The sequence below is a fragment of the Vanacampus margaritifer genome, chromosome 1, assembly GCF_051991255.1.
Source record: "Vanacampus margaritifer isolate UIUO_Vmar chromosome 1, RoL_Vmar_1.0, whole genome shotgun sequence".
Classification (NCBI taxonomy): domain Eukaryota; kingdom Metazoa; phylum Chordata; class Actinopteri; order Syngnathiformes; family Syngnathidae; genus Vanacampus; species Vanacampus margaritifer.
In genome coordinates, this window is record NC_135432.1 from 15,392,954 (window position 1) to 15,644,761 (window position 251,808).

Here is a 251,808-nt window from a genome sequence, read left to right on the forward strand (position 1 = left end):
TCACGCTTAAAGACCCACATTTGGTCTTGGAGACCGCTAATATACTAATCCACAGGAATAGCATGGCTCAGGTGGTAGCATATATCTCAACCTCAAGGTTGGGTTTGTTCCTCAACACTTGCATAACATTTATTTTTTCTAAACTAGCATCATTTACTTCAAAATTCTCTTGGAAACTCTCTTGAACTCTTGATAATTTTACTTAGAATTTCTGAGTTAAAAAAATTTTTCCTACTAGGTTTTCTAAATTATCACTCCCCATTTTTTACAGTGTTTTACTCTTTGTCATCAAAAAACTTAATGAACAATACGGTGTCACTGCTGTTAGTCACATTGTTTTATCTCCCGTTTCCACTTATTTCCTTTGCCACATGCAACGCACCCTCATGCAAAACATTTGCTTATTTTTTGTTTTGCTTTGTTTTTTTTCGTCTACCCACGGTTCACACATTCTCTCAACTTCTTGACGCTCTCTTGCTTCCATTGTCCAGGTATGCTTCATGCCCAGGATGAAAGGGGCTCGCTCTGGGCGCACTTCTTTGAGAATTATTTAAGGCTCGAGTTTGTAGGGGATAAATATTTGATGTGGAGGCCCCAGCGTCTCCAGACGAGACCACAGCAACACTTCAGACAGCGGCGGCGAGTGTACGGCTTCCCTCGGCTTCAACAACACAATCGTTAATAGATTTATATTATTATATTATTATTAGTAGGCCTACAGTATTATCGATCGTTCCAAAACATAGATATGAAGGGATGCAATTTTGTGCTGATAGAAATTAGCACCGAGGATTGTATGAAGAAATAACCGTGTTTGTAAACACACACGTTTGAGCTAAGGCCGCCATCTGGTGGTCTTACATATCATGACAATGAACGGGAAACTAATAGGGTAAAAGAATCATAAGGCCAATTTCAGCATTTTTTATTTTATTTTTTGTTACAAATTATTTCTCAGACATGCGGAGTCACATTTGATATATTAATTTTTTTTTAAATGGTTAATCTAGAGTTTTTAAACATCGCAAGCATTAATAGTTCAAAAAATTATTTCCAACTTAATCATGAAATACTTCACTGTAAAATGACTCTATATAACAAATTCCCTTTAACTACGGGAACGAATATTATTTTTCATTTTGTAATTTAGTGAGATTCAACTGTACACAGTTTATTGATGTTGCCATTTGCAGTGATATATAATTTGACTAAATTATACAAAGGGGTTTTCATGCTGCATCCTCAGTTAATCAGATCATTCAATTCTAGCCCAGAAATGAAATTATTACTAAATATAATGTAATCAGTATTTGGATACGTTTTTTTTTTTATGTTTTATTGTGGGGGGAATGACTGGACATTATTTTAAGAAGGTGATGATAACTAGTTTAGTTATATGAGCTATTGTGCATGAAAAACAATGAAAAATGAACATCATTTTTTCCCCAGTCAGATTTGACTGAATCTAATGGAGCGCCGCATGTGTAAAAATAAAATAATTAAAATAAAAAAATAGATATTGAGAAACTTTTTTGCATTTCAAATATCCAAAACTGTTTGGTAGCATTTTAATTGGTGGGAGAAAAACAGAGACTATTGCTGTAAAATGTGTCCCTTTATTCACCAAGGAGTTAAGAAATGTGATCTTCAGGACCAGGTACGTCACAGGCAAATCCATTTCTTTAATCAAATTGGATCTTGAAGCTCGACCGCACTGTCAAATGCAAGACACCAGATTGGATTGGTGGTGTCCATTGTTGGCATTTTGCACTGCTTTGTATTTATCTGCATGGGTTGCTATGGTTACCAGAAAAATGACAATGATACATCAACTGGTCTTTACTTTTAAATGGAAAGTCCAAACCCATCAACTTGCTTCTACTCACGCACATACCATCTAACCCTGAGCCCCATCTTCTTTCGTATTAATGTGCAACCAGATTAAACTCTACACATTATTGAACATGACATATATATGATCACGTACTTTTGTTATCAACTGGGGTTTAACTCCTTCATCACCATCATCCATTTGACTGATACAAACAGAGTAAGTTGTAGTTCCGCTTTAAAATAGTTGCACCATTGTATCATTTTGTCAATGGGTTAACTTCTTTTGTGGCAGTTTGACTTTACATCACAGCAATTTGACACTTGTGTTCTGGTTATTTGGAGTAGAGTTTTGCCTTTTGTATCTCCGCCACTCTACTTAGTTCCTGTCATTGCTGCAGCTGGAGGACAGAGGCAATTCGGGATTGCCACAATATTGTTCGTCCGAGGGGTGTTGCCGTAGCATTTCGGATGCAGATTGAGTACCGGTGCAGACTGGGTCACCATGCTCAGGTTGATCCATGCCAAAAAAGGAGGAGGGAAGGTTGTGCACGTCCCGGTCTCTTTTCACAAAGGCAGAAAAGGATGAGACGCAGTTCCCAATAAAGTGGTCTGCTTGGCCTAAAATGTACAAGTCCAGCTGGGCCAAGTCGGGCTGCAGGCTCACCACTTTGACCTGCACACACAAGTTCACCATGGCGAGAAATATGCGGCAAAAATGATGTCTACAATTCTTGATCATTCAATGCATTTTGACAAAAGCATGCCACAAACATGTTCCTAAAACTGGGGGCTGCTTTAAATTGTGAAAAAATGTCATTAACTCATTCAAACCCAAAAACGTGTAAATTCGTTTTTTTTAATACTTTGTCCTTCACTCCCAAAAATGTATTTATATGGTTAAAAAAAAAATATGCAAGAGCATAGATGCAACTTCTGACATGAAGAGGTGGCTTAAAGCATTGGTAGTTATTCCAAAAAACGGCCAGCAGGTGGCAGCAGAGTATAAGAGATCAACCAGGGCCATGTTGCAACAAGCTCTTTTTGACAATGTTTTCACCAGGAATGTAAATATTAATGAAACGTAGCTATGTTCTAATGCTAATTGCTTCAACACGGTTACAGATGAAAATATAGGCTTACTTTTTTTCTGATGAAAGAAGAGACTCTAATCTTTATTTTGTTAGGTTCCATGTTTTTATAGAAATGGAACACAATATTCTGTGGGCCTTGCAAAATCAGTCAAAATCCAGTTTAACAGCCAGGAGTGAAGGGGGTTGCTTCATTGAAAATGTCTGTAAGTTAGCCATTAAAGATGGATTCAGGACCTCATTTCAACCGTGTTGAAAGTTATCAGTTACTTACTTTGTAAATGTTTTACAATTGTTACAAAATACGGTGCTACAGACAAGCCAGTCGCAAAGAGAAAGTTTAACTTTTGTCACACTTTCATCACCTTGCCCTTGAAGAGCTTCTCAATGTCGCTCCTGTGAGACTCCGAATCGGTGGCGACGTAGACGGAGCGAGCAGAGGTCTTTTCCACCCACAGCTTCACGGCCCTGCGGATCTCGGCCAGGTCGGGCAGGCACATGGTCATGGTGAGGGGCAGCGCCGTCTGCCGCTTGTAGCCCACGCACTGGGGGGAGGCCATGAAAAGAGGCCCCACATCGCCGCTCTTCAGCATTTTGCAGGCGTTTTGCTTTGAGGAAGAAGATATTGCAATGGTGGAATGGCAAGAGATGTTGGCACATTATAAATTCTTACATACAATATTACCTCTAAAAACACTGTAATATTCTAGCCTGGCAAGCCACACCCACTTTCTTGAGAGAAAGAAAGTTGGTGCGGTCACTGGGTCGTGGAAAGCGATTTCAGCGCGGCTCAAAACGATCTGTACAATCAAATACGTTTGTTTGTTTTTTTGTTTTTGTTTTTTCTGGAGAGCTCAGTATTGTTCAACAAATACGTTTGTTTGATGACGTATTCTTCATGAGCAACGTCACTCTTTGGTGCCGGAAGTCTAACACCACACAAATCATCAAGTTTTTACCGCAATAACGACATAAGTCATTCACTAATGTCTCTCTTCCATTTTGAATTGACTCCTTATCCGCCCACTGTTTACTCACAGACTTACATATGAATATTATATATTTCATATGGACGTCCGTGTGTTTACCACACATACGTCCCACTTTTAAGACGTCGCGTCAGCTCTTTGCTGATTGGATCTTTTCATCGTCTGTTTGGTAAGTTTACCCCATCTGCGAAATGCACTTGATGCCGACAGTGACCAGACTCATCGGCTGGTTAAAGCGATGAGTCTGGTTTCCAGGCGAGTAATGTTCCACTATACACAAAATACTCCTTACCAACTAAAAGGAAGCCACCCACATTATAAATTTGCATTCACAAATACTGAATAGATTTAACATTTCCGAATGCCTTCCCCAGCTCAGGGAGGGGGAAAAAAACTCCTCTGAACACACACAACAATACAGACAAGTTAATAGTGAACCTTTCACTTGCCAAAAATAAAAATTCAAGTGCCAAAGATATTTAAATGCCATCTGGGTAATTTTGGGCTGTTGAGTCTGAAAATTGCATCCATTTCTTGAAATTGGCTCGAGTTTTTGATTGATAATTAATGTACTTTGATTGTCAATAAAAGCAGTGTTTGTGCTTTGGCGTCACCTGTTTTTGCATTTGTTTACAGCTAACATTGCCCGATTCTATGAATTTTAGCTTGATTTTCACATGAAACATGATTTGCATATGGAAGGCTCTCTGTGATAGCAAATGTCGTATTTTACGATATCAAGGAAAATAATATGGACAGGCCTGCAAAGACAGATACACAAAGATCATCAAGATATAACAAATCATAACTTACACTTTAAAACAACAATATGGAAGATCATAAAAATTCAGGGGGTATAGAAACGATACCATTTACGGATTCAGCGACATCAAAATACCCTTAAAACCATTGAAACTTTCTTAGCATCATGTCGGTATGTGTACATCCCAATTTAGAAGCCTTGAGCTATGAGAGAGTGAGCTCCATGACATTACACTAGCAAGTATTATGCTGTTCAATGGAACGAGTTCAGAACATTCGTAGATTCACCCATCCTATTAACTCTTTGACTGCCAAAAACGTTTAATAACGTTTAGTAAAATCCTAAGGAGGGCTGCCAAAGACGTTAAAAGTCGTTAACTATGTTTTTTTTGTTTGTTTTTTGGAAACGGATGGAGGAAAGCCTTGGTATTATGTGTGTTTCCATAGTCCAAACACAAAATTTTCTGTGGACCTTGAAAGATCAGTCAAAATGCTTAAATCAGCTGGCATCCCTTTTCTGAAAACACTTGGCAGTCAAAGAGTTAAAAATAAGAATAAAAAAACAAAACAATGAATTTAGTGAAATGCTTGTGGGATCACAATCCCCAAAGAAATCTCACCCAGTCACTGCCAATCCTCAAGTGAATGCCAACATATGGCCGAGTCAGGAGGGAAGCGATGTGCTCCCGTCCCTTTGCCGCCATTTTGTCTGACCACACTACGTAACGCTGCAGGCCAACGTGCTCCTCCACCACCGGGAACTGGGCAGGAGCTCCGGGCAGGGCCAGGACCGGGTGTTCCTTAGGTGGAAACCTAGGGCAGGGGATGAATTTGAATTTTTATAAACTTAGTTAAAAACAACTTCTATGGAGCTTCCTCACATATGGTTTGTTTTAAACTCGTTCTTTGGATTGCTTTCTAGCCTAAAAACAACATTTGGAGTATCATCACGCAGAATAATTTTTTTCATGAGCGATTATGAAGAAAATAAAAATCAATAGATTGTTTTACCGGTGCACACTGTGGAAAATATGCTCGTTAAAGACATAAGATTAGCATTAATTGCTAATGACAGGCACATATTTGATTGTTCTGTGAAATTACAGATGTTTGTAAGCAGGTCTTTGTGTGGGTTAATAAAGTCTTGGTGATAGGTGAGGAATTGCCACCTCCATAAGTGAAAATACAATCAATGCTTTGCTATATTTAGATAGCTGCTATTTTCTTTTGCCCCTGGTTGCTCGGGTAACTTAAGCGTAGCTCAACTTCATGTTGTTGTTCAGAACGCAAACAACACCTATGCTAGTTGCAGCAAAGTCACGCTCTCACTTTTGCTCCGCCTGCTTCAAGACTCCATTCATCCACAATAAATATGAAACAATTGAACACAGTTCTCAAAGACAAATACGGATGGTGTACTCACTTCGTCATCCACTGCTGCTGGTGGAATGCACTGAAGGAAATACCACTGAATAACACAGACTCTTCAAAATCCACGCCGACATAATCCCAGAATTGACCAAATGGATTCCCATCCTGAAAAGACCAGAAAGCATCCACGCACATTAGAGAAGTTATTCCTAACAACTATGCCTCAAGTTGGCACTTAATTGGTCCAAAAACTATTATTTATTTCTCATATTTTGTTGTTGTTGTGGTAGCTATGGCTGCCAGAAGCAACATAGTGACAAGCCCAACAATGAAAAGTGTTTCCACTAGATGGCAGAAGGTACACAATTAAATGTGTACCCACCTGTTGAAATAGAGAAATAATAAATAGAGGTGAGACTCTCATTACTTACAGTATACCTGCATATACTGTTTGTGATATATATATATATATATATATATATATATTTTTTTTTATATATATGTGCCATGGCTTAATCAAAGTCAGGAAACATGACAGTAAAGCAGCAACACTAAGAAGCATGAGGATGCTCTGTGACGTGAGGTGATGGAAAGGCCACTAGAGGGCAGCAATCGATTGTAGTTCACAATACGTCAAAGCAAATGACAAACTCAGATGCCAAGTACACGTTAAAATAATCTGGACCATTTTGAACCCTGGTTCCATCTTCCAAAAGAGTCTTTTAAAACGAGTAGGCTACTTCCATTTTTGTCACTGCAAAAGAGTTACATAAACTTTTTTTGTTTTTCTACTACTACTACTCTTATAGCCTGGATGCCCTGTGGAACAATGACTCACTCACTTGTTGTGTGACGAGAGACTTAATTTAGGTTTTAGCTTTAATTTGTTAATACTCAAAACAACCTCATAAGGATAAACTTGACTTGATTGTCAGTGTTAAGTGTGTGGCATTGTATTGTCACGTGATCGCTCACATTTTTTAAAAAACTATTTTATGAGTTTAGGTTATTGATCTCGCTACTGTTTTTGCGACCCGTCCCCTTCTCACACCGGCCACGCACAAATGTCAACGCTCGCTGCTCCATTGGACCCTCACCTTCATGGGACAGGATCGTCTATCTGCACTCCGCTGAGCCGCTGCCTCAAAGCAGTAGGCTTTCCTGTGTCCTCTGAGCCAGTGTTTGTCAGCCAGCTCTTTCATGAAGACTTCCAAAGCCACCACGCGGTGGTAGGCCGACAAGGTCTCGAGTTTGAAGAACTCACTGTAGGGAACATGGACCTGGATGAATAGTCAAGAAAATCACAGATCATAAAACTCGTGACATTATGCACAGAGATAATATTTGGGTCATCTTTATAGTGGGATGACCCAAGTAGAAGTGTAAAGTAGGGCCCACACGGCTCATTACAAGGTACTCAAGACATCCTCCAACTGTTCATAAATTTGTATTTATATAGTATGTACCGCCCAACTCCATATTTCCTTGTCTTTTGAGTGGAATGGCCAAATGTCCAAACGCTTTTGTCCACGACGTTTATCGGACACGACTGCAAGTAGACAACGACAGATAGACTTACATTAGTGGCAGGTGGGCTGAGATGGCGGTAAACAATCCAGGGAGGGACTGCCAGGGTTCGATTTAACATCTTAGCAAAAGCCAGAGAACCCAGGAAGTGGTCTGCCTGGTTCCCAAAGCGGCCTGAACACAGAAACACGTTTTCTTTTGTTTTTTCTCTCTCTTTGCTGAGTGTGATCATAATGTGGAACTAAACTGTAGCTGTTAAAAAAAGTTTATCTTAACATTGAACAATTTTACGACGACCGGTAATGAAATGTTGCCTTAAAATAAAAGTGTTTATTACCCATGCACGGACAGTACAACACATATCCATTATCATCCCACTTCAGTTCTTCGGCAGCCGTCCGACAACTTTGTTGTAAGAGTGAACAAAGAAAACAAGTCAGCGTAAGAACGTGAGACGGTAGCTTCCACACTGCCATTGTAATTCATAACATATCCCAGAATGCAGTGCGCACACTTTTCCTTTTTTGTTTGAGCGGTGGCGTGGAGACCTAAAAGTGTGTGCTGCCACTTACAGGACAAGAAGCGTACTGTTGGTTCCGTTGTAAACCCCTGACTTCAATATTGGACTTCACAACAAAATCCGATTTCTGACCACGTTTTGCTTTGGTTTTTATTTAATTTTGTGATGCAATCGTCATATCATTTGACCAATTATTCATTTATTTAAAAGTTTTTGGGTGGAAAAAAAAAAAGAAAGCGGCACAGTGTATAATAGGGGTTATAATTTATAGCACATCAGCTTCAGAGTTCTGAAGTTGAATGTGTGAATGCCAGTGTGGAAGGTTGTTTTTCTATAAATGCCCTGCAAATAGCTGAAGTCCAATCCATGTTGTATCCTGCCTCTCAAGTCTCACCCAAAATCAGCTGGGACAGATTCCAGGTCACCATGCAGCAAGGTAATAGTAAGTTTGGTACATGAGGATCTGAATGTGCAGCACTGTGGAATCGCTTGTTTATAAAATGTGCTATAGAAATAAAGTGGATTGGATTGGATTAAAAAAAAAAAGAACTTGAACAAAAATATTTTATCCTTCATCTATAGACAATTTAATGAAAAACAAGTGTGGCTGAACAAACCAGAAACATTCTTCCTTCTGATTCATTTGCTTATTTATACTGAAACTCAACCACTCGAAAAATATAATTTGTAGCTAAATTAATCTTAGTTTTATTTTGAAGTCAGCATTGCAGCTCACGAGGGTTATAGAAAATGGCTGCATGGATAGATATCGGTCTCCTAAATTGTAGGGTTTAGTGACTAGTACTGTTAGGTTTAGAAGGCAGTACAAAACAATGAAAACCAACTCTTTTTTTTCCTTCCTTTTTTATATTTTGGGAATACATGTGTTGCAAAATAACATAAATACAAATACAAAAATTCAAATATTTAAGCCTTCAACCATTCACTGATAATGACAACAGACTTTTTTTTTCAATTAGTTTCTTTGAGGACACAATTGTTATGCATTTTATCGTAATTTATTTTTTGATGTTCCTCCCTAAAACTTTAATATACTCACAATTTCCCAAACACGTTAGAAAATAAGAACAAAATGTAATAAACAAACAAAAATAAACTTTCTGTTTTGCATTGTATTGCCTTGAGTAACACATAGGATATTCCCAGCTACTCTTTCATCACATCTTTTTCATCAGATCTTCAAATGGGTGCTGAACATGCCCAAACTCACTATGCTGGATAACCATCAAACACAAGGCCTGAGTGGGTGTGGCCTAACAGAGAGATGAGATTCCCTAATCACTGTTTATGTTAATTAACTGACTTATACCTGAGTGTGTTGCCATCAAATACATTTAACGAAACACATTTTAGAAAACTGTTTTTGATCAGTTGATTTGAAAGCAATGTGACGTGACGATCCAGTGTTGAAATGATTCCCAGTCAAAAAAAAACAAAAACAAATAAATCTCTATTTGCATTCATAACTCGTTTTTCTTCTGCTGTGATGCTCACTCAGCAGCTGGCTGTTGTTTCCCTCCTTTCCCGTTCATGCTCCTCCCCCACCTCTCCAACGCACACTGTTTTTCATTGTTGAGATGACAGCAGTGATAACAATGAAGAGAGACATAACTCAGCCTTATGAGTTTGAGGGTGTGTGGGGGGCGGGCAGGGTGTGTGTGTGTGGTGGGTCTAGCAGCGAGACAGTTTTCTTCAGGTGAACCAATGGCAAACAAAACACTGGCAAAATTCATGCACATTTATGTATCGTACTCGATACGTTCAATGTCTTAAGCTGCAGTTATTAACGCAAAAAAAATCAGAAATAGTATTTCGTACACAATTTCTCTGTTGTAACAAGACTTTTTTTCCAAATGCATTTTACACTGTTAAAAGGTGCCCCGTTTGGCAGGATGAGCAGCATGCACAAAGTAAAATGTGACAAATTCTCACACGCTATAACTTATTCTGTAGCTGTAATTGCCACATTTGGTGTTTGTTGGTGGGCTGATGATTGACATTTCTTCTGTAGCAAGGAAGAAACAAAACATATTGGCAAATGTGAATGAGCCTCAAAACCACAGAAGAACAATACTTGGTCACTCACTGCTGTGGGGTGTCATTCCACTCCTCACTGGTTAAGATGATCCACAAGTGTTGAGGTCAGGACTGTTGACAGGCCGCGCCATTCTTTTCTACTCCCGCAGTGACAAACACAACGACACGGGGCGAGGTCTGTCATGATGGAGGAAGGGAGTTTGGCCCCAGACTGAGGAGACAAGCATGTCACTGAAGAAGAACTCCATCTCCACATCTGTCTGCTTTGAGATGCATGCAGTAATGATGAGCCTCTTTTATTTCATCAATGATAATGTCGCACCACCCCATCGCACTGCCTCAATCAAAAGGTGCTGCGCTATCTGTAAATCTCAGCTTTGAGCACATAACAAAAATGTTCAAATTGGCATTTTAGCTCAGCATTCACTTCAAATTCCTGGTTCGCTTAATGTATCTTGAAAAAATATATAATTTCCCTCTTTTTTTTTACATCCAACTTGAGCAGAGACACAAAATGTGCTTAGGAGGAAGAAGCTGACTCTAATAAAATGCATCGTGTGCTTATTTTTCCACTCATTTTTATTGCTAACATTTAGTCTGTTTACATTCACAACGTATTTAATTGGCCGAAAATAATGGCGGACCAACCAGGGGCTCATGTTGTGTTAGCACGAACATCAGTGCTAACATTAAAGGTGTATTCAAGGATCTTCTCAAAAAGTAGAAGCCCAACGTCCTTTTTTAAAAACGCGCATGCAGAAGACCACCCTACCAGCTCTTCTGCTCATCCGGGGGAAAACGCTTATCAAATGCCAGGAACGTACAAGCTCATCTTCATCTTCGTGAGTCTCTGCAGCCGGCCTCGCTTGCGGCGCTCCCATTTTCAAAGTATGCGGTGAGATCGTTGGACCTACAACGATGACTGGCTGAATCCGAAGCTCAGCGGCTACATGCTACAAGCACCCGAAGTGCGCATGCGCAGCCAGGAACGCGCGCTCACGACGTCGTTACGGCATATCGATTGACGGGACCGAGAAACAATCGTTAAGATGATCCACCCGGAAGACGCAGCGACAAAAGATCCTTGAATGTACCTTTAGCATGTTCAGCGAGTTTATTTCCAGGCATGACATTACAACGTACGAGTTCTGTTTATGTTTAACACTGGAATGAAATGTATCTCTCAATTTAGTTTTGGACCATGTTTTTTGTCGTATTTGGCATTGTGTGTGTGTTTTTTTTTTTAAATATAATTGACAACAGGGGGTTTAGCAAGTAAGCAACAATTACAACAGTAGGAGGAGCCCAGATACAAGAAAAATGTTCAATTTATGAACTATAAGATAGCTAGACAAGTAGACAAATTTAGATGCTAACATGACACTATCCTGTGTCTTTTTTTAGTCGTCTTCCCTCAGTGTGTTTTCCCAGGATGGAAAAAAAGAAGCTATTTTTAGCTTTAATGGTGCTCCAGTCTAGTCCGCTGCCTTCCAGCAGGCGGTGTTTTTGTTATTTCGCTTGACTAGACCCTAAAAATGTTCCGCCCATCCTTATCAACATGGTGCAGAGCCCCCGATGGAACCCGATGGTCCACCTCGTCACAGAACATACAGTGCTGGGCAAAGATAGACCTCAGCTGCTCACGCATTCACTTGTTACATCAGCAGCCAATAGACTACCATATTTACCTATTGTGTCATGCCTGTGTTGGGGCCAGTTCGACTATTTCAAAGGGTGAGAATTTAAGTTGGTTCTAACAAAAAAGAGCTGGATGAAAATGGACAACATTTCTTCTAAGAGTTTTCTAAAAAAGTGGAAGCTGTTGAAAATCCGTACAGGGAACAATACCATGTTTTTTTCGCTTTGAATGTGTTCCAATAGTTTTGTTTATTTAGTGCTTGTGCAACAGCGACCCTCCCATACCTCATCTTATAGCTGCGGCTTTTGCCCAACATTTAGTGACTATTCGTCGCCCAATCACCAATAAAGCAAACCAGCCATCTGTTTTACAAAACAAAACTCGTTAAAAAACACACACACACACACACACACACACATCGGCATTTCAAGGAGATTGCGGGTTATTTTGTTGGCGAGCAAACAAACTCCAGATGTGAACTAATTGTGGTGAGGGAAGGGTTGAGTGCACCTGTGTGTATTTGGGAGGATGTTTAGGCAAGTGCAGAAAAGAGGTGTGAGGACAAAGGTGAGTTGGAACAACACGGAAAGAAGACTCACCTCAAGCAGACGCACATGAGAGCTTTATTTTCAGGCGCTCAATGCGCTCTCCTATCAGGAGACCGGCTGGAAGTCATAACGAGCAATGAGGTTGTGGTCAGTGAAGATGTGAGGGAGGGAAGGAGGTTCTGTGGAGGCTGCAGCAAAGAAGAAGAAGTCAGTGTCGTCATGATGTTGCATCTCTGAGTGCGGTTGTCAAACAAGAGGGAGAAGAATCGTCTTGTCATCATTACAACAAACATATTCATAAAATGAATAGTTCAATATCATGATTTACATGACTTCACAGAATCTTGGTACTTTAAAAAAAAGATTCAAAATCCTTGGTGAAGGTAACTAGAATGATATTCAGACGCAGTAAGTAATAAATTAGAACACAAAGAATAGCTCCATTATCAGGTTCCCTAATGTAATTCATATTGTGGACATTGGTTACGTAATATATTTAAAGTTTCTGGCCATTATGTAAGAAACAAAAACAAAAAAAACCTTGTCTCATTGCTTTGCATAAAAACAGAGCTCATCTATCCTTTCTGGACAGCTGTAGGACTTGGACTTTCAAACTAGGGTTAATGTTTGAGTCCCAGTGTGGACAAATAAATAAAATCCAACTAGCTCCAGAAATATATAAAACTCAGGAGGGATTGTTAATCAGCATCATAATTAAAAACAAATATTCCTTTCTTTCACTGCCAACTATAATTGTCTATTTGTTTGTACCTCCACCATGGGAATATCTAAAAAAAAAAAAAAAAGTCTAAGCTATTTGGAACAATTTGAGCTTTGCGGCCAATGGACAAAAGTCAAAATAAATAGCTGGAATGGTTGGATCCATTTTCAAGTGTTCATAGTTTTAAAATATTTTCCTTAATTTCTCAGTAGATAATGCACAGATGTTAATAATTCAAGTGAGACATGACCAGGAGGGGGATATTGTTTATGGTATGAGAATATTTTTGTCCTGAAGGATTGGAAGGATTACTTGGCCAAATGAAAATGTGCAAGTGCAACTGGACTGGAAGCAGAAATCAGAGCCAGGACTTAACTGTAAGATGTAATTTCCCTTCCCAAACCGTGGAGTTTTAGTTTAGATTAAGCGTGCGACTTTCATTATCCTAATTTATCATTCACGATATTGTTTTTAAAAAGTTCCGAAACTTTCCTCTTCGTCTATTTTGTTTTAAAATGAATACATTAATTTAATGTATTTCATTTAATCTATTGCTTTTTAATCTTTTCCTAAAAATATTTTATTCCCAACAGGCATTAAAGATTAAGCATCAAATGGTATACATGATGTTGAGTCATTTGAACATTTAATTCCTGCTCTTTACATGTTCTATGATTAATTTCTTTAGTATAATTTTTCAGTTAATAGGCTACCCAGTTTTTTTTTAAATAATTATCTGATTTGATAAAGTCACTTTTAATTTGAGTACAAATTAATCTCATTAACACAATCAAACATGTAGATTCCTCCTCTGTTTAACTATAAATTGTTCTTATTTTTTTGTAGAAAGCAAATCAGAAATGAATAAAATACTTTTTTTGATGCGAAATTAATATGAAAATAATCAAATTGACTTCCGCTAAATCTCCAACACGTCAATACTCGATCACTGAGGCAGTGGACAAAAATAATATGCTTTTTTTTTACTGCGACAGAACTACTTTCTACTACTTCTGATTAAAAACAAAAAACAAAATCAGCAACCCTTCCAGAAGCAAAAATGCAAAAAATATCTCTTATAACAATACCTGTACATTTGAAGTCTCAAATATTGATCATAGTCACTGTTATCACTCACTTCTTTAGCAGAAAAAGCATGAGGACAGTTGCCATCAACAGGTAGTCTACCGCTGTTGCGCTTTGGGGGCGTGGCAACTAGAGAAAAGGCCTCCGGTGCCTTCATGAACAATCGGAAATATGTAAGATTATTTATGACTTTTGGGAAATTAAAAAAATAAATAAAAAGCCAAACATGAAACGAATATATTGAGCTATTGAGCATTATTCGGTTGCTGACTAGAAGAAATGCGAAAGTGTCTGCAGTAAAAATTTAGGCTTACCATTTATATGTAAAATGTGAATGTAATGCGAATTGAATGAGAGTCTAAACACAGATAATACATTTTACTCATTTTTAATGTGCAATAAAATACATGTGAACATAAAAAAAACACAGATGGGTGGGATTTTTCATTTAAGAAATGCTTTGGAACGACTAATTGTTATTATTAATGCAACAATTTTAGTGTACAACATGAGGAGCCTGAAGGCATCAGTGTCGATTCCCCCACCCCCACGCTCCCTGGCTGCACAAACATGTTCCCCCTGCGGTCTCCATGAGCCAGTGGTGGGTTTCGAGCAGGAGAGGTGACGAGGAAACGAGTTGATATGCCCTGGAAGCAATTCTTTCACCCCTCTCTACTACACAAGTCGCACGACGCATGCACACTGGACGAACCACTCAAATTATACAGGCGAAGTGCGACAAACGTGGATTCAGCACGTTTATTATTATTAATATATGTATATTTTAATGTATTCAATTTGTACTCATTATTAGCCAATAAAATGTAAACATGACAGCCTCATCTCAAAATAATACAAATGAATTGATTATAATGTCTACACGTTCATACGAATGTTTCTTTCAATAATCCCAGATATGTTGAGTAATCCACTCAAAAGCCAACGTTAACAATTTTACATTTTTGATTGTGGTTTTGCTACACTTTTGCCAAAGTGCGTGTCTATTTATTTTGCTGTAATAATTAATTTATTCATATATTATGAAGGTGAAGATAAAAAGTGCTAAATCAAATAATTCAAGACACAATGCTAAATCAATGTGCAGGTGAATGATTTACATATTGTCAAAATTAGTTTTTAGTTTAAATTAAATGTAAACTTCACATCAGTTGTTAATTAACACAGTCTCATTTATTTTAAATGCATTTGTAAAATGGTACCATGAGTAATTATGTCAAAATCGGACAGTTGATTATTTCAAATGAAGAAATGTCGGTAATAGACGTCGCTGTCATTAAAAAACATTAGATGTAAATGAGCTTTTGCTTTTCTCTGACGCAAACGGACATAATTTTAAAAATGCCTGTAGCAGCGTATTACAACTTCGAATATTTTAAAATACATTCGCGTGGGTTGGCTGCAGTTTGAAGTCAAGTCAAATATTAAAGTTTTATTTTTGTGTTGAGTTTTAAAGGTGCCGACTTATCACAAAAGTATTATTTAAAACAGAATGCGGAGAAAATATGCAGGTATTTTAACTGATCAGACTCACCAGAGCCTGACTGCTGGTGGGTGTTTAAAAAAAAAAAACAACTCACAGTAATCTGTCCCTGAGTGAAAAAAAAAAGTTTGTGAAAGTGGACTGACGTCACACTCCCACAATGCTTACCGCCCCCTAACTCGGCTGCAGCCTGAGGAGAGCCACACACACTCACTCCCAGGCCCCGAATATCTAAATAATTGGGGAGAAATCGCCAAACAATATTTAGAAAACAAGCTAAGAAGACATCGAAGCGAGTGCGTGGAGTTGGTGGCGTGGGTCTTTCCCACGGTGGCTTTCTGCTCGGGATGGACGCTTACCGGGGCTCCAAGTGAAAGTTGACTAATGCAGTGCTGGAAACTTTTTGGTGAGTAAACTACTTTTTTCCTTTCCCCTCCTCCTTCGCATATTGTGTTTTGCACGTTGTTGTGCTTGTGCGTGTTTGGGACAACTTTGACGCCACTTTTGACGCGGTCCGGCTGACGTGCACTTCGACTTGCACGACGCCTGTCTTGTTATGAATGTGTTGCTATTACTAAATAAACGCCGTTGGCCTTTGCGTCATTTGTGGCGTATTTTTCTGTATTGTGTGGCTGGCGAGGCATTTAACAGCGCGACAGATATGTCGCTAAAAGCGATCGCGACAATTTTTGGGCACGTTACTATAGGGCCCTTTTATTGTTGTTATTTTAAATCAAGTTGTTGAGTTTGAGGCCATTTTGGGAATTTAAGGTCCCCTCCGCGTGTTTTCGAGACTATGGGAGGGTGTAAAAGTGTGTTAAAAGTGCATTTTAATTGAGGCTCGTTGGTGCCAGGGTATTAAAGTGTTTGTTTTATTTTGTGGTGATGGTGCGTTCACTTGTCACGTTGCTCATTAAGCTTGGAGATGTGTGGACCACACGCATATAACTGTCCTCCTCGTGGCTTGTGTCATGTTTGCGGCTCCTCGGATGTTTTTGTTCCTTTGGCCTGAGCGCGCGCGCGCGGCCGCGCGTGCATGACTGTATGTTTTTCCTTGGAAGTAGAACAAGTGGAGGGTGTCTAACACAGTGCAGTAGTCATATGCAGATTTATTGGATCAGTGTTACAAGTTTATTTTGTAGTTTGCAGTTGTGTACAACTGCATCATATTGAGATGTTGCTAATTTGACTACATGATATGTCCTTATTGCAACCACTTACATCAATTTGAGTTATTATTATTATTATTTTTACATAGTTTTTATTTATTTAATTTTTTTACAAAAGATTCCCAAAGTGAACACAGTCTGTTCCAGTATGTTGGTTGACCTTGGTTTGTTCATATTTGCAAATGACTTTTTCTGTCATTATGGAAATATAAATATTTTGCCCATTTCTATGATTATAATTAGGGGTGTGAATTGCCTTGGAACTGCCGATTCGATCCGTATCACGATTCAAAGGTCACAAATTACGATTCAATTCGATACTGGTTGATCACGATTTGAATCTATAACTCGGTCATTGGGATTTTCAAAAATAATATTTAGAAAAAACTAAACATGTACATGTACTCTGTAAGATATGTATGAAAATGTATTTATTTATCTGAAACTTCAGGCTTGTAACTGTGAGCCACTGTATTTAACAAACAAGTTGCGATCTGTTTTATGTTTGAACAGCATTGAACTAAAATATTAAGGCTTAATGTTCTATTAATATAACATTCTTCCATGATTAAAGTAAGACGTTTTGTTGAGTATTTCCATCCAAAAAAAATTACGTTTAAGCATTGATTCGGCCCCCATATTGAATCAATACGAGAATTGCAATATTGCGATATATCACCGAATACATTTTTTAAATGTCTCTAATAATTATTGATGCTGTGGCGCAAAATACAAGTTGCATCAATGACAAAGGTCTCATTATTTTTTGACAATTGATATTTTCATCGGTGGAATCAATATTCTGTATTCCATCATGTTTAAGGCTAGTTTGGAATTAGGGGTGTTAGAAAAAATCGATTCGGCAATATATCGCAATATTACAGCACAATTCTCGAATCGATTCAATATGCGGCCAAATCGATTTTAAACATCAATTTTTTAATGGGAATATTCAACAAAACGTCTTACTTAGGGTTAGGATTTACACATTAAGCATGGAAGAATGTTATATTAATGGAACATTAAGCTTTAATATTTTATTTCAGTGCTGTTCAAACATGAAACATACTGCAACCTGAATTTTCAGATAAATACATTTATTTTCATACAAATCTTACAGTGTACATGTACAAGTTTACTGATTAGTATTTTCTAAATTTGAGTTTAAAAAAAATCCTATAATCAATTTATAGATTTCTATCGGGATCGAATCGAATCGTGACCTATGAATCGTGATACAAATCGAATCGCCAGGTACTAGGCAATTCACACCCCAATTTGGAATTAACGAGTTTTGGGATCATTGCGATATATTCATGCTTTAATTGATTAATATGAGCATTTTTTAAATGTTTTTGTGGGGGTATCAATTACTTACATTTTTCCCACTATTCACAATAGGTCTCTGCCCCTCTCCATCCTGAATAGGGGAGGTTTACTAAATTGCCAATGCAGTCATAGATGGGCATCATATGCATGCATGTATGTCCACACACTTACTCTGGTCTGTCGATAGAATGTGAAACTTTATTTTGTTTCCATTTCCATAAAGGTGCCAAATGTGCTGATGTGAAGTAAGGTAGTTAAGATCTAATCTGCAATTCAAAGCAAGCTGCATGATTTCATAAGGTTATATTTCCGAGGGGAAACAGTAATACTGTACTACCCAAAAATGTTGATGTGTGGTGTGCTTCTACTGTACAGTATGTGAAGGTGCACAAAGATGAGAGAGGTTTGAGTTGCTCTAGCTCGCCCCACTCACACCGAGGCTTGCAACTACAAAATAAGGAAATGGAAGTGAGTTTTTATCACAAGACATTGCCTTTGTTGTCATTGTGGCTCCACAACGCTACAGCAGGGATCCTGCAGATCCTTAACAATTATTTAAAAGCATTGAATCAATCAATCTAAAAACAAGGGCTTAATTGGCGTTAAAATTTTCATAAATCAAACTTTCAAAAGTCTTCAAAAATATTAACAAATGATGATTAATTAATGTAAATAATAGAGGTGAGCGGTTTTGAAAAATAACCTAATTGCGATTTCTGTTCCTCAGTATTGCGATGTAATATGTGATTATTTTTTCAAGGTCATCTTTCCATGTATTTTTTTTACAAGCGATGAATTACTTCACATCAGATTTATTATACATAAATGTTTTGGTTTTAGGCACTAGGCTTACGCTAAAATAAAGGCAAATGAAACAAATTAATATGAAATAATTTATTTATCTACTTCAGTGAGACTTGTTACCATTGACTTGAAGACTTTTTGTATTCATGAAGACAACTTCACAAAATGTTACCAAACAAATGGGGCATAACACTCCATCCATCCATTTTCCTAACCGCTTACTCTTTACAAGGGTTGCGCGGGTGCTGGAGCTTATCCTATCCTGATTGCTATATAACTTTAAAAATAGGCTGTGCTTTAATGCAAGCGGATCGCATCGCGGTTCTCCCTCTCGAAAAATACACACTGTTTAGACAGATGCACTATGGAAAAGCTTTTCTTTTTGCAGTAGTTTTAAATGGCTTACCTTAACTAAAATTCTGCCTTACATTGGAGCCAAAAGTAGAATCCTGATCGTTTACTGTGCATCTTGCTGCTCTAAATAGTAAATAAGTTAACTACACTATAACTTTACACAAGACTACGGACTGCTTCTTCTACTTCTGTTTGTCAAATACTTTTGGTTCATTAGCGCCCCCTTCTTTAACATAGATACCTATGGCTATGAAGAAGGCCACTGGTGGTAATGCATGACTTCTTCTTCTTTCTTATCGCGGTTGGGAGGTGCTTTTGGTGCATTACTGCTACATTATTAAACGGACTGCATGCATTTGGCAGTAATAAAATTGTACATTAAATGAAAGAAAAAGAGAAAGACTGAACACAAATATCCCCCAAAAGAAGTAAGGTAAGAAATTGGACATAAAAACACAAAATGTGGCTGCATAATTATGCACTATGACTGTGTCTCTTATGTCAATTTGTTTTAATTTATTTATTAACCACTGGAACCTTAGCATAAAAACTGTCACAGGAATATGAATGTCGTGTTTTGCCAGAGTGTTTTTCCCACTTTATTTACATAGCGCTATTATTTGTTGTTTTGATCAGGTTATGTTTAATAATTAATGTAACTGCATTGGATTCAATTATAAATGTAAATATTCATATTTTTACTAATGCACCAAGTAAGAGAAAGAAGTTTATACTATTTACAAGTCTTTCAAATAAAAGTAAAAGTGGTACTGCATGAAATCCTTAACTGAATTGAAAATAAGTGTGAATCGTGAATCCAATCAAATCGGGCCCTTTTGAATCAAATCAAATTGATTTGGGAAATCTGAATCGATACCCACTCCTACTAGACACTTAATCTCCTATTCACGCTTAAAGTATACCTCCTGGTGCCCCATTTCGAGGTTTTGATGGGTAAAGGGAGCAATATTGTCAAATTTGATAAATATCCGGTGTTTCCATTTTTGTTTCTAGTCTTGTATTTGCCAAAAATAATTAGCCTAGTCAATTTGAATGGGCATCGCCATATTAGGACGGACTCGCACCCATTGGTTATTATTGAGTGATATGTTAAATTGCTTGACTATGGATGAAAAACTGTCATCTAGACTCAATTATCTTCATTCTTATACTTTGTACATACACCATAATCCACCAAAATAACTCATGTGCTAAAATCACACAATCATGATAGCGGAACAAACAAAAGGTGATGTGTTTCTAGTTGGAGTAGATGATGTCATTTATGAACTCGAGCAAATTTGGACAACGCAAAACATTGGGAACATACCGGTACATTTTATTTAAATGAAATTAAAAAGTCTTTAAAAGTCTTAAATTTAACCTGCTGTAGCAACTGTAGGAACCCTGAATACTCAGGTGTAGATTTTGGCTTTGTCGTCCGGACACGCCGCAATTTTTAATTTATATGATGTCACAAATTCCAAGACACATTTTTGTTTATTTGTGAAGTTGACCTGCTAAGCTTCATTGTTTTAATTGGTCGTAAAGGTGATGTTTGTTTAGTGAGTAAATTGCAGGCCTTGTTCCGAGGCCAGAGGAATGCAACAACAGTGCAACAGTTAGCATTGTGTTGCTTAGCCTTAGTGAATGCCACACATGTTGCACTAAGATAAAAATAAACTCTAACCTCTGAAATCAAAGGGCTTGAAGTTGTACAATTTGAGAATATGAGCAATTTTTTTAGAAAAAAAAATGTAATGTAGTTTAGCAGGCATAAAATGATTAACTTGCTTTAAAAAAAGGGCTATTTTTTATGATAAATTTTAATATTAAATATCATTTAAATATTATTTAATACCACCAAAAAAAAGTGGAAATATTCAGGACTGACACAGGTTGATGCGCACGCACTGTAATGTAACCAGCTCCGTGGTGAGTGAAATGACCACAAATTTGCCAATATGTTGGAAAATTTGCCAATATGTTGGAATATACAGTATTCGGAAGTCGGAGAGGAAAAAATGACATCGCAGCAGAGCCGCAAGAGGTTTCGACCAACAATAACGTTTGCTAACCTGTGGACAGCCAGCTAGCCATTTATGTTTCTCATACGTCCTTGCTTGAAAGTGACGGACGAAATTCTTCCCCGTTTTCGTGATGATTAGGCTACTTCAGTAGAACGACCACTTGAAATGATATTCTCGCTGCAGCACGGCCGAGAACGCTGGAGCCTCCCCGGGCACGAAATCTGGCATTTGCCGGCCCTCTATCTCCGGGACGCAAGGCCGCGCAGTGACGGGCCATACATCGTTGGAAAGGTCTCATCGAGACGAATCCGGGAATGTGTTTGGTATGGTAGGTTTGGGAGATACGGCAGCCCAAAGACTTCCAGGACACCAATGATTTTCAAGAATTTATCCCGCCGGCGATGGTTCCCATCCCGGGTAAAAATCCGGCGTTTGCCGGCCCTCTTTTCAACCACTGACTGTTTACCGGAGAACAAGCCAAGTAAGTCAACTATGCGCATACGTGTTGTCAATGCTGCTTTACTGCCAGCTTTTTTGCCATTTAAAAGACGCACAATCAGAAAAAACGCAATGAGCAATGAGAAATCAACTTGACTTCTCATTGCTTTCCACGAGGAAAACAGGACAGATTACACAGGAATTTAAGACCAAAGCAGTACAACTAAGGTATTGTATAATGAGGACACTGACGGACAAATATTTTCAATGATTTTATAGAAAGGCTTGGGCATTCACTGCATTTATATCTTATATTGACCGCCTGTCACTGGGTGGAACAGATTATTTTGCGTGAGAAAAATAATTTCCAAATTGAAACAAATTGGAGGTTGACCTCCACCAGACAGATTGTGTTCAAACTTAGAGGTTACACTGTGTCGTTATAATTCTTATAGACCCGAGCAACATCATTTTTTTTTCATTTTGTAGTATCAGAAATTCCCAAAATAATTGTAATGATATAATGGTCTAGTTTCGTTAGATGTCATGGAGCCACCTGCAGAGTTCTTTCTCTTTACCTAGCAACCAACAGCCAATCATAAAATTTGGCCAAGGATTGCTGATCTTTTATTATGGGCAAAAGGCCTACAGTTTTATTAATTAGCGCTTGGAGAGAAATAGTTGTGGAAGTACCACTGATTGTCACACCCTACTAAGTGGGGCGAAATTCATTCTCCGCATTTGACCCATCCCCTGAGGGAGCGGTGAGCAGCAGCAGGAGCCGCGCTCGGGAATCATTTAGTGATCTAACCCCCCAATTGCAACCCTTAATGCTGAGTGTCAAGCAAGGAGGCAAATGGGTCGCATTTTTATAGTCTTTGGTATGAACCGGCCAGGGATTGAACCCACAACCTCCCAGTCTCAAGGCGGACACTCTACCACAAGACATTTTCTTTTTTAAATTGAGATTTTGAGGTGCAAATAATTGTATCTGTGAATTATGGATGGGTAGTGCGTGGCAGATGTGCTGCTAATGCGTGTACGTGTGTTTGTGTGTAAGCTCTAGCTGCTTTTGAAATGGAGGGAGGTCTTCGTTTTTGAAAAAAAAAAAAACCTCCACAATTCTTTGCTCTCACTTGTGGGCAGCGGCGGTGCTGCTGGTGGAGGAGGCAACAGCAGGCTGATTTCCATGAGAAAAGAGCATCAGTTGGGTTAATGGAAAGGACAGCCCTCTGTGTGGACAAATGGCAGTTAATAACCAGGGAAGAATCGGAAAAGCTGCAATCCCTTTCCTTTGTACTGCTTCACCTTCTGCGAGCCGGGATGGGCCAGGGAAGAAGAAGAGAGGGGGGGGGGGGGGGCAATGGAGGTGGCCGAGGGAAGAAAGGACAACGGGTTCATGCGAGAATGGATGTTTTTTTTTTCACTGAGGGCTGCAAGAGGATTGTTTTGTTTGTTGTTTTCTCACGACTGTGGCACACACACACACACGGGAAGTTTATGAAGATGTGAAATGGAGCAGCGAATGCATCCCAGAATGAGTTTGTCTACTTGTCTTGTTAAAATGTTTTGAGTTTACATGTGTGTGTTCTGTGTCATGGGACAGTCAGGAACTGTAAGATATGTGACCTCCACCAAGGAGGTCATGTTTGTGGCTGCTTGTTTATTCATTTCACGCTTATTTCTGATGAACTTTGTGCATTGCTAGGGCAGGAGGTGCACGGTATCTATGGCGGTGTAAACTTTGTTGCTAATCCAAATTAGGATTGTTCAGTTTTGGCGAGAGAACTACTGGGTTGCTAATGTTTACTATGTTTCATTTGTTGTTGTCCTCTATTTATTACATACTGTATTTCATAAAAAAAAAAAAATCTATATATAGCTTTGTTTAAAGTGCCTAATAAAATAAAAAAAAATAAAAATGAACTTAAAGTAATTTTATTTGTATTTTTTTACAATAATAGGGAAATACGGTATTCTGATTAATATTGCATTAATGGAGTATGAAAATCGACAGGAAAATTGACCCATTTGTATCCATCTCAGCTTGCGGCAATTTTGCCACTTGCTGTCGACTGAAAGTTACATCACAGTGCGTACGTCACATGACCAAACCCAGGATTGGCGTTAGCTTGTTCTTTCTTCCTACATAGTCGAGATTCTCATGCTAATTGCTGGATTAAAGTCCAACCACTAAAATTGAGCACTGTCATGTTTGTTGGTCAACCTCCAATTTTTTTTTCAGATTTGGAAACATATTTTTATTTTCCTGTAGGAAATAATAGAAATTGAACTAATTTGCTCCAGGATCAAACCGTTGACGTCATAGAACATATATAATTGTACAGACAACATTTTAAGTAACATTTTAACATGCTTACTTTAATTGTTGAACAATTAATAACAAATGAATAATGCGTCACATTGGAGTGGTATTGAACACACACAAGTGTAAAAACAATATTCCAATTGTAAAATCTAAAATCAACCACACAAGCATAACTTTTCTAACAGCCTAACATTGTGTTACACCTCAATGGTTATAGTAACCTCGTTCACATTGCAAGACGGCTGGCTCATCAACAGTAGAGTTGGGATTTATTTGGCCTGTCCCTTTCAGTCCGAATTTCCCAAAGCAAGACACTGCGTGTTGTGATGATTTGATGCGTGGAAACATCCGTGGGACAGTATCAAGTGAACTGAGTCTTCGTGTGAAACTGTCCATCCACACTGGCCAGTGCCACTGGTTCTGCCCTTTTGACACCACTGATACTGCAACTGCAAGGTGTATCAGTGAAATGCATTACCATGTGTCACAAAAGGGTTGCTCAGTTATAGGCATGTAACGATAACGGCAATATCGCGATATCGTGACATTAAAAATGCTACAATATAGCGTCGTCGTCATGTCACGATATTAAAAGCAGTACATCTGTAAAAAAGTTGGGTTGATTTCCATAAGTACAGTTCTAGCACCCTCTGGTGGCTAGTTTTTTAGTGCAGTTAAATTTTCACAAGGCATGTTTTGGCCCTCTATGTTTAAAATCCACGCTAATGGTCAGATGAAGGGGAACATAAGATGTTTGTGAACCGAATGAAAATGTGAAGGAACTCAATGTGTGCTTGCATTAGCAAGTAAATGCTTCAATATATATATATATATATATATACAGTATATATATATACATATATATATATATATATATATATATATATATATATATATATATATATAGGTATATTAGGGGTGTGAATTGCCTAGTATCTGGTGATTCGATTCGTATCACGATTCATAGGTCACAATTCGATATCGATACATTATATATATATGTAGCGATTTTTTTAAAACTTAAATTTAGAAAATACCAATCAGTAAACTTGTACATGTACACTGTAAGATTTGTATGAAAATGTATTTATTTATCTGAAAATTCAGGCTTATAACTGAGCCACTGCATTTGAAAACAGGTTGCAGTCGGTTTCATGTTTGAACAGCACTGAAATAAAATATTAAGGCTTAATGTTCCATTAATATAACATTCTTCCATGCTTAATGTGTGAATCCTAACCCTAAGGAAGACGTTTGGTTGAATATTCCCATTCAAAAATTGATGTTTAAAAATCATTTTGGCCGTATATTGAACCGATTCGAAAATTGTGCGCTGTATTATCGCGATATATTGCCGAATAAAATTTTTTTGAACACCCCTAATGTGTGTGTGTGTGTGTATATATATATATATATATATTATCCATCCATCCATCCATTTTCTTGGCCGCTTTTTCCTCACAAGGGTCGCGGGGGTGCTGGAGCCTATCCCAGCTGGCTTCGGGCAGTAGGCGGGGTACACCCTGAACTGGTTGTATATATATTATATTTATATATTTTGATATATTCCTCCACATATTGACTCGGTTCACAAGCATATGACATTCCCCTTCATCTGACATCCCTACTAATAAGCAAATGCACTTTGTCTACAAACTTTGTTGCAACTAGTACCAGTAATCAGTAGCCTAATGTCACTTTGATGAATTCTGTTAGTGATGCTAGCTCAAATTTATTTCAGGGGTGAAACTCGTAATGAATTATGCAGATTATTTGCTTATTATGTGGCTTGGTATGCTAATGTTGTCGGAGAGGTACAGTAGTTTTCTCAAAGAAAGGCAACAGTTCAATTACTTAAATGGATAAGTTAATAATACAAATGCTTGCAACCCTTCACAACAGCACAGATGTTTTTTTGTTTTTTGGTGCAGCATACATTCTGCCGGACCATGCAGTATGCCAGTTAGAAATAGTAAGAGGATGCTAGATGCTTGAAGTGCATACTGCCACTTTCCTTTGTGGCTGTTTCTAGGAAGAGCCAGGCAGCTGTGGCTTTTCAGAACGTACATCCATCCATCAAGCGGGACCCTTAGTTTACCCCACACGACATACTCCGGATGTTCAGTCATTGCTCAGGCCAATGTGGCTGCCATTGAGGGGTGGCAGCGAAAAATCCCCCCAGTTGCCTTTTTCAAGGAACTTACTACAGTATTTGGGAATAGGAATATCTCTCTTCCATTATCAAACACTCTACAGTATGTTAATCATAGTTACAGTTGGTTTCCTAATACACAGGACCACACATACACACACATAAAAACCTTGACGGATTTACTCTAAATGTGGTGGTGGTGTAGCAAATGGGGCTGGGTGCGAGCCATAAATTTAGGGTTTTACTCCTGGATAAAGGTGCATTTGATTGATTGATAAATGGCACAAATCACCTCAGAATTAGCTTGAGTCTTTCTTTATGATCCAGAGATCAGGCAAGCAGCATTTTAAATTTTTCCAAATGTTCCTGAAACGTTCAGTAAACAACGCTTGAATCTTACTACAAAAGTCAAACATAGGCACAAGATGGTTGGACTGAATACATTTTTGTCATTACCAATCAGCATGCAGGCAGGATTAAATTGCTTTTGCGGTAGATCATCCCATTTAAACAATGTGCTATGGTTGTTTGTCCATACATCTAATTGATGTGTCCAAAGTGTAACATGCCTCTAATGTATATCAACTGGGATAGGCTCCAGCACACATGGGATCCCGATTGGAATAAGTGTTTGAGAATGGATGAATGGATGGATCTAGCAAAGAAGGGTCGCAAAATTTGAATTTGGAAAAGTTGGAAGCTTTCTATAGAATAGTGGAAATTTATGGGAATCCATGGGAATAAATGGTACCGAAGAAGGGATTTACAAAATTTAAAGTTGGCTTGGGGTGTGCATTTCTTCAGTAAAAGACGATTCCACATCATATGTATCTCGATATATTTTAAAGTGGACTGATTTGATTAGATTTTAATACACTCACACTCGCATACAGTATTTTAAATCAAATCAGATTTTCTGACTCTGAGTTGGTTTTCGTTGTACTCCTTTCGTTGTACGCCTTATTAAACAACCACATTCCATGCAAGTACAGAGGTACCATCCCTTAGGAGTGACCGAATGCTGGAGTTTTTTGAGTATTTACGGTTTAGAATTATACACTCTAAAAAAAGTTGGGTCAAAAGTACCCCAATTATGGATAAAAAAAGGAACAATCCACTTTATGGGTCAATTTGACCCAACTTTCTGGGTTGTTTTATACAAAATGACCCATTTTTTTGACCCAAGTAAAGGATTTGACCAATATTTATGAGTTGTTTTACGTTGAAAGACCCAATCCGATCCCCTAATTGGGTCGATTTGAGTCAAGAAGTGGGTCTTTCAGTGTAAAACAACTCATAAATATTGGTCAGATCCTTTACTTGGGTCAAAAAATTAGGTCATTTTGTATAAAACAACCCAGAAAGTTGGGTCAAATTGACCCAAGTAGAGGATTGGTCCATTTTTGACACATAGTTGGGTTATTTTTTTACCCAACTGTTTTTTAGAGTGTACTTGGCCAATTTTTTGGTTTTATGTTGCGAGCCAAAGTCTGAGGCATTATCAACCTTCAGATATGCTGTTATGCAAATGAATCAGAAAAAGGAGCAATTTAGGTACTGTAGTGCCCTCGCATGATGTCTGTTTATGGCAAAACAATATGTTCATATTTATGCTTGAATGTGATAGTGTCACGTTAAATTTCCCTCAATTCCCATGGAAAACTAACAATTGGGAACATTTCCAACTTTCTTGAGTTTAAATTACTATATATCCATTTACCAAAAACTTTCTGGAATTTTACAGGAAAATGATCCTATCTATAAAATTGGACAGTTTGGGATTTGTATTTCGGCAGCGATGCCAATATTTCAAAATTTTAGTTCCACTTTCCAGGGGCCGTGTTGTAAATAAGCACCTTGACAAAAGGTCATAGCTCCACTGCTGACCCAAGTCATCAACATCTTTGAGTCCATTTCCACATATATGAAGTCAATCCATCCAGTCCTTCTGTGTTTGGTCCCTCATGCATCCCTCTCTTCCTTGGCTCTGTTTACACCCCCGAGGCCACTTCCGCCAGGCTGTCTGCAGCACATTTATTAATAGGCCGCCTGCGCTAAGTGCAGCGCTGCATTTGACCCTAACGTTTGAAGAGGTTAGGATAGGCTTGTGCTTCACGTTAAACACAGACTAACGTGGGAATGGAGGAGGAGCTGTTGGTATGAATCACCGTGCATTGATTGGAGTGAGAGTGGAAGTGAAAGCAACCTGAATTAGCCAGGAATGACATGACTATGATTCGATGGAATTCATCAAATAATAGGCCCCTGAACTAACCCGTCGACACTATTGTGTATGAAACATACCAACACATACTGTAAATGGCCGCTAAGGTGACCTGGCATTTTTCTGTTTTTTGAGGGAGTTTAATTTCTTAAGCAGCGACAGAACTGCCCGTATGAAAGGGAACATCGAGAGTGATTTAACAAGGTGGGGAACAGAGGAATTTTCCATATGCAACACTTTATTTATATCTGCAAGTATTTACATGCTATTTTAGAGAAGGCACGAGGACCAGGGGTGAAAGTGGGCCGGCCCGGAACGTTCCGAAACGGTGCATCGGTCAGAAAATATGATGGCAACTGTCAAAACCAAACAAAAATGTTAAATAACCTGCTAGGCTGCCACACAAGAAGAAAACAATCTACTAACATCAGATATACCTACACAAAAAGTCACCAAAAGCGGGGGAGGAGTGTTTAGGAGGCTTGATTGCACATTGACAAGTAAGCGCGGACGGATGCGTGCGTGGGGCGGTGCGGAAGACGCGTGTGGAGTGGTGGGAGGACACGGAAATCTTCATATTCGCCATTTGAAAAATGTGAACATTTTTTGCATTTCGCCTCACGACCTGATTGGCTGAAATATGTGCCGCATCGGCTTCGGGGATGGACCACGTCACACACAGCGTCCTGTCTGTTGTCACCTGAAGTGCAACAGCCACCTACCCCCGTAAAAAAATGGTATCCCCTCCTGCGGGTACAATACGTTTTTCTAATAAATACACAAAAATACGCTTTTGGGCTTTTCAGTTTTGGAAACAATAAAAAAGTACTTATTGTCGAGAAGCAAAAGAAAACCAAGCATTCACACTACTGTAGAGTGGACTCTGCATTCAATGACCATGTCACGCTGTAGGAATTCTCAGATATACATAGAAAAAGCTCTGAATGTTACTGTTTTTCAGTTTTGTTCCAGATGTTTGAAGTTTAAATATCTGTTTACAAGGAACCTTTTTGAAGAAACTCCACTTTTCTGTGGTAAAAGTTAGAATATCCCACGGCAGTTTTGGAATTTGTTGGAATTTAGATGTCTCTGGGGTTGGTGAAGGACTCTGGTAGGTGGTGGTGTCTGGTCGGTGCTGGATTTCACGTTCCTTTCTTTTCTTTGGTCCTTCCTCAGGTCTCCTGACGGCCTCCCGACTCTGGCTGGAAGTGTTCGGTTTAGGTGAACGGTATGGGATTTTTTAATAGGTTTTAAGTGAACTAATGAATACACACACACGACGCACGCACACGCACGCACGCACATACACATAAAAAAAGAAAAAGAAAGAATATCCCACGGCAGGGATGCAATTGTTGTACAAGGGTACAACAGGGGAACGCTTCCCCCCATTTTGATGTGAACATAGCATAAAGTGATTCTGCATTGTTCTAGTGTGCTTATGTAGCGTAATGGTTTTCCACCGATGGCTATTATTTATTTATCCCACGAAGTTCTGTCCACCTGCTCCGTTCTCGAGTCACGTCGATATGCGCACGTTGGAGTTTTTGTTATCTGTTATTTTGCACATCATTGAAAAAATACAATTTTGAATCAAAATAAGTTTCTCACACATGCCTTGTTACAATCATGTTACAGTAATAGTAATGCCGTAGCCTTATGCATGTGTAAGACCTGTTGTGTTTTATTGTGTGTTATAGGTATAACTGTACCATACGCAGTTTTCTTTGCATTTCTGTGCTTTGAGGAGGTTTGACCCCCCCCCCAAAAAAAGCCCAAAACAAAACATAACAACACTCTTTTATTTATTTATTTATTTTTTTTGAGCCCAGTATTGTTCATTCGATTTGACATTTTTTTTAAATATATATATATATATATATATATATATATATATATATATATATATATATATATATATATATATATATATTTTTTTGTATGTGGGTGAGTATGTGTATGTGCGTGTGTGCGTGCGTGCGTGCGTGCAAATGTGTGTATATTCATTAGTTCACCTAAAACCTATTAAAAAAAAATCCCATACTAATAATATAATATAATAATAAATTGCCAAATGCAGAAACATCAATGTAAGTTATCACGATGTGGTGGCTCTCGCTAACAGACAGAATTAAGTAACCAGAATTAGGTTAAAAAATTCTATATACGTAGACCATGTTTCTATAAATTTTGATATTTGGTTTTTACTTGAGGCAGATATTTTTTCCATTAAAATGTGATTTATGAGGAGGTTAGACCATTGGTCGATATTCAGAGTTTGTTTATTTTTCCAGTTAACAAGAATTGTTTTTTTTGCGATAGTAAGGGCTACAAGTGTAGATTGAAATTGTTTATGTGGTAAGTCAGTTGTTGTTAGGTCACCTAGCAAACACAAGTTTGGACATAAAGGTATCCTACAGTCCAAAATAGCGGAAAGTTTTTGTAAGACTTTAGTCCAGAAATACATAACCGGAGTACATAACCATAAAGCATGAACATAAGTGTCTGTAGTGTTTTGTAAACATTGGAGACAAATGTCGGAGTCTGAGAGTCCCATTTTCTTCATCATATATTGAGTAATGTACATTCTGTGAATAATTTTATATTGGAAAAGTTGTAAATTTGTGTGTTTTGTCATTTTAAATGCGTTTTCACAAACTTGAATCCAACATAACAACACTCTGACTGCGCGGCAACCTTTATGTCAGGGAGTTCCGGCACGGAATTCTAGACACTTTCACCCCTGACGAGGGCTACTCATGTGGTTCTTGGCTACCTGGTGCCCTTGAGCGCCACTTTGGTGTTAGGTGTAAATTGTGAAACCTCACACCTTGGTTCAACCGCAACGGAGTTGCCTATTTCATAGGCATCATCCTGGCTCTCTTACAATTACAGCAGATGACATTCAATAATTATCAACAAATACTTTATGATGTACTGAAAATTTCCTGTTTTTGGTCCTTCTTTCAAATGTACACATTATCAAAAAATGTGTGTCACCATCTAGCGTTATTAACCGTACCAACGGAAAAAAATCTGCAAAATAGCAGGACTCTGAACCCTGAATCTGTCTTTCTTTCTTTCTTTTTTTCTTTCTTTCTTTCTATTTGATTGAGAAAAACTTCGGGAGTATCCAACCCTAGTTCCTTTACCACGTACATTTAGCAATACATGAATTCAACAAAAAACAGAGTAATAGACCATTCTCATCAATCCGTCAGATCTTTTGCTTTGTTTGCCATCCGAAAAAATCAATAAAGTCTTCTCAGTTTTGTACAATGACATTAAATAGCTCTTCTTACCGGTATATGTGTTAATGGAGTAAATTATTTGTTGCTGCAAATTTAATTACATTTATTTCATACAGTTTTGTGAATGTTCTGAGGGTTACTTTGAATTTTTACCGGCATACTGGCACATGCAGTAGCTTTCACTGGGTAATATTCATGTAGTAATATTCTATAAAATATACATTTTCAACTATGGCTTTGTATCTAGTTCTAAACAAGTAGAATAAATTGTTTAACATTTTGAAACACCAAAGTCAGGCCAATCCTTATTCCTTGTATCCTTATTTGATATTTGGTAGATTCATTTACATGTCTTTTAAAATAAAGCAAAAGAATCATGTTTTATTTCACATATTGAAATTGCTTTAAAATGTGACCAAAGCTAAAATGAGTCAAGCTGTAAAACATGCATTAAAATGACAAAAAAGTATTTTTAGTAAGTAAAACAGAGCAAAAGCAAAAATCAGCAATGTAATAAAGAACAAATTCATAGATTTTACAGGCACATTTTACAGGCCTTTTAATGTAGTATGAGAAAATGTAGTATGAGAAAATTTTGAGTGCAAACAAATAGAGAATTGTTACATTACAAATTTACAATTCATTATTCGTTTTGCAAGTAATGAAATACCAATGTTTTTGGTCATACTAGTCAATTTAATAATACTCCTTTAATGAGGAATTTTATGATAATAAGTGGGCTTTTGTTTGATTCCTAGGGGCAATTTCAAGTAACACTTTAATGTTCTTAATCGTCACACTAGTTAAAGGAAATTAAGTGCAGCTGATTTTAAAATATAAAAACAAAACTGTCTACCAACTTGAGCAGGTGAATGATGACATCCAAATCTTACTGCTTGAATGGCAGTTTTTTTTTTTTACGTCGCATGAACGTCTTGTGTATATTCTTCTTCCCGTTCTTTTTTTAACATGTGTTTGAGGCAGCTGGATTCTTGTGAGGTATGCATGCTCAGCCATGGTGTGAGGTCATTCAAGTCAGTCAGTCAATTCAGTCACTTTCAAATAAATGAGTTTAGGTTTTTTCTTTGAGGTGGGTGATTTTTTTTTTGTAAGCTAGTCTTAATGGTATAATTACATAAGACATAAATGGAGGATGTCAGTAAGGTATTAAGGTGGTACCAGGTTTTCTCCAATGCATTTTTACTAATATTTGATCCATTTCTCAGCAACAGTTTTGCTTGGTTTCTGGTTAGTAGTTCATAAATAGAATTATGTACACTAATGTGACATGCAAAGAACCAGTACGACGGCCTGGTGAATGTTTGATGCAGTGCCCACGTATTATGAGTCAAACATCTGGACTTTGAGGTTCTTGTTGGTTTTAACACATGATTCAGCGCACAGTAATGTGGCTGCACGCGACTGTAGCGGAAATGCTGAGTTATGATTCAGCTAAGTTGGTATGAAAATTGATACATAGACGGATTAACACATCACTCACACACATAGTCTACATGCATACACAGTCGGGTCCAGTGACTGCTCTGCTGCAGAATGAGAGCGAGCAGTGTAAAATTACAAGGGGAGCAGAATGTAGCCTCCATGTCTGATGACACATCCCCTCTTCCTTCCTCAGAAGTGATTTTTATGAACGTCTTAACCACCCCACCCTGCTCACCATCCTGCACTTCATAAATTAAAACATTCAACTTGTTTCCACCGACTAAGATATGCATTTGTGGGCTCTTTCTACACCATTTGGTTTAGCGGGTTCTTCACAGCCATTTAGCATTTTTCTTAAACAATTGCAACACCAGCAGTTCAGGTCAAGATACATCTTTACAATATAATGAATGCCCTCTTTATTCTAGCCTAAATGTTTTATACTCAACCCAACTAATAGTGAAGAGATCCAAAAACAGGAAGTGCTGTGTTTCCAGCTAGCTTTAACTTCTTGTAGATTTGAGGAAATGTGCATGAAGGCCCCACAAGAAGCAATTACAGCAGACATCTAAATTAGTCATCATTCCCTTAGCAACCTACTATCAACATCTTTAGCAGTCCAGGCGTGTCATGTCCTGTCATGCTGTGTTAGCACTTTTGTTACTGTTTGCACTTGTGCACACTGTTGGGTTAGATTTACTAAGATCCCATAGAGCGGCCGCTAAATTGCTTGTTCTTTCCAACAGTTTACATGCAGTCAATATTCGGGTTAAGGTCAGAATTCCGGTTTCTGAAGCAATCGAGGTAACCCGTTTACATGCGTGGCGGACTCTCGTTACTCTGTTTTACACAATCATTTGTGCTTGATTGGAATATCCCGTTCGGATCGCGACACATAGACAACGTAATGATGTAAATATAAATAAATAAATAAAAAATAAATACAATTTATAGTCATGACACTCACCACGCAAAATTAAGTAGTCAGTTTCCTCCTCGCTCCAGATGTGTGGTTCTTTGCTCCGTCATCATGTTTGTTTACACCGGCTTGAGTATTTCCTGTAGGGTTACACGCCAGAAACACAGACTTATATACAGTACTTGTATTTACTGTATGTGTATATAGGCACAAACTGTGGCGTTTACTCCGTAGAGATTAGAGACCCAAAATAACACAACAACGAGAAATCAATGTATTCAAGTGAGGCTCCTTTAGCGAGTGGGATGGAGCCGCGCAAGTTGTTAGTACACAGACCAAGATTCCTCGCAAATTCAAATAAGTGAAGAAGAAGAAAAGAGAAGACATAGAAGAAAATAGAGAGCATGCGCAATTGCGCACAGGAAAAAACAATGCCCCGTTCAATCGAGGTATTCTGGATGCGTTTATATGAAGAAGAATTCGGGTTATGAATAGGGTAACCCAGGGGTCTTCTTCAGGTTTTAAAAACCCAAATAAGAGCATATTCAGGTTATTGCGCGTGATTACATGGCCTTCGAAAAGCCGAATATTGCCAATGTTAGGGTTTTAATAGGATTATTGCCTGCATGTACGTAAACAGTCAGTGTTGTTGCAACAGGTGTAAACGTGTTGTGGACCACCCTATTTAAATTAGGGTTTTGCACTTTACGTACCTCAGATGGTTTTGTCCATGGAAAATTAGGAGAGCACCACAAGCACAAAGTGAAGCTTGAAGTGATGGAATTGGATGTTGTAGCGGAAGAGGCAAACAAACTTTTCACCGAGTTACAGCAAATAACTAACTATTGTGAACGAAAGGACATTTGTGTTACGAAAAGAACTATTTTGCTGATTATTTAGGGAAGGCTAGCAACTGAAAAAAAGCCATGTTTTGTTTCATTGAACTCATCTTGAGTGTGAGGTATAATTGAATGCATCACTGGATGTAACATTGCGTTTAAAACGGGATGGCACACCAGAATTTTTTTTTCAGGGGGAGACCAGCACCAAATGTCACTGTGTGTAATAATAATGCAGATGATGATAATGAATGAATGAATAAAAAAATTAAAATAATAATACAAAAATAAATAAAAATAATAATAATAGATTTTATTTATAACACACTATATTTGGAGAACAAATCTCAAAGTGCACAGCACAGATGCTAGGAATTAGTTGACAAGAGCTTTGTCATAGGTAGTAATATGTCATGACTCCTTCTTGTGACTAGTTCCAAGTCAGCTCGTAGATCTCCAGGAGCTCCACAATTGCATTGCTCAATCAATGACAATGATGGTTTTCTAGTTTGGGGGCATTTCAGAAATGCTTACACAAATGGAAAACGACCATTGTCCATGTCACATCTCGTTTTGTTTGCGCCCCCTCCTTGACATAATAACTGGAGTCACCATAATCCACAGCGCTGCCGGTTTGAACATGCCTTTCAGATGTGGTATTTAAAAATGCAAAATCGTCCACCTCAATTCATCTCAGGTTTGACAAATCACATTGTGTGTGCTAAATTCGACTCACTGCATCTACCTACTTTTCTCAGTGTTTTTTTTAACTGTGGCAAATTTGCCCATTTGACAATTTTGGGTGCTTCTCATTAGTAGATCAGCTTCTGTTATTTGTGTATGCAATGACGTTTGTGTCCATTTGCTTTAATTAATTTAGGCACACAGTGTTTATTTCAAGACACAATGTTAGAAAATACTGTAGATGAGATTTTATTGATTGATTAATTGATTGCTCTTTATTCGATTGGCTTTAGTCAATGAGTCATTTCAGGAAGTACAACCAAGATAAAGCCAACCGAAAAGATTTTTTTTAGAGCTTCTGTGCTTGTAAGGACAATTTTCAGCACAATATGTAATATTTGTAACCGAATAGTGACAAGTCAGTGACCAGTCCAGGGTGTACCCTGTAGCTCACTCACAACTCTAAAACACGGGGAATTGTAGAAATGGATTGAATGAAGTGATTTCACAGGTAGCAAGTGTTTAAGCCTTGGTGGAGGTCTCTGAGTGCTCGGATGTGTTAACATCATATATTTGTTCCTCCGAGGTGTTTATGGACCCAGCTTGCGTTTTGATCACTTTTGCCTCAATTCTCAAGCATACTTCTGTGTCTCATTACTTCTTCAAGAGGGCTCCTCTGTGCCATTCTTCTTCCTCAGCTTTGATTTGTTTTACCCCCCTTCCTTTACCCTCCACCCCCTCTGTAGCTTGTACCAAATTTATCCCCTCACCCACTCCACGCATTCCACCAGCTTCATAAACACACACGTGGTAGCAAACATGTACAGTACTTCCTCCTCGTTCCTACTCGTCCCTCACATCTCTGCATCCATCCTCTCCTCCTCTTCCTCCCTCCCACTCTGCGCTTGGCCAACAACAAGTTGGAGAAAGCGAAAGTGGGCCGACAACGTCGAGTCCCCTTCGCGGCGTCCCCTCCGAGGCCAGTGTGAAGTTTTCAGTTTGATTGAAGGCCTCTTTTCTGTGGTGTGCGCTGTGAAAGCTGTCCTAATTGAATGATAAAGTGGCCCGAGATGGAGTGCAGTGAATAGGCAACAATGGCCGGCCTGTGTGTGGTAGAGGGATTCTGGTTCAGATCCAGCCTTTGCCTCTCAGCTCCGAGAGGGGGCCTATTATAACGCTCTCTGCTGGACTCAGTCACGTGACTCCCTCTCTCTCCCAAACTCCACTCTCTGAATCCCATCACATCACGGGCTCGCTCGGTGCTCCACTCAGGTCGGCTGGATTGTTGAGTTCTGCCAGCAAGCATCTTTCGGCATCGGCTATTGGACCGTGCATTTGTTTGTGCTCCTGTACATATTTATTCAAACAAATTGTGCGAGTAACGCTACAGATACATGGGAAAAACAAATGTTGAGTTTTACGATCTTTTCGAGAGTTGTGGAGGAAAATACTGCAGCATCACTTAACACATTTATTAGACCTCCTTCTTTCCCTTTCGGCTTAACCCCATTTCAGGGGTCACCACAGCAAATCATATTCTATCGCTCCCTGTCCTCTGCATCCTTCTAGCTATCTATAAGTCTTCCTTCACTACATCCATAAATCTCCTCTTTGGTCTTCCTCTTTAGCGCCCACCTGAAGGCTCCATTTCGAGCCTCTTTGTCTCTCATCTACTCTGTACATCTCCATATGATCTCAATCTAGCCTCTCTAGTTTGGTTTTCAAATCTACCAGTCTGTGCTGCCTCTCCGTTGAGCTCTTTCCTGATCTTGTCCATCCTCGTCACTCCCAAAGAGAATCTTCAACTCCTGACAAATACAGTTGTGCTCATAGGTTTACATACCCCTAAGGTAGGAATATCACGACTGTACCTTACTAACAAAACGTTAGCCATTTAGAGGGATAGGTCTTGGTTAATTATGACTACCGCTGAATTTATGGCTGGTTTGTTACCATGGTGACCTGTACTGTAGATAGGGGGCAGTGGGCTGAGGATTTATTTTTAAACTATGTATGAAATGTATGTTTTGTATGAAAAGGGATATACAAATAAAGATTGATTGATTGATTGATTGCTCAGTGTAGGCAGTAGGCACTAACCATTTCACAACCAAGTATTGGTATGTAAGTATGCCCTTATCTGTTCTTATGTCCTTGTGATCTTGTGAAATGTGATCAGTCGTGGCCCAAGTCCAGTTCCAATTTAAAGTAACCCTAACCCATAAACCAACCATAACACATGGAATACCCGGACGTTGTTCTTGTCTGTTAGTTTAAACCAAGGAAGCACTGGTTGTCGACTTGTTAAGACTTGGCTGGGAAAATATCCCAAAATGTATTTCAAAATGGATAATATGACAGTGGAGAAAAGAAAAGTGTCATCTGCAAGTGGAGGTCTTGCCGTTCCCTATAAACGGAATTTCCGCACGTTAATCTCATGGACTCTAGCCACGTAGACCGTGTGCCTCACCTGCACTAAATTTAAAGGGAATACAAGTTGGCTGTGTTCAAGCCCACAATGCTAACTTACATGTGTCTGCGAAAATAGCACAATACAGAAACTCTACCTGTGCACGTTAAGATCGCGTTTTGTGCTAGACTTATGCTGGGAACGAGAACAGGGGCCAGAGTCCTGCCTTGTCAGCTATGACAACTTTGCATTTCTTTATGTTTGGGTCATTTTAGCGCACTGTGATGATTGTCTGGTACTGGTGTCTTCCAGAGCGGCTTTAAAAGGTGCCATTACGCATATAACATGATGAAACTCTTTAGGTAACCTAACAATATAGGCAATGTAGTGCCTTAAATAATCCTAACGTACACTGAAGACAATTTAGTCCTCCAATTAATCTAATATAGTAATTTGCTTGTAAACCATTTTTGTTTGTGAAACCTTTTCAACAGATCGTCGTGATCATCATGCACTGTATTTCAAAACACCAACAGCTTTATACATCTGTTAACTCATTCACTCCCAGCCATTTTCACTGAAGTAATCCCCTTCTCTCCCGGCTGTTTTGCTGGATTTTGATTGATTTTGCAAAGCCTACAGAATATTCTGTTCTATTGCTATAAAAACATGGAACCTATCAAAAGAAAGATTAGAGTCTCTTGTTTTAATCAGGAAAAAAATATTTCTACCTGTTTCCGTTTAACAGCAATTAGCATTAGAACATAGCTAAATTACATCATTATTCACAAATCTGCTTAGAACTGTGGGTAAATCAGCTTGTTTTCAACATGGCCCTAGTTGATCTCTTCTACTCTGCTGCCGCCTGCTGGCCATTTTTGTAATAACTACCATTGCTTCAACCGTTTTGTGCAGTTCAGACTCGGCTGCATCAAAGCCTTTCTGTATGCGCTAGCATAACCCCCCCCCCATAAAAAAATTAAAACTACGTCTTTGGGACGTTTGAACATTTAAAATAGAGCGTATCCGTTTTTGGGAGCAAATGAGTTAAGAGTCGTCTGGCATGCCGTTACTGGGTGAAATGGACTGGTAAGGCCACATCACATTTGTCACATCGCACATCCGTCCATTCACATAAATAATTAACAAAAAACAAATAACCCACATTTGACAATTTGACACATTACTGACTGACTACAAGCTAAACCACAATCATCCAATCAATGTATTTCTTCATTATATATGATTATACTATGATATATGTGACATGAGGGTATTGGCTCCCCTCTGCTGCCAAATTTTTGGTTGCATGCATTGCACCACACAAAAGAGCTTTGAGGTTGTGAGGAACCAAGGAGCTTTGGGACGGATGCTGGACAATCTGTAAACTATTTGATTGTCCATCTTGAAACCTAAAGCTTTCTTAGAGACTCGTGTGGCGCCTTGCCTCCCCCCATCACACATTGAAGTGTTGGCGAGGTAGTGAGGTGGAAGACCACCCTCCGGCATCCCAGTCATTCAATTGATGTTTTTTTTTTTAAATCTTTGGTAAGGGGTGGTGCTGGTAATGATGTTGGTTTGTAGAACTGAGAAGGAAAGTGCTGTCTAACTCGAGTGTGCTGCAGTTTCTTTTCTTGTACTTTGGCTCTTTTTTTTTTTAGATTAAACATATTCAGCATCTGCATAGTGTTAAATGAACTTCATCTGTTGCTGTCCCACTTTGACCATAACAAGTGACAACAAGTGTATCACGTTGGGTTTCTTTCTGTACTTTAAGCATTGGATGCATTCTGTATATTTGGCACTGAAAAATGATATAAGTTGTTACTTTGGAGTACAATAATTATGAATGTATTGAGGGCATAGTATTGAAAATTTTATTATTATTTTTTGTGATGCTGTTACTGGGGTGGCTAAGTCATATTGTACTGTATTACAAATTGCATTCTCTTTTGGCAGATATATCACACTGAACCAATCTTTCTTTTACAAAAACGGGTTGTTTGAGTAATTAATGGAAATGGATACCGGGACCATACAAACCCAATATGTATACAATTAAAATCCTAAAAATTTAATGAATTGGTGGACTATAACCGCCTTAAAATTATGTAAAAAGCTCATCACCATTTTTTTGTCAAATATATTGCAAAAAAGAGAAAGTGGGTATAAATTAAGAGGAACTGATTTTTTTTCTCAACCAGAATATAGAACGAAACAAAAAGAAAGATGCATTTCAAATCCAAGAGAACAGAATGAGAATAGACATAGACATAGTTTGTTTTTTTTAACCTGGAGTTAAAAGCAATTATACTTGCTAACTTCACTTCTGCTGGCATTTTAATAAATAAAGTTGAGTTGAGTAGACATTCTTGTGTATGTTATGTCCTCCCTGCTTGCATGGACAGTTTGTCTGAATTCCATACTACGAAAATATGCATTTTAGTCAATTGAATTGCCAATGAAAGTGAGTGTGAATGGTTGTTTGTCTCTACAGGTGCTATAGAAAACTGATGGATGGGTAATATTATACTCAAACTAATTAATTGTGCACTAACAAGTGAGGTTAGCACGTCCGCCTCCCAGTGCTGAGGACGTGAGATCGAGTCCGGGCTTCGGCCTTCCTGGGTGGAGTTTGCATGTTCTCCCCGTGCTTGCGTGGGTTTTCTCCGGGTACTCCGGTTTCCTCCCACATTCCAAAAACATGCATGGCAGGTTGATTGGACACTCCAAATTGTCCATAGGTGTGATTGTGAGTATGATTGTTTGTCTCTGTGTGCCCTGTGATTGGCTGGCAACCAGTTCAGGGTGTACCCTGCCTACTGCCCGAAGCCAGCTGGGATAGGCTCCAGCACCCCCGCGACCCTTGTGAGGAAAAGCGGTCAAGAAAATGGATGGATGGATGGACTAACAAGTGACACAATGTATTACATTTACAACTTTCCCATCATGGGTTTGTGCAGATCAGATCTTAAGGGACTGTGCAGTATTGTCTGTATCATGTTCCTAATACTCCGTTAATAATATGACGGCAGCTGTATTTAAAAAAAAAATTTTTGCTAATAATATAATTTTTTGTTTTTATTGATAATGTTTTTTTTGGTTTCCCCAGTATGGCGTCAGTTGTAAATTCCACTTCAGTCACATGACGGAACGTTGCCCGTACTGACTGCCATGTTAACTCCACTCCAATCTTCTCGTCAAGTCTAACCTGCCGATTGCAATTTTGGCCTATTGCGATGTGTAATTGAAAGCACATGCAAACAATTTTGTAGCTTTACTTTGATGGAAAATTCCGCCCCAACTTTCAACAAAGTGCAGCATTTACACAAGTACAGCTATGAATTCTTAACTAGATGACTTGTTTCATAAAAGAGGATCCATCTGTGAAAAAAAACCTCAGTAGTTTCTAGTAGTTATGACTACTCCTATTTTGACCCGCTTGTCTTTGTTTTTGCTTTTTAAAATATGATTATTTCCATCCATTCATCCATTTAATTTTTTATTTTTATTTTTTTCCTTTCTTCCATTTTCTTTAGCGTTTCATCACTGGCCAGTCGTAGGGCACTTATAGAGACACATTCACACGTCACTGCATGGGAACCGAACCCATGCTGCCCGCACCGCCACTACATCATCAGTTATTTCTTGATATGACTCATTTGAGAATGTTGTCATGCACATATTTCTTTCTCCTTGTTGTGTCATTGCGTCCCTGCTCATCTTCCGCCCTCCTTACTAGCCGTCACACTGCTGTCAGTCTCCCTTAGGTGCCCGAAGCCTCCAATTCACACATGACCACGTTCCAAAGAAATGCAAGGAATGCAGGCTTCTCATTGCCCATTTTTCAAGGCCCTGTTTATGCAAGAATGTTATTCTACAAGTGGCTACCTTTGACCAAGCTCTGTTTTGGCATTCACAACATTGACTCATAAGCATTGGTGTTTTCTTTTGCATTTCACCCATGTCGGGGATTTGGCCTAAAATAACCTGTTTGTTCTGTGATTCGTAGCAGCTGAGTTGCTGCTTTTGTCGTTACTGTTCTTTGTAAATTATGTGCATGAGCTGTCATTGTCAGTGATTTTAGATTATTGCCAGAGCCACACAACAATTTTGGTCTGGTTCTCAAAAGAGCACCTGACCTTTTTTTTTTTTTTTTTACTATACCCATCCACCTCGCGGGATGAATTTATAGACTTACAGGATAACATGATCAGCTGATTTGGCGCAGTTCTCAAACTTCTCACCATCAACCATCTCGTGTTGATCGACACAACTTTTCAAGACCTAGCCCAATCTCTGCAAAAAAAAAAAATTAAAACAAAAATTTTTTTTTTTTTGTACGCTTCGCTTTCTTTATGGCCCGTACAGCAAAAATGTTTGATACGTAAATGTGCAGTTACACACTTGAATCTGATGCTCTTTTAATATGTTCAGGGTCCCTGATTATTGCAAAGCATTTTCTCCTGATTTCTTTATTATTATACTAAAACTGCATCATAAGCAACCCTGCAATCGGGTGAATTGTGTTTTATAATCCAGATTGTCTGCCAGGCTATCAAGGTGTCGTAGCCCCTTCAGACCTGCATTTTATCTGCTGGGCAAAATGTGGTTCTTTTTTTGTGTGTGCTGATTTTGGCTGTTTTCCCACATAAGAACAACATGGAATTTTTCTTTTTTTTTTTTGGGTGGGGGGGTGGTCATGTTTTTAGTTGTTATAGTGGACGCCAGGATAATATGGCTGTAACGTGATCCAATCGTGAACCAGAAGTGTTGACATCATCCAAATGATGCGTTTTATTGGTTTAGACATGCAAATATGTCTTGTCCACTGCGACCATCTATAATTCGGAAGTTTTTTTTTTATGTGATTGGATGAGCAAATTGAGGAGCGTGTGTGCGTGCGTGTATGGATTCAGAAGGCAGACAGTTAAGCCGACTTGTTGAATGTTGCTGTTTTTCATTTTGGTGTGGTTACGACAGAGTAACTGTTCATTGTCTCAACAGAGGTTGTTTATTGACCACGGCTCATCTTTTTTTCAGCATTTGAATACAAGCTTCAGCACTGGACTGACGACAACAGTGACTAGTCGACCTCGTCGCAATATTCTTCCCATTTACAATGGCGTAAAAAATATCTGAAATCATGCCAACTATTTAGCACACACACACGCAAACAAAAATAGGTTATACGCTGAAAAACACAAATGGAGAGAGTTCAGTAGCGTTCATCAGTCAGAAGAAAGTTAGTAGCAAAATAAAAGTTGAATAACAGAGAAAAAGAATATAAAAGAGGGCTGCGGGGGTTTGTGTTGTAACCTGTAGATTTGTGTAAAGCAAAGCTGCTTTAACAATGCCTGTTGTTTTAAGCGACGCTGACATTGGCAAACTTGGAGATTGTTTGTTGCTGACCCCATGTGAAACACACACACACACGCACGCACGCGCACACACAGACTGCAACAGCCCGGCTAAACAAAAGTGAATTGCAGCAGCTCGATGCAAAATGCCACTCAATCCACACAGGAATCAGTTTCACTCAGTTTTTACACAGGTGATCAAGCAGTACATTATCATTTGAAACTATTCCAAAAATAGCTAACATTCATTTTGTAGTATAATAAAATAGGTGAAATTTAGCTTACATTTTAACAAGATGTTTAAAAGCAAACTATGTTTAAGGTTTACATTTAAATTAAAACTTTTTTTTTTATTGGGGTAAAGATTAGCGAGAAAAAAGTATTGTGTGCATTTAAATGTGCTAAAAAAACTGTCAAACCTGTGTGCGGAAGGCATTTTGAGGAAATTCACTAAACTATAACTGGAATTTGGACATGGCACAGAAAATGTGTCACATTTGTTAAGCTTTGTGGAAATAGTTATAAAATCTATATCCGTTTGATTGTTTATTTTGATAAATCAGTTTTTTTCCAACATAAAGACTATTTTATGCAATTTTATTACATGTATTTATTTATTTGTTTAGAAATGTAGGCACACTATTGAGTATATGAGGTAGAGATTTGGAACAAAGCAAGGAATTTAGCATTTCATTCATATAATTTCATACACCAATAAATTATTTTAAAAGTTTGGTAATAATCTTTTCCAAACTTCTATAAATCCATTTTGTTATATGAATTCAAATTACATGTATTAACAACACATACCTGCACTTTTTACAAACATCAGTTTTACTCTCTTAAAACAGTTAAGCGACTCTTTCTCAACAAGTTCAACAAAATATCAATTGAGATACACAGTGAATGGCATGGCAACATCATTTCTTAAGTTGGAAAAGAGCATGTCAGATGATGATTAAAAAAGACCCATAATCACAGTGCATAAAAGAACAGATAGTTTCCTTGTTATTCTATTGACGTGAAATATGTCTACTTACTTGGCTGCTGACGAATAATCCATGATTTGCTTTCAAAAAATCTCAAGTTACTTTCACATTATGTTTTGGGCTATTATCCATCATTACTATCGGTTTTGTAGCATTTGGATAAATGTATGTGGAAAAAAATGTGAAACTATAGTCCTATACGCCTCAGAATTAATCTTGTTAGTTCTGTCAACAGTCAATCACACCAACATCAGGAAATTATACATGCCCATGTTATAACCTTGCCGCCACCCCGTTTGATACATGATGTGGTATGTTTTGCGTCATGAGGGCTTCTTTTCTTTTCCCATCATTCTCATACAAGTTGACATTGTTTAAATAAATCTAATTCCAGAACATTGAGGGTTTTTTTTTCCTTTCTTTCTTACTAAATGTTTTCTGGCAAATTTAAATCTGACTTTTATGTGCATGAATATTGCCAATGGTGGTAGTGGATGTCAAACTTCAACAACATTGCTGTCTGTTACTGTAATTATAATGGCCAATTTCACCTAAAGCAATTACTGCTAGGTCTCCTAACAAACATGACTACATTTATTAATAATCGTATAATGAGTAGCTAGAACTACCTGGACGAGTGATATGGTTCAATTCAATTCAAAATTTTAATTTCATTTCATTCTTAAAAAAAAAAAAGAAATGAAATGGGACAAAAAGAAATAAAACTTATTATATCTGCCCCTGATGAAAAAAAAAGGATCAACACAAAATGAGCAAACAGTCAAGATGCTTTCAATGTAACAATTACACAAAATAATTCATGACCTTGTACTATATATACTGTATATTTCCAATCATTTTGCTTTTATACATTTAAAAAAATATACAAATAGACTGAGATTATTTAGTTTTATAATACAGATTGTTCCACAAACTGACACCTTCAGTATACATTGTTCTTTTTGTTTTGTTCTATATTTAGGTTTGGAAAAAAATATTTGTTTCTATTAATTTGTACTCTCCTTTTTTAAATTTGATTTGCAGGTAAATTAGGAAAATTCCATGCAGTTAAACTCCATCAATTCTAAAGTTTATTTAACCTGGTCGCATACAATGTTTTCCAATATTTTAGAAAGCTGTGAGAGTAGAGATATCGGTCTATAATTTAAAAAAAAATCTTTCTTATTTACTTTTTTGAAGAGAGGGACTACTTTAGCTATTTTCATTTGTTCTGGGAAAATTACTATTATAAATGACAAGTTTCAAATGGACGTGAAAGACTCTATAATCACGTCTATGATTTGCTTTATCAGTGACATATTCATGTCAGTGTAATCATTTGATTATTTTATTTTTTTACTAGCAAAAAGTTTTGAACTATGTTCAAGATTTCACTAGTATTTTATTTTTTTACTAGCAAAAAGTTTTGAACTATGTTCAAGATTTCACTAGTTTCTATGGCCTTAAGAAAAATACTGTTACATTGCTTGGTATGATTCCATAATCAATTTTATCATTTGGGATATTTTGTGATAATCTTGGGGCAATATTCACAAAGTAGTCATTGAATTTGTTTCCAATTTCCTCTTTGTCATGAAATACCAAATGGTCCTTAATAAACTAATTTGGAGAGATTGGCTTTATCTTGCCTTTGTTCAAGGCTTTATTTGTTATCCCCCAAGTATATTTTGTACTACATTTATTTTTCGCTAATTAGGTGAAGTAATCAATTTTTTGTCTTCTTAGAATGCATACAAGTTTACCAATCAATACCAATCAATATTAAGAGTGCGTATCTCCAATATATTGAATTTTAATTCAGCATTGTTGCTGAAGGAGAAATTGTAACTAATCACTTCAGACAGCTAGCGAGTACTGTATTTCTACCGATAAGTATCCTATATAAATGGGCCGGGTTTTTTTTCTCTGTAAACCCTGCGAAAAGGGGACTTTTGGATTCCACACTGGGTGGGGTTTAAAAGTTAAATGGCCAGTGAGGAGCACAGCAGTGGTGAAAGTGTGCATGTTTTACTCTTCACACATGACAAGGAGGGTTTGGGGGCGGTGGTGCAGGAGGGTCGTGCGACTGGCGTGACGCCCGCTGGCACCGTGCCCACATCTCCGGCTGCTGCGGCGCTCCGTGTCATGGCCGGGACTCCCTACCAGGGCTTTCCCCAGAATTCCCCCTTACACACACACACACACACACACACACACACACACACGCACACACACACACTCACAAACACAAACCATACTGTACTTCCCATGTGTCAACATTTAGTTCATACGATGTGTCTCGTGCACAAGGTTGGTTTTGTATGTTACACCTGACTTTTAAAAATTGATTATGCAGCATGTCATATAAACGGCACTATATAGGTATGAATAACAAAAGAGCAAAAATATTATTGTAGTTATCCATATTGCCATATTTTTATTTTATTTTTGTGAACATAATTTATGCGATGTAGTCAGTGAGTGTAAAAAAGTCTACATACCCGTGTTCAAATGCCAGGTTTTTGTCATATAAAAAAAAGGGACCAAGATAAATCATTTCAAAACTTTATCCACCAACTAATTGCTAATTGAAGAACATGAAATAGTTCAAACTTAAGTGTGATTTTTTTTTAAAACTAAAACAATATTGTATTTGTTTGCACGAAACATTTCCTTTGGAATTATGATCCAAAAAGTCAGCCATGGTTTCATCGAACCATAACACATTTTCCCACATGTTTAACAGAGATCAAATGTTTGTTTGTTTTCTTTGAAAGATTGTCTTCTATCTTACCATGCTACACCTTAGCCCAAACACATGAAGAAGACAGGAGATTGTTGTCACTTGTACTAAACCGAATAAAATGAAAAATGAAAAAATGATTCCAATCCACAAAGCTTGGGACAAATACAAGTTCGGAAATCTGTCTCCCTTCTACTAAATTCTCCAAAATTCTTGAAAAATGTTTCAATAAAAGATTAGATGAATTCATAGAAAAGCATAAAATACTTTCTGATAATCAGTATGGATTTAGAACAAAGCGGTCAACTGCACTAGCTTTAACAGAATTTAGCGAAGAAATTACTGATTCCATAGATAAAAAGAAACTTACAACAGGACTGTTTGTCGATTTACAAAAAGCATTTGATACTATAAACAATGACATATTGATTAGTAAATTGGAGCGTTACGGTATTAGGGATACAGCCTTGAATTGGATCAGCAGTTATTTACAAGAAAGACAACAGTTTGTAGAGTTGGGGGAATTTAAATCAAAATGTTTGGACATGATATGTCGTGTACCCCAGGGGTCAGTGTTGGGGCCTAAAAAACTGTTTATGTTGTATATTAATGATTTATGCAATTTGTCTCATTAACTGAAGTTTGTGTTATTTGCAGATGACACAACTATTCTGGTTTCTGGTGAGAAAATGCAGCTTATTTTGGATACTTCCGAATTTAAGAAAGTAAAAACATGGCTTGATAAAAATAAGTGCTCAATAAATTTAAACGAAATTTGTTGTGTTTGGTAGTGATAAAATAGGGAACTGCGCAAGATTGCAAATTGAAGGTGTAGAAATCGAAAGAGGTAAATGAGATAAAATTCCTGGGGGTAATTGTTGATGATAAAATCTGCTGGAAACCACACATTAAATATATTGGATCCAAACTTTCTAAAAGCGTCCCCATTCTGACAAAAGTCAAACATTTTCTCAACCAGAAATCATTACACGTTCTGTACTGCTCTCTCGTTTGACCATATTTGGATTATTGTTCAGAAGTTTGGGGAAACACCTACAAGATATCATTACAACCTCTGTTTCTGAGCTAGAAGAGCAGTCCATAATGTAGGCTATTTCCACCACACCAATACACTGTTTCTACAATCTAAAACTGTAAAATTCTTTGATCTTGTGGTATTCAATACTGTACAATTGGTGTATAAGGCTAGAAATAATTTACTGCCGGGCAATATTGAAAATATGTTTTCAGAGAGACAGGGAGACTACGGTTTGAGGGGAATACATCATTTAAAGACAAAGTATTCAAGAACAACATTGAAGCATTTTTGTACATCTGTATGTGGAGTGGAGGCTGAGTACTGATTTACAACATTGTACAAACATAGACCAGTTAAAAGGAAATCAAAATCAACAAAATCAACATTTTTGAAAAGTATAGGGAAGAGAATGTGCTTGTCAATAAAAAGTAACATTGGTTGTTGTTGTTGTTTTTATCGTTATTATCGTTGTTATTATTATTATTATTATTGGTAAAATATATATATGCATATGTAAAAGTATTATAATATATGCATAAGGTACTGTACACTGTTCAATATATTCACTATTAATAATTACTCTAATAACCTTTGTTATTGGCAATCAAGATACATTAGCTGTATATTAGCAGTTTTTTTTGTTTACTATACATACCTACTATTTATTGTGTAACGGATATTAAAGGGGTAGGACCTGATAAGTTTATACTTCTTCCTACTCTTTTTCCAACATGTATGCGTAAATGCGCAGCTTATGATTGGGTGATTGTGAAACACTGCGAACATTTCTTATGTTGCTTGCGTTGCTTTAATGTTTGTTTGTTGTTTTGTATGTTTTGTGTATTTTGGACTTTTATAACCAGACTGTTTTTGTTTTTTTAATATATATATATACATGTTTAGAATAAAATGAATTAAACAAACTAAACTAAAAAAACAGCCAGACATTCTTACAGCTACTTTTTTTTTGTATCTTGCTGTCAGTTTTGGAGGGCATCCAGTTCCTGGTGATGTCATCATTGTGCCATATTTTCTCCACTGGATGCTATATTTATTGCCTTTGAAATTCATCCATACTCTTCTTCTGACTGATAGTTTTGAACAGTGACAACGCCCCAATGCTATGGAACCTCTCTGCGCACCATGACTTTTGTTGTAAAATATAACAAAAATGTAAGCGAAGGCTTACTAGAGCAGTTGAACTTTATTTGGGGTGGCAGTTAAAATGGTGGCATGTTTAATATTAGTTTGAAGTGATTTGGTTAATTTGCCATTTGTTATAAAAGGGCACACTTATGCAACCACATTTATCAGATATATAATTTTACTTGTCCTGTCTGAACGATTTCAATTATAATTAAATTGATTATGAAAAAATATGAAACTATTTATCTTGGTCTTATTTTTTGTATTATTATCACAAAATCTCAGGATTTGAATAAGAGTGTGTTGACATTTTATTTATTTTATTGTATTATATAATAATGTACCATTGTATTTGTATGTTTTCCCCAAATCAAATTCATTTTACTTTTCATTACATAAGTAAATGTAAACAAGGTCAATGATCATGCAACAACAATTACGTAATTTTTATATAATTTTGACATTTTGACAAAAAAAGGAAAACTATTCTAAATTATTTATTATTTTTGTTTATTTGTCTTAGTGCACATATTTCAGGGTTTGTAATGTGTTAAAGGGTAATAAGGTGATTTAAATGTATTAAATGTTTTTTTGCAAGGTATTCATTCAGCTACCGTAATTGTTTTAAAAGATTTATCTGCTAAACTTAAACTTAAAATATGGGCTTTTTCTCCCCCCTTTCTTGCTAAACCTTTGCAAGAAAAAAGTTTGTAACTTATTTGTATGTTCCTGGACCTGCAGTGTTGACATAGTGGGTTAAATCAACTTGAAGTTGAGTCAATTATTATCATCGGTGCAAAAGCAACGTCAGTTCATTTTGGGTCACAGCAGCGGGCTGACGTCAGGAAGCGGCTGGCGGCCAGTGGCGGAAGTGTCCCGCTGTGACGGTTTGCCACGCCCCCTCTCAGTCAGACCACAGCGTGGTGGACTAACTTTAGCCAGAACGGTTTTAGTGGCCACATCCCATGCCGACCGGTAGGAAGGCTATTAAGAGTTTGGCAAGGAACAACCGCACACTCTTCCTCTTGGTCGCCACCCTGCATGTGCTGAGCGCCACCGGGGGTCAGAGGATGTAAGTGGGAGAGGAAGTGAAACCTGGCTGAGGAGGGGGCTACATTGTTGGCTTGAATACAGAGACCTCTGTGCACTGCTGACTTCCTCACTTTAACATCTGCAATTCAATGAACAGAAGTGTAATATTGTTATAGAGTGTAGTTAAATGTGGTTTTTATGTACATGTCGACTTAGTATTAATTACTGTAATTCTTGATAATTCAACTTTTAATGCAATGCCACTGTATCGTTTGTCTCTAAAATCAGCATGAAAGTATAGCAGGAGTTCTTACAGAAAGGAAAAAACTTGAAACATTTGGGAGATTATCGACATCATTTTCAGGTTATGGTCGAATTTTTCCAATCAAAAAAATGGAAATAATCTATTCCAGGGTAAAACTCTTGCCATTACTAAAACATTTGTACAGTCAACAGAGGTAGGCAGTAACGAGCTACATTTACACCGTTACATTTACCTGAGTAACTTTTGGTAGTTTTACCACACAATACTTTTTACTTTTACTTGAGTCGACGTGGGAAGAAGAAACGCTACTCTTACTCCACACTCTACACTCGAGTCGTTACCCGATTGACCATCTTTTCACGCAAGCGCTCCGCTTGACTGGATGTCTGGAAGCATTTCCGCCGACACGTTGCTTATATAAATATCGTGGCGGCCGTGGCTCAGGGTGTAGAGACGATCGTTCAGAAACCAGAAGGTCGGCTGTTTAAACCCGCTCTCCCCAAGTGTCGTTATGTTCTTGGGCAAGGCACTTCACACACGCACTGTTAATCGAGTTCAAAAAGTTATTTTAAATTTTTTTTTTATGATTTGAAGATGCCAGCATTTGCAGATAATTTTATGTTTTTGTCTTTCTGATGACATTGTTTTTAAAAATAAATCAGACTTCATGTTCCAGCAGTTACTCAGTACTTGAGTATTCTCTTCAGCGAATACTTTTTTACTTGTACCTGAGTGATTTTTTGATGGCTACTTTTTACTTTTACTTGGCTAATATTATTTTGATGTAAAGCTACTCTTACTTGAGTACAATTTTTGGCTACTCTACCCACCTCTGATAGTCAATGTTTTAAGTCAAAGTAACTATCATGCAATTGTAACTACGAATGAGCGAGTATCAATACCAGGTCTAAGTATTAGGAATTAAGAATCGGTACTTGCGACGGTGGCCAATAACAGTATTGTTACCTCTTGTAGCCGTTTTACGATTAGGAATTAGAAATGAGAAATTATAAGAATAGAATATTGCCATTAATTTCATGTAATTTTAAGGGAAATTCTATATTGGGATTTACAGGTATTTCTTTAAAACGATCTGACATTATTTTTGGCAAATTTTATGTATTAAAAGTACTAGTGGTATCAGTACTGTGCAGTATTGTATCAAAACAAAACTGTTCAACCCTGTGCATATGATGATCCATTTTTTAACATTCTTATTGGTCATACTCGTATAAAAATATACCACTCGCTGGTAATAGTAAAACTAAGTTTAACGTTAAAATGCACAACACTTACATATGACAGCTTCACGCTTATTGCTTTGTAATCTGTTTTTCCGTTTTTCTTTTAATACACTTTTTGTTGTCTGCTTCCTTTTGGAATAAATGACCCAATTTGCAGTTTCTCTGCGGATGAAAAGGGCAAAATGGATTGAAATATTTACATTTATATTCTTGGGTTCTTCTTATGTGTGTGCGGTGCAATGTGCGGTCGTAAAAAGACAGCCTTCCTGTAGGTCAAAGGATCACTGCCAATGGCGGACCTCCTTCCCCCTCCTAGGTGGCTGCTCCTTTTCAATGGGTTCACTAAAGCCTGACCTCTCGCCTGTCACACTAGACTTATTTGACTGCTGCAAAGACCCTTGACTCCACCGCTGCACGCAACTCCTCTTTTCCCTCCTTTTTATGCTTTATCCCATTTCCGCTATTATTTACATGCTTCAGCTTCACACTAAGCCCTTTAGTCTATGTGCATATATTTTTCATTTAATCCAAACTCACTAAGGCTACATTTTTGTGATTTTTGTAAAGTTGTGCATACAAATGTTGGTGTAGCTGCAAAAATGTCCCAAAGCACTCTAATGTTTGCCAAGTCAGTAGGTGGCAATGTCCCCTCATAAAGACACAATACAGGTGTTCCAAAGCTAAAACTGTCTTCTAAATACATTTTTTTTTTTATTACTATATGAAGGTATTTAAAACACGATGTTTGTAAGTAATGTGACTGTTGGATGCTTTAGTTTTTTTTGTTTTTTGAGAAAGCTCAGTATTGTTTATTCGGTAATCTTACCGATTTGACATATCATCATTGCTCTCTTTTTTGTATGTACGTGTGCGGGTCTGTGTGTGCATATGTGCGTGCGTGGGAGTGTGTGCTCATTAATTCACCTAAAACCTCTTAAAAATCCCATACCGTTCACCCAAACCGAATATTTCAGAATCCCGCTAGAGTCGTTCAGTTGTCAGGAGACCCGAGGAAGGATCAAAGAAAAGAAAGAAAAGTGAAATCCAGCACCGACCAGACATCACCTACTACCCACCGGGTTACCATGTTGGATGCATTAGTAATGTAGTAAATAGGCACTTTGTTGGGGAAAATAATGTGAGTGCAGTGTATAGCAGCTACTTCCTGGTTCATGGATGCTGACATGCAGTTGTGCCTGAAAGTTTACTTACCTTTGGGGTATGTAAATTTATGAGCATAATTGCAAATGTACAAAAGATAAACGTAGCTTAACGACACAAAAAAATGCTATGAATCGTCACCAAAATTCACATGCATCTCTACTCATGTCAACTTCAATCTCTGAAAATATCAAAATAATTGCCACAGTATTTTGGATTGTATGTGCATTCAAACTTTTTCTCACAATACAGTGTGCTCATAGGTTTACATAATACTAGAGCAGTGGTTCTCAATCTTGGTCCTCGAGTACCCCTATCCAGCCTGTTTTCCACGCCTGTGTCCAAATTCATAAGACTGGATCAGGTGGGGCAGGTTTCCACATGATTCAAAATCAGCAATAGCGCAAACGGTGAATTGCCAACTTGTTTGCGTTTACATATATTAGCTAGCAACTACTTACTGGCAACTGGTTGATTGTCTGTGTGTGCCCTGTATTGGCTGGCAACTGGTTCACGAAGTACCCTGCCTGCTGCCTGGAGCAAGCTGGGATAGGCTGCAGTTCCCCGCGACCCTTGTGAGGAATAAGCGGCTCAGACAATGGATTGTTGGATGGATACTTACTGGCCAAGAGAATTATTTATAATGTTGGTAATTGGCAAACTGGACTGTACCATTTTCAATTCTGGGGTGGGTGGTGAGAAGTTTTGGAACACTTTAACTGTGAGAATAGATATTTTAACAAAGGGTCAAAACTCTTGAAGTGTTTTTGTTAGTCTCTCTTTTGTTAGTTTGTTTTATATTGGACTTCCATTTGCTTTTGAGGGCAGAGCTAGCAGATTTGTTGTAGCACAGAAGACGAAAATGGGAAGGAAAAAAATCCCATGTTCACAATTTTATCGAACCATAATGTTGCTTTTCAGTGAAAACTGACTAATTGACGAGCCAACTGTACAAATCCTTATTGACGTTTAAACCTAATTACTACTATTACCTAATCACTAATCATCTTCCGGACTACAACGCTCTGTGACAGTCCTCGAGATCCACTGTCCTGCCAACACACCTGATTCGACGAACAGGATCATAATCTGGCTTCTGCAGATCTTGCTGATGAGCTGATCATTTAAACGCTAGTAGTGCTGATGTTTTGTGATATCGAGAACATATTTATCATAACTGTTGTTTGATACAAGACGTACCACATCACAGCACTTGTGTTGCTTTATGACATTGTGTCGTAGCATTTGCCGCAGTATGCTACAAGTGTGTTAGATTGTTTTAACAAAAATGAGACTGATAGCACGGTCACTTGCTAAATATGCAAGTCTATCCTCAAATCAATAAAAACACAAGCAAAATCTAAACAAAACAGTAAAGCAAAAAAATGCTTGTTTTCTGTTTTGTTTTGTTTTTGTTTGTTTTTTTCGGTCTGCCTACCCTCTCATGTCTTAACAACATATAATGCTGTGGAACAAAGGCTCACACAACTTGTTGAAAAGAAACATGCGCTGGGCTTCCGCTATTTACAACAAATATATTTAGCGTAGTATTGAGTTGTATTTGTAATCATTTATTTGTATTTGTTTTCTATGTCCGTGAAAATATCTCTTCATAGTTGTGCTTAAAAGTTTACATATCCTATATGTAAACTTATGAGGATACTGTATGGTGACTAAAAGGTTGAATGCCCATAAAATCCAAAATACTGTGGCAATTGTTTTGATATTTTCAGAGATTGAAGTTGACATAAGTAAAGAGGTGCATGTGAATTTTCGTGACGATTCATAGCATTTTTGTGTTATTAAGCAGCGTTTAGTTTTTGTACATTTACAATTGTGCTCATAAGTTTACATACCCCAAAAGTAATGTAAAGTTTCAAGCACAGCTGTACATTAATTTGGTCTGTGGTGCAAAAAAGATTGAGGACCGCTTGTACTATGCTGAAAAAACTATCAAGGATGTCATCAACTAATTGATTTAGACTCGACTTACATCATCATTAACTACAAAAAAATGTTTGTCAGGTACTTTTCTACTCTCTCTCTCTCTCTCTCTTTTATTATTATAATTTTTTATTTGTTAAATTTGATTTATTAATTTATTTGGGTGGTAGTGGTAGTGGTTGTTTATTTAATAGTAAAATATTTTAAAAAATCAATTACCTTTCAATATGTAAAACTTGAAAAATAAAAAATAAAATAAAATTTATTTTATATGAGCCAGAGAGGAATAGTAAAAATACAGGTTTAACATTTTACAATTACTTAGTTAATATTACAAAAAAACAAAACAAAATGGGAATCTAAGTTCTTTGCAACAACAGTAAATATATACATTCAAAATAATTGATGCAGTTGTTTTTCTAGGACGTAAAGCCTGCCGCACGATAAGCTCGAAGTTTGAACCCACGTTGAACTCAAATTTGGAAGAGGACATGACATGAACAAAGAGAATAATTTGATTCAAATGACTCATTTGAATGTACCCAACATGGTCTGTAATGCTCGCTACATGTTGGCCACAATCTTTTGCTATTTTAACCGTGGTCACCAGTAGTATATCCAAATGACAATGTCTATATCCCTTAACGATGGTGAAGCCGTGTACATTCCAGCATGATTCCATTAGTTGGGGGAAGACCACCACCGACACCTCCCTCAGCCGTGCGCTGATTGTCTAGCTTGCGCCAATACTTCATAAACTATATTTGTTTGGTTTGGCGGCGCAAAAATCTCGCTCGTTTCCAAACCCGGAAATGTATGCGTCCCGGCGTCGTTCTCGACCGGACCAGGACCAGGTATGTGGACCCTGCGGGCCGGTGGCCGTTGGTCTCTCGCCGAGCCAGATGTCTGGTGTAGTACCAAGACTGAACTGTGAGAGGCAGCATGCTGCCACAGGGTATCTAGACTGCTGGATAATACAAAGAAGAAAGTTTGGCAATAAACGAAGAAACAGAAGAAGCTAAGCTAATGTGAGCAATAAAAGAATAGATTTTTCAAAAACATTAAAACAATTGAAGTACACTGTTCAACCAAAGTAAATTTGGACAAAACTTCGGACAGTTACATGTTGAACTGAGTGAATGCGCTTAAGATACATGTTTGTGGAGCATGTTCACATCCTCAAAGTAATACACAACCCCCACCCCCTGCTCTCTGCTGCTCTACCACCACCAACCCCTCCGTCACCCCCCTTGCCTGACTACCCCCTCCTAATAAGAGCGGTTGTTGTCACCTAAACTCCACACGGTGAACTCAGCCTCTATATTTAGGCTGTTCGTAAAGTTTAGTGAAGCAGCGCCTGCCGCCCCACTGAGCCAACCATTCTTTGGCCGATGTGGCTTTGCCCGCGTCAACCAGGCTTCATCCGCTACAGTTGTTTGCACCATCATCAACATTATAAAGCATCCGATAAACATTTCACTCCCTTCCTCACATGCATATGGCGAAGGTCGGCATCAGTGGGGTTAATAGCAGTCACTCAGCATGCGGGAGCTGTGGCGGGCGGGCACGCGGTGCAGTGCAGAGGATGACCTCTGACCCTGCTGGAAAGGAATGTGGAAGCTCTTTCATCCAGGACAGAAACCAAAGACACCCAGGCGGAAAGTGGCGGTTCAATGCTGCTTTCAGCCTTCCTGATTAGGGGAAGTTAGCAGCGCTTCCAGCGAACGTACGTACGCAGCCAACGAAGCCATTTTGGAAGCAAAGTTCCTGGTCAAGCTTTTGTGATGAGTGCTTGTGCGATTAGATGATGGGAAAGGTCGCGGTTCTGTTGTTTGTGCTGAAGCTCTAAAACTGTCTGAGTTTAGATGCTACTATTACTGGAATGCCAACGCGTTGCCAAGGTGACAACACATAAAACAGAAAAGTATGTAAATAATAATAATTGAATGCCCATAAAATCAAAAATACTGTGGCAATTGTTTTGATATTTAAAGTTGACTTGTGTAGAGATGTGCATGTGAATTTGGGTGACGTGGTTCACTTATTGCGGATTCACTCTATCACATATTTTTATTTGGCTCCATAACGCATACATTGCGGGGTGTACATCGAGTTGTAGCTCAATATTTCGTGGGTTTTTCAGAGATTATCGCCCCACCCCATGGATTTACTGTATTTTTGTTTTTTCATAAAAATGATGTACTGTACGGTACAGCTAGTTTTCTTATTACGTTTACTAAGTTAACAAGTGTTTAAGAGGGTGGGAACTAGGCATGGGCCGATTATAAATTTTGACGGTATGATAACTGTGAACAATAATATCAGTGTCACGGTATCATGGTATTAAAATGATATCTCTAAAATGTCCTTTTTGGGAATATTTTTGTGAATAAAAACAGCTCATTCTTTTATTTAACACATTCAATTACATTGTTAAACAAAATGTAGAATATTTGGTACATTCAAAAAACATGTACCATGATAGGTTTAAAATGTTGACATTTTATTTCTGTATCTACACATTAAGGCCATTGCACACACATTAAGGCCAACCGAAGGCAATTAACTTCAAAGAGGCTGTTCATTTCCACAACTTCGCAAGAGCTCATTACCGGTGACAGACAGTATTAGTGTTATTGAAATTTTATTTTTATTTTTATGACCTCTTCTTCACCTATCATGGGTGGGCATGGAATGTATCACCCACGAAAACTGAGGAAACACTGTATTCAAATTGTGAAATTGTTGTGCATGATGAAATAAAATGAAAGATCGCTTAGGCCTAGTATACTGAATTTTGGTCAATATGGTGGACGTAAGAGGCCATTTCTCAACATGCATTCTTGTCCATACTTAAAGTACGTCCTTATGATCTCACTAAACGTCATCAGTCGCGGCCCAAGTACTGTTCCAATTGAAAGTACGCAAAAAACCATAAGGGTCGATTAAAGAACGGATGAAATACCCGGATGTTATTCTTAATGCGAGCTTCCTGGTTCTGACGCATTGCCGTAACTGTGTACCATGTGACTAGATGTTATATAATTATGAGTAATATATTAAAGAAGTATCATTTGAAATACATGGGATTTATCCAATTTAGGATTATCCATCCATCCATTTTCTTAACCGCTTATTCCTCACAAGGGTTGCGGGGGCGCTGGAGCCTATCTCAGCTGGCTTCAGGCAGTAGTCGGGGTACACCCTGAACTAGTTGCCAGCCAATCCAGGGTACACAGAGACGAAAAACCACTCACAATCTCACACCTAGGGACAATTTAGAGTTTTCAATTAACCTGCTGTGCATGTCTTTGGAATGTGGGAGGAAACCGGAGAACCCGGAGAAAACCCACACAGGCACGGGAAGAACATGCAAACTCCACCCAGGAAGGCCGAAGCCCAAACTCGATCTCACGTCCTTTGCACTGGGTGGCAGACGTGCTAACCAGTCATCCACCGTGCCGCCCAATTTAGGATTATATTAGGGGGGGAAAAGTTCTGGAAAGACACCGATGTGAGTTTTTTTTCAGATTCTTCTGAAATTGTGGTACATCTATAAAAATTACCTTTGAATATATAGTACATCATATTTAACATATATTAATATGTTTATATATAATATTGTAAATTGCAGTTGTTAAACTAAACTGTGTTAAAAAAACCACCAGATTTAATAAAGTTGTACTTTACACGTTAGATATTTACTATTATTTACGCTCATAAAAGGGGAGGGAATACCGTACTCACAAACGTGATGCCGGTGGAGAGCAGCAATGCACATGCCGTGCCTAATCTGCCGGAAATGAAAGATGCTCCTCCGCTGCCATTCGTTCCTTGAAGTACGAAATGCATCTTGGGATATTTTCCCAGCCAAACCTTCACCAAGCAACAACCGATGGATCCTTGGTTTAAACTAGCAAAAAAAGAATGACATTCGGGAATTCCGTGTGGTCTTGGCTTATGCATACTTTCGATTGGAACAGTACTTGGGCCGGCATTGATGACTTCTCACAAAATCACAAGGACGTAAGTAAGGTTTTTAACCGGATGTATGTTGTACAAACACATTTTGAAACATCAAAATAGTAGTACAAATTCATTGAAAGCTAGTCATATGATATAACTGCGATGAATTACGCCAGCTTGGGAAGAAAAAGGGAGTGTTGGACTGCTCCCTCACAGTGGGCATTGGAAAGCTATTTTCGTTTATTTGTTTTTTAAGGTGGTTCTTGGTGTAAGTGGTTTGAGAACCACTGTTTGATTCCTACACTTATTTTGTTAATAAACAGGTTGCACATCAGTCTTATTAAAATACGTGTATGTGTAACTTTAGTTCTAACTTCACATCATTACATGTGACTATTTTTTATTTTTCAAAAACGCTATCCATCTGTTTTGATTTGGGTTGTAGGGTATTGTTCATTATAAAATCAGGAAACAAGTCAGGACCTGTAATTTACAGTTTTTGCCCAATGCTTGAACACTATAGACACATGCTTAAACCAAAGCAACATAACTTGAAGTTGTTGTCACGATACCTTAAACAAAAGTACAGCTTTACACTTTAGTTGCCATCCTGTAACACACTTGATCCTTCTTGTAACATACTTGCTCCTTCACACTATTTCATACATAAGACACTTAGTTCAAACATGAAATCTCAGGGCATCATTGGGAAAACACATCTTTTCAAAATATAACACGCATTGTTTAATTGAAGATACAGAGAAACACCTGAAAACACTTACTTAGAAAATTGAACACCAACAGCCCGCTACAAAAAAAGGACTCAGTTAAGCCATTTTGAAAACTTTGCAAGCATGGACCACATAAATACATTCAGAAAGCTAAAGGGGTAGCTGTGTGGTGGGATGGAGCGGTTCTCTATATGTTGTTGTCTGCGTTGAGGAAAGGCATCCGCAATATGCATTTTTTGTTGCAAAGAATCTTGGACTTGGATGAAGCTGCCCAGCCTCATAAATGTATTTTACATTGACGAGGCAAAACAGACGACGTGGACGAAATAGAATTGGTCAAAGGGCAATTGTGCATGTCCCGGGGGCAGCGTGGGGGAAATATCGCATTGTGTACCGCCATAAGTCTTCAAGGGCTACTGCACCATCATGCCAAACTGAGTCCCTTCAATGCACAACACATAATCACATTTCTAGATGCACTTCATGATGTAAGCTCTACAGGATAGACCGGAGCAGTTCAGGTTTTTTTTTTGTCTGGAATAATGTTAGTTTCCATCGGGCTGCTCTGGTCCAGAAAAGGTTCCCCAACCATGATCAATATGAGGTTGTGTACTTGCCCCCTTACACAATTTCTAAATCCCATAGAAGATTTTTTTTTTTTTTGCTTGGAGATGGCATGTATGACCACCGACCACATGCCCGTCCGTGTGCCTCTTCTGCAGGCAATGGAACGGGCCTGTGGAGACATTGAAGTAAGGTCAATCCAGGGATGGATTTGTCACACAAGGCGATATTTCCTCCGATGTTTAGCTAGAGAAGACATTGTTTGTGATAATGATGAGATCCTGTGACCAGACCCCAACAGACGTCAGGATCCATAAGCCCACTTGCACAGTTGTGTTTTCCTGTGTTTACAGTAGTAGCTGACTTTAACAAGAATTGACTCCACTGGAAAATAATCTACTGCAAAGTAATGATTTAGTTTTCGGTTGAAAAAGGGCCTTCTGTAAAAAAAGTGAAAACAAAAAAACTGCTGTGTTTTATATAAAGTAAACTAGTGCGGTGATCTGATCTGAGAGCGTATTTATATGATGCAAGTGGGTATCATTTTGTTATCACAATGACATTTTGACAAAGGATTGTTAGGTTTTGATATCAGTTTCAATTTGACCTAAATGTGAATGGCGTATTTCCCTGTATTGTGTCTTGTTTGCTTGAGTTTTGACACAGTGAGCCAAAGTTTGCAAAACGTGTTCAAGCAATGGGCAAAAACTGTAATACGTGATGGGTATGTATGTGTATTGATTATATATGCTCTTCATCTTCAACCACCCAAAAAATCATTGAAGATTCAAGAGTCACTATTTTACCCTTATACAAATACATGAAAATGTATTGAAGCATACTGTTATCATTACACAATGCTGCCAAAGTTAGAAATTGTAATATTTCTTCAAATCGGAGTTCTTTCTTGGTAGGCACACAGTATGTGCATTCGTGCATGTGTGTTTTTACATGTTTGCCTGTGTGTCTGTGTGTGTATGTGTGTGTGCACGATGCTGCACAAGCCCGGCCGGCTATGTGTGTTGCATGTCGCTGTTGTGCGGCGGCACGACACGGCATGGTTCAGGCCAGGAATGTGCGACGTGGGTAGGCTGCAACAATGGAGCCGGGCTCCCTGAGGGTGGTCAATGGGATGGGTGTCACCCCCCTGCACCCCCCCTGCTGGGTGATGACCACTGCACAATGCTACAGCTGTCAGGTCCTCTTATCCACCACTGTAAACACACATACACAGGATAGCACACATGTGACCTGCAGTAAATGACATAATTTGGAACTCGCAAAATGACTCGAACACTTCAAGTCCAATTACAGCAAAAATATAAATATATATTTGTATTTGGTTATTACCAATTCTGTTTATTTTGGACAGCTGTGACATAAACATTACATTGGTTGGTGATCTCATACATTTGTTAACCGGTGTGTATAAATAGTACAATATAGACGCGTGTTATGTGAACAGGTATGCACTCTGCACCATAGCAGTGGATAGCATAGCGCTAGCATGGGAGTGGAAAAACACTTAAAGATGTTATCTAATGTGGTCCTCATGGAGCTATGAAGACACATTTTAGTGCATCCATTTACATGTGTGTGTTCATGTGCGTGTGTTATGTGTTGTGGACACCAAAACGTGGTGCTCTCGGAGTAATGGAGACGTGTTTGTGTACACGTAAACATCCGACGCATCTGTCAAAACACTTGCAGCAAATTCCATCATGTTAGCTGTCATTCTCAACTCGGTGACCTCTTACACAGAAAGTGTGCAAGTGTGTTGCTAAACACATGTGTTTACGCGGCTCCAAGTACGCGCTCTGGAGTCACGTGACCCTGCCGTTGTTGTGTCCGCTCAACCTTGGACTTAACTGCCGTGTTAGTTGGTAGCTGAGGGCACAGAGGTCAGCTGGGGTGCTTAAAGGAATGTGTAATGGTTGAGGGGTGGTGGGGCGGAGGGGTTAAGGGTGGGCTGCTAAACTTTAGGGCAAGTTGTGTTTCTCTTTGAACTCTTAATGCACGTCCATTTTGTGTTGAATTTCGGGTTGTCGTCAACTTGAAGACCATGTGTGCATTTCTCAAGTGTTTCCTGGATCCTCACCCACTTTCATGACAAGTACATGCATGTACACACGAGCACACACACACACACACACACACACACACACACACACACACACACACACTTGTACTTACATAATTGTGAGGACATCCATAGACATAATGCATTTCCTAGCCCCTTCACCTAATTCCAACCATCAAAAATGATTGCTTACCCTAACCTCAACCATAACCTAATTCAGCCCTAAACTCTAAAACCAAGTCTTGACTCTCAAAAAGAGGTCTTGAGAGTTGTGAGGACCGGCCAAAATGTCCCCACTTCACAAAAAATGTCCTCAATTTGTTCGTTAATGATGTATTTTAGTCCTCACAGTGTAGTATGTACAAGTACACACACACACACACGCAAACTTGTACTTATATAATTGTGAGGACATCCATAGACACAATGCCTTTCCTAGCCCCTTCGCCTAACTCCAATCATCAAAAATGATTGCATACCCCCATTGCTTACCCTAACCTCAACCATAACCTAATTGAGCCCTAAACTCTAAAACCAAGTCTTGACTCTCAAAAAGAGGTCTTGAGAGTTGTGAGGACCGGCCAAAATGTCCTCAATTTGTTCGTTAATGATGTATTTTAGTCCTCACAATGTAGTATGTACAAGTACACACACACACACACACACAAACTTGTACTTATATAATTGTGAGGACATCCATAGACACAATGCCTTTCCTAGCCCCTTCGCCTAACTCCAATCATCAAAAATGATTGCATACCCCCATTGCTTACCCTAACCTCAACCATAACCTAATTCAGCCCTAAACTCTAAAACCAAGTCTTGACTCTCAAAAAGAGGTCTTGAGAGTTGTGAGGACCGGCCAAAATGTCCCCACTTCACAAAAAATGTCCTCAATTTGTTCGTTAATGATGTATTTTAGTCCTCACGGTGTAGTATGTACAAGTACACACACACACACACACACACACACACACACAAACTTGTACTTATATAATTGTGAGGACATCCATAGACACAATGCCTTTCCTAGCCCCTTCGCCTAACTCCAATCATCAAAAATGATTGCATACCCCCATTGCTTACCCTAACCTCAACCATAACCTAATTCAGCCCTAAACTCTAAAACCAAGTCTTGACTCTCAAAAAGAGGTCTTGAGAGTTGTGAGGACCGGCCAAAATGTCCCCACTTCACAAAAAATGTCCTCAATTTGTTCGTTAATGATGTATTTTAGTCCTCACGGTGTAGTATGTACAAGTACACACACACACACACACACACACACACACACAAACTTGTACTTATATAATTGTGAGGACATCCATAGAAATAATGCCTTTCCTAGCCCCTTCGCCTAACTCCAACCATCAAAAATGATTGCATACCCCCATTGCTTACCCTAACCTCAACCATAACCTAATTCAGCCCTAAACTCTAAAACCAAGTCTTGACTCTCAAAAAGAGGTCTTGAGAGTTGTGAGGACCGGCCAAAATGTCCTCACTTCACAAAAATGTCCTCAATTTGTTGGTTAATGATGTATTTTAGTCCTCACAGTGTAGTATGTACAAGTACACACACACACGCACACACACACACACACACACAGTCATGATCTGAAGCTACACATGAACACACTCCAGAACAGGATGGTGTTAAGTTTGGTCTTCAATAATGTAATGTAGTGCAGTGCCATAAAAACAGTCTTGGTAGTCTTTTCACACTTATCATTCAGCGCCCTCTAGTGAGTGGAAGTAGTTTGTCTGTAAACAAGTGGGTCACAGTCCTGCTGCAGACTAACTGGAGAGATGTGAGACTGTATCCTGAATAGAGGTGCAAATAGTTAAAAAAAAAAAAAATCAGTATATTTAGATACATTTTCCTGTAAATTTCATTAGTCCTATATTATAAACATTTGGTAGAAGGAAAAAAGAATCCTGGAATCTGGTTGATTTACTTAGAATTACGCAAGAAACATATTTTCCTGTTTTTCTTCACTTCTGTCGATGTGCTCTTGAGCTTGGCATGAACCCAAAGACCTGGATTGGATCATGTTGACAACTGTTACGGTAGCCTCCTTTAAGTTCACGCAACAGTGCAGTAGGGGTGCCGACAGTTTTGGCGTCGGAGCACATCCCGATAGGGCGGCATTCGGTCGGTGGGGTTTGTGGGCTTCACATTTTACCGCAAAAAAAAAACACACACATACACTCAAACAAACACGTATACACACAATTGAATTACCTGCTCGTTCTGTCTACACAAAGCTTTCAATTTTTTTAAGAACCAGGGTTCCAGTGTCCGTCCATCCAGCTATCTATCTATCTATCTATCTATCTATCTATCTATCTATCTATCTATCTATCTATCTATCTATCTATCTATCTATCTATCCATCTGTCTGTCTGTCTGTCTGTCTATCTGTGATATTCAACTTTGTGTTTGTTTTCCTCCCAGAGTCAAGATGCAGAAGATTATTTGGCACTCGCCGCCCAGCGTGGCTGTTGGAACTGGGTGAGAGGGAGACATAAGCGGAGGAAGAGTGCAACGCATGTCAAGGGAATAAAGACGGACACCAGGAATAGAGTAGTAAGTATTGTAGGACACTCTATTCATTCCAAATATTGTATGTTCAGTCGCAGTTAGAGTGGCAGCAGAGCAGGCCGGCAGTTGCCCGGGGCAAAAAGATTGATGTGAAAATCTACAGAGTTCATTCTGTGCCATTAAGGTATTATACCTTAATACCAAAGATGTTGAAAGGGGCATAGCACCATCTTTTGGCCATTAAATGGATAAACACTAGTGCTTATACTACAAACCCAAATCCAAAATAGTTGGGATGCAAAAACTGAATGTAATTATGTGGAGGTGCCTAATTTTAATATTTTATTCAGAATAGAACATAGAGAACAGGTCAAAAGTTTAAACTGAAAAATGTTGATTTTAAATTCCATGGTGTCAACAAATGTCGAAAAAGTTGGGGACAAGACCATTTTCGCCACTATGAGGCATCCCCTCTTCTTCTTACAACAGTCTGAAAACGTCTGGGGATCGAGGAGGCAAGTTTAGAAATAGGAATGCTGTCCCATTCTTGTCTCTCTAACTGCTCAACTGTCTTGGGCTTTCTTTGTTGCACCTTCCCCTTTACGATGTGCCAAATGTGCTCTAGAAGTGAAAGAACTTCATGACTGCAGGCTGGCCATTTCAATACCCGGATCCTTTTCCTACGCAGCCATGATGTTGTAATTGGCGCCGCATGTGGTCTGGCATTATCGTGTTGAGAAATGCAAGATCTTCTCTGAAAGTGATGATGCCTGGATGGGAGCAGATGTTGTTCTCCAATCTGAATATACCTTACTGTATTGGCGATGCCTGTCCAGATGTGGAAGCCGCCCACGCCACACGCACTCATGCAACCCTATACCATCACAGATGCAGGCTTATAAACTGAGTGTTGATAACAACTCGGGTTGTCCTTGTCCTCTTTAGTCAGTATGATATAGCGCCCCAGTTTTCCATAAAGAACTTGGAATGGTGATTGGTCTCACCACAAAACAGGTTTCCACTTTGCCACACTCCATTTGAAAGAACCCCTGACCCAGAGAAACGCCTGCGCTTCTTGGTCTGCTTTAGAAATGGCTTCTTCTTTGAGTTTCATTTGGCAACGGCGGCTGGCACGGTGGATTATGTTCACCCACAATGTTTTCTGGAAGTATTGCTGAGCCATTTCTGTGATTTCCCTTACAGTAAGCATTGGTGTTTGCGGTGCCGTTTAAGGGCCCGAAGATCATGGGCATCCAGTAAGACCCTTACACACAGAGATTGTTCCAGATTCTCTGAATCTTTGGATGATGTTATGCACTGTAGATGATGATTACGTCAACCTTTTTGCAATTTTTCGTTGGTAAACACCTTCCTGATATTTCTCCACTATCTGTCTGCGCAACATTGGAGGAATAGATGATTCTCTACCCATCTTGGCTTCTGAGAGACACTGCCACTCCGAGAAGCTCTTTTTATACTCCAATCAAGTTGCCAATGGACCTTAATAGTGGTAACTGGTCTTCCAGCTGTTTTTTTTAAATAAGTGCATTGACTTTTCCAGCCTGCTATTGCTACCTGTCCCAACTTTTTTGAGATTTGTTCAGTTTAAACTTTTGACCTGTCATCAATGTTCTATTCTGAACAAAATATTGAAATTTGGCACTTCCACATAATTGCATTCAGTTTATATTCACAATTTGTATAGTGTCCCAACTTTTTTGAAATTGGGTTTGTACTTGGATGCTAATCGCTGTTCTTCTTTAATACATCTGAGAGGTTTTTGTATGACATGCTAGTCGTTGCTGTTTACCAGTAATGGAATGTAAATGGGATTTATTAGGATTAGGATTAAATGGTTAACCATTTAGAGCCTACCGTATGCGTGAACAATAGCATCGATAAACTTTTTACAGATTACAGCTACTCTTAGGGGTTTTTTTCTATTGGGTGGAGAGAGGCATCTATAGTGGTGCCTCGATTTACTGTAATCTAATTTAATGTAATGCCCTGGCATGTGGGCAAGGAGAGCCATATCTGCCGGTGCTTACTTGCGACACTTACACTACATAATATGTACAGTAATTACAATTTATAAAGCCAGTTTATTTCTTTACAATCTCTTATGTATCAATATGTTTTTTTTATATAATACAATTAAAAAATATGTTCAATGTTATGGACTAAATTTGATTTGGATAATTGATTAATGATTTGATATAAGCGTAAACTGAGCTATGTGCTTGTAAGTCAACGTACCACTGTTTTTGGGTAGAGGTGTTTTAGTGGATGGAATTAAGATTATATATATATATATATATATATATATATATATATATATATATATATATATATATATATATATATATATATATACATACACATACACATACACACACAGTAATTTCTGGACTATAAGCCGCTACTTTTTTCACTTGTATTCGACCCTGCAGCTAATACAAAGGTGCGGCTTATCCATCAGATCACAATGGGGCGCACTACAAAGGAAGCGCAAAAGCATCAGGCAGAGAAAAACAAACCAAGTGACCCCAAATAAAATAGGAGAGACAGAATGAGAGAGAGACAATTTGTGCCCTCATTATGGAAAAGAAAATAGCGGTAACAATAAAACACTTGCGGCGTATAGTCGGGTGTGGCTTATATGTGTAACAAACTCGCGTATTCCCCAAATTAAGATAGCGCGGTCTATAGTCAAGTGCGCCTTATAGTCCAGAAATTACCATGATACCATCTATTAGTTAGGAAAAAAGAAAATTGAATGAGTATACAGTATATTGTGTATTGTGTGCGTCTTGCACGCAATTTAAATGTTTAATTTGTTACACAAGTCATCTATGATTTCCTGGCGTCGAGGCCAGGATGTACCTTGCCTCTCACCCAAAGTCAGTTGGGATTAGCTCCAGCACACCCACAACGACACTAATGAGGATAAGCAGCATAGAAAATGGATGGTTGGACACAAGTTGTAATTCCCGAAGGCAAATTCAGTCTAGTGTAAGAGGGGTTTGTTGTGTTGCTCAAGGGCACCTCGGCAGCGGTCAGGATGCAGACTAGCAATTTTCCTTATGTCCCATTGCAGATTCTCGTTCATCTCGATGTTTGACTCAAGCTTCTACTGAACCGCCACTTCGTCACCCACCCGCCTGCCGGCCCTTCAGCTTCCGACATCGAGTCCACCAGGCAGGGGAGCCTCAAGTAGATTTTCATGGCAGCGGCACTCTAGGGCTGCCATGGCAGCTGCTGCCGCCGATGCCTCACACCGTATTACCGCACTGACGCCGGAGGAAGAGGGACGACGGACCGCCGTCAAGTTGTTTGGGAGCGCCGGCCCGCTGCCACGCACAGAGCGAGAAAGGGGGCGAGAGAGAGAAGAAGGGGAAGAAGAGGTGGGGCGAGGGAACGAGTGTTTGGTGTGCGGGGCTCTGTTTGCCTCTCAGGAGAAGCTTCGGCTCCACGCCTTGAGTCACGCGGGAGAGAAACCCTTCCACTGCTCACAGCCACACTGCCCTAAGGCCTTCAGCTCCAAATACAAACTTTTCAGGTACTCAGCCTTTATCACCCACCGCTTGACAGGTCAAAGTCACAATATACAAACAGAATAGCATAGATCACGTGACCTGACTCGAGTTGCCAATTTAAGATTCAGGAATAGCTTGACTAAAGCTGCGTTCATACTGCAGCTCAATTCAAGTATATGAAAAAGTATCAGATTTTTTTTTCATGCAGTGTGAATGGTACAGTTCCGATTTTTCCACACCAGACCTCATATGTGGATATAAATCGGATATGTATGCGATGCGTCTGCACTGTGAACACTCATCCGCATATGTCATCAAAAGACGCTGCGCGGGCGGCAGAGAGTGCTTGGAAGGGAGACTAGTGATACGTCTGTGAATATATACAAAGCTGTTTTGAGTAACAGTGTTAACTTTTTATTTGTCTTTAATTTAATCACACTTGAAACATAACATACATACATACAGACAGACATTTGTGGCGAAATTTAGCCTTGCAGACGGTTCATCACACACGTCAATGACGCAACGTTATCTTCCATGAAAATGAAAATATCGAAGAGTCTCCCCTCTTTCCTCAAAATATTTCTACCTCTTCCAACTTCGCTACTCTGGCGTTATGCGATGGGAAAAACTGAGTTTGAAGGGTTTCTGCTCTGGGTGTAAACACTTACGCTCGAGGAAGCCAAGGACAGCAGCCAAACATGAGCGAGCGTGAAAACAGTCCACCAATCGGGAGTGGTCGTTCGCACAGCTTAATTTGCATAATTTATGCAGGCAAGACACATGAATCCAACTCCTAACACGTCCGCGAAAGGAGTAAACCAGCCCACCAATCAGTAGTCGCGCGTTGACATAGCTCAATTTGCATATGGCACTGATACAGGTCACTTGCCTCGGCGGCTTGGCTGGAGGGAAAACGTTGCGTCAAATTGGTGCCCTATTTATTTCCGTAAACTCTGCAACGTGATGTCGTTTGTTTTGGGTGCACATCACTCGATGTGTGCTCTTTGCGCATGCGAGTCGGGCGCGTTGCATTCACATTGAAGTCGCATTTGTTTTTGTAATGTGAACAGTCCATAAAAAATTGGGCATTTATACAGTTGTGGGGAATGAGGCTGAATGTCATATACAGCACAGGACAAAAGTTGGGACACACACACATCTTATTTAATATGTGTGCTTGATTCTAATTGCTGTTTACATTCTAGATTCTCACTGAAGGCATCAAAACTTAGAATGAACACTTGTGGATTTATGTACTTAACAATTAAAGTGAAAAAACATGTTTAAAATTCTAGTTTCATCAAAATAGCCACCCTTTTTCCTGATTACTGCTTTCACTTTCTTGGCATTCTCACCACTGGGAACTCCTTCAATACTGTTGGAAAACCATTTCAAGTGACTACACTTGAAGCTCAACAAGGGATTTTTTTTTAAGTTGATAACTACACATATGTTCATTCATATTTTTGATGCCTTCAGTGAGAATCTACAATGTGTAGTGATGAAAAAAAAAAGAAATGCATTGCGTGACAAGGTGTGTCCAAACTTTTGACGTGTACTGCACTTAAGTGGTAAACACATTCTCTTGTAACCTGCTAATCCCTTATGGTCCTCCTTTGCAGGCATATGGCCACACACTCACCACAGAAGACCCACCAGTGCTCATTCTGTGAAAAAATGTTCCATCGGAAGGACCACCTGAAGAACCACCTGCAAACCCATGACCCCAACAAGGAGGCCTTCAAGTGTGAGGAGTGCGGCAAGCCCTACAACACCAAGCTGGGCTACAAGCGCCACGTGGCCATGCACTCAGCCACAGCGGGGGACCTCACCTGTAAAGTTTGCTTGCAGAGGTACGAGAGCACGCCCGTCCTGCTGGAGCACCTCAAGAGCCACTCGGGGAAATCTTCCGGCGGGGCCAAGGAGAAGAAACACCCGTGCGACCACTGCGATCGCCGATTCTACACGCGGAAGGACGTGCGGCGACACATGGTGGTGCACACCGGCCGAAAGGACTTCCTGTGCCAGTACTGCGCCCAGCGCTTCGGCAGGAAGGACCACCTGACGCGACACGTGAAGAAGAGCCACTCGCAGGAGCTGTTAAAGATCAAGACTGAGCCTCCGGATATGCTGGGCCTCCTTGCCTCAGGGTCACCTCCTTGCTCTGTGAAGGAGGAGCTTAGCCCCATGATGTGCAGTGTGGCTCCTAATAAGGACCCCATGATGGGCAAGCCCTTCCCAAGCGGGTCCCCCTTTCCCATGGGCGTATACAATCCCCACCACCTGCAGGCCATGTCGAACTCTGGGGTGAGCCATCCTCATGCCCCACTCATGTCCTCGCCCTTATCTGTGGGTATGGGTTGTCACATGGAGTCCACTGGATCCCTGCACCCACACTCCCATCATCACCACCACCATCACCACCACCACCATCACCACCATTCCCCTCCGGCGCCCCCACCCCACCACCAGCCCCCGGTCCCCCAGCAGCAGCACCATTCCCAGCAAGCCCCCAAATACCAGCTGGGATCTACCTCATACCTGCTGGACAAACCCTTGAAGGTGGAGATGGAGAGCTTCCTCATGGATCTGCAGAGTGGCTTGCCAGGCCCGCTTCCCTCCGCGGAGCCTCACGCTGCTGTTTCCCCCACTAAGGATGGACTGGAGCCTCCTGCTGGCCTGGCGGAGGAACTGTGCGGGGATCCCCTGCTGTCCAAGAGTCCCGCGGTGATCGCCGAGTCTCTGTCTGCTGCTAACATGGACTTCTCCCACTTGCTGGGCTTCCTCCCGCTCAACCTCCCTCCCTACAGCGCCCCCATGAGCACGGGAGGACTGGTGATGGGCTACACCTCGTCTGCGACCTCCTCCTCCTCCTCATCTCTGCACGCTGCCGAGCCTCACGCCGCAGCCGCCGCCGCCGCAGCAGCCTCCATGGCGCCTCTTACCTCTTTGCAACCACAACCTCAGGAGCATCAGAGCTCCAGCGGGGGTCTGGGACTTGGACCCCTGCACCCACTTCCACCAGTATTCAGCTCCAGCCTTAGTACCACCACACTCCCTCGCTTCCACCAGGCCTTTCAATGAGAGTTTTAAAGATAGATTAAAACATACACACTGAGTATAATTTGAATTTGAAGGGATCCCAAATTTTTATTTACAATAATATATTTAAGGCGCCACCACAACACGGTATTCAGATTAATATTGTGCTTGTGAGTTAAGCAGCAAAATCCAGCCGTTTTTATCCATTTCAGGAGGCAGCCATTTTGCCACCTGTGGTCGACTGAAAATTACATCACAGTTGCTCAGTGCTCAGTTAACGACCAATCACACGGATCCCCTGTTTTCTGAAGCTGATCTGTGATTGGTCATTACCTGCGCCCTGAGCAACTGTAATGTTATCACTCGACAGCAAGTGGCAAAATGGCTCCCCATGATGGATAAACAATGGTGGATTTTGCCGCTTAACTCATATTCCACAAACGCAATATTAATCAGAATGCTGTGTTTAGACTACGGGGGCATATACAACATTGAGTATTATTGTAAAGAAAATTTTAGGGTTGACTTACCCTTTAAAAAAAAACACTTAGATGCCTTAAATGTAAGCTCACAAAAGTTTTTAATTAATCCCTAAAAGGAAATAGGCCCTTTGTGGAAAAATTGGGTGAAAAAGAAAAGGAAGCAGCTTTTATTTGGGATTTATTTTCCATTTCTCCTATAGTTTTAATTATGTATTAACCCTTTTTTTTTTCTTCCATTGCCATTTATGTCCCCTTATATTTGCATCCCCATGTTTAGTAGTGTAGCAGGCAGAATCAGTAGGCCAAAGGGCATGGTACTGCTAACTTTCTAAAGCAATAGAACAAATATATCAAAGTTTAGTGACGATCTTGTTGTGACCCAGAAAAAATATATAGTTTGAAGTGGATATTTTTGTTTTACTTAATTTTTCTTTCCCCAGAACCATGACAGAACGTCTCATCTTGAGAGGGAAAAAAGAGCTATGTAGTCCACAATTTACCTCAAACGTTCTCCCATTTGTTAAAAAAATGTTTTCCCCCCCACATATTAGAAATTTGACGGATGGCCCTAGTATTGCTTGGCATCCGTTTTAGTCACGTTTGAATCAGAAATCAGAAAAAGCATGTGGCGTTTTAAAGGAGAAAAAAGAGAAAGAAATGTGAAAAGTGTTGGTTTAAAAACAATACTGGTTTTTTGAAAACTTTTCCTCAAGAGAAGCACTTTTTTATTTTAGCAGAAGGCACTTCATCTTTAGTAATCTGTTTTGTTTCCTCCCTCATGATTCTGTTGAGGTTGTAACACCCAGAATCCACTTAGGTTCCTTTATACAGGCTATCCTTCCTTCCAAGCTTCATCCTGAAGGGCTTCTTGTGGAGTGACTAGCCCATAAAACAAGCTTGTTCTTGCGAGAATTTAGTAGGAATTTGTATGGAAAGTGAAAAACTGATGTTTTGACATTTCATATCCTCCTAACACAAATTCCAAAATATGACACTTTTATTGGCAAAAGATCCTTTACAGCACAGCGGCATGTCTGGTCTGTCGCTGGACGACATGCGATTTGTTTTTAATCACTCGGAGTCCGTTCAAACGTAAAATCCTGCTTGACTTTTTTGTACGCTTTCTGACTAAATTCTCATGAGGTCACGTCGCATAAAATCGGCCTCTTGAGGTTCTCTTCCGAAAAGATGTCATGAGAATCCCTGACATATGTGAATGCTTAAAACTAAAAGAGTTACAGTGACAGATGAGGAAAAAGTGTTTTAAAGAATGTTATTGCAGTGTACGAAATATCTCATAAATGATTATCATAAATACTTTTATCTCAGTAAATGTGTATTTTAGTGAGTTAAACAAAGTGATGACGTTCTTCTTTTTGGATGTCTGGCAGGTTTACATTTGTGTGTATCTTTGATCAAACAATGGCTGAAGTATTAGCTTTTTCCTTTTAGCTTTCTGTCACATCCAGTCAATACCTTCACATTTACTTGAGTTAGCATTGTGAAATCCCAACTGTGGATGTCACCATATTTATAGCAAGCTGTTGTGGCTTAATCATCACTTAGGGTTTGAGCTAGCTAGAATGCATCAATACGAATGCTGACATGGACGGCCTACTAAGCGTGATCGTAGGTCGTTGTACGGACAGCTATTTAATGAAGCTATTTTCCACCCTGTTCACCGCCAGCCTATAGGAACCTGAGCCCAAAGTTAACCCAGCACCTCAAAAGGTCATATATAGTGGATATAGAAAGTATGGTTTAAGACCATGATAACAAAAAGAAATAGAAATGAAAGCTTGGAAACATTTGTGAGTGGATGGGTGGAATCAAGTTTGTTTTAGCATATTTTTCTTTAATGACAGTCTTTATGGATCAAGTATTCCAGGGTGGCACATCTTGACCAGGCAATATTTGTCCAATCTTCTATCAAAATTGACTACTATTTAGAAGTGCTCATAAGTGCTCCCACCTTGAAGAAAAACAAAACACCCCAAAGCATGATGCTGACATCACAATGTTTCACTGTGGACATACTCTTCTACTGCAGATGTATTAGGCCACAGATATCAAACTCAAAGCCCGGGGGCCAGATTGGGCCAGCCACATCATTTTATCCGGCCCGCGAAATCAAATCATGTTGTGCTGGTCAATTTCATGTTTCTTGCTAAAATGCCAAAATTGCAAATTGACGTCACATTTAACAATGATATATTGCAAGCATTTTTTTTACAATCTCCCTTTTAAAATAGAGTAATAGTGGACCAGATGATTTTGATTGCAGAACTAATTATCTATCAATATGTTGTTTATACAGCCGTGCTTCCAGGAAGAGACACCACTACTACGAACCCAACTATAAATAGAATCCATTGTCAGTAAAATTGTTGTAAGTATACTTCTGCAGAGGCATATTCCTTGCACAATCTCTGACAATGAGAGCACCACTGCCACCTACTGCATTGGATGTGCAATGACACTTTATTCTAGTACACACACACACACACACACACACACACACAAAAGAAGTAAAAACAAAACATGTTCCATGCGGCAGCATCACACGGCCTCCCCCAATTTGAGGACTGGTATACAGTATGTTGTAATATGAAGCCATCATATGGGTTCAGAGTCAACAGTCCTCTGAGTGAAAATATAATTACAATGTAGCCTGCAACAAAAATTTGTTTGAATCCCTGTTTTAGACTAAGCATACTTTTTTCAGTAGTGTCCAAATTTAACCAAAATTAGACTTAACCCATTTACCCACGTTTTGGGAGATCTAGCAGTTAATTTGTTTTTTTTTTGTTTTTTTTAAAGCCGGATATGGATGTTTTTTTTTTTCTTCATCAAAACAATACAGAAATGTCATCTTTCACCATGGCAACAAGCCAAAGCTTACATCCAAAATAAAAAAAAAATGGTTTCATCCGCCTCTTACAACTGGTGAAGATGTGTCATGCTGATAGGCTCCTATAAATAAGTCATTAAAGCAAAAGGCGCTTCCACAAAGTATCACATAGGATAAGTACAATGACTTTTTTATCATGTATTGATAAACTCACAAAAAATCCTTTGTCCACCATATGTATGTTCATTTAAAGCTGTGGCCAAGTTCGTGCAACGAGCTACAAGAAAGCCACGCCAAGTTCAGGATGTTGAGCTGTTAATTAATAACATACAAAAAACATAGCACATAAAAAGTAAAATACATATTGCTGCTTGTAGCTACAGTTGCGGACAACTGTAGACCACTAGATGTTCTCTTTTTGTTTGTTTGTTTGTTTTGTTGTTGCAAAATGGACAGAAGGATGCACAACCAACCCGAACTGACAAAGTGTACATCAGCCCCTCAAACCTCAGCCCCCAACCCATCCTCCCTCTCTCTCGGCTGCTTAGTGGAGTCAAAGAAAAAGGGTCTAAAACAATGGCGGGGTATTGCTTTTTTTTTTTTTTTTTGTCTTGTATGTTGATATTGTTGTTATTGTCTGTTTGTACAAAGGACCTCGAGAGAAAAAAACACAACACATCACCTCATTTTTATTTTTCTTACCAAAACCTGGGGAGAAGAAACTACACGTTTGCACAATCGCTTGTCATAAGTTGCTGCGTGCTGTCCTACATTTTTAGTGTAGGAGATGAAAGCACCTGGCTGCTCGCAGCTGATCAATGTGTCAAAATAAACACACACTTATAACCAGATCATCCCTTGAATGATTTTATCACTCAACATCGGATTGAAGTGTATTTTTGTACTTTTTTTTTTTTTTTTTACCCCCCTGCAAAGTACTTATTTTAAAACTGGCTCTTGTAAATGAGTCATGATGTGGTTTATTGACCCTAAACAAATTAGCTGACGGCACCTTTTTGAGTATTTAAGACAAGATGTCTTAAGGGGGAAAAAAATAAAGCAAGATTCTAAATTGATTCTGTAGTTTGATTCAATAAAAGGTTGTTTCTAAGAAAAACTCTTTTGGCTTACGACAAATGTTGTAGCAATCAAATTGAACATGATTTATTTTTGTAACAAATATTCCTAAAGGTTAAAAAAGCCTTTTATAAAGAAGTAAAGAAATGAAAAGCTTTTGGCATGTATTAAGTTTGTCCTCCCTGGGTTTCTGTGAGCTAATCTGAGTTCTAGCACTTTCAACCTTTTTGAAAATAAGAGTATTTTTTTCCTTTTAAAGTTTCAGCTTATATGTTCATATGGTTTTTAAATTTTGTATTGAACTTGTATATGTATGTGCCATTAGCATAATGTGTAGACTTTTATCAGCTTTGTGTATTTCTCTTCTCAAAAAAAGAGTAACAGTATTTTTGATAGACTTTTCACTAATAACCTTTATTGCATTAAAGCCCCCTTTTCCTACACCCCTTCCTCCTCATCCCCGACTATACAAATAAACCTCTCATTAATATGCCCGATCTAATTCTCTAGGCAAGTACTACAAGAACACAACAGCATACTGTTTCATGTGAAGTGCTCAGAAACAAAAAAAGAAAAAAGGAGGGGGGAGCACTTAAAGTGAATTGGTTATTGTCACATGTAAAAGTAGTGCCGCAGCGCCAGGCAATTTGTATTGAACATCCCTAATCTATATAGCACATAACTTATAAAGGGTAGTGGAGCTATTCTCTGTCATGACTCTTAAGTTTCAGTGATGCTGTTGTGTTCTTTGACTTGACGTTTGGTTGCATGACCTCAAGCTGCACCTGCTACTGCTAGGGATGCACTTATCCTCACACTTCCTCTTTGCTAGCAGGTGTATGCAAAAAACGACAACTTTTTTTGCTGTTGTTTTTTTTTTTTTTTTTTTTAATTCATGCTTTCTGTCCCTTCTCTTTGCTTTCAACTAAAAAAAATAACTGGGTACTGTCTGATAGACAACATCCAAATGTAGTTTTCTTTATTTTTAGTTTAATGTTAAAGTTGTGCATTCCAGCCTTTTTTGTGTTTGTTGGCATAGATCATTTTATTTTTATCACTTGCTGACAGCCACCTCTGGAACAAAGAAAGGTGAAACAGGTGTATTTGCTTACCGGATGTCATACAGCTACACAGATTACTATTTCAATGATGTGCTTGGGAGAAAGGAAGAAATATCAATAAGCAATAAGTCTTGCTTTTTTTTGTGTAACATATCTCACATGCAATCAGTTGCTGCAATGTAAAAGTGACAGAGTTGTATATTGGTTGATCCAAAGACATGATGATCACAACAACAAAACTATTGACTTATTGTACAGTACAGTGTATGACATTTGAGTTGTAATGTGTTATGTTGAAATGATTAAAAATACAAACCAGGGCGTTCACACTGTCTTTGTACCCTTTTTTGTTTGGATTCTTCTCTCTTCTTTTTCTGACTTAAAAGTTGCTCAGGTACTGCAACGTTCACAATTTCACAAATTCATGTGAAATGAAAGGTATAGTAAAAATAAAAATATGACATATATTCATTTGACTTACATAGCGCCTTTCTACCTTAGGTACTCAAAGTGCGTTAACATTGTGTCCTCATTTTACCTACTGATGACGCAGCATTAGGAGCAAATAGGGGTTCAGTATCTTGCTCAAGGACACTTTGCCAGGGTCAAACACAACCTGTGCTACCTTTAACATAACCATCCGCTGTCAAAATTAATAGTGTGATTAATCTGTGTTAACTTTGAAAGCCCTAATATATATATATATATATGTATAAACTGTATTGTTTGTGTGTGCATCCAGCCACATCCATCCTGCATATAGAAATACAGTAGTTGTAGTCATGATCTTTTTCTTACACTTGGTGGTGCAATAGTCCAGGCGATTAAGGTGCAAGCATGCATACACAGAAGCAACACAAAGTGCTCAGTGAATCAATTCCACATTTTAGGGAGCCTAACCCTCAGTGACTTGGCTGGTGTTCAGTCTTGGGTGTACCCCGCCTTGCCCAAACTCATCTGTAATAGGCTCTATCGTACCCAAGACCCTGATGAGCACCAGCACTATAAAAATAAAAAATAAATGGATGGATTTTATTTTACTGATTCATCCAGAAATTGTTAGCGACAAAGTTAAAATAAAATATACTCTTTGAAACATATGTCACAATACCGTACAATGATGCTTGATGTGTTTTTTTTTTTAAATGTATTATAAAGTAGTAGTATACAGTATATTAATTTACAATATTAAGGTTTAAGTTTCAACTGACACAAATTATCAGCATTGATTTTTAAAATAACCTTGCTGAGTAAAAAAAGTGTTTTTCTGTGGTAGCTCCACGACATCATCTCACAGTATTCACACACAAATCCACGTGATTATGCTGGTGAATGCCTTTGGAGCTATTAGTTGCAGCGTTTTGTCAAGTATAATTGCTATTATTTCCAATGTGCCTCCACATGAATGATTTGGAAACACTACCTTTTTACATGGCCTCTGTCATTCATTAAGCAAAGGAGCAGTGATTGGAAAATGTGTGCCATGACTATACAAGCAAGCAATGAAACCCCTCAAAGTTAAAAGTAATTACGGGCCTCTGAAGAGCCAGTCTGCAGCTGCATGTCAGAAATAGAAAATGGTCTCACTCAAATTATCATTGTCATCAAGCACTCGTTATCCTGGAGTTTGCAGTCATATGTGCTAAAAATAAATAAATAAACAAAACAATAAAATGCATTTTTTTTGAATGACAGTTTCTCAAATAACACATTAAGCATCTCTTGCACCGCTCTTATCAGGCCATAAAGCATATTTGGGTGCTTCTGAGAGGGGTAAGACCTTCTAAAATCATGCGTTTTCACAAAATCAGGAGTATGTCTCCAAAAATGAAAACTGTGGTATTGATTTTGAGTTTATTTGAACATGAAAAATAACTTTTAAAAACAAAACAAATAACAGTAATAAACATACAACAAAAATAAAGCAAAACAAGCATAATTCAACAAAGCGCACCCACCTAACATCGATTTTCCATGTTCAAATGCGAGTGGGAAGAAGTCACAAGACTGATTAAATCACACCCCTTCTCCATATTTTCTTAGTTTACATATCTATTCTTCATAAATGGTAAAAAATAACACTGAAGATAACAAAAGTAACAGTGATAATAAACCACTACATAATATAAAGTAAATACTCAGAGATCAGCATTATAAATCTACAGGCAAGATAGTAAAATCCAACCCAGATCCAAAAGCCAACAATAAAAAAACACAAGATAGAACAATAGTAAACATAAATATGTCAGCTATAAAGCAGCAACACTCCTCATCACCTAGTGGTTGTCTGCCCCCTCCCATTCCCCCTGTGTACTGTAAATGTATGACTTTTATATTAAGTTTGAAATTGAAATTTGCATTTGTAAATTGTTTTAAGTTCTCACATAGACTGTTCCATAATTTCTCCCCACAAAATGATATACAGAATCTTCTCCTATTTGTACAAATAATGTAAAATTTTCAATTGTATTTCCCTCTTAATTTATATCCCCCCACCCCATCGTTCTCGATAAACATTTTTTAAACATTATTTTCTCTGCTGTCGGAAAATTCACTATATCAACAAATTTTAAGAGTTTTGACTGTAAAAATAATGAATATGATCCAGATATCCAACCTTATGTATGATTCTTATTGCCCTTTTTTGTAAAGTTATGAATGAACTAATTGAACTCATGTAATTATGACCCCAATTCTCAACATAGAAACTAAGATATGTATTGATTTATAATATTTCTCATTCCCTTTCAAATGACCTCAAAAACGTCTGTCTCACAGACACATTTTCAGAAATGGGCAAACACACAACAGATTTACCAGGCTGCCTAGACCCAACTAAATTAAAAAGCCAATTCATGTCCTCTTCATCAAATTTGAAAGATAGTTGTTTTTTGTAAGGGTCAAGAACAATAAGTTTGAAGTCCCAAAACATAATCAGCAAGCCTTCAAATGTTAGACAGCTGAGTTGATTGAAGGAACGGACTGGGGACAAAATTCAGCTCTGGAAAAAAACTTGTCAACACGGTGCGGGTGGTGGGGGATTAGCAGACATATTCATCAACGGGGGGGGAGACCAACATCCAGCCATTACTATTCATCGTCCGTCGCCGGGGGAAGGGAGTGCGCATGACAGCCGATTCATGTTTATTGACGGGGGTCGGGGGACTGGCCCGAAAATGGACTGATCGTTTGGGTAACTCTCGCGAATATTGAAGAGTCCGCTGCCCCTGTAATAAGATTTATTTGTACTTGTACAATCATTCAAGTACAAATAAATGTCTTCTTGGTTATGCAGAGGATGATTGCAGAGAGTGGACTCAAGCGGCATAATAATCTGTCCAAACTGTCAAATACATGATTTGGCTGAGGACTTGAAGTATTTATTCATTTAATCCACTTTCATCGCATTTCCTAGCAGGCCACATGAAATCTGACCCTGTGCATTCAATAAATCTACAAGTATGTGCAAAGAATAAATAACACATTATTATTGTTAATGTGCTCGCTGGCTATGTTACACTGAATCCTATTAAATGAAATGAGTTGGCGCTCACTTGAGCGCATGCCTTTGTTCTCCTTTAATTAAATGTGTAATCAATACATAACTGTGTAATCATTACCATTACTGATGACCTGTAGGAAGAGACATGACTACAAGTTGTGTCTATGTGTTGTGGACATGGAACAGCATCTGGGAGGAGTCACTTGATCATGGTGGACCAGTTGGACCACTCCAACAGCTTGTCTTTATCTCACCCCATTCATGTTGCCATTTTCTTTTCATTTCCACCAATGAATGGTTTGCCAGCTCTCTTCTACAAATATGACATTGGCGGCATTTTGAAGCCCAAAATAACACAAAGGCCGCTTATGGCTGGTGTTTATTCGTTTATCTACTCCAAATGAACAAGAGCAGAAAGCAGAGCAGAACCTTTTTGAAAAAAAGAAGCTACTACTTGGATACTGATTCACGCAAAGGACCACCAGCTTGATACACACTTGTAAAATTACTTTTTTTTTTTTTTTTATCAAAATACATTTAATTATACATTATTAATAATTAATGTATTCATCTATGTGAGGACACATAATCAACAATGATTTAACACTTTACACCCATATATCTCTGCAAGTATCTATTTTGAAATTATTTCTACAACATTCCTGGGAAATCACAATATCCCATCACTGGTGAGCTATTTTTGGAATAGGCCCACAGGCTACTCATGTGGTCCTTGGGAGCTAACTGATGACCGACCATACAGGGCCAGGCCTATAGGCCTATAGATGTTTCTGCACTACCTTTAATATAAACAACTCCAGCTCGGTACCCGTAGCATTGTTTGTTTACATTCTGTTTATTTTCAGCCGTGACTGGGTGTGTCGCTTTTTAAGCTCCGGACATCCACGCTGATTTCAAACTAATTCGCCCAGCTCCATTCACTTATTGAATTGTTTATATATTTCATTTAGTCCACTTTCACACATTTGACATAAAGAGTTAATAGTAATCACTTGTTTTAATATACTGTAAATATATTTAAGATGATTTTTTACCGCATTTTAAATAGCATAATACCCTTAACTTCTCACTGCCTTCCTCACACAATGGGCGAGCTGGCATCCCGACTGAATGATCCCTTTAATAATATTTTCTGATATTTGAGAATGACGAAAGATATATATTTGAAAAAACAAAAAAGTCACAACATTTTTCAATCTCCAATGAATGAAGACCAAGTGACCAACCTTATGAGTTGTGTATGAATTGCATTAAAAACTTTTTTTTTTTTTAAAGATTTACTATTGATGTCCATCGCCATTGAAACTTTGCAAATCTGTGCATGCCGTTAAGTTCTAGTTGCGAGAAGATCATATGACAAAGGATCTAAAATGTAGCTGGTAGTGATGAAAAATGGTATTATCTATTCTTGGAAATGTGTTTCCTGTCTCCCAGGCATGGTGACCGTCAATTACAGTAACATATCAACTGCCATCCACTTCCTAGTTTTGTATGCCATCTGTGTCCAAGCAGCTTCCTATAGAGTGGCCTACTATGCAAAAAAAGAAGAAGTGCTATTACAGTGAAGAAGTGAATGAAGTCAGTTGCTGAAATTCGACAGCAGTCTTCTACTGTACTGCGTTGATGGACGTGGTGCACATGGTAAATCTTGTTACATTGACAGTTGCATATATCTTTGTTTGTTTCTCAATGCTAAACATCTTTAGAACAGAGACTGTACATTGTGCCATCAATATTGACCAAAATGGCTGAGACAGTGATGTTTCAATATGGAGGCTAACGCTTAAATTACTCATACACTCTTGCTGGTATACTAAAAATGAATGTCCTGGTCAGGAAAAAAATGGATTGTGGGTAATGCGATTTAACCCTGGAGAACCCAAGAACCCTTTTCTTCTTTGGAAAATTATGAATTATACATTAAATGACTGCTATAAATTCACTGAACACCAAAATATATGTTTTTTCAATTTTAACTCTTTATTCGCTAATTTAGGATTAGGGCGAAATTTGACCCTTTTGAGATTTAGGGGTATCATTTCGAAAAATCTGAATAACAAAAACTGTCAGTAAACTATTTAGAATTTAAGAAAATAATCAATCAAATACACAGCTACATTGAACAATATAATTTTTTTTGTTTTATTTGTTGCATTTTAGAACTGGATTTTGAATGTACAAACACACTTTGGCCAATGGAAACAAGAACACAGGGACAAAATCACTGCTGGAAAAAAAAAAAGGTCTTTGTTATTTGAGTAGCAGAATTTATAGGGGCCAAATTTGACCCAGTGGGTTCTCCAGGGTTAAAGCCTAGGAACTGAACACACAAGAGAAACACGAGAGAGGATTAGAATAAAGGTTTCAGGGAAAGATAGAGAATCGAAATGGGTCTCATGGAATGGAAGGCTTGATAAATGGCAGAATCGCATGCAGCCTGAGGGTGCCAAGTGTTGGCTGCTAGATCCATTTTTGGTTGGTTCCTTTTTCATGATTTGTGGAGGTAGGTGGTCCCAAATGCTACAGAAAAGCAACCACGTGAAAGCAGGAATAACTCAAAGTAGTTTATTGGGGACATTTTTGATTGTAAGAGAAGTCAAAAGTGAGTAGCACAGGAAAGCAGATAAGACGAAGGAATATGGGAAGACCAAGACCAGGAACATGTGAAATTCGATATCCTCACATCAGCCCAGGCTAAGCAAACAGTAAGTCATTTATAATGCATTCCATCCATTCAAGTCAGTTAATCCAAATGTATAATGGCAATGTACAACATTTAATTTACTTTATATTGTTTGGCATTATTTATGTGTTGTTCCTGCCTGGTGTTGACACTTTTAGAGTTATTTAAATTTGATTTAAGTGTCTGCACTTGCGGGTTGTTTTGTGTGTCCATCGTTCAGTGAATATAAACATAGTCATATCGGATATGTAAAGTGCATGTAAAAAGACAGTTAAAACCTTAAGAAAATCATAAAACAAAGAGGCTTACATGATTCTGGTAGAATTCAACATTTTCCTAATTTCATAATTCATGCTTTTGTTGACTTTTGCATTGTTTTACATTTTGTTTTGTTTCATGTAATGTTTTGATATCCTGTGTCTCGTGTTTGTGTCATCTGCTTGTTAGGTTTTCATGTCCACCTTTTTCTTTCTTCTTATTATTATTATTATTATTTTGGTGTACAAATCAGGGACACAGATACGTATATCAAATTTTGTGAAAAAAGGATATGCTGAATAATAAATAAATATTTATAGTATGTATAATATGTTTTGGGGTGTAATTCCACTTTTCGACACTATGGGGAGACATACTATTGTTCAATACTGTAAATCTGGAAAAAGAAGGGAAGAGGAAGCTGCGTTTTCAACCTCAGCCTCCTCCTTGCTGATTAGACGGATGTTCTTAAATGTCTCAATCTTAAGCCCTCTTGCATTTTTACGTCTTTAGAAATCGACAACAGTAGGTTCATTGTATAATGCACATCTTTGGGTGTTTAGTTGTTTATATGTTAATTGAATACCGCTTATCCTGGTCATTGTTGCTCCGAGGCAAGGCCTATCCCAGATGACTTTGAGCAAAAGGTATACAACACTCTGGACTGATTGCAAGTCAATCAAAGGGCACGAATAGAGACAGACAAGCATTCACGACCACATTTACACAACTGGGTGAGAAACATCAACGTGACTCCCATTAGCATTTTGATGGACTCAATCAGGCAACACATTATAGCCGAAACATAAACATAAAGCACCCATGACACTTGTGTAATTACATGCCCAGTATCGATTAAACATGAGCCTCAGCACACACTGGCAAAGACAGAACCTCTCATCATGTCAAGGAAAAGGCTGACAAATTTAAGTGCTGAGCGAAGATGTGAGACACAAAGCTCATTAACACACACAATGGAAGGTGTTACGATGGAGGGGAAACACATTGGCTCAATGGAGAACATCCCCGAGACGCTCCAGAGGCAAGCAGTGACAGCCAGCTATCCACAGTGCAGAAGTCATTATGTTGTGCAGCAGTTTTACCTCAAGGATCAACAATGATACTCCGGATATGTGAAGAACATTTGAGGACCAAACACAGTTACTTTACCACTTTGTGCCTGTCGATTGGTGTTCAATTACTTGGCAGTTTAAAGGCATTCTGAAAACATAAATAAACAAAACCAAAAAAAGTGGTGTTTGAGGCCACAAATATACTGTAGTTATTACAGTTATTATAGTTATTCCAGTTCAAATGGGAAAGGTTGAATATTTGCTGCATTGGTGATTTGGGATTTTATAGTCACTGTCAGTATGGTCTTTTTCTGACAGATGAAGGCTCTCTAAGGCTACGTTCACACTGCAGGTCTTAATGCTCAATTGCGATTTTTTTGGAGTAAGCGTTCATATCACCTATTAACTGCGACCTCAGTCTGTCTGCTGTGTGGACGTAATGCGTCCCCTAAGTGACCCGCATGCGCAGAAGAAGATACAACGTCACTCTCAACGCTGTGTTTGAAATGTTTGAAAAGGATCACTTTTGACACGACGTGGCAGATTTAGGACTCAGACGCAGAGATAGGGGTTTGAGGCCAAGGCAGATATTTATTAAACAAACAAAAAAAACTTGTTTAGAAGGAAAAAACAAAGGCTATTAAAAGTTAAACTAAAGGTGCTCCAAAAGGGAGGATGTCTAAACTACAAACAAAACAATATCACTCCTTAACTAAAACTATACTGTGGCTATGCAAAGTTACAAACCAAAGTTCACACAAGAGACAGGACAACAAGGCTGAGGACTGTGACTGGCTTGAGTGGTTCTGACGAAAACACTTTGGCACAAGACAGGGGAGACGCAGACCATTTAACACATGAGGGTAATGGGAAACAGGTGGACACAATCAGGAATCAGGGTTGACACTGACACCACATGAGGAAGGGCAAGTGACCTGAAACGAAAGGAGTCAAAATTTTCAAAATAAAACAGGAAATGACAAGACCACGGTGTGACAACTTTTAATGGTAATTTGTCAGGCGGAAAGACATTTTTTTTTTTTTATCTTTCAGGGTATGTTGAGGGTGGTATTTGAGAATTGAAATACAGGAAGCCCATGATTATTTTCCTACTAGTTCCCCCATGTGCCAGGATACACCGTGCAAAATGTTAGAGTTTTCTGACCATTTATGCAGTGGCTGTACCTTTACATTTGCAATTACACAATTTCGCCAGAAGCTTTTCCCAAAAGGGGTGTTTTTTTGTCCTTGTGACCAAACGGTCACTATCAACTTGTGATGGCCAATAAAAATTAAAATAATAACAAAAAAACATCCTGAGGAGTGGACCTGGCTCCCGGCCTAAAGTAAGTGATGTGCAACAAAATTAATGCATGACATTTTTGTTGCAGATAAAACACTGTCACCATGATTTTGTAGCTTATGCAACAATAAAAACAATGCCTGAGGCTAATGTCGAAAACAGATTGTTATTTATTGGCCAAGTTGTTGTCTAGTCAAAAGTGGCCATTTCAAAAAAAAAAAAGAAAAAAAAGTGGCCATTTAGCTTTTGCAATATTTGTTATTTAATTCTGCTGTTGGCCTCTACAAGAAATGAAATGATTCACCAACAACACAGCCTCCATCTTTTTTTTAAGCATAAAAGAGATTTAACATCTAACAATGCTGTTTCGTGAAGAGATGCTCATTGTAAGACACATAGTACTGTTTAGAACTTAGTTAGATATTGTTGTACATCCAGCATTGTCATTTTATTGAGCTGCATATTCAGTTAAGAATAGTATAAAAACAGTTACACAAAAAATAGTACAATATAAGTACAAATTTTTGGGAATAACATAAGGTAAAATTTACGCAACACATTTTGTTGGTAACATTTTATTGATGGAAATGCGCTTTGGCTAAAATCTGGTTGGTTGCTCTTTGTTCGGGACCATGCAAATTAATTGTGTATGTATGCGTGTGTGCTCTGCGATTGGCTGACAACCAGTTTAGCGTGTACCCCGCCTACTGCCCAAAGCCAGCTGGGAAAGGCGATAACACCCCCCGTGACCCGTGTGAAGACAAGTGGTTAAGAAAAAGGATGGATGCGTGTGTGTGTGTGTTCGTATGGGTGAGTGTACAAAGTAAGTTCTGCTTCTTACTTTTTGTGCAAGTGGCTTGAAAACTGACAGGAAGACGAAAAGACTCTAATTCAATCGTTGATTTTGGCTCTTGTGACACTGCAATGCGGCCCAAGGGAAAAATAGGGTTTCCCTTGAATCCACATTAATTTGACACTCCTTATGTGAAAACAATAATCAATCAATACCATACTCCTTTTCCACTGTGCATGAGGCAAGGCGTTGGCAATATACAGTATTTGCCTTCAGAGTACTGGTTGTAAACATAAGACAATATAAACGGCCCCCAAGAACCGAGACGGTGCAAAAACATTGACAGAAGGAACACAGCTGGTGAGGGGTAATGTCTGATTGAAGGCTCCCGGATGATAATGATGGAGCTCAGCCAGTGTGGACTGCTCGAGATGCCAAGATGATGTTGGAAGAGGCAGGGGCACAGTTAAAACTTTTTCACTGGGGTGGCCAGGGTGACACAACGACTCTATAAGGGTGGACATAAAATGCCATGCCCACACACACAAACAATTAAGAAGTCTGGTAACATCATGGGACCTAAGATGGACATGTCACTGCACAAACTTCTCTCGATCATGAACAATTACTCATGATTATGCATGACACAAAACCGTATGTCATCTTTTATACCATCCACCGTTTGCGCCAAATTGCAGTCACTCTAAGCTGCAGGAAGTGAGCCAAAGCTTTGACATACGTGACCGCCTCTTTTGTAGTTTCTCTAATTAGGTTTTCTTCAAAAGCTTTTATCTCAACAGCTTTACCCCAAAGTATAACTTTCTTCACCTTAAAATGTATGTTTTATATTCATTAACAACATACTTGGATTTTGTGTCACAATTCAAACGGGACCAAAAGATAATATTTCTCCCCTCATTCACTCATCCTTCATATTTTTTCCGATCTAAGGTCGCATGAGCTCTACCGGAAGGGACGGGAAGCAGCTTTGTCGTTGATTTATATTTCATTAATCACGCAAGAAACTTTTACACTTTAAGAGGTTCTAAGTTCCTTTACGTCATGTGACTTAGCAGGGTATATTTGAATAAAAATATACACTGTTGAATACTACGAAATCCTTGCTTTTCTTTTTTTTTACTGTATCGCTGTGATATTACAGGCCTTTCTGTGATATAACAGGATTTTACTGTAAAATAACAGTTATATGCTGTCAAATCCAAGGTTGCTGTAGTTTATACCGGTATTCATTGGGATATTACAGGAACTTAATTACAACAAACTTCTGTAAAATGATACTGTTAATTATTGTAAAATGCTGGTTATGCTTTTGCAGTGTGTGATAAGAGTGATTCCACTTGTTCAGACTGGTTGTGGTTTACATTATTTGATGATTCAAATGTACAAAAGATGCATCTTATTCAGGTGCATATTTATTACAGTATTGAAGATAATGTTGACAATGTGTTATAGGTTCCCTATAGGTAATCTTTTATCTTGTTAACAATATAGAACTTGATACAGTATATATCATTCATGCGTCACAATAGCATAGAATAGTAGAGATGTTATACATCACTTTCACATAAGCATAGTCATCTGGCATAGAGTTAACATCGTGTTTCTTTATTGTCACACCTCATAAATTGCACACGCCACCTTTTGTAGCTTTTTCTTGGCGAACACCACAAAGCTCCTTGGTTGGTTTAAAATGTATATTAATTTGCTGTCAAAAGACAACATTAGCGTTGATAGGCAGTCTGTAAAGAGGTTGGCTCCCTTAAAGAATTATTACTCTTGTTTTGTCTCCAGTCCCCAGCTAATATGTAATAAAAGGTCATTGGTATTCTTCGGTCAAAGCACACAAAGGATAAAGAATTAGCGAACACTCTGCATGAACCTGTTGACTGTTGCTGCCTGTACAAGCCCCAGGACAGTTTTCGTTATCCTGACAACTGGGGGTAGCCCAGAGAAGGAAAAGGAATCCCCATAAAACCACAGATGTCAAACTCAAGGCCCATGGGCCAGAACTGGCCCACTAAAGCAAATGGAGCCTGTCCACTCAATATTTCTTGCTAAAAAGGTTTGTTCTTTTCATTTCGCCAGAAAATCTGGACTAAAATTGAAATTTCCTCCACTTTTAACAAATATTACAAGCATTTCCATCCATTTTTAGCATCAATTAAACCAATATTTATATCCTTAAAATTTCCAACTTCTTTTTTCAAATCCAGTTTGTTGTCAATACTATGCATAACAATCAATTGCACGGATAATTGTGTGTATGTCATAATACAAATACATTTATATTAATTTCATCTGAGGTAAACCATAACTACCCCGCCTACTGCCCGAAGCCAGCTGGGATAGGCTCCAGCAACCCCGCGACCCTTGTGAGAACAAGCGGTTAAGAAAAAGGATGGATGGAAACCACAACTATGATGTGGCAAACATTAGATTAACACTCTGATACAGGTGAAGTAAAGCTATTAGTTGTCTTTTGTAGGCCACATTTCATTAACGCGCCAATTTCGCTTGTCAATTAATATAGGAGAAATGAATGCTGGAAACACTTTTAGCTTGCTGATTCATTAAATTATTTCTAGCTTTTGTCTTTAAAGGGATACTTGACCCATTGAGCCCTTTTCAGCAGTAAAAAGTTAATATTTTGTCCAGAATTAATTCAATAACTTCATTATTTTCTTATACAATTAATAACTTTAACAACTAATTTTTCCATGCTGTCGACTGAAGATGAAATCACCTGTGCTGGGGAAGTAGGTAACGACCAATCATGCGTCACCAGCAAACTGAGCCATGATTGGTCATTACCCACTTCCTCGGCACGTTATGTCATCTTCCGTCGACAGCAAATTGAAAAATTTGTACAGTATTTTAAGGTAATAAATGTACATAAAAAAATTATGAAGTTACCAAATTCATTCTGGACAAAATATAAACCTTTTGGTGCTAAAAACAGCTCAACGAGTCAAGTGTCCCTTGAACGTGGTTTTGCTTCTTAGTGTCTGGCCATCGCTCGGAAATTGTGGATGCTAGTGCACTAGCAAATTTCAAAATAATCAAGGATAAAATGAAGTGGAAAAGGCAGACAATGCAAAGGGAACAGATTGCTGACACCCATAAACAGATTTCAAATAATGAGCCTAATATTGACATTGACTTCTTTGTAGCTAAATATCTGGCCATGCGGCGAGGTTCTGAATGCATCAGGATGTGCTGCAAGGACAACCCCAAAGGCATATTGGAGGGTCCGCTGCATACGCATGAGAGGCAGCTTTGATTAATCTCTGCCTGTACCTTTTTTTCCCCTGGATAAATAATGTACCCGTATACAGCACTCATGGCATTTCACATTGTCAATTCTCTCCCTCGTTGTCGGTGAGCTGATGAAGGTCCATATGGTGTTTGACACATACACACACACACACAAAACTAAAGCAATCAATCTAATGCGTGTGCAATGGAACCTTTTCACCAACATCTGGTTTTCTGCGCTGATCTTTGTCACAAAGAATCAATTCAAGTGGAACATCTAAAGCCAAATGCCCCTGAATTACAAAAAAAAAAAAAAAAAGCCCTTGAAAAACATGTTGCCAAAGTACAATTCTTCAGAGGGCAAGTCATACAAGACTTCATCTAACATTTGGTCAATCTCGTATGAGTGTGTGTTGAGTTGTCTTCGTGACGCATGTCACAGATGTGGCACCAGTGACCAAAAAGAAAAAGTGTGATGAGAATCATAGAACCGGAAACTTTGGTGAAATAGGAAAGCAGTACACAATTAACAAAAGAGTACAAATTAAAATGTTGGTACTAAAAAGATCTGTTTAGTGAAACCCGATTCTGCAGTTACAAATAGACGCATTTGTGGATTTTGAATGAATCTATTCTGTTATTTTTGTAATCAGGTCAAAGCCATGTCCAATATTGCTTGACACCATCTGGTGGCAACTAAATGCCAAGCAACAAAGATGCTGAGCAATGCCGAATGCTCAGATCGTGAATACTCCTGGAGGTGCTCGATACTCGCGAGGGCATTTTGATTTTTCCACGACAATTCTCTTCGCTATGGGCCCAAAGAAAGACAACAGTGCCAATGGCAGCAAAGAAAAATATACAGTGCCACGAACCACAGTGGAATTAGGAAGGAGATTAACTACCGTGACTACTTCTGTAAATACTGGCACTGGGAGCACCCCTTAGCTCTTCAACAACGTGCCTGACGTTAAACAATGCACGCAAGGAGAGTTTAGTAGTCTAACAATAAGCCCAATGTAAAATACACAAACTCAGAACTGAACTAAAGCTAGCATTAACACAGCATTTATCATCCACTGATGCCATCACACCTCAACAGGTAAGGTAAGGTATTTTTTATTGTTTAAATACTGTACTGTACTGTAAATGTAAAAAAAAAAACATCAATAGAAATTAAAATGGGAATTTTCTGTTTTTGGAGCTTGGAAACGGATTAATTGCATTTACATTATTTCCTATGGGAAAAAATATTTCGAATGTTGAACAATTCGGAGAAACGAATTATGTTCAAATTCCGAAGTACCACTGTATTCTTTTTGTACACATACACTCACACATAAGTGCATCCTGACTAATGTGAGGGCACCTCCATAAAAACTTTGCAACAGTGCTTCACAGCAGCAGTATTAAGTGAGGCGGGGCATCTATTTCAGTGTAATAGTTTTTCACAGTGAGAGATGCTCATTCGCATTAAAAACACAATCATATTTGGAGCCTCTCACACACTGAGCAAAGTATTAGGCCTTGAAAAATAAAAGGATCTCTGAATCAACTTTCTTGTATCTTTCTTTAAATTGGCAGACAAAATCACAAATGCTGGCCTAGAGGCTGTTTTCATGCATGAAATCCCAAGACATGACATTTGGTAAAAGTTCATATTAAAGACTTTTTAGGGTTGTTCCAATCCGGCCTTTTAATTTTTCCTGTAAATAAGTGGCTTGCATTTTCTGGTTATGTCTCTGTAATTGTGTTCATACTATTTTTGTTAGTCTTTGAGGCTTGCACAAAATTTCTGACCAAAGCCCGTTTTGTGTGTCTTCCACTTTCAAATAATGACGCCAACGGTTGGCACCTTCTCCAAAAATCTCTTTTCTGATGATTTTGAATCTTGCTCCTGACATCTTTTGACTCCTCAATAGTCTTGCCTAAGGTGAAGTTGAAATAGGAAGGAGAGAAATTGATCAGCAAGTGTGAATCTGTGTACTGTTCATTCACTCCATTTTCAATTAGCAATCAAAAAGGGGGGGGGGGGGGGGGGTCATGGGGCTAGTTGTCAATCATGGGCATTTGTATGGGGAAATTGTACCCCTTTTTGGAGTCACACTCTGTACAATAGATGCAGCTTAGGCTTGGCCATTGGTGGTCGATGTAGTTACATTTATCGTAAACATCAAAAGGAAAAGATCAAAGGCTTCAGGTGCGCAATTGAGAGAAGAAAGGAGGAGAAAGAAGAAAAGGATGCAGGCAAGAAGACAGCTTTACAGTGTTCATAATGATTGCAGTATGTTGTTATTTTATGGCAGAAGGGATGTTCCCATTTGAAATTGTTGATAACCTCTCGTGTTACGTTATAACATGGTGCTTTATGACCCCTTGTAATGTCTCTTTTATTAGCCTCGCCAAGATGCTTGCTTGACTGCTTACTTGCTACTCCACTTTTTTTTTTTTGGTTCAATGAGCTGACAGATAATACAGAAAGAGTTTTGTTAGGGGGTTTTCACAAAAAATATTACAGGTGTTGGAGGCTGGTTTGAAATTGTCTGTAATAAACCCACCTGTTTATTAGCCTTTCGCTAAGATGCTTACAAAAACAAACTTTTAAAGCAATTGTCCAATAGTCATAGCGAGAGGTTAATATCAGAGTCATCATATGGTGTCCTCCAGGATTTTGCTGATAAATGTTGAAGTGAGAAGGTTATCAACAATTGCAAGTTATGGTGTTTGCTACTTTTTTCGGTTCAAATGAAATTATGTTACATAAGCGTGAGTTAGTATTATTAGAAAAATGTTGGGGGCCTGGGAGCTCGTGTACCGGTCGATAACCTCTTAATGTTGTCAAGCATTTTTTCGGGTTTTTCGAGCTTCTGGTAAAGATACTTGCCTAGGAAAATAAGCATCTTATTAGGAGGTTAATATCAGAAATAACAATCAGTAACTTTAGAAGGACAATACATTCTGTAAATACTTAGTTACTATGTCCTCTCCAGCATTGTTCTTTTTTCTTTTTTTCCTCAGTTCAAATGAACAGACAACAGCTTAAAATGTACATAAGATGATTTTGGATGACTCTTCTTTTTGCACTTAAAAAAACAACTTCTGGATACTCACAAAAACGTTATTAATGTCTTGCTAACATGCTTGCTCAAATATAATATTTTTAAAATCCTTTCGGTTTAAATGATTGTTGTCATTAGATTGAAAATAATGTTAGCGTGTGGGCCCTCTGTTTTACTGTTTATTGATATTATTCCCCTTTATATGGAATCCTGATAGTAGGGATGTTTGATACCACTCTTTTTCAGACCAATACCAGTACACTGTAACAAATTTCTGTAAAATCTACAGGAAACAATTACAGCATTTTGTTGTTTTTAATTTTACAGTATTTAACTGTATATCAACATGCATTATGGTTAAAACAAAGTGCATTATGGGTAAAAACAAAGTAATTAGCGGTGAAATAGTGTACATTTTACAGCGTGTTTTGGCATGTATATATGTGGATTACATGAAAATACTGTAAAGATTGTCGGATTTTGGCGGGTATCTATACAGTATAGGAGAATACGCAAATAGCGGACCCTATATTGTCACCGGAGAAAGGATAAGAATTCAGCGAATTGGTGAGTAATATTTTAGTGCGAGGTCAGTCTGCATTGTTTTCACATCGCATTTCTCCGAAAAACATTACAGCTAACATTCATTTATGCACGCTACTGCACAAAAAATATTGATTTTATAACGCGGGCGGCACGGTGGATGACTGGTTAGCGCGTCCGCCTCTCAGTGCTAAGGACATGAGATGGAGTCCGGGCTTCGGCCTTCTGGGGTAGAGTTTGCATGTTCTCCCCGTGCCTGCGTGGGTTTTCTCCTGGTGCTCCGGTCTCCTCCCACATTCCAAAGACATGCATGGCTGGTTAATTGAGTGTTTGAATTGTCCCTAGGTGTGATTGTGAGTGTGGATGGTTGTTTGTCTCTGTGTGCCCTGCGTTTGGCTGGCAGCCCGTTAAGGTTTACCCCGCCTACTGTCCAAAGCCATAAGCGGTTAAGAAAATGGATGGATGGATTTTACAATGACATAACGTATTATTTATTTACAGGAATTTATTGGCAACTTTAGTTGCCAGTAAATACAAGAAACAGTTGTAAACTAGATTACAGTGAATTACTGTTTTCTTAAGAAAAAGTAAATACAGTAAGTAGGCTAACTGTAATTTATATACAGTAAATGCTTCTAATATCCATCCATCCATCCATTTTCTTGGCCGCTTTTCCTCACAAGAGTCGCGGGGGGTGCTGGAGCCTATCCCAGCTGGCTTCGGGCAGTAGGCGGGGTACACCTTGAACTGGTTGCCAGCCAATCGCAGGGCACACAGAGACAAACAACCACACTCACAATCACACCTAAGGACAATTTGGAGTGTTCAATTAACCTGCCATGCATGTCTTTGGAATGTGGGAGGAAACCGGAGTACCCGGTGAAAACCCACGCAAGCACGGGGAGAATATGCAAACTCCACCCAGGAAGGCCGAAGCCCGGACTCGATCTCACGTCCTCTGCACTGGGAGGCGGACGTGCTAACCAGTCAGCCACCGTGCTGCCCTGCTTCTAATATATATATATATATATACATACATACAGTAATATACTGTAATAGATTTTCACAGTAATTAAAGAAGATTTTGCCAAGTACCATCACCACTTTGGATGCATAAAAAAATCCCCCAAAGAACGACAGATCATTTTAAAGAAATGCCTATAAATCCCAATTTGCCCTTAAAATTGCATGAAATTAATGGCACTTTTCTATTATTTTCATTTCTAATTTCTAGTTCCTGATTGTAAAACAGCCACAGGATGGTGGTCGCGAGTAGCTGTACCTTGAAATTAAGCCTGCTATTGGCTCAATACTGATACCAGGTATTGTTACTCTCCCATTCCTTATTGGTAGTTGAACTAACACCTAACTATACATGTTAATTCAGTCCATGCCTTCATGTTTTAGGCTATAATAAAAGTAGCATATTTTGTATTTGTATGTATTAGGAACACTTTTTAGTATAATTTAGTATAATCTGCCGCTGAAGATAAAGCACAGCCATTTACCTTCTAAACTCAAAAGGTTCCTTTTTTAAATTAATGCAGGATTTCAGGTTTTTTTAATCCTCTGCTTTCCCCCCACTTAATTCTAAATATTTGATGTCGCTGTTTCCATCTTTGTTCACAATTCAGTAGCTTTTAAAGAATATATAAGGCCCATTTCAGTATTTTTTTCATTGGTGTGAAGCAGATCATTGCGTGGGCACCGGTAGTGTTGGCTTTTATAGGACTGCCAATGGCAACTTTGGCATCTGCACACACTTGCAGAGGGGGAAAACAAAAAAAGCATAACAAATAGGCTTAAGTGTTTTGTTGTGATTTTGTTGTAGTTGATTTGTACTGTGAATGCAATGTGTACAGAATGGACAAAAAAAAGGCTTCACTTTTGCGTCATCGCAGCATCATACAATTGCATGGTGCACGCCTCCTGGTCGTAAAATATAAAAGCTGCTCTGCTGCGTTCTATACCCACACCGGACCGTGTCCCTCTCAGTAAACGTCTAGTTGCAACTCGGTTAGAGTGTGCTTGCATGCGCGGACAGGCGACATGGATTTCAACTTGACACACTTGGGGCGCGACGCGCACAACCACGGCGCACTGGCGCAGATACTTTTCGGGAATCACTCTTTCTTCCACAACAGCACCGCCGACGAGAGTGAGGACTTGGAAGTGAACACTGATGTGTATTCCAAAGTGATCGTGACCATCATCTACCTGCTTCTGTTCGCCGTGGGCTCGCTGGGCAACTCCATCACCTTGTACGCCCTCCTGAGCAAAAAGAGTCTGCAGAACTTGCAAAGCACCGTCCACTACCACCTGGCCAGTCTGGCCGTGTCCGATCTGCTCATCCTCGTGCTCTCCATGCCCATCGAGCTGTACAACTTCATCTGGTTCCACCACCCGTGGGTGTTCGGGGACGCGGTGTGCCGCGGCTACTACTTCCTGCGGGACAGCTGCTCATACGCCACCGCCTTCAACATCGCCTCGCTGAGCGTGGAGCGCTACATGGCCATCTGCCACCCCTTCAAAGCCAAGAGCATCATGTCCCGCAGTCGCACCAAGAAGCTGATAAGCGGCATGTGGCTCGCCTCCTTCGCGCTGGCCACGCCGATGCTCGTCATCATGGGCCAGGAGTCGCGCCAGGGCGAGAACATCTGCACCGCCACCGTCGCCCCTGTCACCCTGAAGACCGTGCTGCAGGTGGGTCATGCAGCGTGACGTCTCATTATATATGCTCTACTGTCATTGCGTTTTAACTCCACCATGCACAGTTTGACAGTTAGTTTGATTATTTAGTTATTATTATTTCACTAAGTTGGAGGTGTCTTCAACAATGAGAAAGCATATTTTGTTTGGTTTTCACAAGTGGCACAAAAACTGTATTTGAGTAGATTTTTTATTTTATTTTTTTTTGGTATTTATTGTTCTGGCATGGTGGATGACTGGTTAGCACGTCCGCCTAGTGCAGAAGACGTGAGATGGAGTCCGGGCTTCGGCCTTCCTGGGTGGAGTTTGCATGTTCTCCCCATGCTTGCGTGGGTTTTCTCCCACATTCCAAAGACATGCATGGCAGGTTATTTTAGAGCACTCCAAATTGTCCATAGGTGTGATTGTGAGTATGGTTGTTCGTCTCTGTGTGCCCTGCGATTGGCTGGCAACCAGTTCAGGGTGTGCCCTGCGCCTACTGCCCGAAGCCAGCTGGGATAGGCTCCAGCGCCCCCCGCGACCCTTGTGAGGACTAAGCGGTTAAGAAAATGGATGTTCTGACACTTTCTGCTTGTTTTCCCTATTTGAAAACAAATATCTTATTTTCTAGTCCTTGGCCAAATAGGCCTGTTATTTATTTATTTTTCAACCTCTGTGGATGACACACTTGACAGACTTAAATATATGTCAACTGTGGCTCAAAGCATGAGTGATTGAGACATTGGGGTCTTATAAAGCAGAAAACAACAGCCACACTAACCAACAACGGCTTCAGAAAATCAATAACCATGGTGGGAACATTTTTGTTGTCGGAAATTAGATTGATTCGTGGTGAATGCTCGGTGTTGTGTGCCAGCGTAAAAAGCTCCAGCTTCTGATATTGCAAAATTCTCTGTTTATCAGAAAATTCATACAGGTGCATTTTTTTTCACCAACTGCTAGTAAGCTCATTTTGGTTATGTTGTAACCTGTTTAATTCTACTCGCACACAAAAACTCAGTTGTCAGAATTTAATGAATAGCAAAGCTGTGTGCATCCAAGTTAATAAACCAGTAAATTTCAGGGTTGTGCTTTATTACTTTTACTGAAGTAAATGAGTTGAATCAGTACATGTACTTTTACCAGAGGACCTGTACTTTAAAAGAGCCTTGTTGAGTTTGTCACTTTTTTACTTGCAACTGCCACCCACTGGCCTAAAGCGTAACTGCAACCTCTGTGGCAAGGTCATGCATGGTGTGCGTGCGAGTACGTGCACTTAAATAAACTCTTAATTTTTTCAGTTTTCTTGGAGTCTGAGTTGAAGTTTGGGCTGTGCTCGAGCCGGTTAGGGTTTAAAAAAACAACAACAGTTTCCATCTCAATCTTGTTGTCCACGGGGATGAGCATGACGTCTCCCTCCATCACTCCACCCCTCCCCATCCCTAAGAAAATGTGGCGTGTTGGGAAGTGAAGGGAAGATATAAGCTAACAGGCAGTCGCATTTAAAAAGTCAGGGCATTTTGTCCTCATCTGCATTGGCGGTGCATGCGTGATGTAGAAAAGTTTTAAAATTACCTTTTTGAACTGCACAAGGTACCTTTAATGCCACTCATTCATTGATTTGAATCTGGTCTTTGGCCGACTGTGACAGATCAGATACAAAGACAGAAAACAGAGGCAAATTTGTCCTAATTTCGATGATCAACGAGCTGCTCACTTCCATAGACATGCTTAAATTTGGCAAGCAAGATTTATGATTTAGTCATTGAGACATTAATTAAACTGCCATTTTGAAAAATGCAGTGTTTCACAATGGATCAATGTCAGAATTGCATGAGCTCATGTCAGCCTACATTACTTTTAATCCTTTATTCAGTAAAGCCCTTAATGGGTTAGAGGGTTTCAGGAAATTAACTGAAGGCTTACTACCAATAACATGCTGCATATTTTACATCTTGGCTCACATACCATACTGCAGTATTTCTCTTAGTAGAAAAACAAAACAATCTTTCTCGAGGCCAGTCTGTGTCCTTGTTATATGTTGAAGTTGTGTACAAATGATAGATCCAATTTCCCGGATATTGTTTCCAAGGCATACATTTGGCATTGACTCAGTAGCACAAGATTTGTGATAAGTGAAGAAGTAATGATGAGGTGACTTGTTCTGCGGGTGCTTTGTCACCCAGCTGGAATCTTGGAATAAGGCGAGAGTTCTGGAGATGGGACATTAACTCGCAGGATTGCTGCCAAATGGGTCGTCGCGGTCATCTTCATCATTATCGTTTGCTGCAAGTTTCCTTCTCCAGTATTTTTTTTTTTCGTTTACGAGTGTCATTTGTATCTGCTGTTCCTGTTTTCTTCTCATATCAAATTCTGCAATGTAAGCAGAGTCACATTCAAAGTATGTAGTAAGACTCCAGTGTCAGCATACACATTGTCATTGGCTGTCAAAATTAAGGTTGTATTTTTCATTGGGACGATTGCTTGGATGATCCAGCCAAGCTAAATTGATTGTATATATATATCAATTGTAATGTAATTTTGAGGACATTTATTGTGCATATCTCAAAAGTCAAATCAAAACTCATGACTGCATTGTGAAAACAAACAAATAATTAGTGATGTAAATATTCAGCATACTACATTAATCGACTTTTAACTTTGAAGGCCACTGACGTATGCCGTAACGTAACGTAATTTATTACGGCTGTCCGGTTCTGTTCCCTCCACACACTTATTAAACTGCCTGTTGTTTTGTTGTTCAATATTGTGTACTTGCTGCTTTAATGCGGTTCCAGCCAGACTTATTTTCCTCAATAAAAGACAAATAAATGTTTAAAATTAATATAATGTGATTTCCTGGGATTTTTTTTAATATTCTGTCTCTCACTGTTAAGATGAACCTACCATGAAAATTATAGACCGTTCCTTTCTTTGTAAAGGGTCAAACTCACAAAATCACCAGGGGGTGAAATACTTATTTTCCTCACTGTATGTAAAACGTTTACTTGATCACCCAAGCGCTTAATTCCAATCTTGGATTGGCGGAGTAATTAGCATGTCTTGTCTGTCTCTCCTTGTCAAGTCACAGTTTCCTTCTTAAATTTTTTTTTAGAGAGAGCTCAGTATTGTTCATTCGGTAATCTTACCGATTCAACATGTCATCATCATTGTTCTCTCTTTGTGTGTGTGTGTGTGTGTGTGTGTGTGTGTACTCATTAATTCACCTGAAACCTATTAAAAATCCCATAGTGTTCACCGAAACCTAAGACTTCAGAATCCCGCTAGAGTCGTGAAGTTGTCAGGAGACCAGAGGAAAGATCAAAGAAAAGAAAGAAAAGTGAAATCCAGTACCGACCGGACGCCACCTACTACCCACAGGGTTACAAACCAAAATCTTTGAGCAACCCCAGAAACATCTAAATTCCAACAAATTAGGGAGACTTCAAGAGACCAACGGAAAGACTGAATAAAGGAAGGAAGGATAGATGAAGCAGAGTGAGATCCACAGTCATCAGCCTCCACAATTCAGCGACTAGAGGGCCCCCCCCAGGCCGCAGCAGCGCACGAGCACAAACCCTGGGCCCCGCGGGGGCCACCAGCCGGAGAGCAAACCTAGGAGCCCAGAGTGCCCCCCGGCCCAACACGGCCCGCACCTCAAGCCCAACGCAGCAGAAAAAAAATATTATACTCATGAAATAGAGGGCTCAAAATGTTTTGAATTTAAAATTATATTATTGGCTTTATAGGGTTAACAGGCAATCACATACCAAGTACATGATATAAAGAACACACCTTAAAGGGTAATGACACGTTTTATGACGCACACTAATTTCACAAATAGACTTGGAAAAGCAACATTCTTTTTTCCCCCGTACACACGCGACCCTCACGTGAACTCGCTCATGACTCCACTGACGCAATATTGCGACTAACCATTTTTTATCCTCTGTTGATTTTTATGAAGGCCATTGGCTTCAGCAAATAGCCAGTATCCGAGGAGAGGTATTTTTGACCACACAAGACTGACTCCCTGTGACTGTCTAGTTTCATGCAATTGAAATGATCATAGTTGTTACGTCCACAACTCCATTTGAAATGTCTTGGGCTTCCTTTCAGTCTGAGGACCATCGGCATCGGACCGTGGTGGCAATCAGGAAGTGATCAAATCGCTGCAATAATATTTTATAAAGTGAAAAGAGAGGATGCTCTGTAAGCTCCCCAAACACCCCAAGCATGTTTTGTCAACCACGAGGGACTCTGAGGTCAGAGAGGCCTTGTGTGTGGGGAAATTGAACTATTGGGGGGAGAAAAGGCAGCGGGCAACAAAAGTAATTGGAAAACCTCACCAAAAGATTATTAACTTTTGCTTCCGTGACACAATAGATGGGCTTAGACCAGTCGCGTATTTAGCCCATTTTGGGGGGTGCTTCAGCATGAACAATAACATCCCAAAAATGTTAGCATATATATATTTACCGTGTGTTCTTTTTAACTCATTCACTGCCATTGACGGCTATAGACATAAAAAATTCATTTGAACAATTTCTATTAGTTTCACATTTTTTCCATTTTTGTTAACAAGAGTATGAAAACCTAGATTTTTTTTTATTGTTTATTTAGAACAGATATAAAATGTGTGATTAATCATGAGTTAACTATTGAAGTCATGCGATTAATTACAATTTTAAAAAATTATCGTCTGACGACCTTAATTTTTTTAATAATCTTCGTTTTTCTTAATTAGGGGCATCAGGCGATTAAAAGTTTGAATTGTAATTAATCACATGACTTAACTAGTTAACTCAAGATTAATCACAAATTTTATATCTGTTCTAAATGTACAATACACCCCCCCCCCCTTAGGTTTTCATACCTTTGTTAACAAAAGTGGAAAAAAATGTGAAACTAATAGAAATCGTTCAGATGAATTTTTGACGTCTATAGCCCTCAATGGCAGTGAATGGGTTAACAATATGGAAAATTGCACGTTATACATAAATCATAGAATTTAAAGTAGCACTAAGGAACTTTTCAACCTTAATAAAATATTTTCATAACTCTTCTGATGAAACATTGACTTAAAACTAGTTGAATAGTACCTTTGTCATGGCGTGAGGGGGTCTGTATCATTTGGCACTAAGCAACACAAAAAAACTACGAATGTGCTGAGGGCTTTACGGCATACGTCACTTCCCACTTTCCCCATTCGTTAAATTCCAATCAATTTGAATGTCGAAGCATGTACTGGTAGAAGCTGCAAAACAACTGAAAACTTTTGTCTGAGGAGACAAAAAAGAAAAAAGGAAAAGAGAAGCTACACAGATAAAATGACAGTCAAGGATCAACACTGGCACGGATTTCACCTGCTGGCGTGAGCTAAAAAAAACGACACAATGCGCTTGTCCGCATAGGGAATATGGTCTTCCCTTAGACATAACAATACCGCATTTGTCCATATGGCGCCGCCATAGTAAACGTAAACTGAAAATTCCTTGGTGTTGCTTTAAAAGTAATATTTAAACAACAAAAATACAGTATCCACCCATTTGATTCGAAAATGGTTTGACCCACCTCTGCTGCTGCGTACAAGCGGAGCATGAATGATCTAGTCAAGTGAATTTCTAAGTTCCTTACTTTCACCAGGATATGCGAAAGGACTCTGCTACTCAATACCAACACATTATTTTCATTACTAGTCTGCTTATTTTTGCTGCTCAGTCATGCTACTTGATAGGTAGTTAGCTGAGGAGCTGTTGTATCAAAAAGAGTACCCGTACCCATAAATTAAGGATAAAATATGTTTATATTTTACTATTACATTCTGTTTCTCCTTTGCTTAACTTTTATTAGATTAAATAATTTATTAGTTTACTCACTGACTTCCCACACAATTCTTGGAACGGGAAATACCCCCAAACCACGACAAACTTCCTATCCCCACTCTTTGTTGCACCCAAGCATCCCTAAACGTCTTCATAGCACCCCTAAAACTCTAACCCTAGAATCACCTCTGCCTTAAACAACATTTTAACATAAATGATCAAATTTTCCTTACAAGATGAATGAAGTACAATGTGTCATTACAGTTCTGGGACTGGTATCAGAAAAGATTTATTATTCCAACTGGTCGCCTTTTACTTTCATTTTAAAATACTTGATCCCACCTAGGAGATGACTTTGCAAAAGATGGAAGACATACACTAAAGTGTGGGCAGAAGGTTGCAAGGCGGCTAATTGAATGACTCTGCTAGAGCGAATCTTTTTGATTTAAAGGCTGCAGGATGCTGAAAAAGGGAAATGAAATTCCACTCTGTGCTGTTGACTCATCGAAGTTATTTCCGATATATTTATTATATATTTATTTTGCCACTGATGGTGTGGCACTTCACTCGCCTGATTTTGTTGCAGGTGGTGTGGGTTCATTTCCCACTCAGGGAAAGTGTGACTGTGTGAGTGTGAGTGGGTTGTCTCCATACCGTATGTGCCATGTGATTGGCTGGCGACCAATCCGGGGTGTAGTCCACTTTTCACCAGAAGTCAGCTGGGATAAACTGAAAAGGAAATGGATGGATGATATTTACATTTTGCCATTTAGCAGGCGGTGTGTTTCAACAACTGCTCTGTGCACTTAAAGGCCTTTCCACCTTCAGCCCAGAGTGGACTCCTGCTGTGTCTACACTTCACTTCACTTCACAAAAGTATGAATTTCAATTGCAAAGCAAATTGCTCATACTGCATGCTAAAATGTCTGTTTTGTTTTTATTCATGGCTGCACATGTACATGTCAAGTGTTAACAAATACTATACCATGTATTGTATACAATTCACCATTTACTTTCAATTTGAATTATCCAGTGCCAATTCAAAAGAAAAGCGCTGTTTGTCTATACAGCGCGAGGCGTAAGGTCCATTCATGCAGATGTTGCCACTTTCTGTCATAATTAGGAAAGTATACCATGTGCCGCCATGAATGTTCTAATCTAGACTCTCACGACTTGCATTGGTGTACAACTGCGACTGAGAGTTGTTTCTTTTGTTCTGGTAATCACATTTGGGATACATGACAGAAGGAGACAATATGTGAACTTCAGGAGTATGCAGTTTAGTGCAAACAGCTGATGGTTACGAGTTACGTCCAAACTTTTCTAAATGGTGCCCAGTTTGAGATATCACGTCCCTGGAAAGTTTCCATGACTTGTTGACACTCCCCCTTTAGCACCCATGAAAGCTTTTCAGATACTCAAAGCGTAGTTGCAATCTCTCTGAATCAGGTCAACAGTTCAATTCGCCAAGCTCTCCTCAGTGATGGTTTGCTCTCAGCTCACGTTGGCGACTCATTGTAACACTATAAAAGGTGACAAATGTGTTCACCCAGCTCACAGGAGCAATTGATGAGTTGAGATCATCACTGCTTTGACCTGCTTCATGCTATCTACACATATATGTAGGTATTAAATAAGAACCCACATTCAGAATTGTTCATCACAACACACTGCAGGCATTTCACACAACAGTTGATGCATGACAATTTCATATATTTGATGCTAATAGTTGATCGTTCCCCCCGCCAACTATAGGACAACCGCCACAGTTCCAATTCTGAACACAATCACATACTTCATATGTGAGCCTGCTTAACATGTAATCTCTTTCTTTGTTGTTAGTGTATATAGTGGCTTTTTAACATCATTCCTAACTGCATGACGTCCGGTCGACTCTTGTGTGGTTATGCTTAACAGGAATCTGACCAGACCTTGTTGAATCACCAGCAAAACAAATGAATCCCCCCAAATTGGTTGAATTGACAGAAGGAACCGTTTCATAACCATGTGGATGCTGCGTTGGCTTGTAATAAGGAGAATAACATCAATGTCATTGCCGTGGTAACCCAAGAGCACCTATTTTAATTATCTGAAATTTTAGCGGCCCGGCCCGCACACCTGGCATGCTGTCTCAGAATGTGCATACATTGGGCTCTATTTTCGTAGACAGTGTGGCCAGTGTGGTCCCCTGCTGGAACCACGTCTAAGTATTAGCGCAGGTAGTTTAAAGCGATTTTGGTGAATTTAATCGAGGCGCAGGCAAACGTGTGGTCATCGTATTTAATTTATAAATATGACAACAGCATGCATCGAACCCTTTGAATCATTTCAGAAATCAATTCGTAAAACACATTATTATTATTATTTATCATTATGAGGAGGAGGAGGAGCCAAAACTATGCTATCAAAGAAAGCAAGTGAATTGTCCAAAACAGGCTTCTTCGTCAGCTGCCTCTAGGGCCCCGTTCACACGGAAGCAAAGACGGCTTCCTCAAAAAAAATTTGTGCAGACAGAAACATTTCAAGACTTGACTTGACATGACATGCGAGTGTCCAAAAGAAGACGCTGAGGACGTTTAATGGCTGTAATGTATATGCGAAGTCTGGCGTGGCACTGTAGCGCAGCCACAGGGAGTTAACGGAAAGCGTAGAAGAAGAATCAGCGAAGAAGAGGAACCACTGATCTGAATATATTACTAGATAGCCGATAGAACAAGACTTTTGAAGCCGCGAGGCTGCCATATTACTCCTCCCAAGAAACATTTCTCGGCATACGATACTATACATTTACAGTATCGAAATTGGAGAACATTTGATACAGTACTTTGTAGAAACAGCATGATTTATGATGTTTTAAATTTGTTAAACATAAACAAGACGACTTTACAACTTGTCTTAAATAAATGTATAAATTACATGCGTAATATATGTTTACAGGAGGAAACTTGTATATTTTTTTATTAAAGAATTATAACTGTAATTCAACAAAAGATCCCTCTGCCAAATCTAATATTGGGGTCTAATGAACTGAGCGCTAAAAGAAAAAGTGTCAAAGGCTGTAAGTAAGTTTTGGTGGAGGACCCAGGGAAGCAGGGCAAGGAGGCAGAGCCAGGTAATGTAAAAATAAATAAATAAATAATTTAATTATACAAAAGAAAAGCGAACTACAAATGGCAAGTGAAGCAAAACATGGGGCGGACAACAAGGCAAAAAAACTGGCAGCATGACAGGAGGAAAACGACAATGAATCGACGCAGACAGAGGGGAGACAGGAGACTAAATACACACACTAACGACACAACAAGACACACCTGGGGCAAGATACAGGTGGCTGAGAGCACTGATTGGCTGACACAAGGAAGGGCAGGATTACACTTAACAAGACCAAGGGAGACACATAAGGAAAAACAGAACCCAAACATGACAAAAAGGGGGTCTTCAAAGCAGCACATACCGTCCACTTCTTCTTCTTTTTTTTTTTTCAAACTTTTAAACTTTTTTTTTAACTTGTAAAAAAAATAGTGCCCACCCCGACCCCCAGCCCTCTACTAGCCTACGAGCTGTATATGTCCAATCTGTACGTATACGTATCATTTATACGGTACTCTGTGATGTTTACCGACATCAAATGAAGTGAAATCCTCAGTTCTCCAGAACATGCTGTTTTATTAATCCAACAGGCAACTTAACGCACACACATCCAACAGCCTTAACTCCCATCATAGCTCGCGAGATACAATATACTTCTAGCATGTACTGCATAACAAAAATCACTCGACTTACTTGTATGCAACAAAAAAACAATCCTGTTCAATAGGTCGAGCTTATATCCAAATCAGGACAAATACAATTAACTGTACTGTTTTTCACTAGCTAGTAGAGTATTTCTTATATTCACCAACTGAACATTTAACAAGTTCACGACATTTTGTTGTTGTTTTTTTCACATAACATTTTTTTTCAAAAACAACACATGGTCCTTATAAATTCAGTCTGGAAGCTGGTTTACTTACGCTCCCTGAACGAGTGATGATGACTTTTCTCGTGAGTGGTTGGAACGGATGTGCCATCTGGGGTTTCTCCCTGACTGGGGGTGATACTCACATTTGCCTCAATATCAGCAGTCTCTTCTGCTTGCCATACTTGCTGGATGACTTGTGATAGTGTCAAGTCAGCTGTGAGCTGAAACTTCTGGGATAATTTCATGTCTCGGATTCCACGACGAGTTTATCTCGGATGTGTTCATCTCTCTTATCACCAAACTCACAGTTCTCCGCCAAATCATATAAAGCTCTGATGTATGCTTCTCCCTCCTTACCGGCTAGCTGGCTTCAGTGATAAAAGCAGGCCCGTTCATGTATTAAGTTTAGAGTTGCCACCCGTCCAGTTTTTCACATAATTGTTCTCTTTTAAAATAAAAATCTCTCCCAGGACACAATTTGCCCCGTTTTTTTTTTTTTTTTAAGGAAGAATGCCAAAAGCTAATTTGATTTCCTTAATCCTGTAGTCTAAAAATGTCCCCTGCGCTACTGTGGAACACTTTGTTACCAAACGTGCACTTTGAATTACCGTAACTCTGTGCTATCTGAAAAATTCCAATGGTGTCTGAAAGCTAAGCACTTGTGCTTTACAGAAAAAGTATCGTCATTACGGTAATTTCAGTCCTCCTCTTATGGAAGCCTAGGAAGTCGGTGAGTCACGACAAAAGAGTGCAGAGAAGAACAGTCGGATTTTCAGACATTTCTACATCAATCTGAACAAAAGACGTTAATAAAAAGGTAAGTATATCGACACTTGTATCACATGGTGGCTTTTTATAGAATCGTACGTACGGTGAGGTTTTTCTAGAATAGTGCAATACACGTTGCCACGTTGTATCTTGTTGTTTTTTAGAGTGCATGCCTTGTTTGTAGTTTACAGTGTGTGTGACTAGCTGTATAATGAACATTACACTAAGTTCAGTTTGTTTTGTGATGAGGGACATACATTGCATTGCACTCTCTCTCTCTCTCTCTCTCTCTCTCTCTCTCTCTCTCTCTCTCACTCTCTCTCTGTAGAAAAAAAATCTCAGCTTTTATATACATTTGAACAAAAAGGGGCACGTCCAAAACTATTCATACCTTTCTCCTCAAAAATCAATAGAAAAGTCTTTATTGGCTATTACAGCAAATAAAAAGCATCCTATATTTGCTGGCCCGACTGATATTTTTGCTCATTCATCTTTAGCAATTAGCTCTTCTTGTCATCACCCTGATCTTTGAACGGAATTCAATTCTGGACTGTCTGGGCCACTACAAAACCTTAATATTTTCCTATTATTTAACCACTTTTGCTGTGTGTTTTGGGATTTGTCATGCTAAAATGTCCACGTATTGAAAATTTGCCGAGCGTATGAATAATTTCAGGCATGACTGTTAAGTGCCTGAGCTTGGTCAGGTGTCCCTTTTTTTCACAAATCCAAGATAACCCTAATTAAGTTCCGTCTTGGAATGAAGTAATCATTGAACTTCTTTAACACAATGTCATAGTCCTTTTTATGTTCTTCAATCTCAAACTCGAAGCAACTGAATATTTTTTCAGCTTCACTGCCCATGGCATAAATGTGAAAGTGCGAAAATCGCTGTTTCCACTCCGGCCCTTCTCCAGGGCTCGTGAATTTAAACTCTTCAGGCGGACTAAACTTCAACATCGTAACCGCATTTTTCTGGTCGCGTCACTTCTGACACCATGTGATGTTTATCGACATCAAATGAAGTGAAATCCTCGGTTCTCCAGAACACCCTGTTTTATTAATCCAACAGGCAACTTAACGCACACACAGTCAACTGCCTTAACTTCCATCAAAGCTCGAGTGAGCCAGAGTGTTTACTTCTCGGACAATAGTAATTCCCATACATCACAGTAGTCTGCTCACGAGATGGGAGGAGTAAGATGGCCGCCCTGTCTATCGGTTGTCCAGTAATATATACAGATTAGTGAGACGAACACAGGAGAAGTGACAATGGAAAGTGATTCAAGTACAACAACATAACACAAACCATTTTTCTGTAAAAGCATAGGCAAGCTAAGGAGGCTGCGCAAAACGACCACAACACGGCTATCTGCCATTTTTGTTTGCGCAGTCACGCGAGAATTGAAGCATACGTCATCAAACTACAACAACGCGTCATCATCGAGCTGCGACCACTATGTCATTACTGGAGGAGTATCCTGCATATTGCGTTTTTAAATATTTCCACTCTGGAGCCCGGTTACAAAACAGGAAGCTTAGCTGATGTGTGAAAACCAGGAAGTCGGAAGTCCCGCCTCCTCTGTGGCATATACCCCATTAACCCCCTTCAATGCCAGACTTACTCTGACATCAGAAATTTATCATAGCATGTCAAATCGGTAAAATTACCGAATGAACAATACTGAGCTCTCCAGCGGAAAAAAGAAAGAAAGAAAAAGAAATTTATCATAGCCCACTGTTGTCCATATCATTTGGTAATTTAATTGATGTTTTATGTCCTGTTATTTTGATAGCAAGTTACTGCTTATATATATATATATATATATATAATTTTAATTTTAATTTTATTTTTTTACTTTGTTTGTATGGTGTCCTTGAGTGCCCTGAAATAAAACAAATTCTAATTATCGTTATCCTTCATTGACTGTTGTGCACTGCTTGCCCAAAGATGCCACAAGGTATCAGCCTTGTGACTAATCTGTCCCTGAGAGATCAGAAACAAATGTGGAATTAACAAACATGCATCCAAACAGTACTGAGATCTGCAAATGAAAGGGAGATTGCTGGGGTTTCATTTGTGTTCCTTACAAATGAAGTCATTTAGAATGAAGGTGCAGGTAAATGTGATAACTATTTGTCACACTCAGGCCACCCCCAAACCAAGGAAGACATTAAGTAAAAATGCAAGGCCCCATGTCATCATCTTCAATGGGTTGTTGTCACAGATAAGTGTACTCACCCTAGATGGAGGTACCTTATTAAAATGACAAAATTGAGTTCCACACAATACATTATTGTATCTCAAAAGGGTAGAATCTCCAAATACCAAGAGACTTTAAATATGTCAACCTGTTGTTATTTGAAAATATTATATTGATAAGGTCATGTTCCTGTTTTCACTTTCAATCCGAAATTTCTAATTTGCCATCATCTTTTGCTCCGTCTTCTGGCAGACCAACAAGGGTGAGATTTACATGCTATTGCTTGTGCTTATTTGACAATAAAACACGACGTGACGTTCTATAAGTTGGTGTGGAGCCTTTGTATAAGCAATGTCAAATTGTGCAAATATTTGCATTGCTCCCTGTTGAAAGTGAGATTGATGTTTATTTGGGTAAAAAGAACAGTGTCACGGCATTTATGAGAGCACACTGCTGCAGGAAAAAAATAATAAACCTTCTACTGGTTGTTAGCAGCAGGAAATCACCCCCAGCCAGGAAGTAAGACAATTAAGAGAGATAAACTGTAGGAAAGTTTTTTTTCTTTCTTCTTCATTAAATAAGGAGCTCAAGGGGTCATGTTTATTGCCCTGATTAAACTTTTAGGACATTTGCACACATTGAGTTCATGAAGGAAGGTGAAATCATTAACAGAAAATACCAAATGCAGTGGCTTGCTTGCACATCTGTCACCTTCTCTACTCTGACCTGCTTCTATTTCGACTAATGCACCTCCGTTGGCCCATCACGCACTTGAGGTTTTCCATTTGTCCCTTATCATTCATCATGCCTCTTATCGCATGGTTCCTTCTGAGACCTGAAACGCATCCTTCAAAGCAAGCCCCTTCTAGTGAGCCAGTAGATCTTATGAGATCAAAAGCTACCGAACAAAAAAAAAGGATGTGCGTTGCCGCACGCAGCCTCGCCATTCCGATTGAAGTGTATACATGACGCTCGTTGGAATTGACGAAAGGACTATACCACCCCTGTGAATTTAGCCTTTTCATTCCTATTTAGGTGTTTATATAGAGCATTTTCATTCCGTTTGGCCATTTGGATTCATTCTAATCGGAATACATGGCTCCATGTAAACCAGGTTAGTGATTTACCTTTACATGGCTTGTGGGCCGGGGGTTTCCACTTTCCCCCAGGAGGGCAGCGAAGTGTGTATGTGTGCTACGGGGAGACATTGAAACCCTTTTTTGGGGTAGTCTTTAAACATGTCTGAGGCAGCTTGTAACTTTTCAACAGCTTCTATGGCCGTCGTTAATTTCTGTTGACTGATTATGTTTTTGGCTTAATAAATACCAGTCCATCACTTGAGTCTATTATTTCTACAGGGCTCTTCTTGTCTGGTTCTTGCCATTTTCTCACTATTCTGATAAGTTCATGCATCTGTGAGCAACGGAGTGGTCTCATTTTTATACAACCAATTATGAAACGCTGCGCCATACTAAATTTAGTAAGGCCATTTCGACTCAATATCTCTCCTTTTAGCTGCTAATAATCTTGGGTTATGTCAGTCTCTAAATCCTGATATGCTTTGAATGGCTCACCTGAGAGAAATAGCGCCAAGAGTCCACCAGCCCACTGTGGTTTCAGCCACTCTTGTTGTGTTGCTGTACCTTTAAAGTCATAGGCGTCCACATCCCCATTTCGGTATCACATCACTTGCCTTGATTTTAGTTCTTGCTAAATGGAGTAGCTCCTGCTCCTTGAGATGGTCGTCTTTATTTGCTACTAGAGGGTTTTCGTGCTGTGCCTTCTAGGTCTCCAACAGCACCTGCATTAATTGCTCCATTTGGTGGCATGGTTGGCTGGCTTGTATGGAGTTCAGAAATCTGCTGGGTCACGGTCATCAGGGTTGGGAGGGTTACTTTTAAAATGTATTCCGTTAAAGTTACAAGTTACCTGCTAAAAAATGTAGTTAGTAATGTAATCCAAGTACAATAATATTAAAGTAACATAACTTGATTACTTTGGATTACTTTTGGATTACTCCAATACCGAGTATGCTCATGAATAAAATAAAAATAAAATAAATATCACCACAATATATATTCTATACAATAGGTGATTGGGCAGCCTACAAATAGCAAAAATCATTGTGTAATTAAAAAGCATGTAGGCTATAGATGGTTGATTGATTGACTGATTGATTGATTGATGTCCATATGTTGCTGCATGGATAGATAGATAGATAGATAGATAGATAGATAGATAGATAGATAGATAGATAGATAGATAGATAGATAGATAGATGGATGGATAGATAGATAGATAGATAGATAGATAGATAGATAGATAGATAGATAGATAGATAGATAGATAGATAGATAGATAGATAGATAGATAGATAGATAGATAGATAGATAGATAGATAGATAGATGGATAGATAGATAGATAGATAGTCATCTAATGAAGATGACGATGTGTGTCAACTGCAAAATGAACTTTTATCCCAGTCACAAGTTTAACCGTGTATATGTTGTGTATGATGTTTAAATAGTAAATTGGTGGGTAGAAGATTTGTTTGGAAGGTGTAACTGACATTATGGTTGTAGGCTAGCGGGCTAGGTAGCAAGAAGCTACAGCGCATTTAATGCCGCTGGACTCTTAGCTCAAACTTTTGCTCCCAGTAAGTTCCGACTGTCTCGCTCTCTCTCTTTCTCCCTCTCTCCCTCTCTCCCTCCCTCCCTCCCTCTCCCTCTCTCTCTCCCTCCCTCTCTCTCTCTCTCTCTCTCTCTCTCTCTCATCGTAGAAATTGTAATCCCTCGAAGTAATCCCCCCTTTTTTTTTATAAATGTACCTGCAATCTGATTACATATTTTTTCCTGTAACTGTAAGGGAATACAGTTACATTTTGGGGGGAATCTGATTACGTAACGGTGGTACATGTATTCCGTTACTCCCCAAGCCTGAAGGTCATATACTGTATGTGTTAAAACTTTGCATGGTGCCGCCATGGGCCCTTCACAAGTTAGTCTCCTACACCTTTAAAATAACACTGTGACTAATGGACACATTCCAAATACTATCCCATTTGTCGGTGAGCGAACGTGTCCAAATGCTTTGCCTCATGGAACAGTGATGGAGTGCAGACGACTTTACCAGCATCAGTTATGTGTGTATTATGTTTGCCAAGTACAATATATCTCAATCGCTTTCATTTCACACACGCTTCACTTTTATGCCTCATGCAGAGGAGGGAAATAAAAATGTGTTATAATTAATGATTGTGATGACAGCGTGAAAAGGAAATCAGCTTCCCCCGGCTTTGTGGTGACTTTCAACGCCCTTAGTATGCCTTATATTATGCAATTATTTCATGCCGTGCTTTTCAAATCACTACTGTAAAATGCTACACTTGGAACAGCTTTTTTTTCTTCCTCCGTTAATGTCATCCATCAAGGTGGAACTATGTGAATGAAATGAGAGTATCCTTAGGGTGCATGTTCTCAGTCATACCATGTCTTTTAATCATCGTCTTAGACTATAACTGCAGTAGAGACAGAGTAAGGGTAGCTTAGGCTTGGTAATGGGCTCTAGCCTGTCGCAGACTGTGGTGAGGGAGATTAGGTGTCTTTTATTACCTGCTCTGTGAAGCACTTTGGGGTGTCGATGTTGTATGCAGCAGTTAAAAAAAAAAAATATATATATATATATATATATATATATATATATATATATATATATATATATATATATATATATATATATATATATATATGTATATATATATATATATATATATATATATGTATATATATATATGTATGAAAGGAGCTATATTATAAAGTATTTGTTGACTGAAACTATTTAGAGTCTTTAAAGAACCAAATGTGTTTTCATAAATATCACATTTTAATTTGTTCTTCAAATGAACAGATGGACAAAAACGATTCAGTCTGCAAAAGAAATGACACGAGTGTAATTGTGAACATCAAAGAAAATTTTGTTTATTCAAGTAAACTAACCCAGTGTGTCCCAATCTTTAGTGAGCCAAAGAACCCATTTGAAAAGAAAAGCAAAGAAAAAAAATGTCAAGAAAAAACTCACGCCAATTATGATGATGTAGTCTTCTCACAAATTGACTAATGGAACACCAATGAACTGTTCTGCCTAATTTTTGGATAAATGAAATTTAACGGGATGATTTCCTCTGACAAAACTCACGGCACACTTGGTGCCACCGCAACCCGGTTAGGAATCACTGACTGAACTAACAGAAACATTTTTTAAACAAACAATATAGTAATTAATAGTCTTCAAAGAGCCATTATGCAATTTTGTAAACTTCAAAAATACGTTTTTCAACTAACCTAACCTCAAATAAATTTAAAGGCTTTATTTAAACAAATTCTCATCCTTCCAATTTCTACTTTATATCGCTCATCCTGAATGTAAATGAAGATAACGTTTTTGAGAGCATCATCCAGTTTATAGATTTACATGGATTGTTTTTTTCTTCACACTGATGACAGTTTAGAATTAACTTGTGCAAATGTAAAATTTTATAAACATGGAAGACAGTTTTGAGTTTGTGATGAAACTAACTTTGACATTTTGTGAAAAGATTATATTCAAAAAAAAAACATAGTGTCATTTAGCATTTAAATAGACAGTGTAGAAAATACACATAGATGCATTTGAATGTTCAATAAAAAAGTTAAGACATAGATACATGCTTTTTATTTAGTCTGAACATGAAGTCGCATCATTAGCTACTTTCATACGACCATTACTGTATTATGAATATCACTCTGTTTTGCTTATTCGTGATGAGAACAGAGATTGTGCGCATTACCAACCATCTGTATACAGTAAGTTAGAAAAATGTAAACATGTCGGACTGTGAAGACACTTAACTTTTGTTGACACAGTAAGGCACTTTTTCTTTGCAGCGTGTGCCTCATGGTGCAGCAACTGTGCCGTCGTGCTTTATGGCGGGCCGGGCTATATTCAACAGCTGCCTAAAGAGTTCATGTTTTGAATTTGAAGATCAATAATACTACATTTGCTCACAACGTCCACTTTGAGCTCAATTCACTTTTTCCTATTTTTGCTCCAATTGCATAATGACACATTTAACAGAATGAAAACAAGCCCTGAAACCGTCAGCACCCATTTCCCGGCTGTTCGAAACAAAGTGTTGATACCCACACAGCTCTGTCCATATGGACAATTCAAAGGCATGGAAGCGAGTGAGCTCACACCAACCTTACATGCTGCAGCAATCCCCTCCCCACTTATGATTGTTGTCAGCCTGTGAAGGAAGAGTCGATTGAGGGCAACTTCTCAAGAAGGTGCAAATCGCCTGCGATCGACACAGCGTGTGGAGGCCGAGCAGGGTTGTTGGCCTCGGGCATTCTTTGTCAATGTAAACATTGTGCCTATGTCTGCTTGTCATTCTGAGGTCACCTGAACCCAATAGGTTGACATCTGTATCACACTGTGCAGCAGGTGCCGTGGTCATGCAGGATGAGAGGATGCCAAAAAAAAGACATGAGGATCAATATATGAGTTGAGTATGTAGTGTTGGACTTGGCAAAACTTGTGATGATTTCTAAGATTTGTTTTTTCGCATTTGTTTTTATTTTCATAACCCCCCTTCCCACACACACACACACACACACACACACCCCTTAAGCCACACACACACAGCATGAAATTAGATTCCAACAATTTCCCTAGTAATGAAATTTTATTTTACTATTCTTTTATTTTTTATTTCTATTTTGCCACAGCAAGGGAAGTGGAACTACATATAGAGGAAAACCTGAAGCTCAGAGCCAAATTTCTTCACATTCAAATACAGAAGCCAGATGTAATACATAAAATGTAACATCTGTCTTGTGACCGACCGCCTGTCCAATAGATTCAATCGAATGCAGACAAATTGATTTGCTTCACTTTCCATCAATCTGTACTGGAGGTTATTGTCTATATGTTACCGCAGTTGTAACGTCCTTGTTCAGTTTAACCAAATCAACCAAAGCACTTCAAGTCTAAAAGCACTAAAAGTAATTACCACTGTACTAGGTTTACAAATGTAAAGAACTCCAGTACTTCCGAGGATGCTTCCACTGGTTAGTACTTCTGCGTCACAATTTTGAGGTTTAGGGTTCAACACTCGACTCGTCTCCAGCCGTCCTGTGTGGAGTTTGTTCTCTCTGTGCTTACCTAAATGTTCTTCCCCATTCCAAAAGCATTTAAGGTGTGAATGCAAGTTGTTTGTTGTCTTGGTTGGGTGTGGAGAAGACAGTGAGTTGGAACACTTTCAAAGTGCTTCATAAATTGGGTGAACCCAAACTGAGCCCAGGCTCAGACCTGGGAAAGATGGTCTCTTTGCTCACCGCCGCCAAATCAAACAAAAGGCAAAGACCACATTGTCATCTCAAAATGATGGTTCTTACCTGTCAAAAGTGAATGAGCAAAAACTGTTGATAACAAAAATGCTTTCTTGTTGATTATACTGTTCTGACTTTTGGGTCGAGTGTCTTGGCAGCTGTGCAATTCAGAATTTGAGCCTCACAAGTCATTGTACCCTTACGTACACGAGTGAGATCGGCCTATCACAAGCATACTCTAGAAAATTTTCCATCAGCCAGTATGGAAGAATAAATAGATTTGGGGATTAGCGTTTTCTCTTACTTTGTGTGTGTGTGTGGTCTTGATTTTGTTACATAGTGGGGCCAACATTTCGAGATTTCACAGAGTTGTGGGTCCACCCGTCCATGTGAGGCCATTTTGCTGGGCCCCACAAGTTTAGACCTCTTTTTGAGGGTCAAGACTTGGCTATAGAGTTTAGGTTTGAATTGGGTTATGGTTGAGGTTAGGGTAAGGAATAGGGGCAGGCAATCATTTTTGATGGTTGAGTTAGGGGAAGGGGCTAGGAAATACATTATGTCAATGAGATGGCCCCACAAAGATAGTAAAACAAACCTATGTGTGTGTGTGTGCGTGTGCGTGCGTGCGTTCGTGTGATTCTTTTATTTTATCCCTTGCACAACAACGCTGTGGTAGCTATTAAGAGAGAGCGATGAGTGCCTCTAATACACTTGGCATGAGGAGTCTGTCATCATTCAAGACCTTGCTAGGCTAAATATTCTGAAGTTACAAATAATTGGAAAACTAAATAGGTGCTATTATTAATATTAGTATTAATTATTCAGCATTAATTTTCTATACCATTTACGGTTGTGTAAATGTTACTAGCACAAACGACTCAACCGCGCTACGGTCCAACATTGCAGCTCGGATTTTGACATAATTGTGCTTGACTACACTGAACACTTAACACACATTCTCTGTTAGCACATTTTTTTCCCAGTTCTTGGCTCACACAGCTAAATGACAACAATGTCATTTAAAAAAAAAAGAAGTGCACTTTGAGACCAGTTTTCAAATAATAAAAATTCTGCCCTGTAAACAAATGGCCCTAACGACATTGTCAACAACAACAACCAAAATGTGCTGGAAAACTAATCTTTAATTGGCGTACACTCCAACCTAATTAGAAAAATCTCATTTAACTGCGTTGTTATCTGAGTTGGTGGATGATAGAAGAGCCACCAGCAGCCAGTCGTAAATCTTCAGAGACAAGAAGATAAATTAAGGAAATCAGGCCTCTGCACTTAATCAACATATTTGAAGCCTGTGAAATTGGGAAGCGTGTGAATATGCAGCTCGACCTTGACTTTTCCTTGATTTGATTTTTTTTTTGCCCAAACGCAAATGCTCGACATCATCTGTCTGAGCCACTCAAGCACTGTAATTCAAGTAACAGCAGGCTATTCGTTATTCTAAACCCCTACCGGTGCCACTGACTGTAAATATCCCTTTCCAACCTGAGGTTCCATCTCATTGTGACGCCAGCGTTTGTCTTGCTGCTTCACCCTCAGCTCCCCCGTTTCAACTTCAATCAATCTTCACCATCTTGGAGTCAGAGAACCTTTCTAAGGCAGCCTTCCTGGTCATTAAAGCCATTAACATTTTTCCTCCATGATTCCCTGCATCACAACTCTGCATGGTCTCTGCCTGCATCAACATCCCTTACACAAAAAATGTGCATTCTCCACATTGGAGCCAGCTTTCCCCCCAGACTTTCTCCATTTCTCCTACCATTGTCTTTATATCCTGTCCACCTTTTCCCCTTTCTGCAATAGGAGTCCGTTGGTATTTTATTGATTTTTGTCACAATGATTACATCTGTGCAGTCTCATGGAATCCCATAGATCAATGGTAATAACATTTCAGCGACACTATCAGGCAGGTAGATTACTGTGTGCGTGTTGTTTTTGTCGGTTAGCAGTTTTGGGAAACTAAACTATAAAGATATTTTTTATGTATTTATTTATTTTTTCCTCAGGTTTTTCCAAGCCTCTCACCCCTACCAAAAAAATATCCCAAATGAAATTGATCTGCCATTTGAAGATACACTTTATTATATACAGAAAAAAAAACACATTTATCTGAGTTATTTGATGGATAAAATGAAATATATAAATTAAACATTGATGATATTCCAAATGACTTTCTTGGTTTTGGTTGCTTGGGAGGTAAAATAAGGATGGTAAAACAGTTTAGCCCTAACATGCTTTTTTTTTTTTTTTGTCCCCTTCTGAACAGGTGAATGCCTTCCTGTCCTTTGTGGTACCCATGGTGGCCATTTCGGCACTCAACGGGGTCATCGCCAATCAGCTGTTGCGAATGTTCCATGAGGCCGAGCAAGACAATCGTGTCTGCATAATTGCCGGCAATCCCACGATGCTCAACGTGTCGGTGGAGCCCAATCGTGCTCAGTCACTTCGCCATGGAGTTCTTGTTCTTCGTAAGTCTTTGCTTCATTCCTCTCTGGCCGGGCCACAAACCAAAGCTGCCCGACGTCTACACAGTCTCACTTCATGTAGCATCTACTCAATATCGTTGTCATTCTAAATTCCATATCCCACTGAGGGGCGAACATTTGCGAGCGTTTGCGTGGGTAGCGGATTTCTCGTCAGGGTTTGTTCATTGTCGCAATCGCTCGTCAAATGCTCACCAGATGTTCGCCAGATGTTGGGCAACAGTTTTAATGTTTTTTTTCTTATCACGAGAAAAGTTTGAACATGGGCAGCAACCATTAAAACTGTTGGAGAACATCTGGTAAATGTCTTTGTGACCTTTAACGAACTCTGACGAAAAATCAATAAACACTACCCTTTGGCAAATGTCCGCCGCTCAGTGGGACACGGGCTTTATGGTCAATACGATTTAGGCTTTGTACACACATTTAAAAAATAAAAAACAAAAACAGCCATTTCACAGTTTTAGTCCTATTATGTATGTGTGTGCTCAGATAATCTAAATACAGAGCACCGCACACATACAGACTATTTTCTGCCAAGTCTCCCGTGATCACACCTGATGATTCTTACTGAAGTCTTACACTGCTTGTCACAACTTCCTACCTTAGTTTTAACACCTCTAATTGAGGATGCTGTGTGGTATGAAATAACAAAAAAGGCAAAGTCTGCATGCGGAGAGAAAGTGTTGGCGAACGTCATGACCAGAGGCGTATTAAGCCCATTTTTGGGGGTGCTTCAGCAAAAAAAGTAGCCTTGTGGAGTAAGTCATGGACATGAGATTGTTTTTCAACCAACAAAAGCTAAATTTTGAAGTATTTTTATTAAAGAAAAGGTGTAAAAAGGGGGAGAGAGACTAGTGATAAAGTCAATTTGTTTTGTTAATATGTTTTATATGATATGTCTGCACTTCACACATACATAGACTTGTGCATGTATTATTAATATTATTTAGTAGATTCAAGCGCATTTCTTGTTTGATGTGTATGTTACACAGCAAATTATCTGGTGTTCCGTCCGTCCGTCTTCTTCCGCTTATCCGGGGTTGGGTCGCGGGGGCAGCAGCTTTAGCAGGGAAGCCCAGACTTCCCTCTCTCCAGCCACTTCAGCCAGCTCATCCGACGGGACCCCAAGGCGTTCCCAGGACAGCCGAGAGACATAGTCTCTCCAGCGTGTCCTGGGTCGTCCCCGGGGCCTCCTGCCGGTATGACATGCCCGGAACACCTCCCCAGGGAGGCGTCCAGGAGGCATCCGAACCAGATGCCCGAGCCACCTCAACTGGTTCCTCTCAACGTGGAGGAGCAGCGACTCGACGCTGAGTCCCTCTCGGATGACCGAGCTTCTCACCCTATCTCTAAGGGAGAGCCCGCGGAGGAAACTCATTTCGGCCGCTTGTATCCGGGATCTTGTTCTTTCGGTCACGACCCACAGCTCGTGACCATAGGTGAGGGCAGGAACGTAGCTCGACCGGTAAATCGAGAGCTTTGCCTTTCGGCTCAGCTCCTTCTTCACCACAACGGACCGATACAGCGTCCGCATCACTGCAGACGCTGCACCGATCCGCCTGTCGATCTCCGGCTCTAACCTACCCTCACTCGTGAACAAGACCCCAAGATACTTGAACTCCTCCACTTGGGGCAGGACCTCCTCCCCGACCCGGAGAGGGCATTCCACCCTTTTCCGACTGAGGACCATGGTCTCGGATTTGGAGGTGCTGATCCTCATCCCAACCGCTTCACACTCGGCTGCGAACCGCTCCAGTGGGAGCTGGAGGTCACGGCTTGAAGAAGCCAACAGCACCACATCATCTGCAAAAAGCCGAGATGCAATGCTGAGGCCACCAAACCGGACCCCCTCAACGCCTCGGCTACGCCTAGAAATTCTGTCCATAAAAGTTATGAACAGAATCGGTGACAAAGGGCAGCCTTGGCGGAGTCCAACCCTCACAGGAAACAAATTCGACTTACTGCCGGCAATGCGGACCAGACTCTGACATCGGTCGTACAGGGACCGAACAGCCCGTATCAGGGGGCTCGGTAAACCATACTCCCGAAGCACCCCCCACAGAACTCCCCGAGGGACACGGTCAAACGCCTTCTCCAAGTCCACAAAGCACATGTGGACTGGTTGGGCGAATTCCCACGCACCCTCGAGGACCCTGCTGAGGGTGTAGAGCTGGTCCACTGTTCCACGGCCGGGACGAAAACCACACTGCTCCTCCTGGATCCGAGATTAGACCTCCCGACGGACCCTCCTCTCCAGCACCCGTGAATAGACCTTACCTGGGAGGCTGAGGAGTGTGATCCCTCTAAAGTTGGAACACACCCTCCGGTCCCCCTTCTTAAAAAGGGGAACCACCATCCCGGTCTGCCAATCCAGAGGCACCGTCCCCGATGTCCACGCGATGCTGCACAGACGTGTCAACCACGACAGCCCCACAACATCCAGAGCCTTTAGGAACTCCGGGCGGATCTCATCCACCCCCGAGGCCCTGCCACCGAGAAGCTTTCCAACCACCTCGGCGACTTCGACCCCAGAGATAGGGGAGCCCACCTCAGAGTCCCCAGACCCTGCTTCCTCAAAGGAAGGCGTGTTGGTGGAATTGAGGAGGTCTTCGAAGTACTCTCCCCACCGGTTCACGACGTCCCGAGTCGAGGTCAACAGCACCCCGTCTCCACTATACACAGTGTTAACTGTTCCTTCTTCAGCTTGACGGCATCCCTTACCGCTGGTATCTAGTGTTCAATTGAGTTAAAAATCTAGTGTTCATTATTTTTGGGGTGTTATTTGAACACTCAAAGTGAAGAAAAAGCTCTACGGGTGGTGTTACTTTAGAGTCAAACTCGTTACCTTATACATGCGGGCTCTTTTCTCTCTTTTCTCATTTACCGTGAGCCGTGCGGGAACTAGGCCTACAAGAAAGAATTTTGCGTCAACAAACATGTACTATCTCGTGATGTACGTGTAAGTGTTGTTGCCCCCCCAAGTACTAAGTAGTAGGTTCGAGTCCCACTGTCTCCTTTTGGGTTGGAAAATACAAACTTGTCAAGAAGTAATTCTAAAACTGTGGGAAATTAACACGGAAAGGAATGAAAATAACAAGTCGTGGTTAAAAGTGACAACAAAACTGTGAGAAATTCATACCAAAAATAACACTTTTAAGTGTTAAAAATAACACTGATAATGTGAAAAAAATAACAATGATAGGTGAAAGTAGATATCACTTTAAAGTGCAAAAAGTTCACTTTTATGTGTCAAATAATAACACTATGGGTGTAATTTCACTCTACTAATGAGTTAAATTTTTACACAACTATATAAACTCAGGGAAAGTGTTAAATTTAACACTATGGGAGTTAAATTTACACTTCCGATTTTACTGTGTATGTACAGTATGTTTTTTTTATAACATAGTACAGACAAGCAATATAGAGTCAAAAAACAAACATTCTGTATGAAGTTAATGTCTGTTCAAATATCTTATATGTTGTGCGATTAATTTCAAAAACAAGTCAAAGGTCCATTTTTTGTTCATTCTCACTGTAAACTGTGGGGAGCTGGTTTATTGCAGAAACATGCATACTGTACTGTCAATGCGTATGTTGAGGAGCTGTTGTTTCAAAAAGAGTACCCTTCCCCATGAATTAGACTTAGGATATGTTTTAAGTATTTTAAGTCCTTCTCCTTTGCATAACTTTTATTACATTCAGTTTACTCACCGACTTCCCATGCGATTTTTGGAGCGGGAAGTACCCCAAAACCACAACAAGCGACCTATCACAACCCCAACTCCCCCTGCTCTTTGTACCACCCAAGCACCTCCAAACGTCTTTATAGCACCCCTAAACCTCTGATCCTAGAATCGCCTCTGGTCATGGCTGACTGGTTTTGAGAATTGGGAGAGGCTGAACATGGGGGTGGCATTCTGCAACAGGCTTCAGACAAATGAGACCTTCCACCTAACTCTGACTTCATGATGAAGGTCTGCCTTGAGGAGGGTGGAATCGCACTCCAGACACATTTAAAACTCAGTCTCTCAGTCTTATGTCCCCTTTGCACGATAAATTACGCATGAGGGGTTTTCAATGCAAGACATAGATAGATAGATAGGTAGGTAGATAGATAGATAGTACTTAAAGCCAAGCAGCTCGTTTTTACTTAAGCTTATTTCACCCCTGCTGCCTATTTTATTTAATTAATTAATTTATTTATTTTAAATTTAAATAGAGCATCATTGATTTTCTGCTTCAGGCATGTTCAGAGGTGTCAGTTCTTCATTGTATCAGCTTGTGTATATTCCTTTAGCGGCTGTACTTAAAACCATTAGGAAGATAAATGTCAGTGATCGGATACAGGTTGGCAATAATACTCAGTTTTGACAGCACAAAACACATTTCCAACCCTCTAATGTATTTCATAAACTGAAATGTCAGTATCGTGTTGACTTAATTGGTTTGCAGAATGTTTCAACTCTGGAATCTACTACTAAAATTTGTCGGTCATGCAGTTTGATCAAACTTTTTTGTTACCTCGGAAGCATTTGCATTCATCTGCAAGATTGACTGTCACAAGTCTTCCATCAACTGCTAACATGACTGAAAATAAATTATTAAAATTTTCAGAGATTTTAAGTAAATATTCAATAGAATAATGTCACTTGGCTGCTTTGACATGTTGAACGGAAAGTGTAATTCCAAGCGACAAAATGCTAACATTTATGCTAACGAGCTATTTTCAATGAATTGATGAATATTGTTTAGTGTCTAACTAGCTTTGTCACATTTTCTTTCTTACATGTTGTCTGATGTTGTTTCCGTTCAGGGGCGGTGGTCATAGCCTTTGTGGTATGCTGGCTGCCGTATCACGCCCGCCGCCTCATGTTCTGCTACGTTTCTGACTGGTCCGAGTGAGTCATGTCTCTTTTTCTCTCAGCATCTCCTTGTGTGTTTGCAAACATTGCACGCCTGAATGACCATGTTATGTACAAATACGTAAACACGTACTGGCCGTAGGCAGTTGAGAGAATCTGCCAATGAGAGGATTCATCTTGCTGAATGGATTACCTCCATCTACCATTCTCATCCTGGCTCTTGTTTCTGCTCCCCTGTTGGATGGTTAGCATTTATAACCCCCCTGTTACCTTAAAACTATGGTTAGGGTTTCAAATTAGGGATTCACATTAGGGCTACTGTTTCAAGGTAGGGTTTAAACTTCAATTGGCGTTTAAAAGTAGTTTCCAACTAGAGTCACAATTAATGACAATGGTTAGGGATTTGAATGATGGATGCAACTGTCAGCTCAAAATTGAGTTTGGCTTTCATACAAGAGTTTTGTTTCAAATTAGGGTTTTGAATAAGGGTTATAGTTTCAAAGTAGGGTTGTTAAATTAGGGTTAGTGTTTTAAAGTAGGGTTGGTAAACTAGGGTTAGTGTTTCAAAGTAGAGCTTTAAATTTGGGTTTAGGGTTTCTAATTAGGGTTTTGAACTAGGGTTATGTTTCAGATAGCATTTTAAAATAGGGTTTGGGGGTTTTATAGTGAAATTGCAAATAGCGAATGAATGACGGCCATCGAAATGCATTGGAGAAAAAAATGATCAATTATAAATAAAAAAAGAAAGAAAACACTGATAAACTTCTGATATTTGTTTTCCACATAAAAATTGGTTGTTTACCCCCCAAGAAAAACAACTTTTTTTATTATTAGAATTATTAATGAAAGAAATATTGGGGAAAAGTGCACGTTATATGTTTTATATCTTAAATATTCCGCGCTGGCATTTTTAAATAATCTGCTTCTTTCATCTTGCCTTTACTGCGTTGGCACATATTGCTTGCTCCTTTTGCTATGGCTGATATTTCTGTTTTGCATGAACTATTTCCAGTATCTGTGTGTATATAAAAACAAAATGTGTCAATGTGTGATTTAGTAAGTAGCACAAATGTAGTGTAACGCAATACTATCCAGAAAATACAATATACAATGCAATACAACTTATTATTTAGATTGGTAGTCATTAGTAATATACAGTATACAGTATTACGCCTTGGAAGAAACTTAACACCACGTTTACTTAGTCATATTGTGCTGAGTAGCCAAGATCACTTTACGTGCAATTCACCAAAAATCATTTAGAGCTATGTATATGTGCACGAGGCTATAATGTTTCGGGGTTTTTTTTGGGAGCCTTGGGGTACAATATCTGCTTCTGCTCCATATGAAACAGTGCCATCTTATTAGATGCTGTTGAAAATTGGCTCATAAAGGTTGTTCTCTTGGAATTCATCTTTTCCTAGGTAATAAAAGGCTGCAAAAAAGAAAAAGAGCTCACACCCATTAGAGCACTTGTTATCATCCAGCAGATTATTTAGCTTTTTTTTTTTTGCAGCTAGTCTTTTCAGTTTTGTATTATTTCGGTGACTAGATAAGTAAATGGTGATGTTACAGTTTCATGCATCTTAAGCCAGATCAAATTTGTTGCACAGATTTAGATCGCACATTTCAACTGATTTGAATTGATCATAAAAATAGAGGGCTAAATGTCCAGTCCAGGGATCCCCCTGCCTCTCCCTCAAAGTAATCTGGAATAGGCTCCATTTCACCTGCGTATACTAATAATAATAATAATAATAATAATAATAATAGGAATAAGTGGTATAAAAAATGGATGGATGGACAACATTTTCGGATAATGGACTTGAAAACCCAGAGACTCAAATTCACAAATCAAGTGCAACGGCAAATCAACTGACTGCCAAAGTATCATATTTATTCTATTACGGCTCATTTTTCAAAACATAGCCCTGACGCTAACAGTCGCAATTCCGCATCATTGACAACATGATTAAACATCAACATTTGATCAATGGTGCCTATTTCAAGTGTAGTTGTAATTGTCAGTTTCATAGCTGATGTGTCAACCTCCCATTAATGAACAGAACCCAGTGAGGATATATTTATAATGAAAAGGTCACGCTCAAAACAATCCAAGTTGTCCTCCTCATTCCTCTCTTCATTCATCTTAAATGGTGCCGCCGTATGCTGACGGGCACACACACCATTGACTGTGTGCACCCATGTACAAGATCCATGTCTCAAGCCTCCATCTCTACAAACACAAGCGATCAATAGAACGGACCCTAGTAACTGAGATGGTGTATGGCCGTAACATATCGACGTGTTATGACTGACCTATATTGTGGGTTTAGTGCCTGTGTGCCCCAGTGTCACATGGTTGCTCCGTGGATTCCCAATTTGATTATTAGAAATAAGATTGTCCACATAAGATTTGCAACTACTATTGAAGAGTCCTTATTTCTGTATGGAAACCCTGACTTTTACATTAACCATCATGTTTTGGATACACACTAGCTGAGTTGATTAAGGATCCAAATGTTACTCGTCAGCATCCATTACATCAATTTTCTTCAACACTTGTCCTCGTTAAGGTAGCAGATGAGCACCAACAGGACACACGTTGGACTGGTTGCCAGTCAGACCACATGTAGACAACGATCCACGCTCTCGTTTACATCTAGACAATTTAATTCAATGTTACGATTGAAGAACCGGGAGAGAACGTGCAAACTCAAAACAAGACTTTTTGTGAGGAATCCTAATGAATTCTAAGACAAGCGGGCCCCTATAGGTGTCACTACAATCCAAAATCAGCTGGGAGGCAAATTAGCAGTAGTTTGCTGGTAAAATATGCACTTTGTTCTTGGCTTGATATTTTAGGTAGATTACAAAACCTAACTATCTTTATGTCTGCTGCGTATTGCATTTACTATATAATTGTTTTATAAGTCTGTTCTGTTATCAGGCTACAATTGCAGTTAAATGGCATGAAAAAAATGAAACGTGTGGTGGAAAAACAGTGTAATGATATACAGTACAGTAGGCCACTTAAATCCGTGTGACTAATTGCGGAAAGTGCATGTTAAGAGTATTTTGAAAAGAACTGGTGGGGGTCAGCTGACTTTTTCTGTCATCTAAGTGTACTGTTTGGAATAAATCAGATGGTGATGAACAGAATCAGTGGTCCAGCAATGAAGGAAAGTGGGTACATGAAGTCAAAATGATGTGTTCACTGACTATTTAGAGAATTAAGGAAGTACGCATGTTGGCGCTCTTCCGTTAAAGAAAGACACAAATACAATGGTTACTCAAACACCTGACAAAGGTAATCGTCAATAAATATATGCTCAAAATAAAATTAATAATTAATAAAACAGAATTACACTATATGAAACATAATAATAATAATAATAATAATAATAATGCACAACATTTTGACAATCAGAAATCAATTAGGTATATAAAAAATATAAAAAAAATCAATGGCTGGATTAATGAATGAATAGTTAAGAAAAACAATACGTATGCTATACAACACATGTTTACATGTAAAATAATCTATTCTCTCAACACTACGTGCAATGCCAGTCTATTTTAATCTTATTGGTAAATTCCGTCAAATATTTCAATATAAATAAATAACTAAATGAGGCATTAAATGTGTGTGGTACATGCAAATAAAAGGTAAAGAGTTTAACAACTCTTACTCTTTGCGACTCGAAAATTGATAAATGTTGTGAAAGTATAGTCAATAAATGTAATGTGGCTGTTGAAGTGAAAGTTCTTTTTTAGCTATAAAGGCAAAAACAAGCACTTGAACACAAATTGAAAACAAAGTGCTGAGCAGCAGTTTTAAAGGCTAGTAAACAAATTGAACAGAGCCAGTTGTTTGCTGAATCAAAAAAGATGAGAGGTTGCAGTGTATTAATTTTGAAATAAAATGGATGCTTTAAGATGGGACGCGGGCGTTTTCCAGAAAGTAACGATGTCTCCCACTGTATGCTCCCTCCCAGTAACCTGTACGACTTCTACCACTACTTCTACATGGTGACCAACGTCCTCTTCTACGTCAGCTCGGCCATCAACCCCGTCCTCTACAACTTGGTTTCGGCCCCCTTCCGCCAGATCTTCTTCTCCACGTTGCGCTACTTCTACATGCCCTGCCGTCACTCCCGCAGGAGGCGTCCTGGCCCTCTGAGCCGCCATTCCCTCAGCATCTCCAGCAACCACACACTCTCCACCAACATCATCAAGGAGACGGCCTACTGATTCATACGTCGTGGTAACACCGCCATCCTGTGCCATTTTGTGATTACTTGTCCATCTCTGTCATGGATTTGGAGACGATCCAGAACTTGGATCCTTATAGTGAATGTTTGTGAAATAAACATCTGATTGATTGTGTGTTGCTAACAACTGAACAACAACTGTGATACTCATGCTAACACACCACTGAAGGTGTAGTGGCTGGTCCATCTATCCTTACGAGTGTATAAAGATGGAGAACAAGGAGGTGCAGTTATTTTCGTAGTAAGTCAGTGTGGCATCTACACGTGGTACATGATGTATATTTTATGACATTTACTACACATCGTCGTAGATTTAACCTCAAAACCTAATTCCAAAAACGAGTCTCACAGCCAACGGTGTTTTGGTTTCAACACTCACAATAAATGAAAGCAGTTACACTTGTAATGGTCTTTCCAGAATTGGACAATTAAGAGAGCACCATTTTTGAAACAGATAGGATTTGTTGGTGTCAAGAAAAAACATCTTACAACTAGATGCGTCCCGCTCAATACTCAACAGTACAAATTTTTTTTTGCTGTTTGGTGCAGCCCTGCTGCAGATACTCAAATTGACACGAATAAATCCTTTACAATTAAATAAAGTAACTTACAACAACAAAAGTAATAGGTTGTATTTCTCTAGTAACCGGAACAAGGGTTTCAAGTAGCATGCTAACGAGCATATGCTAACTGTGGTAGCTGCTTTGCTAACTGATCAAAATCTTAGCTAACTGATGAAAATTCAAAAGTGATATTATTAATGTGTCTTTTTCTGACAATATGAGTAAAAGTGCAGTAAATGTCATCCAATTCTGCAATGATCCATGAGTCTCAAAGTGGTGCTTTTTTAAACCAACATCTCTTAACAAACACTGGTTTCAACAAGTGTAAATCAAAGTGAACAGAAAGACAACAAATGTTTTGTTGGAAAAAAAGTTTGCCACTTCCTGCTTTTTATCACTGTGGTACCCATCAAATCTAAATGGACATATTTTGGAAGTAAAGCGGTCTAATATGCAGGTTGCATTTGTTATTTTGTTATCCTTCGTGAAAAGAAATTTAAAAAAGGAGGCGGTAAATGTACAGTTAATGAAATGTAAATGTTGTAAACACAAATTCATACTCATGTTAAATCATGAAAATGTGCTTGTTGCTGTAAAGTGTAAATGGTTATCTAGTTTTGTTCAAATGCAACCTTTATTGGGGTTCTGTAGATAAATGTGTTCCTGCTGTGTCTTTGACTCCATACTGAATCAAAAGTGCAATTTCTTGTTGTTGCCTATCTTGCATTTGTAGTATGCTGAAACAATTTCTTTAAATTATTCACGGCTGTTTCAGTGCATATTATTTTGTGTCATTGTATTATTAATCAATAGATACAAAAATTGACCATTTCTTTGAGAGGTTGTTCCAAATTGGCTGTGCACTCAAATCACAGTAAACCGAAGCTGTTGTTTTTCATCAAACCGTGTCTGGGTTTTTATCTTAAATATGTTTTACTGGTGACAAGCAGAACCTGTGGTCTGCAGCCATATTTATTTGTACATCTTGATTTTACATTTATTTGTACTGGCAACCAGTTCATGGTGTCCCCCGCCAACTACGCGAAGCCGGGATGGATGGATGCACCATATCTAAACTATGATTTCAAAAAAACTAAACATATTAGAAACCATCAACATTATTCAAAAATGCAATATAACAACATGCAATTGTCCCTTGTACATTATCTGGAGTAGCTCAGAATGACAATTGATTTAATAACACGACAAAAATGAAAGTGCAAAATAGATTAGTTTTATTTGTTTCAAGCCATTCTTAACTACACTCATATAAAAGAAATGTGATTATTTACAGATGATTCACCTCCAGTTGACAGTCGACCACCAACTATCTCACACGGCCATATAAATGGAGTTTTATTTCATTTCATAATGAGAAAGCAAAGGGCATGAACCTCACCTTTTTTTTTTCTCAGCAAGCGCTCACGTCGGCTGTACGGACATTGAAAGGTGTACAAACACACACTTAGCACAGCAGTCTGTGACCTTTTCTGGCATTCACTCCCGACAACTGATAGCAGTGGGCTTAAGAGAAGAATTGCACTCAGCAAGCCCATAGATGCCGTTTTTAAGCAGACGTGTGCTGAGAAATTAAAATTCAGTTTGTGGGTGCAACCGAATATAATCTGTATCCACAAAAAAACAAAAACAAATAAATAAATAAAAACTAGACTATATACAGACTTATACACAAACCACACTGGTCTATAAGCCGCATGCATATATTACACACATTTCCTTTTTCTTTTTCTTTTTTCTGGAGAGCTCAAAAAAAAAAAAAAAAAAAAAAAAGAGAGCAATGATGATGACATGTCAAATCGGTAAAATTACCGAATGAACAATACTGAGCTCTCCAGAAAAAGAAAAAAAAAATACACACATTTCCTTTAGCCTGACAGTTAGCAGTAGTGGGAGACAGGTCATGTTTATTGATGACGTCAAGAAGAAGTTGCTAGTCAGCAAACTAAACTGAAGCTAAACTCCACCAGTTCAAATTGTTTTCACAGAGCAAAGAGATGATTATATACCATTGGGTATTGTTAGATGTTCTATTTGTTTGTGTTAGTGCTAAATTTATGCTAATGTAACAGTCGTGTGATGGTTTAACATCACCGTTTTAGTGATGATCATTTTTTATCTCGTTCTTTATCTAATTGTTATCTTTAGGGTTTTCAGCCTTGCTAAATGATGATGGCAGTAAATACAAAATGAAGCAAGACCATTTTGCCTCTTTAAGCGAGAATCGCTTGCTGCCTGCCGAACTAAACACTGCACTTTCAGGGATGACAGAACACATATGAATATGAGAGTAAACAGATACTGTCAACGTTACTGTTAGAAAAGAATTAAATTAGTGGTAACAGCACAAAGTAAAAATAGATGCAAAAAACAACGAATGTCACAACAAAAAAAGCACAAAACAGTGACGGAAAGTGCCTTTTGGTGGGATTTCGGTTGACTTTTAAGGCCTTTTAAGTTTTTTCTTTTGGTATTTTCAAGTGGTCGTTTGCGATGTGCGCTATTGTGAGAGGGAACGCAGCCGACTCCTGACCAATAGAAGCAGCTCCCCTCATCCCTTCTAAATTCAACACAAAGAGAAAGCTGCTCAATCTACATGACATGTAGATGCAGGAGGCCGACGCGTGCAAAGAAAATTTAAAAGGAACTGCGAGAAGATCTCTAGTTAGCGCAGAAGCCTGCGTTCTCGCCATTAGCCTCAACAGCTGCTAGAAGTTCACTGGGCTGCCACAGAGCGTGATGGCGATTAGGTCCATAACTATGGTACCAAGACGATGATGCCTGCGCACGGAGGTTTCCAACCATAGCCAAGCTTGAGGAGTTGCACGGCCACACAGCAGCACAACTATTGCAGAGTGAAGCGGCCATGTTGAATTGTTGAAATAAGTCATTTCCTTCCTAACAATCCATCTTCTAAGTCAGAATCATTGAAATGATCACTGTAAATTGCACTCTTGTGTTTGATCTTTCCTATTGGTTTTGTTGTGTTTAATTCTTCATATTTCATGAGAATATGACACCTAGCAAATACAAACCCAATTCCAAAAAAGTTGGGACACTATACAAATTGTGAATAAAAACTGAATGCAATGATGTGGAAGTGTCAAATTTGAATATTTTGTTCAGAATAGAACATAGAGAACAGGTCAAAAGTTGAAACTGAGCAAATGTATCAGTTTAAGGGGAAAATATGTTGATTTTAAATTCCATGGTGTCAACAAATCTAAAAAAAAAAGTTGGAATAAGACCATTTTCACCACTGTGAGGCATCCCCTCTTCTTTTTACAACAGTCTGCAAACGTCTGGGGATCGAGAAGACAAGTTTCTCAAGTTTAAAAATAGGAATGCTGTCCCATTCTTGTCTTTCTAACTGTTCAACTGTCTTGGGCTTTCTTTGTTGCACCTTCCCCTTTACGATGCGCCAAATGTGCTCTTGAAGTGAAAGAAGTGGACTGCAGGCTGGCCATTTCAATACCCGGATCCATTTCCTAAGCAGCCATGATGTTGTATGTGGTCTGGCATGTAGAAGCTGCTCACGCCACACACACTCATCCAACCCTATACCATCACAGATGCAGGCTTATAAACTGAGTGTTGATAACAACTCGGGTTGTCCTTGTCCTCTTTAGTCAGTATGATATAGCGCCCCAGTTTTCCACAACGAACTTGGAATGGTGATTGGTCTGAGCACAAAACAGGTTTCCACTTTGCCACACTCCATTTGAAATGACCCCTGGCCCAGAGAAACGCCTGCGCTTCTTGGTCTGCTTTAGAAATGGCTTCTTCTTTGAGTTTCATCTGGCAACGGCGGCTGGCACGGTGGATTGTGTTCACCCACAATGTTTTCTAGAAGTATTGCTGAGCCCTTTCTGTGATTTCCCTTACAGTAAGCATTGGTGTTTGCGGTGCCGTTTAAGGGCCCGAAGATCATGGCCATCCAGTAAGACCCTTTCACACAGAGATTGTTCCAGATTCTCTGAATCTTTGGATGATGTTATGCACTGTAGATTATGATTACTTCAACCTTTTTGCAATTTTTCGCTGTTAAACACCTTTCTGATATTTCTCCACTATCTTTCTGCGCAACATTGGAGGAATTGCTGATTCTCTACCCATCTTCGCTATTGAGAGACACTGCCACTCCGAGAAGCTCTTTTTATACACCAATCAAGTTGCCAATGGACCTCATTAGTGGTAACTAGTCTTTCAATTGTTTTTTTAATAAGTGCATTTACTTTTCTCTTTTTTTTTTACAGCCTGCTATTGCTACCTGTCCCAACTTTTTTTTTAGATTTGTTGGCACAATGAAATTTATAATCAACATATTTTTCCCTTAAAATGATACATTTTCTCCGTTTAAACTTTTGACCTGTCATCTATGTTCTATTTTGAACAAAATATTGAAATTTGGCACTTCCACATAATTGCATTCAGTTTTTATAAAAAATGTGTATAGTGTCCCAACTTTTTGGGAATTGGGTTTGTAGTATTAAGTATGTATTTCACATTGCCACCCACCCATGTCTAAGGATTGGAACATGTTAACACTTTTCTGCCCAAGAAAGTGGCTGAACAGAGATTAATGTTTGGTCTGCTGATCACAGTGAACATTATCAAAGCTGCCTGGTGGGCAGACAGCAGCAGATACACCATCATTTGTTTTCTGCGAGACAAAGTGACATTACTCGGATGATGATGCATCGCAGCCCAAAAGGCAGTTGGTGTTGCCACTCAATAAAACTCATCCATCCAGGAAACAGAATTCGCATGAAGAGAAAGTTAACTTCCATGCATTCCTCGTACAAAAAAAAGCTTTGTTCATCAAGTTCTCATTTTAACACGTTTTCTTCTTTGAAATTTGCATTTGTTGACCAAAAAACCCATTAGATGTGCTTTTATGTGCACAAACGGAAAGTGCCAAGATTAGGTTCAAAACCTAAAAGTATTCGAGTTAGATTACAAGTTACGTCATTAGTCACTTTCAGCAGATGCCGTCAACTCCACTTAACGTCTTGCCAATACTTTATTGGAAGTGAATTTTTAAACAGAAAATTTTAAGGATACATTTTCATAAAAAATAAAATCAAATACACTGCTTTTTTCACTTAACTTCAACATTGTTTTTAAATATAAAAATGAGCCTTTCTGGATTTCACTGAACATTAATGGTCAATTTGCTTTCATCAAAAATTATTTCTAGACATCATTTAACATATAACCATTTTAATATAGATATAAAATAAAGGCAGTCTTTTTTTAACTGACATATTTAACGAGTGCTGTCAAAGTTAAAGCGTTAACTAATTAATTAATCACAAAAAAATATCGCATTAACCATGTATTAATGCAGATTAATCACACTATTAATTTTGACCGCAGATGATCCTTTAGCTTGACATCGGATGGTTACGGTAGCACAGGTGTTTGAGTAATAAACATAACTAAATTCATTAAAGTAAAGAATTTGATAAATGTTTGTGTATGACATTCAGAATATTTGTTCATGTCATACTATTGCGGTCATTTTTCCCATTTTAAATTATGCAAAGTAATTAACTGATTAGAAAAAGAGGAAGATGAGAGTGTGCAGTGGATCAAAAAATGTTGAAGACGCCCTCATAACATAAAATGTAAATGCTCTTTAAATTTGGTGGGCAAATATCAAAATTCTAAGATGTGATTCATTAATCTACTGTAATTGAAAATTGTAATCATTTGACAGCTCTATATTTAACTGTTAATACTGTAATTGTAAAACTTTGCATTTATAATGTACGTTGTTTATAAATATGACATTGTTTAGAAATATAACTACAAAATTTGGGGACCTCCTGCATTAGTTGCAGCTCTGCTTAACACAAGCTGTTGGGACTTCATCGTCTTGAATGTACCACGCTGCAACTCCAAATGTTTCTTCAAATTTGATGTGTTTTTTTAAGCTATAAAACTTTGTCCACAGTACAAGAGTATATAAGAAATCAAAATATTTTCATTTTCCAGCTTGAAAACGTCTCTACTTCATTGCTGGTATGTAATTGTACACGAGTTGAAAACATGACTTGGCGCACATGTGATGTAGATGACCCCATCCCATAATGCTTCACCGTTGAAGGTGTAAATCTTTTGGCTTTTATTACTTTAATGTTTCATAATGTACAGTTGTTTTGTGGTCATTCCGAAACCACTTAAATCACAATTTGGCAAATTTCACATATTATCAAAAATCGATACTTTTTGTCAGTCCACACGTGTCGGTATCATTTTTTATGAATAATTGACCTAGTTAAAGTTTTCAAAAGGGTTTGCTCTCTTTGATGATGCAATGTTAATGGTTGAACAAACATGCTGTTTTTGAGTGACGAATTTGGAGGTACAAGGACGCCAACAATGTGCAAACTAATCTAAATATTATCTGGGAGTTTCAGCATAGATTTGTCATACTGCATTTAAGGGAGTCAGAACTTTTGACATGTCGATCAACATAAGTTAAAGCTAAAAATAATGTGGCATTCATCCCATTGAGCAGGAGCTCCAGATTACAGTTTGGTGAATGAGTGAAGGGCTGGTTCTGTTTGCTGAGTCAAATCAAATATTAATGAAGATCAACATAACCATACTGCTTTTTGCCATATTTACATTTTTGGGGGCATGGGGAATTCTTCGCTGTGAGACAGTCAGAAAAGTTATTCTAGGATCAGATGGTTAGAGACGTTGAGCTCTAGGCCAGGCAAAATCAATTTCACTGTTTTGTAAAAACCTTTACAAAACTTGTACTTTGTGGTGTGCGCGTTTTTTAACCCTGTAAAGCGCTTTGTGACTTTGTCTGTGAAAAGCACTATGCAAATAATGCTTACTTACTTACTTACTGTATATGTTATGTAGACCTCCATATGTAATACAATACAATACAAAAGTTCTACTTTTGTATTACTGTACACATTCTGGGTAAGGGACCGTGAAGCTAGCCCTTCCGCAAGCTACCAGCCTGAGCTACTCATTTTGGGTTTATTAACCACAGACGAGCTTGCCCACAGGTAACATTTCTCCACTCAAAGCAATATTATATGCCAGTTCTATACGATGTTGAAAGTGGCTGCGTAGCCTTCCATTTTTCTGACAAACTCCAAGCCCACAGTGAATACAAGGTTCACCGACAGAAGAACTAGAGCACAAAGTACAAATTAATAATTTTATTTGCTACGAAACTTCTTATCGATTAAAATTGTTTACTTTACTGACATATTTTCAATTTAAATGTTTAGTGATAATTATCGAAATGCTTCTGGAACATTAAACATTGCTGGGTCAAATTGATGCATTTTAAAGTTGAAGAAATACAAATTAGTAGTTTTTTTACTATGAAACTTCTAATCAATTAAAAGAGAGATATTTTCAATTAAAATGGTTACTAATGTTTATCGGAATGCTTCTGGAACATTGAACATGCACTCTAAAAATGGATTGGTTAAAAAAACTGACCATTCCGGGTGATTACGGGCATACCAATTTTTTGGGGGGGATTAGTTAAACAACCAATAAAATTGGTGACAATAGAAAAGAAGTATTGATAAAACACTTAGAAATATATTTATTGTATACATTTTTTGTATTCTAAATTTATTTATTCATTATTATAAGTGATTACAATATATATATATATATATATATAGTGTTTAAAAATGGAAATGTGTGTCTAGACAGAACACTAGGCGTGGCCTAGTGGTAGAGCATCTCCCCTGAGATTGGCAGGTTGTGGGTTTAATCCCTGGCCGGGTCAGAACAAAGACTATAAAAATGGGATCCATTTGCCTCCCTGCTTGACAGTCAGCATTAAGGGTTGGAAATGTTCCTTGAGGTTGGCCCCTTCTGCTGCTCACTGCTTCCTCAGGGGATGGGTCAAATGCAAAGAATGAATTTCACTCCACTTAGGTGTGTGTGACAATCAGTGGTCATTTTTTCAGGATTCACAAAAAATGGCAGCCTCTAGCACAGATTAACTAATATCTTGGCCAGAATAACCCATTTGTATCGGTTGGCCCAATCACCAATATATATTGGTTGAAAACACCTACCATGCTAGAGTGGTTGTTTTAACCAAAGGATCTGTCGGACACATAACTACCAGCTAGATTTTTTTTGGGTGGGGGGGTCAATTTGACCGATCTGTTTTTAGGGTGTAGGGGTCAAACTGACCAATTTCATATTTTAATAAATACAAATGGTACAAAGTAGTATTTCATGATGAAGCTTTTGAAAATAGTTCATTCGAAATATTTGCAACGAAAGCGGTTAATAATATTTATCGGGATGTGTTTGTATTATTAAACATGGCCTTGGTCAAATTGACCAGGGGTTATTGTTATCAAAATGAAATCAAATAAAATGTAAAATGAAATGTTTTACAAATGGTTAATTCAGTGCAAAAACACAGTTTGAATTAATGATTATTTCATTATTTAAGTTAGCTAAATAATAAATAAATAAAATTAACACAGCAACACAAAACACCATTTTTAGTTGACAGACACACATGCACTTTGCGTAATAACTGGCACATCCTCATTATCGTTTCAAGTAGAGAGTGCAACCGAGTTGAAGTCAAAAATATACACATACAACTTTCCCTGAGCTTAGGATTCCTTTGAAATAAATTAAGTGCACAATAAAACTAACAACTCCTTGAGTTTTAGTATTTGTTTGAAATAAACTTAATTGCTAAATAAAACAAGTTTAACTGTTAAGTCTCACAGAGATTTATTCAAAAGTGGAGGGGAAAAAGCAAAGAACAAAGCTTTAACCTTTAAACTACTTAATTTTCTAAACTTCACTTAACCGTCATCTTATTGAGTAACGGAAGCATCTATATTTTCAGCAGCTTGTTTCTTGTGTCACTAAGTATGTGATGAGCTACTGAAATGAAAGGCCGTTGAATCTCTTTGCTGTTGCACGTTGCCCAGACATATTTGCTGGCTAACATGACCCAAGAGGAAAATGATTCTTTCTCTTCAGCCCATTAGTGGAGTGGATTGACATCAGGCTCAAGTACATTTTCTATAAGGCATGTGTCTTGTCGGTAATGCAGCAGCGATCACAATGCTCCGTGACAATGATGAGGCATGACGCAGTCGTTAGCTTCTGTGGTGAAGCTAATGACCGGAGCATAACACAAAAAGATGCCATCCATGACTTTGCTTGTTGTCCACTTAATTCCCATGGATCGATCATTTTAGGTCATAAAATACTGTATAAATATTATTGAGATTCATATTTGTGAGCAAGCAAGCAAGCATTGAATTGGGCAAGAATTTACCCATCCATTTTCTCCTTGTCCTCATTAGGGTTGGATGTGAGCTGGAACCTCAGCTGACTTTGGGAAAGAAGTGTGGTGCACACTTTTGGACAATTTCAATACTTCAATGAAGCTACATTTTTGGAATGAGGACTAGCCTAATTACCAGAAGAAATCCCATGCAAGCATAGGGAGAATACGCACACTCCACAGACTACACAAGTTCTACATAAATATTTAACACGGAATAATTTCATAAACATTCTGGCATTATAAAAAAGCATAAACCGTTTATTTATTTTCAGCAACTGCATGATTAACCGCTCAGCAACAGTCATTAATTTCATAATGGCCCTTTATGTTGTGTCTCATATGTTTTCAAGATTATGTTTAAGATCCTGTATCCACATGGGGTCATTCTAATAATACAGGACATTCTTTCGGGAGAGCTGTCAGACTGCAAGATGAGAATTGGAATTAATCAGCCCACATTTATTAACTGATTGATTCATTTGGGAAATCATGATATCACAGTATTCCCAGTATTTAAGGTCTTTTTTTGTTGTTTGATGAATAGTGGGATTTGACAATCCAACCTTTCATTCCCCAAGGTAAATCCTATTGACTGAGTTTTGATTGTGTGCATGACTAGTTGCAATCTCAAAAACATATATTATTTGCTACCATTTATCACCTTCTGGAACTTACTCACAGTGCTTAAAGGGGAAGTCAACCCAAAAATGTTCTTGGCAATAATATGTTCTATGCAGCCCCACTAGCCTAAATACGGCATTTTTGGTTAACATTGCGTTAGTGGATTATGAGTTAAGCAGCAAAATACAACAGTTGTTATCACTATCAGAAAGCAGCCATTTTGCCACTTGCTGTCGAGAGTAAATGACGTCACAGTTGCTCAGGTCAGAGGAACAGCCAATCACAGCTCAGCTTCAGAAAGCAGGTGAGCTGTGATTGGTCGTTGGCTGAGCAACGGTGATGTCATCTTCAGTCGACAGCAAAGTGGCAAAATGGCCGCCTCCTGAGATGGATCAAAACGGCTGGATTTTGCGGCATAACTCATTCAAATGCGATAAAAATCAGAATGTTGTGTTTCGACTAGTGAGGTCATATATAATATATTATTGTCACGAAATGTTCAACGTTGACTTTCCGTTTAACCAAATTCTCAAGACTGTTAATAAGCCAAATATTGAGTGTAGATGAAATCATTCAAGTGGGTGACTAACATTCATATGGCTATTGTAAAGGTCAGCTTATGTTTGTCATTTATTTTAATACTACAAATCTTAATAGTGTTGTTACCAGTTTAATGGAAAGCAGGCGCACCTGCTACAAACTCCAATTCGTAAGAAGTGGTGATGTTGCGTAAAACGTAAATAAAAACAAAATTAATACATTGATTTACTAATCTTTTTTAACCTATATTCAGTTGAACACACGACAAAGACAAGATACTTTATTTTACTTGTACGGAGCATTCCAAAGGTGAAGAGGTTAATTGAGAAACAGGTGAGTAAATCTGTATAAAATGAGCACTCCAAAAGGTTCAGTTGTTCACAAGCAAGGTTGGGGCACGGTTCACCACTTTATGAACTACGGTGTGAGCAAACAAAAGTAGTCGTCGGTTTAAGAACAACATTGCTCAATGTACAATTGCAAGGAATTTTGAGATTTTATCGTCTGTCTGATTCTTCAGAGAATCTGCACACATCTCTGTACGTAAGCGACAAAGGCCAAAAACCAACATTGGATACTTTGATGTCCTTTCATCCCTCGGGCGACACTGCGTTAAAAAATGGCACCATTGTCTAAAGGGTAATGTCGTGTGGGCTTAGGAACATTTCAGAAAAACATTGTCAGCAAACACGGTTTGTTGCTACATCTACAATTGCAAGTGAAAACTCTACCATGCAGAGAGAACATCATATATCAGCAATGCTGCCGGCTTCTCTGCACAATTGTATCAGCGAAAAAGTTTAAAAGCCAGCATCTGTGGTAGCATGGGGGCATGTTAGTAGTGCCCTTGGGTAATTTACACACCTGCGAAAGCACCATTAATGCTGAAAGGTACAAATAGGTTTTGGGGCAACATATGCTGCCATCCAAACAACGCCTGCTTATTTGAGCAAGACAACTCCACAAAGCCACATTCTGCATGAACGCTACAATACTATAGCGGCCTGCCAGCAGTCCAGACCTGTTCTCCATTGAAAACGTGTGTCACATTATGAAGTCCAAAATACAACAAAGGAGACTCCAGACTGTTGAGCAACTCAAGCTGTACATCAAGCACGCAACACAAGTGAAAGAATTTCACCAACAAATCTTCAACAATTAATGTCCTCAGTTCCCAAACGCTTAGTGAGTTTTGCGAAAATTATGTAACGCCCAGATTTTTTTTAAAAGAAAATTAGTGAAAAGATGATTGAATATTTGCAAGAATGCGATGAAGTTTATCAGTTTGAACATGGCATATCTTGTCTTTGTAGTGTATTCAATTGCATATACTGTAGGTTGTAAAATATGAGCAAACGTTTGTATTCTGTTTTTATGTTTTACACAACATCCCAACTTCTTTGGAATTTGGGTTTGAAGAAGGGGATGGGTTCTCACCAGTAGGCAGACATGTGGGAGGTTGAAGTAAAAGATGCACTGTATAAATTGTATAAAAGTGAGGAGCGCAGTTGTCGACCTTTTCCATGTGTAAACCTTCTTTCTTCTTTTGTGGTTTGACTATATATCAATAAAATTTTCATTAAATTGTTGAATTTCATCTTGTTCTTGTTTTAATCTTTTCGTTTAACTTTTGAAATAATTTTAATGTATGGTAAATTAAGTCACACAATCCCTCAAACCAAAATTCCAGTAGACTTATTTAATGTACAGTCGAAGTCGAAGTTAATATATTGCAAGTGGAAATCCACGGAGTATCTAATACTTTCAAAATAGTTTCACTGCATGGCGACCAGGCTCAGGGTTCCCATTGATTCTGCATTTTGATAACAGGAATTCATCATGTACATTATTATGCTGATCCATATCACTTATCAAGAGGTGTCAGATTGTTAGAGCCCCGGATTATTTGCTGGACATCTCAATCCAAACACACATCGAATATATCAATTTCCTTCACCACTTGCCCTCGTCAGAGTTGTAGGTGAGCTCGAACCTTCCTGTCTGACTTTGGAGGCATGGAACACAGTGGACTGGCTGCCACCCAATCGCAGACCTATATAGGCAAAATGAAATGGCATTGTTGAGGTTTTAGGATGGAAATACAGTTTAAACTGGAACAGATTACTGTATTTCTATGTTCATATTTTTCTACAGGGGAAGAAAAAAATCAATGAAGGAACAAACTCAGACGTCAACCAGCATCACAAAATGGATTTTGCTTGAAAATAATTGATTGTAAAAGGAAGAAAATAACCCAAGAGAAAGGCCTGGTCAAGCGTTTAAACAGCATGCTTCTCTCTTTGTAAGTAAACCAACACAGGAGGAAACTCAAATCCAATCTTTGGGAATTTGCAGACTAAATTGTTTTAGAGCCAGCACAGTAGCTTAGAGATGGCTTTCCCACAGGTTTTCGTGCGTGTGCCATCACTCTCATTAGTTGCAGTCGCCCCCGAAGGGAGAAGCAATCAAATAGAAACGGCACAAAAGACTAAATAACATTCATGAATGATCTTTAAGTGTGTTAACATACAAGAGATCAACTGCCAAGTTTAGTATTGGTCAAAATCACTACGCAGTTTAATATAAATAGTCAGTCAGAAAAAAATGGGTCTTGTAAAAAAATATATATCTAAGATTAAATATCGCAAATTGAAGGCAAAAATATTGTTGCTGTTTCTTATGCTGTCAGATATTTCTTTTTATCAGGCATATATTAATAAGGTAATAAAACCTTTAAGGAATTTTATTGGTTGTAAGTTTAGCCTAGATTAAGAAATACCATAAAATTCCATGGGTGTAGGTTGTACAAATATACTACATGACAAAACTAGAGAAACATGACTTGCGGAAACAATGAACAGACGCAGACTGAAAGAAAGCAGGGAAGTAAATACAAACTACTGTATTTTACGAGACCACGAGGCCAAGACACGAGGGTGTGGAGGCTTTTGGTTGGTAGACACAAGAGCAGGTGGAAACCAAAACCAAATGAGCACACAAGACATGAACACGGCACATAGGGAACTTACTGTAATGCATTCCAAACAATAGAAAATTCCACAAACACAGATCATGACTGGTCAAATAATTCTATTCTCTTGGCCGGTTATTTTCCTTAAATTAAGTAAGTTGGTCCTCATTTCCTTACTTTTTTTCTTGTATTTTAAGACCTATATGTAATTTTGGAGTAAAATAATAATAATAATAATAGGAAATAGTGTATGGCAATGCAGTTTTCATACTAATTCCTACGAAATTCTAATGAGCGCGTGTAGCTGATTAACAATATCCTCCTATCTGGGTGCCGTTTATTACACCGCATTTGTTACAACTGATTCTATCAGTAAACATCACTGCAATGTGGAGCAGGATGTTGAATAGCTGCTGGTTATTTGCAAAGGCTCCACAAATAGCTTATCACTTTTCAAGGTTTCACGTCAGTACCCAGTCAGTCACAATTTTCCACAGTCTTGCAGGGATTGGTTTTCGCTATCAAAGCAGGAGCTGATTTCGCCTTTGAAAGACATCCTTACCCGATCATCACGACAGATAGGATTCATTAGTGAAAGCCATGCATGCCCTTTCTTGTCAGTCTCAATTTTCAACAGATCGGATTTTCAACTAAATATCAGTGCAAAATACATTCATTTTGAATTATATATAAATCTATTGAAAGGCTATAGCTGATGTCAAAGATTATATTAGGGAGTGCAACTTCCATTTTAATCCAGTGACAATCTTCTTGGTGTGATTTACTGCTTTACTGCAATAATAGTAAAGTGTGTATCTAAAAAATTTTTTAAAAAATCCCCCAAAAAACCTGTGGCTACTGTCCTTCAAATTCATCTTCCTATTCAGCATCAGCGTCAGCATAGTCAAACATCTCACATACTTTGGCTTAATGAAACAAATGTATATAATATAAACATATATACAAGTAAACAAATATATATGTCAAAATAGGCTATTATGTCTTTGTTTGGGCACCAACATTTTAGAAAAGTCTGCTTAAGCCCTTTAATTACCATAACCATACAAGTGATGCATATGGTGCTAAATTGCTGTATTTTATTCTATTAATTTCTGGTTTTATGAAACGGGTCACCCTCAATGGTTTAGTTGCTAAAAACAAAAAACAAAAGTGACGTCATGGTTGTCATCGGACAGCAACTTGTCTATGTTGATGTGCTATTCAAAGCATATATATATATATATAGAGAGAGAGAGAGAGAGAGAGAGCTGTCAAACGATTACATTTTTTAATCAGATTAATCACATTTTCGAATTTTGATTAATCACGATTAATCGCTTAATAATAAATCGCTTTTTTATCTGCATTTCTTCAAATTTGAAGAGCAACAGTTCTGTGTTAATTCTTTTGACATTTAATGTTATGAGGATGTCTTCAACATCTTTTGATCCACTGCAAACGCTCATCTTCCTCTTTTTCTAATCAGTTAATTACTTGCATAATTTAAAATAGAAAAAAAATGACCCCGATATTTTAACATGAACAAATATTCTAAATGTGATACGCAAACATTCATTAAATGCTTTACTTTAATGCATGAAATTATGTTTATTGCTCAAACACACCCTGTGCTACCTTAAACGTAGCCATCCGCTGTCACGCTAAAGGCTAATCTGTTCTCAAAATTAATAGTGCAATTAATCTGCGTTAATTCATAATTAATGCGAGAATTTTTTGTGATTGATTAATCAATTGACGCTTTAATTTTGACAGCACTAATATATATATATATATATATATATATATATTAAAAAATATATATACTGCACCTGAGTGACAGTGTTGGCGAGGTACCATGCTGATTCCTGTTCCCCAACCCCTTGGTTTCAAGAAGCTTTGTATTTGCAACAAAACACAGGAAGCTAATCTATCAGCTCTGATTGTTATCTATAAAAGCAGATCAGGACTCCCGATGCCGTTTTAGTGATGCAACCTTACAACAGCTCTTACAAATTGGTAAGGGTCTTTTGAAGACATTTCACTTGAATGAACAATGCAATCAGACTAACCTGAATACAATGAAGATAACCCAGTCTAAGAGTAATTTAATTAATCCAACAACACAAACTAGAATAGGCTTCAGATTATGCACAGATGACTCAAGACACTTGGGTGGGCTGCAATCTAATATAAATCAGATATTGAGAAGTGAAAATACAGTGAGTGACGTCACTCTCTGTATCTGTGAATGTTATCGGTGTGCCGGAAATTAGTAATTAAAAGGCTACTTCATGGATGGATGACGCAAAACGTTAGGAATAGTTGATAGAGGATGGCTCTATTGTAACTCCAGTGGTTAAAGAAAGAAAAAAAAGGGAGCGAACCTACACTTTCCCAAAGTTTTAGTCAAGTTGGTCATGAATGTCTGTGTTTATCTGAAAACAGTTGATAAGAAATTGCTTTAACCTGACAATTTTCTAATAATGAAACAGTGATTTAAGTTACGACTCAATAATGTAAAGAAGCAGATATGACTTCAGATGTAGTCAAATCATTCCTAACAACTCCCTCAGTGGATGGGTCAAATGTGGAGAACTAATTTCAGCCCACTTAGGTGGATGTGGCAATCACTTTAACAACGCTGGCGTGATTATTCTTCATTTTAATGGTAGTAGTGCATCTTCCAAGAAGGCTCAAAGGCTGAAAGCGCATGGGGGGGAAAACACACAAAAAAACGATGTGATTTGCAGTCAGCACTGCAACTCTGAAACAGAAAAACACATGTGACAACTCAGAATGAGAAAATGCTACCAGTCTCCAAATGAAATGATTAACTTGTTTGTCACTGCCCCTCCAGAATGGCTCAAATTGGAAACCTGATTGAAGCTCCATTACCATGGAATACAGATGCTTGAACAATGGAAGTAACGCCAAGAGCTGAAAATGAAGCATAATGAATGGTGTGATGAGTGCGAAAATGCTGCAAATGATACACTGCGGCCTTGGCTCGGACCCAATTGTCACTCATGCTCTTGCAGCATTAGCACCAGTAGCATTTAAATCAGGTCTGGGCGATTAATTTTCCAAATCAACCATGTGAGAAACTAGAATGGTTGCCCAGGGCCACGTCAACATGACAACCACAATTGTGTTCAATATCAATTGAGTGTATTTATATTACTCAGTATTCAGTATTGTGTCAATGAGATGCTACTTGTGTAGTCTCGATATAGAATGTTATTAGAAGAAATAAAAATGCTAAACAAAATTATAAGCAGTTTTAACATGAAACATTATTTAATCAACATTCACAAAAACTAACACCTAGAAGGTACATCAATTATACTATAGCTTTTAACTCATTCACTGCCATTGACGGCTATAGACGTCCAAAAATCATTTGAACTATTTCTATTAGTTTAACATTTTTTAAGTATAAAAACCTAGAAGAAAAAAATATTGTATATTTAGAACAGATATAATATCTGTGATTAATCGTGAGTTAACTATTGAAGTCATGCGATTAATTACAATTTTAAAAAAATAATCGCCTGACGCCCCTAATTTTTGATAATCTTTTTTATTTTATTTTTTAAAGATATATGTTTTTAAATGTCTAGGTTTTCATACTCTTGTTAATTGAAGTGGGAAATTTTTTAACTAATAGAAACAGTCCAAATGAATTATTGACGTTACTAGGCGTCAATGGCAGTGAATGAGTTAAGTGTGCAGACATCAAGAGCTCCAACTGCTAGCTCATATTTGCCATTCCTTGTTGCAAGTCTCAAACCATTATCAGGGCAAATCTGGCCCTCTTCCCTCTGCAGTGCAGGAAATTAAAGTGTTACCAACACCAGGACAACTGTTTTTTTGTTTTTGTTTTTTTTAAACAGACACGAGATGGATTGGAAAAGTTGCTAAATATAGAAACAAAGGGCTACTTTCATGACTGGCACAAATCCGGTACAGCATGAGGCATAAATCTGAGTGGAGGCGTGTTAGACCGGGTGTTAGTAATTTCACAAATGCACACGGCGTATTTTTTCAAAAGTGTTTCTTGCGCTGTTGTGGGCGTGAACACAGCAGACTCCATTTGCCGCCAATCAAATCAGCTCAACCCCCCCAAATGTCACTCACATCCCACATGGCGACATCTCTATCAGTATGGAAAAGGACGCTCAATCCATGCTTGACTGGAGCATTGTCACTGCGCTTGACTGGTGTGGCAGACAACGTAAACAGGCCCCGTCGTTAAATGATCTGGTGATAACTGCTGGCGAATGAAATATGTCAGTAGACCTGCATGTTTTTATATAGATTAACCTTTGCAGGATCAAGAGGAACTTGAAATAACCCACAAACAAATGTTTTTAACTGCAACAAAGCAGAATGGCACAACATAATGAGGAAAGCCATCATTGAAACAAGACAGCATAGCAGAATGCAAGGACAGGCCAGGAGCTTATTGGCTGTGACAGTTCTAATAAATAACCACTAATTTGCACAACAAAGAAAGAAGAAAGAAATAATTTGTTGTTTTAAATTTGATCAAGTGATGAAATTAGTATACTAAAACCAGAAATTTAAAAAGTCAGCATGGAACTTCTGTGGTTACTTTTTGGACCGTATTTGTATGAAGAGCAATTAGGGCTAATTGTTTACAACTCGAATCAGGCAGTCAATCTGGACAAATGTAGACAGGCATGACATCAATTGATCTGAGTTGAGGAGTTGACACGATAGAAGTGAAAGCCACTCGAAGTCAATATTCACTACAACTGCTTGCCGGTCTTTGTTTGTTTGAGCTAGACGCCACAAGAACCTTGAGAACCATCTGAAAGGTTCAATAAGAGGCAAGACAACAGGGGATGGAATTTAAGTTGTAAATCGAAACAGCTACAAGTGTGTGGGGAACACAATCGATGCTCATTTTAAACCGTGGACACAAAATCTAACAACGCATTATTATCACTTTGTGGCTTCAAGCAGAAATAACATGGAAGTATATCATTGTTTGTGATTTTCTGAGAGTTAATTAAAAATCAGGTCATATTTTATGATCAATTTATGCAGAATTCCAGGTCATTCCAAATAAGAAGGATGGATCAATGTTGTTTTGGAGTTTTTCTGTCACAAGTTTTGATACAATTAGATTTTTTCAATATATATTTTAAATATTTTTTTCTTTATTTACTCCTATATAGACCTTCGTGTATATACTCTAAGTATTAAATCAGTGACTTTAATCAAAAGCAATGAAATGAGGTATGAAAATCATGTTTAGTTTTTTTTTTTCTTAACTCTTTCACTGCCACTGACGTTAAAAGACGTCAAGTAAAAACCTACGGAGGGCCGCCAATGACGTTAAAAGACGTCATCCAATTTTTATTTTTATTTTTTTTTAAACGGGTGCAGGCAAGCCTTCCGCAGCTGTGGAGAAAGTTTCAAGCAGGTCTATTGAGCCTAATGACAATTTTTGGCCCCTAGAGGGCAGCGATGACTCTCTTTTGACAAGATTGGGTGGGCGTCAGTAGAAGACGTGAGGCGGGACGAAGAGTGCCCCGAGTCCAATGCATATTCATCGGAGGAGTGTGTACAGTCTGCTACTTGCTATTTATTCCCCGGGAAAAAAGGCCGTCAAGAAAGTGTAACGTCTGCACGCGAAACGGACAAAGCGAAAGTGAAACTAATCTGTTGTGCGAATCCTGGTCCCTCTCCTTGCACGCAGGAGGGCGTTATAAAAAGAAAAACTGTATTTGAAAAATCCACATAATTGTAAGTAGTACCACAGTTGCACACATTTGTAAATAATTTGCGAAATTGTTTTGTCAAATTGTTAAACTGTTGAATGGAAATAAACGTATTTTGCAAACTAAAAACACTTTTTCATTGTTGGTGATAGCGTTTTACAGAAGTAAAGCACTATTTAGGTGTTTGTGGCATCATTCATGGACAAAAATAAGTGTACAATTCACTAAAGTGCATAAAATAACATCGTTTCACAAAAAGCTCTTATTTTCCGCTTTTTGTTTCAAAACAGAGAATTTCGGTGAAAGTAACCATTTTCTATTGTTGATTACTGAAGAACGGAATAAGGTAGAAACAAACTTTTTTTTCTGATGAAAGATGAGAGTCCAATCTTTCATTTGGTAGTATGTGTGTTTCCATAGTCCAAACACAACATTTTCTGTGGACCTTGAAAGATCACTCAAAATGCTTAAATCGGCTGGCACTGGCGACAACCCGTTTCTGAAAACGTCTGGCAGTGAAAGAGTTAATAAAGCTGTGGCTCCATTCCTGACATTTTTTTTCTAGAGTTCACCTTCTCAACAGCAAGTGTGAGAAAGGCAAGCGTGCAAAAAAATATGTTTATAGTTTGAACTCATTAGTGGGCTTTTACTCTGATTTGGTGACAGATCTTCCAGGTGACCGATCTGGAAATGAATGTTAAAAATTGCTGATACTGTGGTTTTAGCTGCTTTTAAAGTGATATTTTTTTGCTGATTGTGAGCGTGATATCAAAAATATGTGTATACAATATGTCATTTTGATGATATCATGCATTGGCAGAGTATATCCAATCTGTCACATACTCCATTCATTTCTGCTTTTTTTTTCTCTATATTCTATCAAGGTCTTATTTGGATCTGAGGATATCCAGTTGCATGTTCACAAATCCGAACCAAATGGGGCCAAATGGGATTTGGTAAACGCAGCCTCAAATACCACAGGCAGATTTTACATACTAAACTGACAATCATAATACGCAAAGTCATCAAAGACATGCTAAGTGTGTATAACAATGCAAATCGTACATATGATGGAACTATATTGGTGAAGTGACATCACATAAATCGTTAACAAAGGCCAGCTTTCCTGATGTGAAATGGTTGACCTTCACTGCGGAAGCCTGTTTCTTTTTTCTCTGGAGAGCTCAGTATTGTTCATTCGGTAATTTTACCGATTTGACATGTCATCATCATTGCTCTCTTTTTTTTTTTTCTTTTTTTTTGTATGTGGGTGAGTACGTGTATGTGCGCGTGCGTGCGTGCGAGTGTGTGTGTATTCATAAGTTCACCTAAAACCTATTAAAAAATCCCATACCGTTCACCTAAACCGAACACTTCAAGCCAGAGTCGTGAGGCCGTCAGGAGACCCGAGGAAGGACCAAAGGAAAGTGAAATCCAGCGGAAGCCTGTTTCTAATGAGTGCCTCATTAATTAGACAATGATGACTTGTGATGGATTGCGACGCACGGTTTCTGCACTTGCACACAAAAAAACATCCAACTCAGAATATTGTCGGCTCAAATAAATAAAAGTCACAAATGATCAGCAAAGAGAATCTGGATTCAAACATTCAACTAGATGGAGTGGATGATGATGGAGAGTCCATTATGGCAAGTGTGCTTATTCAGTAATGGCATTACGTTTCGCTGTGCAGCTGATCAAGTTAAAATGGCAAATTACTCAGAGGAAGTCGCAAAATGCCATTCCTGGATTTGTCCATTTTGAGTCCAGTGATTGATTGGAGCATTTTTTTAATCAACCTGAGGGTGAATGAAGGGTTTGAATTTAATATACAGTGGGACACCCATGAAGTCGTACACTTGTCCTCATTTGGTGTGAGCTCGGGCCAACTGTATCCCACATGACTTTGGGCAAAATGCGGGTTATACAGACAAACAATCATTCATACTCACATTTATACGTGAACAAGTCAGTCTTCAATCATCTTAACATGCATGTTTTTGCAATATGCCAGAAAGCCCAAGTATTCAGAAAACCCATACAAGGTGAATATGCAAACTCAGGAGGGCCAGAGGTGAGATTCAAACCCAGAACTTCTCAACTATGAGACTACTGGCTATTTCACTGTCCTTTGTTTTGTCCCCAGATTGTAGAGATTAAGTGGTGGCGTAAAATGAAAACTGTCTCAAGTGTTAATGGATGTCAGCAGCCTTTATGTTGCTTTGGAGGGTAGTCTGTAAGTCAAAACGAGACTGAACGAGTAATGAAATAAATAAAGCCTGCTGCTTCTTGGCTCTCAGAAAAGATCAATGTTTATACCTTCCAGTCAGGAGGTTTAAATTTTCTCTTTAAATGGACAAAAGACTTTGGACACACATCAGTAATGTGAGGAACTCTAAAGCTGGGGACATCGCTTGAAAAGGACACACACAAAAAATAATAATCTTGTCCTGTGAAATCAACTAAAGTGATCTCAACAGAGGAGGCGGTCAACTGCATATGATGATTAAATGTAATTATGTATAATTAAGTTTTAACAGTGTTAGATGTTATATTAGCATCCATTTTCTATAACCGCTTATCTTGTTAAGAGTTGCATGGAACTGTAACCAATCACCTGCTGGCATCCGGCAAAGCTAGAGCTCACTACAACATGTATAGAGCCAGCCAATCATTCGCACAGTGGCGGTCATAGCCACTAACACACACACACACACGCACAAGGACACACACACACATACCAGACCTGTTCAATTAAGAAATCTCTAAAAAAGACCCTTTCTGACAAAATGAAGTCGGCCAAAAGCTCTCAAGCTGAAACAAAATGCAATCTTCCAAAGAAATTCAGGAGCGGCTATCAATGATCTGACCTGCAGGGTTGGGAGGGTTACTTTTAAAATGTAATCCGTTACAGTTACAAGTTACCTGCTAAAAAATGCAATTAGTAATGTAATCCGAGTACCATAATATCAAAGTATGTAACTAGATTACTTTTGGATTACTCCACTATTGAGTATGCTCATGAAGACAAAATAAAAATAAATATCACCACAATATATATTCTATACAATAGGTGATAGGGACCCGGGCAGCCTACAAATAGCAAAAATCCTTTTGTAATCAAAAAGCATGTAGGCTATAGATGGTTGGTTGATTGGTTGATTGGTTGATTGCTTGATTGCTTGATTGCTTGATTGATTGATTGATTGATTGATTGATTGATTGATTGATTGATTGATTGATTGATTGATTGATGGATTGATTGAAGGCCATATGCTGTTTTTGTCACTGAAAGATAGATAGATAGATAGATAGATAGATAGATAGATAGATAGATAGATAGATAGATAGATAGATAGATAGATAGATAGATAGATAGATAGATAGATAGATAGATAGATAGATAGATAGATAGATAGATAGATAGATAGATAGAAGATGATGCGTGACACCAACTGCAAAGTAAACTTTTATCCCAGTCACAAGTTTAACCGTGCATATGTTGTGCATGATGTTTAAATAGTGAATTGGTGGGAGGAAGATTTGTTTGGAAGGTGTAACTCACATTATGGTTGTAGGCTAGCGGGCTAGCTAGCAAGAAGCTACAGCGCGTAGCATGCCGCTGGACTCTTAGCTCAAACTTTCGCTCCGAGTAAGTTCCAGTGAATACCGGTCGCCATTTCCTCCTCCCGTCCGTGAAGCTTTTTCAAACTGCCCGCGTGTGGAGGACACGACTAGTCAGTTCGTTCGTCCCCAACTCCCCGACATGTAGCAACGGTCCCACTCGCGCGGGCGTGCATGCGCTCTCTCTCGCTCTCTCACTCTGTCCTTCTATCTCTCTCTCTCGCCCTCTTTCGCACTCTCTAATCGTAGAAATTGTAATCTACCAAAGTAATCCCCATTTGTAATAAATGTACCTGTAATCTGATTACATGTTTTTTCCTGTAACTGTAAGGGAATACAGTTACTTTTTTTGTAATCTGATTACATAACGGCGGTTCATGTATTCCGTTACTCCCCGAGCCTGCTGACATGTTATCAGTTTGAAAGGGCTACACAGCCATTCGTAAAGATTTAGGAAGCAAACCATGATGGGAGCCATTTTCCACAAGTGTAGGACCTGTACAACTTGCTGCCATTGATTGGAATCATGAATTCGGCTCTTTATATTCAACTAGGTCATATTGTGGAGGAGGAGAAATGCATTTCCACCTTCCGCCCTGTGTGGCCAGACATATTGCACATGCCAGACACCATTACTGCCGACATTCACACCATCTCTGAATGGGAACTGAACCCACGCTGCTATTACACAATAAGTGACCTTACCTAAATATCACTCAATTCTCATTTATTTGAGCGTATTTGTCTGCATAAATTAAATTCGGGGATGTGCGCCTTCAATTATTCTTCAGATTTAAATGCACGATGAATTCCGAGACTAGGGCATGTCCTCTAGCATCATGCACTTCAAACGAGGCTCATTTCATTTTGCTAACTAATTTCCCAGTTCTAATCTTTGTTTCATGATAAAAATGGATCCAAGCACACTGCAGATAGCCTTAACCCTGCTGAGCATGCATCTCCATCTTTGATGAAACATTTTGCTGCTGTGTAACATCATTAAAAAGACCGAGGTATCAACAAACATTCAAATTGAATGGGGATTTGTCAAAAGGGCTACAATTAGCACATTAAATATGGTTACTTATGATTTGCTTTGCACATACATAACCTCTCTATCTATTCGGTGTTACAGGAAGTTAGTTACGGCCTATTCCAGCTGACTTCAAGCAACAAGCAGAATACACCCGAGAGTGGTTGTCAGTCCATCACAAGACACATACTGAAAGTTGAAAGGTCACCAATCACACGCACATTCACACCATGACTGAGTGGGTACTGGACGCTTCCTGCACAGAAGTTAGGGTTGGGGTTGGGGTGACAAACGTGTACAAATGAAAAGCCGAATTGGAACTTTATCCACACGTGACATGCATATCGGTCTTAGCCTGACGGTGGTAGTAATTTGATGGAGGTAGTATGAAGAAGTGGGAGACTTATCAACTTGAGAAGAGAAAACAAACTATTTTAATGTAGGAAATGAACACACAAAATATGTACAGCAAAAACAATTTCAGTTGCCTGGTGGGTGGTGTCTGGTCGGTGCTGGATTTCACTTTCCTTTCTTTTCTTTGGTCCTTCCTCGGGTCTCCTGACGGCCTCACGACCGTGTTGGTTTAGGTGAACGGTATGGGATTTTTTAATAGGTTTTAGGTGAACTAATCAAGACACACACACTCGCACGCACACACGCACACACGCACATACACATACAAAAAAATAATAATAATTTAAAAAATAAAAGAAAAAATAAAAGAGAGCAATGATGATGACTTGTCAAATCGGTAAAATTACCGAATGAACAATACTGAGCTCTCCAGAAAAAAAAAAAAAAAAAAACAATTTCGGCAAAATGAGCTCTGAAAACTTAATGTGCACGTATTTGGTTTATAACTGGGAGCTCATTGGAAAAATTCATGAACAGTCAACAGAACACGGCTGAATCATTGCAATATTCATTATCAGTCACAGAGGAACAGACAGAGGAAATGCCTCTTCTTCTTTAGGTGTTTTAACAGTCGCCAACAGTTTGGAAGCAACCTACCGACAGGACCTAAATTCATATATTAGCTGTCGTGTCAACCAAAATGTATTTCAATTGAAAAACCAAATGCTTTTGTGTCTTTTTTAAAAGCATTCGAAATTTCGTAAAGGCAGAATTAGTCACCGTTCTTGTACAGTATTAGATTTGATTAGATTGTGCAGGTGTACCGATCATTGTGTGTTTATTAAAATGTGCAAGAAAATGTCAACAAAAGGTCTGTCTTTTCAGACACTGTGCTCTTGTCGATTTCTCTTTCTTTTTAAATGAGCCTTTGTAATGCGGACAAACATCAACGTCATTTTGAGCACCAATACTTTTGCCATTTAGATTTGAATTATGGTTTTAATCCAGGCTAGATTAAAAAACACATGGTCATCATCTTCAAGTGAACTCTCTTTGCCGAAATATGTTTCCTGGATTGCACTGTGCATCATCGCTGATTTATATGACTACGCTTACAGAGGCAGTTGCAGCTGATTGTGTGCAACACTAGATTAAAGCGAATGAGGCGAACCTTGAGGTGTTTTGTCAAAGGCTGATGATATTCAAAGATGGAGAAAATATCAAGTGGACTGAGATGAAAACAGTCATGTGACATTCGTTTGATGGGATATACACAAGGCTATCAAAGCCAGAGAAAAATAAAAAGAAATCAGCAGACTTTTAGAAGAAGGTTGCCTCAATAGACTTGGTCAGCCCCGTAGATTGTGGCAGCCAGTCACACAAAGTACAAGAAGAATGAATGTTCTTCTCTCTGATCTTTTGGTCTTTTGTTTGATTACGTCAGCCCGGGACACAAATTGGGAAGCAGGTGGCCTTTCACACTCAATCTCGTGTCACTTTTATTTTTTTTGCCTGATTTCTCAACCCTACAGACAAGTGTACCGATCCCTCTGTGAGCATAGAGTAAACATGTTACATGTTTCTTAACAGATTTCCAGTTTTGAAGTGTTCCTTAACTCATTCACTGCCATTGACGGCTATAGACGTCAAAAATTTATTTGAACTATTACTATTAGTTTAAAAAAAAAAAAATCCCCACTTTTGTTAACAAGAGTATGAAAACCTAGAATTTTTTGTATTGTGCATTTAGAACAGATATAAAATGTGTGATTAATTGTGTGTTAACTAGTGAAGTCATACGATTTATTACGATAAAAAAATGTAATCGCGATTAACATTTTTAATTGTAATTAATTGCATGACTTCAAATACTCACGATTAATCACACATTTTATATCTGTTCTAAATGTACAATATTTTTTTTCTAGGTTTTCATACTCTTGTTAACAAAAGTGTGGGGGGGGGGAACTTTAACCTAATAGAAATAGCGCAAATGAATTTTTGACGTCTATACCCGTCAATGGCAGTGAATGAGTATTGACCTTCTTGTTTTATTCCTCCCACGAACTAACTAAATTCACATTTACAAGACGTAATGGCATTATCAAGCATCAGTACTTGATTTTGGTGAGTATTCAAATGTAAGTGCTTGTACTTGTACCTTGTACAGTATTTGTCCTACGATTTACGACTGTACATGACAGCAACACTACACTTCTATTTTTTATTTTCCATGTGTTCCATTCCATCCTGGGAATCCCCCAAGAGACGCAAACCACTTAAAGTTTGCTCACAGGGCTCATAGGAGGGACCTTCCCACCATGGAGGAGGGGCCTCATGTTACAGGGGTTAAGTGGTTGAATCTGAGGTAAGATGGTGAGGATGACTCATTGATTATTTTTTGACCCATCACCTCATCAACTCCATTTTGACATACTGACCGCTTCGCGACGCCAATGTGAGAGACCTTCACTTCCTTCGAAATAACATACATCTCATTTCATCATTTTTAGTTACAAATGTTGTAGCGACTGTCATCTAATTTTCTTTCCTCATTGACATTGTAGGATGTTCACATTTCAGTGCATTAACCACTGAACTTTTTTATTTATTTATTTATTTATTTTAAATAGATCTCAAATATGATCAGTTGTCATCACGTTACATCATTACCTACTTTGACACACCTTGTACTTGCATTTCTCTCTTAATTTTTCAATAACAGCAGTCCAACTGCAAATCACATTTGGTCATGGCACACACACACAAAAAATTGAAAAAAAAGAAAGATAGAAAAATGGGTTAGTCACATTGTCTCTTGTTGGAAATTTGTTACGTCTCTGCATTGTTTTTTTTTTTTTTTGGAGTGGGGGGGGGAGGGTCATTTTAAGTGCTCTAGAAGCCGCAGTGACACGTTATTAGTTGATTCATTTGCATATCAATTATTTTTGAATGTACTATAAATAGTGCAAAGCGCCCCTGCATGATATTTGTTTTAGGCACTTAGAAAAAAGTTTTTCTTGTGTCAAAAGTGATATTCACTGTTAAACTTGCACAACATATTTCACACAGTCGGAATCCAACATGTGGTGACAATAAGAAGCCAGCACCCATTCTGCAAACGCTGAACGAGGGCGACGTGTTGCGTGCATGATCCAGACTCTTTTTTTTTCAACACACTAAAAAAAATAAAAATAATAAAATAAAAAGCACCTGGCACACCATCTGGATTTGCACAAAGCATCCACATTCCTTTCTGGCAACTTTACAATGTAAACATGTTGACAGATGCTTCACCTTATTTTATAGATAAGTTTTATTTTTTGCCACATGGCTGATGTGGCAAAATATAAAAAAAAAAAAATAAAAAAAAAAAAAGATTTATTTAGGCGGCACAGTGCAGAGGACGTAAGTTTAAACCCGTATCCAGCCTAAATGTGGGGTTTACATGATCTCCGTGTGCCCGTGTGGGTTTTTCCGGGAACTGCGGTTTCCTCCCGCTTTTAAAAAGTAAGTTAATAGAAGATTTTTAATTGTCCGCATGTGTGACGTCAGTGTTTGTGCACTGCGATTGATTGGCAACCAGTTCAGGGTGTACCCTGCCTCTTACATGATTCTGAGTCGTACCTAACTATAAGCCTAATCAAAAAATAATCTTTTACAGTAACTCTTGAATATAGAGGGTGTCTGCCCTCCAGAATGCGGAAGATTGTTCCACAGGAGACCAAGTGTGAAAGATAAAAAGCTCTGCCTCCCCTCCTAATTTAAAAAAATGGAACTACAAGTAAATTCTGAAAATAGTACTGTACTAGGTTGATAAAGCAACACAAGCTCTTGATAGTAGGATGGTGCCAGGCTTTATACCGTTTTGTATGTAAGGGGGTGGGTAATCTCTGTGGACTGTTTACCGTTGTTCAGGGGCTGTCAAATACGCGGAGGAAATAACAACAGCTTTAACAACAGAGCCATTTGGCTTCCTATGCCTTAGTAGTGTCTATTATCGTCCTCATCCTGCCAGCTAGGTAACCACCTGGATGTAAGCCCTTAAATTGAGCGAAAGGAATTACTTTTGGCAGCAAGAAAGCTGTGTGAAAGTCCATAATCTATCCCTCTATTCAGCTTTGTACTGTTGTACATCTACTGAATTTTAATGAAATGCTCGTCCTTTTCTTCCTAAACTAATTCAAACAAACTTTTTCAACCACGCACCTGACCTTTAGCATCCTGACACAAACGGTGCTACCACCCGCACACCTTCAAACGAATGCCCATTTAAAGGCATTCTGTTTAATCATGTAAACATGACCAAAACACACCTTACAGGAGATGTGAATGTTAGTGGTTGCTTTTCTTCTATGAGGCCTGTGATTGAGTGGCGACCAATTCAGGGTGTACTCTCGCCCAAAGTCAGCTTGCCTGTGGTCATTATCGGGATAAGCAGAAGGAAACTTGTTGTAGAAAATGGATAATGTCTATTGATCTATTTTCTGTAGCTCTTATCCTCACTAGAGTCAAAGAGCTTATTCCAGCCTGACTTTATCCGGGAGGCAGGAGCCACCTTCACACCTATAGATGATGTACAGCCTTTGATGAACCTAATATTCATGTTTTTGGAATGCATGGAGAGAACACGAGAACTCTACACTTCTTATTGCGTACGAAACAGCAGGCAGAGGTCAATAGTAAACCCCAGTTTTTAGATGATTGAGCCGCACCCACCTAGTGTTGATAATTAGGGGTGTTGCCCAAAAATCTATTTTCATTTAGTATCATTCAGAATCGATTTTAAATGTCCCAAAACCAATTTTATTTAAATTATTTTATACTGTCTTGCCTTTGTCTTTGTGTGCCTTTTTTTGGAGCGCTGTTTATGTTGTGCCACTGAGGGCCAGTGTGGTTCCACGCGGTCTAATACACTGTTAAGTTGTAGCCACATAAGAGAAAAGAAGGAAAAAGTCACGATCAAGTTGTTCCAATAAAAGTTGGTTTTTTTTGCAGTTTGGAGCCGTTCTTTTGAGTGATCAAAGTGCCGCGAGTAGCGCAATAATTAGCATTAGTGAGTCAGACTGGAGTAGATCATTACAATTCCTTGAACATCTATAGATTGAAGCAAAAGTCATTGTCAATCAAATCATTTTGAATCAAAAAGCGTTCTTAATTGAAAATTGATTCTGAATCGAAACGCAGACCCAAAAATCGGAATTGAATCGAATCGCGAGACATTCAAAGATTCCCACCCCTGTTGATAATGATGTTGGAATCAAAGAGGCCTGAATATAATAAGGACTGTGAGACAGCCCATGTACCACTAGCGCACAGAATCTTCCTTTTAAAAATGCATATGCTGTGCTTTTGTGCTTGAAAGTTTACATACCTTTGGGGTGTGTTAACTTATGAGCACAATTGTCAATGCACAAAAGCTAAATGTCGCTTAGTGACACAAAAATGCTATGAATCGTCACATGCATCTCTACTCATGTCAACTTCAATCTCTGAAAATATCAGAACAATTGCCACAGTATTTTAAATTTTATGGGCAATATTCAACCTTTTTCTCACCATACAGTGTGCTTATAAGTTTACATACCCCTAAGTCAGGGTATGTAAACTTTCAAGCACAACTGTATGTTTAATACATTTCCTATTTGCTCAAGCTCTTATGGAAAATTACAGACCTTGAGTAATTATAAATGTATATTACAGTTACATATCCGTTTTAATGTAAAATTATTTTTTAAATGTCTGGCCATTATTATTATTATTATTATTATTATTATTATTATTATTATTATTATTATTATCACCATCGTCATCATTATCATCATCAACGTCAGTATTATTATTACCAGGAGTGCAGTCAGACGTTTGAGCAAAATGATCCATGAGTGACCTCTGTTGGCCAGTGTTACGCTTTACATCTGTTGTTGTGAAAAAGTTGTCTGCAGCACTTAATGTCTCCACTAGATGACATCACAGCCAAAGTTGCTGCGTTTTTAGAATACTTTTATACTGGGTCCAACTATAACTAGCATTTGAGTCAGTGCATGCAATTTTACATAGAAAGCATGTATGCTGCATTCATTACTTTTTTTTTTTTTTAATTGGTTTACTATTCAAATCAATTGATTTATTGGCCCTAGTGTGTATTCGCTCTCTAAAAGTGCCCGGAGAAACACAGAAAATGTTTACATGAAACCTGGTGTTTTTATTTCTATTATTACGATATTCATTCAGTCTATTTAAGCATCAGAACAAATGGACATTAACGAATTAATTGGCGTTGTAAGCTGTTTCCAAGTGCCCACTTCAATGCTCAGAGATGTGATTTCCTTGGCCAACTTCACATCATCCACCCACGGAGGTCTGTTTGCAGTTCATTATATAAGCTACAATATGTCACTGGACGAGAGTAAATCAGTTTCTTCTTTAACCATGTCAAGAACGAGCAGAGGAATTAATGTGCACTGCATTTAAAGAGAATGAGAAGAGCTGCTTTGATTGGCAGTCACATTCATAATTGTGTGAAGCGTCTTTTTTTTTTTCATCCACCACGCTTACATGGTGCAAAAATACCAACACAAAGTTTAACTTACCTCTGCACAGATTTAGACCATGTCTTGCGCTAGCTACAGTTGCCTGGGCATGAAAATAAATCCCTTCACTTCAATTTACTTACATATTAACTCACTCAATTTGAAATCTGGGCCCGTTTAACCCGGCACAAAGCTACTGTACTTGCATGAGGCCATGACTTATTCTCATGTATGAATGGAAACAAGTGGATACTCGGGTTTATTGTACATTGTGCTATAAGAGACAAACATTTCAGCACAAACAAGCATCCAGTTGTTGTATTTTTAGCTAAACTTGTAAAACGACAAATAACAAAGAATAAATGCAAGATTGTGACAAAGGACCAATGACATGGATAATGAACACAGAACATGAAGTTATAGAAGTGTAAGAAAGGAAAGAAAAGTGATTTTTTTGTAGTGTGGTGAACAAGTATAGCCGCTGTGTAATGTCATGTATGTTTATGGAATGTCTTGTTGTGTTTCAGGAATTTGTCATTAACTGAAACAGTTTCACCCTGCTAAAAATTTATTTATTTAGCGGGGGGGGGGGGGGTCGTTCATGAATGAGTGTCTCCTCACCAAAATCCTCACCTCAACAGAATTTACATGATACAAAGAGTAAAATGAAAATCATCTGTAAAAGCGCCGCTGCCTGCACCATTTGGTGTCGTCATTTCCCTTTAAATGCTGTGACGTAGCGTGACGCGGATGTCTCCATCCACAATCCCCGTGTGCCGCTTGTGTGCATCCCCCTGTCTAGTGCACATCTTGCCTCCTCCCCTCTCCTCTTTTGGACCACTCCTCCTTCTCCTCCTCCCCCTCTTGTGCTTTTTGTGCTAACATCCCTTCTGCATCCTGCAGAGCCGTCAGCTACGGGAAAACATCCTCCAAAAATGGAGCCCCAGGAGCCGAGGGAGGACTAACGCAACGTACGCAGAAGTGGGGGAGTCGGCTGGTAAGAAGCCCGGTGCGTGATTTTATCATCGGAAGCACCAGCACTGCAGTAAAACTGGATTGTGTGTGCGTGTATGTGTGTGCATCAAGGACACGACTTGAATGTACACATCCAGGCTGCATGTTTTATTTTGGAAGCACTCAACAGCACTCAAGCTCTGTCGGTTTATTTTGAAGGGGGGGTGCTGTCTCATTATCACGCATGTTGAAGCTCAATCTGCTTTCAAGCGCTCAGGCACACCATTATACAAATATTGGGTCGCTGAAGAAACTGTTTCCGTACACACCAGTAGTAGCACACCGAGCGACGTCCATGTTAGCAGGCCCTGAAGTCGTGACAGATTTCCTGGCGCAGCAGTTTGACCTTGCAGTATTTCTGCCACTGGGGACACAACACCTGACGGATGACAGCAGCTTGTTTTGAAACATAAAAAAGTGAGTACCAATTCGGATTTGAATGCAAAAGGTGCTAAGGCAGAAATAACTACAAAAAAAAAGAAAGAAAACATTGCTGTTTAATACATCAAAACACATCATTGCAATATTCAGATGCTGTGGAAACATGACTTCTAATGGCTGCAAGCAACATAGAACACGACTTGTGATGTAGATGCAGTGGAAGGCCGCTTGTTTCTTTTCTGTCTATGACCTTGACTACGGATCCCCTAAAGCGGTCAAGTTTTGACAAATATTTACCATACAGTATATTGCTGTAATGGTGGCCGTCCTGCTCAATAAAGTGTAACCGCACATCCACTACAGTAGGTGGCAGTGGCGTGCTCATTGTCAGAGAATGCCCCAGAGAGTGACACAACTGAGATGCAGTACATGTGAAAGGAGCATAAAGGGGAGAAAAAAAATCACATGAATCAAAAACATGTATTTTCCAAAAGTCGATTAAAATCTGATGCACGTCGCATATCTGCCAATATGAGCACAGCATAAAGTGGATTTATTTAAGTGCTAAACAGTATCTGATATGCATGACTTGAAAAGTCAATGTAAATGGCAGTCCCCAAAAAATGAAATGAAAACGGTAGCATGTGATGCTTAAACATGCTGTGTAAATCCTCCTTGAAATACAGGCCGCTTTTCCCATCAGTGAAAAGAATGGCTACAGCTGTGCTTGAAAGTTTACACACCCTAAGGCAGCGGTCAGCAAGCTGTACTGTCAAAAGAGCCATTTTAACATCGTGTTACTCATGTTAAATAATAAAGTGTGCCCCTATTACATATTGGTCCATCTAAATAAAATTGAATATCATGGAAAGGTTATTTACACAAAATAAATAACTTATTTGAGTTAATAAAGTTTTCAAGCCATTTTCAATACATTGGATTGGTTAGTTTGTAAAAAAAAAAAAAAAAAAAATCATAAGAATAATGATAAAATAAAATAACAGACCCTTGTGGAGAGTAAAAATACTGGCAATAGCATCGATTTGTTGAAAAAACAGGAAACTCACCAAATTTGGGCGTAGGAGGTTTCTACCCAACAGTGACAATGGTTTATGCAGATTGACTACACAGTGAGTGAAATATTTCATGACTGTATGTTTTAGAATTTGGAGGATCAATAGCTTCCAGCTAATAAAAAACCCAAATTCTCCATCGCAATAAATGTTTAACATTGTTTTATTCCTGCTCCTTTTAAAAAAAAATGTGCCAAAGTTATTCTACAGTACAGTACTCCAATTTAGCATTTACTGATATGTTCCATATAAAACCCAAATATCATGAAAAATACACTTTAGTGGCTGTGAGGAATCACGAGGAGGGCATCAGAACAATCTTATTAGATGCTTCAACCTTTTCATGGTTTTGAACATCATCCAGGTTGCTATGTCAACAACAACAAAAAATAATTCATCATCAACTCTTTGGTGGAGGCAAGTGACGTTGATGGCATTAAAATGTTTCTTGCAAGCAGCAGAAATGTTCTGTTTAAAAGGGGGAAACCCTCCACAGCAAATCTACTATTTATCTTGAAAAGATGAATGCAGCATCATGCTGAACGATGACAGATGAAGAGAAAGAGGACACACGTGCAGTCTCCGCCCACGAGCTATTTACGGGATTGTGGATATTGATTTCCATTTTTTTGCCTGTTGAGTCCGCACCTCCTTGTAGTGCAATCATGTCGGCTGCACCACCTACATCGTATCGCTGACCTCATTAATCACTGTACAGTATGTCTGAATGGCCTTGTTAGTAAGACATGTTAGTCATTTCACATGAGAGTTATGCAAAGTGAAAGCAAAATATTGAGTTTTTTTAAAACAGCTCCCGGGTGTCTTCATAAAAAAAAAAAACTCCGTATTCATTGGTCATAATACATACTTACAGTACATTTAATATCCAATTGTAAAACTCTGGTTGAAGCCACACACTCTTTTTCTTGTATGCCCCATCACCCTGTACTGCCAATGCAGAGTATGTTAACATGATAAATAGGAGCGGAACTAGGGTGTTGCAACTAGGCTAGGGCTACTTGTTCTGAAGCAGCCCAGTGTTTGAAAGGTAAAGGGATCCCCCATGAAAACCAAATTGTAAATGCAGGGAGTTGTGCATGTGGCAACATATCTGTTTTAATGTTGCTTTCATTATTTTAGCCAAACGGAAATATTGTTAAAAACTCACGAGATACCCTTCGTAGTTGCACAAATGAAGGGTGAAGCTGACTGTGCGGTCTGTGTGGAGAATGACTCATCATCGTTTCAGTCTGATGAGATGTAGAGAGATGCAGTGGTGCATTCAGCTTATTCTGTTAAAGTGGTACCTTCAAATTCTGCCACAATCCACTCCAATTTTGTTGATTTCAGACCAATATTTGCCTTTGATATCAATCGTATTAAAAAAATTAATAAATCCTCACAGAGTCCAATGAGTGGCCTTCACAAAACCTTAATCTAGTAAAATGTTAATATTATCATGCAAAGATAAGTGTACATTAAGCATTCTCATGTCCATATGATTATAATACACATATTAAACAACCATAAAATTCATTCTATTGAGCACAGTAGTATATAAACACTAAAATATACATTTTAAAAAATGTAACTTTTTTTGCACATGAAAATCACTCTTTGTCTGAATTGTGTTGCTCCTTCTGGTGTGAAAGCCTCTGACTATGCGGAATGTGACACGGGTAGAGTCGATGGATAATTTAGTAAAAACGTTGTAGACGATCAGCAAATTAACTAAAGATGAAGCTAAACTCCAAGTTCCAATTATTGTCTCAGATCACAGAAAGACTGTTCATGTGTTACTGGAGTGTTTGTGTTAAACAATTATTTGATGCATGTGTTGAAATAACTGCAACAGTGATACGCATTTCTGTTTGCAATTCTTTCCAAATGAATGTTAGCATTAAGCTAGCAGACTTAAGGTACGCTAATGATAATGGCAGTGATGCTGCATTGAAAGTACTCTGAATGAACATTTGTGGCGCTCACATATATACTTATACAATATTTAATGTTTGTCAATTTTACATTTAGCTGGGAGTAACAAATAAACAGCTTGAAGGCTCTCATAGAACTGCTCTAGACTATGTCAAAGTACAGACTGCATGTTCCGGGAGAGCAAAACAGAAACAAACAAAATAAATACATGTATGCACAGTAAGTACTTCTTTTTAAGAGAAGCAAAAATGAGCCAATAACGCAAGGCTGCTGGTATTGGGGGAAACTCCACACCAAAAAAAAAAAAGCACTTAAGTGAAGGAGTATGTACATCCAAGTGACATCTTAGGCATCTTATCTCATGCACAAGGACAGCATTTACCCGAGCTACAAGCAGCAGTCACCCTTGAGCCGAACATGTCTCGTACCAGTCATACCACAGTGGTTGCTAATGCCCTTGTCTAACTGGGCCCAAGTTGAGCATTCATTATTTCTCTAATAGCAGCTAGCATGAGAAGCTTACGTAGCGGTCTATATCTTCACTTGTCAAATAACATAAAGAGATGGACAGCAGCAGTAGTAGTAGTAGCTTGATGCTAGCTTAGAATGAGGTCTAGTGAGGCATGGTATGCTCATGTAGACATTCCATGTTCACAAATCATTTGCACTTTTTCAGCATATTTGGCATTGTATTTTTGTACAACTTTTGGGGTGTTCAAGTAATCACTGCATCCAAATCACGAGTACCCTTCTCATTATTGGGTCCAAGAAACTCAATTTGGGCTATTAATAAGCAGATGTTGGACAGAGCAACGGACTATGGCAATTATGTATATATTTACGAATTGTATTGGACCAGCCAACCCTGGAGAAACCACGGGGTCAAATTTGGCCCCTATAAATTCTGCTACTCAAATAACAAAGACCTTTTTTTTCTTCTTTTTTTTTTACAAATTTAACTTCAAAAGTCCAGAGTGCCACTTCTGACCCCTGCATGGGGCCATCTAGTGGATGAATATTGCACTTACATGAGCCAGAGTGGTGGTGACAAGATGGCTGGCAACATGCTGTTTTGTTGAGCTGGAAATCAATCCAATCAAAACCATCTTCTCAGCAAACCATCAGATGGTAAAATTGTTTTTTTTTTGTTAATCTATTTCATATCATGTTGCAGAATGCCTAGGAGTATGTTTTATATATATATTTAGATAAATTAGCAACTCGTGAGCTAGTTAAAAAAACAAGGGTTAAAATTGAAAAAAAACATTTTGGTGTTCAGTGAACTTATAGCAGTCATTTAATGTATAATTCATAATTTTCCAAAGAAGAAAAGGGTTCTTGGGTTCTCCAGGGTTAAAGCCAACTCTCATCTTGCTTTAGCGCTAACGTTGGCACTAGTGCTGTTGTGTGCAGTGTTTTAGGCAAGACCGTTAACTTGACTCAGCATGCTGAGACCTCTGGCAGCTGATTGTGGCAGTGTGTGTATGTGTGTGTTGGGGTTGAGTCCAAAATTCAGACATTTGAGTCACTCAGTGGTTTTCCCTATGCGGACTAATGCGCACTAGTTTTGGGACTTTTCTTTGACATCTTCTTTTCAACCAGGCTCTCGTCAGCTGAATAAGAGGACGGTGAGAACAGCAGGAGCTCGACTGGGAGACTGCCCGGCCTCATGTCTGCCCCTGCTCCAGCCAGTCGGAGGTCTGCATCGGGCTCTCGCCGGTAAGTTGTCAACAGACTAAATTATATCAATTTACACACAATGCATACAACGTAATTGTGTTGTACCTGGGGAAGCCTGGGGGGGGGGGGGGGGGTATTGTAGTTTGTATACGCATGCTACTGCTGTGTTTGTGTTGAAGTTAACAGTTGTTTGATGGCTTAAAATGGCTGCGCAATAGTGATGCTAATTTAGCTGAGTTAATGGAGTTTCCCATTGTATCTTAGCATTATGTTAGCAATGCTAATCACAGTGCCCATTTCTTACAAATGATTAGCTTGAAGCAATAACACTGGTTACGTTCTGATGTGGAAAATATGTCACCTGGTCTGAATATATTGCCACCAAAGACAAATACATTTCTGGCAACCTAAACATTATTTTAGCGCATGGTTCAACTATTCATTAATATGACAATATTTAATTAGCTGCGTTTCATTAGAGGGTCAGCCACAAGGCTGACTCAGCCCTGTCTCTGTCTTCCTTTGTTTGAGTCAGCTGTTTGTCCAACTTGATTTGTTTCTATCCAGTCTCGCCATGTCAGCTGAGGAGTTGCGGTTTTGCTAATGTGATGACGAGTTTGAAATCTGTCTGGTGGTCACCTGGTGGACGCCTCCCACCTGCTGACCACTAACAGCTAGGTTGTTTATAATGATGTTTTTCCTGCAGGCATACCATAAATTTGATTTATTGCATATAATAAACTGAAAATATTAGTAAAATAATAATGAATATATTAAAAATAAATAATGATCAAGTGATTTAACATGTATTATATGTATTTACATTTTCATTTATTTGCCAACTAATTGATTCATTAATTTGCATATCTTTTGTATGTATTTACCTAATTACTACCTGGTCATATGTGACCCTCGAGAACAAATATTAACCCACCCCTGCTCCAGTTGTTAGTTTTATCTTTATTGCATACATGACTCTGCATTCTTTGTTGCACATTTGTCAACAAGTCATGTTGCTCTGGGTGCACACAAACTGTTGTAGAGCACCCGTTACAACAATAAGGGAATCGTTGTGGTATTGCCATGGCAACAAGCATCTACAGATGGCTCAACACGTTGCTTCGGTGTCCTCCTCTTTCTCGTCTCTTCTCTCTCAGATTCAACCCTCTGAAGGCACTGCAGCCCAAACGTCGCTTGCAGCAAATACTGGCCTCCTCGCCCGTCCCGGTCCCCAGGCCGGAGTCCGGGTCGGGGGGGGCCGCACCGGTTGCCACGGCGCCGGTAGCCATTCCGGTGCCGGCGCCCCCTGCGTGAGAAAAACCTCAGTTACCCTCTCAGAGAGCATGCGCCATAGCTGCTGCAGCTCTGGCATGCGTTGTAACCACTAAAACAACAGCAGCGTGTGCTACCGTGTTGAGTGTGCTGCCACGCTGATCTAGGATCAGGGTTTCCCCCCTCAGACTGTACAGATTGGATGCAGATTCTTTTGTAGGATTCTGAATCATTAGTAACCAATATGTAAACATTCAAATGAGATGCAGTACCAACAGATTGGGACGCTGCTGTAACACTCATCCTCCCTAGTGATGTGCTGCAAGAACCACGATGAGGGAAACCTTGAGCCACTCACTGTTGATCTACATGAGCTAGATCTGCACTTTAAACTGTGATCACTGGTGAGCAGTGGCGATTTTGCAGAACATGATGCTTGACAGAATTCTGAAGCCAGTGAAAAAATACCATGAACAGAAGTGAGAGAACAGAGAGACGAGGCAGGAGCGCACGCAAGGGAAAGTACTTGGAGATAAGTTGACTTTGTATCACTGCACTGTAATAAATATAAATTAAAAAGGGAAAAAATGGGGGGTTTTCTTAACCAGACCATCACTGTCCAAATTCTATAGTTATGTTCAAAATGATTTATTTCCAGAGTTTAAATGATTTTTTTTCTTTGTTGAATGGCTATCTTTTAGCTGGGAAACACAAGCAAGTGGCAAGAGACTGTTTGGCAATTTGTAATGTAATCACAAATTTGAAAGCAAAGTTAATCAATTTATATTTTTATGAATTTATTTTTTGCATTCTGACAAAACATTATATAGAAAGCCCAAATTTAGTCATACTTTCTTGACATATTCAATGTTTAAAATGTAATCAAATTCTCCAAATTATATCCAGATTAAGTTAGCAGGATCTTTTTGAGTGGTGCAAATGATTAATATAATTTTTTTTTTTTATATTTCATATTTCTCATTAATCTATAGCACGGGTCACCCACGTGGTGCCCCCAAGGACTACATAAATAGTCTTTGGGTCTGTTCCAAAAATAGCTCAACAATGATGGGGCATTGTGATTTACTAGGAATGTTGTGGAAATGATCATTTAAAAAGTTCAAAAGAAAGGAAGAGATTGTAAAGGAAATATTGCATATTATCTGTTTCCCAAAAATCGTGAGAAATCATTAACATGATTGGTGTGTTCATATAGAATAAAAAATTTATGTAGTGAATTGTTAATAAAAACTAGGCTTGTCACTATTAAATCTTTGTAGAATTTCTTTCTCTCTTTTTTTTTGTTTTTTGTGGTTCACCTAGCCAATTTGTCGGTTTCACAAATAATAACATATGATAACATTAATAAGATTCAATGTAATTTGAGCAACTTTGTTATTTCAATTTTTTTTTTTTTTAAACTGCGGTAGACCTTCGAACTAATCAGTAGCCAAGAAGTAGCTCTTGACTTAAAAAAGGTTGGTGACCCCTGATCTAGACTCTAACACAATTACACTCTTACAATCTTTTTGCTGCCTTCTTACATTTCCAACTAAATGATACACATCATGCAACAAATAAAAAATGTATGAGTCATTTGAAGTTTTTTTCCCCTTTTTCATTCAAAACGCATGCAAAAATATAAAAGTTTTTCATTGGACGAATTCACAAATTCTGTTGTTAAATTTTAATATTAATTCAATGTATGGATGAAACTACTAAATTCTACACTACCATTTTTGGAGTTATTTTCCTGTCCCATGTGAATCTTGACTAGAGGTTGAGACCCTGCCGATTCTCCCAGTCCTTTCTCTTACATGTTTTGCAGAGGAACACTCGGGAACCGATTCTTGACTTTCAAAACAATCTATTTTCATTTCAAAACGCCACTGCTGGTGATCACTGGTTCACAAAAGTTGCTCAGCCAACTCGACTCACAGCCGAGACACCAAATGACCTGGAACGTGTCTCTTTCCATGGTTACTTTGGTATTGCTATTAACCGGCTTTTTTTTTTTTCATTTTCTTTTTTCTCAGACACTTTGCCTCTCGTGCAGCATGGTGGTATAGCGGTTAGCACGACTGCCTCACGGTTATGACATTTGGGGTTCTAATCTCAGCTCCAGCCGCCTTGTGTGGAGTTGCATGTTCTCCATGTGCTTGCGCGGGTTTTCATGAGGGCTTCCTCCCACATTTGAAAAACATGCATGTTAGGTTAATTGACGATTCTAAATTGTCAACAGGTGTGAATGTTAGCACGAATGGCTGTTTATCCTTATGAGCCCTCTGTGCCCGTCGGCTCGCTTTGCTCGTTTAATGATTTCATCTTAATGCGGAAGTCTGTATACCTAAGTGAGGTCCTCAAGATCACAGAAGAGATGTTATGTTACACAAGCTAGCAAGTTTAGCCAGCTGAGCAAAGGAGGTTCGCTATGTGATCCCGTAGTCGCAACGTTTGCCGAGATTGTATGTCCAAAATTATTCAAAGGCTACTCTTTCTCGATACAGGCATAGCCAATATTTTAAAAGTGTTCAAATGTTACAGATTATGCTAGACATTATCAGTATGTATCTGTATAATAATCCGCTGTATGCTCCTGGTCGCAACTGTGGTAAATTATTCAACATGGCTACATTGGAATTTCTACAAATGTAATTTGTATGAAGTCAAATGTAAGGGGAATGAGCAGCCTGTTACTTCGTCATGAATAATTAATACATAAACATACTGTAAAGTAGTATGAGAGGGAAATATAAGTTAATGTAATGTACATTACACTAATAAATCATCTATTAGCTTGCTAGCCAGCATACAGCCTCTTCATTTCTGAACCTTGTTGAAGGTATTGAATCACATAAGTTTCATATGTGCATTCACCAAACCTTTTGTAATGAAAAAATAAAACTTAATTTATTATAATTATCATTTATTTTTATTATTTTTTACAACAAAAAAAAAACATACATAGGCCTACTGTATTAGCAGTGCAGGAAATTAACCATGCATCAGTAGCAAACAAAATCAATGACTCATGCAGGTAAACCCATAGTTCAACAAAACTAAAGAAACTGAAACACAAATCACGTTACCCATTATCTCCTAAAGGGAGATACAGTAAATAATTAAGTGACATTTGGCTGTGCATTCTGTAAACGATGTGTAGTCTGTAAACAATATACAGCTGTGAATTTCTTGGAGAAAGAATGAATGCTTAACTTGGGTCCAATTGGACAAGGACATTAGCAATCACTGTGGGACATGTTGGGCTCAAAGGGTGGCTGCTGTCTGTTGCTAGGGGAAAATGCTAGCCTTGTGTATTAGATAACGTGCCTATGATGTCACATTTGAAGATATATAAACTGTGCTTTTCAGTAAACGAATGGACTCCCCACTCTCACAGTCACTCTCGGGTGGTTATTATGAAATTAAATTTAGTAAACATTACTAGTAACATGCATTTTAAATGCTACGGGATCTGCTCTATAGCCATGCTAGCTGCTCAGTGCAAATGGGCATTTTCTGAATAGACTGAGATTGTGAGTGAGATTTTCTAGCCAATTGCATGTCATGTCATAAGTAGGCTTTCCCCCAGCATGGATGGATCCTTTTTTTCTTCTTCTTTTTGTCACTCAGAAAGCAAGGAAGAAGCTTTGGCAATACCAAGTAGAACTTTTTTTTTTGAGTGAGAGAATTTCAACTTAATATATGGAACTTCTTCATTACACGTCTGTTGAAGTTGAGTCACTTTTAAGTAACACTTTAGGGGAGAGTAAACGTGCCATTTTTGCATTCCTGGTCCTGTCAACATTGCTCTCTGAACATCACTTGCGAAGGAAGTGCAATGCAGGATGTTGAGTGTGGTTGTAAAATGACTTCACCTCTTTGCTTTGACCATGCTTTTAGAAATTGCCTCTTGTGGAGGCACTCAACGTTTGAGTGCATCTTGATATTTATCATCTCAGGCCATGTCCACCAAAACATGAGTCTTTTTGCATGTAAATGCACATTAGGGCAATAAACAGTGTGATTTCATTTGTCAATATTAGGTATCAAGCAGCGTAGAGCAGCCAGGGCCAGCAAGATGTTTTTTCTTTTCTTTTTTTTTTATCAATCAGCCTCGATGTGTTGCTGTGTAAATCTAATCCGCCAAGGGCCTTCAAAATTGTTACTGCCTGTCTGACTTCAAACTAATTAACTTAAACCACATTAGCTTGGAACTGTTACTTTAACCAATCAGATTTCAAATTTGGCTCACAGGGCCACAATGATGTCAGCATTGTTCTGTGGTTTGATTGGATGGTTAGGGCAAGTCAAGTAAGACTAGCAAAACACGTCTGTATTGATTCTCAACTGCCTCATTATACTGTTATCCACGGTTCATGGTTACCTACAGTAAGGGAAGAGCTTATTAGTTACTGATAAGCTAATTAGTTACTAAGATTACATAAACCCTACGACACAATTTTGGCAAAACACACGCTATGCAAGAAACCATTAGATTTTGATGCAAATTTGGATCAAGGTTCATATAATTATTTTTCCTCTGAGTCATTACAGTCCACTTAATTTGGGTGTAAGTGGAAACTCCAGCTTCCACAGACAGTGCTGCAGCGGGAAATAAGCTTGCTGAGCACTTGTAAACTTTTACTGCCACCTACTGTACAGCACTGCTTTTTTTATGCCTCCGATTATTTTTTCTCAAGATTTATTTTCTTGAAAATTTCGACCGTAAACCTGTAGTGTGGTAAATAAAATTATTGTGTATTTGTGGACATAACCCAAATGTGTCATTGTGTTCTTAAAATGCACATCACATGGTCTAGTGTCCCGTGTGACCTAACACCTTGTTATTTCTGCCTGGTGTGTCAGGTTTGACTATTGCAGGTTCATAGAGCTAGACTACGTCCCCATGGAGACAGGTTACATGGTGTCTATGCGCCCGACTAAAGGCTATGCATCCACTGCAAAAGGACACGCTTCCACCAAGTCCCCGGACCGCCATAGCCGTCCAACAAACTCCCCCTCTACCCCTCGCTCCCGGTCTGTCCAGAGCCCCTTCTCTATGGTCCACACTCTGCAGCATGGGAATGATGTGACACATTGTACTGTGTGAATGATTCATTGCGTTTGTTACATGTGAAACACACGTGGATGGCGTTAGCACAACCTCATATCCAGTCTGATCTGTTTTTCAGCTTCATTTGCAACTCCTATGTATTTTGTTTCCAAACTACAGTGGACACTCGTAACATGAACGCATCTGTGGTGAATTCTCTCAAAGGTTTTAAGGGGGGGAAATGGTTCAAAAGTTGTTGTTTTTTTTAACAGGTTTTTGGATTAGAATTCAAAGGAGAATAAATGAATATAACAGTAACAAAGCTAAAAAAGTAAAATATCTATTTAACTTATTCTTATTAGAGTTCTTATGGAGAAGTACCGAATAGCTTCGTGTTTGAGTGTCCAATGTATTCCACTGTTTGATCTTGTCCTGCTTTTCGTTTTCAGCCCATTCCAATACTTATTGGCATTCTCCCAACTCAAACCCATTCCAGTGCGTCATTATTTCTATTGTGGCCACAAATGTTCTTTAGTGGCAAAACTTAGCTTGTGTTTTTGTCTATTTGTGTGATTGGACCTAACTCTTATTTGTCATTTGGCACATTTTTCGTTGGCTCATCAGCTCATAGTTAACCCTCACCAGCTTGTGTGTAGGGTGTTTTTACCAGGAGGTAACAACATTTCATTTCTTCTTTTCGCAACCAGGCGGTCACCGGCAGGCCCCAGCAACAGGGATCCTTATGGCAATGCCTCCCTCAGTAGCAGCAGCAACTCCGGCTCTTGTAAAGGCAGCGACTGCAGCCCAACCAAAGGGTAAGAAGATATTTTCTTATACAGACTACATACAACTTCACGTACTAAACTGTACTGGTGTAAATAAAATATTTATTTATAACATAAATAAATCAACTAATGACATGGCAAAAACCTAAAAACTTTATTAAACTATATGATAGTCACCAGAGATTTATAGACAAAATCTAATCAACCATCTGACACCAGCACTCGTGATTCGGAAGGCTATGGGAAGATTTCATTTACATGGCAACAGAAAAGCTGAAATCTGATTGGAAAATGAAACGTTAACCAACAAATGACGGGAAGCTGCATAGCTATGACCCATACATGAAACAAAAACAAAGGACAGTTAGCACAAATTCCTAAGTAGTCAATGTAGGCCAGTGCTTGATTTGTGTTTAGGCCAGCATCCTACTGTAACCAAAACCAAAATTGCGCGTTTAAAATTAATGGATAGATGGACAATGTACAGTAAAAATTGTTCATTTGAATACAAAAATGAGAGAACACGAGCCATAAAGTGGTCAGATCATCAGTCAATACTAGTAAGGGAACTGGCTGGAAATGAACCAAACATAGAGTGCATGTTTTTGTAACTCTTGAAGACAATTTAAAACCCTCTCCAAAGAATCTCCAAACTGTTCTTGATTGTGACGTGAATCGAAGTTCCCAGAGAGAATCAATACAAGCACAGAATTGAAACTTATAAACCAACCCCAACACCACTATGAAAAAGCAATCATTTTGAAAATATATCACTTTTGTTTTCATGCATTTTGTGTCCCATAGACGTCACCAGAAGTACATATCATGTACTGACAACCACGGTATTCGGCCCCCGCCACCAGAACAATACCTCACACCTCTGCAGCAAAAGGAGGTGTGCATCCGCCACCTGCGGGCCAAGCTAAAAGAAACTATCACCACACTGCAAAACAGGTTAGCATTTAGAATTTACCCAGGGTTCTTCATTTCTACCTTTTCTCTCTAACTAATTTTTTATTTATGTAGTGACTTTATTCCCCCATTTTACCTTCGTAGGGACACAGAGATAGATGAGTTAAGAGAAAAGCTTTACAGGATGCAGGAGGACTGGGTGGAAGAGGAGTGCCACCGCGTGGAGGCTCAGCTGGCACTGAAGGAGGCGCGACTGGAGATCCAACAACTTAAACAGGCCGTGGACACGGTCCGCGACAGGTTGAGCGATGCCGGGGGACTCAGCGGGGACATCGGGGTCCAGAAGTACTTTCAAGACATCACCACTCAAAACCACAAGCTTGAGAACCTGTTGCTCAACATGGAATTAGCTCAGGTGGGATTAGCCAAGGAGGGAGAAGCCATAGCAGGCCGTCGAACCCGCGTTGGGGGTTCAGCGCCAGCGTCAGTGTCTGGGGAAAGTCCAGGAGGAATACCAAAACCAGCAATAGGAGGAAGGGGGTCTTGTTCTTGTGATGGTTCGCCAGCCCGTTCTCTGACCCGTAGCTCCACCTACACCAAACTGAGTGATCAAGCAGCAAACCTAAATGGCAACGGTGCGGATTTTCCTTGTCTTTCAGCTGATGGCACTCAGGACAGTGGCTTTGTCTGCTGCGGGGAGAGCAGTAGTGTCCCGAGTCGGGCCGACCTGCTCCTAGAGGCCGCCTTCCTTTCTGAGGAAACAGCTTCATTGCTCAACTCCTACGCACAAACCTTTTCCCGCACCACATCCAACTCTTTACCTCACACTTACTCCCAAACCTTACCTCGTTCGTTCCCTCACAACCTGTCACACTCGGTGCCCCACACTATGCCGCACTCCGCCACCTATGAGAAGCTGTGCTCGGGTGAACGCCTGCCAACATTTCGTTGTGGCTTAGGTGGAGGCAGCTGTATGAACCACCCATGCTTGTCACACCATCACCTCTACCTACACCCCCTACACGAGACAGGCATCCAGACTGAGAGCTGTCCCATTCCAGCAACATCAGGTTGCCCATCAGACTTGGATACGATTGCTGAACAGCGTACCTTCAGATCCCAAGCCTGCAGCCCAACTTCAACTTGGATGTCCGATGAAGGAGAAGAAGATATAGACTCCATCACCACCACCACTTCTACAACCAGATCAACTGTCATGAGCACAGCCACAGAGCCGATTCCATTTTCCAAATTGCCTCGGGTTAATTCCATTCCGCGTTCTGCCACTGTGACCTGTTCCATGGAGAGTCCTACGTGTGAAGGAAAGGAAGACGAAGAGGAAGAACCTGCTGCAGTGGACGATCGGGATGAAATGTCAGGAGTCCAACCAACAGAAGTACAGCTGAAGACAGAGCCAGGAAAATTGGTGGGAGATCAGGAAGAATCAAAGGAGGTAGCACTTTGCATTTCGGCAGAAAGAAAGGAAGGCTTATGGATTGTCGAGGACAGACCATTTGTGGAAATAGCCAACAGTAACAAAATCCATCAAGCAGATGGCCTAATTCAGACAGAAACATCAGGACTGAGCCCATGTAGCCCAGAATCCCCACAAGGTGGAGAGCAACCTCACACCTCCCAGCCAAAACGATTTATTTCCAACGAAGAGGGCGCTGGTGTCATCGCCGTGGGGGTGCACGACAGCGAAGATGACGAGGAGTCGGATGCTGAAGAGCGAGGCGAAGAAGGCGCTAGTGCAGCAGCAGAGGAGGGGGACTCCACTTCTGATCCTGGGACGGTACAGAAAAGCTACTGGAGTCGTCACTTCCTGGTGGATCTGTTGGCAGTGGCGATCCCCGTGGTGCCGACGGTGGCGTGGCTGTGCCGGGGTCCGGTTCGAGTCGGGCAACCCATGTACCACTTCGGGTCACTGCTGAGGGGCTGCTGCACTGTGGCTCTGCACTCGTTGCGCAGAGGAGGGGGGTTGAGGCATTACCCCGCAGGCGGGGGAGACCTTGGTGGATCTCAGATGTGAACATAGGTTCTTCTAAATTCCTTCCAGTAGGATGTTGACCATCACTATATGGCTTTGAATCGTGAAAAGTCTGGTGATACAGTCATGAACGTCCTGCCCTGAGGGGAGCTTCAGAAAGACAAAATACAGGATCGTGCGTGAAAAGATTAAGTGACTGGGTTGTCGCAACCACTTGTCTAAGGCTACGGGGCTGAATGTGCTGAGTGAACTGAATAATCAATACTTGGATGTTTAAATGCTGATTGTTACGTTTTCAAATGCAGGGAATTTGCCGACTCGCCAAGGACTGGACCTAGCACTCTGTTGGATATGTACACAAAATTGTCTCTTGAAGACAAACTGAAATCCATTCATTGGGTCAAATTTAAAACTCACGTCTCCCTTGTCCTTAAAGTCTTTAAAAAAAAATCCATATTCATTAACATTAGTCATTTGTGTCTTTCCACATTTAATGATGCAACAATGCAATTAACTATAAACAAGGCCCCAAAACAAAATCTCATGAAGCCATTGCAAATGATATTGAAACCACATTTCCACCAAGCAGTCTAGTTTAGTCCATTTCAGCTCCGTGAGTTCACTGTGGTACCATTAGGAACAGTCAATCCAGAAGTGTCTTGTGTTTCCAGTGAGGGATGTTATTATGAAAGTGGTTTTCTGCGTTCTTTCCGACAGTCTCGTTGTCTTGCTAATGGACACCTGGCGAAGAGCTTTTCCAGGAGACCAATTTTCCATATTTAAAGTTGGTTGTTAAGAGTTTGGTCTACCGCTGAATTTGGAATTATGATCCTCTAGTCTTTAAGCCAAGGAGTAGTCACTGCAGTGTGTCTATCGTCGAACTTTGGGTATTTTACCACTGTGGTCACAAAGTCAGAAGTGTGCCAACAGCGACCTGTCACGATATAGTACCATACATACGTGTTTTTTATCTTCTTTTTTTTATTAATTTTTTTGTCTTTACCACTGTTGGCAACAAAAACAAATGAAATCTTCCTTCAACTGACGTTAACTACTTCTTGGTGGAAATGGGCTTTCAGTGTCCCATCTTGTGGCTTTTGGACATTTCCGGACATTTCCTGCACCTCTGCTTGTCCTCGTGCTGTTAAGTCTTAAACTAACAACCTTGGTCAGATCATCATTTGAGCTGTTCTAGAAAGTCTCTTCTCCAAGAGAAACAACCTCAACATGCTAGATGATCGCTCAACCACAAACCTCTGCTTTGGAATTCTTTTTACACTACTGTATTTCCTCCAATAGTGGCTGTGGCTTTTTATTTGCTCCAACTGCAACTAGCACTGGGCATTTTAAAGCATTCATTTGGGAGAAGGGCCTTTATTTGTTGAACGGTCGACAGAGGATTGTTAACTCAGTTTTACATGGGAATGGAATGAGAACTGGCTAACATTATTGTATGTCTTTTTTTCTTAGTTCCTATCAATAATGTAGTGCAATTGGTAGGTGGGAGTCAATGTTCCCTGCTTACGTTTCTGCACATCACTTATGATCGATGCAGCTAACTAGCTAGCATTAGCACCTGGCAGTAAATTGACAGTTTGTGTCAATAAGAGTGGAGGCCACTATTTTAGGTTATATGGTCACTTAATAATCAGGTCCAGTGTCTGTTTCAAGTCAACAGTAGGTTTATTACGTCCCTGACATACAATGTTTTGAGGTTGCGAACAGCGTGCGATGAACTAGCTTGCGCAGCTGTGTAACATTATGTCGTTACTTGGCACAAGAAAGCTCACCGAGTTACTGCCGTACATATAGTTTTTTATTCTATTGTTTATGTTTATTGCCAAGAAGCATTTGTCATACAAATATTTAGTGAAATTACGGTAAATAGGATAGGAACTCTGTTGTAAACTGAGGACCTCCTGTACGTGCGTTTCATTGCTGCTTTACCCTCCAACTTCAAGTGTCCAGTCCTCCATATACCCAGATAAAAATAATACAATTGTGTCTTTGGGTAGAATTTCAGTGTCAATTATTCTTCCAACCCAAATACTTCCTCTGTGCATCCATTTTTTTTTTATAGCGCTTCACGTCGGGTAAACTGCAGTCTATCCATGCCGACTTTAAGCGAGAGACGGGAAACGCTCTGTACTGGCTGCCAGTCACAGTCAGGCACAGTGTCCACTGTCCATATGCTTTCAATCCAATCCAAACTTGCACTTTCACTCTACAAGTTAAGTGTAGATAATAACTGGCTCAATTTGTCTCCTACTATGGAACACTCTGCTGTACAGACCTAAAACTTCTGTTGTCTCGTTCAACTGTCACTCCGGACCATATATCCTCCAGTCAGTCACTTTGGGGGTAAAAAAACAAAAACAAAAGGCAACTTGAGAACAAGTTCCTTCTGCTATGCATCTTAGTAGACATAGAATAAAGGTAAACATTGCACTTACATTCGATAGACTGTTGGAAGTGGAACACATTCCATTTGTTCAGATTTGAAACTGTCAGACAATGTCAGTGCAGAAAGAAGTTACTCAGTAACTTGTGTGAATAGTTCAACTCACAATAAACACTAAAACAATTAAATGTGTATGTAGCAAGCCTTACCTGAGTTGATTTATTGGCACTATCGTCATCGTGACCAATTTCCCTTTTGGTTTCGCATTCCTGATGCCCTTCTGAAATGTTGTAAAGTATACACAAAAAAGCCTTGAAAATACGTATTAGGAGGTGAGCTTGTCCAATCGCATCTGTCTTGGCATTTTAAAGTCGAATTCCGAGGGTTGCTATAGCAAAATGCCTAAAAGGAGGTTTGGAGGTTTTGGGTGTCATTTGGTTCTCTTGTGAATGGGTTTATTTTGTGACAATGTAAATATATAAAGAGGAAAAGGGGGGGGGAACTGAAAAGCCAAATGATAAACATCTCAACACTAACAGTCTTACACCGAGTGAAATGTAATTTGGAGACAGAATAAGCAACATGAGTTTCTTTCTCTTTTGATTTGCACTATTGTTCACTTTATGAATTGTAAGCAATTACTTGAATTACTGCAGCTGTACAGTCTGTATTTGCAGTGGAACTGGTTGTTCTGTACAGTTAAATGTAGAACCTTGTATAATACATTGTTTGTCTGATCATTTTAGCCTTTCAAACACAAACCAAAAACGTACCCTGCACGAATAAAAGTATTGAGACACATCTCTTCAGCAATCTGTCAAGTTATCGTCATTTTTGGACAATTGTATCATCCAATTTTGTGAGAACACTTTGGAGAAGGTCAAGGAATGGCCGCGTGTCCCAATACTTTTGTCCATACAGTTTACATATCGGGACGCTGATGTGCGACACAATGGTGGGAAAGAAGCTGTGGCTATGAAACATTGTGTAAGACATCAGGGACAATCATGATCATTTGGCATCCCAATTCTGTGGGCTTTGTGCAAGACATGAATGAATGAATGAGATTGCTTAATGTCTTCTCCAGTGAACTTGAGGATTGCAAGTGGTAATTAAATGTCAATGTCATCAGTCTGTCATTTTAAATCAAATGTATCTGTTCTTGAATTTAACCTCAAAGTTATTGTCCCATCAAAGGTTCAAGAGGATACATTATGCATTTCCCACACACAATTAGCAAACCGTTTCCAGGTGTGTCATGTTGTCATCAGAATACACCAAGGATCAAGAATTACAGGATACTTAACCATCTTTAAGGCTGAACTTCAGATACAGCTTTACAGTAACTGTAGTGAGTACAATTTTCACATTCAAAGGGGTGAAATGATGTTCAAATAAATGTAAATTTTTTTTTAAAAAAAAACGCAGCTTGACTGGAAGTATAAAAATAGGCTACCACTGTTAACACTAATTGGTAAAAGCAATACAATGGTGTCTTGAGATATGACTGACCCGACTTTTTTCAATATGAGCCTCCATTCGGCTGATTTTTATTTTATTTTATTTTTTTGCTTTGACTTGCAAGCACAAACTTGTATGCTGGTAGTAAGTAGCAGTCAAACAAACAATGAGACAAAGACAATTATGCGTGTATTTAAAACAACCACATGTTGGTCTGCTAGCTTAATGCTAATGCTAACACATAATGGGAAATACCATGGTGTTTTAAGCAACAGACATTTGAACACAGAACAGCAACCAAGATAGACAGATTAATTTACTGTAACAACGCTCACGGTTGTATATTCTTTATCCTCTGTGAAGTACAACTAATATTAATGCTGCAAAGTTGTGACATCTCTGTCTTTACATGCATTACAATTTTTGAGGAGTGGGGCTGAAACGGATTTATAACATCTCTAATTATTTAAAAATGTGTAAATTAATTTGTATCTCAAGGCACCACGATTTATTTAAAACCTTACCTATAAAGAGCAAAAACAAATCAATCACAGTTATGCTAAGACATAACAACAATCAACGAGTCTAACTTAATGCACAACATATCACTTTTAACATTTTTAATCATCACACAAGTGTAAAAAGAAGATGAATTGGAATAAGTATGGAAAGAAAGCCCCGCTGTGGCAGATGTTTGTTTGAAACTTTAGAGGCAGATTTTTCCTGAATTCCAAACAACTTCAGAGGTTGCACCGCATATTCATTTCAGAATAACAATAGTAACACTGTTGAGAGCTTTATTCAAGAGTAAATATGAATATTATCAAATATTTTTAAACTTCCGCCCCTCATAGCCATATACTGCAGCCACTGTAGCCGACCAGGCCACTCAGTTGATGTGGGTTACGTTGCAACAAAAAGCCATTGAATCTCCTTATCTTCAGAATGAATGTGATTGTGCCGGTTCATGACGACATGCGTTTTCTTATGCAGCCAAGCAGATGTGTTACGGAGCCTTCACAAGTGTAATACGATTCCAATTCCAACACATTATTGATGTCACCGAGGGTTCTTATTTATTTTTGTTATGTAATTAAAACATGGTATTGACAGTTAAAAAAAAACAAAATACAATTCACTATTGCTGATGCTACTTCTAGTTAGCTCAATTTTGGTGTATCAAGTGTCAGTTAAATTGACAACAGTAGTTGGAGATTAAAATGGTAAAGGCAACATGTGATTTTAAATTTTTGATTGGACTTGAAACAATACTTGGGCAGCTCCGTGAAATAGTTATAAGCATAAAAACAGCATCGATATTAAACTTGGAATTGTTTTAATTGCATGAACGTTGAAACGAAAAAAAATACCAAGTTGATTGACCAATTCCTTTCGTATTCAACAAAATACAGTTGCTTTGAACCACTGACAGACACCTGATCTCATTTTCTTTTCTTTTTCCCCCCATTTTTACTTTTGTGAGAAGTTATTTCTGTGACCACTGCGGGTTTTTCTTTCACGAAAAGAGAGGATTTCAACAATCTTGTCCACTTTTTATGTAGTGCAAGTGTGTACAAATAAATCTTGTCGGTACTCAAGTTCATAGTTTGATGACTGGATCAATTGCATATGATCTTTATTTTCTAAATGTCAACATTTTGTCTGGCTTTCTGCTTTGCAAGTGACAATGTGCCTCGTACAGACTTAAATCACTGATAATCCAATTCCTCAAAAAAATTGATATTTTCCCCTTAAAGTTACAAATATATATTTTTACTTCCGTATTTTCATACTCATCTTGTTTTGCAATTAGACGTGCTATTTTCTTTGCCAGTAGTTTGCTATTGTCTGTCCCACAATGTCTCCAGCCCCACTTAAGTGACATTTGCCACTATATGTAACAATACATACAACGCATATTTCTAATTACATGTTTGTTTTTTGGAAAGACAGGTTGGAGCCGGGTGTGTGTTTTTGTCAATATGATGTCTATTACTGTCATTTTATTTGGTGCTTATGTATGTACTTGTATGAATGTACTGTATTTCTTCTAACATACCACTGAGGACATCCAGTGGCTTTGCGTAAGGACATCAATGCTGTATATTGGAAACATGTATAATGTAAGACTATTTGAATTGCAATAGTGTGTACAGTCATGCATACACATGAGTAGGCGACACTCACATTAAGACCAAAAGCTCCAAGACATTAAAACAGCATGGAGGAAATCGTTGTCGTCTCCTGTTTGAGAGTCTATTCATTCTGATTCTGTGTTTACAACTAGTGATGGACAAATGAAGCTTCATGATGCACTTGTGATATTTTTGTCTCCTCTAGATGACAATCTTAGTTTGAAGATGCAGTGGAAATGTAATCAATTTCCATTGCACGATTCTTTATCTTTAAACCAAGAGCACCATCGAGAGGAGTCAAAAATGATCGCAAGTGCTTCATGAAGCTTCATTTTCCCATCATTGCTTACAACTCACCTATTTACTGTCTGTCAATAACTTTCTTATACTTTCTTTCTATTACCCAGGCAAAAAAAATGTTCCTCAGCAAATCATTCCTTCACTCCCCTGGTTAAAAATAGCTTCTAATATAACAACTTTGACGTTGAAAACATACTTTTTAGGAATATTATCACTTAATTTTCAAAATTAGACAACTTTTTCTTAAAAATATACATTTGGAAAACCTCCCAAAAAATTCCCTCTAAACCCTACAACCATATTCTCACACTTTTCCCACCATAATCTTGAAAATATGAATATCAATCTCAAAACTGTCCAAAAAATATCTGACTTTATTCTCGAAAATACAAGTTTATTCTTGGAGTATTTCGATTTAAATCCTGTCATGTAAATTCCATCTATCTATATATATATGTATATGTGTGTTTTCATCTTCTCTCTAACCGTCCTTTTGATTTTCTGCAGCATCAGTAGATAAGAGAGGATTACAATCAGTAAGCAATGCACAAAAAGGGTCAGCATGTGCTGGCAAAAATGTCACAAATTCCTCAAATGGAAGAGGAGTGGACTTCAAACAAGAAAATACCAAACAAAGATGATTAGAAATAATACAGAGGTGGTCCATTCAGATACCTTAAGACTGTTGGAGATAGAAACGTAATTGTTTTATTTGAAAATCAAAGATACTCTCAGCGGGTCAGGGCTGATTGAACTATTTTAGTGGTTTGTTTTGTTTTTTCAAGATAATGTTCGTGTACAAAGACAACAGCTACTGAGAGGATGTGAACAGAATGACTTTTTATTTGTTTTACAATAGTATTATCTTGGTTACATTCATATATAAACTTTTTTTTTTTTACAGAATGTGAATGATTTTTATCAGTTTGCATACCCAGAACATGAGAAAGAATACATGCACCCAAAAAGGAGCAACTTGACAGAAGTAAAAAAGAGAAGAAGAAAGAAAAAAAAAAAGCTGCCCGGTTTCACTGTGCTCTTCAGTCGGGAAAAGGACAGCAGGGGGAGGGCGGCAAGAGGGTGCCGGACCCTTCTAGCAATTCAAAAGGTTGATTTTTCAGCATCTAATTTGAGCAGCTTCCTGTGGGGAAACATTTCTTGGGTAGTTTTGTTCACAAGAGGCACCACACGCACACAATAATAACTTCAACAACAACAAAAACAGCTTTTGAAATGGAAACAGGAGAGACAACTTTTATTTATAAAAAAGAAAAAGAAAAAAAGTGGTGGAAAGTGCACTTAGTGGGTCAACCCAGCACATACCCGGCCCCTGACAAATACTACTCCAGATCCCCTTGAAATGATCGTCAAGAGCAAATGAGCACAGAAACTACCCTGATGCACTACAATCCTGCCGACAACTTGTTGATTTGCACATGGAGCGAGCGCAATTTCCTGGCATGATGAATGCTAATATGGTGTTAGCTGCGCCCGTGAACCATCTTTGACTATTTGCTGATCCAGGCAGCATACACATCTGTATGGCTGTGATTCCATGGACAACACCGACTACCGAGCTGAGTCCAGCTGGTGCGTGACCACATGGCGCCATTTGAATATATGCCAGCACAAATGCCACTCAAACCCAAACACGCCGCTTCTAACGCTGTTTTACAAAATTGAGAAGATAGCAAAAATCCAGCAGGAGTTCCTACTTGCTAATTCTGAGATTAATTTGTAGCTACTGCATCTGTATTATTAGTAGATATCCGTGTAAACTGGTGTAAGTGTATATTGCTACTGCTATCTCTTAAGTAATTTGGGAAAATGTAAATAAAAAAAAATTAAAAAAGGGTTTGCTGAGTCCGCCATATTTTTGGTTTCCTTTTGAGTGGGGTTCCAAGCTGTCACCGAATCCAGCATAAATCCGTGATCTTTTTTTTTTCCGGGTAGATATCGCATCACATATATGACCAAAATCCAGCTCATAGCAAGCACAGTCAGTGTCAACAACCCCCCCACCCAGATAAAATGTCATACCCTTAAAAATAACATAAGTCTAAAATCTACGAGGTGTAGTGAGTAAATAAGCAAGTGAGCAAAGATGGCGGGTGCACACGGTCGGTGGGGCTCAGGCGGCTGACTGTTTACAGCATCTTGGACGACGAGGTGGAATGGAAGAAATGAACGATGGTCTCCATCGCAAGGAGGAAGCTCTGGACTCGCAAGTTTGCATGGCTTGGAGAGAAAAAAAAAAAAATATCTCGGAAGGCAAAAATAATGCGCATCTCGTTTTGGACTGCAATTACAACGTAGAAAAAAAAGGTTAAAAAAAAAAAAAAGAACTACTCTGTGTCAGCACAGGAAGAGAAAACTGTAAACAAAAAAATGAAATATAATGACCATAAAGATTACTGAAAGATATAATCAAGGCATTTTGAGATTATGATGATAAATGAAGGCGTTGATGATACAGGAGGCAGCAAGAGACAGACGAAGGAGGGCTGAAAAAGAGAAGAGGCGGGGCGGACATGTCGGTGTCCCGCTGGTGACCTTCACACCTCGGGGATGGAGTGATCCATGGCCGACTTCAGCAGGCTGCTGGACATCCTGGAGGAAAAACAAACAAAAACAGCTGCTTCGTTGGCAAATGCGGGAAGTTGGGAAAACTTTCTAACGGAGCCCCGGGACAAAGTTTGTCTTCAATGTGCTTTGTAATTAGTAACAACCACCACGACATCACTCATGGGAATGGGCCCTTTTATTTCTAAAGCACTTCTTACAAGTAGGACTGGCCAATTAAGCCATTTTACTGATGAAGTCAAGTTTAGTGCTCAGGATGCTGTTTTATGTTTAGCTCTTTGTTTTTTTTTGTTTTGTTTTTTTAAATTGGCTGTCGTTGATCAAAACTCATTCCAGTTTACATGAGCTGCTTGCACTAACAACATGGCTGCCTTTTACAACACAATCCATGCGCCATGACAATGGATTTTCTGAACATTCTAGCAACTATATATATATATATATTTATATATATATAAATATAAATAAATAAATATATATATATATATATATATATATATATATATATATATATATATATATAAATAAATATATATATATATATATAAATATATATAAATATATATAAATATATATATATATATATATATATATATATAAATATATATATATACAAATATATATATATACAAATATATAAATATATATAATATATAAATAAATAAATATATATATATATATATATTTTTTTTTTTTAAGAAGGGATCTTTAATTCCTGCTGAGAAAAAAAAACATGAGTGGAATTGCTTTTTCATTGTTAAGCTGTAATTGATTGAGATTGGAGGCGATGCTTCCTCTTCAACATAAGACATGTGGCCATGGGCCCGCTGAGCCATGCAGTTTGACGTCTTATAAAATATGGTTAATTGTTCAATATCAAAAAATGTTCTTTGATTAAGAATCGTGTTTACATACATGATGTTTAGACAAAAGGAATATATTTTATTCTAAATTTGGGAGAAATTTGGTTTGAATAATGTCACATTCATTTGATTATTCTATAAGTGTGTCAGGGCCAAATAGTAACAGATCAGTCGAGGGTACTTTGTGAACGTGTCCAGCGTAAACAAGTAGCAGACATATTGCTGATTCCATGTGAATTGTAGTCATCCATGTTGTGGTTGTCCTGTAGGCCAAGTGACACTTTTGCATAGTCAGGCTCCTCACTTAAATGAACAAAAAGCTGCTCATAAGACATGACAAGCGACCACATTTTCGCATTTTGTCTCAAGGGAGATGAATCATGTTTTCACGTTAAAATGCACCTTTAGCTGTTTTGCTTTTAATTGCGCAGCAACATTATTCCTCAGACATGTTATGAAAAGTGGACAGAATCATACGCAAAAACACATAGATGCCTGCAAGCACAAAAATCGCAAAATATGCATGACAAGCAAAAACTCGATTTATGGGCCTTGTGCGTAATCATGCGGCTGCATTCTGAATGGGCATCGTACCTCTTAATCATGTGTTCGTAGATGAACTTGGGCATGATGGTGATGGTCATGGCGGTTGGGGATGTGTTGAGAATATCCTTAATCTGGGAATCCTGCAAATAAAATGTCAAATGTATGTCTACCCATGGAAGCATTTTTTTTTAAGCACTTGCACTTTGTTCTGGGTCACGAGTGAGCTGGAGGATATCCCAGCTGACGTTGGGTGAGAGTGGTAAACACTCTTAACTCTTTTGACAGTCAAATCAGATGGCACATGGACAAACTACCACTCACACGCCTGGACATGTTTTGTTACAGTCTTGAGTTAACCAACAGGCGTCTTTTTGGAAGCCGCAATTTCCAGAGAAAGACGTTACAGACCAAAATATAATATAAGGACTATGCAACACTTTTTATCCAGCTTTACATGTTTGGCATTACAGGGTATGTTCCATGTCATTAGTGGTGAACACTATTTCGATGCAGAAGCTGGCGAACGTAATTGTGCGACCCACCTTGAGTCCAATAACGTTCTGCCCGTTGACCTCACAGATGTAATGCTCGGTCAGCAGGCCGTTGCGGGCTGCGGAGCCGTCCTTGACCAATGATGTGATTCTGCCAGACTTGTAGATGAAGCCCACGTGGCCTGAGCTGTCTTTTTGCATGGTGACAGTGCGCTGAAATGGCCTAGCGCCAGGAACAAACACAGCGGGCGGGTTTCAAACAGCCAGCAGAGGGAGCCAAAGAATAAAGAAATCTTTTTGAGACAATGGTGTTTACATAAATGACAGATACACTATTCAATTATTAATCTTGTTTATATAACTTAGTGAGATTATTTCCTGTCTGGGAATGGTATTAAAACATCTAATACTGAGTCCACGTCTCCTCATTCCGCTACATTGGTGAATTTGGGATCTGCAATGACGAAACTATGATTTAAAATGTTGTGGAATGCTAAATGTATTTATTAATTACCATTACCAGTCATCAAAATGTTTATACTAGGCCAAAGACTGCAAGGAAAATGTAATGTTTCTAAAGAATAAATCATATAAAATAACAAAAGTCCCAGCTGGTCTCACCTGTCCCGCACAATAAGCTCAATGCGCGTCTCTGCCGCGGCCTTCAGGGCCTTGTGTGCCTTATCCACACTCCACCCGGCACAGTTCTGGCCGTTAACCTGAAGAACCTGGTCCCCGAAGCGCAGCCCAGCCAAGGCGGCAGGGGAGTTGGCCTGCACCAGCTGGATAAACACCCCCTAAGATGCAGACACAGCAGTGCAAATAGAAATGAGCTGAAGGAAACTAGAGACTGGATGCTGGGATGGCTCCGGCCACAGGGACAAAAAGAGCAGACAGCTTGTGTGAATTTGTACAAATAAGGGACTCTTCTCCTGAATTAAAAGTTGGTCAATGACAAAATAAACGCCTCTGGCCATAAGCAGGGTTCGTACACCATTTCCATGGCCAAATTCAAGCACTTCTTAAGGACTTTCACGATCAATTTTCCAGTTTTTCCAGTATCTGTCGGCTGTCTGTCTTTTCTGTGCCTGCCTGTCTCTCTAGCGCGTGCGGCACTCAATAGGGTCTGTGTGAAAACTCACCTACTAGCTTTGTTTCAGCAGCGCGTCAGCTCCCGCTAATAAATTTTAAGAATATGGTACGCAAGTGGACCGAATCGAACATGCCGTATCGAAACGTATTAACACTAGGGGTGTGCCCAAAAAAAATTGATTCTTATAAGAATCGCGATTCTCATTTAGTACGATTCAGAATCGATTTTAAATGTCCTAAAATCGATTTTATTGAAATTATTTTATACTGTCTTGCCTTTGTCTGTGTGTGCCTTTATTTGGAGCGCTGTTTATGTTGTACCCGATTTGGCCACTGAGGGGCAGTGTGGTTCCACGCTGTCTAATACACTGTTAAGTTGTAGCCACATTAGAGAGAAGGGAAAAGTCACAATCAAGTTATCCCAATAAATGTTGTTTTTTTGCAGCGTGGAGCCGTTCTTGTGAGTGATAAAAGTGCCGCGAGTAGCGCGCTAATTAGCATTAGCGAGTCAGACTGGAGTAGATCATTACAATTCCTTGCACATCTATAGATTCCGATTGTGAAAAGCTGAATTTCCTTTTTGCATACTTTGCTATATGCGGATTTGGTCCATGCTTTATCCAAAGTTTGTGTTCTTCATTTTCCCGCCTATGTTCATTAAAACGAAAACCTCCGGCATGATGGACCGATGCACTACTGTCCTCTTGGGGGAGACAATGTCTGTCACGGGATGCAAGACAACAACCTAACGTAAAGGCACGTTGCAAAGCCAACAGATCACATTGCTTTCATTTTTAAGGAAACTTAATAGATTTTTTTCCATTTTATAATTAGACGATGTTAAGTCGAGTAATTCAGTATTCAAATACTTGATGCTATAGAGTACTCAAGTATTCATTTTAAAATGTATTTTTACTTGGATAAAGAGTATTTTTAAGTTCACAAGAAAAATAACACATTTTCACTTAATGAGAAAACTATTGGTTTCTTTTTTCTTCAATGAGTTATTTTTTTTCTAATTGTACATTTACATTATACAGAGAAGGTAGTGGTTGTGCATTAATGAATTTGGACCAGCTGGCCAGTAATAAGGCAAAGAAGGAATTTTATTCCTTCGCGTTACAGGTTATATAAATATATTGTAATGTATTTGGTGCACAAAGTATTTTTGCATGGAGTCTAGCGAGCTACCGTTTCCATGAGAGCAAACAAAGTCAAGCCGGCCACATAACGTTTGTTCATTCGCACCGTGGCGGAAAATTCTAAATACAAGCATCATAAGTGACACATTATGGACATCGATGACTGGCGAGTCTTTTTTTCTGAAATTAAACCAAGGAAGCAATCATAGCGGCTGCTAGCTTGAATTTGACTTTAAGAGGCTGCCCTGTCTGCAGATTGCTGAATAAACGAGTCCTTGAGGCAGGAAAACTGATTTTTTTTTGGTACGCTATTTACTGAGGACTCGTTTCACCCCTAATTGAGTCAGACTACCGAGAAATATGATGAACACTTTCAAGCATTTACTAGCACTTCACCCAAAATTCAAGCACTTTTCAAACCTTGAAAACACAATATTAAAATCCAAGCATTTTCAAGGTTTTTAAGCACCAGTACGAACCTTGCATATATCACAAATAAACAAAGAACGCAACATAATTTGCAATGGCCTTCAAAGAGTTAACAATGCTGACTCACGTTGTCAATTGCCCTGAGGCGGAGTCCAACCTTGCCGTCCTGGTCCTTGCACAGAATAATTTCCCGCAGGCCTTGGCGAACCTCGGCCCTCCTGATGCCGATGTCTGAGCCCGTGACAGGACACACCATTCCCCCGACAGGCACTGCCACTTGCTGCGGGGGAAGGAGATGGAAAGAAAGTGGGAGTGGGTGGCCGGAGAGGAAGGATTAGAGAGACAATTTTTGACACTTGCATAGGTTTAGCTCAGCATAGGGCTGGGCAATTAAGGAAAAAATTATAATTACAATTATTTTTGATTGATAGTTATATCACCTATTAATTAATAGAACTGACGTCAAAACTTATTTATTCAACTGTCAAACCTCAACTTTAAATTTTACTTAAAAGAACACCCAGAAAATACATTAGACGCTCCCCTACTTACGAACATTCGAGTTGCGAACAACGGTACATACGAACATTTCTGCGCGTACAGTATGTCGAAAAATGTTTGGAAAGAAATGCTGTAAGTTAGATTTTGTATTGCGCGTAGTGCTTCTTTCCGCCGCTAATACCGATGATTGGCGCTGTGAGAGCTCATTGGAGGCTGAGCAACGTGGCGAGGAGGAGGAGGAAGAAAACGCCGGTCCCCATGAAGCAGGAAATAACTTTTGAAGCCGATTCCAGCGACGACGAAGAATCTCTCATGATATAAAATCCTCCTCTTCCTCCTCCTCCATCAAATCCTTAAGCATCGAGTACATCTTCCAAAAGTAAGTTAAACTTCATTTTATTTATCTTATTACGTACATGTACATACTGTGTGTGTCTCTCTCGCTCTCTCTCTCTAACATACGTAGTACAGTACAGTTTTTTTCAGTACAAACCAATGCAGGTTACTTGTACAAGCCTTAAACATACTTATATAAACCTTCAATATACTTATATAGGCTTTAAACATAAATTATAATACAAAATATAGCACTAAAGCAACTTACGAACAAATTCACCTTACGAACGATCGTCCGGAACGTAACTCGTTCGTAAGGTGGGGAGCGTCTGTAGTAACAAAGCGAAATAACAATATAAAGTATTATTAAAATAATACCAACCAAAAAAACTGACAAAAATAAATACCGGCTGTTCCCGTTGTGCATGCCTTGGCCTCTTGGGGGCAGTGTGGTACCACACATGCATTGAGTACTACACACTCTTATTATGATAAAAACAGTTGACGAAAGTTGCAACAAAACTTTATTATCATAACTCGTTTTTGAGATTAGGAAGACTATTATGTATGACTTTTATTATATTACCCGTCTGCATGTGTCATTACAGTGTTTATGTGTGAATATTTGTTATTTTAAGGAATATCACTCCGGGACGCTAATTTTCTATTAGCATGTCAATGCGATTTTACATTGACTGCTAGCATTTGCACTAGTGATGTTTGTAAAACGATGTATGTCTTGTATTTATGTGCACAATGTGTGTAATTGTGTGTTTTGTTTTGCAGCATCCGTCACACTCATCGTTTTTTCTTTTGAACATAATAGTTTTATGGCGAGAAGCCAATATTGAAATCACCATTAAATTTTGATTTATATAACCCAGCCCCATTTTAGCACGTCATCAATAAGGATGTCGAATCACACAAAGGTGTTGTGCGTGGGAGCAGTCAGTTTGATATCCGCCTACATCAGTTGATGAGATCCAGAATGCTCCGGAACATATTGCTCAGGTAAAAATATGACCAATGTCAGAGAGCACAGATGGTGCGAGGGTGATGTGAAAGCAACACGCATAAAAGACACACACACACACGCACACACACACACACGAGTGAAGACAACACATCCTCCCACACTGCTCCATGCCTGTGGTAAGTACGTCTCCAAGGAATAGAATAATCATGTTTTCTGTGATAAACAAGCAGCTCATAAATCTTTTTGGTTCCTAGCTCTGATGATGTTTTTGGAGCCTGAAAACACAAACATTTGAAAAAGGGCCTAAAAGTTTGAAAGGAACTGATGGCATTACTGTTTCTGTGGAAAAACGTTTGTCTGTCAAATGTAACATTAAGTAATGTCACACCGTAAATGTAGTTAATGTCCTCTTTGCAAATACTTTGATGAGCTTGTCTGTCATTTCCAAAATGTTATGTTGCAACTTTAACACCATGTTTTATAAAATGTCCAATACATAAAACAGTATACCTTCCTCCTGACTTTTTTTTTCTATTTCAGGCTCCACGAACAATGTTGACATGAAAACGAGCTGCCGTAATGGAGTGTGCGTGTTTATCCATGGACACTGAGGAACTTTATACTTGATTATGGCGGCACCATATAGACAAAAGCGCTATTGTTATGTTGAAGGAAGACCACGTTTCCCATGAGGACAAGCGCATTGCGCTGTTGGTTAGCTCACGCCAGCAAGTGAAATCAGGGCCAATGTTGATCCTTGACTCTCCTTTCATCCGCATAGCTTCCCTTTTTCTTTTTTGTCTCCTCAGACAAAACTTTTCAGTTGTTTTGCATCTTCTGCCAACAAAGCAGTAATCGTGCGTCGACATTCAAATTGACTTCCGCCTTTGTAACGAATATGGAAAGGGGGAAGTGACGTATGCCATAAAGCATTCAGCACATTTATAGTTTTTTGTGTGGCAGTGTTCTTCCTCAACATTGATTAGTGCCAGTAAAAATGATACAGACCCCTACTACCATTCAACTAGTTTTAAGTCGGTGTTTCATCAGAAGAGTTAGGAAAATATTTGATTAAGGTTGAAAAGTTCCTTAGTGCTACTTTAATTTTTAGTTGATTTTGGATACAAGCAAAACGTGGCTGACACTTACATTGTCGGCCGCGGGCAACAAGGCCAAGTTCCTTTGCACCTCGTCGCTGTTGAGGCTCAGGCCCATGTACTCTCCCAGCTCCTCCAGATTTGGGTACAAGGCTGCAAGGGTTAGAACAAATATGCAGTTTGGTCAAATGTTCGACAGGAAAACCAGTGCCCTTCCGAAAAATCCAAAAGGTAATTTTGATTATTACAGTTTCCATCTATCCATTTAATGTAAAAGACAATGATTTTATTTTCATGACTGGGTGCATTTGCACCTCATTTCCAACATGTATCCTTAAACTACACAGCCTTACACAAAAATCCTTGCAAAATGACTATGTACTATAATGTTACAGAACTTTGTCATCCAACACGACGAGTATGAACTGCGCCAAACTGTACGACACATCACCCTCTACTGGACCTTCACAGTCTGCATTTTCTTGAACCAAATCTTTTGCACGTTATTTCATTTGATCAGTCAGGTTTAGAACGGCCAAACGGAATGAAAATGCTCCATATAAGCAGTTGGAATGAAAAGGCTGATTACGAACGGAATTTCATTCGAAATCACAGGGGTGGTATTTTCCTTTCGTCAATCCGAACGAGCGTCAGGTAAACGCTTCAATCGGAATGGCGAGACTGCGCCCGATATGCGCATGCTCTGTCTTGACGTAAATGCGTCGTGAAAAATGTCGGCGTCTTGCCAAGAGCTCGTCTGCGAGGGGAGAACTTGTTTTAAAGTACTTGTAACTTGTTTTTATCAAGATTGTGCTTCAAAACTACTGTGCTAAATGACGCATGAACTCCATCTTGATAAATCATGTGATCGATGTCCGCGCGTCTGACGGCTGCTGCAGGGCTGATCTGCTTAAAGGAGCGAAACAAGTGACCACAGATCATCATTCAGAATGATTTTAATCTGAATAGCTCAAAAGGCTCCATGTAACCCTGGCTACTGAGTGGTTCCTGCTCATTGTGTCATCACAGCCCTTGATACAAGTTAGATTCAGGTCAAGTATGTTTTTGTCACATTGAGCACATTAAAAAGGGAAGGGAATATACTGGCCAAATCTGATAATGGTACTGCTCAAGAAATGACGATGATTCAGCCTTAACTCCCACACTGGCCTAAAATAAAGCTCTCCATTTGTGCTTATCATCAGCTCGTTCTCCCCTCATCAGATTCAGGTGTGCACATACAAATTTTGGTTTGATGCTTCTTCTTTTTTTCATGAGCAACAGCCCTTTGAAATTTGTTTCAGCATATCCTTGTTCCTATACACAAGCCATGTTGGATGAGAAAACAGCGACTGTACTCTTCAATATTAGCATGTCCTTCCATGGCTGATGTCAGTGTACCGCTTTTGCTTCCTTTTTGAGTTCCTCTTCACCAGCCCCACCTGAACTTTTTACAACTCTATCCAACACCCCCAGTAAGCCTCTTCATCCATCCCTCCTCCTCAAACCTCCGCTTCCCTTCCCTCTTGCTCTCTATTCAATCCTGCCCAGCACAAGAGCCAAGGCCCGTTTCCATGGTGACTCAGATAGCAAAGGAACCAATGCCCACAGGACTCAAGCAAAAGAGCAGGTTACAGAACTTCATGATAGTTAAAAAAAATTAATTAAAAAAATCTACCAATGAACACATTGACATGAGCAGCACGTTGAACTTTGTAAGAACCTTCATTCAATATTTCATTATTTGTACACCCAATGAAAAATGAATAAAATATTTACCGTAACAACCTGATGACCAAAATGATGAAACAATCTAAGGTTGCCCCAAACAGTTAACATTTCATACAGACAAGATAGAGCATATTGTGCATAAAACTTACAGGATGAAGGCATCTGAGCGGCGGCAGGCTGCGGCTGCGGCTGGTCACCTCCCTCAGTGATGGCTGGCATGGCAGCGTTGTTGGTGGTGGTGGTGTGGGCAAACTGGGCCTGAGCCTGAGCGGTAATCAGAGTGAGCAGTCAGGTTATGGAATCCTGCTGATCTTTGATTTGATATTATAAAATGTGTCACTGTCCAATTTGGAATGTAACGACAACGGCAATATTGTGATAGTGACCACGATATCATCGTCATGTTACGATAATTAATAGCAGCACGTCTGTTAAAAAGGCCGGCTTGTGCAGTTGCACCACCCTCTGGTGGTTAGTTTATTAGTGTAGTTTAATTAGGCATGTTTTGGCTCTCCACATTTAAGACCCATGCTAATTGCCAGATGAAGGGGAACATAACACATTTGAGTTCCTCCACAAATTGACTCGATTCACAACGTGTGTGTGCATGAGCAAGTAAGTGCCTGAGTCAATATTAAATGTTATGACGTTTATGTACACTGTACTATTTGAACTATAATTAATTTATGACCTCAACTTGTTAACATTGTATAGAGAAGGAAATTTACATGCTGGTTTGATAATTGCTCTCATGGAGAAAAAAAATGTTCTAACCAGACATATTGCAGCGGTTGTCATTCCCATAGATTAGTCCTACCAGCTAATATTTTTCAACATTAGCATAAAAAAAAAACTTTTCACCCGCTTCGGGCAAGCACAGCATTGTGAACTACATTCACCATAATACTTTGCGCCGCTGAGCCAATACAACAATGACACTAAAATGACTGAAAGTGTCACAATATTTTGCTTTTTTCCGATGTTTTTTTTTTACAATATTGTGGGATTTTATACAGTATTGTGAGCTGTTTTTTTTTTAAATATCACCAGCCTCTCAACAGTATCGTGATAATGATCATATTGTGAGGCTCATATCGTGATATCATATTGTGACGTTTGGATATCATGACATCTCTTATGTTCAATGACAACTTGGTATGCCTAATTACTGTTTTCATAACACGGTGTTTCATGAAAATGAACCACTGCAATGTTATTCAACTATCATTGTCACCGTATATTATACAGTGAGCGCATCCAGAAAGCACTTCAGCACTTCCCTTTTGACACATTTTGTATCGTTCCAGTCTTATTCCAGAATTGAAAGAAATTCACTTTTTTGGTGTAAAATTCTACACAACATCCAAAATGACAGATGAAAAAATTTTTTGAATTTCATTAAACATAAAACAAGTAACAACTTACATGTACATAAGTATTCACCCCCTTTGCCACAAAGCTCAAAATATGGCTCAGGTACATCCTGTTCGCTGCTTGTATCATGCAGTCATCCAGTGAAATTAGACCTTTGTAAATTATTGACACAAAACAGTACAGTAAAGGCTCGCAATTTCCTGTAGTAGTAGTAGGCAGTGGTTGCTGCTATAGTACGGCAATTTGACATCAGAAAGAAAGACCTTTGTTCACAATATTTGTCATTGTGTTAAATGAGATTTTATACATCAAAAGTACTAGTGGTACTGCTCTGTATCAGTGCATACTCAAAGAGTCAATACTCGTACTGTCTCAGTCTGCAAAAATAAGTGGCAGCTGTGTTCTACAAAAAAAAAATTGTGAATGTCAATTTGCAAATTGGTGAGGTTATCAGTACTTGGTTGAAACTGAGTCTGGATCCGGTCATCACATGTCTTCGCTATTTAGAAGACCACGTAAACTGTGGAGGATGCAATTTGTCGAAGTGTGTTTGACACATTAGTAACACGCAGCACACTACACACACCAAATACACGCAACTGAGTCTTAAGCTACATTGTTGGTACAAGAGGTGGTCTCCTATCAACACTGTGTAGCTAAAGAGTTCATGGAAGTCGTGATATAATAAAAAGTTAAATCATCACATGATAGTCATCAGACAGCGAGGCTATATATACAGTGCAATTATGGATCAATTAGCATCAGTGCAATGTGCAGAGATATGGGGAGTGAGAGCGCAGCTGTGGACCACTATGAGGACCTCTTAAAAATACAAAACAAGTTGTACATTATTAAAGAGGCTTGAGTGTGGTCTATTGGCTCATGTCATCTCAACCTTATGTCTGCATCAGAAGATTCACATTAGCATTGCAAGCACTAAGCATGACATTGGCCAGTCCCATTTTAAAATAAAAATATATTCAGTGCAACCCTCGGTGACACTTTTTACTCACAGACACAAGGAAAGATGAGGCTGCAAAGCTTACCTTCATCACCTTGTCGACCTTTAGGTCCTCGAGGGATGGATAGAGAGACATCCTGTTTGGGAAAACACAAGACAGGTGACACACTTGCTATGGTGAAACAAAGGAGCAACACAAGCAAACAAGCCAGATGCAAATGTTAAATGGCTCTTTGATGTTAAAAAGATAAGGGAAGGAAAAACATCATGATACTATGACATTGCAGTATTATCTCTCAGTGTACGGTAAAAAAAAAAAAAAAAACATCAGACAGATACCAACAGTTGCCAGTGTTTCCCACAGATTTGAAATCTACTTGGGAGGGTGGACTCGGGTGGGTGGACTCCTGCTACTTGCGTGTCCGGTAACCTCATAATCCACAATTGAGAGACGGCGAACTAATGTTACATGCAGTATATCTGGTCGCGACACGTTTTTTTTTTTGTTTATATACAGTGGAACCTCGGAGTTTGAACGTCTCGGAACTCGTACAAATCGGACTTCAACCCAAAAATCAGAATAAAAAATGCCTTGGAGTTTGAACTCATTTTTGGAGTTTGAACACCCAAGCAAAGCAAGCTAAGCCGAACGCACCTTGAAAACGGGTAGCCGAGTGAAGCCAAGCAAAGCTGAGCAATGCCAGATGCTCATGTTGCGTTAGTTGAGACAATGTACTGCTCATTTCCAGTCAGATCGTGAGTACTCCTGGAGGTGCTCCATACTCGAGAGGGCATTTTGATTCACCATGGGCCCAAAGAAAGACAACAGTGCCAGTGGCAGCAAAGAAAAACATACAGTGCTACGAACCACAGTGAAATAAGGAAGGAGATTATCGCGCTGTTGTAACTACCGTTACTACTTCTGTAAATACTGGCACGAGGACCCCACTTAGCTGTTCAACAACGTGCCTGACGTTAAAGCAATGCACGCAAGGACCGCTTAGTAGTCTAACAATATACTCAATGTAAAATACACAAACTCAGCAGTGAACTAAAGCTAGCATTAACAAAGCATTTATTATCCAGTGATGCCATCACACCACAACAAAAAAGGTAAGGTATTTTTTTATTGTTAAAATACTGTACATGGTGTAAATGTAAAAAACATAAATAGAAATTAAAATAGGAATTTTCTGTTTTTGGAGCTTGGGAACGGATTAATTGCATTTACATTATTTCCTATGTGAAAAAATGTTTCAGAGGTTGAACAATTCGGACTGTGAACACTTCGCGGGAACAAATTATGTTCAAACGCCGAGGTTCCACTGTATATATATTTTTTTTATTAAATTTTCTTAAAATCTACTTGGGTGGTGGCCAGTTTACTTGGGTTGCCCGCCCAAGTATTAGTATGGTGTGGGAAACCCTGATTGCTGTCTGATGACTAAAGCGCACACTTAAAATACTCAATTATTCCATAGAATAACCTATTTTAAAAAGATTTGATAGCAAATGACATGATCATTGTGATCACCTGTATTCGGGAAAAAAATAATTAAACTGTATCGTAAGCAATATAGTTATATATTACCCAAGTCAAAGTGCAGCATTACATAAACTAATAGATTGCCGATCTGCTGATCTGTAGCTATAAATATGACGTTAGTCCAAGATAGAGATAATTTATCTTGAATAAATTATTCCAGACAACACAAGTTAACATTAGCAAAGTGTCAGTGTGTGAACATCTATGTGCTGCATGTACACGTCAGAGTGAATCACGTCAGCTGTTGTGTTATCTAAAATGGCTCCAACACTTACTCCAACTTAATTTGAATATTGTGTGTCACCACTTTGTATATGTGCTGCTTAAGAAAGGACAACATAACACTCTATTTCAACTCGGTCAAAAATGTCAGTCAGTGTATGGAAGGTAATAGAGAAAAAAATAGTGACAGGACAACCATGCATAAAAAAAAAAGCATTGACGTGTAGAAAAGAGGAAATGAAAGCCAACAGTCAGCTGACTGACATTACATGCAGTACAACGGGGCAGGTAGAGGCATGTTGTGCAGCAAGTATAAAACAACAAATATCTTCACTGACAGAGAAGAAATGGCGGTATTAACGCCATTATGCCTACATTTTTTTTATTCACTTTTTCCCCTTAACCCTTTTGGGTTTTGTTATACATTATTAACATTTTTAATTCTTTATTTCATATATTAACCATGTTGAAATGTTTTATAGATGTGAAGTAGGTAAAATAGTGTTGAACTCAGTATAATTTGACCTTAATCTAAGATGGTACACATTGTTTGGTCTAGAAGTTCCTTCTCAGTGTTCTGTGGGAAAACACATTCTGTTCGTGAGAGAGAGCGCACTCCTACAACTATACTACATTAGAAGCTGTCGAGTTCAACTTGTTGTTGTTGTGAGATTTTGTTATGGGAAGAAGTACGAGAAGTGCCCATAAAGTATATTTTGTCTAAAAAGAATGAACACAGGTGCAACTGAGAATTCTGTTTTTGTAATCTGTTTTCTTCTCTTATATAACCTATTTACTTATTCATGAGAGGAGGAGGAAGAGGTATTTTTCTTTTAGACTTGATTGTAATAAAAAGCTGGCTCTTCGAAGGAGGAGGGGCATTACTGATCTGAAACTGCTTTGAGTTCTATTCAATGATGTGACTGGAGATCTCCGGAATAAATCATCCTTGCGCAGGGACTCTGTTCATGTCTTATATCATCATTTGATTTATTGGACACGCAAAAGTATGGATTTTTAATATACGCCCTTCAGTTTCACACTCAGTCACTGGCATGAATATTTGCATGTCCAACATGGATTTTTTTTTTTGTCCAACTGGACTTCTGTAATCTGAAAATAAATAGTATTTTGAAGTCCATTAAGAACTTTTGAAAGCTGTAAATGCCACGAGAGGTGCTGGTGTTTCCATCTCAACTAGTTAGTGGCCTGAAAAACAACAATGACGTCAGCTAAGGCCTACATGCATGCAGACCCACATTACGACAACTCTTTCAGGCAGAATAAATCAGCTAAATGCAAAAATTACATTAAAACAAGAGTTCAGAGTATGTTAAAATTTTGACCCTGGACTGGATCATCACCATTTCCAAAATTATATTGCGATCTACAACAAATAAAAATCTAGAACAGCCTCTTGGAATTGATTTGGATTAGATCTTTGTTGGTGTTTTTGATTTGCCCCGTTTTCTTTCTTACAGAAGGCGGCAAAAAAGGAAGCATCACTAATTCCTCGCCAGCAAAACATCAAAATCACAAGATGTGACAAAAGCATTTCCCCAGGGAACAGGCAAACAAACCAAGAGTGGGATAAATAGAGAGATTTTATTTTCATGTACATTTGGAGGGAATTGGGTCACATGGACCATGTAGTGTAAATCCAGCCTAATCAAATGCGGAGAAAGAATTTCGCCCCACTTAGGTGAGTGTGACAATCAGTGGTACTTTAATGTATGCAATGTGCACACCATAAAGGTACGTACAAGCAAGCATACGCATTGTGTCGTCATATAACGATGAGACAAAATTAAGCACCCGACCGCCCTGAGTGCAAATATCCCTACAGCTACCTCATATTTATACCTTTGTACGACCTCCTGAATGACATTTGAGACCCAATAAATCACAAAAGCATTGAGTCATTATAAGAAGTGCATCATTTTGACCACAATCAAAACATTGCCTGAGATGTAGAACTCATAGACACCACTCACTTTTGTCCTCGTACACACTACACTATTGTACTGGGCAACACAGAGGCCCCATTTGAAGACAGCTCACTGTTTACTTTCCATGAGCGATGTTATGTTTGCTCACTTTATATCCACCTCCATTATGGGAAGCAGCATGGAGCTGGAGGAAATGCATTTTGGCTGCTTGTCTTTTATGATGACATCATGAGTATGTACCGTATACTCCAGTCCTTGTATTACAAAACAATAGTTTGAAACTTTGAACACTTCGAAATGACCACCAACTTTTGTGTACACAAATAGAAATTAAATATACAACACAAATGCATAGTCATCCTGATTATTATTGTTATTATGAATATTGCCAGAAGTTCTTGAATTTGTGTATGTCATTATATGGTCGTACTTGACTACTAGTACAAGTATCATTTAATGTTCTCACTTGAGGGAAGCCTTTATTTGTGCAAAAAACTAATTATGGTAGCGCCAGAAATGCTGATGTCCGTTGATTGGTCAATTGAAATTCATGTGCTACAATGGAAATGGAATGTGGTAACTGCCTCACGTTAAGTTTTGATTTGCATTTAGACACAACACCAACTACCCTGCATGAGATTAGACGTTTGTCTTTCTTGGTCACGGATAATGTCCACACACATTGAACTGTTGTGTGTTTCTACTTTGTTGAATTCCCTGGCAAGTTACACAACATCCTAGCGCTATAATGTCCCACCATGGTCCATTTAAGGAAGGTTATTTAAGTGGATGACACACCCAGTGATTAAATACACTGCATCTACTACTAGAATAAAAGGCCAGCAAAAAAATGTAAACACACTTATTGACAACTGAGGGTAGAGTTTGCAAAACTGTCAGCAGTTAGGGGTGAAAAACTTGGGAGTATTTTATATACCTGTAATGTAAATGTAATTAAACATACAAAGAGGATTTTTACTACACCTAGTTACATTTATTACGCTGTACTCACAGATCAAAATGCACAACGAAGGTAGCTGTGGTTACTTTAATGGATGATAGCCAACTGGCAAAGGCTTTTTTTTCCCCCCAAGGGACTTTATGTTCCTTTAACCATAGCAGGCCAGTATGTGCAAGCGTTTAATGCAGGAGTTTGAAACCTGCAGTCCATGGGCCGTTCACAGCTCTCGAGTGCATTTAATCCAGGAACTAAAATGCCCAACAACATTTTTAATCAATCGTTGCACCGTATAATAAAGGAGAACATAGCTCTAAACCTGATTCATCTCGGAAGCAATCCTCTTGGTAACTTTTGGCTCTACAGAAATCAGTCAGATAGTGGTGGCGGGGATAACAATTTTAAAGCTAGTGACAGAAAGGTTTGGCATTGTTGTTTCACTATAAGAAAAAGAGTAAAAGAGGATTAACGTCAGTAAACCCAAACATACTGTCGGTCGTTACAAAACTGTGGCCTTGTCGGAGCTTTGCTGGGAAAAACAGAGGGTGGGGAGGGAGGGTGGTTGAAGAAATGGGCCCGGAAGTTGTGACTAATTCTCAAAAACAACCCAACCCCGTTAAAACTGTCCCCTCACAAAGTCCGTCACGAATTGTTACAAACTATTTCACATTTTAAAAGACATAAGACTTCCTGTCAAAGATTCGGTAAACAAGAGGAGCCAGCGTTGCTGTGATACGTAACGCGAAATCCAAATAGAAAGTCTCTCGTTTAATATGAAATAATACTGCATACATGCAAGGCTACAATATCATTAAGCCAACTAAATGACAACATGCGTTATTATTTTTTTCAAACGAATGATTCAGTTACGTCATGCGGAAGAAAGAATCATTGTCAAATTATAACAAGTTACGGCATCATTCTGCTGCAAATTACCGACTGCCAATTTTTTAGGGCACATTTGTTAGACGATATGTTGTAATGTAGTAGTAATAAAAGACAGTCAGTTTAGCTTCAACAATTGCATGTTTTTCTTTGTCCCTAAATAGTGACGCACAAACACAGCAGCTAGCATTTACCGTTAGCTAAAAGAAGCCAGGGTGGATGTCAGGTAGCGTTTCTCATCATCAAAGGTAAAACCAAACAGACTCACCTGTAATGTATTGACTTGGAAGTCGACTTGTTGTTTAGGAAAAAAATGTTTAGTCTCAGACAGAGGCGTCGACCAGACTGTAAATACAGTGTGTCGTTGCTCTGGGTCTCTCGTCTCGTCGTTGACGACTTGAAGGGGGATTCTGGAAAGTGACGTAACTCCAGAAGCCCCGCCCACACAGTGCGTGTCACATGACTTTTCCACGTTTTCGCTAGCCTTTAATGGTATAAGGGGGTGTAAGTGGGTCTTTTTTTTATATATATTTCAGGAAAACAAGGGGAAAAACATCAACAACCAGAAGATTCCAGTTGCCGCGATTCCACATTTATCCTCCACCATCACACGAATGACTTAGAATCTACACAAAAACACAGTTTTTAGCATGCATAATTGTAAAGAATTGTAACGTCTATCTGAGTGTGGGCAGGTCTGGTGATTGCCGGTTGTAACTTGTGATGTCAGCAAATATGAAAGACCAAAAGGCCGTTACAGTTCGAACATTGGCTCAAGTTAGGGAGTCTGTGGACCCTAATTTCATGCCCAGCAAAAGTCTAGCAGAAATCGCAGTTGACTGTGTGCATGAGTTTTCTTTCTTTTGCTATTCTGTTACAGAATGATGACAAATATAAAAATTACCACGTTTGTTTTTTTTTTTTTAAAGGGAATGCCTAGCTACATAGTAAGACTAGTGTAAAAAGGTACCAGAAAGTACATCACTCCACCAGGATCTCACCATTGTTATATAGTGAAATGTATCTTCTGCCCAGATTTAGTCATAACTGTTTTAATTTCCTCATTTCCTCAGTAGAGCTTTGTTCTGCGGATGTATCCTTGTGAGTGTTATCGCAATTTCTACCAGGTGCAGCCATGGCTGAATAACCTCTATTCCTCAAATGGACTTTGGGTTTGAATGATGTCCTTGAGTTTATCTCATGTCCGGTCAACTCCTGTTGAACTGTTTAATGGACACTGTGTGGTACCGCCCTTCAAGATAGTATAAGAATATTGTAAGTCCTCTGTAATCTTCGCACTTGTGAGAGGCTACAGCCATTGTCTGTAACTCACTTGTGACCGGAATATTCTGTAGAAATAAAAGGTTTGAAGGAACTGTTCATCGATCTCCAGCCTGTATTCAGATAACCAACATTCTCACTACCCGAAAGAAAACGAACACGCGGAAGAAAAGATCTACTCCACAACAATAGTCAGAGAAAAATATTTTAGTCATTAGAAAAAACAAGGTAGGGGGAAGGTCACAATTTGACACCCCAGCTGCCTTATGTGCACTACATTTCAAGCATCTAGAGAATACCAACCAATTATTTCAGGCTAAACTCATCTAAAGTTTGCTTTCATGCTTTAAAAGGGGTTAAAAGACCTGAAAGGCTTTGTCTGCAAAATACCCCAGAGGCAAGAGAAAAAAAAATGGAGGGTATCCGCTGAAATAAGTTGTGGTTATCTTTAACTGCTTTCGCACTCAAAACAATTTTAATAATAAATAATAATGCATCAGATTTATAGAGCGCTTTTCTAGACACGCTTGATGGAATGGATGCATTATTCATGCACTCACACATTCACACTGTGGTGGTGGTAAGCTACTTAAGTAGCCACAGCTGCCCTGGGGCAGGCTGACGGAAGTGTGGCTGCCAGTGTGCGCCTACGGCCCCGCCGACCACCACCAAACATTCGCACCTTACATACACCAGTGTGAGTAGCACTGGAGGCAACGTGTGTGAAGTGTGTGAGGTTTAACACACACTGTTAATTTAAGCATATTTATTTGCAAAACATACAGTAGGTGCAATAGTTTACGAGTTTGAAGCAACACAACAAAAACAATTAGCTTTGTTGATGTACAGAGGATCCTCGGTTTACGACAGTACTATCGACATATGACAATTTGAGGTTGCTTAAGAATATGTGGCTCAAGGCTCACTCCATTACTGTTATGTACTTTTTTATTGTATTGCTTCATATTTATGACCTACAAATGTATATGATACAAATATCTGTAATGATCATTTTACGACTGCAGTAGCACAGATTAGTGAAATAAACTACAGTGTGTTATGTTACTGCCATTGAATTTTAAAAATAGTCTCCAAAGTATCTAACAGGGTATTTAAATAAAATCAACACACACAAAAATTGCTGCATGACACTTGTGGATTCATCTCATTCTAGACCAAGCAGCTCGACCTCAAAGATCAAGGTGGCATTGGGGGGGATGAGGCCCGGGTGGCCTTTGGTTCCATAAGCGTAGTCAGGCGAGCATGTCAGCTTGGCTCGCTGGCCCACGCTCATCTGGAAGCGGAGAAGAAGAAGCATCATTTTTGAAAAACAAACAAAAACAGAGGACTTTTTCAATTTGATCACATAAATAATGATACTTTGTATACTGTAGATAGATGATGGAACTGTGACAGCATATTGATGAAAATGAGCAAATGTACTAATGATGTTGTGGACAGTATATTACAAAGCCCAGTTCTAATGACATTGAGACAGTGTGTAAAATGATTTGCAAATTATTTTGAACCTATATTCAACACTGCAGGCCATAATACAATACAAGGACAAGATATTTAATGTTCAAACTGATAACCGCTTTTGTTTTTGTTGAAATACTTTCTCATTTTGAATTTGATGCCTGCAGCATGTTCCAAAAAAGCTGGAACAGATGCTGAAGTTTGTAACTTTCTACTTACGCATTACGGCTGTTTGATTGCAAGATTTATTTATTTATTTTTGCCTTGCAGCACAGGAAAGCACATGGAAAAGTGCCGTATGCCATACGAGTTTCATATGAACATGCATAACTGTATACCTCTTGGTATAATGAGTTTCTGACTCATTCACCCTCATCTCACCTGCGCCACGCCCTCGTCCCAACCCCGTATGACCTCTTGCATGCCCATCCTGAACCTCAAGGGCTTGGACCTGTCACGAGAAGAGTCAAACTTGCGTCCGTCTGGGAAGAGGCCTGCAAACATGAAGAGTTATAAAACACACAGCGTTCCAGTGCAGGGCAGCTGTCTACGCACGTGTATTAGACATGGTGTTATTTATTCATCTCCTCAACACATCCAGCATTGACTCTAATGGAAGTCATTTATACAAGCAGATACGTTTGCTTTTTCCACATGAACTCTCTTGAGCTTCATTCACAGCCAGTCACTCGTGAGTTAGAATATCCTGTTTCATGCTAAATTTCAAGGTTGCTTTGGTTATCCTGGAAACGCACAGGAACCACACAGGATATGATGTCAGAGATGTTACGTAAAAAAAAAAAAAAAAAAAAGTAAAGGAAGGAACAGGCTTTTGATTTCGGACGATTTTTCTGGAGACCAAAATGGCAAAGGAAGCACAAACTGGGCCATGTTACATCATCTTGAAGCAAAGAGGAGATTGTGTTATAGTGGGAGGAGGTGAGAACACTGCCCCAGTTCTGGCAAGCGAGAACTGTTGTACACAAATGCTGTATATACATTATTTACACAATGAGAACAACTAAACAAACCCACTACTAGTTAATTATGCTCAAATTTGCCAGGAATTAAAATACATGATGAATAAAGACATTTTAATAGTTGAAGTGAACCTGTCAGAGGCTCTTTTTTTTAGGGAGCAAAACCAATTTTTATTAGAGAAAAAAGTGAGAAGTGAAGAAGACTATACACAGGGACTTATATAAAGTAAGCAGCTCCAGCGTCATGATTTGGCCACATTTAATATTTGGTTAGAACTAGAAATGTGTTGGCCCATTTAATGTTTGCAAAATACTTTTATTTACTTTACAATTACCAATGATTTCATGAAAAAAAAAATGTCTATAAAATCTATACAAATATATTTGCCTATTTTTATGTTATTTAAAATAAACAATAATTTAGGGACCTAATGGAAAAAAAATATTAACTAATTTCAGGGGGGGGGGGGCAAAAAAATGAAATTATTGGAGCCAACATTACAGGATTATTGATCGTGTAAAGAATTGTTAGACTATATAAAACAATGAGCCAAATTTGGCCCGCCAGCCATATTTTGCCCACCCCTGGGCTAGCACCACCAGAAAATTTGGTTCCATGCGTGTTCAGTGCATGCATAATACACTAAGCCGTGAAAATGTTCACATACAAATGACGTCAAAATGTTTTGTCAAAATATTTGATCACTTTTTAACATGGACTTGCAGCTACAGTTGATAACGCTGTACTGTGACTGTAATATACATGTCAGGCCATAGTTGGCAAAAGGCCTGTCCTTCTTGGTTTAATCCAAAACTTTCTTTTCAATAACCTATATTCTCTTATGAATAATTTATGATTAGAATTATATGTAAGTCTTACATACATATTACATACTGTAGAAACATACACATATTTGCAGTATAGTAAATAAACACTGACTAGTCAAAAAACATGAGTAATTCATGCCCCTTTAAAATATTTCTAATTGTCTCTATTTAAAATTCAACATAGTTACTTGGTACCAAGACTTGATTTTAGGCTATGAAGTAGAGCTATAGTGTCATCTGGCATCAGAGTGTTCCAGAGTTGAGAACACACAAAAAAATTGGCACGTTGTAGTGAATAATGGCGTGTAGGTTCCACATTAAATAATCCAAAACTAATAATAATAGTACTGTACTTACCGACATAATGCACCACACATGTCTGCCCCTTTTTAGGAAAAGTTCTTCCTATGGAGGATGCAAAGGAATAGTAATGTGATTCATGTTACAGGAATGATGCATTTACACCCATTTGTTAAATAATAAAACCATTTTAAAAAGAAAGAGAGAACTTAGCTTACCGTCGCCGGGACTGATGGTTTCTATTTCCACTCCCATGTCCTGGCCGCCCGTTAGATCCTTACCAGGCAACACCAGCCCACCAGTGTGCAGTGGTTGCAGTCAGACTGTACTGCAGTCTGCCTCTTCAAGCAGCCTTCACTAGTCTGCGTGGACAGCAACTTGTCATCTTCACGATGAACATCCTTTCCGGTCTCATACTCCAAAGTAAAAGCTTTTTTGAGGGGAGGCGGGGGAGTGCACATCTTGGAGAGGGGAAAAGAACACTTAAGTTTCAAGATAAGGGTGATCCTTAAATGTACAGATTTGGTTACGGTTTGACCCCTTAGAAAATAATGGATGTACTGTATACAGTGTTGAGACGCTAGGACCTAGCCGCTAGGACCTAGCCGCTAGGTAGTGGACCGGAATTCTGTTTCGCCAGCCAGTACCCATCAGCAGCCCCACCGGCCCAAGAGGTCCGATATGGCTTCTTCTTCAGCTTGATAACATCCCTCACTGCAAGTGTCCACCAACAGGTTTGTGGGTTTTCGCCACGACAGGCACTGGCGACCACAATAAGGCCACAACTCCGGTCAATCATGGTCCACTTGGACATCTAGGTCCCTGCCTTGAGCCGCCATCCAGTTCTATACTCACCTGACCTCACGGGCCCCTCCCATAGGTGGTGAGCCCATGGTAAGATGAAGAATGGAAGTGGTGTGGTCCCGCCTCACCACTATGTCCCCCTATTTTTTTTAATGCAACACACACATTCATTTTTGGGTGGGGTCACATTCAGTGTAGGGGTAGAGTTCACCAGTCGGCAAGCTGGTCAATTCAGTAACAGGGTTGGGTTTCACTAGGTACGCTGGTGCGACGACCGGAACCTTTCATTGCCAGGCTTGTGGTTAGGGCTAGGAGTACCATCCTCTCCCGGTGCTCCCTCCTCTCCTTCCCTCCCCAGTGTTTCGCCCGTCCACGCGGCTCGAGGTGGGGTGGGCATGGGTGCCCTCTATGCGCCGCATAGAGGTGATGGGCAGGTTTGGTATCCAGGAGAGGATCACAGGACAGATGGTGGTTGACTTGGGTGGACATGGCTGTCGGAATGAGGAGGTGCAGAAGTGGATCCAGAGAAAGAGATTAGCTAAGAAGAAGTGGGACACTGAGAAGACTGAAGAAAGTAGACAGGAGTACAGGGAAATGCAGCGTAGTTGCTCCGTTCAAACATGTCAGTAAATGAAAGCTCTAGCAACATATAAACGGGCACAATTTGTTTGGGAATGTTGGGCTCAATTCAGTTTACGCTGTGATTGCAGAGTGATAGTCGCATCCGTCTAGCAAAGTAGCTTGTGAAAGAACACCAGGAAAGAAGCGAAAAAGCAAAAGACTGTTCTAAATTTGCTTGACTGTTATAGGCCAGAAAGTTTTGAAATGACCATAAAGAATCCACATTATTGTAATGCAAGTCGCTTCTGCCTGGTATATTAAGATGAATCCAAAATATAGTTTGGCATTTATTTCACACACAGACAATTTCCAGACATCTCTAAAATGTATTTCCCAAAAATAGGGAAAACACAAGACAACATCTTTACACATTGACCATAAAATGAATTTATTTTCTCAGAGGTCCAAACGTATTCCCATGTTGCCCCAGGATGCATAGATGTCCACCGTCCACAGCTACAAGCCATTGTTTACAATCTACATTATGTACTCTTGTTACTCAATAATCAGTTTATATTAATAACAAAACAATAACTATTGGTGATGCCACTCGAAAACAAAACCCTGCAGTCTGACTGGGATATTCATCATACACTGTAACTCAAACAAGAAAATAAGGATTTGGAGAATAACTCTTAATTAGAATCAAAATGGACGTTGTTGCAGTTCGTCGGTTTGTCCTACTTAAGCAATGGGAACCACAAAATAGGCCTATGTCGACTTGAGAAATAAATGAGAACGTGGTGGGCGCCATGTAGATGATGTCAAGGCTAGAAAAATGGCAACATCTCTTCTTCCGCGTCATCATGGACGAGTGATCGATGCTAAGGATAATAATTCATTTTAGAAAACAAAAATGAGAAATTAAGAGGTCCAAACAGAAGTCTGTGTTGTCTCCTCCTCAAGAAGGGAGGGGCAGCAGGTTTCAAGGGGGGAGAAAGTGGCCGCTGGCTGGTCTTCGCTTCCACCCTCATTGTAGCCGCTGCACAATGACGGCATTGAGGAGGTTGGCCTGCTGAAGCGTCTCGCTCTCGTCCGACAGCTCCCTGTTGGGGAAGGTGGTCATCAGGACGAACGCTGTGGCGGCCATAGTGGGCCGGGCCGCCACCACAAACTGCCGCAGGTCCGACACCCTGGTGGGTGCAGAGAAGCTCAGTATCAGAAAAGCTACACCTTCAAAACTGATGTCAGCAGTGAGTATCAATGACTTCTGATGATAGCATTCCAAGGTTGTTTTTATGATCTCTGCGGTACCTGTGGGTATGGTTGAATTTTTGAATCAGCTTGCCGCCGTCTGCCAGTCGGATCTGAATGTTGGTGACGGGCTGGGAGGTGTCCAGGTCCACGGAGGTGCTGGCCTGGGCTTCGTTAGCCACCTGGTCCTGCTGAGAGGTGGCGGGAGCTGAAACCAGCTCTGGGGCGGCGCTGGGAGAAGAACACATGCACAAACACAAAACCATCAGCACCAGCACCATTTTCAACTGGCAAGCAAAAACCAAACACTAGACATGTGACCTTAGGGCTGTGCAATTAATCGAAATTCAATTAGAATTATTATACTCCACAATTACAAAATCAGCATAATCATAAAAATAAAGAGTATTAACTCATTCACTCCCAGCCATTTTCACTGAAGCAACCCCCTTCGCTCGCTGCAGTTTTACTGGATTTTGACAGATTTTGCCGGGCCCACAGAATATTGCGTTCTATTGCTAAAAAACATGAAACCTACCAAAAGAAAGATTAGAGTCTCTCCTGTTATCATTTATCTCCATCTGTTTCCATTTTGCAGGAATTAGCATTAGAATATAGCTAAGTTTCATCATTACTCACAAATCTGTTTTAAACTGTAGGGAAAACAGCTTGTTTGCAACATGGCCCTGGTTGATCTTTTTCGCTCTGCTGCCACCTGCTGGCCGTTTTTGTAATACTACCATTTCTTCAACCGTTCTCTTCAGTTGAGAGGCTGCATCAAAGCCTTCTAAAAAGCATTATAAAAAGCCTTTTAAAAAAACAAATATGTCTTTGGGACTCTTAAAACATTTCAAATAGAACGCGTACGTTTTTGGGAGCAAATTAGTTAATACTAATTTTTGAGTTGTTTAATTTATACATTTGCACCTTTTTTACATTTTAAAATAACTGATCGAATAAAATTTGTTTCATCCAAAAAGAACTTGCATAATTATAGTGTTTCAAAGAATTGTATTTGTCTTAATATTTTTTTCACGTTTAAACATTTTATTGTTTTGTACCAAAAAATAAATGATCGTCATTTCAGTTATTACCAAAATAATCGTGATTAATATTTTCTTCATAATCGAGCAGCCCTATGTGACCTATTGTGTTATTTTTATTCTTCACATTTTCAATTTAAAAAAAATACAAAATAGAAATCTAATTCTACTTTGAGATGAACCAGAAGTTTGGTAATGAGCAAACTATGTTAGATGAAAGTGAGATAGGTGTTGGTATGGCACTGGGGATTAATGGGACTATTACTTTGCATTGGGGGATTAAACTGTCCACGATCATACTTCTACTTGGCTTGTATCAAGTGAGTGAAATGAAGATTATGTAATTCTTTTATTAGGAAGATAGTGTGTAAATATATTTTCTAAATGTGCATTATGGCAATGTAGGTTGAGCAATTATGGCATTTAAATAAGTTTCCGCTCAACTAACACTAAATCAAAATTGAAGGGGAAAAAATGTGAATGAAACCGCAAAACAAATGCTCCTAATTCTCACCTTCCTAATTTTTGTCCTTCTCCTCCAAAGGCTCTGAAGGCTGTTTTAGGTTTGGCGAAGTCCTCGTCTCTGTGGTCCTCCATGTCCAGGTTGACTTGGCCCCCACGTGACCGCTGCCTTAGCTCTAAAGGAATCTCCCTGCAGCATGACAATGACGCTCGTCAAGGTGGAGCAGCATTTTGTGCGTGTGTTTTACAAAGTTGCGACAATGTGTCACAACAGAAACATGTGTCTCTTTCATTCAACGAGTCTTCCAAGTGAGTAATTACCCTCTGCGGATTGCCTCGAGGAAGTGAGCGTTGCCAGGATCACTGTAGTTTCGGAGTTCGCCTTCATCCAGACTGAAACCTGTCTTCCACAGTTTCAGCACGACGTGTACCTAACATGGGAAAAACAAATACAATCAGGATACAATGAAAATAAATGACTGATTGTATTTGAGAACATACAAGTGTGAAATGTACCAGGGTTGCAAAATGTTATTTTCCCAAGAATTAAACATGAACTGCCTTAACTGAAAACAAAGTAACAATTGAAAAGAAAAAGGCTGATGAAAAACATTCACATTCAAAAGCAAGAGTGTTTCACAAAAACGAAATTCTGTCAGAATGCGGAGGCAACCAAGAATTTTGAAAATTGGACTATGGCCTCTGGAGAAATTATAAAATGTTTGTCTGAAAAAAGATGGCTTTTGGGGAAGGTTTTAGTGTGATCACCTGCAAAAAAAATCTGGTCTAAAAAGCCTTCTGTAAATTAAGAGTACAAGAGTATGATTTCTCAACAGATCTGAGAGTGAGCGAGTTGCCCAGGCCTATGAGTGAGGGAACTCTTCTTGGTCACTATCCAGGGGCAAGACCCATGACCTGCGACTGAGACTGGGCAGTATAATCCTTCTAGAATACCGTGATAGTCTTGGAGTTTTATTGTACCCTGCACAGGTCCATCATCATGCGCCAGATGTAGCGAAGAAGCCGCAGGACATAAAGCTGCCTTCATGTTTCCCAGTAGGGACGGTGTTCTTTTCGGAGAACTACATCAATGAAAAAGGTTTTGGCCTACTCACATCCTGTTGGGCGTTGGGATCGCGTCTCCCAGAAGAAACGTAGGCCGACTCCTCCTCAGGTGCTCCCCCTAGCCTGTATCCACCTCCATCGAAGGCCTGCAACATGACAAGACAATGCGACATTAAATGTTTTTCAGTTTTTAGGTTTCCATATTTTACGTTTTTCTTTTCTTTCCTTTACTTTTGCTCTGCTGGATTCTCCTGCCCCTTTCCCACTGCGCTCCAGAGGCACAGCTCCGTGTTCTTTGGCCCCTTTGAACAGATCTTCCACCACATCATTGGGACTCTTCTTTTTAGGAGGCCCGACAATTTGCTGCCCGCTGCGTTCTGATCCGCCTGCAAAGAATCTGGTGGGAGGCAGATCACAGATTACCCAACTATAAACCAACAGTTTCAATTAGCCCTCAAGGGTTAATTTGTTCAGTTTTTTGGGTAAAACAGTCAATTGGGAAATTAGCACATAACATAAATTCCGTATTTTCAGACGGTAAGCCATACTTTTTTCCATAGTTCTAATGGTCCCTGTGACTTATATTCAGGAGCGACTTGCATATATTAAGATTTGAGCTCAATGTTACTTACTATTTAGGGACAGTCTGGATCATGATGCACAGAAACACGAACAATGTAACAACATTTAATTTGTTGACTGGTACTTTGTCCCGGTCTCCTTTCATTTGTCCCGTTTTGCTGAATGCGAAAGTTGGTTGCACATAACCCAACTTGTGATGGGTAACGAAGTTAGCTTTTTTTTTTTTTTGGTATGAACCGAGTCTGCTCAGTACTACTGAGCATCGATTCACATGAACTCAAAACTGTACTGTGGCTTGGTGCCTAAAGAGATCCTTGGAAGTTGTGACGGTGCAAGTGTAGGATGTGGCAATTTGCGCACAACACTGACATCACCCACTCACACATGCATTTTACACACGCTGAAAATACATTTTACGGACTACATGACTGACCTTTGACCTTCCTCCTCATCACTTTCTTCTTCTTCTGCTTCGTGCATCAAGTCTCTCATTGACGTCACTCGGTGCTGCTGAGAGCTGGCGAAAGGGGTGGTGGTTTGGTGGTCAAAAACTGAATTGATTTACACTAAGGTTCAAATGCTCAACTGACTTTGGACCATCCATTTCAATGCGTAATTCAAGTGATGCGAATGCAACATATGAAACATCCTGCATGAATAGAAAGCAAAACTACACGTAAACAACTCTACAAGCAACAACAACAGTGCACAATAATACACGAGAAACTTTTGACTGTTACATACTGATGAGTTGACCTGTGTGTTTATATGCACTCAGTGGCACATATAGCTGAGCTGTATCGTGTTTGTATCAACTATACACACTTGGAAGAGTTGTGATTCTGATTGCAAGACATACAATTCCATGTTTATTTTATTTTATTTACAATCCCATGATGGTGACACATAACTAAATTGAGCCATTTTAGGGCATTTATAAGGCATAACTGTAATAAGGCAGGGTAAATTCAGCTCGAGTCAAAACAAAACCAATCAAGGAGCTGCTCTGAGTTCATGCAGGTGTACTGGACATAATGGCTGAATCATAAGTGTGGGAAAAAATAAAGAAATGACAACCTTGGACCCGTTGATCTGGACACTGACAAGCCTCCTTCAGGCAGAGGCATTGCCACGATGTCATCATCAGCTCCATCCTCAAAGAAACTACCAAGTGCCAGCTGTAACAAAGCAAGGAGAGAAAGAAAAACATTCAGTCACAAAATTAAGAGATCGAAGCCAATCACATAACTTTAAGGTCTCAATTTAAGCTACTGTACTTATCTGTGCTATTGGGGGGCCAAATGGGACCATGCACTTCCTAACCAGATGTGTGACAAATATGCTATTTTGAATATAAGCAGAATACCTGTATTAGGGGCCAAATATGTGCTCTTAATAGATTTCCTTTTTGAAACATTTTTGGAATGCATGTTAGATCAACTATCCTCACCAAACAGCAAAAGGTTCGACGCAAACAATCACATACTGCAATCCCCCCCCAGCGCAAACGGTTCTTTTGTTTATTTTATTATGTTTTTTAAGTGCCAAAACTCATTTTGTATGTTTCTTCACAAAAATTAACACTACAAATTGTAGTTAAGCAACTCGAGAGTGCAATTTCTAGTTTAATATTAATTATTGAGTCTGGGTATTGGCAATCCAGTGATTCTGACTGCACATTCTACTACTTGCCTCTTAATGCTATACTGTACATATTTAGAGCGAATATTGTGCGTTTCAGTGTGACTTCCTGTTCTTGTCAGTTTCTCAACTGTTGTTTTCTTATTGGCTAATGAGGCAGTTATGTGTGCCCCTTTGAAGTCTGCATAGCAAGTCGCCACACCAACTTGATTAGACCACAAAAGGGAACGTTGTCTACTTGCTGAGTCAGTGTTGTTGAAACTTGGATTAAAAATCAAAAGAAGCCCGTCACAGTGTGAGGTTCTCTTAGAGACAAATGCAGTACACTAAAAAAAAAGGTCACCCTCGCTGTTGTAATGAGTACACGATTGCCTCCGCTTTTTGACGTCATCTGTACTTTACTGCTACTAAACGGTCAAAGTAGCAACGAACAATTTTGTCCCAAATGTTATAGGCTAACTCCAGCTGCTAGCTAAACAGGCTTGAGACAAACCGGTGCCACAATTAAACGTCTAGTATCACAGAAAAAAGTGGTGACATTTTGAGAATCCGTGTCTATTGCAACTATACTCCATAACTGGATTTTCAACCGCCGCGGTGCTGAAGATTCGGGGCTATTGTCAGTCAGTGACTTGCATAAATTACCGGCAACACACGCTAACATTAGCCGGGCAGCTATCTTGCCTGTTGTCTGATCTACATACATCTCGCAGAACACTGCTACCGGGTGCCCATCAGCATAAAACCCGTACCTGCAAATTCCAACCAGCGGACTCCAAGAAGAAGCGGGCCCTCTCCTCGTCGACATCAGTTACAGCCACGAACTCCCGTACAGACTCCTCTTCGCTCGCCATTTTGATTTGTTCGTCGGCACCGCTTCCGCTTTCGGCTCGGAAACAAGCCACCAACATCCGTTCCTATTTGGTTCCAATCCACGCGTCACAAACATAAATTATTGACTGACAAACAGGACGATATTAATATTTTAATTAATAGTACTCAGCTTTTGTTTGCTTTTTTTTTTTTACAAGCATTTTTTGTGTTATTTGTGCTGCAAGCATACGTTTGACCACGAGATGGTAATGTGTCCTCACATGAAAGGAGACCACAAAAACCCTCGTCTAGAAGTATCGTCATAGACAATGTATTCTTTAACAGTTTTAATCAAAGGGTTGTGATAAATACAGTCACTAGCCTGGATTATTAAAGTGTCTTGCTCAGTGCGTTCATGTGTCTAGTGTCTTCATGTCATGAATAATTGTTTACATAAGATTAGTGTTTTGTGTTTTCAAAAATGGAAAATTGACTCTACTGTTTGTATATTCGCTGGAGTGTCTGTGTGAAAATACATAACCAAGTTTTTTTTTAACCCTTATGTGGCAATCAATCTAACAAAAGTTGGGCTTGTAATTGGCCCAGCTGTATACGGTGGGAAGAAGGCTGGTGTACTGCATTAGAATGGATCCAGATCAATTATGCCTTCTATTTTAATACGTGGTAAATCCACATCCATAATGTAAAAACCGTGCCACAGTTTGGCCTTACAGGTGCTACTTCACAGGTAAATGAGCCCCTGGAGCTTGTTTATCTGAAAGTACCTGTGGCTCAAGCCAAACTGGCGGGGTTTTTACTCTCTGGACCTGGATTTGCGACCTCTGTCTATCTCGGTTGTTTTTCCCTCAGGCTCTGAGTTTTCTAAAATCAAATTAAGGGTACAAGATGGTGGCAGAGAGGGATAGTATTTTTTTTAACAGATCATTACCACCACCACTATTAGGTTTGTACTGACATTTTTAACAAATATGACAAAAAGTGATTGCAAATTCCCCTCTAGGTTAATGGAGCATATGGATAGTATTAGAGTTTACATCTCATCCCTTCCCTTAATCTCATATCATCCCATCTCATCTCCGTTTTAGAGTAGGCTGCTTCTACACAGCAATCCTCACTAATTCCACATTTTATCACACTTTGTAATCCCACTATCATTTTTCTAAGTGAGAAGCTCACCTCTTTGACACATTAAAGAGAGTTAATTCCTCCTGGAGGTTCTTTTTAATACTCCACAAGAGAGCCGATCCAACACTAATAAAGAGGTGGTGGCTGATACGGTGTTCATGTCTCACTGTGGCCCGAGTAAAGGTAATTACAGCCATCTTGTAGTGTCTATTTGAAATTCAGCCTTCAGTTATGCAAGCAGAGCGCACACCCAGCTTTAAATTGGGGCAAGTCATCTATGTGGCGGTCACTTTTGAAGGAAATGTAATACGCTAAAAAAACTTAGTATTGTAATAAGAACATAAAACAGCATACATGCATCAGGAAATATGGTACATATGAAAAACAGGCATAAAAATGCAAAAAAACAAAAAAAACATGCATCAATGTGATTAAGCAGCAGTTTTATATTTCCCCCCCTTCTTTTGGATATTCCGCCTTCAGGGTATACGTGGTGAGGCAATAGCACCCAGATACATGCCAATGAGGCAAAGATGCAAAATCCATGAATAGTTCAAAGAGAGGAACTGTCAATCAATAAAGCTATTTGGTTTAGCATGAAAACAAGGCCTAGGGGACTAATAAGATTGTGTGGCGACCTTATGTTCTCTTTTCCTAGGGTGGGCACTTGGCACAAGTTTTTTCTGAGCTTTTCATTACCTTAGTCTAAGGCAGAGGTGGGCACACTCGGTCCTCGAGGGCCGGAGTCCTGCAGGTTTTGGATGTTTCCCTTCTCCAACACAGCTGATATATGATCAGCTCATCAGCAAGCTCTGCATAAACCTGATAACGATCCTGTTGATTGGTATCAGCTTGTGTTGGAACCTGCAGGACCCCGGCCCTCGAGGACCGAGTGTGCCCACCCCTGGTCCAAGGGAACTGAAGCTCTAGATATTGTTACTATAAATCCCAGTTGTGCACCACAATATATTTTAATATGGTAGAAAACTTCATTTATTGCAATAGTTCAATTCAATTGGTGCAACTCATTTAGATAGGAATAGGAAAATATTTTTCAGAAGGCCAATTCCTACCTAATGTCTTTATTTAAAATAGCATTGAAACATAATAATAATAATGATAATAACAATAATAATAATAATAATAATAATAATAATAATAATAATAATAATAATAATAATAATGTATGAAGTAATACTACAATTTCCAGAAATCTTTTTGTGGATTTTGTTAATTGTAACCAAAATAAAAATAAATAAATCATGAAATATTTTACTGTGTGTGCAGTGTCAAAATATTTAAATGTATTGAGATGTACCTAGTATTTAGTTGCAATATATTACCGTGGCCCATACATTCATCATTCATCATCACTCAGCTTCGTATGTCAACCTCCTCTTCTTGCTCGGGTGTCGGTCAGCATCGTATATCTTCTCAGCAATGCTTTCTGGGGGGTCAAGGCCTTGTGTTGAGTTAACTGCCAAGCTAAAGGTCAGCAGAGTCACAGACCATTGAGTCTTAGGAGCGGAATGTCATTAACCCATCATAACGTTCAGCAGTGATTTAGGATGGTAGCTGACGCTGGCTTCTGAAAAAAGGCAACGCTTTAACTTAACAAATACAACTGGCTGACTTGTGACATTTAGCCTTCATTCTGTCATTTCCTTGCAGTCGTGTAGCATTTTACCCTCATCTATTCTCTATAAATCATAGAAAAAAAATTGATCATTGAAATTCTTGAGCAGTGACATTGTTTGATGAGACATTCTTTGTGTTCTGCGATTGGCTGGCAACCAGTTCAGGGTGTACCCTGCCTACTGCCCAAAGACTGCTGGGATAGGCTCCAGCACCCCAGTAACCCTTGTGAGGACTAGCGGTTATTAAGAAAATGGATGGATGGATGGATGGATTCTTTGTGTATTGACACCCCGGCCTCGGTATTCCCCTGTGAACCAACTTTAAGCAGGAGCTCAGGTGAAGCTTTTGAGAACAATGTCTGCCTTGAAGGTGATTGTCAACTTCTCGTTCAGACCAACTCTAATTACAAACTGTCAGACACACAATACACTAAGGCACACAATACTGGGCTGCCTTACCTCATATTCTTTCATGTGTCCAACACTTTGGAAGCTGATCAACGACGAGTGACCCGGCAGCAAACTACTGAATGGTTATTGCAGTTTTTCTCAGTCGCTTTGGTACTCAGATCAGAATAAAAATTTGCAAAACAGTAAGTAGTGACTACGTTTACATGCAGTCAATATTTGGGTTAAGCTCAGAATTTTGGTTTAGGAAACAATCGAGGTAACACGTTTACATGCGTGGCGGACAGAGTTACTCCCGTTTACATGCTCATTTGTGCTCGATTGGAACACCTCGTTCGGACCACGACGCGCAGTCAACGTAATTATGTAAAAAAACGTAACTTATTATATGATCAACAAAAAAACATATTTATGTCACTCACCACGCTAAATAACGTAGTCGGTTTCCTCCTCATTTCAGAAGTGTGGTTCTTTGCTTTGTTGACATCGGCTTGAGAAGCACGGACTTATATACTTGGATTTATTGTATGTGTATAGAGGCACAAATTGTGGCGTTTTCACCGTAGAGACACAAAATAATAGTGGTGGGAATCTTTGAATGTCTTACGATTCGATTTGATTCAGATTTTTGGGTGTGCGATTCGATTTAGCATCGATTTTCGATTAAGAACGATTTTTGATTCAAAATGATTTGATTGACAATGATTTTTGCTTTAATTTCTAGATGTTCAAGGAATCGTAATGATCTAATCCAGTCTGACACGCTAATGCTAATTAGTGCTCTATTCGCGGCACTTTTATCACTCAAAAGAACGGCTCCACACTGCAAAAAAACTACTTTTTGGAATAACTTGATCGTGACTTTTTCCTTCTACTATCTAATGTGGCTACAACTTAACAGTGTATCAGACCGCGTGGAACCACACTGCCCCTAAGTGGCCAAATCAGGTACAATATGAACAGCGCTCCCAATAAAGGCATACACAAACAAAGGGAAGACAGAATAAAATAATTTAAATAAAATTGATTTTGGGACATTTAAAATCGATGTTGAATCATACTAAATGAGAATCACGATTCTTATGAGAATCGATTTTTATGGCACACCCCTACAAAATAACGTGGAAACTGAGCGGAGAAATCAATGTATTCAAGGGAGTAGCGAGTAGGACGGCGCTACGCATACAAGTCGTTACAACAAAGACCAAGATTCCTTGTGAATACAAATAAGCGAAGAAAAGGAAAATGAGACAAAGAAGTTGTAAACGTAAAGCAACGCCCCGTTGATTTTGAGGTATTCCGATTGCGTTTATATGAACCACTTTTCCGGTAATGAAAGAGGTAACTCAAGGGACTTATTCTTAAAGAAAGAAAGAAAGAAAGAAAATATTGAATTTACATAGACAAACAATATTTAGATAAACAGCAGACTTTTTGTCCTACTTAAGCCAGTAATGCTGGACCATGTGAGGAAGAGACACTGCTGGTATCAACAGGAAAAGGGAAAGGAGGAAGGGGCTTATTATCTCTTATCCCAGTTTGTGCACTTTTTCTCTGCATCTCTTGGGCCAAATGGAACAGGCTGAATCTCCATGGCAGCAGACAATCACTCCACACAGTTGGCAGAAACTGTGACATTTTTACATGGGGCGAAAGAAATTGGAGGGGCACCAACAATTTGGGAAACCTACAGTGCTCTCTTTTATTGCTTGATGTGTCCGTTTGTCCTCCAATTTATCTTAGAATGACTCTGGATGGCTGGATTGTTCAAAGTTGCTATTTTTCTCCCGTATGCAAGTGACCATTCGCTTAAGCCATTCGACAGAAACACAGACAATGCAGCAAAGAAGAGGTTTTAATAGAGCTTTGATACTTTCCAAGCACCACTAAATTAATTTCACTTTGTGGCTTTTCACAGTTACGAACTCAGAGGATGACAAAGTATGACAAAACATTCTTCCAGGATGGGAGAAGACAATGGTAGTACAATCCGCGTTTAGGGAAGAGAATGGGGCAGGACTTTAAAAAGTATAAAAGAAAAGTATTCTTTGAACAACGGCTGATTTTGCTTATTGGCTATTGTTACTTGGAAGAATATTAAATGATCTTAAATCTTATCCAGGTCAACTTGAGATTATTTAAGTCAATGTATCTCTAGCCCCTGTATATAATACAAACTGGAAAGAAAGAAAAACAACACCATCTGGTAGGGCACTGCCCCCCCCCTAGAAACACTGACAGCAAATGATGTAACTCCATTCACTGTAAGGCACAATGTATTAAATATAAATGATAGCGTGTGTAAGTCACCATCAAAATGCTTTATGTGATGTTGATTGCAGACACTAGAAAACAGGGAGGATAAATGAAAAGGACCAAATCTGTTCTCTTCGGTCCGCCCTCGCAGGCTGCCATAAATCTGGACACCCCCCCCTACCCCCTCTCCATTCCCAAAGGGACATTTACTGCCACCAGCATTCGGACTCAACACCCGATCCCTCCATCCCATCCTATCCTTTTTTTTGTTCACACCTTTTGTCTGTTCATGCGCCCTTTTCCTCTTTCCTGTCCAGTCTATTTTGTGAATTTCCTAGTTTTACCATCCAAGGTCACAAAGGTCCCTCGTTTTGTAGGTGCGGAGCTGACACAGCAGCAACAAGTTTCCATAAACTTGTGATGAAATGATTGACAACAAAGCACAATGAAAGGCTGAAAATAAATGGACGCATTTGTACTGAGTGAGGTGTCCGGTGTAATATTGTTGGGGAAAAGTTTATTCAAAGGAATTTGATAATTCTGTAGAGGGATGGATTTCGATTTGACTTTCTGTAAACTACTACAAATAATAAACCACGCAAAAACTAAAAGTTGTCAGTGGGAAGCAAATTATTTCGGAACATGCACTCACAAATCAGTGATTTTCGAATTCCACCTCTTCCACGCAATTGTATGTTGTTCAGGCAAAAAAAAAAAACATAACAGTGAGCAATACACATAACAAAAGCCTGATCAATTGTGTGAATTGATTTAAATCTTAATAAATTTTGGGTTATGGTTAGGGTCAAACCTAAATCCGTCCCTCCACATGATTCTATGTGGCCCGCAAAAGAAAATCATGTGTGTCAACTTCCATGATTTTTGCACAAATTTGTCCCAGAATTTTAAATTGCCATAATGGCCCTCAATCAGAAACCGTAAAAAAAAAAAAAATGTGTCTAGCGATAAAAATGAGCTTAAATATGCCTGGTTCAGGGGTTTAAGTTCGGCTATGTCACGGTTGGGTAGGGTTAGAGTTGGGGGTTAGCGTTATGGACACAAAACAAATGTTGACACAGATAGATTTGAGTCAATATAATTCAATGAACCCGACCCAAACAATTGTAATTTGGTTTTCTCAACATAAAATTATAAAGTGGTTTCAGCATTATCTGAAAAAAACAACAACTGACAAAATACAACAGTGATAACAGGTGGTAAATCTCATTTTCAGTTGGAGACAATTGTTATGGTTCGCGGTTAAGTAGAGCTGGCAGGCGATTACATTTTTTTTAATCGTAATTAATCCCATGACTTCAATAATTAACTCATGATTAATTGCACATTTTATATCTGTTCTAAATGTACAATAAAATAAAATTATACTATAAATAAATTAAATACTCTTGTTAACATAAAAGTAGAAAAATGTTAACCTAATATACCTTTTAGTTAATTGATATAGTAATTTCATAGTAAATCATATGCCATATATTTAATATTTATTTATAGTTAAACTTAAATGGAAAAAAAAAGTGTGAGACATTGATTTGTGTTGGGGTCATTTTTCTGCCAGTAGATGGCATATGAGTTGAGGTAATTTTGACACCCTTAGTTGATGTCACGGGGTAAAGTTTTGTGGAGGACCCAAATGCGGGGAAGCAGGGCAAGGTCGAGATGGGACGTTTGACACTGAGACTCCGGAGCATGTGTCAGCAGAGTGAGACAGACTGCTCGAAACAATGTATCAAAAGCCCAGATGAAACCTCCGTGATCACGTGCTGATGACGTATGCGGCTTTATGCGCGCTAATGAGATACCGGAAATTACGTAACTGATTCAAACCTTTTGGCGCGGTGTCAGGCGCACAATTCCCTCATGTAGATATTTGCTTCACTTTATGTTCACCTGGAAAAGTTAGTTATTCGGTATGTTTCCAACAAAAGTACTCCCACAATGATGCATTTAAAGTTTCCAATTATGCATTATTTTTAAATCGTGTGTAGAAGATACAGGCTTGACCCAAGTATTTTCCACCGAGTTGCTATAAGCGCTTCTCCAAGACCCTCAGTCACATCTCCCAAAGACTGATGTTGAAATACTTGTCATCTGGCTTCACAGCGCACTTGTGTCATATCCAAATCATGTTTATAAAAATCGAATGAGTAACAGGGCATCACATTGAACCATAGTACTGGTACAGTGTCAAAATATTGCAACACTTCCATGTGTACCTTATGATCATTAGACAGACACAAATGTAAGACTGAATGTACTGGTATTATGTTGGAATATAAATCAATCAGGCGAATCACTTTGAAGATTATAGCTGCTATGACTCCAGCTGACCACTAGATGGTACAATCTATCTTATGGGGCTTTGAAACTTCGACTCTTTTTCCAAATCAATCAGCCGAAAGCCTCAAAAGCTTCACAAGGCTTCATTGTCCCATCTCTAGGGCAAGGAGGCAGAGGTTATGTTCAAAAAAGGAATTTAATTATTCAAAACAAAAGCGAACTCCAAATGGCAGTTAAACAAAACGTGGGGAGGACAACAAGGCAAAAAACTGGCAGCACGACGGTAGGAAAACGACAATGAGCCGACACAGACAGAGGGGAGACAGGAGACTAAATACACACACACACTAACGACGCAAGACACACCTGGGGCAAGACACAAGTGGCTGAGGGCACTGATTGGCTGACACGAAGAAGGGCAGGATAACACTTAACAAGACCAAGGGAGACACAAGGAAAAACCGAACCCAAACATGACAAAAAGGGGGTCTTCAAAGCAGCACATACCGTCCACTACCTCTTTTTTTTTTTCTTACTTGTAAAAAAATAGTGACATGTTACACAAAAATAGGGTCATGGTTAGTAGTCAAGTCCCTGTTTTCTTTTTCTTTTTACATCCATACTATTTTTGGGTGAACTAATATGGAAATATGAAGAGTGGAAATGTAATTTATGCATCGGGCTCTCTGTTTACCAGCCAGCACCTCCACTATGTTGATTGCGGAGAGTCTCTAACCGCAAGAACGCAAATGAGACTATTTCTAAAAATATCTCTTGTCACATGGAGACAGGAGAAGAAGGAATCAAAAGAACAAAAGCATCCTTTTAAGCATTGGAATGTTGCAAGTGAAACGAGTACTTATCATTCGCATGGACATCTAAAAGGGAGTGTGATGTTATTTGGCCGGCAAAATGCTCTCACATGGATGGAGCATGCACAATGAGTGGCATGCGGGCCACATGTGTCCATTAAAACAAACCTTCATGAAGGGCTGCGTCAATGAGTCAGTGAGCTTGTGCAGTCATCAGTGCAATCAGGTCCCCAGGCACTGCGTGCTGCTGATAATCACCACTGAAGACAAAATGGAGCACTGATAAAAGAGCCCATAAACGGCTCCTAAACAATCTTGCCTCTTTGTGTGTTTTTGATGGCAACACGAAAGACTCCAGACCTCGTTCGATGCTTTTTCAAACCTTTTCAACGAGTCCACTGTGACATGGCATGCTCACTAAACAGCACAAGTGCACTTTGTGTTTGGGGTAATACCACATGACATTCCGCTAAATGCCCTGCGGACCCCCAACCCCCGTAGTATTGCAGCTTCTTCTTTATTGGTGGTGATGGAGACCGACAAGGGTCGCCGTGGTAACCACACACTCGGCTGGATGCAGGACCTCATCTGCCCATGAGGAAACTGCCCTACATCTCAGCTGACATTTGGCAGCCTTGATTGTCTACAGTGCGTTTGCAGATGGGGGCGGGGGCAACCCATGCTAGGACAAATACATTTATTATTTCTGCCTTTGGCACCAATGTGTGCGTTTGGATGCATCAAAGCTCGCTCCAGGGGGTGCGATGTCTCATATGCAGCATCAAAGTCTGAGCCTCGGTTTTCTATTTAGTATTCCACTCCAACAGAATAAAAAAAAAGCAATTCTTTTTTTCTCTTTGCTGCTCATTGTTTTACATCTTTGAATTAAAAAAGAATATCATCTTCATAAAAAAAAGGCTTTGCTACTCTTCTTTCACACATACTGTATGATGTATTGCAATGGAGACGAGAGATTGATCCTGAAAGAAAAAGCTGAAAAAATATATATAATAATAATAATAATGAAATTAACGTGTAATAAGTGTGTAATTACAGTCTTATGTTTACTAAATGTTTACTTCATCACTAAATTGATGGAAAATAAATAAATAAATTAATAGACAGATTTCCAATATGGACAAAATGCAATTGTTGTTACTTTGAATAAATACTACGAACCTTAGATAATAAACTATTTTCGTGACTGGCACAAAACTGGCGTACTTGACGTCACTAAGTCACGGAAGTTTATTCTGCCCGTTTGAGGCACACGAGGAGAAAGCTAAAGAAGTCGCAGACTGACTTTTTTTTCATAACTGGTTGGTTTGTAGATTATGTAGGGATGGGTACCGAAAACGGTACTTTTTGTGGTGTTGGCCGATTTTGGTCGGTACTTCCGAGCACCGATTCACGTAAAATCAAACGGTGCCATGTTTCGGTTCTGAAGCACGTCTTTCAAAGTTATGACTGTGCGGGGATGGAAGAGTTGACGATTTTCCATGGCGCACTTGAACGCAACATTATACGTGCACCAGCGCAGGACACTAAGAAAACATTACCGGGTTTTGAAAACGAGAGAGATTTTTGCGGCACTAAGACAAAGAAATACAGTTTGTGAAGTATGCCGGGTGCAGGCTGACAATGCACGCCTGAGAGGGAGATGTCGGCGCCGTCCTCGCTGTATGAGGACCCCGCGCACGTCTTCCACCACCGATCGAATCATGCTGGAAGGCACACGGCTTCACCATCGTTAAGGTATATAGACATTGCAATTTGGATATACTACTGGTGACCATATTTAAATTAGCAAAAGATTGTGGCCAAAATGTAATTTTTTTTTTTAATCTTTGTTCATGTCATGCCCTCTTACAACTGTCATTTAAAAAAATATTTGAGTCCAACGTGGGTTCAAACTTCGTCATAGCGCGGCAGGCTTTACGTTTTTGAAAAACAACTGCACAAGAAACATAACATCAATTATAATTTATAGATTTACTGTTGTTCATTGCACAAAACTTTGATTCCCACATTGTTTTTGTGTAATATTAACTGATGTTTATTAATTATACGTCAGTAATTATAAAATGTTAAACCTTTATTTTACTATTCCTTTCTGGCTCATTTGAATGAAATTTTATTTTACTTTTTATTTGTCAAGTTTTATATATTGAAAGATAATTTTTAAATGTATTTTTTAAAAAGATTATTATTATTATATTAAACAATGATGAACATTTACTACCACCAAAATTAATAAACAAAATTTAACAAATTAAAAAAATAATTGAAAAAGAGAGAGATCACAAAAAAAAAACGAAAATTGGTACCATTGAGTACCGGTATTGGAACAGTACCGATTCAAATTCTATTGTAGACAGGCCGGGGATGCATATTATTGATAGAAAACCCCACTAAAGTGCATTTTCATACTATGAGACCTTTAAAACAGCTCAGTTTGCGTCATTGCGGTAAAGGACGCAGCAATCCTGAATGAGTTACTAACCACCACAGATGACCTATGACCTCATACTACCTACTGTACTATGTGCCACCCCCACTCCATACTGTACCTGCATGCCGGCCAGCGGAATTATTCAAAAACCATAATAATGATGATAATATTAATAATAATGTGTTCAATGAACTGATTTCATTGGATCCAACTTTAGAAACATGAACTTGATGACTTAAAGAATGGCGATCATACTGTAGTGGCGGTTAAAGGTCTCGGTGGGCATGTCTGCCATTGGTGACGTCGTGCAGGGTTGTCGGTTCCACAGTCGCAAGCGTCCAGACGACGATAGCAGCGTCCCGCGTAGGGAGATAAGCGGCAGACAGAAAGAAGCACAGCTCCAGCCAGCTAACACATGAAAAGGATTTTTCTAGGCTGATTTGGCTGCGCTCCCCCGTCCCCTTCCAATCAATCACGCACACACAAACACACCTCAAATCGCATTCTCATCACATACCAAGTAATAAAAGCAAAAGGGACTTTCTTTTCCCAGGCAAAAAAATGCACCAGTGATAACAGTGTTTTCGATTGATTGCATGGCTGTAGCACGGCTAGTGGTAAGCACGCCTGCCTGTTTGTCCCCTTTGTACTTGTGGCTTTTCTCCGGGTACTCAGGCTTCCTCTGCACTTCCCGAAAACATGCACGTTTGCTTCATTGAACGCTCTATAGTGTCAGCAAGATAGAAAAGCACATGCAAAGTTAACACATGCTGTGCTTCTACTTGTATATGGGACGACATTTCTGACAGTTGCTTCTCTCGATTATAAATTGTGACCACCGCATTCTGAGTTATGGTGAGGTTGAGCAGGTTTGGCCTTTTTCCACACACACACAATTTCTGTCTCCTCTCAAAGACAAAACACATCCTTGGGTCCAATGTTATCTTTGGTTGTTGTTGCTGTCTGGGTCTCACTGTCTTCTCACTACAGGATGTGTGACAGTGCAAACGCTTCCAACATCCTCATCCGCCATTTTCCACCAATTCTCCTGTTCCTTTGAAGGGGTTTTCGTTTTATCACCTCATCGCGCAACCCCACCTCGCCGTAATCTCCCCCCGTGTGGTTTCCGCCCAGAGATGGGCGTTATCAGAGCGGAAGTAGCAGAGGTCGGCTTCCTGTCCCGCATAGCCACGGCAACATCATGGCGCTAATGTCGAAAGAGTCAGACTGCTGATGAAATATTCAGTGAAGACAGCAAAAGATCATAACATACATTTTTCATTGAAGGCCCCTAGAGGTGTCCAATACTGTTATCTTTTTCGTGTGTGTGTGCCCACCCATGCTGTGCTTGGATCAGCAGCTGTAATTGGTCACGGTTTTCTGAATGCATTTGGCTCGACGTGAGCAAGTAGCATCATTCCAACCACAATGAAGTTTTTTTTTTTATTGCATGAAATATGCAGGCAGGCACAAGCAGAGCAGCCATTAGGCAATTTCATCATCGGCACAAAAAAGCACGCAGTCGTCACAGCTCAGACAAAACCTAAGTGCAGAACAGTACAGTAAGTGGAAAAGTAGAGTTGCAAAATAAGTGTTACACTAAAGCAACTATGTTGTGAAATAGGTCAGGCTTAACACAACACAATGTTGTGTCTTTAACTATAAGGTCAAATGTAAACTGTGTGTCCAATTTTTTGTGTGAATAATATAGAAAAGTTTATTTATGACAGAAGTTCAATTAATAAACCACCACTATATTGTTGTTAGATTGTCGCCGACCTGCTGCAGCACAAATTTTTCTGGTAAGCAGGTCGGGTTATTACAGTTATTACTTTATTTTTGTTTGATATACTGTTTGTAGAATATTTTTTATTTCTTGGTCTCTTTCAATATATTATTTGTGTTTAAATGTTAGTGTAATAAGAAAGTGACATCATGAAGTTATGAATACGGTATGGGAGTAAATAGGTTTTAGTTGTCACATTGTCACCCTCATAAAACAATGGCTTAGGTCATTCAAAAAAAAAAATTCTAGAAAACACAACAAACTGAACCAAATAATGATTACATTATATTAATTTAATTTCAGGGCTAGAATCAAATGATTTGTAGGGATGTTGCTGATTTGATGAGGTGGCCAGCATCCTCAGAAGATATTGACAAAATATATATATTTTGTGGTCAAAATATGACTTAGTCCATTATTGCAACAAAAAATGACGTTAATCTGAACATTTGTTTGAATACAAAAGATAGGAGTGCATTGAATTGAACCGTATCGTTCCACTTTTAAATCTATTGCGCTACATATCGAATCGTCTTTTATTGAAGAGAAATATATCTTTGAAAGAAATGCCACATTTACAGTACTGACCATTTTTATACAAGAAACTCATTGCATCATACCGTCTCAAACTGAGTTCTATCATGTAGAATTGAATTGTAATTCCACTGAAGCGAAACAAATCGTTCCATTTTAAAATCAATATTATTATTATATTTATATAAAAAATAGATCGGTACATGTTATAAAAACATAGGCTATATTTATGTATTAAGAGGACACCTGTCTATATCTGCAGTAAAAAAAAAGCCATCAAACGTTTTTTTTTTTTTTTTTTGGAAATTCCTGTAAGCATACTTTGTAACCAAATAATGGCAAAAATATTGTATCTTTGAGGCACAATTTAGTGTAGTGTTTATGACGCAACATGCCAGCTGTGTATGCGGAGTATGCATAATTTGCAATATTTATACGTTTGGAATATCTTAAAAAAACAACAAAAAAAAACAGTAAAAAGCACTTTACCCAAAATGTACTTCAATTACTGTCTTCTTTCACGAAATAAAATCTACACAGGTGTGTGTGTGTGGTGAAAGTGGGTGCGCAGTGCCAGCGTAAAGGACATCTTCAGTGACTCCACTAAAATGTATTTTCGTCTTCTCATCACCGTCTACACATGTGAAGCATCCAACACATCTAACATCTTATCTGCATCGTCACTGATCGCAACATTTGTGACATTGTTTAACGGCTGTAACAAGACAACATGGCGTCTGTGGAGGTTCACTTGAGAAAGACGACTTTTGAAATTAAGAAGTAAAACAAGCGTATGACGAAGAAAGAAAGAAGCTGTTGCAAAAGAACAGGAAGTGCAGCGAACATCCAGTAAGTGTGTTTTTGCCTGCAAGAACAAATTGTGCCACTTTGGCGTCCTAATTTGCTGAGCTCGTTTAGCTCCGCATGAGCAAGTTGCATCAGTCCAACTGAGTTTTCATTGCATAAAACATGCAGGAAAGCACACGCTAAAAAGCCATTAGCCAATGAGGTGTGCATTCATACATATAAAAGCCCTCTAAGTATTTTGCAGTTTTATTTATTCAAATTTTTTTTTTATCTAATTGATGACAGATTCTCAAATGTATATAATAGCGGGGGGTGGGGATATAATATTAGATAACTACAGATTGATCACATGACCAATAAAAAGCAGAGGGGCAACAAACAGAAGCATAATCTGCCACTTCCTGTATTTATACTTCATTGTTTAGTTTGCCCTCTGACCGCCCCCCTCCTCATCTTTCAGTAAATGATTTACTCAAATCAACCGTTCCTTTTCCTTTTCCGTGTTTGACTCCTATTGTCAGTCAATGGTCAGAGGCCTTTTGTGAGCTGGCGATCTCATACCAACACAAACATACAGTTAAATAAATGCTGTCCACAAGTAGCACTTCTAGTGAAGTGGTGACATATAGGAGCAGCATTCTTGTGATCTGGGTTCCGTTCCCAGACAGTGCATGTGTGTCTGTAATACGATCTGATTTTATTAACCAGTGCAGTTTGAGGTTTCCTGCATGATCGACCACTAGAATGTGTCTTTTTCCACTCGGATGGCTTCTCGCGCAAAGCCTTTGCGTTCGCTGTGGGAGAAGCATTAAACCAAGGAGCATTTTGTTCCTATCAAGACCACAAGCATTCGTGTCGCTGCCGAGCCAAACCTGAGCAGCGATTCAAAATGAAGTGAACATCAATCTGGAGCTGCAGAATCCAGTTGGTACATGATAGACGATTGTTTGTACTGTAGTATGCATGCCAGGCCAGTAGTGGCAGCGTAACTTTTCAAGCTAAAGATTCCCAAAAGGTGGCGCGTGAAAAGATGACTACGATGTCCCAGTCATAGATATATACAAACACTAGATGACTCATGTACGCTGTAAGCCAATTCGAAAGTCGTAACAGGGCGGCCATCTTGGGACAGGGCTACTTAATTACTCATAACATTACAGTCAATGGAGCACGGACTTTGAAATAGCTGCAGATTGCTCAACTCTCCTAAATTCTCAGCCCATTTTCATGTTTGTTGTTAGATTTGTCACAAGAGATGACACAAACCACTATGCCACGTTTTTCACACAAAAAAATCTACAACTTAAACTTAAGATGGCCGACCAGTGACGACGCTGCCGCCTTGAGACATCTAGTGTTAGTATCTATGATTCTAGTGACTCCCAACCAGGTTCTGTGGCAAACTGGTGTGCCGTGCCCTACGAGATCATCAGGAGTGCCGCGGGAAATGATCCAATTCACTGAATATGTCCGTATGATTGCTTAGTCATTACAAACATGTGGCAGGGTCTCTCATTGGGGCGTTTCTGTACAGAAAACACAAAAGCAGATCGATAAGGATTTTGTATTTTGTGCTGTGGTCTATTTGAAATGAACATAGCTAAAATATTAACATTCCATGCCAAGGATGCATTTTTAATGTCTTTTAGGAGGGCTGGTACTGAATGAGAATATAAATGTTGAGTTGATATGCTAACATGTAGCTAGATATACAGTATCGGCCTATAGCAAGATAACAACCTGAGTAATGAAAGTGTCAAGGCTGCTTGATAAAGATTTGACATCTTGCTAGTCTGGTGCTATTTCCAATGAGAAATGATTTCATGCAACATTGCAAATATGACAACATTTGGCAGGCTTTAACATGCATGTCCCTTTGCTTGCCTCTCTCATTCCAAAAACATGCATGTTGGGTACCCTAAAGACTTTTAAGTCGTCAAATGGTTTGAACGTGAGAGTGAATTATTGTGTGGAGGTAGATGTGCCCAGCAATTGGTTGGTGGCTAGTCTATGGTGTACCCCCCCCCCCCCCCACACACACACACACACACACACTCACTCACAGTTAGCTGGGATAGGCTCCAGCTTTCCCGTAACCAAGCGCCATATAAATTTGATGGATGGCTGTATTTGTGTGGATTATGTGTGTTTGGCAGGGGGCTCACCAAAATATAGTTACAGTAGTGAAAGCGCTCAAGAATGTACAAGACGAATGTACAATCCAACTGTCTTTTGGAAGCACTTTGAAAGCCAGGCCTTCTATATCATTTATCATTTATTTTCCAACGGTTCCACACACACTCAAAAAGGGGCCATGCTTAATGGCAAAAGTACTTACAACAGAGCGTGTTTACATATTTCATAAGTTGAAGATGCAGGCTGGCAAAATAATGGTGCACGAGAATGACAAGTATTGTTTTGCTCTCATGTTCACACACACACACCGCAGTCAATAGGGTGCATATGTGCATCTGTATGTCAAACTCACACTTACATGTAAAGTGTTGCTTCTTCCACACGCTCTCGTGTGTGTGTTGTTGTTAAGTAACAGGGCTCAAGGGACATCAACTTGCCAAAAGGGGGAGCTTTTAATGGTGTATCGCCTCTATATAATCTATATAATGGGGGAGGGTAATATGATTATCAGCTGCCCCTTTTACATAGAGTCGCCTCATTTGCTTTTGGAAAACCAGTGAACCCCCAAAATATTTGTGGTTCGGCATTTGCTAATTCATCTTTTTGCTGATTTTTTTTTAAGGGAACTTATCTTCTGTTATCCGCCTAAAAACTCCATATATTGATTTTTCAAACCCAGGACAACGCAACCCCCCCAAAAAAACATCACTTTGTCACCATCTTGCCGCTTCTTGATGACAAGGAACTATGTTAAAGTGAGTTTAGGAGTTGAATCGTTGTGTTATGAACCAGCAGGGCTCAGTCCTAATCCCCTGAAATAGCAGACGTTCACTCTCAATGTTTGATTAACCCCTAGGCGGTATTGTGACCCGTTTTGGGCTTTTTGATGGTTCTGACCAAGCCATTTCAAAATAAAATACTGCCCACGTCAAGCAGGTACACAAACACTTTTAATAGGCCCTAACTTGAGCATTATTCCTCTAAGATAAAAGTAGCAAAGTTCAGATTGTATGTGCTTTCATCTGCTTTATATTTTCCGACAGTCTGGAGTCCCTGTGGCACCATGCTGCCTCTCACAGGCCAGTCTTGGTACTACGTTTGACTTGTGGCTGTGGGGAGATCGCAAGCGTTGGTGGTGACATCATTATGTGTGTAGTCTGCTCCTGGCCATTGAGTAGCACAACACTTAAAAAAATAGTAAGTACAAGCGTACTCATCAGATGCTGGTTTTCCTACATTTTAAAATTGTTATGTGTACCCCACTTAAGAGATCACAACTGAAATTTGTTGGAATATGCAAGTCCGAACAGTAGTTGGCAATGATGAATTCCCATACATGTCTATCATGTGATCCTCGTGGAGTTACCAAAATACATAATTCATTCCAGTCAGACTCAACTAAACTCATCTTTATTGGTATAGCGCTTTGACAATCAACACATTTCCAGGAAAATATTGTCCAAAAGTTGAGCAAAACCAGAGCAATGAAAACAGAGAGAGACACTTGGAATCAGCTGATCATCCTCGTCTCACAGTCTGAACATTTCAAAGGGCTTTTTGTGTTTTCTTTGGCTTCCATTGCATGTGTATAACTTTACACAAGAGTATCAGTGATAAGCCACAAAGGAAAATGTTCATGAAGGAGAAATATAACTCTCAGACTCTACATGTGCGTTTGTCACCTTAAGTGGTGGACGCACGCATTGATAATTCTGCCAAATTTGAACATTTCCCCCTCCCTTCCCATCAAAGTCAGTAAAGGGACAATTTGGGGATGTCCAGGTCTTTAACTGCAGCCTCTTTTAGTTCTTGTTTGTTTCTGGTTGTTTTACCCTTGAGTCTCATAAAATGCATGCTCCATTGGGTTAAGGTCCGGTGACTGACTTGGACAGTCTAATGCTACATTCATACCAAAATGTCGTGACGAATAAGCCAAAGGTGAAAAATGTGAACTTTTTTTTCACATTTTGCCTCACAGTAGCCAATCGGCTTCGAGTACGGGCTACGTCACTCACAGCGTCCTGGCTATTGTCACCCAGAGTGCAACAACACAGCCAGTCGGGACCGCTGTTGCACAGTAACAGTCGTGTTTATCATCCATGCCAAATCTAGTTAGCGCAGCTGCCGGATTGCCACTAAAAAAGCAGAAGTTCTAAATCACGTACCTAAAAAAAGGCGCTGCTGGAGAAAATAGTGCCCAGGCTGTATAGTCCCAAGAAAGTTGCTCTTTTGTTGACACGCTAAAGTGCTCTACAGTAGTTGTTTACCAAGGGACACGCCTCCTCCTCTTCGGTGTGCGCGAATGCATGAATGAGCGGCATGTGATCTAAAAAAAACTTTACGCGGTGAAACACTAGTGAAGGAAGCGTTCCAGATCGCCTTCTCGCTTTTGGTGAGTAAATGTAGCATAACCCCGGGATTACACCGCATGCGTGTGCGTTACGAATCCGCGATTTGTATCCATTTTATCTGATTGTTCAAATTACACCGACTGCGTATGCGCTACGGATCAACTACGAACTAGCTCCGTCGTGCCGGAGCCCGCTGAATGAATAGACCTATTTTCTATTTTTGTCGGACGACGCATCCGTCGGCATCCGTCAAATGGCAAAGTAGCACAGAACACATTGAGCAGGATAGGAAGACCGAAAATAAAAAATTCCGATTACTTTTCAGAATAAAACACTCGTCAGATCCTATTTCGCAATCATGTCAGCAAAACGTCATAATGGGCGGGGCCAGGCCTGGAGTCAACAGGCGAGTTGCTTATTCACAGTTTAAACAAGGACGAGGAGAGATTTATAATAGAGGTAGAAAGTCACAAAATTATATATGACACGGCACCGCCTTTTTTTTTATAAGGACAACCTAAAAAAGGATGTTGCATGGAACGTCATAGCAGAAGCTATGGCCGTGGACGCTGAGTTATTACTAACTTCAGTAAAAACTTTTACAATGCACATTATCGTGCGCGATCACGCAAGACACAGCGGAAAGTTGTCGGCGACGGAGCTGCCGGAACGGCGAGTTTTGTCCGTAGTATTGACGTGTCCGGAGCACGCAGAGCGGAGCGGATCCGCAATGCACACGCATGCGGTGTAATCTAGGGGCGAGACTTTTCAGTTTTTCCCCCAGATGAAGTCATTTGTTGTGTTGGCAGTTTTAACATCCATCCATCCCATTATCTGTACCGCTTATATACAGTATATCAGTGGTCCCCAACCTTTTCTGTACCACGGACCGGTTTAATGTCTGACAATATTTTCACGGCCCAATCTAAAGGTTTAGCTGATAAAGACAAAATAAAATGACAAGAAAAAAACTGTGGTATTTTCTCTATAATAATAATGAACGTAAATCTACTGTGTAATCATGTGCAACTTTATTAACGGTGTCCGTAACGTCGCACCAACAACAGAGTTGTCAAGTGAGACGGATGTAACAGCGGCCACTTTTCAAAATAAAACATCATTTTCGAAAAAAAAGAAAAAATAATGCAATTTTTTTTCTTTCGGTACCAAATGACCCACGGCCCGGTGGTTGGGGACCACTGCAGTATATAACAAAAAGTCTTTAAAAAAAAACCTGCATTCTGCCATTTAAGGGTATTTTTTCCCCATTTCCAATCCGCTCAGAAAGCAATGAGGCCAAAAATGTTAAATCTGCTGATCACTGAGTTTGCCAGAGCGACGGACTCTATGATTGTGATGTCAACTGAACGACAGCCAATTAGGAAGCGACCTGAAGCTCACGAGGCTACCAGACACAAATAGAGGAGCTTTCTTCTTCTTTTGCATTTTCCGGTAGCGTGGATGTGGCACCATGCTGCCTCTCACGGGTCAGTCTTCTTTCTAAAAAATGGTTACGATGCGTGTACCCTGCTTTAGACTCAAGTAAATCCAAGCAGGTTTTCAGACTCAAGGCATGACATCTTAATAATGCACAACGTTGCCCCCGATCCCCCCCCCCCCCCCCACACACACACACACAAACTTTCCTTCTTGTCTTGCAAATGTGCTTGTCTCATGGCGGCGACCTAGTTTAAAGTCTTGCCTCTGAGCCACTGAGACTCGTTTCCTTTTGAAGATGAAGCGAACAGCGCGGCATGACAAGACCATTATAGAAGCTCAGCAAGAGATAAATACTAACAGGCACGTCACACTTCACGTCAAAACATCATTTTATCACTCCGTTGTTAACGTCTTCGAGTGTTGCACTTCACAGCGACAACATTGTTGAGATGTCTCAAGCGTGTCTGCAAGACGGTGTACAGCATATTATTTTGTACCCTAAGCTAGGCATGGGCTGACATTAGATTCTGATGGTATGATAACTGTGAGCAAAAATATTACAATGTCACAGTACTAGAATGACATCTCTGAAATGACCTTTTTTCCCCCTTTAATATTTCGGTAAACAACAACAGTATTTTTTCCCATTGAAAAGTACACACTATTTTATTTTTTAAACAAAATATGGAATATTTGGTACAGAAGAAACATGTTAATTGAAAGGAGAAACATGCAAATTCCACAAAGGAATGCTGGAAGCAAGATTGGAATGCAGGACCTCTCAACTGTGAGGCAGACATGAAAATGAAACCATCTTTTTTTGTCATGGACATGAAATTTAAGGCAACAAACACATACGGGTGACACCCACTGGAGCAGGGCTTGCTTAAGCGCCCAGGGAGCATTTCAGGGTATCGGTTTCTTGCTCAAGGACACCACAGCCATGCCGCCCCCTTGCTAACCACTTCTTCACTGTGCAGCTATCAGAGGCGTGTTATCGCCCAAATTCTGACTTAGAATACTAGTTAGAATTCTTTAAGACTTCCACCTTCCTGCAGTTTTGTTATTAAACGCCCTTGGATACAAATGACAGTGGTGATTTTATTTCTGAAATTTAGCCTACATAATTTCTAATGAACACTGTTACAGCTATCATATGAATGCACTTGTGTTTCGTTGCATGCCTCCAGCTGCGTGTTTTGTTATCGCTGCGGGATGAAAAGGAAGCTGCGTGTTAAAATAGAATCGTCTTAAAATCTCTGTGATCCTGCGAAAGTGAGACAGAGCGAGAGAGAGAGTTAGTTGCTGGGAGATAAAAACATATTCTAAGACGACTGCGAGACACTTTCTGACACACACACACATGCACACATTAATAGTGCATATTTGATTGCATGTCACTTTCATCCCCAACATCAGAGCGTGTTCCTCACAAGCGTGTCGTGTGGCTTCAGCACATTAGTGACGTAGCACTGCTTAGCTGAAACAGTGAGCTGCCTCAGCTTTGTGCAGCCAGCTTTTGATCTGCAGCCTAAAGTGGGCTACAAGCTGCATTTGTAGCCAATTCTAATCATCTTTTCACTCCCCGAGAGCTCTTTTTCGGATGAGGGGAAAGCAAAGCAAGTCAGAGAAGGAGCTGAAAATAGGGAGCTAAAAAGGTGGCTGTTGGTGATGAAAGGGTTGTTTGTCTTTCTTGTACACGATGTGAGTGTGTTCATGTGGCTGACTAAAGTGGATCTTCTGATGACCAACACCCTGATATACAATTTATCTAACCATTATTTAACCAGAAAAATCCCATTGAGATCTTGGCCTTGGCTGTTCTGCGGCTGATTAACTCATTCACTGCCATTGACGGTCATAGACGTCAAAAATTCATTCAGAACTATTTCTATTAGTTTAACATTTTTTTCCCACTTTTATTAACAAGAGTATGAAAACCTATTTTTTTTATTGTACATTTAGAACTGCTATAAAATTTAAGATTTATCGTGAGTTAATTCATGAAGTCATACAATTAATTACGATTTTAATTGCCCGAGGCTTCTAATTTTTAAATGTAATTAATCGCATGACTTCAATAGTTAACTCACGATTAATCATAAATTTGATATCTGTTCTAAATGTACAATAAAACATTTTTTCTAGGTTTTCATACTCTTGTTAACAAAAGTGGAAAAAAATTTAAACTAATACAAAATAGTTTAATTAATACAAATTAATTTTTGACGTCAATAGCCGTCAATGGCAGTGAATGAGTTAATAAAAGGCTACAACGCAAATCCACTATGTATTTTTATGTGCCTGTACTAGCAGCACAAACACCATAACAAGGGTAACAACAATGCTTTAATATGGTGAGGTCACTAAGGTAATGCTTATGAATGATACAAGCAACACAAAAACGGAGGTATTTTGTAGATATAACAAGTGTGAAGCCACATTTTATGTAACTATATTAGCAGTGCCCTCCTTAAATGTGGCAACATAACAAGGCACCACAGAACAATTCTAAAGTCCATGAGTAACTCACTCACCATAACGCTGAGCCGCTGGATCGCCGCAGAACGGGCCATTATGCGTGGAAATCACCTGTAGCTGTAAGTCCATGCACCTTTCTTTTTCTTCTTGGTCTCCTGTGTTGTCTCATCACTGTGCCTTTTCTCCGTTGCAAGGAAACGTTCCAAATATGTCTGTTTTTTACTCATTTTGCTAACTTGTCGATTAGCATCAGCGCTACGCGACTGAGACAATTAGCATCTTGACATGCGCCAAGAGTCCGTCGTAAACAGAGAGAATCCGGTCACTTTTCAAAATAAAAGATTTTTAAAGCCTCAGCTAATCAATTAACCGGAAGTACAGTACGTTGTTTTGTTTTGTTATTCTTTCAACTGTGCGGCCCGGTAGTTGGGGACCGCTGCAATAAGGCGTCTGTTAGCCTGTGAGCTAGCGAGTGGCTAGGGCCTTTTGTTACACTGGAAAAGCCCCGTGACGACTCGTTGGGATATATTCCAGCCACTGGAGACGTTAAGTGGATATATTTTTATCTGTGTAGGCATAAGAAAGATGCTAGCCATAGTGGTATTTGATTGACAGTCGACAATTAAGCAGAGCATGATTTCAGCACATTCATCAGATATGCCCACATCGTTTGGAAACAGAAACAAAGATTGGTATTTCACAATTTTAAAGCCTTATTTTACTCGATCTATTTTTTTGTATTATTATTATTTTAATCATTCAAATTTGTCAGGGTTAACAACACTTTTCTATGTGGTATGTCAAAATTACAAAATATATTTATTTTCACTTAAGGGACTTTAAGAGCCCTGAAAACTGTTCTAAATTGTGAAAAGTAAAGTATGTCTCCTTTAAAACGTTGCCTGCACAATTAATCAATGTTTTATGATGGTGGCAGTACACCAGAACTTTTTTTTTTCTACCTCAATTATTATGTGCCATTGGCTCACCACAAAAGGAAGATAACAAAAACGTTCTGCCGATGTGAAGATTTCAACTGTTTACTCTTCTCATATCCACAGTTTAATTTTACAGTCTACCTGCCAGGTGTGCAAGACCCGCCAGAGCGTCACGCATAAAGTAGGTAAAGAATTTTTTTTCTCTGTGCAGCCCAATATAAATGACAATGAGAACCCCAAACTGTGTCTATTATTTTTTTCTCTTTGAAAACAAGCATGGATTATTGTATGCTAATCATAATCCTATCATTTTCTTACGACGTTCCATGATGTCATAAGCAACTCCATGTGGTTGCGTCCAGATACGTTCCCACAGTTGAACTGACAGCTGTTGTATTACTGAGTGCCAGCTGCGCTGCAACGGTCTATAAACATACAGTACATATATATATAATTTATGATTAACTGACACATTAATGTTTACATAAACTATTGAAACACACACACACACACTACTGAAATGCTTGTACGCACACACGGAAAAGGCTCGCAATCGAAATGCTCTCACATGTCACTGAAATGGTCTCACGTGCAACTAAAACACTCTCACACGTAACTGAGACTCTTTGTAGACTCTTGACGTCTCCTGTAATGATATGGCCGAAAACACACGACAGTCATCCATCGTCTGCCAGCATACGGTATAGACTGTCACTCAAAATGAATGTATGTAAGAGAAGGATGGAAGCTATGTTATTAAACTTAAGGAGAAGGGGTGGGATGGCAGGAAATAAGTTTTCCTTCTTCTCACGCCTTTTCAAATATTCATTGATTGTTTTCTTTTCTATTGCCTGTTTTCTTTAGATTGTTCTTTTCTTTCTTTGATTATTGTCACTTATTTGTGTACTGAAATAATGTTGAAACATTCAAAATAAACATTTCAATCAATCAATCAAAACTCTTATCACACAAAAACTCAACTCATTCTATCTTGAAGCGCATGTGTGACAGTAGCAACGCAGCGCAATCCAGTCTGTGACTCAAAAATCACGTATCACAATGCGGGGTGAAAGTTGAATACGCTAAATAAGCTAACTAGCTAACTAGCTCACCTGTTTAAAGGCGACCAACCCTGGCTGGCTCTACTCTTAAAATTCCCACGGAGTGAGGTTTGTTTACTGTACTTTAGTACATCACCAGCACTGGCATCCGTCTAGTTTACACATGCACACGGTTTCTTAAACTCAGCTCACGTGTGACTAAGGCGACAGTAACAGTCGCCTCTTTTTGCACGTCATCACAATGAATTTCTCTTCATATTTGATAGGATACGATAACATAATAGGAAAGCTAATGTTGTTACTGTCTTGGATGTTATGTTAGTGTAGCATCAGTGCTAAGTTGCTAACACAGCAAACATCAAAAAAACAATATAAACAATGGCGGGCACAATAGTGTGATGTCATCACTCATTTGTGACTCAAGTGGAATCAATAAGCAGAATCATCTGGCAAGCAAACAAGCATTTCCTAAGAATCTAATTAGTGGGAGCCGGTTCTCCAAAATAATCAATTTTTAGATCCCATCTGTAATCATGAGAGACACAACTTGGACACGGGTTTGTTGTTGTCACACTATCCTTGACAGCCCTATGTTACGCTTTCACGCCAAATTTGAGTCGAGCGTCATCTGTCAGCTGCTACACACTCAGTTTAACAAACATCTCATTGTGGACGATGGATTTTTTTTCCATCTCACTGGGTTCAAAATAGTTGTTATGAATTCACCGTGGTAATTATAGAAATGCTACTGATGACATTCCATACCAGTGTAGCATGATAAATGTGTAGACATTATTGAAAGGTAAAATAGGTTTGAAAATTAACTCATTCATTGCCATTAACGGCTATAGATGTCACAAATTCATTTGAACTATTTCTATTAGTTTAACATTTTTTTAGATTTATTTAGAACAGATATCAAATTTGTGATTAATCGTGAGTTAACTTGTGAAGTCATGCAATTAACTCATTTACTGCCATTGACGGTTATAAATGTAAAAAAATCATTTTAACTATTTCTAAGAGTTGAACTTTTTTTTCTACTTTTGTTAACAAGAGTATGAAAACCTAGACTTTTTTTTTTATTGTACATTTAGAACAGATATAAAATTTGTGATTAATTGTTGAGTTAACTATTGAAGTCATGCGATTAATTACGATTAAAAAATTTGTACTGCCCGACGCTCCTAATTTTTAACAATCATCTAGTCAGGCGATTTTTATTTATTTATTGTAATTAATCGCATGACTTCACTAGTTAACTCACAATTAATCACACATTTTATATCTGTTGTAAATGTACAATAAAAAAAATATAGGTTTTCATACTCTTGTTAACCAAAGTGGGGGAAAAAATGTTAAACTAATAGAAATAGTTCAAATGATTTGTTTACGTTTATAGCCGTCAATGGCAGTGAATGAGTTAATTACAATTAAAAATTCGAATCGCCTGATGCCCCAAATTTTTTTATAATCTTTTTCTTTTTTTCTAATCGCATCAGGCGATTCATTTTTTTAGTTGTAATTGCATGACTTCAATAGTTAACTCATTTAATCACACATTTTTATAAATGTTCTAAATGTACAATAAAAAAAAAAAATGGGGGGGGGGGGGTCCATACTCCTTTTAACAAAAGTGGAAAAAATTTTAAACTAATAAAAATGGTTAAAATGAGTTTTTGACATCTATAGCCGTCAAGGGCAGTGAAAAAGTAAAAAATCTGCTGAATTTGGATATGCTTTTGGTTGAACAATCAACACCAGTGGCAAAAACAATCAAATCTTGGTGGTCGTGCATTGTTAAATTAGCCGACGGAATGTGGGAGTAATTTGAAGTAGATGAAAGAAAGCCTAACAAGTTTCACCCAAGAAGCTGGAGCTGAGATTCGAACTGCAAGCATCAGAACAGTGAGGCCGGAGTGCAAACCACTAGGCCACCCAGTTGTACCCAGTTTAAAAACAAAAAAGCATGTAAGCATCCGTTTACTTCACCCACTTCAGCCAGATGTCAGTCGTTTTAAATACATGCTGCAAAAACGGCAGCAGATGATCTTTTCAAACAATCTATTCCGCGTCCTGGATGGTCGCAACCACAGCGTTGACTTGTCAGCAAAATGTGCTGAAGGAAAGACGGAAAATGTTTTGGGCTCCAGCAGAAATACTTGGCTTGGCCTGGACACAAGCGGAGTCTGCAGAGTTGACATTGTTCTTGCGGACCTCCTCTGTAGCGTCATCCTGTCAAGCATGCGAATAATCATCGCTACTGAGAGAGCAAATCAAAACACGTGCGGCTTTTGCCATTTCGCGGTGCATCCCCGTAATTATGTTGAGTGACGAGCACGTTTCAAAGCCAGATTGAGAGGCCGGTGCTGCTATTGTTTAGATGAGCAGATATGAGGAGGACAATGGCAAGAAGGATGAACAGAGATAAGCGGAGTCCAAGCGACGTGCTGCAACAACGTGCTAAGCTAACACAGACAACCCACTTTCGCTTTCCCACGGGATGCACACACACACACACACAAATATAGTAAAACAACAGTGAGATCCCATCTGGCTTAGTGCCTTAATCAGCTTATCACATGCAGAATGTCAATATGAAGCTTTGACATACATTAATGCTACTGCTTGCACAGAACTTGGTTCCAAAATCAGCTCCATCTCACTATGTTTACTGAAACGTTTTTTACGCCGACGAGCAAATAGCAGATGGCTCCTCCAGCCAACTCATTTTTGAGTTTGAATGTTTTGTATGTCGTCACAACGGGCTCTTATTTCTGTGCAAATCCAACTTAAGGCGCTGTTTAAATCTGAGCGGGGGTGGCTAATGAGTTTCGATATTTTCCTAGACCCATGCAAGCGGGTACAGCATAGCGCCGTTGTGGGTGTGAACGGAGATGACTTCATTGGCCACCAAATTGACGTGGTTCTTCTCTGCTGATAGTCTTTATCAGGCCGGAAAAATAAACTGATTCGCTCGTGTCCTGCGAGCCGATTGCCACAGGCTGGACCATATAAAGTTGGTCCGTTACATGCCCAGCCTACTTCAAACTATTGAGGTAACTCGGCTAACTGTGCGTATGAATTTCCAGCATTTTTGAAGGATCAAATGATGTAACAGGCCCACAGCAGAATTTGCTAACGAGTTGGCCAGAGGCACGCAACAAGCACATGCAGTGTGTGTGTGTGTGTGTTCTGACTGCATGCCAGGACTCAGTTGATCTCTCCGTAAATATGAACATATGGTCAGTCAGCGAGAGAGCAAGCACGAGTGCACGGCGCTGACGTCGATGATGCCCGTTTGCGTGCATTGTCCACAGAGAGCACAGCAGGCGGAGACATCCCGGGACATGTGTTCCGTCTTACCCAAAAGCCGGCGCCGGGTCAGAGGAGTCCGCATCTCGGTTATGTAACGACGATGCTGTCATGGTGTGAAAACATGGGAATTAGCTGATGTTTTGCACGGCGTTATGAACAAGAGGCTCCAAAATGGCTCCAACATCAACATTCTGCCTGAGTATCGCAGATTGTTCCTGATATGGAGTTCCAGTGGATAGCAATGTCGCCTCACAGCAATAATGTTGTGCTTCATCGTTGGCTCAGGCCTTTCAAAAACATATGACAGAACATTTGGGATAGTTAATTGCTTCTAATCTTTTATTTTGTCATTTTAATTTCATAATCTGTTGTTTTTTTGTAATTTACTTTTGCTTTCATTTGTCCTGCTTTTATGTTGGGTGTCTTTTCATTGAATCCTGTTTTTTAATCTTTTTTTTTATTTGCCTTGTGAATAAATAATGCTACCAAAGTAACTGAAATTGTCTTTGATATCAGCAAAATGTATGTTAGGGTTAATGAAGACTCAGTTGTCGTTGAGCTTGACAAACATTTACATTTTTGTCTCAGGATTGTCTTCATTCATCATTGTATGCGAAAACTAGAAGTTAGGTTATTTGCATGTTAGGCATTTAAGAAAAAAAATTTCTCCATGTCAAATGAAGACTCGAAATGATCTTTTAACTCATTCACTGCCATAAATTCATAAAAAGAAAAGATTATTAAAAATTTGAGGCAAGAGGCGATTTTTTTTTATTGTAATTAATCGCATAACTTCACTTGTTAACTCACAATCAATCACACATTTTACATCTGTTCTAAGTGTACAATAAAAAAAATCTAGGTTTTCATACTCTTGTTAACAAAAGTGGGGGAAAAATGTTAAACTAATAGAAATAGTTCAAATGAATTTTTGATGTTTATAGCCGTCAATGGCAGTGAATGAGTAAAAAAAAAAAAAAGTATTATAGGTTAATTAAAAAATTAATTTGGTGTTTATATAAAAAGTTAGGTTAGGTTCACTAAATGACTCAAAATTGTCTGTTGTGCGCCATAACTTAAGCTGAATTGACATAAGTCAAGTTTATGAAAACATACTATAATTTAGACAACTAAGCGGTTCAGAAAACTAAGTGGAAATGGTCATTAATAATAAAGAAAACACAATAGGTCAATTTAAAATTAAATTAGTTTGGTTAATAAAAAATGTGTATTTAGGTTCGTTGAAGGCTCAAATTGTTTTTTATTGTTTTCAAAAACAAGTGCATTAAGTTAAATAAATATTGAAAATTGTCTTTAATGTTAACTAAAACATATGTTCAATGAACTCATATTTTTCTTTATGCTTGCAAAATCAAGCTAGGTTGGACTCAAAAACAACTTCAAGTATGTTCAGATCAATGAAGACGCAAAAATGTTTACCAAATTGCAAGTTGACTGAAGACTCGTTGATGTTCACAGAAACAAATCTTAAGTTTTATGACGGTTGAAAATTCTTCCCAAAAATAGATAGGTTGATCACGCTATTCCATTTTGACGAAAAACATTTGTTTAAGACTTTAATCGCTAGCCTCCTGCCACACATGAACAAAAAGAAAGATTACCCCCTTGGAGGATGTAATAAGAGAGGGAAAAAAATCTGTTCCAATGCCCAACGTGAGACTGTAGACGGAATCATGGCGCCCCGCAGCAGCCACATGATCAGACCTAGCATGTCATGAAGGCTGTAGATCAAAACCACACGTTGGGATCACGTGTGCCATGTGATGTCATGGCGGGAAGGGAGTGGGACTTTCGACAAGCTCTTGGGAACACTGATGAAGCTGGTGAGGCCAATTCCATCTTACTGAGAAGCGCGTGTGATTGTCATATGAGGAAAACTATGCACACACACACACACTAAAAGTGTAAGGTTCTTTCTGACCCCATGACCCAAAACTGAATACATTTGTATTTGTAAACGAGAGAGAAAACTTGAATGTTTTTGCCTTTAGGCTCACCGTGAACTTCGTCAGCTGTCAAAGGGGAAGTCAACCCCAAAAACGTTCTATAATATGTTCTTAATTTATTAATCCAAATGCGGTATTCTGATTAATGTTGCGGTGGTGGAAGATGAATTAAATAGGAAAATCCAGCTGTTTTATCCATCTCTGCGGCGGCCATTTTGCCACTTGCTGTTGACTAAAAAACAACCTCACAGTTGCTCAGAGGTCAGGTAACGACCAACCACAGCTCAGCTTGCTAATGTCACCTGACTCAACTCCAAAAAAACAGGTGAACCGTGATTGGTCATTACCTGAGCCATGAGCAACTGTGATGTCATTTCCAGTCGACGACAAATGACAAAATGGCCGCCACTGCAGATGGATAAAAAAACGTACTTAATTCATATTCCACAAACGCAACATTAGACTAGTAGGGTAGGCTACAATGCTACATATTGTAAGAAAAAAATTGGGGTTGACTATGCTGTTTTATTGGGTTTTAATATTGTCAGTTAAATATGTTGCTTAAAAAATTACCCAGGCAGTTAATACGTTTTCTTATGGGAGCAAATGATTCCTACTCAGAGATGCTGCAACACGGCTAGTAATGGGGCCCCGAGCTGAAGAGGTTCCCCGAGAGACGGCTGTCAGTGGCCCATATCAATGACAAAATAGCACTGCTTAAGACATTTCAACCACAACATGTGTGGAAACCCCCGCGCAGGGCCCCTTGCTGGAGGTTGTTGGCTGGTGTCTGGTACAGTAGGGGACCGAGTGACAGAGTGGACTCAGACAACCCGCAGTGGTGCAGGGAGAACATACAAACCACTCAAGAGAGGGCAGAGCTGAGGTTTTGCACCCAGAGAGAGAATTTGTTTGAATTAAAAAGGTCAATACAAACAACGTGAGTGTTCTTGAATTATGTTTTAATGAGTTTCAAAGACACCATTTTAAAGCGTTTCGGACCTCTTTGGGCATCCGTATTTCTGGGCTACTGTCACACCCGTGTGACATACATCTTAGAGGAGGAATGTCCAAAAAAAAAAAAAAAGAAGGTACGATTATGTAGACGCCCCCTCATTGACATTTTCGTCATTCTCGCACACATTGCTCCACTTTTTTTTTGTTCGTCTGTGTGCTTTCATTTAGTCCTGCACGATTGTGGTGGTGGTGAATATGAGTACGATTGCACTTCAGATTGAGTTCTTTACACGTGTTGAATAAAATACATTAAGTTACATTTTCCAAATAAATATTGGTCCTTTTGTGTTAGTACGCCTAATATTTTGTCTCCTGAGACCCATTTTAAATCCTAGAGCGAACTCTTTAGTATAAAGTTAACAGGGGTGGGCTCAAGTCTTCTGAGGCATTATGAAAAACAAAAAAACTATTTTTGTATATTATAGTATTATTACATTTGCGGATTAAGTGATCTGGGGATTATTACAACAGTTCCTCTGAGGTTTAGATATATTTTCTTTAATTGCATGACATGCTGCATAAAAAGCTCTTGCAGGCGTTATGACGCCCACCCCTAATTGAACCCTTTTTGTGTGCGAAAGGGAAAATCTTTCTCGTGCTACTTGTTTTTCATTTTAGCAGGTCTGTGCTGGGACATGTGAGGTAAACACGATTTATCCGGCAGCCTAATCCCAAAAATGAGTGTGTGTGTGTGTGTCAGATCTGAAACACACACAAATATAAGCTGCTAGCATATTGATGCTAACTGCCTAGAAAATGTGTGTTGGTGCAACAAAGTACATGTGTTCTTTGTTGACATAAAGTGCCAAATGTACATACACATTACACTTGCATGCCAACACAAACGAGTACAGTAAGAGTCTTGCAGCCAAAGGTGATTTTGAAAAATACAAAACATGTTCATGGAAGCTTTTTTTGTGACTTTCACAGCATTAGCGAGATTCTTTCAGCTACACTCACACGCAGATTCACACTAAGAACAGTACCGTGCCTTTGCATGAGGAAACATCCTCGTCACTCTATTATTGCTTTCAGATACAACGTAACATTGTTCAAGTTAACAAGGAGGGGGGAAGTGGACTTGCAGAGCAAGTTGCAAGTTCCTCAAAAGTCTCAAAATGTGAAATGCCAGTCTCCATCGGAAAAAGATGAAAAAGTCGGACGTAAGGCCACCAAAGATGAAAAGACTGACTTCACTTCTTCATATAAATACAACAACAAAAAAGTGGCGTTTTATTCTACACGTTCGAAACAGCGCTGTTCGTGTCCCGTGCCTGTCGGATGCCGTAGAGCCACTTGATGACTCGGGCGTTCCTCTCGATGACGGAGATGCCGTACGGAACGCGCTCGTTGGCTGCGGCGGGCCCGTCCTCGTCCTCGTAGTCCTCCCGCCCTCTGTCGGCCTCGTCCCCGCACTCCGAGCTGGGCGTGCTGACGCTGCGGAGCTTGGAGATGGACACAATGTCAGAGTTGGCCCTGGTGAAGCGCTCCACTCCGCCCATGCCCTCCACCTCGTCGGGATCCAGCCCGCAGTAGTTGAAGAAGCGCTCCAGGTCGGCCGTGGCGCGGGAATAGCGATCGCTCAGGTCCGACTTGGAGCGGTGCAACGCCGGGTGCTTACGAGCTGAGCCCTTGGAGCTGGCGTTGGACAGGCGGGTGAAGGCGGGGGACGCGGGCGGGATCATCCCCGCGCGGACCAGCATGGGGCTGGGCGGCAGGTAAGAAGGGGGCGAGGGCGTGGTTCGTTTGGTGGTGTTGGATTGGGATGGAGGCGGGTTCTGGGGGGCCGGCGGAGGTGGCGGGGGGACTTGTGGGTGTGCTACTTGACCTTGGGCAGTTTGTCGGGGCCTGAGTAAGGGCCGCTGGGGCTTCCTAATTTCTGCATGGGGCCGAACGTCCACCCTGCGTACCGTGACGGCATTAGGAGAGACGTAGGCCGACGGGACGAAGATGCGGGGCGCCCGTGACGGGACAGGGGGAGGACGATGGCTGGGGTTGAGTGGGGAGGACGTGCAGGAAGAGGTGGACGAGGAGGTGGCGACGCTGCGCGGTTTCAGCTTGTTGAGCAGTCGGCTGCTCTTCTCGTGCTCCACCGACAAGCTGCTGCCGATGCTCTTCGCGCCCGAGGAAGGGGACGAGGACGAGGGGGAGGTGGAGGACGACGACTGGGAGGAGGGCAGCGGGCCGTCGCACACGTCGTTGATGAGGTTGTTCAAAATATCCAAATTGAGAGGCGGGCCTCGTCTCCCTCCCAGACCGTCTCTCACGCCGCCGCTGTCCACGTTAGCGGGACAGCGTGGACTTTTCCGGGCAGGGGGGGTGCCCATGTGGCACTGCAGAATCATGGCCGGGGGTACGAGGGGTTTGCGGATGATGGGTGGCTTGACCGGCGCCTGCCGCGTCAGCGCCACCTGCTGGCTCTTGACGTACTTGGCCTTGTCCGCCTCCAGACGCTCCACGGCGCTCAGCTTGCGGCTTGCCGGCTCGGCCTGGCGCCGAAAGTAGTCAGGCCCCTTGGTGAGTATCCTGAAGGGCATGGCGGAGGTGAAGGGAGCCCCGGCCAGGCGACCGTCGGACGGCCGCAGGGTCTCCACTGGCATGCTGGCGGAGCTGAGAGACAGCAAGAAGACTTGGCTTTAGTCACAAGCTTTCTGAATTAGAATATCAGAGCAGAATGGTCACAGTTTTGACGTTCAGGGTTCAAATCCTGGCTTAAGATCAGTCTTCCTCAAACAGTTCATCCCCAAAACATGCTTGTTAGGTTTATTGGAGACTAAAAAATGGCCACTGATGCGAATGTAAGCATGAATGATTTTATTTATCTTTTATTGATTATCTGGAAACTAGTCCAATGTGCATCTCGCCTCGGACCCAAAGTCAGCTGAGAAAGGTTCTGACCCGCCAGTGACATCAATGACCACAAGGACTGTCTGCAGTGCTCCAATTTCTAGCCCTCAGTCTCATAAAACTTGTCTCCTCCCCAGCCGAGAGGCACACATGGACAAGTAAACAATCACACAGATGGACAATTTGAAAATCAAGTCAATCTACCCAACATGCAACAGCAACAGCGTGTTTTTGGAATGCTGGACGGCGTAATTGCAAGCACGCAGAGAACATGCCAAGTCCACACAGGAGCAGACATTCGAACCCCGAATCTCACAACTGCAAATCAGACGTGCTAACCACTTGTCTGCCGTGCTATTGGTTAAAGGTTCTTGTCGCGACAAACAAAAAGTGAGGCATTAATGGACAATGAAGCTCCCACATGTCCTCTCGCAGCTTGAAAATCACTCTTTTGTACTTTTGTCTTCCCTCGCAGCCCTCCCCCTCCCCCCTCCCCCCTCCAAGCCCATTTAACATGCTTACCGCTCTCTATGCTGATGTTCTCACCCCTCTTTCACTTCTCCCCTTCTTCCTCCCAAGTCCGGCCTCAGTAAACGGCTTCTCCGAGGACAGGGTCGGTCGGGGTCAAATTCCACATTGGGCCCGGCAAGGACACCGCTGACGGGCTTGGCGGCGACCCAAATGCAGGGTTAAGCCGTCTATCGGGGTCACTGGTCAGACTCTTCAAGCAGAGATCAGCTGAGGTGGATCAGCCGGCGAACAACAAAATCCCCAAGTCAACGTGTCCAGATGTGACCCGAGACAAACTCCATTCCTGATGAGTGGAAGAAAAGTCCAAACCAAATGCCTACGGAAGTCTATTCCTCTCGCTGAGAAAGGCACGCACGCACACACACATACACACACTTTCTCTTTCACACACTCTGGCAGGCAGTCGGGACTCTCCTCAGTACTGAAGTGGAGCAGACAGGATGGCACTTAATACCCCGTCTGGCTACTCCAGCCCTCCAATCATACGGCAGGCCTTGGACCTCAGTGTCACACGGGGCGGAGTTAGAGGCGGGAATCGCGCATTCATTGGTTTACCTCAGAAGTCATCCTGACCAATCAGACCCCTCCCCCCATGTGAGAACAACAGAGCACCGAGGGAGGGATTTCATTCAAATGAAAATTCTTTGAATGGGAGAAAGTGTGTGTGTGTGTTTGGGGGGGGGGGGGGGGGTCAACGGGCAAAACAGCTGCAAATGGCCTTTTATGAACAACGACTCGCATTAAAAACGTGTGCATAATAGCTCCTTTTCTACAGAGGATTGTGTCATTATTTTTAATCGGTTGTAAACAGACTGTAATCTAGCTACTTTTCAGCAGGCAACTACCAAGAGTCGTAAAAGTTTCTGCCTACTCTGTTTTGCAAAACATCACATTTTACATCGCTCAACTCTGAGTGAAATCAGCATTTTTCCTCCCTCCTTCCCGCCGTCTCTTCCACAAGATCAATCCACACATTTTTTAATTTGTCTTTCTTATAGCTGTGTTCCTCAACACGTGACCGTTTTCTCCCCTACCTCTCGCACCTCATCAGCTCAAAGTCAGATCAGCAGCAGCAGAAAGAGCAACAGCAAGCTTGACAGAACGCTTGCCTGCACGCACACGCAGACATACAGGCAGATTTGTGTGAAGCCTGAAGCCAAGGAGGATTTGAATAATTTAATCTTGAAACGGAATAATCTCAACTATTTCTCAAGGAGCAGGATTCTCAAGTGCGCAAACATTCAGTTGCAAAAAAACTAAACGCTAATTGGCAGGCACACAGAGATGCCGGCATTACAGTTGGGCCAATCAAAGGGCTTAGACGCACTCCATCTGTTCAGGAGGAAACAAGATCAAACGGCCGAGTTTATTATGTAACTTGAGTCAATAAACATGGAACCTTACCTATTCACCCTTTCTGTCACAAAGACGCCACCAAAACGCTCTGGTCCTTTAAGACACCATGTTAGCGTAGCTAGCTAGCTTTAGCCTCAGGTAACAGCTGGCTGGTGTGACAGCAAACGGCAGCCTAATGGAAGATTCCGGTAAAGGTCCCACAAAAAGAAGAGGCTCGATGTGGGGTTGAGGAACAATGTTGTCTCTACTCTTTATGATGCCGCTTTTGTGGAGAACTGTGCTTTATGATGTTCGCAAATCTTGATTGACCTGGAACTTTCTTGACATCACTCTTGGGTCTTCCTATTATGAGGACTGTTAAGTAGAGATGGGACAATGAAGCCTTGTGAAGCTTTTGAGGCTTTCGGCTGATTGATTTGGAAAAAGAGTCGAAGTTTCAAAGCCCCATAAGATAGATCGTACCGGTGACATCTGGTGGTCAGCTGGAGTCATAGCAGCTATAATCTTCAAAGTGATTCGCCTGATTGATTCATATTCCAACATAACGCCAGTACATTCAGTCTTACATTTGTGTCTGTCTAATGATCATCAGGTACACACGGAAGTGTTGCAATATTAACTTAATTTCCGGTATCTCATTAGCGCGTATAAAGCCGCATACGTCATCAGCACGTGATCACGGAGGTTTCATCCGGGCTTTTGATACATTGTTTCGAGCAGTCTGTCTCACTCGGCTGACACATGCTCCGGAGTCTCAGTGTCAAACCTCCCATCTCTACTGTTAAGGCCTGGATACACCAATTCGACGTCGGTCACGGCGCAGGCGTCGCCACGTCGCGTAGAAAAATTACGTAAATACACACCGCACCGACTATTACGTACCTTCAGCGCATGCGCGAGAAATAAGTCCCTTCCGTACCATCAGTGGCGGTAGTCATTATTCCTAAAGGCAACCGGCAACCTCTTTACAGGGGTGGGATATAAAAATGTAAACAACTCATACCGCGCCGCTGCCAACACCGACCGGTATGAGGGGTAAACGCGGCAGCCAGCTGGTGAAGCAAAAACGGGTGTTGGAACAAGCTTCGTCCTCTTCTCGTTCCCGAACATATGGATGCACTCCGTTGTGGCGTATCCTGGACCCTGTCGACTCCTCAACCGATCGTTGGTTCACCTGAAAATCTTTGGCCGTGCTGCCCTCCGCGTTTTGGACGTGGTGCCGACCTCCAACTTCCAAAGGAGCTTCCTCGAGACCGCCGGATGGAAAGGCCATGCACCCCTGCTGCTCCCACAAGGAACGCGCTGTTAAATGCGCGGTCGTTGACAAACAAAACGTTTATTTTGAGGGAGTTTTTCCCTTTCCAACAACTTGGATTTCCTCTGCCTGACGAAGACCTGGACTGTCGCTAGTGAGTCCACCGCTATGATTCAATTACTATACCGCCTGGCTGTGCTTACTTGGACGCTACGAGGTGGAGGAATGGCGACTATTTAAAAAACAAAAAACAAATTTAAATGTAAATTATGTCTATTTACCACATCGATCACAGCTTTGAAGCCACGTTCTTTGAAGTCGGGCTATTCTATTTACCGACCTCCAAAACACAATAAGGACTTTTTAAACGACTTTGGAAATCTTCTTGCCAAAATCATGCTGAAATATGATCATATTCTCTTTATGGGGGACTTTAATAGTCACGTGTGCTGTCCTGAAAAACCTTAAAGTTGAGCGCTGATTCGCTAGCTAACAGCCAATCACAGTGATCGAATGCCCCAGACACCGATTCAACATGTCAAATTTGCTGCAAAAGATTCAGAACTTTGAGGTCATTTAACTTGGAACCCTCAAGTCTGATTCGTTGAGTGGTAACAAAGAATTACCTTTGGCACTAGTTAACCCGCTTGTGGTGTGTTGAATTTTAACGTTTACATTCTCATGGTAAATAAACTAGGCTGCAATATCTGTAAAAACACAAAGCATAAAATAGAAACCTTCACTGGTCCTGTATCTTACATAGTAGTGTTAAACTTGAGACGGGAACTCTACACATGATTAGGATATGACTCAGTCCATAGAAATTGACTCTGGAGGACTCAACCAGACAAACGTGCGGCCATTGAAGCCACAGTCACCTACGGTTTAGTACGCTACAACCTTGTCATTAACCTTAAAAAAAAAAGAACCTCATGCGGGCCACATTTAGCATCTTTTCATGTCCCAAAAGAAAGACATTTCTTTGGTGCATATTTTCCGGGTGTTTGTCACGGGTCGCGGAGATGGTTGTAAGTCAATGGGTTATAAAAAAGCCTGTGTTGTGCCTTGTCATTAAAAGTCCCCATCAATGCTACGGCAGGCGTCCTTGCACTTAACTCTTGTAAACAAATCAACTGAAGCTGCCAATAAAAAGCTGGCCAGCAGTGAGTAAAAGTGCTTGGCAGAGATATGTGGTGTTAAAACAATCCCCATTAACATGTTCGTGTAAAAATAACTGAAAATGGCAGTAGTGACATTCCTTTGTAAAGAAACAACACGCACCAACTGCTTGTATTCTCCAAAAGTGTCTTTTGAATTTCTTTGTTTCAGCACTTCAGGTGTATTTCAAAATTATTATTATTATTTTTTACATGTATGTGTTTCAACTGAATGCGATGGTAGTGCAGTATAAATACAACCCTTTGCTTGAAAACTGTTAACTCATTAGCTTGAGGAAATCTCATCTGAACTGTAAACAAATAGCATGTTCCATTTTTTTGTAAAAAATAAAATAAAATTGTGTGCCTATGACGAGGGGAAGAAAATAAACCAGTAAAACATTTACATCCATACATACATCTGCCTACCTAGAGAAGTCATCAACATGCAAATATTGTAGTAACAAAAGCAGCT

The 251,808-nt window shown here is 39.3% G+C and overlaps 8 protein-coding genes and 2 long non-coding RNA genes across 21 annotated transcripts in view; 3 read left to right on the top strand and 7 right to left on the bottom strand.

Annotated features, from left to right (window-relative positions):
• Positions 1-1,596: 1,596 nt before the first annotated feature.
• Positions 1,597-8,086, bottom strand: pofut1 (protein O-fucosyltransferase 1). Its single transcript, XM_077551375.1, has 7 exons — positions 7,908-8,086; positions 7,623-7,744; positions 7,141-7,323; positions 6,096-6,208; positions 5,293-5,485; positions 3,287-3,529; positions 1,597-2,506 (listed from the first exon to the last, which is right to left on the bottom strand). The coding sequence occupies exons 1-7, from the start codon at positions 8,044-8,046 to the stop codon at positions 2,210-2,212; spliced, it is 1,290 nt and encodes a 429-aa protein (XP_077407501.1). The 5' UTR covers positions 8,047-8,086; the 3' UTR covers positions 1,597-2,209.
• Positions 8,087-9,061: 975 nt separating this feature from the next.
• Positions 9,062-19,493, bottom strand: LOC144057975 (uncharacterized). Of its 3 annotated transcripts, none has more exons than XR_013295359.1 (4): positions 19,352-19,493; positions 12,387-12,523; positions 10,198-10,359; positions 9,062-10,116 (listed from the first exon to the last, which is right to left on the bottom strand). It is a non-coding gene; the product is annotated as an uncharacterized LOC144057975 (long non-coding RNA). The 3 variants fall into 3 exon arrangements; XR_013295360.1 differs by lacking the exon at positions 19,352-19,493 and adding an exon at positions 14,195-14,237; XR_013295361.1 differs by lacking the exon at positions 19,352-19,493 and adding an exon at positions 14,145-14,228.
• On the top strand, positions 15,855-77,204 carry plagl2 (pleiomorphic adenoma gene-like 2). Its single transcript, XM_077576018.1, has 4 exons — positions 15,855-16,049; positions 64,739-64,870; positions 67,923-68,384; positions 69,987-77,204. Exons 3-4 carry the CDS (start codon positions 68,074-68,076, stop codon positions 71,446-71,448), a joined length of 1,773 nt encoding a protein of 590 aa, XP_077432144.1. The 5' UTR covers positions 15,855-16,049; positions 64,739-64,870; positions 67,923-68,073; the 3' UTR covers positions 71,449-77,204.
• An 18,177-nt stretch (positions 77,205-95,381) lies between these two features.
• ntsr1 (neurotensin receptor 1 (high affinity)) lies at positions 95,382-128,285 on the top strand. Its single transcript, XM_077574313.1, has 4 exons — positions 95,382-96,091; positions 117,485-117,686; positions 122,521-122,605; positions 126,568-128,285. The coding sequence occupies exons 1-4, from the start codon at positions 95,438-95,440 to the stop codon at positions 126,821-126,823; spliced, it is 1,197 nt and encodes a 398-aa protein (XP_077430439.1). The 5' UTR covers positions 95,382-95,437; the 3' UTR covers positions 126,824-128,285.
• Positions 97,940-106,298, bottom strand: LOC144057078 (uncharacterized). The gene is made up of 3 exons (XR_013295168.1): positions 105,915-106,298; positions 102,556-102,630; positions 97,940-98,449 (listed from the first exon to the last, which is right to left on the bottom strand). It is a non-coding gene; the product is annotated as an uncharacterized LOC144057078 (long non-coding RNA).
• A 30,684-nt stretch (positions 128,286-158,969) lies between the features above and the next one.
• Positions 158,970-180,363, top strand: snphb (syntaphilin b). Of its 7 annotated transcripts, none has more exons than XM_077576075.1 (7): positions 158,970-159,181; positions 164,178-164,294; positions 165,413-165,565; positions 170,397-170,567; positions 171,291-171,398; positions 172,173-172,322; positions 172,425-180,363. In XM_077576075.1, exons 2-7 carry the CDS (start codon positions 164,245-164,247, stop codon positions 174,310-174,312), a joined length of 2,520 nt encoding a protein of 839 aa, XP_077432201.1. In that variant the 5' UTR covers positions 158,970-159,181; positions 164,178-164,244; the 3' UTR covers positions 174,313-180,363. The 7 variants fall into 7 exon arrangements, with proteins under 7 accessions (XP_077432201.1, XP_077432190.1, XP_077432229.1 ...); XM_077576064.1 differs by having other exon boundaries at positions 158,970-159,169; XM_077576086.1 differs by lacking the exon at positions 158,970-159,181 and adding an exon at positions 159,445-159,603.
• Positions 180,364-181,392: 1,029 nt separating this feature from the next.
• On the bottom strand, positions 181,393-200,674 carry sdcbp2 (syndecan binding protein (syntenin) 2). Its single transcript, XM_077576162.1, has 9 exons — positions 200,518-200,674; positions 194,775-194,826; positions 192,504-192,618; positions 190,676-190,776; positions 187,841-187,993; positions 185,672-185,847; positions 185,102-185,273; positions 184,608-184,699; positions 181,393-183,177 (listed from the first exon to the last, which is right to left on the bottom strand). The coding sequence occupies exons 2-9, from the start codon at positions 194,823-194,825 to the stop codon at positions 183,123-183,125; spliced, it is 915 nt and encodes a 304-aa protein (XP_077432288.1). The 5' UTR covers position 194,826; positions 200,518-200,674; the 3' UTR covers positions 181,393-183,122.
• A 1,047-nt stretch (positions 200,675-201,721) lies between these two features.
• Positions 201,722-205,496, bottom strand: LOC144056382 (peptidyl-prolyl cis-trans isomerase FKBP1A-like). Its single transcript, XM_077573162.1, has 4 exons — positions 205,336-205,496; positions 205,175-205,222; positions 203,391-203,503; positions 201,722-202,824 (listed from the first exon to the last, which is right to left on the bottom strand). Exons 1-4 carry the CDS (start codon positions 205,370-205,372, stop codon positions 202,696-202,698), a joined length of 327 nt encoding a protein of 108 aa, XP_077429288.1. The 5' UTR covers positions 205,373-205,496; the 3' UTR covers positions 201,722-202,695.
• Positions 205,497-206,913: 1,417 nt separating this feature from the next.
• On the bottom strand, positions 206,914-213,449 carry nsfl1c (NSFL1 (p97) cofactor (p47)). Of its 2 annotated transcripts, none has more exons than XM_077550234.1 (9): positions 213,282-213,449; positions 211,966-212,066; positions 211,322-211,405; positions 210,538-210,703; positions 210,357-210,452; positions 209,563-209,672; positions 209,294-209,431; positions 207,797-207,967; positions 206,914-207,675 (listed from the first exon to the last, which is right to left on the bottom strand). In XM_077550234.1, exons 1-9 carry the CDS (start codon positions 213,438-213,440, stop codon positions 207,513-207,515), a joined length of 1,188 nt encoding a protein of 395 aa, XP_077406360.1. In that variant the 5' UTR covers positions 213,441-213,449; the 3' UTR covers positions 206,914-207,512. The 2 variants fall into 2 exon arrangements, with proteins under 2 accessions (XP_077406360.1, XP_077406351.1); XM_077550225.1 differs by having other exon boundaries at positions 210,357-210,451; positions 210,531-210,703.
• A 30,666-nt stretch (positions 213,450-244,115) lies between these two features.
• Positions 244,116-251,808, bottom strand: part of LOC144058084 (protein FAM110A) — a 13,984-nt gene continuing 6,291 nt past the window's right edge. Inside the window, exons 1-2 of one of the 3 annotated variants that reach the window (XM_077576327.1) lie at positions 248,970-250,591; positions 244,116-246,797 (exon numbers count right to left, since the gene is read on the bottom strand). In XM_077576327.1, the coding sequence (XP_077432453.1) occupies positions 245,426-246,787 (1,362 nt within the window). In that variant the 5' untranslated portion in view covers positions 246,788-246,797; positions 248,970-250,591 and the 3' untranslated portion in view covers positions 244,116-245,425. Of the gene's footprint in view, positions 246,798-247,556; positions 248,936-248,969; positions 250,592-251,808 lie in introns of those variants that run through there. The other 2 variants (XM_077576310.1, XM_077576318.1) reach the window with 2 other exon arrangements.

Excerpts from the sequence above, each read along its gene's own strand:
- LOC144056382 (XM_077573162.1), bottom strand. The coding sequence starts at position 205,372 with ATGGGAGTGGAAATAGAAACCATCAGTCCCGGCGACG. Across the intron at positions 203,504-205,174 it reads ATGTGTGGTGCATTATGTCG|GCCTCTTCCCAGACGGACGC; the intron begins GTAAGTACAGTA and ends TCATGTTTGCAG. Across the intron at positions 202,825-203,390 it reads GGGACGAGGGCGTGGCGCAG|ATGAGCGTGGGCCAGCGAGC; the intron begins GTGAGATGAGGG and ends CTCCGCTTCCAG.
- snphb (XM_077576075.1), top strand. The coding sequence starts at position 164,245 with ATGTCTGCCCCTGCTCCAGCCAGTCGGAGGTCTGCATCGGGCTCTCGC. Across the intron at positions 164,295-165,412 it reads TCTGCATCGGGCTCTCGCCG|ATTCAACCCTCTGAAGGCAC; the intron begins GTAAGTTGTCAA and ends CTTCTCTCTCAG. Across the intron at positions 171,399-172,172 it reads GACTGCAGCCCAACCAAAGG|ACGTCACCAGAAGTACATAT; the intron begins GTAAGAAGATAT and ends TGTGTCCCATAG.
- sdcbp2 (XM_077576162.1), bottom strand. The coding sequence starts at position 194,825 with ATGTCTCTCTATCCATCCCTCGAGGACCTAAAGGTCGACAAGGTGATG. Across the intron at positions 192,619-194,774 it reads AGGTCGACAAGGTGATGAAG|GCTCAGGCCCAGTTTGCCCA; the intron begins GTAAGCTTTGCA and ends ATTACCGCTCAG. Across the intron at positions 184,700-185,101 it reads AGAACGTTATTGGACTCAAG|GATTCCCAGATTAAGGATAT; the intron begins GTGGGTCGCACA and ends TTTTATTTGCAG.
- pofut1 (XM_077551375.1), bottom strand. The coding sequence starts at position 8,046 with ATGGCAGTGTGGAAGCTACCGTCTCACGTTCTTACGCTGACTTGTTTT. Across the intron at positions 7,745-7,907 it reads GTTGTACTGTCCGTGCATGG|GCCGCTTTGGGAACCAGGCA; the intron begins GTAATAAACACT and ends TTCTGTGTTCAG. Across the intron at positions 2,507-3,286 it reads AGAAGCTCTTCAAGGGCAAG|GTCAAAGTGGTGAGCCTGCA; the intron begins GTGATGAAAGTG and ends TTGTGTGTGCAG.
- ntsr1 (XM_077574313.1), top strand. The coding sequence starts at position 95,438 with ATGGATTTCAACTTGACACACTTGGGGCGCGACGCGCACAACCACGGC. Across the intron at positions 96,092-117,484 it reads CCCTGAAGACCGTGCTGCAG|GTGAATGCCTTCCTGTCCTT; the intron begins GTGGGTCATGCA and ends CCTTCTGAACAG. Across the intron at positions 117,687-122,520 it reads CCATGGAGTTCTTGTTCTTC|GGGCGGTGGTCATAGCCTTT; the intron begins GTAAGTCTTTGC and ends GTTTCCGTTCAG.
- plagl2 (XM_077576018.1), top strand. The coding sequence starts at position 68,074 with ATGGCAGCTGCTGCCGCCGATGCCTCACACCGTATTACCGCACTGACG. Across the intron at positions 68,385-69,986 it reads TCCAAATACAAACTTTTCAG|GCATATGGCCACACACTCAC; the intron begins GTACTCAGCCTT and ends CCTCCTTTGCAG.
- nsfl1c (XM_077550225.1), bottom strand. The coding sequence starts at position 213,440 with ATGTTGGTGGCTTGTTTCCGAGCCGAAAGCGGAAGCGGTGCCGACGAA. Across the intron at positions 212,067-213,281 it reads CCGCTGGTTGGAATTTGCAG|CTGGCACTTGGTAGTTTCTT; the intron begins GTACGGGTTTTA and ends GCTTTGTTACAG. Across the intron at positions 209,673-210,356 it reads ATCCCAACGCCCAACAGGAT|GTACACGTCGTGCTGAAACT; the intron begins GTGAGTAGGCCA and ends TTCCCATGTTAG.